This window comes from Mixophyes fleayi, chromosome 2 (genome assembly GCF_038048845.1).
Source record: "Mixophyes fleayi isolate aMixFle1 chromosome 2, aMixFle1.hap1, whole genome shotgun sequence".
Taxonomy (NCBI): Eukaryota; Metazoa; Chordata; class Amphibia; order Anura; family Limnodynastidae; genus Mixophyes; species Mixophyes fleayi.
The window spans coordinates 145,601,409-145,889,766 of NC_134403.1; the positions used below are offsets into that span (position 1 = coordinate 145,601,409).

A 288,358-nucleotide genomic window follows, 5' to 3' on the forward strand; every position below is an offset into this window, starting at 1 on the left:
ATTGTTCACTGTTGAAACCAGTACTGTATCCTAGCCAAACCCAGTCGTCAAGTGTGCTTAGGGGGGATTCAAGCAAACCACCAAGATATGTGGTTCAAAGGATCCTGGATTCTAAAAGAGTGCAAGGACAGGTGCACTTCCTGGTGCAGTGGAGGAACCGCGGGTTAGAAGAACGGTCTTGGGTTCCGCGGAGACAACTCCATGCCCCCAAACAGTTGAAAGAGTTTTTTAAGAGATTCCCAAGAAAACCTGGATGTCGGGGTCCCTCAACCCCTCCTCAAGGGGGGGTACTGTTACGAGCCGCAGCGGTGCCCAGCCGCCGTGACTCACTCACCTGCGTCCCGGCTGTCGCTATGACAACCGGGACCCGGGCGTTGCCAGGGCAACGGTCGGACGCCTTCTGTCTGGCACCGCTTCCCGGCTGTGAGGCTGTGTCGGGCGCGTGCGCACTACCAGCCTGTGGGCTAATTAATTCATTAAAGTGTTTATTCAAGGGGCTGTGTATTCTCAGAGCCAGGCTCTGATTGGCTGCTCACAGTATTTAAGGCCTGCTGCCTCATTGCCGGTTATAGCTTCTGTACTCCAGTCTGCTGACCTACTTGTTCCCGTTCCTGTCCTCTGAAACCGCTACTGATTTCCCATGTATGACCCTTGGCTTTGAATTGGACTTCGCTTGTGCATCCTATGACCCTGATCTCTGGCCTGTTTACTGTTTCTGCTATCCGCTTGTGACCCCTGACCTCAGCTTGTTTTCCGATACTGTTGTCTGCTGCCGGCCCTTGACCTCTGCGTGGACCTCACTCCACTTGCCTGGGTTCTCCCCAGCCGGTACACACTTCACGACCCTCTGTCAGTCTGCGGCCCAGTCTGTCCCCACCTGTTACGATTATGATGCCTTAGTCAGTATTAGCACAAGCTTACCTAGGGCGCGGAGTCTAACGGCCTTCCGGTCTTCACCAAGAACCACCGCAAGGTAGTGTGGACTTTGCTGCCGAAGAACCGCAGGTCGCGGCCCCCAGATTAGCCTACTGACGTAAGGGAGAAAGTTCTAAGTGATGGCAGGCAGACAAGAAAATAGACAATGCGGTGCAAGTACAGGCACTAACCGTTAATTCCAGGCGTGGTAGGTCTGGAACAGTAACCGGTAGATGCACGGAGCCAATGGGTGCGTGGCAGGATTTGGGTCCAGAGAGACGACCGGTTCAGTACACTGGTGATATCAGATATACGGTACCAGAGGGAAATCCAGAGAATAGTTGGTAACACAGCCGAGTCGGTACACAGAAGGTATTAGGTATACGGTGTCAGAGGGAGATCCAGAGAATAGTTGGTAACACGGCCGAGTTGGTACACAGAAGGTATCAGGTATACGGTGCCAGAGGGAGATCCAGAGAATAGTTGGTAACACAGCCGAGTCGGTACACAGAAGATCAGGTATACGGTGCCAGAGGGAGATCCAGAGAATAGTTGGTAACACAGCCGAGTCGGTACACAGGAGATAGTCCAGTTGCGTAGTGCCAGGGATAAGCCAAAGAATAGTCAGGTCACAGCCAGGTAGGTACACAGGAGTAGGAGGAATAGAGGGATACACAGGGAGCAGGTTCACAGGAGTCAGGACACAGGAACTGTAGCCAGGAACAGGAAACACATTGCTCTGACACAGGCAGCGTGTCAGAGCAGGGGAGATATAGGAGTTTGAATTCCCCGCCCAGGAGTCACATGATCGGCAGCAGGGAGAACCCGGAAGTGCGGCAGCGCTAACAGAAGAAGCGCTGAACAGATCGGACACCGCTGTCAGATCACGCTCACAGCGCAGCGGAACGGGAACAAGGTAAGTTCCTAACACCATCATCAGGGGCTCCAGTGAACACCTGATTGGCAGAGTAGATTCCGGGTTGTGTTGTGCCGGCTGGAGGGGTTCCTAACAATAAGTTACTCATCTCCCTCTGAAAAGTTACACACTTAATACAGAATGTCAGTTACATTTGCTATTTTATTTTTTTCTTGTATTGGTTTATACTTTACCTGTTTGCGCCCACTTCTCTTAGCTCTGCAACGCTACTTTCTGCTGCGCATGCGCAATCCTGCCACATGCTCCCTTACTGTTGCCACAGTTTCAGTCAGTTTAATTCTCAGTTTTCACAAACATTTTTTTTTATCTTTGACCGTACTCACTACCTCTTGATCAACATTACCAACCATGGGAAAGGGCTTCACACATTCATCCATCATCTTAGTCCACTGATCACAGTATGTCATTGCATACTTACCATTACTGTATGGCATTGCATACCTAACTTTACTGTATGCATACTTACCTTACAGTCTTACCTTACAGTCTCTACTCACAAACACAGACCCTATCAGGCCTTCTTTGCACATCAGCCATCTCACACATTTGTTTAGCACCCATGTGGAGACAGAATCCTCAATGTTTCGCAGTGCAAAACTCCTGTGAGAGATTTGTGGTGGTCGTGGACGAATTCTATAAGCTGCGTTCACACACTTCTTCTTCATTGTGTACCACTAAACAATACACGCGATTGTCAGCGTACCCAGTGAGGTCCCTACTGCAGGCACTTTCTACTGAACTGACGGAAATATCAACACTTCACAGCATAAAACAATATCCCGCCTATCCAGAGAGGTTACTGTTGAGTACTTTAGCATTGTTAGCACTAAATATTTACTAATACCAGCCTTTCCAGCGTATTTCCTCCGACAACTCCCAAGTCTCAATCACAGTTGCGTTTGCAACACCTGTGGTCCGATCGCAACGCGTACAGGTACTAGCTATCAATAAACTTTGCAATTACTATTGGGATTGCCAAGAAAAACCCTTGTTTTCATCACACTGTATACCACGTATACTTACCTTGGTTATTTTTATATCCTACTTCTTTGAACAGTAAGTGGAATTCCCTCAGGTTATCTTTATATCCTGGTTCGTAAAATCTTTATCTTCACAATCTATCACGCTTCGTTCCCACTTGCGGGCATCAGCACCATTACTCTTTTCTCATAAACATTAATGCCAGCATCAGTTGCTCGCCTGTATCGTGGACAGTTAGCTCTGCGCATATGCAGTACTGCACTTCACCCATTAGAGACTCCTCTCTTTCCTCATTTGCAGCAGGATCATGGCTCCCTATTTAAACCTCCCTGCCTATTGCCTGTTCTTCAGCTCACTTCCTGTGCTCTAGGATCTGGCTCCTGTTTTCATAGTGGTATCAGCCGCTCTACTCCAGCATTGAACCCGCTGTTCCAGTGACTCTACCATCACCTGAGTTACCTGTATCGTGTCAGCCTTGGTTCTCTCAGTCTGCTGCCTCTCTGAGCTACTGCTGTTCCTGTGACATCTCTGTAGCCATCCCAAGTTACTTAAGTGGTATCAGCTTGCTCTACTCCAGCATTTGAACCCGCTGTTCCGGTGAACTCCTCTACCATCATCTGAGTTACCTGTATCGTGTCAGCCTCGGTTCTTCCCACCTACTGCCTCTCTGAGCTACCGCTGTTACTGTGTCTACCACCTGCAACCACCTCCTGCTACCTATGCGGTACCAGTCGTTCTGTCCCAGCATTGAACCCGTTACCCAGTGACTGGTCTCTCTCTATGCTGCTCTCTGTATTGTGCCATCCTCAGCCTCTTGCCTCCGTGTGGCTCCTCCTCAACTCTCTGCCACATTCCCTTTCTCTCGGGACCGCGACCTGCGGGATAGGTGCCGCTAAGCCCATACTCCCTTGCGGGGGTCCCTGGTAAATACTACCTACTCATTAGACCCCGCAGCTGCAAGAGAGCTCAGTCATCCTGCAGAGTCCTGGGATCCATCGCTCTTTTAGGACAACGTGACACAATCACACAATTCACATACACCTTTGTTTTCTGTGCAAAAACATACTTTCCTGAATGGCGGTATTAACTTCTCAGAGAATTTATCAATTCATTTTACTATAAAATACAACAGGACTATCTATCAATACAACCGTTTAAACATGTGGCAACACAGGGACACATATATGTATGCTAAGCAAACAAACCACATTTAAATTGCAAAATTACATGAAAAAAAAACAATTTTCTTTCTTGTCCCTAAATCCTCACCAGCACCTCATATATTACACAAAGCAGATATTCGGTTTGGCGGCACTGGATGATATAAAGGCATAGAACTATTTGCGTTCTTACCTGTATATGACGCGTGTCCCACCCTTTGTTGGTAAACTGAAATCCGTAGGTTTCGTGAATCCATGGGCAATGTAGTGCCTTTTCGAGCCCCAAAATTGTTATGTTTGTCTTCTCGCTTACCAATAAACATTGTCCAATGTGATTATTGTGGTTCCAACTAGCGATCGCAGGAAGCGATCACTTCGCTGACAGTAGCGGATTCCTTGTGGTAATTTGTAGATCAAAATGACACTAAACATGATACATTTCCTATATCCTGAGCCTTAGATACCTTTAATATATTATCATTTATTTATAAATAACCTTTAATACATTTTATTAATAAATAAATGTGGATTGGAACCTTAATAAATGTGTACTATTTACAAGTATAAGTGTGAATGTAAATGTGTATGTTATTAATCCGTGCGATTGCATCATTACACGTGGCGTACTAATCGCAATCGCACGGTAAAACAATAATAATTAATGTAGATTACAGGACTCACAATCTAGAGTTGGACTGTGGTAGAGGCATTACATTGAGAAAAATACCAGGAAAAGGTGGGATATCCCTAACCGTGAGGGTTAAGACCTCTCTCTACTTGAGGTGCCTGATAGTTCAGGGGCTACACTTACATGACATTTTACATATGTTTTTGTCATGGAGGTTTTTTCCAGTGATTATTTATATAAATTGACCATTTTCATTTGACCATTTCAATTTTATTTGTTTATTATATTAAGTTTGATTATTTCGTGATACATGGGCTTTATAAGATTTTTTTTGAACTGATGATTATTTCATGAGTTTATTTTGCTAGATGAGGATAATTTAAGGGGATTCCTGCCTTTTTGATATTCAAGTTCCATTCCAGGGGCCTGATTCATTAAAGATCTTAACTGAAGAAACTTCTTATTTAAGTCTCCTGGACAAAACCATGTTACAATGCAATGGTTGAAAATTAGTATTCTGTTTTGCACATACGTTAAATACTGACTATTTTTTCATGTAGCACACAAATAAATTTCAGTGTACAAATAAGCTATCAAGTATTTGTGCCTATGCAAATAGCTCAGCCACTATATCTTCCAAATTTGACAGTGACAATTGATCAACAAGTAGTATATATATAATGCGAATATCTAATCAGCAAATCATGTGGCAGCACACAATGCATAAGAGCATGCAGAAACGATTGAGAGGTGCAGTTGTTTTTCGGACCAAACACCAGAATGGGGAAAGAAAGTGATCTATGTGATTTTGTTGGTGCCAGATGTGGTGCTTTGAGTATCTCAGAAACTGCTGATCCCCTGGGATTTTCATGCACAACAGTCTCCACAGACAATGGTGCACAAAACAAACAAAAAAACAACGGGCTATTGTTTAATGGGTGAAAGTGCCTTGCTAAGAGAGGTCAGGGGATAATGGCCAGACTGGTTCAAGCTGACAGGAAGGCAGCCTGACAGTAGCTTAAATAACTGTGCGTTACAAGTGAAGAGCATCTCTGAACTCACAGCACGTTGAACCTTGAAGTTAATAGGCTAAAGCAGCAGACAATGGCATTGATGACATGCATTGCTGCCAGCAAAGACGAGGAAACTGAGGTTACAGTGAGCGCAATCTCACTAATACTGGACGTTGAATATTGGAGAGTCTGATGAATCTCAATTTCTGCTGCGACATGCAGATGGTAGGGTTAGATTTCAGCGTAAACAATATGAATCCATGGATCCATCTGACCTTGTGTCAACGGTGCAGGCTGTTGGTGGTGGTGTCATTATGTGGGAAATGTTTCCTTGGCACACTTTAAGACACTTAATACCAATAGAGCATTGCTTAAATGCCACTTTTTACCTGAATATTGTTGCTGACCATGTGCATTCCTTTATGGCCACAGTCTACCCATCTTCTAATGGCTACTTCCCGCAGGAATGTCACAAAAAACACATCATCTCTCTTAAAAATAAAGCTGCCCAGCAATATTTTCTCCAAATGCATAAAATGTAAAAAATAAATTGCATTTGAACCTCTTGCAATGCAACATGGTTTGTCCATTTGCATACTTGAAGCATTCAGCTGGATTTGCTACGGTATATAAAACTACACAAAGACATTACACAGACATGAAGCAGCTAACCGATTTTTAGGCTTAGTGGCTCAAGTTAAAAAAAATTGATAAGTCTCTCAAGGTCTGCGTGCATTTACTAGTGAATGCCATTGGTGCAGCTATTTTCCTCTCTCTCCATCATACATATACTCCTATAGAATGACTGTGCATTGTAATAATAATATTTGACTGAAAAATGTTGTGAAGCAAGAATTGCTGCATCTGTATTTTAGGTCATTATATTTTGTGTTATGTTTTATACTTAATTTGATCACATTTACAATAGTTCTTTTAATCTATGATAATACTCTTTACTAGAGTGACTTCTAAGTATGTGACATAAACTGATGGGTTTATAACTGTTACAGATCCCGTGTTTATGCCTTAATTTCGTACGCTATCTTCGTATTCTATTCTGTTCTCGTTACATAACCACGCGCTTTTAAACTTTCCCCCTTATGACTCGTCTACTTCAGTTCATTAAAGCTAATTTACTGTATCTCACATAGTTCTATATATAATATCTCCTGTATCAAGACATTATAAATTCACAGCAAAGCAGATATATATTTATAAAATAGAATCTTTACTTGTACAATAATGTAAAAATATAATTTTAATAACATAAACTTACATGTGTGTGTATGTATCTCAGAATTCATTACCATTTCCATGTTGGCTGCATAATCTCCACTTTACATATAATGCAGCTATATCCATAAATCCTAATTACACACATCTCTGTTCCGATTCATACACTCTAGTACTCATACACGTACAGCTACTAACTTGATTACAAATCTCATCATTGAGTTCAATAGACTCTTCCCAGTAAAACATCGCTGCTTAATAAAACTTTAGCGTGCAAAGTCACTACTTAACAAAGCATGTTATGAGGTTGGCCATTTTGGGAGGACATGTTAACAAGGCACAGCTTTATAGATGTGCACTATTTCAGTGGCTCCCCCCAGAGCCCGGCGCCCTAGGCAGCTGCCTAATGCTGCCTAATGGTAGCGCCGGGCCTGAATGCAAACAGCCAAGAAGTCCAGCTCTCTGCACCTTTAAGTGCACCGCTGTATGAGTTTAAGAACTGCAGCTGGGAGGAGCAGCTGCCACCCAAAGGAGCTGAAGAAGCATGGAGCCAGATAGCAGGTTTAGAATTTTCTACAGTGCCGCTTTCATAGAATCCGGGAGAGAATACTATTGCTACACACTACACACATTGGGGTGGAGGAGTATTAACACTGCATTACACACTCCTATTGGGGGGAGTGCTGACACTACAGTACACACTGTTATTGCGATGGGGGATTACTAACACTACTTTACTCACTATTATTGGAGTGGGGGAGTACTAATACTACACTCTATTATTGAAGCAGGGGATTTACTAATACTACACACTATTATTGTGCTGTGGCGATGTACTGATAATACATACTATCATTGGGGTGGGACATGTACTAATACTACACACTATTATCGGTGCAGGGGGATGTAATAATACTACACACTATTGTTGGGGTGTAGGAATGTACTAATACTATACACTATTATTGATGGGAATGTACTGATACTACACACTATTATTGGGGAGATGTAGGGTCGGACTGACCCATCCAGTACCCTGTAATAGAGTATTGCTCTCTAACCTATTGGCAATCAGCTCATCAGTATATCTTTGGATGGTGGGAGAAAATTAGAGATGTTCACTGACCCCCGTGTTTTGGTTTTAGTTTTGGTTTTGGATCTGGATTAACTTTGTGTTTTGGTTTTGGCAAAACCGCCCTCACGTGTTTTGGTTCTGGATCTCTATTTTTCCCTAAAATCCCTATTTTTTTTGGGTAAAATCGCATAATTTGACTCTTTTTTGTTCCTACATTATTATTAACGTCAATAACATTAATTTCCAGTTAATTTTTGTCAAGTGACAAGAACACTGCTACCCCTCCTGTTTCTGTATGAGCAATGGCACTGGAGACTGGAGAGTGACAAGAACTCTGCTGTTTCTGGGGAGGGAAGTACTTATGGAATCCAAAGCCCGTGAGATCCGACAATGCAATGATGACGTTTTGCCTCGATTCAGATCCGAGGATGTGTGAAAGTGCCGAGCCGGCTCACGAGTTTACTCGGATCCCCTAAGTTCAGATGGATTCGTTTTTCAGAAAACCGAGCCGAGCATCTCTAGAGAAAATACAAACTCCACACAGATAAGGCTCTAGTTGGAATCTAACTCTATCCCCAGCACTGTGACACAACAATGCTAACCACTGTGCCACATGTCAGTGATAAATTTCTGGTGCAAGTTATCTTTATGATGAGAAGCATTGCCTCATTATTTATGAAAGTAGGCACTGTTGTCCTCACACTTCATTGCAGAGGAACCAGGGTGGGCCAGGGATAGTGTGAAAAACTGAAGATGATGCCCGCACCAGGGAAGCAATAAAACTTTTGTACAAGATCCTTTTAGTGTTCATGTTATAATAAGAATAGATTGGTTTAATCACGCGTTTGCATGCAGAAAACATATTCATGTATTAATTGCTAGCTTGCACCTCCTTGCTGCAGTGTCGGACACAGTAGGGCTTTTTATAAAATGTGTATACTAATTATATAATGTCTGGGCTATTTGGGTGGAGGGGTGATGGGGATTAGGTTTATTTATTAAATGTGAATACTATTAATTTATTGTCAGGGCATGTTGGGGAAAAAAAACTATTTATTAAAACTCAGTGCTAACATCTGATTTTGGGAGAGGGAGGCATAGAGGTATTACTCATTGATAGACTTTCCATATTTCATGTACCAATCCTTTATCCAAATAGGGCCCCAACATTCCAGGATCCAGACAAACAGCTTTTAAGTTTAGGACACAAGCAATAGCAGGGAGTAAAATAACACGTAAGAGAGGACAGGAAACTGGTTGAGGTGATTGGGGCAGTGATTCTTCTTTTCTTCCCCCCTTCTAGTGGCAGACAATACCTCTCTGGCATATTACCATGCAGCTCAGAGCACTACACTACTTTGTGGGCCGTTACAATTGCTTTCCCCTGGTGGGCCCTTCATACCCCAGTTTAACACTGAATCTATATATATATTACGCTTCTGGTGTGCATAAGACTCTGGGCCATTTATGTAGTTATTCTTTCTATGAAGTCAAGCTCTTTCTCTCTCTCTCTTTACTTCTGCTTTTCCTGCTGTATTTAAATTTCCCTGTAAACACTGACGTAACTGCAAGTAGTGGGGATTGGAAATTTATGGGCCTTGGATGGGCTAATAAGGGGTCCAGCATGTCATTGCTAAAGTGTTTTACCTATCAAACCAAGGAGGTATGCAAAAATTACTAATTACATGGGAAACCTGATGCATGGGCTTTACATTTATTACATACCTCCCAACATTTGGGTATCCAGGATCAGAACAGGGGGCATGGTTATGTCACAATAGGGGCGTGGTCACAAACCAGACGCGTGCCTAGCATTTTTGAAGTTCTAGTCTGCCCCGTACTCTCCTCCCCTCCAAACACTTCCATTACCATGAATGAGACTTTACAAATTTCACTCCTCTGGGACAAAGTTGTCCTAATCAGGATGGCAGGACAGAGCCCTCAAATCGGGACTGTTCTGCCTCAATCAGAAAGGGTTGGGAGGTATGCATGTATGGTCCATGGTCCCTCAAGGGAACTTCACACTACATTTGCAAAAGAACTATGTGCATTATGCAGAACATTAGAATACCAAAGCAAAATGTTTAAAGTCACACATTAATCCATAACTAATGATTACTCCTGCTAGTCATTAATTCATAAACAGTTTGCTGGACAGTCCCAATTTCTCACTGTAAAGAGAACATGAGTGGGGCCATACTGGCTACAAACATATGGAATATCGTTGATTAGGCCTGTGGGGTATACTATTTTTTATTTTGGTAAGAGGAATGCTAATGTGCACATATTGCTATCCAATCATGCAAAACTCTGCTACATAGGCTGCAAATATTAGCTTAGAAAAGCCACACGCATCTCATGAAGCCCACATGCATCTACCTGGCATGCTACATTCCAACACTGGTGAAAACATCTATGGTGACAATACTTAATATTCAATAGGTTGAAAACTTACAGTATTCAAAGTAGAGATGGGCGGGCTCAGTTCCGAACCCACCCGAACTTCAGCAATCCGAGTACCGAGCCGAATCGGATTCCAAATCGAGGCGAATGTCATGGTCGGATCTCGGGAGTTTTGTTCAAATAGGGAGATTGTCTTTTCAGGGATCTAAATACAAATGATGGATTATCACTACAGCAAACCAGTGAAAATAGTGCTGACAATAAGCGCCCGGTGTCTTCTACACAAAAGAAAGAACCGGGGTAAGATTATTATCTTATAAATAATGTATTTATATAAGCTTAGTGGTCGCTATAGTGAACACATCACAGTAATTGATGCCAATAATGTTTTCCATAAAGTATACATTTTATAAGAATCAATGGTGGAGTCTTTGTAAATGAGTAAAGGGCGGATATTACTTGAACTGTGCCTGTGTCTGATTATTTTCTTACAGACATAGCAGATATGCAGGTGCCAGGAAAACAATATCTCCTTTAATGCCTCATATTTTAGTTGTTAATTGTACGTTTAGGTATATATTTGGCTTTATGATGATTCATACATTAGTGTTGTTATGACATTGTGTATGGATTCCTAATATTTACTATGTGTTCAAAAACAAAACTGTTGTAATGCAGTGAATTTCATTCTTTATATAGTACTAAGGGGCATATTCAATTAGTTATGTTACTCGAAAAAGTAAGGCGGCGTTAAAAGTATTACCGGTATGCGAGCAGAAAGCCGGCGTTAAAGGTACCATAATAATTACGCGCACTATTACCATAATAACGGTAATAGTGTGCAAGCCGCGTTACTTTTGATAGTAACGTGGCCAATTGAATATGCCCCTAAAAGTCTATTGAGTCGCCTTACTATCATTTGTATACAAATGACTCTGACATTAATCAAGAAATGTCAGAATTAAGAAAAAGTGGCAGGGTTACACTTATCAGCAACCAGCATAAATCAAACACACACTCACTCTTTTTGAATGATAAATAGCCCAAGATATGAGATGCTTTGCATGCAATTAGCATGTTGAAATACAGGTTTCTATGATCTTTCTAGGAAAACTTGTATTTTTCTTGTACAATTCCACCATATGATGTAGGATTGGCAAACTTCAAAAATATTACTTTCTAAAAATGTTATTAAAAAAAAAGTGCGTTTTTACTGTCGCAGTATCATGCTATGATATCATGAGGATGTTGATGACAATGATGTTGTTTCTGTAAGTCCTGTACCGGTGAGTTTGTGACACTGGTGTGTTGGGCAGCACGGTGGCTTAGTGGTTAGCACTTCTGCCTTACAGCACTGGGGTCATGAGTTCAATTCCTGACTATGGCCTTATCTGTGAGGAGTTTGTATGTTCTCCCCGTGTCTGCGTGGGTTTCCTCCGGGTGCTCCGGTTTCCTCCCACACTCCAAAAAAAACATACTGGTAGGTTAATTGGCTGCTAAAAAATTGACCCTAGTCTCTCTGTCTGTGTGTGTGTATGTTATGGAATTTAGACTGTAAGCCACAATGGGGCAGGGACTGATGTGAGTGAGTTCTCTGTACAGCGCTGTGGAATCAGTGACGCTATATAAATAAATGGTGATGATGATGATGATGATGTGGCAATGTTTTCTAGATGTGATATAAACTGCTTGGTCTTTGTGTCGTTGCTCTGTCGCTTAACATCTAGACATCTCGCTGCAGTATTTGGCTTAAAGTATATTGTGACCTGTGAGGTGGTCAAAATTGAATGTAAATAACTGCAAATTAGTGTGTTAGTGAGGTTAATAATAATGTATGTACAAAATAATACCTAAATTATGTTATTTTAGCCAAAAGAAATGTCATTTTTTAACAAATTGCAAAACAAAACCAAACAAAACCAAAACCACAACACGAAGGTAATCCAGATCCAAAACCAAAACCAAAACCAAAAGACAGAGTCAGTGACCATCTCTAATTCAAAGTAATATTACAGGAAGCATTGAGTATTAAAATTGGACACTAGAGGGCTCCATACACTGCAAGTTACTTATCTGCTGATTCTCAAACTTTCCATGTGCAGTAAAGGGTGTCCTGCTTGCTGTTAAGTTGTATTGTATAGGCTGAGTTGTATAGGAAGCAATTATATCAGTGGTTAAATGTAGAAATGGGCAAATCAATTTAGACAGTTCTGAAATTCATTGAATTTCAGAGATTGGAGAAGTACATTAAATATTTAGGCAGCTGAGAGACTTTTATTTTTCTGTTAAACTGTCTGACAATATGAAAGCCATTTAAGAAGTTACAAAATGTGTTTTTTCCAGTGGGTGTTCTTTATTTGCACAAATTGTCAAATAAAAAACACCCACTGGAAAATCATGTAACCTCATCCCTGTTCACAAAGCAATATTATTAACTAGTGATATTATATATCGATGGCACATGAACATTCTATCATTGTTTCCTATGCTGGCAGTAGCTATAATGGAAGCAGCCCCTCCCATAAACCTCAGTGTGAGTAGTCGCTTCATAGGACCAGCACTAATGTACAGTGAATCAATAAATGATTAAAGACACGGTTCTCATGCATAGACAGCCCAGGTTGGTTTCCACTATTGTAAAGAACCCACAAGCATGAGGTTCCCCTCCTATAGTGAAATCCAGCCCCAGGCTTGTCAATGTGGGACTGGTGCCTCTATAAAGGGTTATAAAGCGTAGTAGAAATTAGGCCCCTCCCAGATCCCATCCCATGCTGGGGCTTTTACTAGAGATGCTCAGGCTCGGTTCCCCGAGAACAGAACACACCCGAACTTGGCATATCGCGCTTTTTCGGAATTGAAAACGAGGCAAAACATCATCATTATGTCGTCGGATCTCTTGAGTTTTTAAATTTATAAATACCGCCCTCCACAGCGATCTAGCGCCATTTGAAAGAGGGACACAGAAGGGGTAGCACAGTCTGTAGATCAGTTGGGCAGCAACATAAATAGAATTGAAAGAGGAGGAGGTAGCAGTGTTCAACAAACTCTACAATGACATTCAGGAGAGCTCCCTTGCTCCATTGCTAATTCTCATTGCTGAAAAATACAAATACTAGTGCTGGCAGGCTTGGTGTAATTCTGCAGTCACATTCTACAGTTGTCACACACCGCTCTCTGGGTATCTCCACTCGAGGATCGGCACACCTGCCCTCATCTTAATTCTCCCCATTGTGCATGCTGTCAGCAGCAGTCTGCACCTGTGCTATGCTTCACCTGTGTTACTTGGCCTATCTGGCTATTGATCAGTACTCCTTTATAAGGCTCCTCCCCTCTTCTTTCAGTGCTGGTTCTTCAAGTCTTCACCTGTGTTACTTGGCCTATCTGGCTATTGATCAGTACTCCTGTATAAGGCTCCTCCCCTCTTCTTTCAGTGCTGGTTCTTCAAGTCTTCACCTGTGTTACTTGGCCTATCTGGCTATGATCAGTACTCCTTTATAAGGCTCCTCCCCTCCTCTTTCAGTGCTGGTTCTTCAAGTCTTCACCTGGCCTGAAGAAGCTCCCTTCTCTCCGTTGTGATCTATCCCTGCTATTTACTCTGCATACACCGCTGACCTCTGCTGGTCCATTCCACTTTCAAGTGGTAATAGCTGTGGCTCACAGTCTGATGCATATCCTGTATACCGCTGATCGCTGCTCACCTGTTCCACTCATTAGTGGTAATCGCTGTGATAAAACGGCCGCTATCTACTCTGCATGCATCGCTGACCTCCGCTGATCTGTTCCACTTCCAAGTGGTAATAGCCGTGGTTCATTGTCTGCTGTATACCCTGTATACCGCTGATCTCTGCCTACCTGCTCCACTCGTTAGTGGTGATCGCTGTGATCAATATTGGCTACCTATTCTGCATGCACCGCTGACCTCCACTAATCCGTTCCACCTCCAAGTGGTAATAGCTGTGGTTCTCTGTCTGCTGCAAACCCGGTATACCGCTAATCTCTGCTTACCTGTTCCACTCGTTATTGGTAATCGCTGTGATCAACGCCCGCTACTTACTCTTCATGCACCACTGACCTCCGCTGGTCCCTTCCACTTTCAAGTGATAATAACTGAGGTTCATCGTCGGCTACATATCCTGATCTCCGCTGACCTCTGCATAGCTACCTCACCATTGATTGCCCTGTCCGGGGTCATCATCTCTTTTCTCCAGTATTCTATTAGAGACTTATGTATCTGCCCGTCATTGGGTTGTACTCCTCAGTGTCAAGTTGCCTCTCAAAGTCACCTCTCTGTTCTGTCTCACTGGGAACTTCCCTAGGGGGCCGCGGCCTGCATGTCGGAAGCCGCTAAGCCCAAATCTCTTTGTGTGGATCCCTGTGGAATACCTTCCGCTCTGTTAGACTCCGCTCCCCTGGGTGAGTCTAGCAAATAGAACTGAGACAGCACGATTTCACTCATCCTTCGTGTGCAAACCTGACAACTGTGTTATATAGGTAACACACAAAGAGGAGCGCGCCATTGCTCCATTGTTAATTGTCATTGCTGAAATACAAATACTAGGCCTGGCAGGCTTGGTGTAAATCTGCAGTCAAATTGTACGGTGTTATATAAGTTACACACAAAGAGAAGAGCTCCATTGCTAATTGTCATTGATGGATTATCACTACAGCAAACCAGTGAAAATAGTGCTGACAATAAGCGCCCGGTGTCTTCTACACAAAAGAAAGAACCGGGGTAAGATTATTATCTTATAAATAATGTATTTATATAAGCTTAGTGGTCGCTATAGTGAACACATCACAGTAATTGATGCCAATAATGTTTTCCATAAAGTATACATTTTATAAGAATCAATGGTGGAGTCTTTGTAAATGAGTAAAGGGCGGATATTACTTGAACTGTGCCTGTGTCTGATTATTTTCTTACAGACATAGCAGATATGCAGGTGCCAGGAAAACAATATCTCCTTTAATGCCTCATATTTTAGTTGTTAATTGTACGTTTAGGTATATATTTGGCTTTATGATGATTCATACATTAGTGTTGTTATGACATTGTGTATGGATTCCTAATATTTACTATGTGTTCAAAAACAAAACTGTTGTAATGCAGTGAATTTCATTCTTTATATAGTACTAAGGGGCATATTCAATTAGTTATGTTACTCGAAAAAGTAAGGCGGCGTTAAAAGTATTACCGGTATGCGAGCAGAAAGCCGGCGTTAAAGGTACCATAATAATTACGCGCACTATTACCATAATAACGGTAATAGTGTGCAAGCCGCGTTACTTTTGATAGTAACGTGGCCAATTGAATATGCCCCTAAAAGTCTATTGAGTCGCCTTACTATCATTTGTATACAAATGACTCTGACATTAATCAAGAAATGTCAGAATTAAGAAAAAGTGGCAGGGTTACACTTATCAGCAACCAGCATAAATCAAACACACACTCACTCTTTTTGAATGATAAATAGCCCAAGATATGAGATGCTTTGCATGCAATTAGCATGTTGAAATACAGGTTTCTATGATCTTTCTAGGAAAACTTGTATTTTTCTTGTACAATTCCACCATATGATGTAGGATTGGCAAACTTCAAAAATATTACTTTCTAAAAATGTTATTAAAAAAAAAGTGCGTTTTTACTGTCGCAGTATCATGCTATGATATCATGAGGATGTTGATGACAATGATGTTGTTTCTGTAAGTCCTGTACCGGTGAGTTTGTGACACTGGTGTGTTGGGCAGCACGGTGGCTTAGTGGTTAGCACTTCTGCCTTACAGCACTGGGGTCATGAGTTCAATTCCTGACTATGGCCTTATCTGTGAGGAGTTTGTATGTTCTCCCCGTGTCTGCGTGGGTTTCCTCCGGGTGCTCCGGTTTCCTCCCACACTCCAAAAAAAACATACTGGTAGGTTAATTGGCTGCTAAAAAATTGACCCTAGTCTCTCTGTCTGTGTGTGTGTATGTTATGGAATTTAGACTGTAAGCCACAATGGGGCAGGGACTGATGTGAGTGAGTTCTCTGTACAGCGCTGTGGAATCAGTGACGCTATATAAATAAATGGTGATGATGATGATGATGATGTGGCAATGTTTTCTAGATGTGATATAAACTGCTTGGTCTTTGTGTCGTTGCTCTGTCGCTTAACATCTAGACATCTCGCTGCAGTATTTGGCTTAAAGTATATTGTGACCTGTGAGGTGGTCAAAATTGAATGTAAATAACTGCAAATTAGTGTGTTAGTGAGGTTAATAATAATGTATGTACAAAATAATACCTAAATTATGTTATTTTAGCCAAAAGAAATGTCATTTTTTAACAAATTGCAAAACAAAACCAAACAAAACCAAAACCACAACACGAAGGTAATCCAGATCCAAAACCAAAACCAAAACCAAAAGACAGAGTCAGTGACCATCTCTAATTCAAAGTAATATTACAGGAAGCATTGAGTATTAAAATTGGACACTAGAGGGCTCCATACACTGCAAGTTACTTATCTGCTGATTCTCAAACTTTCCATGTGCAGTAAAGGGTGTCCTGCTTGCTGTTAAGTTGTATTGTATAGGCTGAGTTGTATAGGAAGCAATTATATCAGTGGTTAAATGTAGAAATGGGCAAATCAATTTAGACAGTTCTGAAATTCATTGAATTTCAGAGATTGGAGAAGTACATTAAATATTTAGGCAGCTGAGAGACTTTTATTTTTCTGTTAAACTGTCTGACAATATGAAAGCCATTTAAGAAGTTACAAAATGTGTTTTTTCCAGTGGGTGTTCTTTATTTGCACAAATTGTCAAATAAAAAACACCCACTGGAAAATCATGTAACCTCATCCCTGTTCACAAAGCAATATTATTAACTAGTGATATTATATATCGATGGCACATGAACATTCTATCATTGTTTCCTATGCTGGCAGTAGCTATAATGGAAGCAGCCCCTCCCATAAACCTCAGTGTGAGTAGTCGCTTCATAGGACCAGCACTAATGTACAGTGAATCAATAAATGATTAAAGACACGGTTCTCATGCATAGACAGCCCAGGTTGGTTTCCACTATTGTAAAGAACCCACAAGCATGAGGTTCCCCTCCTATAGTGAAATCCAGCCCCAGGCTTGTCAATGTGGGACTGGTGCCTCTATAAAGGGTTATAAAGCGTAGTAGAAATTAGGCCCCTCCCAGATCCCATCCCATGCTGGGGCTTTTACTAGAGATGCTCAGGCTCGGTTCCCCGAGAACAGAACACACCCGAACTTGGCATATCGCGCTTTTTCGGAATTGAAAACGAGGCAAAACATCATCATTATGTCGTCGGATCTCTTGAGTTTTTAAATTTATAAATACCGCCCTCCACAGCGATCTAGCGCCATTTGAAAGAGGGACACAGAAGGGGTAGCACAGTCTGTAGATCAGTTGGGCAGCAACATAAATAGAATTGAAAGAGGAGGAGGTAGCAGTGTTCAACAAACTCTACAATGACATTCAGGAGAGCTCCCTTGCTCCATTGCTAATTCTCATTGCTGAAAAATACAAATACTAGTGCTGGCAGGCTTGGTGTAATTCTGCAGTCACATTCTACAGTTGTCACACACCGCTCTCTGGGTATCTCCACTCGAGGATCGGCACACCTGCCCTCATCTTAATTCTCCCCATTGTGCATGCTGTCAGCAGCAGTCTGCACCTGTGCTATGCTTCACCTGTGTTACTTGGCCTATCTGGCTATTGATCAGTACTCCTTTATAAGGCTCCTCCCCTCTTCTTTCAGTGCTGGTTCTTCAAGTCTTCACCTGTGTTACTTGGCCTATCTGGCTATTGATCAGTACTCCTGTATAAGGCTCCTCCCCTCTTCTTTCAGTGCTGGTTCTTCAAGTCTTCACCTGTGTTACTTGGCCTATCTGGCTATGATCAGTACTCCTTTATAAGGCTCCTCCCCTCCTCTTTCAGTGCTGGTTCTTCAAGTCTTCACCTGGCCTGAAGAAGCTCCCTTCTCTCCGTTGTGATCTATCCCTGCTATTTACTCTGCATACACCGCTGACCTCTGCTGGTCCATTCCACTTTCAAGTGGTAATAGCTGTGGCTCACAGTCTGATGCATATCCTGTATACCGCTGATCGCTGCTCACCTGTTCCACTCATTAGTGGTAATCGCTGTGATAAAACGGCCGCTATCTACTCTGCATGCATCGCTGACCTCCGCTGATCTGTTCCACTTCCAAGTGGTAATAGCCGTGGTTCATTGTCTGCTGTATACCCTGTATACCGCTGATCTCTGCCTACCTGCTCCACTCGTTAGTGGTGATCGCTGTGATCAATATTGGCTACCTATTCTGCATGCACCGCTGACCTCCACTAATCCGTTCCACCTCCAAGTGGTAATAGCTGTGGTTCTCTGTCTGCTGCAAACCCGGTATACCGCTAATCTCTGCTTACCTGTTCCACTCGTTATTGGTAATCGCTGTGATCAACGCCCGCTACTTACTCTTCATGCACCACTGACCTCCGCTGGTCCCTTCCACTTTCAAGTGATAATAACTGAGGTTCATCGTCGGCTACATATCCTGATCTCCGCTGACCTCTGCATAGCTACCTCACCATTGATTGCCCTGTCCGGGGTCATCATCTCTTTTCTCCAGTATTCTATTAGAGACTTATGTATCTGCCCGTCATTGGGTTGTACTCCTCAGTGTCAAGTTGCCTCTCAAAGTCACCTCTCTGTTCTGTCTCACTGGGAACTTCCCTAGGGGGCCGCGGCCTGCATGTCGGAAGCCGCTAAGCCCAAATCTCTTTGTGTGGATCCCTGTGGAATACCTTCCGCTCTGTTAGACTCCGCTCCCCTGGGTGAGTCTAGCAAATAGAACTGAGACAGCACGATTTCACTCATCCTTCGTGTGCAAACCTGACAACTGTGTTATATAGGTAACACACAAAGAGGAGCGCGCCATTGCTCCATTGTTAATTGTCATTGCTGAAATACAAATACTAGGCCTGGCAGGCTTGGTGTAAATCTGCAGTCAAATTGTACGGTGTTATATAAGTTACACACAAAGAGAAGAGCTCCATTGCTAATTGTCATTGCTGAAATACAAATACTAGTGCTGACAGGCTTTTTTTCTGAATTTGCAGTCAAAGTGTACAGTGTTATCAAAATGTATTCACAGTAGTACACAGAAGAGCAGGAGCACCAGTCATGATGATAGTAATCCCTCTACGTCATCTGGTAAAGCCTAAAAGTGCATAGTATTTTTAAGTCAGGAAAACAAAAATGTAAAAAAACACCTTTTACCTTGGCAAAGAAAAAAAGAGCTGTAATCCAGGCAAAGTTATCTGCAGAAAAAAATTAAATTGCCAACATGCCATTCTACACACGCAGTGGCAAAGAAAGAATAAGGCCTTCACCTTTCTCTATGAGTGCGAGTTCTGCAAACATCTCTGAGGCATCTTCTTGTAAGGTCAGTCGTGACCAAGCAAGACCTTGTCATTCGGACTCCGAAAGTGGTGCTCAAATATTTTTATGTGTAAAAGCCGAGCTGGAAGAAAACAGTAAGGCATTAGAGAAAAATGTATGTTCCGATTCAGAAATGACACAAATCCCTGAGGAGAGTCCATCCACGAGTGCTATGTGTAATCGTGACCATTCTGATAGTGTACCCATAAAGAAGGTCCCTTTCAGCATTTCTGCAGATGTGTGCCTTAACAGCTCGAGTGTAGCTGGTGATACACCAATTGAGGATGTCACTTTGGAATTGCTACAGGATGAGGGGGATATTTGTGTAGACGACAATGGCGCTAATGAGGATGTTGATGAGGATGTTGTTGTTCGTGTAAGTCCTGCACCGGTGGAAGCAGTTCTGGCACGTGATAAGAAGAAGGCCATTGTCATGCCTGGACATAAGACCAGAAAATCCACTTCTTATGTGTGGAATTATTTTTACCCAAATACTGACAACAGTTGTCTAGCCATTTGTAGTGTATGTAAAGTCACAGTCAGTCGAGGTTGGGACCTTAACCATCTAGGAACCTCATCCATGTTACGCCATTTCACGCGAGTTCATGGCAAGGTGTTGGGAAAATCAGAAACTTATGGTAAAAAAATAACACCAAGCAGTCCATTATCAGCTAGGACCTTTCTCTCACCTACATCTGGACGACTGAAATCTACCCCCACAACACAGTCATCGTCAATATTCTCAGTAGCAATCGGAGTTAGTCCTGCATCATAGGCTAGATGACTCCTCCACTATCCTGAATTCCTCAGAAGAATTCTTGAGCGTTCATCCCACTGCTGCTGCTGGTGGTGAATCTTCATCCCAGAAGCAGACCAAGAAGAAGACTACTAGCAGTTTACAACAATTGACTGTTAAACAATCCTTTGCAAGAGGAAGCAAGTATGAAAGCTGTCACCCAGTCGCAAAGCGGATCACAGATGCCATGGCGACTATGCTAGTATTAGATCTGTGTCCAATATCCATTATTAATGCAGCTGGTTTTAGACAGTTACTTGAGGTGTTGTGTCCCCGTTACCAAATTCCATCACGATACCATTTCAGTATAAAAGCTATTCCTCACCTCTAACAGAAGGTTCGTAAAAATGTTATTATTGGGCTACAAAATGCCATTCTACCCAGTATATACTTAATCACAGATTTGTGGACAAGCGGAACTGGACAGAATAAAGATTATAGGACTGTGACAGCCCACTGGGTTGGTGATTCGCCTTCACCAGCAGGAACAGCAGCAGCATGTACCCAAGTACATCACATTTGTCAGAGGCAGGCTACCCTGTGTATCACCAGCTTCACTAAGAGGCATACAGCTGACAATCGGCTACAAAAACTAAGGGATGTCATTGCAACATGGCTTATCCCGCTTGGACTCTCCTCAGGATATGTCATTTCTGATAATGCCACCAATATTGTGAGAGCATTACAGCTGGGTGAGTTACATCACATTCCCTGTTTTGCTCACACAATAAACATGATGGTGCAGAGCTTTTAAAAAATGACAGGGACATGCAGGAGATGCTGTCTGTGGCCCGTAAAATATCTGGACGTTTCCGGCATTCGGCAACCGCGTGTAGAAGATTGCAGCAGCTGCAAGAGCAATTTAATTTGCCCTGCCACCAACTGAAGCATCAGATGGTGACAAGGTGGAATTCCACCCTGTATATGCTTCTGCGGGTGGAGGAACAGCGAAAAGCCATCCAAACTTACTCCACAAGCCATGACATTGGGAAAGGAGGGGGATGTATTTTAGCCAAGCGCAGTGGAGAATACTTAACATGTTGTGCAAGGTGCTGAAACAATTCGAAGTCACCTGTGAAGTGAGTTCAGACACTGCTAGCTTGAGTCAAGTGATTCCCTTAATTAGACTTTTGGAAAAGCAGCTTGAGAAACTGAAGGAGGAGATTAAACAAAGCAATTACGCTAAGTATGTTGGACTTGTAGATCAAGTACTTTATTTGCTTCGCCAGGATCCAAGAGTTATCAAAATCTTCAAATTAGATCACTACAATTTGGCGACTGTGCTTGATCCTCGGTTTAAGAGCTATGTCTTCTGTTTGTTTCCAACTGACCCAGATCTGAAGAGATGCAAGGAGCTCCTGGTGAGCAAGATGACAGTTTCTCACTCATCTGCTGCTAGGAAAAAACTTAGCTTTCCCAAGACACCCAGGGATGATGCAGATGACTCAGCACCAAATTTTGACATCTGGGGGTAAATGTATTAAGCACTGTTCGGCATCTTCAGCGCTTAAATTTAAAGCGGCGCTGCCTTGTAAAGGGAAACTTCCCCCTGGTCTGGTCTAAAAGAATTGACCAAAAAACGTAAAACCTCTGCAGTAACTCCACCTAATTCTACTATCAGCATCCAAAGGATGGTGGAGGATTATTTTCACAACAACATAGAAATAAACACATCAGACAGTCCCTTTACATACTGGGAGGAATAACAGGGAATTTGGAGACCCATGTACAAACTCGCTTTGCACTGCCTAAGCTGCCCACCCTCCAGTGTGTACTCGAGTTTTTAGCACAGCCAAGAACCTTGCCAGCGATCTGCATAGGAGGCTACTTCCTCAAAATGTGGAAAAGATGATGGTGATAAAAATGAACTTCAAGTTCCACGAAGAAGGCATTTCCCGCCAATTACATCAAAATACTGAGACTTCTGTAATGGTGGATTCCAGCGGTGATGAATTAATAATGTGTGAGGATGATGTACACTGATGAGAGTGAGGATGAGGCTGAGGATGATGACAACAACATCTTGTCACAGTAGAGTTAATTAACAGCACTGTTACCTTAGGTGGCTTAAGGCCATTGTTACCTTGTTTTGTGGGACCCAAACAAACCAAGCACTTCAGCCACAAGGAGTGGCACTTTTGTGACTGAAGTGCTTGGTTTGTTAAAGTGTGCATATCCTTTTTAAGATCCAGCATAAGGGTGGGTGGGAGAACCCAAGGACAAGTCCATCTTGCACCACTTTTCTTTTCTGCCACTGCTGTGTGCCATTGTGTCCTAGATGTGCTAGGAACTGCCGTGTGTTTAAGTCATTGCTCTGTCGCTTAGCATCCAGCCAGGTTGCTGCAGTATTTGTCCGAAAGTATATGAAAATAATATTGTGACCTGCAAATGACTTGCAAATAATGTTATTGAGGTTAATAATAATGTAAGATCTAAATAAGAGAAAATTGATGTGATTTTAGCATATTTTAGGAATTTTTCTAAAAAAATACAGATCCAAAACCAAAACCAAAACACACAAGGGCGGTTTTGCCAAAACCAAAACCAAAACATGAAGCTAATCCAGATCCAAAATCAAAACCACTTCCTGGGGGTCAGTGAGCATCTCTAGCTTTTACCAACCTGCCTGGGCTGTGGGAGCTTGGGTAAATAACAAGAATGGGACACTGAAGCCGCAACCAAGTAGTCCTAGAATAATGGACAGAGGTTCCTAAAAACAATGACAACACAGATTCCTAACAACTGCAGGGCCGTTACAGCCATATTATGGCATGTAACGATCACTAGTAAAACGAGTGGTTCAACCACTTAGACAATATTTAAACATTCACAATCAAGAGATAACAAAGGGATCAAACAGATTAAGAGTCAATCAGTGATCCCCAGGCCCTACCAGAGAGGGAAGGAGGGGGGGGGGGGGGCTAGGGGAGAAAATCCCCGGGCCTCCGACTGACAGGGGGCCTCAAAATTTTCTGACTTATTGTTTAAAAAATATATATATATATTAATCCATTTGCTAATTTGGCAATTTCCAAGTAATAAAAGTTAAAACCTAGCGGCCTCTGTGCATGATACACCTATTCACACAGACACATGAGAACATCACTTGTCCTTGAGATTTGCCAGAGTGACTGACTCACAAGGGAATAGTTTGTTTATAACTAGGAAATTAGACTGGAATGTTTGATGGTGAACGTTTACTTGAGAAATTGCATAATTTGCATCTTAGGTAAGTTAATTTAATAAATGTTTTATTATTATAATTCTCATGCCTGTATAGAGTCAACAGGTTTTGTATTTATTAATACATTTTAAAATATCACTTTTTTTTACATGAACAAAAACACATTTTTCTCAGTTTGCCATCTGTTGCTTCTGGTGAACGAACATTCAGTGTGCTGAAGAAAGTAAAAAACTATTATCACTCAACTATGGGGCAAGAGTGAATGGGCTGTATACAGAGCCGGATTTAGACCTCATAGGGCCCTAGGCAGGATACTGTTTTTGGGCCCCCTCCCTGAAACAATCCATAGCACTATATTTTTGCAGCCTACCATATACCCCTATAGTTACGTAGAAGTGAAAGCCGCGAGTCGGAGGAGGGCCGAAATTATTTTTTATTTTCTTAAAAAAAAATGCTCCTGTCCCCCCCAGCTGTGCCCCCCGAGAGCCGCAGGTGCCTAGGTTGCCTAGCGGTAAATCCGGCCCTGGCTGTGTATGCTCATTATTAACTGTGTTGTAGCATGAAAGTTGGATTTTTCCAAATTGATTGCTGTATTTGCAGAAAAAAAGGTAGAAAAGCACTTCTAATTTGAAATCTCCAATAATCCAGTACAACAGTATATGTATAAAGTATTTTATTTGTAAATTGTAATAAAGTTAAGCATTAAAATCAATTCAAAATACATTTTAAATGCATATTTAATGTTTATTTTATTTATTTTTTAAAAAGGGGATGGGGGGGCCTCTTAATTTGGATTTCCCCGGGCATCTATGATATTCTGAAAGGTCCTCGTGATCTCTAATTCCCCATCCCAAATCATGTTAATTTCATTCTGAATTATGCCAGTCTTGCTCACTTTACAAAAATTTACATGACATGAATGATTTTTTTAATTTTTTGAATCATTATCCAAATGGATAAGTAAGGTTAAGTACTTGAATACTGATAATCATAATGCATTTAATGTAGAGATCGGCAAATATTTTTAGATGTGAATGAGTCAAGGAAGGTTGATAAACCACTAATTTGTTTAAGAAGTGAATTACAGGAATAATTTTCTTTATTATAGAAGCTTCCAGTTAGGGGTTAAAGTGAAAGAAATGATGGTGCTGTTTTTGACAGGCTGGAAATTGCCTGTACTAGACTAGGTAGAAGTACCTACAGTGGCCATTTTAGTGTATTGTCTCACAGTATTAGAGAGTTCTAGCAAAAATAAAAGCATAAGAAAAAGTAGATTACTATATCTTTGTGTTTTAAAGCTGTAAAAATAAATGTATTTAGTAACTCGGGAGATGTATATTTTCAGTCAGGAGCATAGATAAAGGACACATATTATTGATTTAAAACTATTTCCAGTGGGAGTGTATTCAAGAATAATACTCAACATGGAGCCATATAATATAATTACAACCACAATAGCTTCCCAATTGAATTCAAGCAATTTTCAGTGTCAGCTATGGGCAACTGTCTGAAAACAACCTATTTGTCAAATGCAGGATGTGAAAGAGACTGACCTGCATGGTCTCCTTGAATAAAGATAAAGCAAGGGCATGTCAGGAGTTCAAATAAGCAACATTTTCAAAACTGTTCAGTGAAATATTCCCTGGCAGAATATGCAGAATTTGGCCTTAAATGTTCACCGTCCTCAGGGCCGCCGAAAGGGCCTACCTGGGCCTGCCAGGGGGGCCAGGTAATTAAAAAAAAAAAAAAAAAACGGCGACGGCGTCCCTCTTCCTTCCTCTCTGCTCAGTTCGCACTAAATGACGTCACACCCGACATTCAGTGAGGAGTGGCGCAGAGAGGACCCAGACAGAAGAGAAGAGATGAAATGAAAGAAGCCAATACAAAGGTACAGAGGAAAACAGAAAGGCACCAAGTGATGAAGAAGAAGGGGGGGGAGAGAAAGGCACTGAGTGATGAAGGAAAGGGGGGGGAGCAGCATGGCACTGAATGATGAAGGAGCGGAGGGGAGCAGCATGGCACAGTGATGAAGGAGAGGGGGGGAGCAGCATGGCACAGTGATTCCGGGGAGGGGGGGAGCAGCATTGCACAGTGATGAAGGAGCAGAGGGGAGCAGCATGGCACAGTGATGAAGGAGAGGGAGGGGAGTAGCATGGCACAGTGATGAAGGAGAGGGGGGAGCAGCATGGCACAGTGATGAAGGAGCGGAGGGGAGCAGCATGGCACAGTGATGAAGGAGAGGGGGGAGCAGCATGGCACAGTGATGAAGGAGCGGAGGGGAGCAGCATGGCACAGTGATGAAGGAGAGGGGGGAGCAGCATGGCACAGGGATGAAGAGGAGGGGGGGAGCAGCATGGCACTGAGTGATAAAGGAGAGGGGGGGAACAGCATGGCACAGTGATGAAGGAGCAGAGGGGAGCAGCATGGCACAGTGATGAAGGAGAGGGAGGGGAGTAGCATGGTACAGTGATGAAGGAGAGGGTGGAACAGCATGGCACAGTGATGAAGGAGGGGGGGCAGCATGGCACAGTGATGAAGGAGCAGAGGGGAGCAGCATGGCACAGTGATGTAGGAGAGGGGGGAGCAGCATGGCACAGTGATGAAGGAGAGGGGGGGAGCAGCATGGCACAGTGATGAAGGAGCGGAGGGGAGCAGCATGGCACAGTGATGAAGGAGAGGGGGGAGCAGCATGGCACAGGGATGAAGGGGAGGGGGGGGAGCAGCATGGCACTGAGTGATAAAGGAGAGGGGGGGAACAGCATGGCACAGTGATGAAGGAGCAGAGGGGAGCAGCATGGCACAGTGATGAAGGAGAGGGAGGGGAGTAGCATGGTACAGTGATGAAGGAGAGGGTGGAACAGCATGGCACAGTGATGAAGGAGGGGGGCAGCATGGCACAGTGATGAAGGAGCAGAAGGGAGCAGCATGGCACAGTGATAAAGGAGAGGGTTGGAGCAGCATGGCACAGTGATGAAGGAGAGGGAGGGGAGTAGCATGGTACAGTGATGAAGGAGAGGGAGGGGAGTAACATGGTACAGTAATGAAGGAGAGTGGGGAACAGCATGGCACAGTGATGAAGGAGAGGGTGGGAGCAGCATGGCACAGTGATGAAGGAGCAGAGGGGAGCATCATGGCACAGTGATGAAAGGGAGGGGGCGAGAGCAGCATGGCACTGAGTGATGAAGGAGAAGGGGGAGCAGCATGGCACAGTGATGAAGGAGCAGGGGGGAGCAGCATGGCATAGTGATGAAGGAGAGGGAGGGGAGCAGCATGGTACAGTGATGAAGGAGAAGAGGGGAGCAGCATGGCACAGTGATGAAGGAGAGGGGGGAACAGTATGGGACAGTGATGAAGGAGAGGGTGGGAGCAGCATGGCACAGTGATGAAGGAGAGGGGGGAGCAGCATGGCATAGTGAAGGAGAGGGTGGAAGCAGCATGGCACAGTGATGAAGGAGAGGGTTGGAGCAGCATGGCACAGTGATGGAGTGGAGGGGAGTAGCATGGTATAGTGATGTAGGAGAGGGGGGATCAGCATGGCACAGTGATGAAGGAGAGGGTTGGAGCAGCATGGCACAGTGATGGAGTGGAGGGGAGTAGTATGGCATAGTGATGTAGGAGAGGGGGGATCAGCATGGCACAGTGATGAAGGAGGTGGAGAGCAGCATCGCACAGTGATGAAGGAGAGGGGAGATTAGCATGGCACAGTGATGAAGGAGGGGGGGAGCAGGAAGGCATAGTGATGAAGGAGGGGGGGGCAGCATGGCACAGTGATTAAGGAGGGGGAGCAGCATGGCACAGTGATGAAGGAGGAGGGGAGCAGCATGGTACAGTGATGAATGAGAGGGGGAGCAGCATGGCACAGTGATGAAGGAGGAGGGGAGCAGCATGGCACAGTGTTGAAGGAGAGAGGGGGAAGCAGCATGATACAGTGTGATGGAGAGGAGGAGCAGCATGGCACAGTGATGGAGAGGGGGGAGCAGCATGGCACAGTGATGAAGGAGTTGGAGAGCAGCATCGCACAGTGATGAAGGAGGGGGTGCAGCATGGCACAGTAATGAAGGAGGGGGGAGCAGCATGGCACAGTGATGAGGAGAGGGGGGGGAAACAGCATGGTGCAGTGTGATGAAGGAGAAGCAGAGCAGCATGGCACAGTGATGAAAGAGAGGGGGAGAGCATGGCACAGTGATGAAGGTGAAGAGGGGGAGCATGGCACACAGTGATGAAGGGGTGGAAAAGCAGAATGCAGGGCACAGTGTGATCAAAAGGGAGCACAGCATGGTTGTGATGTAGGGGCACAGTGTGAAGTTGAAGGGGCACACTGTGATCATAAGCAGGCACAGCATGGTGATGATGAAAGGGCACAGCAATATGTTTGTGATGGCACAAGGGGCTTGTGGAAATGTAGTGTGTGTGAGGTAGGTGGTGTCTAATTAATGGGTGCTATTTTGTTTGTGGGGGATGGTGGGGCAATTTAATAGTGTGGACTATTAATTTAAGATGGGTGGTTTGGGGGCTATTGAATGTGGTGGTGAGTTTGGGGAGAATGAGGTCTCTTTATTAAATGTGACTATGAATTATTTAATGGCAGTGATGGTTGCGGGAAATAGGTATATTTAAAAAATGTAAATACTATTAATTTATTGTTGGGGCTGTTTGCAGGGAAGGAAATAGGTCTATTTATAAATTGGGAATACTATTATTTTAATGTTGGGGCTGGAGGAAGGCCTAATTTTTAATTGTGGGTGCTATTGATTTAATGCCGGGGCTGGCTGGAATTTTGTAAATGTACCCATGTTTTTTTCCAAATAGGGCCCCCAACATTCCAGGATCCAGGCAAGCCACAACTAAAGAAACCAGCAGCCACAGGAGGTGAAAGTAACAAGAACAGGTAGGAGAGAGCGTGACAGTCTGTGAAATGTTGTGATTCTAGTGGGACAATCACGATTTTTGGTGACTGTTCTGCCCAATGTAAAGGGCAGGTAAAGACTGTGAAGTCTTTATGTACACACTGCATTCTTTATACACTACACTATGGTGCTAGATGTTCAGAAAGTCAGGAGTGCTGGGAAATATGTCACGCTCCGTCGAGCAGGCAGGTTTTTTTCTGTAGGAGGATGGCCTAGCACTTTTCATCTGCTAGCCATGCTCCAATGATGCAAAGCCACGCCCCCAATCATATGACACTCCCACTTTTGCACCACCAGTATAACGGGGGTCCCATGAAGTTGTTGTAATGGGGCCCTGAATTCCTCTTGGCAGCCCTGACCGCCCTATCCCAGCCATAGTGCACACCAAAATACTTGGTTGTCATCATCTGTACAAAAAAACCTGTTCTGCTGCAAAATTTTAATTATGTGAAATTTTGTTCAACTCTGCTCAGGAGGCAGATAGTGGCTGACAAATGGGGTACTTGTCTATTCCTACAGTCTGAGTGAAGACTAACCACTTCTTATTACTTGGCTTTCTAAAAGTTTTTCAGAAATGTGTGTAGTCAATGTATAGTGTGAGTGTGAAAAACTTGAGTGCACACAGCCGTAGCAATAGCAAGCTCTACAGCCGTAGAAGCAAACTCCTTTTCCAGTCGTATCTCTTGCTCCAGCTATGGGGCTACTCTAACTTCAACTGACAGGGCAGGCAGCATTCCAGCCGCCCGATCCACCAGCTCTATAACTATTTCAAAATAGAAGAATTATATTTGTAGAAATGCGTGGGGTCTCCCCTCAAAACAATATCGACCCTAGTGCTGCCAGGCTAGTGTTAGTTTCTGCGAAATAGGGAGGGGGGGAGAGAGTGGGGTCCCCTGATTTCACAGATACCAGCGCTAGGCCAACCAGCCAGGATTGTCCACCTGCTACAATAACAAACCAACCCAAGGATGTTCAGCATGAGGCTGGATTCCCTAGGTAGGGAGGTCCGTAAACAAATGTGCTGGTCCCCACCCTTGGGAGACCTAGGCCTGTGCTGTAAGCACAAGGGCTCTTCCTACACCGGTGGGGTGGTGGGTGTAGGGTAATAAAGTGAGAAAAAGTAAAGAAAGAGTGTAAAATACCATTTTACTTTCTGGAACTACAAGTCCCAGCCAGCCTGTGCTGCTATTCATATTCTGGGCATGTTGGTGCTTATAGAACATCAAGCATCAGCATACCCATGGCAACCAGAGCAACCTGGAGAATCACTAGTGCTAACATGCCCTGACACCCAGGACTCGCAGAGCCGTGTAGTGCCACAAAGTAAAATTTAAATAAAACACACAACCCTCGTTAAAATTATTTTAATAAAAATAATAAAAAACCCTAAAATAAACCAGTCACCACTTTTTCAACTGCATATATTAATTAAAAAATAATAAAATATCATATACTTACCATTTGATGTCTTCATCTGTAAATGATTCAATCTTGTAAGCTTTTGCTCCAATAAGGCTTGAAACCTACTATAACTAAAACCATAATATTCCAAAGGTCCTGTTGTTGTTCAAAAAAAATAACATTCCAGGTATCGGAGTAGTCCAAAAAACAAAACAAAAATAAAATAAAATATATATTTCAAATGTGCTTGAAAAATATCTTTGTTTCTTCAGTCATAATGACCCCATAATATTCCACAGGATCTGGGATCACTTTATTGCCCTACACCCACCAGCCCAGGGGTGTAGGAAGAGCCCTGGCAGCACTAGGGTTAATACTGTTTATAGGGGTACTCTGCATATTTTTTTTAATATTTTTAAACAGTTATAAAGCCAGCCCGACCCACAGGCTACTACAGACGCTGACAGGTACATACGTACCTGCAGTGCCTGTGTAGTAGAGCAGCCCTGTGCCTGAATTCAACAGGCCATAGATCTTGAGATATGTGGTTTGAAGAATTTGGGTGCACACAAAGCCGAAATATGGGCATGAAATTCTCAGCGTGGTTTGCGTGCCCTAATGAATCAGGCACTATATATCCATAAAGCTACACAGATCTAACAACAGGACCGTGTCCAAAGGATGAAGATATCGTCTACATATTGGTACCATATGTGTTGTGTATGCTTTTTCATTAAAAATCAGATTATTTTCTAGTTTAGATATAAATATACTGCCAAAGGTTTGATCTACTGTTGACCTCTTTGACATTGCTCGTAAGTGTAAAAAATACTCCTTACAAAATACTGATCACTGTGGTTTTATCTAGGCATAGTCAAGGGGAAATCCACCGATAAGAGAATTATCTGAGATATTAAAGGAGTAGTCTTAGTCTCCTCAAATGATTAACCAAGATTTCTAATAAACCTGACTATGTGGAAAATACAAGATCTCAACTGATATTAGATACTTATATAGTGCATCTAGCAATTTCATAACACATTAATTGTTTATTCACTCGCATTTTTGTTTGTCATATTTTGCTGAACTTTGTTTTTTAATATCAAGTTAATAAAAGTTAGATTTTGTTACATTAAGGCATTCCACTATTATTTAATTGTTTGATGTATACCAAGCGAGTAAGCTGTGCATCAATTTGTCAAAACCTATGTTCTTTTCCATCACCAATATTGTCAATAGGTTGAATGATGCACCCCATAATTAATTTAGGAGATATATTACCTAGACTCAAATATAAAGGGTTTCTTGACTCCCCACAATTCTACTTCCTTTTCCCCCGTACTTCAAACAGTATAATAACAGTTCTGATATTAGACAGTACTACTCACAAATGAAATCTGGTAATGGAGGATATACAATATTCCTGTTACCTGAAGGCAGCAAAACACCAAGCACAACTGAGACAAGCCCCAGACCCCTTAGTGCAGTATCAGCAGGCACAGTGATGTAGAAATATTTATTTTCTAGCCAGCAGACTGTCATGTTTGTAGCACTGAAGTAGCCACTGACTGGTTTAGACACAACTAGACTGAGAGGGATCCCCACATGGAGGTATGGGCTTATCTGCGTGAGGTGCGCAGGTCGCTGTTCTCCCAACTAGTCACCAGTGCAATGGAGTGTACACAGGATGACAGGTATAGCAAGTGCAAGACAGCCGAAGAGAGGTACGAGGGGAAATTCCAGAAGAATGGTCAGAGAAAGCCGAGGTCAGGAACTGCTGGACAATAAGGTACCGAATTACAAAGCCAAGAGGTGGTAGGAAAACAAGCCAAAGGTCAGGAATGATAAGCAGTATACAGGAACAAGGACACTGGAATGCTGGAGACTGGAGAACCAAGACTCTGGCACAGAATGTCGTGACAAGGTGCTTTATATAGTTTAATGTAAGCCCTGATAGGTGAGTGTGCAACGTAGCCAGAAGTAAGAGAGGCTCAGTAAGAGAGACATGCGTCTCCAGCATATCGGGACAGTGAGGGGACGGTGCTTGACAGTACCCCACCCTCTCTCCAAATTGGAGGCCTTTTCTCTCAGAAACTGGGCCAGAAGACGAGGAGCATGCAGATGATTCTTGTTGACCCAGGATCTCTTCTTAGGACCGTAGCCCTTCCAATGGACCAGAAATTGTGATTTGCCACGGACAGTTCGCATCTTTAGAATGCGTTCAACTTCAAACTCTTCACCAGATGTGGTCTTTATGGGAGGAGGAGGTGATCTCTTGGAGAATTCATTAATAACAAGAGGTTTAAGAAGGGAGAAATTAAAAGAGTTATGCACTCGGAGGGAAGGGGGTAACTGGAGCTTGTATGTAACAGCATTCAACACCTAAACAATAGAATAAGGTCTGATGTAACAAGATTCAAATTTCATGGACGGCACTTTGAGTTTAAAATTTCGTGTAGAAAGCCATACCGTATCCCCAATGTGGGGTAAAGGGATGTTCTTCCGATGGGGATCTGTGAAGTGCTTATAACGATCCTTAATCTATTGTATCTTGGTTTGCACCTGGGACCAGATTAAGGAAAGTTGTGAACCAAATCTTGAGCTGCCAGTACCGTTGAGTCAGGTAGGTCCAAGAAGGTAGGTAAGATCGCGTGTCTCCTGAATAAAGTAAAAATGGGAGACGTGCACGTGGATTCACCTAAGGGATTATTGTGGGAGAATTCTGCCCAAGGAAGGACCTTACTCCAAATCCTAGTTGACCCACTCAGTTTGGCCATTCGTCTGGGTATGATATCTGGAGGAGAATTTTAAATCATTGCCCAGAAGTTTGCAGAAGGTCCTCCAAAAACTAGAAACAAACTGCACCCCACGGTCAGAGATGATCTCCCGAGGACAATCATGTAGTCGAAAGATGTGAAGAATGAATAAGGATGCCAATTCTGATGCAGAAGGTAGACCCTTCAGAGGGACGAAATGAGCGAATTTGGAGAATCAGTCAACAATTACCCATATGCAAGTGTGACCATGACTGCTAGGGAGGTCTGTAATAAAGTCCATACTCATGCTGGACCTGGGATGTACTGCAACAGGAAGCGGGAGCAGGAATCCAGCAGGGAATTGTCTAGGAGTTTTATGTCTGGCACATACTTCACAGGCCTGAAAAAACTTCCGTACATCAGGGGTCAAGTAGGGCCACCAGTACAAACGGGAGAGAAGTGCCACTGTTTTCTTAACACCAGCGTGTCCTGCGACTTTGGAACTATGTGCCCAATTTAACAATTTGCTGCGCAAATGGACTTCACAAAGGAACGTCTGATAGAAGGAATTTTAATGGAAGATTGTGTCAACGCCAAAATATTCACAGGATTCATGATGGGTTTGGCAGGAATCGGCCCTAAAATTCTTGGAACCCAGCTGAAAGGTCAGAATGAGCTGGAACCGACTGAAGAAAAGAGACCAACGAGCTTGCTGGGAATTAAGACTTTGAGCGGATTGTACATAAATAAGGTTTTTATGATCCGTGAATACAGTGGCTGGAAAGCGAGTACCCTCCAGTAAGTAGCGCCATTCTTCCAATGCGAGTTTAATAGCTAGGAGTTTCTTGTCTCTAATACCGTAATTAGATTCAGTGGAAGAAAATTTTTGGGAGAAAAAAACCACAGGGTCTGAGAGTACCGAAGGAATTCTTTTGGGAGAGGACAACCCCTACGCCTACAGAAGAGGCGTCAAACTCCAGATAGAAGGGTTAATGCAGATCTGGCTGGGTCAATATAGGAGCTGAGGAAAAAGATTCTTTGATAGCCTTAAATGTGAAGACTGCTTTATTAGACCACGACTTGACTTGGACTCCTTTACGAGTTAGCGAGGTAATAGGAGTGATAAGGGTAGAGAATCCCTAAATAAATTGCTGATAGTAATTTGTGAAGCCGATGAAGCGTTGTGTAGCTTTAAAGCCTACCGGCTGGGGCCACTCAAAGATGGCTTTCACTTTGTCCGGGTCCATTTGGAGGCCAGATCCGGACAATGTATCCCAGAAAGGGCACCTGGGATTAATCAGAGAGGCACTTTTCCATTTTACAATATAAGTGATTTATCCGTAGTCGAAGAAGCACTTCTTTGACAAGGGCATGGTGGGAAGGTAAGTCCTGGAAAAATATCAAAATATTATCTAGATAGACCACCACTGACTGATATAACAGATCTCGGAAGACCTCGTTGACAAATTCTTGGAATACAACTGGAGCATTACATAGCCCAAAGGGCATAACAAAGTAATCGTAATGACCGTCTCTGGTCTCTGGTACTGAATGCTGTCTTCCATTCGCCTCGTTTTCTTAATCCTGATTAGGTTATAGGAACCCCTGAGGTCCAATTTCATGAATATCTGAGCTCCACGGATCCGATGGCATTGAGCTTGCTATAGACGATGCACGGTTTGCACTGGCAGGAGAAGATGATTTGCGAATAAAATCTCATTTGAGATTTTCAGAAAGATATTCGGCCATAGTCTGGGTCTCCGGTCGAATAAAGGAAATACCCTACCCCGGGTTATGCTCTTGCCTGGCACCAGGTCAATGGGACAGTCCCAAGGACGATAAGGAGGAAGTGATTCTGCAGCCACTTTGCTAAAAACATCGAGGAAGTCAGAGTAGACCTTGGGGAGAAGATCACAGGAGGACGAAGCCCGACAAGAAATGACTGGATTACCGGGAATGATAGTTGTCAAACAACGTGACTTACAAGCAGAACCCCAGGAAGTAACCTGAGCATGATGCCAATCGAATTGAGCAGAATGTGTCCTTAGCCAGGGTAGACCCAAAATAATAGAATTAATAGATTTCGGGAGATTTAGAAACTTAATCCATTCTGAATGGAGAGCTCCTACCATCAGTCAAACAGGAATGGTGCTGCAGTTGATAGAGCCATTGGAGACTCGATTTCCATCTACTGCAGTAAGCGTCAGCGGCTGAGACAAAGGTGTAGTACTCAAACGGAGTAGAGAGACCAAACTGGAAGATATGAAGTTCCCCGTGGATCCTGAGTCCACGAAGGCAGATAGAGGTTGAGGACCATCAGAGGAAAAGAGAATGATTGGCATGAGAAATTTGAGTTCTTTCTGTGACCAGGGAGGAGAGGATTTGGATCCTAGGCTGACCTCCCTGCAATTGCTTAGAAGGTGGTGTTTCCCGGTCTCTTGGGGCATACGGAGAGAAGATGTCCAGATTCTCCACAGTAGAGACATAGCCGGTTCTTCAGGCGTCTATCCCTTTTTTCAGCGGATAGTCGCAAACGACCAATTTGCATGGGTTCTTCCATGAGGAGCGCAGGAGATTGGAATTGAGGTGCAAGATGTGGAAAGAATCGTCCGGAATTTTACCACATATTGTCCTGCAGTGAGAGTTCCTTGATGAAGGTTTAAGAGACCAGTGGATGCTGAGGACACGCGACCAGGCTCGTCAAACACCTTGTGGAAACTTTCAATAAAGGTCACTGAATTTTAAAGCAAAGGATCGTCGCGTTCCCATAACGAAGATGCCCAGGCCAGAGCTTGGCCTTATAGGAGAGAAATTATATAGGCCACCTTAATTCTGTCTGAGGAAAAGTTTTCGGGTGCGAGTTAAAATTGAATGGCAAACTGGTTAAGGAACCCACGGCACTTCTTTGGGTCACCATCATATTTCTCTGGAGGTGGTATATGTAACTCACAGGAGCTTGTGGAACTAGTGGAGTTGGTGGAAGCAGAGACGGCAGTGGAAGCCTCTATTCCAGAAAGAACCGTACAACGTACGGTAATGATCCTTGAATGGTGTCCAAACGGGAGACCACATCCTGTATGCACTGAAGAAGCTGGGCCTGATTGGCATCTTATTGGTCCACACGCTGTACAAACTGTAAAAGAAGGTCCTGGGCCGAAGGTTCATCCTGTGTACTCATGGCCAGAGTATACTGTAACGTTTGTAGCACTGAAGTAGCCACTGACTGGTATAGGCACCACTAGAGGCGCAGAGTCTAACGTACCCCCGGTATTCACCAGGGACCAGGGGGTATGGTCTTGGCTGCGTGAGGAGCGCATGTCGTGGTTCCCCCAACTAGTCACCAGTGCAAAGGAGTGTACACAGGATGACAGGATTAGCGAGAGCAAGACAGCCGAGGCGAGGTACAAGGGGAAATTCCAGGAGAATGGTCAAAGAAAGCAGCGGTCAGGAAATGCTGGACAATAAGGTACCGAACCACAAAGTCAAGGGGTGGTAGGAAAACAAGCCAAAGTTAAGGAATGATAAGCAGTAAACAGGAACAAGGACACTGGAATGCTGGAGACTCGAGAACAATGCCTTATATAGTTTAATGTGGGCCCTGATAGGTGAGTGTGATCTCGGCGGTCAGATGCATCCGACCACCAAATAACCGGCGAAAGAAGTAGGTTCACATCCTGTTGCCAGGCAATGTGACGCGAGACTACTGTGCATGCGTGCGCAGCATAGCTGGAAGTACGTCCCGTTGCTAGGCAACAGGACGCGGCTCAGTAAGAGACAGGCGTCCGTCCTCAGCACAACGGGACATTGCGGGGACGACGCCTGACACAGACAATTGTTTTATTTAAGCGGTTCTATGTTCAAGCTGCGGTAGTCACATAAGAATTTAAAGTAAGCTGGATGCTAAAAAAGCTGAGTTGCAGTAGTAATGCTGCTTGTCCAGGTACAGAGTGAGAGTTGAAGCACAACTGGTAACAGAAGAATCAACCTGAACCTTGAGGTACTATGTGACCCTGGTACTGCCTGAAAATGACACTGATCACCTTCATTTCTCTGATGACACCATTTCTCCTTTGCCTTGTGGGCAAAAATAATTTTTACAAACTAGGCCTTAAAGGTTGGGGTCTCATTGCATTTTTCTATTTATTGCACTAGGCACTTGCACTGTCATTTTTTTTGTCACATAATCTTTGTGTTTTTCACATTTCTTTGGAGTGGAAGGTAGAAACCTTATGAGCCACCATTCTTCCCATGCCTGTTGGAGGCTCTGTTTTTGGGGAGGGCTGAAGGCTCCAGTCTCTGAGGAAAGCCTCATTCTACCATGGGGAAAAGAGGCTCACCTAAGCCTTGTGGTAGAGGAGGGCCCTAAGGGGCCCTCTGGATCTGGGTGGTCGAGGATGGTAAGAGGACCCCCTAGCTTTGGTAAAAAGGGGTCTGAAGACAATTGTCCCCTAAGGGGGCTTTTGATGGGAGAATCGGTCCCCAAAGTACAGGCCTCCAGTGTATTGTATACTCACTTTGTCCCACACCTCTGGCTTCAATAAAATAATAATATAGTAGTGAAGGTTTGGCACCACCACCAAAAGGAATAGATTATAAAGAGTCTAAGGCAAACATCTCTTTAATAATGTTAGTCATATAACAAACAAAAAGTGCATTCCAACATGTGTGTCTGCTCTCTGCTGTCAGGAAACATCTCTGCACACTAGAAGTTCACCTCTGTTTGTGGGGAGAAGGAAAAATCTAAAAGGGTGCACTGTTCCAATGTGTAAATATCACATCAAAGTCCAGCCTCCTACCACTTTAAATCCTTCGCTTTCATTAAATAAAACTTTTCCATTTTTAACTCACATACTGTTTGATTTAGCCTTTTATCATTTAAATTAACCAGGAATGTGAAGAGATATCAAACTTGCCTTTCTTTTATATATGTCACTTACTGTGTTTGTGTTAGGAACCCCTCAAGCCGGCACAACACAACCCGGAGTCTACTCTGCCAATCAGGTGTTCACTGGAGCCCCTGATGGTGGGGACAGACTGGGCTGCAGACTGACAGAGGGTCGTGAAGTGTGTACCGGCTGGGGAGAACCCAGGCAAGCGGAGTGAGGTCCACGCAGAGGTCAAGGGCCGGCAGCAGGTTGCAAGTCCAGTTAACAAGCCGGGGTCAAGGATCACAGGCAAACAGGAGAAACGGTAAACAGGCCAAAGGTCAGGGTCACGGGATACACAAGCGAAGTCCAAATCCAAGCCAAGGGTCATACACGAGAGATCAGCAGAATTACGATACACAGGAACAGGAACAAGCAGGTCAGCAGACTGTGAGGCTTCTCACTGCCGGGACGCAGCGCTGAAGCGCCCATCCGTTGCCCCGGCAACGGCCGGGTCATGGGCGGAAGTGACGTCCCGGTCGCCATAGCGACGGCCGGGACGCAGGTAAGAGAGTCGCGGCGGCTGGGCACCGCTGCGGCTCGTAACAGTACCCCCCCCCTTGAGGAGGGGTCGAGGGACCCCGACATCCAGGTTTCCTTGGAAATTTTTTGAAGAATTCCTTCAACTGTTTAGGCGCATATAGTCGTCTTCGCGGGACCCAGGATCGCTCCTCTAGTCCACGATTTTTCCATTGTACTAGGAAGTGTACCTGCCCCTGCACTTTTTTAGAGTCAAGAATTTTCTGGACCACAAATTTTTGTGGTGTGTTCCTATTTCCCACAGAAAGCCCTGTAGGCTGGGATTGATTCGGGTATAATACTGGTTTAAGTAACGAACAATGAAACGTGTTCGGGATCTTTAGTAAGCCAGGAATCTTCAATCTAAAAGCTACCGGATTGATCTGTTTGGTAATCATGAACGGACTAATAAATTTAGGGCCCAGTTTTTTACAAGGCTGTCTGAGCCTAACATTTCGAGTTGACAGCCACACTTTCTGGCCCACTTTGAATGAGCAGGTGGTACGGTGGTGATCCGAAAAAATTTTGGCCGACACTGAGGACTTTTTCAAGGAGGATTGAACTTTCCTCCAAATCACTTTCAGATCAGCAGCTGTGGAACGAATCTCCGGGATACCAGTAGATTTGAGAGAATACAGAGAATTAGACCTGGGGTGGAAACCGAAGTTACAGTAGAACGGGGAAGTCTGAGTAGATGAGTGAGATGAGTTATTGTAGGCAAACTCTGCCCAGGGCAGCAAAGAGGACCAATTATCATGGAATTCTGAGGTATAACATCAGAGGAACTGTTCAAGTGACTGGTTAACCCTTTCAGTTTGCCCGTTAGACTGAGGGTGGTATGCAGATGATAGACTGATCCTGATTCCGAGAAGGTTGCAGAAGGATTTCCAGAATTGCGCTATGAATTGTGAACCACGATCAGAAACAATATCGGAAGGAAGTCCATGGAGCCGGAAAATATGTTGTATGAAGAGAATGGCCAGATCTCGACCTGTTGGAAGCCTGGTTAATGGAATGAAATGTGCCATTTTGCTGAAACGGTCTACCACAACCCAAATAGTATTGTGTCCTGCAGAAGGTGGCAAATCAACAATAAAGTCCATGGACAAATGTGTCCAAGGTTTTGCAGGAATGGTAAATGGAACCAATTGACCTACCGGGCGAGTCCTGGGGACTTTGTTTCTGGCACAAACCTCACATGAGAGGACATGACTCTTGACGTCAGCGGACAAGGATGGCCACCAGACCATACGGGAAAGGATCTCCAGCGTCTCGTGGATTCCAGGGTGTCCAGCAGACCTACTATTATGCACCTCTGCAACAACCGCCTTCCTTAGATGGACTGGAACAAAGAGACGTTGCTCCGTGCGATACTCAGATCCTGGGTTAACCCTGCATGGATTACGGAAGGAGGAATAATAGGCTCCCGGTTTGAAACTGGAACGTGGTGTGCCAAGAAACTTCTGGACAGAGCATCTGCCCGGACATTTTTGGAACCCGGTCGATAGGTGATCAGGAAATTAAACCGGGTAAAGAATAACGACCAACGGGCCTGTCTGGGATTTAGACGTTTGGCTGATTGAATATATTGCAAGTTCTTGTGGTCGGTAATGACAGAGATCTGATGTGGAGCACCCTCCAGCCAATGCCGCCACTCCTCAAAGGCCCATTTGATTGCCAATAGTTCTCTATTCCCGACATCATAATTGGCTTCTGCTGAGGAGAACTGACGGGAGAAATAGGCACATGGGTGTAGATGATTAGTATGAGGATCCTTCTGTGATAATATGGCTCCAGCACCGACGTCAGAGGCGTCGACCTCGAGAACAAATGTCTTAGCTGGATCAGGGTGTCTAAGGACCTGCACGGAGACAAAGGCTTTTTTCAGGCTTTCAAATGAGGCTACTGCTTGGGGCGACCAATTAGTTGGATCCATTCCTTTACGGGTTAGGGCGACAATGGGAGCCACGATGTCCGCAAAGCCATGAATGAATCTTCTATAATAATTGGAGAAGCCCAGATACCTCTGCACCGCCTTAAGGTTGTTTGGTTGCACCCAATCCAAAATAGCCTGAACCTTAGTTGGATCCATGGAGAATCCCTCAGAAGAGATTATGTAACCTAAAAAGGATACCTTCTGCACCTCGAACTCACACTTTTCCAGCTTGGCATAAAGGTGGTTCTCTCGATATCTTCGTAGAACTTGTTTGACGTGATTCCAATGTACGGACAAAGATCTGGAATAGATGAGGATATAATCTAAATAGACTACCACAAAACAACCGAGGAAGTCCCGAAGAACCTCATTGATCAAGTCCTGAAACACTGCAGGGGCATTGCTAAGACCAAACGGCATGACCAGATACTCGCAATGGCCAGAGTGCGTATTGAATGCCGTCTTCCACTTGTCTCCTTCCTTGATACGGATGAGGTTATACGCTCCACGAAGGTCGATTTTTGAGAAGACAGTAGCACCTCTCAACTGCTCAAATAATACTGAGATGAGCGGAAGGGTATAGGTGTTCTTGATTGTGATAAGATTCAATCCCCGGTAATCGATACAGGGTCTTAGTCCTCCGTCCTTTTTGGATACAAAGAAGCATCCTGCTCCTACGGGAGATTTAGATGGCCTAATGAAGCCTATCTCCAGGTTTTCTTCAATGTATTCCTGCATGGATTTGGTCTCTGGACCAGAGAGAGAGTATAGGCGCCCCTTAGGTAACTTGGAACCAGGAATAAGCTCGATGGCACAGTCGAAGTCACGATGTGGTGGTAAAGTGTCAGCAGCCTTCTTGGAGAACACATCCCAGAACTCGTGATACTGTGAGGGAAGCTGCTCCGGAATAGACTGAATCACCCGCAGTGGCAGTGACAAGCAGGACTGTGTACAATAAGAGCTCCACTGGACAATCTCTCCTTTTACCCAGTCCATTACAGGGTTATGACGGGAAAGCCATGGGTGGCCCAAAATCAAGGGAACCGACGAACAATCAATAAGGAAGAAGGTTATTGACTCTGAATGGAGAGCTCCGATATTCAACTGTAGTGGAGGGGTCTCCCAGGAAATCTTGCCACCAGGTAACGGACTTCCATCTAGGCCACAGACAGTAATAGCAGTGTCACGGGCACTAGGAGTCTTTGCCCAGGATATCACCAGATGATTTTCTTACCAGAGTAATATAGCTGGTACTATGGTCCTCTGGTAGCAGGGTGACAACGGAACAGGAGAATCAGCAGATGGTGAGAGAATGCTCAAGGAAAGTCTATGACTAGCAGCAACTGGTAATGACTTAGAGGTATGTACACGAGGAACCAGATGGACAAGGAAACGTGAGGAGAGTCAGTGGTCTGCGTACAGCAAGTTGTACCACTGCTATAGTGAGGAGGAATGTCCAGGAGTAGAGAGGAGGTAGTGAAAGTCAGTGGTCTGCATATAGCAAGTTGTACCACTGTCTATAGTGAAGGAATGGATTCCAGGTGCAAGTAGGTAACGGGGAAGTCAGTGGTCTGCGTACAGCAAGTTGTACCACTGCTTATGTGAGAAGATACTTGAAACTGGTGCCAATGGGAACAGGAGTCAGTGGTCTGCGTCAGCAAGTTGTACCACTGCTATATATATGTGAGGATCGGCACGAGGAGATGAATGTAATGCAGAGGATACACGGGGCACACGGAACTTGATCCCACGATGATATCCACTATACAATAATAACTGACAAGCGCTGCTTGAAGTATACAAAGTCACTATAGCGATCCAGGTAATAGGAAACAAAGTCAATAGTAACAATAGCTTCAGAAGATAGAAGACTCCGGAGATGAACACAACACAGTCCAGACGGATATGCAATACAATAGCAAAGTCAATGGAAAGTATGCATACCGCGGTTCAGGAGAGCAGGCTGTCAAGGAGACGTGCAGGGATACCTGAACGGCTGAACGCCGGCAGGAGGAGAGACCACTGGAGGATGGAAGCGGTAATCAGGTTGGTGCAGCGCACAGAAGGTAACCGGTAATCAACGGAACAATACTCAGGAAGCAGTAGTAAGTAAAACTGGCAACATGATGAACACGGGAGAGTTGAGGCTGTCTGGAATCCGGCAGAGTAGCGGAGGCAGCTGAGGGAAGGTACGCTGAACACAGGAGAGTAGAGGCGGTCTGGAATCCGGCAGTAGTCGTGAAGGCAGCGGAGGGGAGACACGCTGAACACAGGAGAATAGAGACGGTCTGGAATCCGGCAGCAGGAGCAGATAGGAATCAGTGGAGAGTTGACACGATGAACACAGGAGAGTAGAAGTGGTCTGGAAACCACAATCGTAGTAGACAGGAATCAGCTGGAGCTGAATACACGAGGAAACACAGGAACACCTTCAGAGGCTCATGGGGAATGAGACTCCAAGATCAGGCAACCAGGTAATGATCACAGGTGGTTTAAATAGGGAAGGTTGCCTGATCATCCAATCAATTAAAAGCAACAGGTACTGAAGGTTTCATAAGGGCTGCACATGCGCAGACCCTCAGGATGGCGGATGGCCACGGTTCCTGAACACAGGAGAAATGGCACTCACAGTCCGGTGAGTGACAGTACCCCCCCTTTTAAAGGTGGGCACAGAACACCTGGAACCGGGTTTGTCCGGAAACTTGGAATAAAACTTCTTAAGAAGAGCTAGAGCGTTGAGATCTTCTGCTTTAATCCATGAATGCTCTTCAGGACCAGAACCCTTCCAATGAACGAGGAAACGAAGAACTCCTCGTGAAATTTTTGCATCCAATATGTGAGTAATCTCAAAGTCCTCCTCTTGATGAACTTGAATTGGCCGAGGTGCTGAAGGAGGGACCGAGAAACGGTTGATGATAAGACACATGGAAGGCATTGGAAATACGAAGGTTCTTAGGTAGTAGAAGTTTGAAACAAACTGGATTTATCACTTGAATGATCCTATATGGACCAATAAAATGAGGAGCGAACTTCATAGATGGGACCTTCAAACGAATATTTTTGGTTGATAACCATACACGATCTCCGATTTTAAGTGGTGGAATAGCCCGTCTCTTTTTATCTGCAAAAGACTTATATCTGGCAGATGTCTTCTTTAAACAGGTTTTGACCTGAGACCAAATATTTTTGAAGGTCTGACAAACAGTCTCTACAGCAGGAACTTGGGTGGGAGGGAGGGCAGGAAATTCCGGAAAAGACGGATGGTGACCGTAAACCACAAAGAATGGAGTTTTAGAAGATGATTCATGATACATGTTGTTATGAGCGAATTCAGCCCATGGAAGCAAATCTACCCAGTTGTCTTGGTTGGCTGAAGAGAACATCCTTATAAAAGTCTCAAGATCTTGATTGACCCTTTCGGTTTGTCCGTTTGATTGAGGATGGTAGGAGGATGAGAGTGATAATCGGATACCCAAGGTCTTACAGAGGGCCCGCCAGAATCTGGAAACGAATTGCACTCCTCTATCTGAAACAATCTCGGAAGGACATCCATGAATACGGAAGATTTCTTTGATGAAATAATCAGCCAGAGTAGATGAAAAAGGTAAACCGGTCAAAGGAACTAAATGTGCCATCTTCGAAAATCTATCCATCACTACCCAAATAGTATTGCACTTTTTACTAGGAGGAAGATCAGTAACAAAGTCCATACTAATATGGGTCCACGGCTTGGAAGGAATGGGTAGTGGTTGAAGCAAACCCGCTGGAGTTCTGCGGGGAGTCTTGAACTGGGAACACAATTCAGAAGCAGCCACAAAATCTTTGACATCTCTCCTCATAGAAGGCCACCAGTAACTTCGAGAAAGAATTTCAAAAGTCTTGCGTTCACCAGAATGTCCAGAAAAGCGAGAAGAGTGAAACCACGAAAGGATTTTCTTCCTAAGAGCAGGAGGCACGAGGGTTCTCCCAAATGGTAGCACCTTAGGGGAAGAAGCAGCCAGAGAAACACATTTGGGGTCTAATATAGAGTGGTTAGGACCATCTTCAACGTCTGAGGACGTCACAAAGGCTCGAGATAGGGTGTCTGCTTTTTTATTTTTCACAGCTGGTTTGAAGGTTATGATTAGTTCAAAACGAGAAAAGAAAAGAGACCATCTTGCTTGATGAGGATTCAAACATTGAGCAGACTGTAAATATGACAAATTTTTATGATCAGTAAAAATTGTCACAGGATGACGAGCTCCCTCCAACAAATATCTCCATTGCTCTAATGCTACTTTTATAGCCAGCAACTCCTTGTCCCCGATGGTATAATTCTTCTCCGCAGGCAGAAGACCCCGAGAGTAAAAGGCACAAGGATGGAATTTTTGTTGCTCCGATCTTTGGGAGAGAATGGCTCCTAAGCCAACATTAGAGGCATCTACCTCTAGGAAGAAGGGAAGCGTCACATCAGGCTGTCGAAAAACAGGAGTGGAGGAGAAGGACTCTTTGAGAAACTGGAAGGCTTGAAGGGCCTCAGAGGACCATTGTTTAGTATTGGCCCCTTTACGAGTTAGGGCCACAATAGGAGATGCAATTGAGGAAAAATCTTTAATGAAGCCTTTATAGTAATTGGCAAAACCTAAAAAACGCTGAATTGCACAAAGAGTAGTTGGCTGAGGCAAATTTAATACAGCATTCACCTTTTTTGGATCCATCTGAAGACCAACTCCGGAGACAATATATCCCAGAAATGGAATCTGGGGTAACTCGAATGAACATTTTTCTAACTTGCAGAATAATGAATTTTTCCGGAGTCTGGAAAAGACCTCTGCCACATGTTGATGATGAGAAGGCAGGTCCTGAGAAAAGATTAATATGTCGTCCAGATAGACGACGACACAAACATATAACAAGTCCCGGAAGATTTCATTAATGAAACCCTGGAAAACAGCGGGGGCATTACATAACCAGAAGGGCATTACTAAATATTCATAATGCCCGTCTCTGGTGTTGAAAGCTGTCTTCCATTCGTCACCGGACCTGATTCGAATTAAATTATAGGCACCACGAAGATCCAACTTGGTAAAGATCCGGGCTCCCTTGATACGATCAAATAACTCAGTAATTAATGGGATGGGATACCGATTTTTGATAGTTATGGCGTTAAATCCACGGAAATCTATGCAAGGACGTAATGACCCATCCTTCTTTTTTACGAAGAAAAACCCTGCTCCAGCGGGAGAGGTAGAAGGTCAAATAAATCCTCGCTGGAGATTCTCTTTGATGTACTCAGATGTGGCTTGAGTTTCAGATAACAAAAGTGGATACACACGACCCCTGGGAGGAGTCTTGCCAGGTTGAAGATCAATCGGACAGTCCCACGAACGATGAGGAGGAAGACGTTCAGACTGAATTTTATCAAATACATTGGTAAAAGAAGCATACTGAGGAGGAAGTCCCGGTGACCAAGGTAAAATGGAGGATTGCTGTATCTTGGGAGGAACGACTTGAGAGAGGCAACGATGATGACATTCAGGCCCCCAAGACGTAACTTGAGGAGTGTGCCAGTCAATCTGGGGAGAATGACGTTGAAGCCATGGAAGGCCTAATACAATCGGACTACTAGTAACAGGAAGAATTAAAAATGAAATTTCTTCCTGGTGTAATACACCAATTTGAAGGCTTACTGGAGACGTACTCTGGGTGATGAGACCATTAATAATGCGTGATCCATCGATAGCAGTCACAGTAATAGGTATTTTCAAGGTAATCACTGGTAGGGACCATTGATTCACGAGGGATTTAGAAATAAAATTTCCTGCAGCTCCAGAGTCAATAAGTGCTTGGGACATGAAAGATTTGGTAGCAAAGGAAACCGTAACATCAAAAGCACAAACTTTTAATTTTGTAGAACATGGAGAGGACTCCAGGGACCCTAACTTCACCTCTCCAGAACTGGTTAGGGCCTGGCATTTACCGATTTTTTAGGGCATGAATTGAGCATATGAGTAGAATCAGCACAATAGATACAAAGTCTATTTTTTACTCTTCGGTCCCTCTCCTCTGAAGTTAATTTGGAGCGACCTGACTCCATAGGTATCACCGGAGATGAAACTTGGCGAACTTGAGGACTTGAGCGAAGAGGTGCTTTAAATGAAGTTGTTTTTTCAGACTCTCTTTCACGAAATCTCATGTCTACACGATGGCAAAGAGAAATCAAATCTTCTAGAGAAGTAGGTAATTCTTGATTAGTCAGTGCATCTTTAATTTTCTCAGAAAGCCCCTGCCAGAAGGCGGCAATTAAAGCTTCAGTGTTTCACTGAAGTTCAAAGGCTAATATCCGAAATTGAATGACGTACTGGGCTACAGTACGAGAACCCTGACGTAGACGGAGGATGCTGGATGCAGCGGAAATAACACGACCAGGTTCATTAAATACACTTCGAAACGTGGAAATAAATTTGGCACTATCTTGTAATAATGGATCATTTCTTTCCCACAGAGGGGAAGCCCATGCGAGAGCTTGTCCGGAGAACAAGGAAATGAGATAGGCCACTCTGGAACGATGAGTAGAGAAATTGTGAGGTTGAAGCTCAAAATGAACTGAGCATTGATTTAGAAAACCCCTGCATGTTTTGGGGTCTCCATCATATTTTGAAGGAGTAGGCAGGTGTAGCGTGGAAGCAGTAGACACCTGGGATGGCACTGGGGAAACAGAGGAAGGCACAGGAGCATCAACAGTAGCTGTGATATTTTGCGCAGACGTTCTTTGGGAGGCTAATGCCTGCAACATTGCAGCAATTGTTGTTGGCGAACATCCTGTTGTTCATTACGGGTAACCAGATACTGCAGCATCTCTTTAGCTATAGGTTCCGATCCTGGGTCTGTCATGGCCTGATCTTACTGTCACGGGCACTAGGAGTCTTTGCCCTGGATATCACCAGATGATGTTCTTACCAGAGTAATATAGCTGGTACTATGGTCCTCTGGTAGCAGGGTGACAATGGAACAGGAGAATCAGCAGATGGTGAGAGAATGCTCAAGGAAAGTCTATGACTAGCAGCAACTGGTAATGACTTAGAGGTATGTACACGAGGAACCAGATGGACAAGGAAACGTGAGGAGAGTCAGTGGTCTGCGTACAGCAAGTTGTACCACTGCTATAGTGAGGAGGAATGTCCAGGAGTAGAGAGGAGGTAGTGAAAGTCAGTGGTCTGCGTATAGCAAGTTGTACCACTGTCTATAGTGAAGGAATGGATTCCAGGTGCAAGTAGGTAACGGGGAAGTCAGTGGTCTACGTACAGCAAGTTGTACCACTGCTTATGTGAGAAGATACTTGAAACTGGTGCCAATGGGAACAGGAGTCAGTGGTCTGCGTCAGCAAGTTGTACCACTGCTATATATATGTGAGGATCGGCACGAGGAGATGAATGTAATGCAGAGGATACACTGGGCACACGGAACTTGATCCCACGATGATATCCACAATACAATAATAACTGACAAGCGCTGCTTGAAGTATACAAAGTCACTATAGCGATCCAGGTAATAGGAAACAAAGTCAATAGTAACAATAGCTTCAGAAGATAGACGACTCCGGAGATGAACACAACACAGTCCAGACGGATATGCAATACAATAGCAAAGTCAATGGAAAGTATGCATACCACGGTTCAGGAGAGCAGGCTGTCAAGGAGACGTGCAGGGATACCTGAACGGCTGAACACCGGCAGGAGGAGAGACCACTGAAGGATGGAAGCGGTAATCAGGTTGGTGCAGCGCACGGAAGGTAACCGGTAATCAACGGAGCAATACTCAGGAAGCAGTAGTAAGTAAAACTGGCAACATGATGAACACGGGAGAGTTGAGGCTGTCTGGAATCCGGCAGAGTAGCGGAGGCAGCGGAGGGAAGGTACGCTGAACACAGGAGAGTAGAGGCGGTCTGGAATCCGGCAGTAGTCGTGAAGGCAGCGGAGGGGAGACACGCTGAACACAGGAGAGTAGAGACGGTCTGGAATCCGGCAGCAGAAGCAGATAGGAATCAGTGGAGAGTTGACACGATGAACACAGGAGAGTAGAAGTGGTCTGGAAACCACAATCGTAGTAAACAGGAATCAGCTGGAGCTGAATACACGAGGAAACACAGGAACACCTTCAGAGGCTCATGGGGAATGAGACTCCAAGGTCAGGCAACCAGGTAATGATCACAGGTGGTTTATATAGGGAGGGTTGCCTGATCATCCAATCAATTAAAAGCAACAGGCACTGAAGGTTTCATAAGGGCTGCACATGCGCAGACCCTCAGGATGGCGGACGGCCACGGTTCCTGAACACAGGAGAAATGGCACTCACAGTCCGGTGAGTGACAAGCAGACTTGAGTTTTACCATCAGAATTTCAGAAGCGCAGGCGAACCCGATGTCAAGGTAGTTGCCTGCGGCTCCACTATCAATGAAAGCCGCCAGGTCCACAGACCGAGCACTGAACGTGAGCTGTGCAGGGATCTATTTCCAGAGAACCGATCCGGCAAATTCATCTTAGGTTCACAGGTGGAACTCGGAGTGGGTTGTGAAGTTTTTGCGGCTTCTTCTTGAACGGACAGACGCTCAGCCAACCCCTGGATCATTTGATACAAGAACTCAACATGGCCCGCTAGAGCTTGTGCCGAAGACGGTGTGGATCCGCTTGCATCCATACCAACCTCGTCTCCCTGTGTGGGCCGGTTATAATGTTAGGAACCCCTCAAGCCGGCACAACACAACCCGGAGTCTACTCTGCCAATCAGGTGTTCACTGGAGCCCCTGATGGTGGGGACAGACTGGGCTGCAGACTGACAGAGGGTCGTGAAGTGTTTACCGGCTGGGGAGAACCCAGGCAAGCGGAGTGAGGTCCACGCAGAGGTCAAGGGCCGGCAGCAGGTTGCAAGTCCAGTTAACAAGCCGGGGTCAAAGATCACAGGCAAACAGGAGAAACAGTAAACAGGCCAAAGGTCAGGGTCACGGGATACACAAGCGAAGTCCAAATCCAAGCCAAGGGTCATACACGAGAGATCAGCAGAATTACGATACACAGGAACAGGAACAAGCAGGTCAGCAGACTGTGAGACAGAAGCTATAACCGGCAATGAGGTAGCAGACCTCATTGCCTTAAATAGTGAGCACAGCCAATCAGAGCCTGGCTCTGATAGTTCCCAGCCCCCCTGCACCTAACTTCATTAGCCCGCAGGCTATTAACTTTACTGAGCGCATGCGCCCAGCTTCTCACTGCCGGAACGCAGTGCTGAAGCGTCCATCCGTTGCCCCGGCAACGGCCGGGTCATGGGCAGAAGTGACGTCCCAGTCACCATAGCGACGGCCGGGACGCAGGTAAGAGAGTCACGGCGGCTGGGCACCGCCGCGGCTCATAACAGTTTGAAGCTTGCTTTTTACATTAGGCAAAATGACCTGCTTCTCTGCTAAAGTGCAACAGGAAGGTACAAAATATATAGGATAATATTTGGTGGACCAGCTCTAAAATATCGTTGAATGGGTCAAAAATAAATGGAATCCTCAACACTATGATGGAAGTTTGGATCCCTAAAGATCTGTGGGTCTTTCTCCTTTCCTACCCACCCCCCTCCTTTCCCAATCCAGAACTGTAACTGTAACGATCTGCTTCCAGCTTGCTGCTTGTATTGGCAGCTCCTATCTCCTGGAGTTTTGGACTGTATTATTGTGTTTCATTTTATGTGTTAGCTGCAGTACCTCTGATAACCAGAGGTGCTGCAAATTGTGTCTGCTTCTTGTGTTTTAGGAGTTAACCTTTCTGTTCACTCATTATACCATGCACCTGGGTGTGTTCCATTTATACCTGTCTCTCCCAGCATTCAGGGCTGGTTATTGTTGTCCCATCCTGTTGTTCCTACCCTCTGCTGTGCTTGTGGTTTCATGCTGTCTGGATCTCTCCATATCACTGCTTACCTGCTATCTGGGAGCTTTCCATATTACCACTTTCCTACATCAGCCATCTACCCGGTATTAATTCCTGCATTTTCCTGTATATTCAGTATTAAACCATCAGATTGTTATTCCAGCAATAAATTTTATGTGTTTTCACCTCATTCCTGGCTCCTGAGCTGCACTTTGTATTTGAACCGTGACACTATCTAGACAATCATCAGAACTTGCTTCACATGTACTAACAGCTGCCAAATCACCTATCACGTCCCACTGGAAGTAAGCGTATACATCATTTTCCTCCAGTACTCAAAAGTGGAAAAGATCACTTACTATGTCCACAATAGACCAGACCTCTTTAATCAAGTTTGTTTTCCCTGGCGCTTTAGAAAAAGTTGGCAATTTCTTGATCATGCCAGAGGTTAGCCATCACACACTTAGGGGTTTGCCACCCATTTCTCCTCTGCCCTACCATACATAAATGTATTTAATGTCTATTCTATTCTATGATGCTCTCTTTCCCCTTTTCCAATTTTTCTTTCAGGCTGTACTTAGTAGTAAAGATATTATGTTCATTTTTATAGAAGAGCAATGCGTGTTTATGTTTATGTTCAGTGTAGGACTGGCCAGAAGAGGAAGACTTTGGTGTGAGTTGGTCAGCTTAACATATATTTGTGGAACTAATATATATACAATATATATATATACATGTGATCCAGGAGTGTTACATCCAACAGTAGTAGAGAGAAAGGGGCATAAAACTAGGCTTATGGAAACACTGCATGCTGCCCATAATTGGGCCTTTAGATTCAAGCCACTGATTTAGTCCAGATTCTACAATGTGACATTGAAGCTGCACATACCTGCTGCTGCTCAGCCATCCATACACATTGAGGAAAGATTACAGGAAACAAGTTCATGTGCAACGAGGAGAAAATCATTTGGAGGTAGAGGGATAATAGTGATATACTAAATTAATTTTATTTTAAAAGAAGTGGGAAAAGCTTTCTGCATTACTAGATTATATTGTAACAACCTGTATTGCAAATGTTATTATAAGCCTAGAAACAGAGAATAAAAGAAATTTTACAACCTTTGCATCTGAACACATTTTATATTTTGTATATATAAGGAAAAATAGATGATTAAATCCTATCTTACCCCGACACATAATGAGTATTTCTAGTCTAGATTGATATGACAGATACCAGTGATCCCTGTACTTTACTTGCATGCATGTATATGGACTTTATATATGGTGTTTTATATTTGATGTTAGGCAGTATGATTTTCTCAAGCTGACTGGAGACTAATTTGGTATTCAGTAGTGACTTGTGGCAAACAGGACAATGAGTATACCCTATTTACCATATAAACTGGGACAAATACAAATATATACTTCCTTCCTCACAGAATTATTAAATTAGAACAAAAGTCAAGTCACAACTATGGAAATGACGGGAAATAAGTTAATTTGTGTTTTTTGTGTAAAATTATCTATCATTAATAACATTGGCTAAGCAACAGAAAGCTAGACAAGGCAATAATATTCACCAGCTAGTATAGGTCCGCCATAACTTACAGATTCCTATCTTTAATTCAGTTTTACTTCTAATGAGCTGTACTTTGAAGACAAAAAAAAAAGAAAATGTAATAAATAAGACTGAAATGGGTCAAATGTGAAACAAATTGAATTGAATAAAATAGAGATGAAGCTGTTTGGGTGAGCAGGGATGTAATCTGAGAAGCAGGCATCAGGCTCAGCCACATATCACACCTGTCTCTCCAGCAGGTCACATTGAGATAGACACAGGCAGCAATAGTACTCGGTGGAAGGCAGTGTCTTTGCATTGTGCAGGACCGTTGAGTTGTAGTCTAGAAGGGATCGCCTGTATCACAGAGAAAGGGAAGTCTGCTGTTAATGTGATCAGTCTTCATCGCTTGCAGGATGCAGCCAGCCTCTGCTCCTACAGCTTCATGTGATGCCACAGGTAAGTTTTATCCATGCTGTCTTATCTATTGCTCTCTCATTGTGTTAAGTGATACTTCTGCTGCATTTTTACCTTTTCAGTGTCTGCTAAATATGTCTATTTCTTGCTCCCCTAATGTTTCACTTTAGTTTTTAGATCATTGCACATTATGTTCGAAGGTAACATACATTTTACTATAGAAATGTTAGATGATTATGCTCTGTAGGTCTATACTTATAGGGGTTTTACTCAGTCTTAACAAAGTAACTATTTTCTAGGAACTCTCCAGCCTTAACAAAAACAATCAGTGGCAACAGTTTAGTTCTTAATAGTGACTGAAACAGTATTTTCGGATGTGAGCTACAGTGCACATAGGTTAGGTAGGTCAAGATACTATGTTGATTTTTGTTCTATGTTCGCTTAAATTAGATCTTGAAAAGCTGAAGAAATCAATTTATTTTCCTGTGATAATAAAAAAACATTGCTGAAACATACTGTCATACCGTAGGTAACTAATGTTAATGTTTTAGCTAATTGTTTCTAAACAATTTTTGCATTTAAAACAATTTTGTGCAGCTGATATTTTTAAGAGGTTAAAGTGCAATTTGCTGTTGAAGTTACATCAAGGTAAAGGAAATTTTCATTCACTTTTTTTATTCTATTGATAAGAATGTGATTTGCAAGTATTTTTATTTCTGTTTCTGTTTCTTATGGTAGTAAAACAAGTTTTAAACTCAAATGTTTATTTTCTGCATAGTACTGTGATAACTATAAGGGTTGCAGCGATAGCAGCAGCTATGAGGCCTTGGACCTGAGCGCAATACTCAGGGCCCCTCGGCTACCAGACTCCTGTAACCCATGCTACTCTGAGCCTGTATCTCCGAACGTATCTGCTATAGGATTTTTTTTGTCCTGGGTGATTCTATGGGTAGAATGGATGAAAATATATAGGTTTTGATGATAACATGAGAGACTTATGACATGAAAATGATGATAGGGCAGTAAGCCTGATACAGATATCATATCAGGCTTACTTGTCTGTAGTTACCAGCCTCTTTTCTACTTTCATCATTGTGCAGAGACCATCCTAATGATAAATATACAATGAAGGCAACATACTAGTGGCCATTATACAAAAGGCAGTGCATCTTGATGACTACAAAAAACAGAGTAACATACACTATTGACCACTGTACAAACCACAGTAGACCCTATTGACCACTGTACAGTTTCAGACCTGTTCTGGAATCCAGCACCCCCAAAATCACCGGTGACCTTATAATCCAGACCCAAGTTCTCACTCAGATGGCTTTAAAACAGTTCCTCAAATCGCTATTGGTGACAATGCAGAACAACCCCAAACCTCTGGCATTGATACAATGTTGAAACCCCTCAAAACCTCTAGTAATGCAACACATAACACCCCTACCCAAATAAAATTGGTGGTAACTTGGTAGTGGTACATGCATGAATGCAATGCAACCAACCCCCCCCCCCCCCCCTCCTCAAAATATGCAGAGAGAGTTCGCCTGTACCGGAAAGCTGACATAGCCAGTACACAGCTTCAAGCACTCAGATTGGTGGATATGCAAGAATCAGCATGCATGGTCCTTCTAACACTATGATAGATAAACTATTCATCAGGGTGCTGGGTCCCCCATACCCGACAAGAAGAGACTGGCTTGGATGGAAAACACCTTCCAGATGCCAAAGGCCTCTGCTACTATCTTTTTAAACTGAACTAAATGTTTATATTTCTACTAGAATACAGTAGAAAAGTTAAAAACATTAAACATTTTGCAAGTAATCTTATGATCAAATGAGATATAAGCATTTTCCAAAAAAGTGTTGAATTCCCTTTCTACAACTATGAACAAATGTTATAAAAGTAATATTTATTTGAACAAAATGTAGTAAGACTTACAGTATCTCTCTACGTAAGTAAATAAATTAGAAATTTACAAATTTTATTTAGATTTTAAAACATTAAGGTCTGTGACTAACTGCTAGTTTTTCTAAAAGACCCAATAAAAGTATATTTATGATACAATACTTTTTATAAGCAGTCTATAACAGAGTAGGCAGATACTTTTATGTATGTAAATTATTATTTTTTTTTTCGTTAGTAGAAATTGCTAAATTAGAACAAAAGCCAAAACCAAACCTGCTGGCTCATGCTGGAAATACAGCCACCTAAAACCAGTGATCAGATAGGTTGTAAATTATTAAATCATCATACAATGCCAGCACTAACATGTCTAACTATAATGTTACTTCGTTGCATCATTTACTGCACGCCTTAAGTTAACTCAAGAAACTGCAAACACTAATCACACAAATTACAAATACTTTAATAATTGGGTTGCTTTACTTTATACAATGTCTTTGCTTATTATAACATTAAACCAAATATTACAAAGCATAGATTAGCCATCATTTGAAGCAACTAATTTGTCACTTAACATTTAATGTATTACATAAATTGAATCCTGCCAGTTAAATGCTACAGTTTTAATTTGCGTCCATATGTATTACTGCTATCAATTAGGTGTTTATTTAAGACCTTTTGTAATTGTAGCCTGTTAACCAACATCTCTTATCGCTACTAGTTGCCTCGATAAGAGATTAATTAATGGAGCTATTTATTAATTTACTCATGTAGGGATAGCCCCTCCGATAAGCAGCAGTAGCAGCGCGGACTGCCTAATTAATTATAGCTTTTGCCACAGATGCGCACAAAGCAGTTACTGCAGGGAGGGATCAGAAGATCCATCTCCAGCTGGGTTTTACTATAAGGAAGAGCTGCTAACGACCTTCTGAAGATCGGAGACAAGCTGCGAAAAGCTAGCTTTGCTTACAGTGAGATCAAATGACATATTCAAAAACCTTGTGTCACTCGGCGGTTCTGTGATAGTCAGGAGTTATGGTACTTATACTTGATCCCATCCCCTCCCACCTCCTCAGATCCTTCTCATCCACTGCCTGTTCCCACTTAGCCCACCTATTCAATTTATCTCTCTCATCTGGAATTTTCACCTCTTCCTTCAAGGACGCTAAAGTCTCCCCTTTTCTCAAAAAAGCGAATCTTCATCCCACCACCTTTTCCAATTACTGCCCTATCTCTCTCCTCCCCTTCGCCTCTAAACTATTTGAACGGCTAGTGTACAGCTGTCTCATTAACGAGCTCTCCGACAACTCCCTCCTCGATTCTCTCCAATCTGGATACCGGCCCCTCCACTCCACTCCACAGAAACTGCCCTAGTTAAAGTCACTAATGTCCTTTTACCTGCCAAATCTAAAGGCCACTACTCCCCTCTCATCCTCTTGGACATTTCTGCAGTCATCAGTACTGTCGATCACCCTCTCCTACTTGACACCCTTCATTCCTTTGGCCTTTCTAACACTGTCCTCTCCTGGTTCATATATCTCAAACTGCTCCTTCTCTATCTCTTCCTCTGGCTCCTCTTCCCATCTTCCCGTAGGAGTCCCTCAGGGCTTACTTCTTAGCCCTCTGCTCTTTTCTTTGTACACTTCTTCACTGGGTGATCTTATCAGCTCCTTTGGCCTCCAGTACCAAATCTACCTATCCTCTCCTGTCCTCTCCCCTTACGTCCTCAATAAAGTGTCCTGATGCCTCTCTGCCATTTCTTTCTGAATGTCCCAACATTTCTTTAAACTCAATATGTAACGAAATCTGAACTCATCATCTCCCCGCCCACTGGAGACTCCTCCCCTCCTTCCGTCTCCATCATCATTGGTTCTACCATCATCTCCTCTTCAGTCTCAAGTATGTTGCCTAGTGGTCACCCTTGACTCCTCCCTCTCCTTCAACCCTCACAAACAATCCCTTGCCCAATCCTGCCACTTTCATCTCTGCATTATAGCACGGATCAGACCCTTCTTCTCCACTGATGCCACCAAAACTCTCATCCACTCTCTCATTATCTCCAGCCTGGAATACTGCAACCTCCTCCTTACTGGATTCTCTTGCACCCGTCTCGCTCCTCTTCAATCTGTACTGAAAGTTGCAGCCCGACTTATCTTCCTCTCCCGTCGATCCTCATCTTCCTCCCCTCTCTGTCAAGCTCTTCACTGGCTCCCCCTCCACTTAAAAATCCTTTTTAAACTCCTCACACCTACAAAGCTCTCTCCAACTCCACTGCTCCCTATCTCTCCAACCTCATCTCCACTCATACTCCTTCCCCCCCTTTACGGTCTTCCAACGACCACCGCCACACCTCCCAACTGGTCACCACCTCTCACTCCCGCATTCAAGATATCTTCCTTGCTGCCCCCTTTCTCTGGAATGATCTCCCTCATTCCATTAGTCTTTCTCCAAGCATGCCTTACTTCAAACACTCCCTCAAAACCCATTTCTTTAGATTAGCCTATCCTTCCTCCATCTATACCTGCCCTCTTCTAACCCTCTTCACCATCCCTCTACACTCCCCTTACTCTACCTCCCTCTTCCTCTTCCTCCACTCCTTCTTTCTCTCGTTCTTCTCTTCCCTTACAGCCCTTGTTCCCTCACACTATCTTCCATCTTTGTGTCTCTTATCAATCTCCCCTTCTCCTTTAGATTGTAAGCTCTCTTGAGCAGAGTCCTCTATCCCTGTGTCCTCTTCCTCTTTTTTCTTTGCCCCCTGCCACCCCCCTTTTCTCCTTTTTGTCACTTTACTCCTGCCGCTGTCTCTCTTACTCTCCATTGCCTCTACATCCATTATTGCCCTGATTCTGTTAGTGGCGCCCACACTAGTGGGCACAGGTTCAGGCTCCTTTCTTCACTCCTCTCCTCCTTCCTCACCTATATGTGCACTGGTAGCCATTCTTGCTGTTAGGAACCCCTCCAGCCGGCACAACACAACCCGGAGTCTACTCTGCCAGTCAGGTGTTCACTGGAGCCCCTGATGGTGGGGACAGACTGGGCTGCAGACTGACAGAGGGTCGTGAAGTGTGTACCGGCTGGGGAGAACCCAGGCAAGAAGAGTCAGGTCTATGCAGAGGTCAAAGGTCGGCAGCAGGTAACAGTAACAATGAACAAGCTGAGGTCAGAGGTCACAGGCAAAGTAGCAGAACGGGTAAACGAGCCAAGTATCAGGGTCACAGGAAACACAAGCGAAGTCAAATACGAAGCCAAGGGTCATACACGGGAAATCAAAACGTAGATACAGGAAACAGAAACTGGAACAAGCAGGTCAGCAGACTGGAGCACAGAAGCTATAACCGGCAATGAGGCAGCAGACCTCATTGCCTTAAATACAACCCACAACCAATCAGAACCTGCCCCTAGACATGGCCACACTTGTAGGCTAATTGCCAGCACCTAGCAAGACCAATCAAGGCTTAGCCCTGAAATCCACACCTGCAGGCTAATGCCTGCTAATTCAGCCACAGGCTAAATCTGCCTGATTGTCCCTAGAGCGCATGCGCGTCTGGCTGCCAGGACACGGCGCTGAGGAAGCGTCCGACCGTTGCCTTGGCAATGGTCGGGAGTTGGAAGGAAATGACGTCCCGGTCGACATGGTGACGGCCAGGACGTTGGGACCGACAGGAAGCGAGCCGCGGCGGCTGTGAGTACCGCCGCGGCTCGTGACAGTACTCCCCCTTGAGGAGGGGCTAAGGAACCCCGACATCCCGGTTTCCTTGGAAATTTTCTGAAGAACTCCTTCAACTGTTTAGGAGCATCGAGTTGTCTCCGTGGAATCCAAGACCGTTCTTCTAACCCACGATTCCTCCACTGCACTAGGAAGTGCACCTGACCTTGCACTTTTTTGGAATCCAAGATCTTTTGAACAACGTATCTTGGTGATCTGTTTGATTTTCTCTCAGGCAAATTTGAAGACTGGATTTGAGTAGGATATAATACCGGCTTCAATAGAGAACATTGAAATGTGTTGGGAATTCTCAATGAGCCCGGAATTCTTAACCTAAATGCGACAGAATTCACCTGCTTGATGATAAGGAACGGGCCGATGAACTTGGGGCCCAACTTTTTGCAAGGCTGTCTGAGTTTAATGTTTTTTGTAGACAGCCACACTCTCTGGCCCACCTTGAAGGAGCAGATGGTACGGTGGCGATCCGATTTTTTTTTTGCGACAAATGAAGCTTGTTTCAGAGATGCCTGTACTTTCCTCCAGATAACTCTGAGATCTCTTGCAGTGGAACGGATCTCCTGGACACCAACTGGGTTAAGCGAATACAAGGAGTTAGATCTGGGGTGAAAACCATAATTGCAGAAAAACGGAGAAGTTTTAGTAGATGAATGACAGGAATTGTTACAGGCAAATTCCGCCCAGGGTAACAAGGAAGACCAATTATCATGGAACTCTGATGTGTAGCATTGTAAAAACTTTTCTAAGGACTGGTTAACTCTTTCGGTTTGCCCATTTGACTGAGGGTGATATGCGGATGATAAACTAACCTTGATTCCGAGAAGGGTACAGAAAGATCTCCAGAATTGCGCTATGAACTGAGAACCCCGATCGGAAACTATGTCAGTAGGGAGTCCATGGAGCCGGAAAATATGTTGAATGAATAAGATGGCCAAATCCCGAGCTGTAGGCAGTCTGGGTAAGGGAACGAAATGTGACATCTTGCTGAACCGGTCTACCACGACCCAAATGGTATTGTGTCCTGCAGAAGGTGGTAGATCCACTATAAAATCCATGGACAAGTGGGTCCATGGTTTTGCAGGTGGTGCCAAAGGAACTAACTGGCCTATTGGGCGGATCCTAGGAACTTTGTTTCTGGCACAAACCTCACATGAGAGGACATGACTCTTGACGTCAGCAGACATAGATGGCCACCAGACAGTACGGGAAAGGATTTCTAACGTCTTGAAAAGTCCAGGATGCCCCGCAACCCTACTGTTATGCGCCTCTGCAATAACCGCCTTCCTTAGATGGACTGGAACAAAGAGACGTCGCTCCGGAGTAGTATCAGGGGCTAATTTCTGGAATCTCTGAAGTGTGATACTCAGATCTTGGGTCAACCCGGCATGGATTACAGAAGGAGGAATAATCGGCTCTGGGATAGTGACTGGAATGTGGTGTGCCGAGAAACTTCTGGAAAGGGCATCTGCCCGGACATTTTTGGAGCCTGGTCGGTAGGTGATCAGGAAGTTAAACCGGGTAAAGAATAACGCCCACCGGGCCTGTCTGGGATTTAAACGTTTGGCTGACTGTATATATTGTAAATTCTTGTGATCGGTAATGACAGAGATCTGATGTGAAGCACCCTCCAACCAATGCCGCCACTCCTTGAAGGCCCATTTGATTGCCAATAGTTTTCTATTACCGACATCATAGTTGGCCTCCGCTGAAAAGAACTGACGGGAGAAATAAGCACATGGGTGCAGACGATTAGTATGAGGATCCTTCTGCGATAGGATGGCACCGGCACCGATGTCAGAGGCGTCGACCTCAAGAACAAATGTCCTAGCTGGATCCGGATGTCTAAGGACCTGAGCGGAGACAAAGGCCTTTTTCAGGCTTTCGAATGAGGCTACTGCTTGGGACGACAAATTAGTTGGATCCATTCATTTACGGGTCAGAGCGACAATGGGAGCCACAATGTCAGCAAAGTTGTGAATGAATCTCCTATAATAATTGGAGAAGCCCAGGCACCTCTGCACCACCTTAAGATTGTTGGGTTGCACCCAATCCAAAATAGCCTGGACCTTAGCTGGATCCATGGAGAATCCCTCAGAAGAGATTACATAGCCTAAAAAGGATACCCTCTGCACCTCGAACTCACACTTTTCCAGCTTAGCGTACAGGTGGTTCTCTCGTAATTTCTGTAGAACTTGTTTGACGTGAGTCTGATGGGCGGGCAAAGATCTGGAATAGATGAGGATATCATCTAAATAGACGACCACGAAATAACCAAGGAATTCCCGAAGAACTTCATTGATCAAGTCCTGGAACACTGCAGGTGCATTGCTAAGGCCAAACGGCATGACCAGATACTCGTAGTGGCCAGAGTGCGAATTGAATGCCATCTTCCACTCATCTCCTTCCTTGATACGGATGAGATTATACGCTCCACGAAGGTCGATTTTTGTGAAGACCGTAGCCCCTCTCAATTGATCAAAAAGTACGGAAATGAGCGGGAGAGGATAGGTGTTCTTAATTGTGATAAGATTCAATCCCCGGTAATCTATACAGGGTCTTAGCCCTCCATCCTTTTTGGATACAAAGAAGCATCCTGCTCCTAGAGGAGATTTAGATGGCCTGATAAAGCCTTTCTCCAGATTTTCATCGATGTATTCCTGCATGGATTTGGTCTCGGGAACAGAGAGAGAGTACAGGCGACCCTTAGGCAACTTGGAACCAGGAATAAGCTCGATGGCACAGTCGAAGTCACGGTGAGGTGGTAAGGTGTCAGCAGCTTTCTTGGAGAACACATCCCAGAACTCATGATATTGTGAGGGAAGCTGCTCCGGAATAGACTGAATCACCCGCAGGGGCAGTGACAAGCAGGACTGTGTACAGTAAGAGCTCCACTGGACAATTTCTCCTTTTACCCAGTCCATGACAGGGTTATGACGGGAAAGCCATGGGTGGCCCAAGATCAAGGGAACTGATGAACAATCGCCAAGGAGGAAGGTTATTGACTCTGAATGGAGAGCTCCGATTTTTAATTGTAGTGGCGAGGTCTCCCAGGAAATCTTGCCACCAGGCAACGGACCTCCATCTAAGCCACAGACAGTAATAGCGGACTTGAGTTCTTCCATCGGAATTTTAGCAGCGCGGGCGAACCCGATATCCAGGAAGTTGCCTGCAGCTCCACTATCAACGAAGGCGGACAGGTCCATTGAACGAGCACTAAACGTGAGTTGTGCAGGGATCAATAAGGCGTTTTTCGGGGAGACAATCTGTAGACCTAGGTGAACTTTCCCCTCGTTCCCTAGGCATGCTCTTTTCCCGGCTTATTCGGGCAGGAACGGGAGAAGTGGCCTTTTGTGCCGCAATAGAGACATAAGCCCTGTGATCTTCTCTTGTCTCTTTCCTCAGGGGAGAGACGATACGCTCCCAATTGCATGGGTTCCTCACCATCCGTGGGAACAGGAATGAAGCCGGATAGATGTGATGATGTCTCCTTTTCGGTTTTCCGCTCTTTAAATCTCCTGTTGATTTTAATGGAGAGGTGCATCAGATCCTCCAGAGAGGTAGGAGATGGGTACTGCACCAAAGAGTCTTTGACCTGTTCCGACAGGCCAAGACGGAACTGACTCCGCAAGGCAGGATCATTCCATCCACTATCAGGTGACCATCTACGGAATTCAGCGCAGTATTCCTCTGCCGAGCGCCGGCCTTGTTTCAAGGCCCGTAGATGAGCTTCAGCGGAGGCAATACGGTCCGGGTCGTCATATAATAGACCTAACGCCTCGAAGAAAGCGTCTACAGACTGCATGGCAGGACTGGTCTGCGGCAAGGAAAACGCCCAGGACTGGGGGTCACCCTGTAGAAGGGAAATGATAATCCCGACTCTTTGATGCTCTGACCCAGAGGAGTGGGGTCTCAATCAGAAATAGAGCTTGCAGCTATCCCTGAAATTCCGAAACAGGGACCTATTTCCAGAGAAGCGATCCGGCAAGTTCATCTTAGGTTCACAGACGGAACTTGGAGTGGGTTGTGACACTTTTGCGGCTTCTTCTTGAACAGACAGACGCTCAGCCAATCCCTGGATCATCTGATATAAGGACTCAACATGGGCTGCTAGGGCTTGTGCCGGAGACGGTGAGGATCCACTTGCATCCATTCCAACCTCGTCTCCATGAGTGGGCCGGTTATAATGTTAGGAACCCCTCCAGCCGGCACAACACAACCCGGAGTCTACTCTGCCAGTCAGGTGTTCACTGGAGCCCCTGATGGTGGGGACAGACTGGGCTGCAGACTGACAGAGGGTCGTGAAGTGTGTACCGGCTGGGGAGAACCCAGGCAAGAAGAGTCAGGTCTATGCAGAGGTCAAAGGTCGGCAGCAGGTAACAGTAACAATGAACAAGCTGAGGTCAGAGGTCACAGGCAAAGTAGCAGAACGGGTAAACGAGCCAAGTATCAGGGTCACAGGAAACACAAGCGAAGTCAAATACGAAGCCAAGGGTCATACACGGGAAATCAAAACGTAGATACAGGAAACAGGAACTGGAACAAGCAGGTCAGCAGACTGGAGCACAGAAGCTATAACCGGCAATGAGGCAGCAGACCTCATTGCCTTAAATACAACCCACAACCAATCAGAACCTGCCCCTAGACATGGCCACACTTGTAGGCTAATTGCCAGCACCTAGCAAGACCAATCAGGGCTTAGCCCTGAAATCCACACCTGCAGGCTAATGCCTGCTAATTAAGCCACAGGCTAAATCTGCCTGATTGTCCCTAGAGCGCATGCGCGCCTGGCTGCCAGGACACGGCGCTGAGGAAGCGTCCGACCGTTGCCTTGGCAACGGTCGGGAGTTGGAAGGAAATTATGTCCCGGTCGTCATGGTGACGGCCGGGTTGTTGGGACCGACAGGAAGCGAGCCGCGGCGGCTGTGAGTACCGCCTTGGCTCGTGACACTTGCCTCTTTACCTGTGCACTTGCTCTCAGCTTAGCCTATAATTTTTATACTTTTAAACCTTACTTGTACTTTTTGTACTTGGCACTTTGTCTAATAATAATAATAATAATAGTCATCGCTATTTTTACGTCGCTGTAAGGTGTGTCCGCATTGTGCCAGCCGAGTAAATGACTGCCACCAGTTTCAGAAGATGGAGAGATTGTTAAAAAAAAAGTATTATGAATTCAAAGTTATAGACATAAGAGGCCTGAGTCATTAAAGAGAGCAAAGCAAAAAAAAAAACATGTTATAATGCACGGGGTGCAAATTAGATTATTATTTTGCACACAAGGAAAATACTGGCTACTTTTTCATGTAGCACACAAATACTTGAAAGTTTTTTTCTACACTGAAATTTTAAGATGATCTAGGACATTGTGACAGGATGGATCTCCTATGCCACCCTGTCCATGTTGCTGGTGACTGGCTGGACTTGCCTTGCCACTGTCCCCTTTCTTTATCCCAAATTGTGCCTGTCTAAATGCAGTAGGAGGGGCCTGCTACCATCTCTAGGCTCCTTAGCCGACACCTAAAACAACTTCCTTATGGGTAACTCTCGATACTAGTGTACTCCCTTGCTGGGTACCTGGACTGGTACCATTGACCTCTTTCTTTAGATCAGGGTTGCTGTGGATGGTTCCCCCTGGCCTATCACACTGGCCAGAGCTGTGGGGTAGCGGGGAGAGCGTTGGTACTGGATGCTGGGTCCCGACCGCAGAACAGCTGAATAACAGGTTAGATTGGTCTAATCTGTAGGTCACAAGAATTAAAAGCCCCCAAATGAATTCTAAATTTAGGATCACAATGTGACTATTCAAGTCCATCATGATGAGAAATATTGGAACACTTTCACTTTGGATTGTAAAAGTTTAAAACAGGAAAGTAATCATTCTGTTGTCTAAGGGTTATTGGCAATAAATGATTTTTGATGATAATAAAGCTAGAGAACACCATCAACGATGTCTGACATTTTATACAGATTTTTTTCCCTTGGTTTTACAGTTTGACCACAGTAACGTTTGACCTTCTTCTCCTCAAAGTGGCAGGCCTCTAGCTTTGTAATAACCTGATAGAGACAATCATTTTCTGATTTCATTAAAAATATTTCTCAAGTCTTCTTAAAAATAAGTTTGGTTATGGACAGACTTTTCTTAAAAAGTGACAAAAAAAAACTTTATTGAAAAAGAGCCTTTACCAATATCTCCCCACTACCCCCCTCACATGCATTTCTTCCCCCCTCCGCAACTGACAGAAACTCAAAATAGTAGAACTGCAGAGATGGTAGAACAGCAGAGGTCCGCTGATTGTAACCCCGGGAGTTCACAAGATGCTTTCCTGACGGGTGCTGCAATTGACACCTACAGCCAGAGGAAGTTTAAAGTAAACAACTTTGAACAAGTTTTGATAACCTTCCACTCAACTACATTGACAGCATTTCAGTATCCCGAGTTTACTTCAAAACCTCCCAAGGCTTTGCCTCAGAGAGTGAAAGTTGCAGTATGGCAGGGTTGAGCTTCTATTACCCAATTTCAGGGGCCTCTACATTTCCTCTAGTTAGGAGAAGAGGGTCTGTTCGGAAAAATATTTTTCATGGTGCGCTCATTAAAATCATATTCTCAGTGTTTCCATAACAGTTCAGTACTGTACCATACAATGGACTAAATAAGTTGCCAGATTTTTATTTTATGAATCATTTCTTTGTTCACTATGCCAGTCTTGTACAATTTATGTAATGTGCACTCATTAAGTTGCTTTGAATTTAGTCATTACTAGAATTATGTTTTTGAAATAATTGAATATTGTTTCCATAATTGTATATTATTTTCCCTAGCTGAATATATTAACTTCCTATTGAATTCAACTTAGAGGGCCTACCAAAACACAGCATAGAGAGCCTGATTCATCAAGGCATGCATCATACGCAAAATCACTCTACGCATGCCCAGACCTGTCAGATATGGTCAGGAAATAGAGACATGCAAGCAAGCAATGTCCGTGCGAAAGCGAGCGTAAGGGGCACTTGCTACTGCATACGACTTTGGGGAGTGAACTAGGCAAGGAAGGGGCGTGTTGCCATATTCGCTGCAAAATAGGGACGTGCAAAACTCGAGTGCACGCAACCACGGCTCTATGACCATGAAAGTAACTAGTCTTTCTGCCGTATCTCTTACACCAGCTCTGGGGCTAGTCTAAGTCCTGATCAGTAATGATAACAGTCTTGTATACATGCTGTAAGATGAGTTTGCAATCACGAGCAACTGTAACATTTATTTTTATGTTGAGTAGACATTAGCAACATAATAATAAATGTATTTGATGGGGAGGAAAATGTTTTATACTTACTGCCTTTATTATTTTACCATGTGACATTAATTACATTTTGTGCGCTCTTTTTATAATTTTTAATCCACATGCTTCAGTACATTCTGTTGTTTATTTTTTGTGTATATTTATCCAAGGCTTGCAACATAGATATTTCTGTATTTTAAGGTATTTTTAAAAAGATTTTTTTTTCCTCAAACAGATCTAAAATGAGCCTGATAAAATGCTAAAATTATCCCATATTACTGTAATGAACTAAGTAATTGTTTCCTTTCCACACACATTATGAACATTTATGAACATTTCATTTTCTTAAATATTTGCACTGCCAAAATAGTTTTATAAATGGCTATCTAGATCTATATTGATATGTGTTTATAACTTGAGTGAGTTCATTTATTTTAACCATAGATTTATATTGTTTTTTTATATGCATTAATAAATAGATTATTTGATATAGTTTGATATAACTGGTGACCAAGAGTATGTAGTTTTTATATTGTGTATGATACTATAGATTTAGTATTAATTAGTTCTGCAGGAACTTGTTTTATTATTGTGTTCATTTAGGAGAGGAGGGTGACAACCTCCTTTTTTGCAGCAGCTTTATTAGACTTATCTTCTGATGTATATTGTTTACAGTACAGCATCTTTAATTGTTCTTGATTTTGCTCCTGATGATAGAAACAGTAAAAAACCCTGTACCAATAACTTGATGTCCCTATGTCTCCTTCACATGGCCATGATAAGCAATCTTCATGAGCCAATCTCTTCACATTTGGTTTTGTCCTAATTGTTATAGATATAGCCCCGTTGTTGAAGGTATATATATTTTTTATTTTTCCACAAACATTATGGGCTCAAAGCCATTATGCCATTATAATCATATGGGATCCAGTCACAATATATCATTAAATCATTATATTTTTACAAAGTAAAAAAATAAATGGTGCCCCCAGACCAGCAGTTAAAAGAACTGTAGTGCTGACAGCCTAAACAGGAGCTAGCAAAAAATAGTGGACCGAACAGCATGGATTGACCCTGATTTCACTATTACCAGCACTAGGCTTTGCCTCCAGGAGAATTGGGTCCCCCTGCCATAATCAGGGCCGGTGCTAGGGTCCTTGGTGCCCTAGGCGCACTGTCAAAATCGGCGCCTATCCCAACCCCCCCCTGCAGGTACACTTTAAAAATCGTCGCCCTCCTCCCTCCTCCCCACGTCTTTCCTTACCTTGCCTCAACACCACCGCCTCTCTGCTCCGTCTCCTCCCCTCCACTCACTGACACTGTCGCGCCGTGATGATGATGTCACACCCAACAGTCAGTGAGTGGTGGGGAGGAGACGGAGCAGAGAGGCGGCAGTGTTGATCAATAGCCCCTTCTCCCCTCCCCGTGAATTTATCTGAACGCTGTGCGGCGGCCGTGGAAGGTATGGTCAGCGGTCGCCGCACAGTTTTAAAGTCATTTTATTTCTAAGGCGCCCTCCAGAGCCCGGCGCCCTAGGCAAGTGCCTAACCTTGCCTAATGGGAGCGCCGGGCCTGGCCATAATGGAAACCAACCACAGAGTAGTCAGTACTGGGCTGCATTCCCTATGGAGATGTGGCCCTTAACCCCCCCCCCCCTCCCCCTTTGTAGGGGTACCCACCCCTGTGTGGGGTAATTATAATAATACATGAAAGCAATTTGTCCCTGGTGCACTACAGGTCCCAGGATGGCCAGGCTGCCATTAAGTAGCACTTGTACTACAAGCACAAGCATACTCCATGGCTGCAAAGCCATACTGGGACCTAAAGTGCCCCAAAGAGACATGTCAATACAACACAGACACAAGTGTAAATATCATTTTTAATGCCATAAATCACACACACATTATTGGTCACCTACATGAACGGTCTGTCATCTGTAATATATTGTGTGATTCAAATAAAAAACAAATCCCTGGTAGATTCTGCAAGATCAGCTCCCCTGCAAAAGTAAGCTCTTTGTAAGTATATTATTTATATTATTTAAAATTTATATTACTAATTATTATTATACATTGAAATAAATAAATAGTTTAAGGAGTTGAGGTGCGTTGCTTTGATTTTATTTTATAATAAGTAGCTTTGAGTTCACTTTGCAAGAAAGTTAATAGGTAAATATAACATTATTTACATTATTTAAGGATTTGATTGTACAGCACATATATAGAATGTTGTATTTACCTAAGAACTCTCTTGAATTGGCTCGCTTCTGAAATCGGACGCAATAGCGCGCAGCGTCATGTGATGTATGCGGGTTACGATCAAATTCATCTTGCTACATACATATCTTGAGTTCCGTTCCTTGATTAATTCAGAGGTGCGCAGATCATAAGTGCATACGTAGAATAAGTTGCGCTCAGAATGCGTGCCCTAATTAATCAGGCCCAGAAGCTACAGACATGATGACTTCTGCTGAGCAATCTTTTTCTCATGATTTTTTTTCTAGTTAAGACCTTTTTCTTGATTTTTGCTCCTGATGATAGAAACAGTAAAAAACCCTGTACCAATAACTGTTGATGTCCCTATGTCTCCTTCACATGGCCATGATAAGCAATCTTGTTGAGCCAATCTCTTCACATTTTGGTTTTGTCCTTAGTGCTATAGATACAGACCGTTCACAAGGAGCTTCTGCCTTACTGACATATGTGCGCTGACTGGTCATGTGGGTAATTTACCTACAGTACTCTAGATATGAATCATATCAAGTGTTCTACCCTACAGATGTTGGTCTGTGATAATGTGGTACCCATTCAATTTAATTTTAGACCACTTTGCTAAGAGGAAGAGGACTTCTCTGTGGATCACCATCTCTTTGCTTGTTGTGTCACTTTTTATACTGACCATTGGTCTGGCTGCAACCACAAGGACAGAAAACATAACAGTGGGAGGTTACTACCCAGGAATAATTGTAAGTACGCTGCTTTATAATTCCTGTGTCTTAAATACATTTTATTATTATGATCAATTTACATGCTCAATTTATTTTCACTACATATTCAATCCTTTATAGGCTTTTTTTATTTTACAGAAAATAATTAAATGAAGTATCTGAGTAGTTAGAATACATTGGACGTGTTCTGTCAAAAGAGTTCTGTCTCATGGATCTCATTCTCTTCTAAACTCATTCTTGTTACTTCATTGCCTTTATTTAAAAATATGCAGTGAGACTTTGGTATATAGGAGAAATATATTGGTGAAAGAGTTCTGGCTTATTTTGTAAATGGGATTTCTTAGTGAGGAAATAGCTGGAGTAAACATCATATATTATGATTATTTATTAAGAGATGAAAGCATCAATTCTCCTAACACCTGGATCTACTGGAACGAAGTACATTTCTATAGTTTAAAGCCTGATGTATAACAAAATGAAAAGAAATGTAATAATATATATAAAATGTTATGCAAATACATTAATTTAATAGCAAATAGTACATGCTCACTATCAGAAGCTAAGCAGTAGGGAGGCTACTTACCCTTAATATAACACAGTAGGCAAGGTCACAGGTCTTTTCCAACTACAGTGTATCACCAATGATCTTTACTATCACCCCTAATCTACCTCTAATCCACATCAAGCAGTAACTAAGGCTAGGTACACACTGGAGGTTTTTCAGCCAAATAGTGGGCCAATCACCTAATAAACAACCGCTCGGCCACATATCGTGTTAGTGTGTACACTTACACGATGAACGACAGTTGTTCTAAAGTGCAAATTGTCATTTCATTTGGTTGGTCGTACTGTTTAATAATCAATAATTTTCCAATCACCTTCCGATCATGCAGTGTGTATGCACTCATGATCACAATCTCCATACAGTTTACAGAATCATGGTCTTTTCAGCCGATGCCGGCAATGAACATGTCCCAGTGACTAAATGTAAAGAGTGCTGTAGATGGAATAATTTGATTCCTCGTTCTGAGACTGAATATTTTGTTTCAAAGTCACAGAAGCTAACGAAATTGGTTATGACATATGGATAGCTATAACAAGGTGGTTAATCAGTGTGACAGGAATGAATGAATGAATGAATTAATGCATATTTGTGCCGTCATTCTCTAAACCACTACAGGACCAGGTGAAGAGTACAGATCTGAAGGTAAATCGTGTGCAGTGTGTAGGCATTTATCGCCCAACCGGTCGAACCTTCAGTCGTAGGTACAATAGCTGTAGATAGCAGAAAATTCTCCAGTGTGTACCTAACCTTACTGTGTAAAGTTGTCACTGTAGATATAGGATTAAAACCAATTTGACTGGCTCTCGCTGAAGAGGCGGCATCTACCATAACGTGCGCTGGGCAGACCACCAGAATGAAATCAAGGTGTTTTGCATTGTGCATTGGCTGCACTTTATTTATGACCTCCACATTCTTCATTTGGTGCTGGAACCAAGTCCACCAACAGGAAATACACCTGTTTGGGACCCTGTCTGTCCTGGAAGTTCCCCTCTCTGTCTTGTTGTGATACTCTCTGCTCAAGTGCTTTCTGACTGGACTGGAAACAGATGAGAAAAAGAGAGAAAAATAAATTGATCCCTGTTATGCACACTGGCTTGTGTTAAAAGGCACCATTCACTACGTACACTGAATAATGGCATAAGACCATAAGAAAAGACTATACATAATAACAATAAATATCATTTAAAATTAATTCCCAGAGACACTTTGCTTATGGATAGGTGAATTTTAACACATCATCTGTGGCACCGTCAAGGTGACTTTCATGCCTTATAATTCTAGAATTTATAGGTTTACATATTTCAGTCACTGAGGGATTTTTTTGCATTACACATACACCTATTCCATAAATATAAAACTATAAAGCCCATAGGATAAGAATAGTTAATAATTGCATTTAGTATACAGAATAAGATGAATTGTACTGCATAGTTGTCCAAAAATAAATTAATAAAAGTAGGGCCATCTGGGGCCAGCCAACAGTGGGACAGTGGCTTTGAATGCGAGTAAATGTGCCCATCTGAGAACAGCATAACTCTGAGGAGGTTGGGGAATATATATACCACTTGTAATAGAGTTTATATGCATTTTTGTGGATATGCACGCTAATCTAATTTTTAAAGTGACCATTTCAATTGTTTTTATAGTTCTGTATTACAGAACCAGTGGAGCCCTGGGAAGAAAGCCCCCAGGTACCAGGTATCCGGCTAGGGGAATCACCAGATTAAAAAAATATGTCATAGTGCAGCTTTAAGCACTCAGTGGGGCCCATTCAGTTCATAGCGATGTGCGGCGGTCAGAGCCGGATTAACAATAGGGCTAAAGGGGCTACGGCCCAGGGGCCTCGGGCAGCTGGGGGGCCCGCCGGCATTTATCGGGTCAGGGGCTTCCCCACCCCCGGCTCCGACTGTTACCTGTTCAAGGAGAATGGCAGGCAGCTAACAGCAAATGTTATGCTGTTAGCTGCCTGCTGTCACTGTAGGACTTACGCAGCGTGCAGTAATTTCCTTTGGAGATCTCGTGAGAGTGAGACTATGAGTCATAGTCTCACTCTCACGAGATCTCCTCAGTAAGGAGATTACTGCACGCTGCGTAAGTGCTACAGGGAGTGGAACAACGGAAGGAGGTAAGCTCACAGGGGGGGGGGTTGATGGCTGGTGGGGGGCTCGTTGGGGGGGCCTCACAGTCCCCTTAGCCCGGGGGCCTGTCTTCCCTTAATGCGGCCCTGGCGGCGGTGCACGTTTCAGAGCTCTACTCCGACATTGCAGATTTTCCTGCGCATGGGGTGCGAAGAAAATCTTTGATGTTGATCCGCCGTGTAGTGCCTTCATGACCAGTCCGCAGGCAGTCAGTGGCACATTGCTAATAACCAAATCGGCACCAGTGTTTTGGCTTTTGAAGGGACTTTAGGTGGCAGTTTTTTATTTTACTGCCACAAGATAGAGGAGGGTATTGCTCTTTTTATGAATAGTTCTTGGACAATAGAGGCTGGGTACTGTTTTCCCTTGTTCTTGAAATATATTTGTTTAGGGGGATGGTTCCCTATTGAAAAGGACCTATTTGTGGCCTCTTGAATAAGTACACAATAGGTTGCAGTCACTTTCAAGTCAACCTATTAAAATATCAATATATATAATGATGGGAAAGTAAGAAATGTAACAGAATTTGAGATAATACAAAGGTACGCCATATTGGGCTGCTTGTGTTATATGGACAATAGGTACAGTGTGTGCCTAAGATCACTGATTCATCATTTGTTTTTCTTGTTTTATCCATCTTCTGGCATTAGCTCGGCTTTGGATCCTTCTTGGGCATAATTGGAATTCATCTGGTAGAGAACAGAAAACAAATGGTACGTAAAATATGTTTTCACTATTTACTTCCTGTAAAGCGTTAACAAGACCTGATAACTGAGAAGGCCTTGGCTCCTCCTTAATAACCTTTTTCGAGCTATGCAGAACACTAACCTGTTGAAATGAACCATTAACAGATTCATATTAATATTGCACATTTTCCAGAACATCTCGAAGTTGGAGTCACAAAATTGTATTTATGTGGACCACTTTTGTAACCAGCATTTTACACCTGAATGATCAATCCTGGGCCGGATTGAAACTAAAAAGCAGTTTTGGCATAACAAGCGCACCAGACTAAATTGATGTATGCCCGGTCAAGAAAGGTTTTCTCAGCCATGATGGCAAAAGGGTCTCCATCATCTCATTACTGGTGAAAAATTTAGCTAAAGTGCAGTCAACTAAGAATGACAGTGAGTGCACTTTACTAACGATTTACTCTGTATATGGTCCAGACAAAAAGGAATAAACCTTTGTATTCAATTCTCGGCGGAAACGCAGAAAATCCCGCTAATACGGCAATTTTCTCGCTGGATTTCAGCTCGCAGCTCCCTGAGCTGCGAGCTGAAATCCAGCCAACTATTACCGTATTAATGGTAATAGTTTTTCCATGGCGCAGAAAAACTACAATTAAATATGCCCCTAAAACTCACAAAGCCCTTATACTGGGGTATGCTGGCCTAAGAGATGAAAACAGAAGGTGTTGGGTTATACCATTTTCAGGTGCTTGGGCCATTTTTCCTGAGTGACAATTACTCATAATTTGTCGTCTATCTTTTCCTTTCTTTTATTTATATACTACATTAAAATTAATTTGCATTTTTTAGTAACTTACATTAACATTTTAATTTTAATGTAAATTGACCTTGTCATGTAATACTTCGTTTGTGTATAGCTCCCAATAACACTATAAATTCCCAATCTAATACCTAAAGTTACATTAAACTCCACTGTTAATTTAAAATATCCCAAATCATACAAAAAATTATAATGCACTATAACTTACTGTCTAATAATAAATATTTTCATGAAAATGCAAATACAATAGACAAATTTCCTAGGTATCTTCTTCTGATATATCCTAATTCAGAATCAAAAGATATATATAGAAAACAATCCTTCACTTCTGCCTTAATCTTTTGCAATATGAGGGATTAGTTTAGGTACGAATTGAGGCTCAGTAGGGAATGGGAGTTTATATCATTTAGTTTTCTGATACAGGTTCATAATCAGTCAGTCCACATAATGTTATCTCCATTTGAGTTCAATACTTACTGCAACACCTATTCTCTATAACAAACATATGTATATTGGAATATAGTTGGTGAGGGTGAGAAAGAAAATCTAGTCTTTTTCTCTGGGAAGCGGACACTGCCATACATCCTACAGATTCTCCCTCAGCAAGATTTTAGCAAGGTTTACATTATTATTATTTTTTTAAAGTGTTAGGGTATATTTACTAAACTGCGGATTTGAAAAAGTGGAGATGTTGCCTATAGCAACCAATCAGATTCTAGCTGTCATTTTGTAGAAGGCAACATCTCCACTTTTTCAAACCAGCAGTTTACTAAATATACCCCTTGGAGTTAAAGGCCCTATCAAAACCTTTATCATAGTCCCTGTCATGAGTATAGTCTAGTCAGGATGATTGTGGAAATAATATTTTAATGTTGTCAATATCTATTTATAAATGAATTCACATAGCTAAAACGGTTTCCAGCAAATCACCGTGTGTAGCAACCAAGGAGTTAATGTGGTTTGATGACGACAACCTGTATACTTCAGGGGCCAGCTTTTTGTCACTTACCCTGATTATTTACTCAGAGATGCCCTCTCATCACAGAAGAGCAATCACCCCTTTATTAGTGCCCAGATACTTTTTATATGATGCGTTTTCTGCCTCCATGTTGCACTTTGGCTGAGGAAAGCATTTGTAGGCGCACTCTGAGCAATATCATTTTTATTCATCCCACCCATAAAATTGCTATCTTTAATAAGGGCAGTCCAGATGCAGGGCCGTAAATAGGGCTGTGCGAAAGGGGCGACCGCCCAGGGTGCAACGCTGAAGAGGGGCGCAGTTTAGGAATATTTTAGGTTAACTTGGTTAAAATTGAGTGTTACGGACGGCATTTGTCTTTCTCGCCCCAGGCACTAGAATTATAAGTTACCAGATGTCCACTCACTCTCATGATTAATTAAAGACATAAGTGAGGCTAAACTGAACAGTATTTTATAAGACAAACAAGGAAATATGTTTCTTGTGTAAAGGTGTGGTGCTATAGTGAGAAGACATTGGACAGTTTATACTTTTGGACAGTGCTCCAAAGATTCTTCTGTACCGGTACTGTAGTTTGTGGAGACATTTCGACCAGAGTAGAGAGCAGGTGTGCACAATGAAGTCTTCTGAGCAGACCATCCGGGTAACCAAGGTGTTTTGCGGAGTGCACTTCAAGTGTGCATGTTAAGTGACCAAAGATGGCGTTGGCATCGCTGCAGGCATATATTGTCATCAGACACCTTCCCTGCATCGCACTATGAGAGCTACTAAAAGGAGGAGATAGACTCTCCTATGAGTGTATATTCTCTACTCAGAATATAAAGTGTAGATCAGACTGGCCTCCCTGAGATTCTCTATAAAGAACAACATCAAGTACTTTCTGATATCTTTCCAACAGGAGGTTACACAACTTGGAGAGAGAATTTATATTTTTGCCAAAACCTATAAAAAAATATGTCAATGCCAACAACAAACTGGAATTTAAAGTAACCAGATTATCATCAAAAGTGGCTGATTTGAAAAATCACTAAAGTAGAAACAATATAACATTTCAGGGAATTCCAGAAGAGAACTGGCAAACTATTTCCAAGAGTTATTCAAAGACTTGCTCCCAGAACTTTCTGAACTAGATAAACCATAGACACATGTCACTACATCCTGATGACAAGACTATTACCTTGTAGACCACTGAGAGATATTATCACAAGAAACAATTATTATTATGTGAAGGACCAACCAATGTCTGCATTGATGAGAAGTAATCAATGGCTGGATGAAAACAGATATGTATTATTGGCTTTTGATCTACCCACAGCTCATTATAAAAATAAAATGGCATGCTATGTAGATGGTGTGACACCGTGGATGGATCCCCCCTGGCCTATCACACTGAACAGGGCTGCATGGGTAGCAGGCAGAGCGGTGGTACTGGAAAAGCTTGGGTCCAAACCTCAGACAGCCAGAGAACGAAATAGATTTTAGGTCTAATCTGCAGGTCACAGGAATACAGCAATATTGAAGATGTTTTTAAGCAGGTCTTTGAAGCAAGATGTTTATGTGCTCTCACTGGTTAGATTTACCAGTGATCAGATCAGATGTTGAAATCAGAAGAACAAGTTTCCAATACAAGACAGTGCCTTTTATACTATTTAGACACAGGCTATTTGTAGCATCAGGATATAACCTGTTTACACAAACATGGATTTACATGCATTCCAAATCCACTAATATTTACACTTAGCTATGAAATTCAAATTCTTAAAAACCTTGCTGTGATATCCTGCGTCTCATTTCAGAGGCAGGATACATACTAGCAAGTCAAAAGGTCTGACATAAATACCTTCTTCAGACAGTCGCCGAAAATACACATTCCCACAGAACAACGAAAACCCACATCAGACATAATGCATTTCCTCTAGAGAGGCTAAACAGAAAAAAACACATTTTCTACCCTGGTCTCAGAAATAACGATTTCCTATCTCAAAATATACACAATATTAAAAGTAAGTGCATTGAAAATTTATATAAATAAGCGCCCCGTGCTTTTTTCTTTAAATAAATTCATACCATAAGTTATTTATATGTGATCCAGTCACAGATGGGGATTCCTAATCTCTTTGGTCATTTGTAAATATGGCAGCCAACATGCAGCTCAATCACCAGAATATGTAAAATGGCTAGGCCTCCCACCAAGGGAGGCCCAGTCAAGTTTACTTTGTGTACCTCCCTCTCTGTACCACTTGGTACTACTAACAAGTCAGAGCACCAACACAAGAGCTTTCTGCTGGGTGTTAATGAAAGACCCCACCAGCTCTTTCCACTAAAAATGAGCAAGTGGTTGAGGTGGTGTTCAGAATGGTGGTGACTAATGAGTACACCATGGTGGATTAGTGATTTGAACATTAGCCACCAGAATAGAGGTCTGCTTTATTCACTGGTATATAACTGGAGAACTTGTTTATTCACTTGTAATCTTATTGGAGCTCTGCTATACCATGGCACCAGGTTGGAGGTGTTTTATACATTGGCCACCAGGTTTGGTGTGTGTGTTTTTATATTAGCCACCATAATGTTCTCTGTGTTGTATTCACAGAAATCAGCGGATTCACATGTGGGTACCCTGTTTATCAGATTGAAAAGAGCCCCAAGATTTCAAAACATAACAAAATAATTATTTGTTTTGGAAAGAAAGATGCAGGGTACATTATAAACCAGTTTAAAGAAAATACAATATTTTAGTAATTTATTCTTCCAGGCATATTTTGTAATATCTTCTAAATTGATTTAACTTATTTTGTACAGTTAAAAAAATCCTTTCTCAATTATATACACAGCATCAAATTGAATACAAATAATCCAATAAAACAAAGAAAAAAACTAAAACAAACATTTATTTGCTGAAGTAATATAATAAGTGCTTGTAAATTGCTCCAGTAAATGGAAGCCATTACAGGTCACATGTCTCCAATACTGTAATTCTGGATGCAGTGTCTGCATTTTTAATGGATCTCTCTCTTGGTTTGAAATTGATATCCTGTGATGCACTCACCATAAGATAATAGCAGATTTTATATATTTAGCTTAAAAAAAAGTAAAAATAAACATTGGACAGAAAAAATCTACAAAGTCTTCTTAATCAGCTATGCTGGATGAATTCAAGGCTGCTATATACAGTATGCTGAACCTAAGAAATGTAATTCTTCTTTTCCCTAAATCCACAGGACCAATAATTTTATAATAAACTTATAATTATATTTTCAAGAAATGTAGCTTCATTTAAAATTTTTGTATTCTTAACATTCCAATTGCAACACTCATATATTATAAAACCGTTTCAGTAAACAGAGTATATTATGCAAACTCAACAAGTTTTGTTTAATCTTTTAACAAAGATGTTATAATATTGATGTTCATATAACACATTACATTCATTGCCTGTTTTACAAATATTTAAGTTAGTGTGTGTGTGTCAGTTATTTTACTAAGGGTGTGTGTACACCCTCAGGCTGTCCTCAATTTCAAGCATTCAACAAACAAACATTCTAACACTCTAAGGCTCAAATAACATTTATATCCCATACTACTCACATTCATTATACCATTTATTCTCATATTACTTAATTTCACTTATCTCAGTCAAAGTCGAAAATGTGTAGTGTAAACGTCATCATGCATTGCAGCAGCCATTACACACTGCCCCCATTCCACCTGTCTCACACGTTTACCATTACAACAAAGATATTGCGCATCTCACACAGGAGCCATATTCTCCAATCATGGTGATCATATTAACTTACAATGGCAGCCATATTCAAAGCATGGAGGGATTAAGACAACCTCTATTGTCTATATTGTCTACATAAACACAGTTACCACTAAACACATTGTATATCACATTGCCGCCATATTAACTATCATCCCATGAACTCAATTTCTCCAGCTCTAAACAGCATTACTTCAAAAGGTACACATTACAAACTACCCTCCATCACTGCACTCATTTCAATCCATTCAAAATATCATAGAAACTCCAGCATTTACAGTTTTGCATTCTAGCCATGGGAGGCGCTGATAGCAAGACAATGGGGTATATTTACTAAACCGCAAGTTAGAAAAAGGTGAAGATGTTGCCTATAGCAACCAATCAGATTCTAGCTGTAATTTATTTAGTAGATTCTACAAAATGATAGCTAGAATCTGATTGGTTGCTATAGGCAACATCTCCACTTTTTCAAACCCGCAGTTTAGTAAATATATCCCAGTGAGTTTTCCCTATATTGATGGGAGCCTTTCAGGTGCACTTAATATGGTAAAGTGCATTTATAAGAGCATTTCAAACAATGTAAAATAAATCTTTGAGGAGCAAAGTAGGGGACTCAGGAAGGTGACCTGGCATTGTAATGGGGCGGATAGTTGGCACCCCAAAAGGAAGTGTAAGGAAGGATTCTACAGGCCCACTGGTATGGTAGAGAGGTGAAGCTCCCCCCCAGTAGTGTTGGAATAAAACAAGGAACACAGGGATAAAACTGCATAAAGTCTTGGGTTTATTCTCTTCGCTTGTGGCATAAGGCATTACTAGTAAGTAATACCATGATACTATCAACATGCAATGTTATTCAACATGTTGCAAAATAAATACAATTTTAGCAATCTTGGTTCAAAAATATGCAAACATAAATCGACACAACACATAGGTCACTGAATAAATATATCCCACTTTAAATTTAGGCACTGTGCATCAGTGAAATTGATTTCACTAGATAGATACTTTAGGAGATAACCGGTTGCTACAAGTTAATTAGACCATTATACTAAATGCTGCGACAGCAGATAATATAGACCATTCAATCACAATACTTTTAGTGCAATTATACAGATCATACTTATAACACAAAAATCAGTAGCGATACGACAAGGAGAAATCTAGCTGGTTCAGCTTAGATGCTTTATAAGAAATGACTGTAGACTACGGTCACTTTACAATATACAAAACCCAAGGAGGTGAATTATAATTCACAGGTTTAAACAAAGTTTGAGCTGACACATTAAGCTTATTTACTTGTACAAAGTGAAATCAGCAATCAACTTGATGCATGCATGACTCCTGCGCACTGTAAACAACAGCAATTATGCACAATAAATGTAAAGTGTAAAGGACAGTGTCCTCTTAGAAATCCGTCTAATGGAATAAGCAGCTCTATCCCAACAACTGTAGGTTTAAATAATTCTCCAATCAGCAACCATTTTAAGCAGTTTCACAATAGAATCAACGTTTAGATGCAATATAGACAAACTCTTATGGTAAATGGTTGCCCTCTGTCTCCTAGTCAGATTGCAGATAAGTTTAAATGCAGCAGATTTGGCTGGAACAAACTCTTCCTTTAGACAGTGTTATAACAACTCTCAGTAGCAATATTACAGTCCTGGTCAGAGGTTTTAATAACAAAGTTTGATGTCTCACTTAAATAACTTGAACATAGCAAAGCAAAGGAAACTTATCTGTCTTCATAAGAGTCCTGCTGACATCTCATGGGCCACTGGCCCCAAGTTTGGTTTTTTGCTATACTGCAAAAGTGCTTCTTTCTGGGCTGGCTGCAAACATCCCTCAGGACAACAATTCAGTCATAGTATTCAGTGTCTCTTTGTGGGAAGATCCCACATTAGCTCAACCAGCAATCACAAACACCACTTCTCACACGAGCCAGTGCGTTTTTGCTCCTCCCTTTTTCTCCAAGAATCTCATGGAACTTCTAGTTCATTCATTGCAGTTTGCCCACTTCAAAATGGCAGACACAATTTGCATTTAACTTCCTAGAGGCACTCTGGGGAAATGTAGTTTTCTGAATGAGTGCATACAGTTATATACCTGTGATTTGCAGGGTATTACAGCATTGCTGGGCACCCATTACCTCTGGGCCCTATAGCGGCCTCACCCATAGCAGTGGTGGTAGTTCCATCAATACATAGAAGCCCCTGTGTATATATCCTTCACATGACCAGCTTATCTTCAGCAGTAAGATAACTATTTCTAAACACAATTTTATAGCATTTTGCTTACTACTGTGCTGTGGTCGTAAATGAGAATTTAATGTCATGAGGGAACAGTGAAGTAATATATTTGTTAAAACAGCTTTAGTATGTGATTTATTTCCAGAAGGCAGTGCTTGTCAAATAATTTCAGGGATCTCAAACAGTGCATGCTTTTCAGGTCTCCTAACAAACACAGAAGTCCACTATTACATGTGGATCTGAACAGGGCTGAGAAACACTAAAGTAAGGATTTAAAAAAAAAATAAAAAAAAATTGACTTTTTATGTACTGTGTTAGCATGTTACAGTGTTAGTGTTGCTTAATAATCTCTTTAACTGCAACTGTGACTTTATGTAAGAGCTGCCTTTGATCTAGAACATGTTTCTCTTCTCCTAGCTGGTAGCCTCTATCGTGTTTATCAGTTTTGGAGTAGTCGCAGCGTTCTGCTGTGCTATAATTGATGGGGTGTTTGCAGCTCGACACATTGTGAGTATTTGTACTTATCCCTATCCAATCTAATTGTTTATATAAAATGTTAATAACATTTGGCTATATTTAATGTTTGCTGACACAGAAACATATCAATGTGACCTATTTGACTAAATAGCACTATGTTCCTGGGAATATGAACCTATTCTGTGCAATAATTGTCCTTTGCAAGAATTATCTGCAGAAAATGGTCCTTTTCCAAGCACTACTTGACATATATATAATTTTCATTACTTCGCATAATCAGAAGAAAAAAATATGCCTGAAACAAAATTTCTTTAATAACAGTATTTCTTAAAGAAAGTATAGTAAATTCGTAAGTAGGATAAAAACCCTGCACTCATTGCAATAATTATCAGGTTTAAACAGGGTGCTCTGCAGTAGTGAAGGAGATGTCCCAGGATTGCATATGAACATCTTTTGATTGGCTCACAATCTACTCTGGAATGCCCTATTTGGCTAGTTACTCCCCACTTTTCCCAGCCTCCTGGCCAATCACAATAAATATTGTGATGTGGTTGGGATTTTCCTTGCCCTTTAAAGAGCACCTGCAGACAATGAAGGTAGTCATTATTCATGAGCAATGAACATTTATAACAGAGCAGTCTATCTATTCACTACTAAAAATCCATCATGAATCCATCATGAGTATTTGCTCATGAGGCACCTCAGTGATTAAACCGATTCCTAGTGAACCGATTGCATTTTGCACCATTGTGTCTAGATTTGCTTATTGGACAGGCCCCAAAGAGCAACACATTTGCCTGTTTGTCATGAACAGTTTTGCGTGACCATTGTTATATGTGGGAAGAGCTACAAAGGTGAAAATGGAAAGTACTTATGTGCAGTGTCACCAAAGTGAACTTTTACTGTTTCCCCAGAGCAATTCAGGTCTTAAATAACTCACAAAAGTACTGTGTATTTCAACTGTATATTTTTATGTTGCTGCAGCTTGTAATTGCAAATAAATTGGTATGTAACAAGCACCCTACTATGCACAAGGCACCCCTTGTATTTTGAAAATAGCTTATAGGGCTACCTCCAATATGGTGTTAAAGTGAAAGCCTTTTGTGCTGCATAAAAACTTTTCAACATCAGGAAAAAATCTGAATATCTTACACTTGACTCTATCTCAAATCTTTGAAACTCATTAAAATATGATGTGTGTGCTCCATAGAGACCCTCCGCTTTCCTCATTGAGAACAAGTGATCTTTACTTTGCAATACTCTAATGATAATTCTGGTTTCCTCATATCAGTACATGTTGTGAGGGAAATATTCTTATACCTGGTAAGGTGGTGAGATGGTAATTCATTAGATACTGTCAATGCAACCAATTTAGAGGGGATTCTATAATAGTGTAAATGTATTATTCATGTTTTTTTTTTTTAAATAAAAATAAATAAAAAAGGAATAGTTGACACATACCATAATAACATTTATCAGGATACAATACAAATTGCTCACACTGAAAAAATATTCTATTGAATTCATATTTTCCAGTGTCCACTAAAGATAATGGCAAAATTATACATAAGAACAAAACATAATACAAAGGCAAGGAAACAGAGGCGGCATAAATTAGTCACAAACATAGCTCATCTTTAAATAATCTGTGTTTACAGTGTACAGCGCTATGTGATAATCTATGATCAGGTTTGTACTGTAGCCTTCAATGGTTTAATATTTTCACAATGCCAACATTTTAATGTTTTCCAGGGATACTTTGCTGCTGAATCATACATGTGCATCATACACGAGGGAACATAGGGACAATTAGCAACTATTTATCTTGCAAAAGGTGTAGAGATGAGACAACTTTGTTCCATGGAATATCTGCTTTATTGTGCATTTGGGCACAGACATTTTCCATGTTTTTCCAACATAAGTTTGACTTAGGGGTTCCATGCAGAATCATTTTTGTTCCTCTGGGATTTTTCCTTATAATATTTTAGTCATAACACAGAGCAGAATGAATTGACACCGTCATCATCCAACCTCTTTTATAGGCTATACTTTCCACAATATGTGGGTGGAATTTACAAATAGAATGCAGAATGCCATTGTCTGGAGATTATAGAGATCAGGGTGCTGATAACTGTAACATTAGGGGAACCTAATGGGTGAAAACCCCTAAGGGTGTGCACCGGCCACTTTTGGTGTTTTGGGTTTTGGGTTCTGATTAGCTTGAGGTTTTGGGTTCTGATTTGTTTTGCCAAGACACCCCACGAAAGGTTTTGGTTCTGATTTCGGGTTCTGATTTTTTTTTAAAAAAAAGCATAAAAAGTGCTAAAATCCATTATTTTGGGTTTTTTTTCACTCCTACACTATTATTAACCTCAATAACATTCCTTTCCACTAATTTCCAGTCTATTCTGAACACCTCACAATATTGTTTTTAGTCCAAAAGGTTGTACCGAGGTAGCTGGATTACTTAGCTAAGCGACACAAGTTTAATGTAGTGAGCAAGAAAAATCATCCTGAATAACTGGAACCCTTGTTTGCTTTGTGTAGGAGGAAGAATATTCATAAACTATGCTCACACCGCACCTTTTTGACCCACAGGAAGTTATTTTCTTGTTTGTTACCTGGCTCTTTCTCCCCACCCCACAACGTGTCAAAAAGCTGAACCCCATATTTATTTAGTATTATTTAGTATTTATTTCCCATTTTTATATCTGAAACAATGATGTATAACAGTGCAGCCAAACGTCAGCATAACATCTCATACCACTATATACAGTCTGATGCCCAATAAAATAGCTGTGTGTCTACCCATGTCCTGTATAGCTGTAGCAAAATACGACCCCATGGTAACCATGTATAATCACATGCCCATCATATACAGCATAATAGCATCATATCCACAAACGTCCCAAGCAACCACATACCATATATCCCCATATCTAGCATATCCACCACAGTCCTGTCAACCACATACAGTTCTGTGCATCATGCCCAACGCAGTATAAGAGCATCATGCCCATCTCTGCACCCAGGATAAAAGCCTCATGCCAGCCACATGTGTGCTAGACACAACAGCCTTATTTCTACCACATATAACATCTTGTCCACCATATCTAACCCTATGCCTTATCACATTTAGTCCTATGCAAAATAAATTTTCCAGTGCATGGCAGCCTCATGCCCATCACAGCACTATCCACTATACACTGCCCAGTGCATCACCCATGTAAGTACTAAACCACACCTCCCATCTGTCTTCCTTGATCCTCCTCTCTTCGGGATCTCGCGAGATCCGACGGCGTGATGACGAGGTTTTGCCTCGTTCTGAGGTTCCTAGTCGGCGGGAACCCCCGAACAGTGCTCGGATCCGGGCTCAGATCGGCACTGTTCGGGGGGGTTCTGATTTAATAATTCCGAACCCGCTCATCTCTAATAACCCCCCCCCCCCCTCCTACTGTGATAGTAGATGCAAGGATCTCTCTTGGCAAGTGACATGATGTTTTTCAGGGACAACACAGGGTCCCACTTGGAGTCAGTAGGAAGTGGACTTTTCCTAAGCTTTTTGACGCTACCATTGCCAGATCAATCAGCGTGGGGGGAATAATGATATGGGTTAGGGAAAATTAATTTTATATAATACTTCTAGTTTAGACTCCAAAGTTTGAAAAAGTGTACTCTTAGTATTATTTTGAATTGCTGGTTTAAGAAAGAAAAAATGTCATAAAGCAAATGCCATTATCTGAATCTTCCTGACAGCAGCTTTTATATCAGTATCCTTACATTCTTTTTTTATTTATCTTGCTATCATTCTGCAATGGTCCACTGAAGTTATTGACATAAACCTATTAGCAGTGTTCGAAGTGGGAATTTATGTGGTGGGAAGAGCCCTAGTGCTATAAGCACAGGGCTGGTTAAACCTAGGGGGGTGGGTCCGCATTTTTCTTCCCGTGCTGACCAGACACACCACTCTGCAGGTTTACCTGCTATAGTGCCACCAGCCTGGGCTGGCAAAGCCTAGTGCTGGTAATAGTAAAAGTGGAGGGACCCCACACTTTTTGTTGCCTTCATTTTGCTAGTAGCAGCACTAGGTTGGGTTAAGCTGTTTGGGTCGGGGGGGGGGGGGGGGGTGGGGGTGTATCACAGCATTTTTTTTACATTAGTTTCCGTTTTCTTTTACATATATTGCAGTTTAAAATTTGTTTACATCTGTTTATTTATGTCAACATGTTGACTGTCAACTTTACAACCCTGTCGACATTTTAATTGTGTTGACATTATGAACATGTAGACATTATGACTAAGGAGCTGTGTCAACATTATGACGGACAACATTTTGGTGTCGACATTTTGATCACATCCCATTCACACAAGACTAAAAACAAGTTTTTGGTTGAGTTAAATAATTTAAGTAAAATATGAAAAATTGGTTACCTGGATATCAGCCTTCTTGAGGTACGGTGGGACAACTAATGTCTGTAAGAGCCCAGCATCTCTCTCCTCACTACTGTAGAAGTGGGCCTTTCTTCACACAGACAGAGTGGTGTCAATGCTTCTCCTCTGTCAACTTCCCATTCACTTGGAGGAGATGAATGTGAAGCTGGACTGCTACAGGCATCAGGGACCTGTTGGATTAGGAGCAACACCAGACCCCATATAAGTCACAATTCAGTACTATTGTTTAACTTAATGAATTACCCCCAAAAACTGCATTTTCAGTATGCGGTAGAATTATTCTTTGACTGTAATTTTATACATCGTAAATACCTTTCTGCAATAAATACCAAAATATAAAGATCCGAGGATATGAATAGATAGTGAGAATTGCATACAATATACATAATAAGAAAAATTCTACTGTAATTTGTCAAATTGAGCAATAGGGTCAACATATCTAGAGGTAAATGTTTAAATTTGGGGGATTATCTCTTGAAATTAGAGACATCATATTTTAACTCTGCCAACCACTCATTCTACAATTCTAATTTGCCACTGACCAGAATCCTGAACACATCAGGAGTCCCAGCACCAGGCTGGAGGTATTCCCTGAATTCCAGCCTGCCATTCATTCACATCTACCAGTTTTTTTAGTGTTGCTAGTCGGTCCAACTTACTAATACTGTATATCTCATGTATTACTAGGCAGAAGAATGTATTACATTACATGTGACTTCATGGCCTTCAACATTTAACACATTAGGGTGACATTCTATTTTACTCATTTCAGAAAGCCTAAATTGAGCTAAAACAAAATCATAAAGACTTACAAGTCAATATTATAACATAATTTGGGGAGAGTTCTGTAATCAAAACATGCTTTTTAATGCTCAATTTTAAAAGCATTTCAATTAAACCCATTTAAAGCTAGAACAGCTAAAAAGGCACTTAAACAAGTTCAATGAAACAATATAAGACAGATGAGCATTACCTAAATTATCTAAATGCATGTTATTTACAGCAACTACTTTTGCACATGTATTAAAAAGCACTTTCCACTGGTCTTAATAAAAATAAAAACGGACCAGAACCCATATATATTTTAGATAGTATCCCAAAACAATCAGCCTTTACAAATTGAATGTGTTTATTTATTTGCTTATTGCAGAAGCTACTACACTGTGTACCCTATTTATCAAAGGAGGCAATAAAAAATGTATTTTATTGATGCTTTTCACAGACATTAAAAAATAACTTATTCCCACAATTTATCAAGAAAATATCACCAGGGCAGCTCAGCAATACTCTTCTGACCAGGTGATACTGGGCCTGATTCATTAAGGAAAGGAAAGCAAAAATTGTGAGTAACTTTGAACCTTGGCAAAACCATGTTGTTTTAGAGGGGAGAGGTAAATTTAAAATGTGAAGACAGATTTAAAATTGGGGTAGAGTATATCGTATATCAGCTTTAAATTTCAGTGTACAAGTAAACTATCAAATATTTGTGTGTTACATGAAAAAACAGACATTATATACCTTGGTCCTGATTCATTAAGCAAAGTTAAGCACAAAATTGAGTAAGTTTTCTTCCTTACATGTTCTGGACAAAACCATGTTGCAATAAAGAAAATACTGTCTGTTTTTTCATGTAGCACACAAATACTTGATAGTTTATTCGTATACTGAAATTTAAAGTTGATATTTGTGTGCTACATGAAAAAACAGACAGTATTTAACTTGTGTGCAAAATAGAAAACTAATTTGCACCCTTTGCATTGCAACATAGTTTTGTCCAGGAGACTACTTACTCATTTTTTTATTTAACTGTCCTTAATGAATCAGCCCCAAAGTTACTGTTTAGCAAGGCCAGTCACTAGGAATATGTGCAAATTTGGGCTTTTTTTATTGACGTTATTAACAAAAAATTAATCAATAAATACATTGTAAAAATCAGATAACAAATATTAAAAAGGTATATAAAAACCATTGAAAGTTTAAAAAAACTGGTTTAAACAAAGACTAAAGTATATTTTCAACCAGTTTCAACTGCTATGGCCATACAGCAAAGTATTGAGATGGTGCATGCTCATGCAAATGCATGTGGAAACTATTGGCAGAGAAAGCTGTGCTGGAGATAGTTATGCTATCACTGATACTAACCCTTTGGTATATTGGGCAAAATGAAAAAAGCCCTATTGCTGGTGGAAACACATGTTTTTCGATGGTAATACAGCTTTTCACTCTTTGATAAGTATGCCCCTGTACATTGTAGTTTAATATAGCTACCTGTCAGTAGGTGGCTGTAACAGGATAGACCGCCTATGCCACCCTGTCTGTTGTTGCTGGGAACCGGCTGGGCTTACTTTGCCACCGTCCCCTTTCGTTATTCCGAATACGCCCCTCCTGCCGCAGTGGGAAGGACCTGCTGCCACCACTGAGCTCCTTCTATGGCACACAGAACCACGTTCCTTCTGAGTAACTGACGCTGCTAGCGTATGTCGTTACTGGTGTAGCTGAGCTGGTGCTCCTGACCTCTCACTATAGATCAGGGTTGCTGTGGATGAATCCCCCCCTGGCCTATCACACTAACCAGGGCTGCAGCGTAGCGGGCAGAGCGGTGGTACTGGAAAAGCTTGGGTCCAAACCTCAGAGACAGCCAGAGAACGAATTAGATTTAGGGTCTAATCTGCAGGTCACAGGATTACAGCAATATTGAAGATGTTTTCAAGCACGTCTTGAAGCAAGATGTTTATTTGCTCTCACACTGGTGGAAGGTACCAGTGTGATCAGGTCAGATGAAAATCCATTACAATACAATACAATACATTACATGCTCAAACAGCTCATCTTTTATACAGTTCAGACACAGGCTATTTTTAACATCAGGATTTTTACACAAACATGCATTTACATGCATTGGAAAGCTAGCCATATTTACACTTACATGTGAAATTCTAGAAATGCTGTGATGTCCTACTTTTCAGATGCAGAAGATATTAAAAATAAGTGCATTGGCAACTTATATAAATCAGCGACCTGCGCTATTTCCTTTAAATAAATTTATACCAAAAGTTATTTAATAGTGATCCAGTCACACCTGGCATTGCTAAGTTGTTAATAAAGTAGAAAGAAAGAAAGGAAACCAAAAACTGACAAATGACCAATATGTGAACTCCTGCAGGATAAGCAGGGCTTGGTCTCTCTTCCTCCACTGGAATATGGCTGCCCCACAATGTATATCACACAAGTTCCGCATAGGCAGAGACCAGCCCTGAGGATAAGAAGCAGCTTATAAGATTTGCTTCTCAATAAAAACATTTTTTTTTTTACTTCAAAGTGTCTGAACAGTCCTGAATTACACACTAATAACAAAATTCAATTTGGAAGTGATCTAAAAGTGTTTTTAGCTAAGCTATTGAGATTGATAAATGTAACAGCAATCAAAATATACTGCATAGTAGCTAATAATTTGCAGCTTTTGTCCAACAAGTTTCGCCCTTCCTCCACTATGAAATTTGCTCAGCTGTGTGGATTTGTACATTTTGGTGGGCGCAACATTGTTCAGCTGTTCAACAGAGGTTTAGGGGAATTCCAAGATTCATGTCCATTTGCTCACTGCCCCATCAATTGCTTCATCTGTTGATCTGTGGTTTTGCTTGTCCCCAATTTCTTCTTACAATCCGTCTCAAATATATCCTCACATTTTTGAAGCCGGTACCTATCACGTCCTACCAGCCTCTCCCACCACATTATACCAGGCTGTGTGCTTTTCCAGTCTATATCATTTTACACCAGCTTGTGACCATCACATTACACCGGTCTGTGCCAAATACATTTTAGCATCCTTTGCCAATCATTTTACCAGCATGTGCCCAGGCTTTAGATAAGGCTGTTAGACATTAAATAAGCCTGTTCTCTCAGAAATTAAAACAGCCTGTTCTCCCAGGCAGTATTTCTACCTGTTAGAAACCAAGATATACGCCTTTAAATTAATGAAATATGTGTACAAATGAATGAAATCATTTGAGAAAGTGCAGCCAGGACAGTTAAGACCACTATGTATGTGAAAACAAAAGATAGTATTTCTACTTGTGCCCACACAATATACAATCCTTTCTCCCCTTCTGTGCACTGTGATGTCAGTTCATCGAGGATATGAACTTCCCTATCTCTGCTACTGGCAGCACTTTTGCCGGTATAAAATGGACAAGTTGCAGTTCATACTAATTTTCCCTTTAATATTGCCACCTTCCTTGGTTTTCTGGACAGTGGAAATGCCATCTGTACAGATGTGGGGAATATCTTTATCATCTCTTCTACCGAGCAAGCCAACATCATTACCCTAACTCTGAAACTGGCTCCTATGGTTTTGGATGGCTGACTAGAATTTAGTCATGGGGGGAAGTTAGGAGGAAGAGACACAGGATGCTCAGCCGCAAAACAAAGTAAAAAAAATCAGTCAAAAATAGTGGCTACCCAATCTTTCCACCCCAATTCTGTTATCACCCTTGTGGAGCTCCAGGCCCACAAATCACCTGCCTACCACCAGAAACATGCCTGAGAGGACCTACAAAAAATAGTCAAAAGACTACTCAACACAATAGTTTCAATTAAAGGCAGTCAAATGTCTTTTCCTATATTTTGTATATTGAATTCTGTGTGATACTTTAGTTGTCTCCTGCACTTGTTACTATACTGGATAAGTTAGCTGTTCATAGCACTGCACTTATTAGACTGTCTTTTCCTAGAGCTGGACACAGATTAGACAACATATTCACCATTACACTCTAGTTTTCCCTCTGGCCCTCCCTGCTCCATGCACTTGTGCTGCCGTCTCCTGTGTAATGGCGGTGCCAAGGTAATTCTGCTCTGTGAACATATGCTATTTCTTTTTCATAATAAAACTTGGAAGAGTAGCCCATTGATCCCCCTGACAGTGTTCCCTGGATGACTGCCCAGTTTGTTCCTGTTATAATATGCCATTGCCTTCAGTTTGTTCCTGTTATAATATGCCATTGCCTTCAATAAATATTCTTCTGCCTTTAATAAAGATCATGAGAGATAATCAGGCAGACAAGGATGATTGACTCGTGCCGACTTGTGTTACCTATGTCTATGATGTCTACAATGTTTGTGCTTAGATACTTCATGATTTACACATCTGCCACATTTAATGTGCTTGTGCTGCAGATAGAGAGGGCTACTAGAAGCATTGATTATAGTCAGTTTATAATTAAACATCCCACCGAGCAACTATTCAGTAACATGAGAAAGAGCAAGAAAGTTCCATTTTGAACAAACTATGGAGGCTATTTTCCATCCCTTTTTTTTTTTCACGTATGCACCTTGATGGTCCATCTTGCAGATATTAAGGCCTCCACAAATGAACAGCTTTGATGTGCAGAGAATTCTACGTGCCTCAATAAGAACCCTCTACATCCCTTTATCTTATTACAATTATCTGGCTCGGCAAAATTAAATCTCCTTTCTCAAATGCTCTACAAAATGAGGCGCACTGCTGCACACTTATATTTAGCCAAGAATGTCTCCGCTCCACCCGACTCTTCATCTCTGCCATCTTGCTACGTAAACATTCGCACACCTGTGAAAATTGTGACGTACAACAGGTTCAAAGCTACGTTCGATCTGCAGAAATGCTGTCTTGCACTTCATCAATGTCCTCCCTTGTCTCTTTATTTTTAAAACATTGTTGAATAAAAGCATGGATGACTTTATCATTGCCACTTTGGATTAGTAATTGAATATGTTAAACTCTATGAAAAAAGTAAATAAAAGTTAATGATATTGTTGTGCTGGAACCATGTATGAATAGCTTCAGTATAATTACATTCTGGGCGATAATGACGTAACTTTTCCTAGTAAATAAAATGGGTGTTCTAAATGGTATTGTGCAGCTGAAATAGTAAGATTGCAATAAATTCATGTTCTATAATTGTCTTATGTAATGGATAATAAAGCAATACGAACTCAAAAGAGAAAGCAATTTTAATTACGTACATATCAATGAGCATAGAAAGGTCGCAGCACACTGAGATGCTGTGTGCTCTCTTATCTTGAAGCCAGGTGTTCTAGACAGAGACTGAAATGTCAACTCTGATTGCACTAAGACAGCATAGTACAGAGCTATAGAAAATACACTAAGTGGCCCTTCCCATTTATGTCACAAAACACTGTGGGCTCTAATTACTGCAGGGCAAAAATCTTTATACATCAAAGGGTCACCGCCCCTGCCAGCAGTAATGCTACTCTTCACAAGGGACAGGTGAGCGGTCTGTATACTGGGTAGGCTCTCCATTCATACGAATACACACAGGGGCGGTTTCAATAAACTGTGAGGTGCCGCAGTAGCCTCACTTAATGTGTCTTAGCGGGATATTTAGGGTAATAATCTTCACTCAATTTTGCTCTTAGTTACTAAAATGAGTAATCTACCTGCTTGACACATCCCTTATAAATTATAAATTATTTGGTGCAATCCCAAGAAGCTTTACTTCTTTATTTTTCGTTGTTTTAAGCTTGGTTGGAAGTACTTTCATCAATTAAAGTGTAGATGGAAATATCTAGCATATATCTCAGTATCAACAATAGTAAGAGGGGGCTTCGTTAGACTGTGAAATTATGGTATGACTTATATGAAATAATAAGCATGAATATTGCGGCGCACAAATAAATAAAAAAAAATTTTTTTAATATACACAATGTTTACATAAAAACAATTCAGAATAAATGATAAACAGCAATAACAATATGAATATTAAAAACCTACAGATGTTGAAAATATCAGCAAATAAATGCATATAATGATAGTCCAAATAGACATGGGTTGATCTATTAGGATTAGACTGATCTTGTATGTAATGATGTGAATTCTTCAGAAACGCAATCTTAGACAGGTGCACAGGACCAAGTCTTGTATAATGTGTAATCAAAAGTCATTAAAATAAGATCCTAAGGTAAATGACCAGTTCACGTACTGACAATAGTGAATGGTTTTTGCATGCTTCCTAATCATATCCAAACATTGTTCTTATAGGACTCTGTCAATAATATAGGGGCATATTCAATTAGGTCCGGTGATCGTGGCTGCGCGTGTAAAGTGACAATACGGTACCGCAACATCGCGGATTTCCCTTCGCAACCTATGGGATGCACACGGAAATGCGTCAAGGTTTCTGTAAAGTGTTGACAGTGTGAGCACATATCCACGATCTTTAGACCTAATTGAATATGTCCCATAGAGTTCAAAAAATCTGCTATTACGAGAGTGAATAAGCAACTCTTATTACTGACTGACACATTGTAACAGATCCACAGGTGGTACTAATTATTTCTATTGTCTCCTGGAAAACCTGCACTGTTAGTGGGCCATGAGGACTGGGTTTGGGAAACCCTAATCTAGGTTATCCACACACCAAAGCTTCAGTCAGTTCCAGTAACATGTAGATAGATTTATTTTGTCCTTCTACTAACTAGTAAACAAACATACACTATTTACTCATCCAAAAGCCACATAAGCAGTTTACTTAATCAAGGTATTTATAATATAAACATTTTCTAAGTATTGAATAGTACATGTTGCCAAAATCCATGCAAAGCAAAAACATGATTTGTAACCAAAATACAGTTTTTGTATATTTTTATGGAAGACATACAAGAAATTTATGTGTTTGCTATAGAGAAACAATATTTCTAAATGTAAAAGTATTTTAGTGTATTTTATGAACCCCCACGTGTGTCAATGCCGAGCTTTACACATGCAATAAATTATATGGTGAAGTACCTGCTGTCATCAAAAGGTGTTTTCTGAGTCACCTGTTTAGCCTATTGTTGCTTGATTAGACGGTTACTTCTAAATTACAACTGCATTGTTCTTATGTCACCTGTTTACTGCATTTGCTGTGTGGTGGCAATAGGTGTGCATGATGATATGCAAGATATGTGATGAGAGGAAATATTTTAATTATTGCACAGGTCTTCACAGAACTATCCTATCACCATTGGATTGTTCATACTGCAGAAGCTGTTGTAGCCCTATAGCTATTCTCAAATATCTGTCTACATCTGTAACTGGATAGTATAGTATTCTTAATCTGTTAAATGCCACATCACCTCCTTTTGGCTGCATAATAGTGAGTATCATCATTCCTGTGTAAAATAAAGTCTAAACAATGTTCTGTAAAAGGCTATTGTTAGCTGATGAAAAGAGGACATTTATGAAGTGCACTCAATGCACAGTTCAAAAGGCTTTGGCTTTACATCCATTTTCCTATATGGATGCTCAGTGCACATAAAAGCGAGCACCTACTCTCCAGGAGACGCATTTGAAAAATAGAAGAGCACTTAGTAGTGTAGAGTGGCAGAAAATTTTGAAATGGTGCAATTTACAAAAGTATATTAGTTTTGTTTAAGTGAAGTGTGCCTAAAAAGGCACTTCTCCGCCTAAGTGCAACTTGAATGTGCAAGATGCATTTCATTAGAAGTATAGACAATCTCAGCCAACTTAGGGCTGGTGCACATCCTTTTGTGGAAATGCTTACTTACATGCAAATGCTGAGTCAAATGCATCTTAAGCGTGCAGCTCCGAAATAGCATTTGCACCAGCGGATAAATGTATCAAGCTGTGATTTTTTTCAGTGATTTAAAATCACCACAATTTGCAAGAGATATCCGGCTATTTGAAGTTCAAAATCCCCGTATGTATTAACCAGCGATTTTGACTTTCCTAAATCCAATCTCTGGCGATTTGTGTAAATTTTAAAACATCTGTCTCTCCCATGTTATAGTCAAACTCGCTGGAGATTAAAAACAAACTCACAAACTTTTGTTGTAGAGGGGCAAAAATGACTATGAATTTTCTTACAGGGGACAATTTATTGTAAAAATAAATTAGTGGGCCAAATGTAATTATAAATTAAATGTAAATGGTTTTTTTTTTTCTTTGTTTTGTTTTTTATTACAGTGGCTTACTATTTCACCACCAGTGGGGTAATAGTTATATTTTTATGATAATGCAATTTCTAATGTGTTGCTATATATCCTAACTACAGTTGTTTATTCACCCTTTATGCATCTGATTTTTTTCACATGTATTTTATTGTCTTACAAGAATAAGTTGTCTTCCCTTAAAATTATGTAAAGATATCACCTAAGATATAAAAAAGGCACAGAACTAACATACAGTAGTAAAAAGTGTAGTGTAAACCATAAGAGAGAACAGAGTTACAGAGCTGTGGCTTTATAGCTAATGAGAGAGAGTTGGGGAAATAGTGGTTGGGTAGTCTAAGGGACATATTTATTATTGGTCAGTTTTTGTCCAGTTAAGTAACATTTTGGATTATGTAGGTTTGGACCGATTTACCATCCTAATCATGCCGGGACGGCGCCTCCAATAAGTGGCTGTCCTGGTGAAGGCTGCGCACTGAAGTGTCCGTTTTTTTCCACTTGCTGACTGTAGCGACAAAAGACTTACCTTTTGGGTAAGATATCTGCAATATCTCCTGAGTTAGACATTTCTTAAATTACTCAGATGCTTCTATTTGCCTTAAACAAGCAGAAACAGCCATTGATTTACAACTTAAACATAATTGATAAATAGGCCCCTAACTCTGATAAGCACAGACATATGTATCAGGCTTTTGCCTATGGTGTCTTATCCATGTAAGTAAGCATGCTATAGTGTTATATGACTCATTGTTGTTGATATGATCATTTAGGATATGGTGCCAGAAGCACAGCAGGTGCAAATATGTTCCCGGGTAGGTATGGTATTTTGGGAGTAGATCATATCGCTTTGGTTTGATATAGGGATGTGTACGGGCGACTTTTGAGGTCTCGTGTTTTGTGTTTTGGATCCGGATTTTCTCGATGTTTTGGGTTCGGGTTTGTTTCGCAAAACACCTGCCGAAAGGTTTTGGTTCGGATTTAAGGTTTTGGATTCGGATTTTTTTTGAAAAAAGCATAAAAAGTTAAAAAATCAAGTTTTTGGGCTTATTTTCACTCCTACGCTATTATTGACCTCAATAACATTCAATAACAAGCATTTCCACTAATTTACCGTGTATTCTGAACACCTCACAATATAGTTATTAGTCCAAAACGTTGCAACGAGCTATCTTTCTGGACTGCGTAGTGGAGTGGTCCCCACAATATAATAAGAAAACCATCAACTGGTCTTAATCGCACCAAAACATGTACCTGGACTGCGTAGAGTAGTGGGTCACCACAATATATATAATAAGAAAACCATCAACTGGTATGAATCTCACCGAATAATGTACCTGGACTGCGTAGAGGAGTGGGTCACCACAATATTATTAAAAAACCCTACACAGGTCTGAATTCCACCCAAAAAGTTTATGGACTACGTAGTGTAGTGTTCCCCACAATATTATTTAAAATTTTTGCAGCAACAGTCAACGTTGTTTAATATCTGATACACCTCTATCTGGACTGCATAGTGGAGTGGCCCCAGTACCCAATTTGGTACCGGGGCCACAATACCTCCTCCAAACATGGTACAGACCATTCGTCATTGAGATCCCATCAAGTATGTTAAAGACAGACAGGGTCGAAGTGTTATTGGTTGACTTTGTAAACCAAAAAACTGTCCCTGTTGCACATAGTCGTGCAATGAAGACTGACTTTTTCATTTAAAGGCACCATCTTTCAAGTGTAGTGTTTGTAACTCATATTATACTTTTGGTAAAATTGGTTTATTTTGTTCCTCTTTATGGTAACTACTAATAGAATTAAAGTATTAAATAGAAGCGGCAGTTCCTCTTTATGGGAATTAGTAATAGAATTAAAGTATTAAATAGAATTAAAGTATTAAATAGAGTGGTATAGAGTGGTAGTGTGGTATAGAGTGGTCCCCACAATATAATAATAAAACCCTCAACTGGTCTGAATTCCACCAAACAAGTATCTGGACTGCGTAGTGGGGTGGCCCCGGTACCCAATTTGATACCGGGGCCACAATAAAATAAATACACCCTCAACTGGTCTGAATTCCACCAAACAAGTATCTGGACTGCGTAGTGGGGTGGCCCCGGTACCCAATTTGATACCGGGGCCACAATAAAATAAATACACCCTCAACTGGTCTGAATTCCACCAAACAAGTATCTGGACTGCGTAGTGGGGTGGCCCCGGTACCCAATTTGATACCGGGGCCACAATAAAATAAATACACCCTCAACTGGTCTGAATTCCACCAAACAAGTATCTGGACTGCGTAGTGGGGTGGCCCCGGTACCCAATTTGATACCGGGGCCACAATAAAATAAATACACTCTCAACTGGTCTGAATTCCACCAAACAAGTATCTGGACTGCGTAGTGGGGTGGCCCCGGTACCCAATTTGATACCGGGGCCACAATAAAATAAATACACCCTCAACTGGTCTGAATTCCACCAAGCAAGAATATGGACTGCGTAGTGGGGTGGCCCCGGTACCCAATTTGATACCGGGGCCACAATAAAATAAATACACCCTCAACTGGTCTGAATTCCACCAAACAAGTATCTGGACTGCGTAGTGGGGTGGCCCCGGTACCCAATTTGATACCGGGGCCACAATACCTCCTCCAATTTCCAAGTGTAGTGTTTATAACATCTTAACACTACACTAATTCTAGCACGTCAAAACCTCTTGTTTTAAATAATGACAGGGCATTTAACTTTTGATTTAATTTATTGAATTTGTTGGCATTTTCTTTTACTTTTTGAACATGGCAAACGACTGTTGAATGGTCACATAATGCCCAAAAAAAAGTTGCAAGATGGAATTGTCCTTGGGCCCTCCCACCCACCCTTATGTTGTTGAAATAGGACATGCACACTTTAACAAACCAATCATTTCAGCGACAGGGCCTACCAAACAACTGTGGCTGAAATGATTGGTTTGTTTGGGCCCCCATACCAATAAAACAATTCATCTCTCCCTGTATAAACTAAACAGGCTCTACTGAGGAAAGATGTCGTCCTCATCCTCAACCTCTGATTCCTCTCCCCCTACAGTGTGTACTTCCTCCTCCTCACACATTATCAATTCGTCCCCGCTGGACTCCACAACCACAGTCCCTCTGTACTGTCTGGAGGGCAGTGCTGTACTTCATTGAGTAATTGATTATTCATTTTTATAAAAATCATTTTTTCAACGTTGTGAGGAAGCAACCTCCTTCGCCGCTCACTGACCAGGTTCCCCGCTGCACTAAAAACTCTTTCCGAGTACATACTGGAGGGGGGACAACTCAGTTAAAAAATAGAGCCAGTTTGTACAGGGGCTTCCAAACTGCCTTTTGGAGTTCTACCACGTCACTACCTCTAGTTAATTTAGATTGCAAGGCTTGTAAATATAAATACTTTGAAGATAAAAAAAGCAGGCTGCACAGACTGTGGAGCTAGAAAGTGAAATTAAATGGACCACGTTACTTTGGTGGCTATCTATGCCCCCCCCCCGCCCTACACTTGTAGTTGAATATAAATAAAGCAGCCTGCATAGACTGTAGAACTAGAAATTCAAATATACAAAGAAATGGACAAAGGCAGTTTGGTATCTGTCTGCATCAGATCCCCTCTCCACTAGGAGTAAAACAGAAAACTTTTCAGCCGTTATATAATCTAGAATATAAATAGAAATTGAGAAAGGCAATTTGGTATCTGTCTGCATCATAATCATCAACATCCTCCTCAGCGCCAGCTACATCAATATCCTCCTCCCAGTGTACAACATTCACACCTTCATTAGCCAAATCTGTAACTGGACTGTGGGGGATCCTTCCAGCATATGCAGAGGGCATGCTGCAAATGCTGGATGGAGTCACCTCTTCCCGTACAGTGATGGGAAGGTCAGGGTTCACAACCAACAACACCCTTTGACTCGCCTTGGAGATTTGTGATGTCATCTGGTTAGAAGGCAGAGTTCTTTGCTGTTTTGTTGTTGTTGCTGACAGCATAACGCTCTTAAATTTTTTGTAGGGGGGGGAGGAGGGCTTAGATCCTTGGGTGAAGCTGGACCACTAGTCATGAACACGGGCCAGGGCCTAAGCCGTTCCTTGCCACTACGTGTCGTAAATGGCATATTGCCAACTTTACGTTTCTCCTCAGATGATTTTAAGTTTCTCTTTTTGCTATTTTTTGAGAACTTGGGCTTTTTGGATTTTACATGCCCTGTACTAGGAGATTGGGCATCGGGCTTGCCAGACGACGTTGATGGCATTTCATCATCTATGTCATGACTAGTGGCAGCAGCTTCAGCATTAGGAGGAAGTGGGTCTTGATCTTTCCCTACTTTATCCTCCAAATTTTGGTTTTCCATTATATGTAGCACAAGAGAGCGTACCCCTAAGCCACACACACTCGGCAAAGCCTTTAAAAATTATATGCGGCACAGGAGAGTAGCACTGGACTTATACTGCTGAATCAGTGAACTTTGTAATAGCAGTACCACTGGACTTATACACTGCTGAATCAGGGAACTGTGTAATAGCAGTACCACTGGACTTATACACTGCTGAATCAGTGAACTTTGTAATAGCCGTACCACTGAACTTATACACTGCTGAATCAGTGAACTTTGTAATAGCAGTACCACTGGACTTATACACTGCTGAATCAGGGAACTGTGTAATAGCAGTACCACTGGACTTATACACTACTGAATCAGTGAACTTTGTAATAGCCGTACCACTGAACTTATACACTGCTGAATCAGTGAACTTTGTAATAGCAGTACCACTGGACTTTTACTGCTGAATGTGTGAACTTGGTAATATTGCAGTACCAATGGGCTTATATACTGCTGGATTGGCTGTGCAAATTTGGTTATAATTATTTTTATTTACTTATTTTTTTTTATTTATTTTTTATAACTTTTTTTTTTTTTAAAAAAAACTTGGGAATAATGGGGAAATAACTATGCCCTTAGAAGCACAGAGCACAGGACACAGCACCACTGGACTGAACAGGACACAGCGCAGGACCCAGCAGCACTACTGAACTCAGCAGGACAGAGCACAGGACACAGCACCACTGGACTGATACTGCAGAATGTGTGAACTTTGTAATATTGCAGAACCACTGGACTTTTACTGCTGAATGTGTGAACTTGGTAATATTGCAGTACCAATGGGCTTATATACTGCTGGATTGGCTGTGCAAATTTGGTTATAATTATTTTTATTTACTTATTTTTTTTTATTTTTTTTTTATAACTTTTTTTTTTTTTAAAAAAAAAACTTGGGAATAATGGGGAAATAACTATGCCCTTAGAAGCACAGAGCACAGGACACAGCACCACTGGACTGAACAGGACACAGCGCAGGACCCAGCAGCACTACTGAACTCAGCAGGACAGAGCACAGGACACAGCACCACTGGACTGATACTGCAGAATGTGTGAACTTTGTAATATTGCAGAACCACTGGACTTTTATTGCTGAATGTGTAAACTTGGTAATATTGCAGTACCAATGGGCTTATACTGCAGGATTGGTTGTGCAAATTTTGTTGTAATTAAAAAAAAATGTAATTAGTTTTTTATATTTTTTTTAAATAACTTTTTTTTTTTTTTTTGAAACACTTTGGAATATTGGGGAAATAACAATGCCCTTAGAAGCACAGAGCACAGGACACAGCACCACTGGATTGAACAGGACACAGCACAGGACCCAGCAGCACCACTGACCTCAGAAGGACAGAGCACAGGACACAGCACCACTGGACTGAGCACAGCACAGCACAGCACAGAACTTAACTGAACAGCACAGAATTTAACTGAACAGCACGAGATATAGCAGGACAGAGGACCACCTAACACACCCTGCCTCTACCCTGATCAATGCCCGAGTGAAGATGGCGGCGACTAGCGGGGAATTTATAGGATCCGAGTATCGCGAGATCCGACAACGGGATTATGAGTCAGAGCCTCAGTTTCAGATTTGAATTTGGCGCCAATACCCGGATCTGTCTCGGATCCGACTCGGATCGGCAACGTTCGGGTGGGCTCGGATTTCATAAATCCGAGTGCGCTCATCTCTAGTTTGATATGTCTAGAGGTTGAGTAGTATGTTCAGTGAATATAAAGTTATGCTAGGCATTGCCTAAAAAGTAGTAAAATCATCTTAATGATCAGGCCTCTGGGACAGGTTCTAAGTCAGGAACCTGATAGTGGAAAATCCACAAATTGGGAAGGGATGGTTTGACCATGGAACTGAGAATGTAATGCATGGTGAGATTGTAGGGAAAGTAGAGAGTAGGAATTCCTCTCGGAGTGAAAGGATTTGAAAACATTTTCCTCATATAATTGACATAGATAAAATGGCTAATTTAATTTTTATTAAATAACAGTTTCAAAAAATATAGTGTGGGAAATTTGATGGGGACTGATGAGAAATTAAAACTTTCCAAGTCTGAAGTACAGTATGGGTTCCTGGAAGAAGGGTGAGCTAGAAGGGTTTTAGTTGCCAATCATAGGGAGGTGAAATAGAAATCCCATGCTAGGTTTATCACATCCATGTAAGGAATTGTTTTTTAAATTATTCTTCATCTTTTGCTGCCCTCAAATCCTACTGACTGCAAAAGGTGCCTTTGTAGACCTACCTTATCAGGTTACAAGATATCGAAGATATTGTCACACAAGAGCAGGGTACACATACCATGGCTAATTATTACTATACAATGATCAGAGGTTAGAGAGCAATGAGATGAAATTTGAAAGGAAGTAGCTTAAATTCTTGGATTTTGGAGATACGTGATTGGACAGTGCAATATGTAAACCAATCGAGTGCCTCCAACACCTGGGACATCTTGCCTCCCCTTCATTCACAAGTATGTAGTTAGTATTTAAAAGTGTACAGCCTTTTAAAACTGAAGAGGATACCACAACATCTATAAGGTGGTTACCCTTAGTATGAACTTGTAACACAAACAAAATATAGAAACCTACAATCCTGTTGCACAAACTAAATCTAGAGGTTGGTTAGCCTTAGTACAAACCGGTCACACAAAATGTAGAAGTTGGTCACCCTTAGTACAAACCTGTTATACAAACAAAATCTCTAAGCTGGTCACCCATAGTACAAACCTGTTACACAAAGCTCTTTTTATGTGTTACACAATTCCAGCAGCATATCTGCCTCTTGGTTTCCTTGGCTGAGGAGAAGGTCACAGCAGGTTATGTGATAAATGGATGGCATTAATCTACCTGTCTGCGTTCTTGCCTAGCTGTGCATTTACTGTGATTGCTTTGTTGGATTATAAGAATTTATATAGTTCACTGTTCATTACAAAATAAGTACAGTATAAAGTTATAAGATCGGTGTTAAATTGTTCAACTTTACACAGTTATTACGTTTATTATCATTACTCTGCAGGTATTGTAACTTTTGTCAAATAAATTTTTAAAAAATCTCTTATTTTATGAGAAATGTAATGAAATAGAGGCTAAGGTGTTTTAAAAATTGTTTACTTTTTAATAATGAAATTTGATCAAAAGAACTCAGAGCTCGTTCACACAGATACACTGCGAAATTGGGTTAAACTGAATGAAAAAAGAGTGTATTCTTTAGATGCATTTTCCATGCACTTCCCATGCATTGCGCTTTAACTGATACAACTTATTGTACTAGTAGTGTGCGCTAATGTTTAGGAGATAGGACATGCTGCGTTGTAAACTTTTAAATGCTGGTTAAATTCTATAACACAATGGTGAGACCGGAAATACTGACTCTTATTTTACCTACTTTTAATGTGTGCTCCATGCATTTAGCAACATGTGAGAAGTGCAAAATAAACCAGGAAGTTAGATAGGCGTGAAACAGCTCAGAATGTTCTTTTTAGTTATGTGGTAATTAAACACTGAATTTCAAGGAAATTGCTTTAGTCTATTGTTGGCTTCTTCAACCTTTCCCTCCTGAACAATGATTGAGGCTATTGGATGTATCACTTTCTCCTAACTTTTATTTACTATTTACTCTTATTTACTTTTGTTGGTATTTCCCAGAATATGATTATTATTATCACTAAGGGGCATATTTAATAAAGCATGATAGTGCTTTTAACGGGTCATTAAGGTCCCACAGTGTCCTCCGCAAATTTATTAAGGGGGCATCGCAGCAGATATCATGGATATCTGCTGCTTTGCATTCCTCTTCGTTTTTGGGAGCAGTCACCATTCAACAGAATGGTGACTGCTCCTGGCCGCAATCTAACAAGTCCCGAAAAAACATTTTTCTCGGGAACTTGTCATTTTAATGTACGAAGCTGGCGTACATCATCCGAATTGAAGAAATCTAATGCTGTCAGCTCTGCTCCGGAGAGCAGAGCTGGACAGCGCATGTGTGGAGGGATCACATGATCCTTCCCTGTCACTCAGCGCTCTCTCTCTGCAACTATCGTTGCAGAGACAGAGAGGGGATCTGTGTGCGCATGTCCAGTTCTTGGAACTGGACATGCGCAATTGAAGAGTGAAGAGAAGACCCGAAGACAGCGCTTCCGAAGAGGGGGGTAAGTATGATTTTTTTTATCACTGAAACAGCAGTTTTTTGGAACTGCTGTTTCTGTGCAGGGTTGTACATAAATGTGAGAAGTAGTTCAATCCTTATCATTGCGATAAGGATTGAAAACTACTTTTCACTTTATGTGAATATTGATAAATGTGCCCCTAAGTTCCTTCTGCCAGTGGAGTACACATAATTTATTATGGTCCAAGCAGTCATAGTATAGCAAGGATTTACTTTTTTTTATAAGAATTTTTTAAATTATACTTTACTAAATTATTTAGGGTAAATAAGTAATGTTTACACAAATCCAGTAGTTTCTGGTGTCTTCACCCATGTCTGTTTCCTCCTTGTACTATATGTCATTAACATTGGGGATGGCTTCTAGTATGACATGATGGACACAAAAATTTGGACACCCCTTGTCAAATTGCAAGAAATTAACACTCTGCAGGGTACAAACTTAGAATAAAATATTTCTGCAGATTTTAATGCACAATTATTTTTTTATTATTGGATTGTTATCTTGCTGTAATATTCAACCTCTTTTTAACTTCAATGTATTCACTGACTCTGGGACATTAGCTTCTAGGATCTGTTGCTATTTAGTTGAATCCATTGTTCTTTCCACCCAGACAGTACCCCAAAACATTATAAATCTACAACCATACTTACTGGTTGTTTGCTTCAAATGCTGCACCTGTTTTTCTCCAAATGTATCTTTTGTGATTGGGACCAAAAAGTAATCATTATTTTTTTTGCATCAGTCCATATAAATTTTTGTGGCTAATCTACTACATTAATACTACAGGGTTTTCAGACGATTATTGTGCCAATCACATGATAAATGAGTGTTCGGCTTAATATTGCATTAGTGTGTACGCTGTAACGATGAACAGTTATCATTCCAAAGCACATCGTATCATTTGATTTTTAAACCAGACTAATAATCTCGTTTTTTGATGGAATGATGTCATTCCAATTCTGCAGTGTGTTTGCACCTATGACCGGCAGTGTCCATAGATCTCTATGGAGTATGCAGATTCACAATCTTTTCAGCTGATGGTTATGACAGAGGAACAGATCTGACGGTAAATCGTGTAAAACTTGTTTAGTGTGTACACATGAAACGGCACGCGGATCGGGCCTTTTTTTTTAATCGTTGTTAAAATCGCTAAGGATATCGCATCGGGGAAAAATTTCCGTAGTGTGTACCCAGCCTAAATCGTAGGTCTCCTTCCAGCTGTTGCTACTCTTTATATTTTTTTTTTAAGTTTAGCATCATTTTAAGAGGATTATTGTTTTACTTTTGACCAAATATTATTCATTCCTCTTATTTAGTAGAAGAAAATTAGTTAAAAAAACCCCCAAACAAGCTAGGATTTAACTTATGCTTCTGTAAGCCAAACCTAGGGCAGCGGAATTGCATACCTGGTAAGTATATATGCATCAATTATTTTAATTAATGGCAGAAAATATTATTTTTAACTGAGACGTGGTGGTGGCTGGGGCCATAGAATTTGACTGGGCCAATGGTGAAAGTAAGTAGCACAGAACAAGCAGTCTGGGGGTAATTAAGGATATTAAATCCAAACTTTTTTTGCAGCTGTGGAAGGAATCCAAACCTGCATTTAGTTTGTATATAGAATGATAGCTGGTATGCATTAGGTGCAGTGAGCTCATAACAGTCTGCGATGCTAAATTCATGAGAGGCTAAAACAAGAAGAAAGGATGTTAAAATCTGATAAAACACCTTTATTTTCTAATTGTTTCTCTTATCATTCTATAGGTAACATTTGATAAAACACATGTGTTTGATCTATATTTCCCACTAAATCTGATCTATAATGTTATATTTTTCAGGAACCAAGACCTTTGTATACTGGCAGATGTAAGTTTTACGCAAGTGGATCAGGGCTTGCTTATGACACACAACAGACAGAAGTAAGTTCATATACAACAAACAGTATTAGCAAGGTGTTGGAAACAGTCATTTACAGCCTTAGCATAGTAACATAGTTTAACTACATTAAGTGCAACACATTTGCATCAGCGTACAAGTGTTGTCTATTTGTGCAGCACACATCGTGCTAATTTGCGGTCCTTCAGAAGCGACCAAAAGGTATATATAGCAATTAGAACACTTTTTATCGAATTGCTGTATTACTTATGTACACCATCTTGTTGGGAAATTCAGCTTCTGTATGTATTTATGGCTGCAGTCAACACATAGGTTCAGATAAAGCACTGGAGTCAGTGAAGATTTAACCAGGCTTATCAGTATGGAGGAGATATGATTGTTTATTGAAATCTTCTAAAATTGTGTCAATCAAGGAACTGTTCAAGGTGTACATTGAACCAGAGCCAATAGAAATAGGTAGCAAACTATCTTTATCAAGCATACCTGCCAGGCACTACCATGGATAAACAGAGAAAAACTAAATCCACATGAAGAGTAAAAGAACAACAGAACTGATGAGAATTGATGTGGGCTCTGTAAACAGGAATCTTCCGGTTTTAAAGCCAAGGGCTTTTTCCCCCCATAATTTGAAGCACCATGCCCACAGTATACTAAATTAAATTTAACAGTGATTCTTGTCTTTCTACATGCTGTCCCTGGGGCTCCCCTCCTCATTAAATTGGTTAGCAGTGCTCCTCACAGTGTAGAAGGGAATCCTTGCTGACCATGTCAGTATGTATGTGTCACGAACACACTCCCAGCTGCGGTGACTTTGGGGTGTTTGTGGTATAAGGTCACACACGATTCCAGCCCACAGTCTCTCTCTACCTATCACATAGGTTATAGACCTACTGAACCGCCTCCAAACAGCGCTCACACCTCACACACTTCAGGTTTGCCACCACCTATTGAATACGGGCAATAGGACCCCAATATACCGTCCCATACTGGCACACAAGGCTTCTAGCTGCTCACAAATTAGCAAGACCCACACCAACGAACAAAGGGTTAATTCTTCACCCCTCCAGACTGTTACACAAATATAAATGCAAGCACACACTAAGCTTGTTAATCAAATGTATCAACAAATCACACACTGGCATTCAAAGGGTTAACTTGGTCGAGCTATATTCTTCTTAACTGGCTAATGGATTAGTTACGCAGCATATTAAATTATAGATTTAATATACAAAAGTACACGGCATTCAGATATAAAAAATTATTCATAAACAATTAATAAATTGAGATAACATACACAAGCAAAGCAGTTTAAAATAAAAGGGGTTACATTCAGAGTAGCACATACATGAATTTGCATTTTCTGGCCAAGGGAAATTGGCTTGGAAGATGAATAGCTTATCAATGTGACAAACCTTTTCCAAAGATTATAGCTGTTCCCGGATACTGCCAGTACCTGTCATTCACAACCCTGGTGTGATTTCTGTTCCTTGGTATGGAGTGGCGCCCAGATTTCCCAAAATATGAACTATGAAGACATTTTCCTTTCAAGCCCATATTTCTATGTACCTATATAAGCTTTCTAATGTGGCCTTTGTGTTCAATATTCCCACCTAGGCATATGGCTCTTTCATTTACATTTAGTGGCTCTTTGTGTTTACACTACCTATTGAAAGGAAGTCAATTATGAAGTGTAATACATGATCAAAAACAATGGATGTCTGTGATCTGCATATCTTAAGCAGGTCTCCTCACAAAGGGTTTGCTCAACCTAATTACCTCCTACTGGGCTAAATATTTCCTTTTTAAAAACATTTGGTCAAACATTTATCTGATCAGGTAAATCAGGTTCATTTATATATCAATGTAATGTTTTATTTGGGCCCTGACATTCAATATTATATTTCATTATATCAGATTTATGCTCTCATCCTGACAGTATGACAAATTAATAACTTTTTATTTTCTGATTTTCAGACTTTTTTGCACATGCTTCCAGATAAGATTTTTCGCATACCACCTCTGTGCACACAAATAGCACCAATAACATAGCTAGACATATATATATACATTCAGAACCACACAGACAAACATAGAATATATTCTGTTGGTGTTGCTGCCCCAATAAGCGCAAACAAGTGCTACCTGAAGAGACTTCTGCCAACTGTCATGATTTCAAAGACTGCATAATCAATAGGTGGATATACATTTGTGCATGCAATGAGCTCATGTATTTACATCATGTCCAGATTATATTCATGTAAATTATTGTAATAAATTGTTTTTGTTTTTCTGTACACTACAGGTAACATGCTCTACTGAAACCAGTCAATGTCAGCTGAGGGTTAAGACTCACACGTGTTACTGCTGTGACCTTTATGACTGTGAAAAGTATGAAATCCAAGATATTATTGGTCTCTATGTCTTAAAGTGCATTCACATGTCAAATTTTGTAACAAATGTAAACTGTATACTAAATTTGTTATTTTCTTGATTGTGCCCATCATAGGGTAATGCATATTTTTATACTTTTTCTGTGCACAAGATATGAGTGAGCTCAAAGGATTAGTATGCAATGCCTTACTGCTCACTGTTATATTTTTGGCACTTTCTGGGCAAAGATAAATTGATTAAGTAGAATAGAATGCAAACAATTGAACTGTACTAAATGACGCACTCTGCAAGCAAACTTGGTAGCACCATCATAGAAACTAGGTGATTACTTATAGCACAAATATTTATCATGTGAAAGAGGATGGAGCAGATGCGTCACATGCACAAGCTTCACTGAATGTGCCACAATGGCCACATGTGATTACGTAATCACCCCTGGCCAACATGTGTCCATGTGTGTGAAATTACTTCTCTATGCTCTTTTCCCTTCCCAGGTGGCACAAGTATAGTCTCTCGTCCCCAATGAAGGCTGTGGCTGGGCACATATATGTGGGGAGTGCATATGGATATATAGGAGTGTATGAAGTCTATGAGAAACATATAGAAACATATGGAGACAGTGTAACATATATGTATATAGGACAAAAACTGTTTTGGGAATCCGCGCTTCCCAAAACATCCCTATGTGGGATGTCAATAAGTGTCCTGCCAATCATCATCATCATTTATTTATATAGTGCCACTGATTCCTCAGCGCTGTACAGAGAACTCACTCACATCAGTCCCTGCTCCATTGGAGCTTACAGTCTAAATTCCCTAATATACACACACAGACAGAGAGAGAGACAGACTTAGGTCAATTGTTTTTTTTTTATAGCAGCCAATTAACCTCTTAGTATGTTTTTGGAGTGTGGGAGGAAACCGGACCACCTGGAGGAAACCCACGCAGACACAGGGAGAACATACAAACTCCACACAAATAAAGTCATGGATGGGAATTGAACTCATGACCCCAGCGCTGTGAGGCAGGAGTTCTAACCACTAAGCCACCGTGCTGCCCTAATGGGAATGCTGACAATGGGAATAAAATGGACGGGGAATGGTCCCAATCCCCAGTAATAGATACAATGTTTACACAAGTTCCCAGACGCAGTGGGGAAAGTATGTTAGATGTGTGGATATATGGACGTGTGATACCGTGGGAAACTGGATACCTTGATACCATCTATGCTACTATTTTATATTATGTTTAAAATTGTTATTGGAGATTCTTTTGTTAACAAGAGTATATAATATTGTAAATGAAGTTTTGCATCCACGTGCAATCTTTCTTGATATAAGTTTGATTGTCCCTCTGATGTGTTAATATTTGCATCTAATTATGAATAGTTATCTATTTACATTGTATAGCAGAAACTATGAATAAGTGGCTGAAAGACATTACATGGACTGTGTACATGATGGTGTGCATGTGTATAATATATGTATATATATATATATATATATATATATATATTATTAAAGTAATTTTATCGTTTTCAAATAAGCATTGCATAGGCGATTATGTTGTGTTTCCAACGCACAAAGTGATTCATTTTAGCAGACGTAAATAGTTAACAATTCAATACATTATTATATTAAGATACAGTACAGTACAGCCAATACCAAAAGATACATACATACCGCTGCGCTAACCACAGGCACCAGTGGACAGTAGTTCACCCTTGAATACTGTGATCAGAGTAGACTGAGGCTAGTGGCGGTGCAGCTATGATTATATATACAGTCAGTGTTACAGAGTGAACAATAGAGATGACGTGGCTTGCTTCTATAGATCCAGACATCAGATGGGTCCAGGGTAAACAGGTCATAGGCTGGTTCAATCTAAGGAATCCAAAGGTGGGGGTTATCTCTCCAGGGGATAAGCTCTGTTCTTCCCATCTGACTCTCCAGTTACAATTAGTCTATTAGCATTTTATGGTCAGTATCATATTAAAGGTTTATTCCCTAACATCAATAACTAGAGTATGCAATCTGTGATCTCTTCGCCGAATGCATCGGACAGCTGCTGGTGAAAAGGGGTTTAATATGATACCAGACATGACACCTTTCTTACAACCTGAACCTTAAATAACACTGAAGTGTACATATAATCATATTATATAAACTAATAATAAACTAAATACTATCTGCTCATAAATGACTGTGTAACGGAACCAACATGAATATGAATTACATAAATAACTAAATGTTGTAATGCGAGTGTGTGCGTGCGTATTGTACCGCCCGATCGCAATATGCCACGTGTAGCGTGGCATACTGAGTGCAATCGACCAATAAAACAATATCAACCAATATACTTTCATCCAATTATATGACTTTGACTATATATATATATATATACACACACACATATAACCATATATATTATATGTATATATATATATATATACATATATATATATATATATATATATATATATATATATAAAATAGTGAGAAAGACAACGGCGCTCAGTGTAGATTAAAACAACACGTGCACAAACGTGCTCATAAGCATATAAAAACACATACAGTAGGCTGCTTCACTTTTGTACATCAAATTGCAGATGTAAACCTATAGAAAAAAGTAGAAAAAAGAGAAGCGCCAAACATAGTGTATTGTCACCAATTAAATAGTGTAGAAATAATTATTCCAGATTGGCCCCGTACCAGATTGCAGATGATAAATTGCACATCTATATGGTATTCCACTTGAATTCAGAACTGGCCTCCAATTGGATTTCACACTAGGGCTCAAAGGGAAATAGCAACACAATAGTGTAGTACATTCATGACAAGTGCGTTATTTCATAAAAAATAATACAATTTAATAGACATGGCACAGTCCAAAATGACAAATAAAATGCCCGTACATTGAATAAAATATAAGCAGGCTTATCTGTGACAGAAAGTTCCAAATTATTCCAAGCATGAACCGGAAACTCCTTCCCTGCTGCTGGCTGGAACACATAGAAAAGAATACTGCCTCCTTGACGCGTTTCGTCCACAATAGACTTTATCAAAAGGGTGAATATTATTTGGGACATGGTTCCCCGTTTTTTATAGTCCCCACTGCCAATCAATAATATCCGGAGTGTTCATTTCCCCCACGAAGCTCGACGGATCTCCTTGACCTCCGTTAGCATCCGATATACACATCACTTCCGCCCATTTGCGACATGTCACTTCCGGTTTTGCATCATTTCCGGAATACGGAGTAATACTATATACAACGCTATGTAAGTCATGAATATGCCAAAAATAATTTTATATGACATAGGGGACATATCAATATAGTCCCCATTAGAAGAGTAATAAAATATTACAAATAAAATATGTTAGCTAGACTGGTATACAAAAATATAAAATAAAAACAGTCCAAACTATACATCAATTTGTCTGACTTAACCGATATAATAGGTGGTTCATAATATCAATTACTTAATACTAGACATAGTATACTAACCTAACTACTCAGAGTAAACAAGATGACTCTATATATCAAATAACTGACTGAACAGAGTATAGGACTAGAATTCTCCAGGATAGTAATTTCCTGTTTGAAACACAAGAATGAGCAAGAGCTAGAAAAAAATGGAGCAGAGAAAAACCAAATTAGTATAGCAAATATTAAGGACAAGGTCTTACATCAAATGAATGGAGCTATTTCAAAGGCTTCATTTAGGCCTAGAGGAACAAGGGTACTTAATTGAAAAATCCAATACATTTCCCTACAAGACAGTCTGTTGGCAAGATCTCCCCCCCTTGGACTGAACGTGACATGTTCTATAGCTTTAAATCTTAATAAGCTGGAGTCTCCATCATGAAAAAATTTAAAATGTCTGGAAACTGCATGTGTGTCTAGTTTGTTTTTTATTGCCTGCACATGTTCCTGTATACGTATCTTAAGCATTCTTTTAGTTTTCCCCACATACTTGAGATGACACAGACATTCTAAGATATAGATGACTGAAGAAGTTTGACAGGTAATAGCTCCTTTAATTTTATACTCCTTGGTACCAGTTGAATCAAAGACAGATCTTCCATGGGTATCAGCTAGTTTGCAAATATTACATTTTGAACATTTTACAAAGCCACAGTTAGAGCCCAAATTAGAAAGAAAAGTTTCCCCACTTTTGTCCACTAGATTGTTCAAGAGGCTAGGTGCTAGTAGAGTTTTTAGATTCTTAGTTTTTCTAAACACTATATCGGGCTTATCCCCCAATACAGGACCCAAGATAGGATCCATTTTGATGATATTCCAGTGTTTGTTTAGAGAGTGTCTGATTCTTTTTTCATCAGCACTATATTCTGTTATAAAAGGAACTGAAATCTTCCTGCTGTTATCTTTTGTTCTATAACTCAAAAGTTCTTCTCTTTTTCTTTCCCTAGTCCTGCTAAGTGCATTATCTAGCAGGCTTTCAGGGTATCCTTGTTCTTTGAATCTCTCAAAGTAGATCTTAGATTGACTTGCACAGATGACTTCGTCAGAACAGTTCCTCTTTACCCTATTAAATTGAGAGAAAGGTATGTTTTCCTTCCACTTTTGCAGATGGCAGCTCTCAAAGTGTACATAACTGTTACTATCTACCTCTTTGATAAATGTACTTGTTTCAATTCGGCCATTTTTGGCTTCCAATTTTAAATCCAAGAAATCAATATAGTTGGCATCGGTCTTATAGGTAAAGTTTAAATTGAGGTTGTTGTCCCCAATATACTTAAAAAAGGCATCAAGGGTATCATCAGAACCCTCCCAAATTATGATGATATCGTCGATATAGCGTCTATAAAACATTATGTTAGACTTGAATGGATTATTGGAGTATATGTATTCTGATTCCCATTTGCCCATAAATAAATTGGCAAAACTGGGCGCAAATATTGTGCCCATAGCTGTACCGCACAATTGGATATAGAATAGATCTATGAATTTAAAATAATTGTGTGTAAGGATAAACTTTATAAGAACACATATAAATTCTATATGGGAACTATCCAAATTGCTATCTAACTCCAAAAAATGTATAATGGCCTCAACCCCCTGGTCATGACCAATGCAGGTATATAGTGCCTGTACATCTATGGTTGCCCATCAGTAACCATCTTTCCATTCAAATAATCGTAACAACTGTAATAGAGAGGTAGTATCTTTAAGATATGCTGGTAGTGTAACTACAAATTCTTTTAAAAATATTTCCACATATTGAGATGCTGCCGCTGTCAAAGAGTCAATCCCAGAGATTATAGGTATCCCTGGAGGGTTTTTTAGGGACTTATGTATTTTTGGGAGAAAATAAAAAATGGGGATAACAGGATTTTCCTGAAGCAGAAATAAGAATTCATCTCTATTAATAACATTTTTACTAAGGGCTTTGTTTAGTTTATTACGTAACTCATCCACAAACATCTCCGTGGGATCTTTAGGTAGAGTTTGATAGGAATTAGAATCCCCCAATATTCTATTGGCCTCCATAATATAATCTGTTCTATTGAAGATGACAATACCCCCCCCTTTGTCAGCTTCTTTAATTACAATTTCATTATTTTCCATCAGACTCTTAAGTGCTTTTCTTTCTGGAATAGAAAGTTTTCGTCTAAATTTAGTAGATCTATCAATGTTGATAAGGTCCTTTTTAATCAATTTATAAAAAATCTCAATATTCTCTCCTTTAGACTCGAGAGGATTAAATTTAGATGGTTTTTTTAAACCAGATTTAGAATCTAAAACTACTGGATTAATCTGCGATTTCTGATTATCAGATTCTTTCTTTTCAAAATGACGCTTGAGTGTAAGTTTTCTTACATACTTATTGAGATCTACAAACAGTTGAAATTCATTTACTTGATTAGTGGGGGCAAAAGAAAAACCTTTTCTCAGAAGTTGAATTTCATTAGAGGACTGTTGATAGTTAGAAAGAATAAAGACACCCTGTGTTACACTTTGTGTAGTAGCATTCAAACATTCCTTCTTTTTCTTTCCCTGTACTCCGGCTCGTTTCCCTCTCCTTCTGCATACCTTCTTTTGAGGGGGGAGGCTGTTCTTATATTTTCCCTTATTCCAAATCTTTTGAATATTGTATCCTCTTTGGGGGTGGGGGTTGGGGATAAAAAAAATCCTCATCTGCACTCCAGAATTTATCTCTTTGGAGAGGAGTATATCTATTAGAGAGTTTTAAATGGGGTGGTCTATATGGACGAAAATTTCTAGACCTACCATCTCTTTTGTTATAATTAGCTACAGTCCATTCCTCATTAGAGGACTTGTGATTTCTAAAGTTCCTCTTATCATTATCCCAGAAATTCCTTTGATTTTTTCTAGTATGTTTGCTCCAATCATAAATCATATCCAGATCATGGGATAATGATAACAGGAACTTTATGATGGAGACTCCAGCTTATTAAGATTTAAAGCTATAGAACATGTCACGTTCAGTCCAAGGGGGGGAGATCTTGCCAACAGACTGTCTTGTAGGGAAATGTATTGGATTTTTCAATTAAGTACCCTTGTTCCTCTAGGCCTAAATGAAGCCTTTGAAATAGCTCCATTCATTTGATGTAAGACCTTGTCCTTAATATTTGCTATACTAATTTGGTTTTTCTCTGCTCCATTTGTCATGAATGTACTACACTATTGTGTTGCTATTTCCCTTTGAGCCCTAGTGTGAAATCCAATTGGAGGCCAGTTCTGAATTCAAGTGGAATACCATAAAGATGTGCAATTTAACATCTGCAATCTGGTACGTGGCCAATCTGGAATAATTATTTCTACACTATTTAATTGGTGATAATACACTATATATATATATATATATATATATATATATATATATATATATATATATGTCCAATGCAAACAGTTAATTCAGTGTAGAACAACCTGTCGTTGTGATTAATTAATGAGAGTTGTTGTTAAATGGCTTTACCATATTTGCCTTATTAGTAGCCCCTGTGTTACTTTACTTTAGACCAATACATAGATTTTAAAAAATGGATTATGGTCCCTTACAGGCCCATGGAACACACTGTCCAGCTAACTGTTATTTCATGATGTGGAAGGAAACGTTCAGTGATGAATCTGTGTGTGTTGATAAGCTTTGTCTATATAAATGCAAACCAATGATTATAAATGCAATGTATACAGATGTCCTTAAACCTGTGTTAAATGTTTCTAATTTTATATATATATATATATATATATATATATATACACACACATACATATAAATACACACACACGCACATTTATACATACATACACACACTTTTAAAGTATTTCTTGGAAATGCAAGTTATGTTTTGGGGTGTCAGGATTATATGAATTTCTTAGACTATATTGTGCCTCCTTACTTTTTCTGCTCTATTGGTTATATATTAGAGAGGTAGGTAACAACACTTTTTGGATGTTGTATACTCAGTTTTTCCCCTTGTTTAGTAGTTTGCAATTTTATAAATATTTTTTTAATATTTGAGCACCTGTGGTTAATTCCATTGTTGTCAAAAATAATCATGTGTTGTAAGGAACAGGGGAAGTAGCAATTGTCAGTCTGCAGCAGGGCAATTATGTTAAAAAATATAATTTATTCCCATGACTGAGCACAAGCAAAGACTATAAAACAGTATCTCTTCTCCAGTCATGATAGTGCGGACAGAGAGCAAAATGTGAATCGACAATTGAAGGGAAAAACAGAGGATTATGTACCCGATAATCAGATTTTCTTGACTCCTCCATGGCTGCACACATTAATGCCTCCTCCTCCAGAGACAGGACAGGAAAACAAGAGAGCTCTGGAAAGTATATCAAGATGGTCTGCCCCACTTCCTGTGTCTTTTCCCAAAGCTGTAGGATATCTCAATATAACATATTAGTATAACAACTTAGGGATGGGCAGTGTGTTGCCATGTTGGAGTCAAGGAAACCTGATTATCCGCACGTAATCCTCAATTTCATCTTCCTCCACCATGGGAACATACATTAATGGGTGATTCCCAAGCAGTTACTTTACTCATGGTGGGTAACCTTCAACAGTCTATATTTATTATCAAAAACTGGATTTATTTGTAAAGACTTTTTTATATGATTGTATTAAGGACTATCCGGCCAAACTTTGCGCTGTAGAAGCCTGTATGATGATACGAAAGTGTTTTGAAAATGTATGTGCTGATGACAATCCAACTGCAAAGTTCCTCAATTGATGCAGATTCTTTCTGCCCAGGTTATGGCCATGGCTGATGTACTTTAATGCTTTCTGGTACCAAATACCCTTTAATCTATAAGGCCTTTTGTATATAAAACCTTCTTCATCTTGCTTAAGGAAGGCTTTGTGGCTGGTTGTCATTTCTCTTTCCCATTAATAACAAACAACTGTTTTGTTTATTTATATGTATAGCTCTGACTTGGTCAAGATTGTGGAATGTTTGCTATTTTTCCCCATTTGGGTGGGGGCACAAAGAAGCTAGTACTATTTCTTGATTTACGTGAAAATGCAAGACTATTTTAGGTAGTAATGCCGGATTAGAGTATTATTTTGTCCTCGTATTTGTGGGAACTCTTCCATGGCCAGGATGGGAGGATGTCCATCACATTGTCTTTTCTTATCTTCCTTAGCACTTTGTTTTCAAAAGACACGCAGGCCTACCCAACTGCCTTCATTTATCTTATGTTTGATGTTTGTGTGGCCATTTGTATGTCATCTGCCTTGTACTGTATGATGTCTCCATACTGCACCCCATCTGTACTGGCTGGCTTCTGTTGTGATAACTACTTACGTGTCTACTGTAAAAAAGAATCTTCCTTTAAGGTTTTCTTGTGGCTCACCAATGTAAATCCTGTCAGACTTCCTTTGTTAGTCTTATTACTTGATTTTGATCTATTCAATTTAATTTAATAAAAAAAAACATTCCTGTAGGTACCACATGTGGAATCTGGCCCATAGTACATCTTCTATTGCTACCCACAGTCTTTTTTTTAATTGCAGATTTTTTTTCAATATGGTTTTCTGTCTGATATTAGAAAAGCCTTTCCATAGTTGAATCTAGATATATGCCTAAAAAAATATATATTTTGTGTTGGGAGTAATTGACTCTTTTGTACATTTATTTACCATCCAGGCAGGTTTAAGACTTGTAACACTCATTCTGTGACTTTAGAAGTTTCTTCTCTTGACCTTGCAGATGTGAGTATATCATCTAAGTAAGGCCATAGTCGTATTTCTTCCTCTCTCAATTTCACCATGACCACTACTAATACTTTTGTAAATTATCCTTGGGGATTTTGATAGTCCAATGAGTAAGCATATGCACTGAAAGTGCCTGTTTCAAATTTTAGATAATTTTTAATGTGCCTTGTTAATAGGCACATGTAGGTAAGCATCTCGCAGATCTACTGAGATAAGGTAGTAACCTAATTCCATGGCTTTTACGATTGTTTGCAGTAATATCATCTTGAATTTCTTTTTACATATGTGTTGGTTGGGTAGTCCCAAATCTAGGTTGCCTTGAGAAAGCTCAACAGAGTGAAACACTCGTCGGCGTCACTCGTGCTGTTTTCTCCTCTGCTTTATACACTAATATTAATCCTTTTATTCTGGGCTGCTGGGGGGTTTTGTAGGGTTAGGAGTCTGTTGATTCTGATACCTCAGGGGGACCATTAGAATTAGACATTTCTACGATATACTAGGCAGACGCAAACAGCTGTCTATTCATTTAACATTACGTGGTCTCTATGAATGATCAGTAGGTCTGTTCTTGTACACCCTATATATGGAACATCTGAACATGCTATTCTTACTCCAGATATCAGTCTGGTTTTAAGAAATTAAGCAACCCTTTACAATTAGCTGGGTTACTATAAATTACGTGTTCCGTGTACAACACTTTATAATGATAGCAATAAAGACTGAGTAGCTTTCTATACATCTAGCTCATTTTGCTTCCTACTCCATGATTAGCAGCTACTAGTGGTGAATACTTCGATAATGTCAGACTCACCTCACATGTGATTCTATACCTAAGATATACAGAGATTCACCTAGTAGTAGGAGCTCAGAAGCCATCAGGACATATATTACCATTATTATTAGTCTTGGTAGTACTGTTCCTCTTAGGACTCGAATCACTAATTATACGCTAGTGGATACCTTCCTAGATATGGCTATTTATTAACAGACTTTCATTATAACAGTTATATTTGGATTGAGATCCCATTATAAACCCCCTATTTCAATTATCAGTTAATAAATGCAGTAATTTTGGAGACACAGCACGGTTCGATAGTTGTTCTATCAATCTTAACAGTTTTATAATATTTTTTTCGGTCAATCATATCACACACTTGTTTTTAATATTTCACTCTTCCTTGATATTTACAAATATTCATTATTTTAAGACATACTAATAAAATTTCAGTAAGTTTTATATTAATTTACTCTATTGTCCTCAAAGTGCCCTAAAGACACATTAGGTGTTTTCTAGTGCTTCTTTCCAAATCTAGGATTATCAGAAATACTTCACTGTTCTGTTCTGTTCTACTATAAAGATTTGTGAATAATATCCTTTCTTTTTTGTACTTTCAGTACCTTGCATATGACTTTCTGTTCTAGAAGGGTATTTAGTATTTCTTTCAAAGCCAACATTTCTATCCATGTCCTTAGTCAAAGAGATTTGAGAAAATAATCCTTGGGTGGTTACTTCATGAACTACAGCTTGCATCCACGTCTGATATTCTCTAATACACATTTGTCCATAGTGGTATTTTCTCAGGTTCTGATATATTTTGTTAGTCTGCCTCCTAAAATGATGTCTCCTTAGTGTCAGACGTATTTGTCATTATTTTGGAAAAAATTCTAAAAGACCCTCAAAAGTGTTTATTCCTTTGCTGTCAAAAATTCTGTCTAGCGTTGCCAAACTGATCTCTTTCCATTATTCTTTCCCGGTCTGTAGAGTCTAGCCTGATTTCTTGTGAATTTCCTCTAGCGCGGCGGTTCCCAAACTGTGCGCTGCGGCTCCCTGGGGTGCCGCGGCGCTGTCACAGGGGTGCCACGATCGCCTAGAAAAAAAAAAGAAAATAGAAAAAACAAACAAAAAAAAACAACATCCAGCGCCGGATCCTCCTGACTGCCGGGAGCGTGACCTCATTATGTCCGGCAGTCTCAGTGAGCAGCAGCAGAGAAGACGTCAGGGAAGAAGGTAAGTGAAGGGTGGGACTGAGAGACACGCTGAAGGGGACAGAGAGAGGCTGAAGGGGACAGAGAGAGGCTGAAGGGGACAGAGAGACGCTGAAGGGGGACACAGAAGGGCTGAAGGGGACAGAGAGACGCTGAAGGGGACAGAGAGACGCTGAAGGGGACAGAGAGAGGCTGAAGGGGACAGAGAGAGGCTGAAGGGGACAGAGAGAGGCTGAAGGGAGACACAGGCTGAAGGGGACAGAGAGACACTGAAGGGGGACAGAGAGAGACACTGAAGGGGGACACAGAGGCTGAAGGGAGCACTGAGCGACAGGCTGAAAGAGGGGGACAGAGACGCTGAAGGAGGGGGACAGAGAGACACTGAAGGAGGGGGACAGAGAAACACTGAAGGAAGAGGGCAGAGAGAGACACTGAAGGAGGAGGGCAGAGAGACGCTGAAGGAGGGGGATAGAGAGACACTAAAGGAGGGGGACAGAGAGAGACACTGAAGGAGGGGGACAGAGAGACGCTGAAGGAGGAGGGCAGAGAGAGACGCTGAAGGAAGAGGGCAGAGAGAGACGCTGAAGGAGGAGGGCAGAGAGAGACGCTGAAGGAGGAGGGCAGAGAGAGACGCTGAAGGAGGGGGACAGAGACGCTGAAGGAGGAGGGCAGAGAGACACTAAAGGAGGGGGACAGAGAGAGACGCTGAAGGAGGGGGACCGAGAGAGACACTGAAGGGGGGTCAGAGTGAGATGGCGAAGAGGGGGACACAGGGTGTGAGATGGCGAAGAGGGGGACACAGAGTGATATGATAAAGGGGCACAATGTGATGGTGAAGGGGTCTAAATACATCTTACGTCATTTTGACCCAACTACTTAAAAAAGGGGACTACCCGGTAATTAATTTTGCTTAGGGGTGCCTTGGAAAAATTATGGTGACCCTAAGGGTGCCTCGAGCTGAGAAAGTTTGGGAACCACTGCTCTAGCGGATTGTGCACTATACTGCCTTCCGACAAGCCCAATCTTGGGGTAGCCAAGTTCATTTTCCTCCAGACATTTTATGTATTTGAACATCCAATTTTTGCCAAAATAAATACTCTCCATCAAAGGGGAGTAATACTAACTGTTTCTTGGACAGTGTGTCTGCCATCCATGGATGTAGCCATAACGCTCTCCTCACTGCTACAGATGAGGCCATCTAATGTGCAGAAAATCAAATTACATCAGTATGTGCCTCACATATAAACTCAGTAGATATAAGTATATCCTGTACTATTTTAAGTACTTCTCTTGATCCCATCTTGAATGAATTTTTTTTAATTTATTGCCCCAAACTCTTAAACCTCTTGATGTCAAAGCTGTGGCAAATGCTGGTCTTAATGATGCAACTGCCACTTTATTTGCTCCCAGTTCTATTTGTCTATCTATACAATCCTTGAATGTATTTGCATCTTCTATAGGTATGGTTGTCTTTTTTGTAAAATCTATTTCAAAAGGGGTACATGCTGCTCAATTTTGGATTACTGAACATGCTTTTGTCAGGGTGTTTCCATTCCCCCATAATTACTCCCTTTACTATTTTATTTAGCGGGAAACCTCTGGCTTTTGTTGTCAACTCCTGAAGGGTGTTTCCTATCCCATATGTCCTCACTATCAATCACCAGTGCAGAGCTTGCTCAGGAATGGCAACAGGCAGGTGTGAGTGCATCTGAACAGTGAAGCGAAGACTTTTGGAGGATGACCTGGTGTCAAGAAGGCCAGCAAAGAAGCCACTTCTCTCCAGGGAAAACATCAGGGACAGACTGATATTCTGCAAAAGGTACAGGAATTGGACTTCTGAGGACTGGGGTAAAGTCATTTTCTCTGATGACTCCCCTTTCAGATTGTTTGGGGCATCTGGAAAAACACTTGTCCGGAGAAGGAAAGGTGAGCGCTACTATCAGTCCTGTGTCGTGCCAACAGCAAAGCATCCTGAGACCATTCATGTGTGGGTTTGCTTCTCAGCCTAGGGCAGTGTTGGCTAACCTGTGACACTCCAGGTGTTGTGAAACTACAAGCCCCAGCATGCATTGCCAATATATAGCAGCTTATTGCTGGAAGAGTATGCTGGGACTTGTAGTTTCACAACACCTGGAGTGTCACAGGTTAGCCAACACTGGCCTAGGGCGTGGCCTCACTCACAATTTTGACTAATAACACAGCCATGAATAAAGAATGGTACAAAACATCCTCCAAGAGCAACTTCTCCCAACCATCCAAGAGTTTGGTGACGAACAATGCCTTTTCCAGCATGATGGAGCACCTTGCCATAAGGCAAAAGTGATAACTAAGTGGCTCGGGGTTCAAAACATCGAAATTTTGGGTCCATGGCCAGGAAACTCCCCAGACCTTAATCCCATTGAGAACTTGTGGTCAATCCTCAAGGGGTTGGTGGACAAACAAAAATCCACGAATTCTGACTAACTCCAAGCATTGATTAGGCAAGAATGGGCCGCCATCAGTCAGTATGTGGCCCAGAAGTTAATTGACAGCATGCCAGGGTGAATTGCAGAGGTCTTTTAAAAGAAGAGTCAAGACTGCAAATATTGACTCTTTGCATAAACTCAATCTAATTGTCAATAAAAGCCTTGGACACTTATGAAACGCTTGACATTTTACTTCAGTACACAATAGCAACATCTGACAAAAAGGTCTAAAAACAATGAAGCAGCAAATTTTGTGAAAACCAATATTTGTGTCAGTCTCAAACTTTTGGCCATGACTGTACATGTTCTTTTCTAATAGAGAACCAGAATCCTCACTAAATATTGATCATGTTCAATTTGGTATAATTTTTTTAAAATATTCTTTTTTGACCAATGCATATGCTAGAGCTATTTTCATCCATTTTAATAGTTCTGCCATGTAAGCAGAAAGCTGTTGCTGCTCACGCTCCGTACAATTCGAGCATAATTTGGCAGTGTATCCCTCAGGCATTGCTTTATCACATTTAGGGCGGTTTTGATTCTGTGGAAGATTTCTGTTTGCTGTCTATAGATCAAAGAGAGTATATGTATAAATCTTATACATACTTTAAGGAAGCTAACCTGACTTAAACTATTAAAATATAGTTTACCCCAAGGCTTCTCTGCTTTTCTTGTCTGAGACCGCTTATCCTACATTTCTTGTGGCTGTGCACGTTATTCAATTACAAGAGGCTCTGTAATGGCAACCTGTTCACTGTTTCTTCACCTCAGCTGGGTTTTCCTGGGCCATCAAGAGCTTGTTACTATGCACGCTTGCTGAATAATAAATACATTGTAACATTGTAATGGCCTCTGGAGCATGCAATACCCATCAGTGCTGATTCTGTAATGAGGCCGTTCCCTTCACCTCTCCCTGATTCACACTCCCTAAGGTACAGACACCAGGGACTTCAGGAGAGTGAGTCATTCCACGGAGTCCTACTGGCACATAAAAATCGTGGGCAGGAGACTAAAAACTCTAAATCTAGCCTAAAAGGACAGGAACAGAGAACACAGGAAGTGGGGCAGACCATTCTCATATTCCTTCCGGGGGTGTCTTCTTTTCCTGTTCTTACTGTGAATGAGGGATTAACCCATTAATGTGTGCTGCCATGCAGAAATAGAAGGAAATATAATTTTAATGATAATCATGGTTATTGTCTTCTTCTCACAGTTGTAAATTTAAGTCAGCACGTTGTCAGAGTAGTTAGCTTTGCTGCCTTAGACAATTTTGATCAGGGCACCACTGTGTAGTTTCCTCCCCCAATACAGAAACAGACTATAAAAATTAGAGGATTTCAAGAATATCTAGAAATTTGGAGTAAGGAAGACTTAATGATAACATAGGGAAACTTTTTTTTCTTTTACAGAAATTGTGATAAAACCATGGAAAACTTTGCAGTTTGTTACCATGGAACACTTCATGGAGTATCCAGATGTCCTGGATATGGCTACCTGAAGTGGTGTCTCACAGTAATATAGCCCTACAGCAGCTCACAGCCACCACAAACACACATTCTCCTGGGGTTTCAATAGCAGTAGGTTAGGAACCTGGGTGAAATATAACTGCCTTCACATACTGTACCAATGACATTCTCACACTATTCATTCTATTTCCTTTTTCCCATCTACTTAATTCATTGCACATAAATATACCTTTAACAGTCCCCAATACTGACCCTCTCTCCACGCATCTCCCATCATCCACACTTAAACATTACAACTAATTATTCACTAAACTTAATTAGTTGTAATATTTAAGGCACAAGAGGGATACTAAGAGATGATGGTGGATACTTTAGTGACTAAAGTATCCACCATTATCTCTTAGTATACCTCTTGTTTCAGTTTCATTCCCCCTTCACATATACCCAATACCCGGCATCTCACCCTGCATCCATCATATCCCACAAATCTCCATTTCCTTTCTAGCACCCCTATTCATAAATATACATATTACTTTCCCACTTTTTGCTCAGTGGACCAGTTCCCTATCCATTTTACTCTCCCACCCTTGTTACTCTCTCTCCATTTCTATTTTGCTGCTCTATTCCATATCTCTCTTTTTCCATCCTGTTTCCTTTCCTTATTCTTCCAACTTTACTTACCCTCTTTATATCATTTACTTAGGATACACATACAATTCTTTTTTCAGACCTCTCATCATATGTTTTATGCACATACTAGCTACGAACACCATCCATCTACACAATTCCACTCACTCTTCCTACTCACAAACTCCCATATTCCTTTATTCCTGTGCCACACCATTCCAGCTACGCCCTTGTGATAAATGGCTCTTTTTTTTCCTAGCTTTGCCAGGTGGAAAATAACATGTCTGTAGAACATACACATACCAATGCCCTGTTATGTGCGTATTGTCGCTAACCAATAACAATTGTCGAACCTCGATTTGTGTTTCCAAATCACAAAGATTTATTCGCCATAAGTAGAATATGCTCAAGCGAAGTAATAGTAAATACAGCCGTTACTTATTGCAGGCGCTCTGGATCCAGTGCAGTCATTCAATCCTGAAGTCTGGGGACAAGATGTCTGCATACTGGATCACAAGCTGCTGCTTATATACACAATCAAATGCAAGCTATACCATCTTCATTGTATTACTGTATCTATTGGTCCAGGTCTCAGGAATGTCCAAGGGGTTGTCAATCATTGGCTGGTTCATCCTAAGGAACCCAAAGGAGGGGGTCATCTCTGCAGGGGGTATGCTCTGCTCTTCCCGCCAAGATTCCTTAGTCTTAAGTAGTTCATAATTCCCTATCATTCATAACTTGTGTATGCACTCTGCGATTCCCTCGCAGAGTGAACCAAACAGTAGGATATGTAACAAGGTTCATTATGATACCACTCATGATGTTACTCCTTCCACCCGTTCCATGTATTTCACTAATATGCATGTAACTCTGATATAACATATAAATACTACTATATTTCGACATAACTGACTATGTGTTGCAACTACCATTAAGGTGTACTATTTTATAAGTATGCGTGTTTGTGCGAATGTATGGTAAAAGACCAATTACTGTTGCGGCCACGTGTAGTGGATGCGTACGCCCTTTCACGCCGCAGCGTGCCCTGGTACGTCATAGCGTACCGTACGCATCTATTCAGACAAAGACAACCAAGTTTGCTAGACTTTAATTGAAATGACTTTATCCAATTTGCTGACTTCGACAGCTCCACCATTTGATAGTGTAACAAACTATCACCCAATCACCGTTTCAAGTTCAGGATTATACAATACTTCTTCACAGACCATGATCTCGGTATCTGGTACCACCCTTTCAGTATCTTTCTGAGTGTTACTCCTATGAGACCATTTTCCACACTTCAACACAGTAGGAACACATTTGACAACTAAACCAATTGCTAAGATGACATCCAGTATAAGGAGAAGGAGCTTACCTACAGTAGCAACCATGTTTCTGTACCCACTCCCCCAGACCGGAGAACCATTTCACAGGGTTCAATCACGAGAACCAACCCGCCACCTTTTCCCCGACCTCATATAACGAAGAATTATGGCTCTTTCGGAATTCCCACTTCAGCTGCAAAATTTCATCCATCTTCCGGTCTATAACCTCTTTAGGGTCATCCGTATTATTAGTAATGTACGTGCAACATTTGACACCGAACTGGGTGGCCAGTGTCACACAGTACCCACCAGTAATAGAGGTGAGATAATTTAGTACCAGTCTATGTTGCACCAACTCCTTCTTGTACACTTGTAGCTCCCTTCCAGTATACCTGAAAGTGTCATCATACATCTCGGTGATATTATCTATTAATTTAGCTAGGTCTTGGATATATTTAAAGTTTAATGTTCCCCGAGCGGTCCTGGTGAGATCTAGAGCAACCATAACTTGGAAACCAGCAGTTTCACTAATCAATTTTGTAGCTATGGGTTCCTCACCAGGAATCATATTTCTCTTGCCACGGTGTTCATAATGTGTGTGTATGTATGGTGGTGATGTAGTTTTGTGAATACCAACCATTTCTTCATGAGTAATAGTCATGATTTCAGGAACCAGTTTAGCTAAGAAACACAAGCCCTTGGAACTCGGAGTCACCCAGGAATAAGCTTTCCTCCCACAAACAAAATACACATCATCAGGGAGAACATAAGGAGCAGTATGCCAATGAATTATATCACACAGAGTTTTGATAAAACTACCCATGCCCAGTGTCTCCATTTGTTCTAGACACGTGTCGGCATTAATGACATTTTTACATTTATCTGTAGAGACTTTTCCAATGGATACCTTCTTATGTTTGGTTATACGCCCTAATCTGTGACTTTCATCAACATTCTTGCCTAGTAGTGACCTTGTGAGTCTCCCTCTAAAATGAGTGTGGCGAGCCATTGTCTGATCTGATAGGTCAGCCTCCCAATTCTCCAGGCGCTTTGCATGAGATATGTTTAGGCACAGCAAAGATCTGCCTATGGCGTATTCAGACTAGGGGACCTAGTGTTTTTGTACCTCCCGTCTATGGGCCTCCCACCCCTCAATTCGAGTACTTCAGATATGTTTAGAGGGAATGGCACTAGTCCTATATTATGCTGCCCTTGAGGCACGTGAGAGCACACCCAACACTCGGTTTGGTTTAGCACCTTACCCACCAGGGAGTGATAATCCTCCAAAGGATGCCCGCCTATATTCAGAGTACCGGGGGACTGGCATCGTTGGATGCATCTCTCTTCAACTAGGGAGTCGCAGAACTTGCAGATACAATACTCATCAGACAATAGCCCCTCACACTGCCTCCGAGTTCCTGAGCAAGCAGACCTTTTCATAACCCCTGGACCAAGTTTGATAATGGGCTGCTCTGAGTATCCTATTAACTTTTTTCCGGCCTCCATTTCATCCGTATCACTCCCAGAACTCTCCTCCGTCCTCCATCCTCCTTCACAAAAATAGAATGTCCTAGAAAGAGTAAAAACAAGAAAAATCCTGAAACAAAAGAAAAACAAAAACCGCCACTCCATCGCTGGAAAGATAGTTCTGAGGCAACGTCTCTGGTTCAGGTGTCTCGACTGCAGGCTTTAGGTCTCCCGGAACAGGCTCACAAGTGACAGCTCTGTGTCGTCGTTCTTAGTTTTATCTTGCACTTTCTCCGGACTATGGACTCTCCTGCAGTGGGTGGAATGCACCCAAGTGTCTCTCTCTACAACCTTCAGTGATGTAGTACTGGTCAGCAGCACTTGGTACGGGCCTTCCCAACGGTCTGTTAAACAACCTGAACGTAAGAAATTGCGGATCATAACATAGTCTCCAGGTTCAACATCATGACAGTTCGTTTCTGGCATACCAGATGACAGCATTTTTAGTTTGTGTTGTTGTTTTCGCTGTCTGCTCATTCTTATAAGATATTGTACAGTCACTTCATTATTACACTTCAAGTCGTCTTGTGGACTCACGATCAAATGAGGCTTTCGTCCGAACAGTATCTCAAAGGGGGACAGATTAAGAGGAGGTCTAGGAGTGGTTCGAATGCTATGGACCACCAACGGCAAAGCCTCAGGCCATGCCAACCCAGTTTCAGCCATTATCTTACTAAGCTTGTTCTTTATAGTACCGTTTACTCTCTCTACCTTACCACTGGCTTGTGGCCGGTAAGGGGTGTGAAGTCTGCTACTGATTCCCATGAGTTTACACATATTTTGGAAGATATCACCAGTAAAATGGGTACCCCTATCACTTTCAATGATTCTAGGGATACCGAACCTACACACAAAGTCTTGTACAATTTTCTTTGCAGTGAACACAGTAGTATTAGTGGCTTCCGGATATGCCTCTACCCAACCGGAAAACACATCAATACACACTAACACATACTTTAAATTCCTGCACGGTGGTAATTGGATATAGTCAATTTGTATTACCTGAAAAGGTCCGTCTGTAGGAGGGATGTGGGATGGCTCAGTTTGAATAGTTTTCCCAACATTTTTCCTCAAACAAGTAAGACATGACATTGCTTTCTTACCAGCCTGAGAGGAAAATCCGGGAGCACACCAGTATGCTCTCACCAGTTTGCACATACCTTCTTTACCCAGGTGAGTCAGACCGTGTGCTGCTTCCGCCAGGCTTGGATAGTATGTTCGGGGAGCTACAGGCTTACCTTGTCCATCCCTCCAGAGTCCTGAGCACTCTTGACCACATCCCTTCGCCTTCCAGACCGCCTTTTCCTGCAGGGAACACAAATCTTGCATTTCAATTAATTTCTGCATGTCTAATGTCTGAAAAACCATCATAGTCTCAGTCGATACAGTCATAGGTTGCCCTGCTGCCCATTTAGCAGCTTCGTCCGCCCCGTTGTTGCCCAATGACACTGGGTCTTCTTCAAAGGTATGGGCTTTGCACTTTATGACGGCTACTGTTCTGGGTAACTGTATCGCTGTCAGAAGTCCTTTTATGTGTTGTGAGTGTGCCACTGGTGTACCTGCTGCTGTCGTAAAGTTTCTAAGACGCCAAAGGGCCCCAAAATCGTGCACTACCCCGAAGGCGTACCTAGAGTCAGTATATATATTGGCTGATTTACCCTCTGCCAATTCACACGCTCTCCTTAGTGCTACTAGTTCCGCTACCTGGGCTGAGTGAGGTGGACCAAGGGGTTCAGCTTCTACCACATCCTGATCGTCTACAACAGCGTAACCAGTACATAGCTTTCCTGTCTCTGTCTGTCTATGGCAACTTCCGTCTGTATAAAACGTAAAATCTACATTTTCTAAAGGGGTGTCACGTATGTCGGGCCTTGCAGTAAAGGTCTGAATCAGGTGTTCCATACAATCATGCGTGTCAGTATTCTTGCCTAACTCATCAACCAGGGTCTCCTCACCTCCCACCCTTTGTGTCTCTAGAGACACATACGGAAGGTATGTAGCTGGATTTAAGATGCTACATCGTTTGATGGTGATGTTTGAGGGTGCCATCAGGGCTAGTTCCCACTTTGTGAATCTAGCTGAAGAAACATGTCTGGTTTGGGCTGAATTTAACAGAGCTGATACAGCATGGGGTGTATAGATAGTTGAATTATGTCCTAATACTACGTCCTCGCTCTTACTCACCAGAAGAGCAGTTGCTGCTACACTTCTGAGACATGTTGGGAGTGATCTTGCCACATTGTCTAATTGTGCACTGTAGTATGCTACCGGTCTGCTAGCGTCACCATGTTTCTGTGCGAGGACGCCTGCTGCACAACCATCAGCTTCTGTACAAAATAGCTCAAAAGGCTTTTCATAATCAGGTATTCCCAATACAGGTGCTCTAGTCAGACTATCTTTAAGATTAAAGAACACTTGCTCTGACTCTTCTGTGTGTACAACACGTTCTGGTTTTGAGGAAGAGACTAGCTTCTGCAATGGTAATGCCAGAATAGAAAAACCTGGGATCCAGGATCTACAGTATCCACACATCCCCAAGAAAGTACGAATCTGCTTCTGGCTCTGCGGCAGAGTCATGTGGGTTATATGCTGGTGGTCGTGTATGCATTTCCCCTAATGCCTGTATACTTACCGTCATCAACTTGTCACTCTTTTCTTCCCTTTTCCTAAAGATATTTTTGTCATGTTCCACAGCAACTTCTCTAAGAGAATCTACCGTGCTGCCTCTCCAACCAGGGGTTGAGGTTTGTACTCTAGTTTTTAGATTTTCCTTTAAACCATCCATCAGTACTGTTACCGCTACTTCCCTATGATGTGGGTTCTCCCTTATATCTGATACCCCCGTAAACTGTGTCATTGATGCAAGAGCTCTACCAAAATAATCCGCTGCAGTTTCACTGTCTTTTTGTTTTATGGTTAAAATCCAATTTACCACTACTGGAAAATATATGGCTAAGTGTTTGACAATTCTTTCTATATTCTTTTGGTAAATCTCATCAGTCAAGGTGTCATCTTCCTCCAACAAACAATCTTCAATAAATTTTTGTATGTTAGTATAGGGAGGAAGACACGCCCTCAACACTACACGCCAATCCTTATTGGTTGGTTCGTGGGCATTTCCTAAGTCTTTAACAAATTTCTGACATTTAGCTAACTCCTTTCTAGGATCTGGGAATTCAGTCATAATGGAACGTAATTCTGATCTAGTCCAGGGACAATGCATTGTAACATTTCTTAAAGGAACTACACCATCCTTATCCGGTTTCCCATTGGGAACTGATATTGTGCGGACTGGGAACGCACCCTCTGGTACACTGACTTCAAGGGACACTACAGGATTTGCTTGTTCTAGATTTAGAACGCTTACACTCCTAGTGATCACGCTACTCTCACCTATCTCAGCCATTTTCTCATACTTGCGCTGAGCCTCTAGTACACTAACGGCATGGGCAATGGCTGAAATCACAGTGGGTTCATCTTCATTTTCAGATACACTTGATTTAAACTGGCTTAAAACAGGATACAACTTAGCAATTTTTCTATTTTCAGTTTTAACAACGGTTGTATTTACCCCTCCCGCCACATAAGGTGGCGGGGGCACGCTTGCGCTGAGTTCACCACGCTTCCCCAACGGCTACTTCCGTTGTGTGTGCGCTTTTAGCCACGCCTACTTCCGCTTTGCATTCGCTGCTCTGCCACGTGTTACCTTCCATTTGCCACAATTTTAAACAATCATTATGTTTATTCCTCACCTTCGTTGAGGTAATCAACCATACTTTATCTTTTACAGTATTTAGTACCTCTGCATTAAAACTCCCTATTGTTGGGAAAGGCCTATCACAACCTTTGGTCATCTTGACCCACGTGTCGCAATACGCAGTTGCGTATGCACCATATTTCTTACACATGAGAAATCTCGCTGAACCAATAGGACCTTCCTTAGGCAGTACCTTGGCCTTCTCTAGCGTTTGCTTAGCACCCATATTGAACAATAGGGTCCCAGAAATATCACAATATCCTGCCACAAAATAGGCTTCCAGAAATAACACAATATTCAGCCACTAATTTTCAACACTACCGCTAGAGATATTTTACCGGCCTGTGGACGTATTTGCTACAGGCCGCGTCCACTCGCTTCCTCTTGTATTAAACAAGGACCCCTAATACAGAAATATCAATGCGGACTAAAGGGTTATCAGCTTCCTGATCACCCCTGACTCTCCAACAAAAATCTGTTGAGTTTATTACAACTGGTAGCATCCGGTAAAGTCAATTACCAGCCTTACCAACGTAATTCCTCCCCGTTACTCCCAAGTCACAATCACGGCTTTCCTTGTGTGCGGTGCAATCGCAACGCTTAAAGCTAATCCGTAAGCGATGCGATTACCCTTGGGTGCACGTCGCAAAAACGTATTCAGTTTCCGCCCCCTGGTATACTTGCCTTGTATACCGTACACCAGTTGGGCACCTGCCTCGTCAAACAGCAACTGACACTCTATTTTGCAATAGATATAACCTTAGTGTATTTAAAGTCAACAAATCCCACGACATACACCTTTTCTGCGCAGAAAAGAAAAGAATTCCCAACAATAGTAATAATGTCCCAGAGGTTTTCACAAGTAATTATATTATGCACATATAATAACTATCAAGACAATTGTTTAACCACGTGGCAAATTTACCGGAAGTTCGCGTACGCACAGCAGGAAATACACATACGCTAAGCAATGCAATACGGTTAAAATGCACGACAGTAAAAATAAACAGTTTTCTCTTTTGTCCCTAGGTTCTAGTTAGCGTGCCCTAGATAATGCAAAACGGACATTCGGTTTCGCAACACAGAGTAAAATTCAGGTGTTAAACACAATGTGTTCTTACCCGTTTATGACGCGTCTCCACCCTTTGTTGAGGAACCGAAATCCGTTGGTCTTGCGTATCATCGGCAACGAAACCTCCAAAGCTCACGAGCCCCCAAATTGTTATGTGCGTATTGTCGCTAACCAATAACGATTGTCGAACCTCGATTTGTGTTTCCAAAGCACAAAGATTTATTCGCAATAAGTAGAATATGCTCAAGCGAAGTAATAGTAAATACAGCCGTTACTTATCGCAGGCGCTCTGGATCCAGTGCAGTCATTCAATCCTGAAGTCTGGGGACAAGATGTCTGCATACTGGATCACAAGCTGCTGCTTATATACACAATCAAATACAGTAATACAATGAAGATGGTATAGCTTGCATCTATTGGTCCAGGTCTCAGGAATGTCCAAGGGGTTGTCAATCATTGGCTGGTTCATCCTAAGGAATCCAAAGGAGGGGGTCATCTCTGCAGGGGGTATGCTCTGCTCTTCCCGCCAAGATTCCTTAGTCTTAAGTAGTTCATAATTCCCTATCATTCATAACTTGTGTATGCACTTTGCGATTCCCTCGCAGAGTGAACCAAACAGTAGGATATGTAACAAGGTTCATTATGATACCACTCATGATGTGACTTCGACAGCCCACATAAGCTAAACGCATGCTATAGTCTCCCCGCAGTTGTGGTAAGGTTTCAAACAGTGCCTAAGTGGTTAGCACTTCTGCCTTAGAGCACTAGGGTCACGAGTTCGATTCCCGACTATGGCCTTATCTGTGAGGAGTTTGTATGTTCTACCCGTGTTTGCGTGGGTTTCCTCCGGGTGCTCCGGTTTCCTCCCACACTCCAAAAACATACTGGTAGGTTAATTGGCTGCTAACAAAATTGACCCTAGTCTGTGTGTCTGTCTGTGTGTGCTAGGGAATTTAGACTGTAAGCTCCTATGGGGCAAGGACTGATGTGAGTGAGTTCTCTGTACAGTGCTGTGGAATTAGTGGCGCTATATAAATAAATAAATGATGATGATGATGATGAAACAGTGAAATACTTAAAAAATGTATGGGAGAAACATATTGCCATCAAGACTTAGATTGAATTGTTAAAAGGAAAAAAACCCAAAAACATACCCAAACAACAACTAAATAAAATCCAACTCCCACCCCAAAAAGTACATGCAAAAGGGTAGCTGGAAGGTTATTTTCTAACATGAAATTATAGGTTTCTATTCTTTACTGCCAGGTTAACTTGCCACATATCAAACTGTTCTTATTGTGTGGATGTGGCAGGGAAATTAGGTTGTAAGTTCTCCTGGGGGCAGAGACAGATGTGAATGAATACAATTCTCTGTACAATACTGCATACTATGTTGGTGCTAAGTAAATGATCATGTCCAACCTGCTCTGAAGCACATTTCCTCATGGGGCAAATGTAACCTGATACATCTCTCCTCTCTCCTTTATGTTCACAGTTCAGATTACGCTACCAGTTATTATGAGTTTGCAGGTGTAGATAGCTGCCAGGACGTGGTTCACCTATATCGGCTGTTGTGGACATGTACCGTCCTTAATATCATGGGTTTGTTCCTTGGTATTGTCACTGCTGCTGTTCTTGGAGCTTTCAAGGATATAGTAAGTATTTCCTTTTAGATTTCTTTAGGTCACATAACTCCTTATAATATATAGTAAGCAGACTATTTTCCAGAAGATTTTAAAGTAAGGGGTTAAATCTCTAATAAGGTTATAAAAAAACTCCCAAAAATAGAAACAACAGTATAGAATTTTGTTGGGATAAACAGAGGTCTGTCCTTAATGGTCAAATATTCTGCTTCTAAATATATGGAGAAAACTGTCCCTAAAAATGTCCCAATATTGTCCAAGTGTATAGATAAATTCCTAATCTGTATATAGGATGTAGGTCAAACTATATTCATAGTTTCCACACATTATTAGTTAATATTAATAAGTGACTGGTATGGATTCCCAGTGTGAAAATCACCGAGAGTAATTGTAATTTTTTTTTAATAGATATTTTATTAAATTTTTCAGATAAGCAGAATATAGGAAAGGGGCAAAACAAGTGAAACAGAACATAGCGTACTTTCCAAGAAACATAATCATCATATTATCAGTATGAAAAAAATATTGGTGGAGAATTGAGAAAAGAGAGGGGAGAAAGGAAAGAATAGAAATAGGAGGGAAAGGTGAGTCACTAGCGAGAGAGGTGAGAAGAAAAGAGTAGAGAAGATGAGGATCAGAGACAATACTTTAAGCCCTAACTACCAATTTAAAACCTTAAAAAACTAGAGGGGGAGAAGCTCTGTGATATTCAGTCCAGGGACTCTCCAGACCTTATTAAATTGGATGGGGGTATGGCAAAGAATACTAGTAATATATTCTATATGATAGACTTGCTAAATGCGGTTAATAACGGAAGGTAGCGGGGGTGGACTCAGATTTTTCTAAAAAAAAGGGCAATTTGGCATCTAACGGCACTAAGAATATGAGTAATGAGTTTCTGAGTTTGTTTTGATATCTTAGGAATTGAGCGAGGGAGCAATAAATAAGAGAGAGATGGAGGGAGAGAAATCTGAGTGATGTTGAAAATTAACCAGTGGATCGATTCCCAGAAGGGAAGTAGTTTAGGACAGTGCCACCATATATGAGACAGGGTACCCTCGTGACCACATTGACGCCAGCACAACAGGGATGAGCCCAGATATATCATATGAAGGTGGTGTGGGACCAAGTGCCAGCGGTAAAAAAATCTTACCACAATTTTCACCTATTTTAACACATATAGAGGTCTTAGAGAGGTTCGGGCGAATCTTATCCCACTCCTCAGGGGTAAGCGACTCCCCCATGTCCTCCTAACATTTGAGATTGTGGGGATCCTTAGGGGGGCATTTGTGTTTTACAATAAGGCGATAGAATGTGGAGATAAGGCCCCTGGAAGAGGAGCGAAGTCCTAGGCTTCCTACAGACCAAACAAATTTGGTAGCCATTTTTTGAAGGAGTATGAGGGAATTGGCGGGGACTTTAAGGGGTAAAGCTTGAAACAGATAGAAAAGTGGAGGGAGGACATTCATTTTGAGACAGTTTATCCTACCCGTCCAGGAGATTATCATTTTGTCCCATTTTAAAAGATCGGCTTTGATGGCTGAAAATAAAGGGGGAAAATTTGCAGTGTACAGTTGATCATAGGAATGAGTTAGGTAAATCCCAGATATTTTAGTTTGTGAGACTGCCATCTAAAATCAAAGCTAGTTTTGAGGGATGACAGAAGGGCAGGAGGGACATTAAGGTCAAGAATTTCTTATTTAGAAGCATTGATCTTGTAATTGAAAAGAGTGCCAAAGAGAGTGATGTCCTTGAGTAAATTTGGGAGTGATATGAGGGGGTTTGTGACTGACAGAAGAATATCATACGTGTATAGGAATAATTTACGTTCGAGTAGTTGTAATTTAAAGACGTAAACAAGGATCACACAGGTATAACTAGGTGCAGTCAATGGTTAATCAACTATCATACGTCCATAGAAACAGCAGGTAGCAAATGCAAAGTTCAGTGGGATAATTAACACAAACAACAGGGAATCAGGATATCAGGCTTAGCATTGAAGCTGAAGGTGCTGGATACCAGGATACAATGGGTGAAGTGCAGGCACAGGACAGCAGTATTACCAGGTTTAGCTGGGAAGCTGGAGATGATGGATATCAGATATGACAAGTTAACTGCAGGCACAGGTTGGACAGGATAAGCAGGTTTGCTGGGAAGGTGGAGCAGGAGAGACAGGTGTCCAGAAATAACAGATGAAGAGCTGGAACAAAAGAACTGGATTACTAGGTTAGCCAGGGGGCACGAGGCACTGGATGATCCATGGGAGAATTAGGTAAAAGGAGGTTCAGGCAAGCCAGGGGTCATTAAGCTGCGAGATCCACAATATATCAGGGAGTAAGCAGGAGCAAGGTCAAATGAAACCAGGTTCTGGGTCACAGGAGGAGGTAGATCACATAGGAACAAAGCAAGAGTCAAATGCCAAGGACAATGTCAGGATCCAAACAGGAGTGTCACAGAAACCAGCAGCAGAGACAAACGAACTGGCACCAGTCTGTAGAAAAAGGCAGTCTTAAAAAGGCCAGAAGTAGGTGATCACAATCCAAATCAGGTGATGAGAAGTTAACCCCTTGCATGCAAGAAGAAACTGTCCAGGAATAACAGCAGCACCTTTGGTAACACAGTGGTACTGCATGCCAAATTGAGAATAAGGACAGAGTCCTAACAATGACCATTTAGACACAAAAAAATGGCATCATAAATAAGTTCTATTAATACATCATAATGGAGATTGTAGTTTACAGAGTTCTGTCGACACTACTCCATGAGTGATGCTCAGGAGCAAAGTACCTACCTACATACAATGACAATATACACTTATAAAGACATACAAAACTTACCTTCAATCAGGTAGGATCTCCTTTCTAGGCACCTAGGTATAGTTATTAGTAATAGAAAGGAACACTTTAATTTATTTTTTATTAATCGGTTTGCAGCTGCAGTGAGGCTGAATGGCTTACACCAGTGGATCCCAGAATTTCTCGGTTTGAGGAACCCTTAGTGTCTCCATAAGTTTATCAAGGCACCCCTAAGCCAAAATAATTATCAAGTAGTCCCCTGCCTGGTTTACCACTGGCATACACTATTCATGCATTATTGGGAATAGCATGTATTATATATAGGTATTCTGTGCTCTCTTATGTCAAAGCAAACTGAATAGAACACTATTTTTCAACAAAAGGATGACATTTGGGTTAATATTAGTTTACTATGAGAGTGTATATATGTATGAAGTTGACAGGGTATAGTAATAGCAATACAATATTACATTAAGTAGACATATTTGGGTCATCATTTCCAATATAATAAACACCAATTGCTGTTATCAATATAATTTCCCCCCTGCCAGATGTTCACCTGGCACATGTTTATGAATTTGTTATTGGTTATGGATTCACAGAAACACAGAGTGCGTCATACAAGCCTAAATTATAAAGTACACTATATGGACAAAAGTATTCAGACACTTGATCATTAGACCTACAGGGACTGTAATGACATTGTATTCAAATACATATACTTTAATATGGAGTTGGTGCCCCTTTTGCAGTGATAACAGCTTCCACTCTTCTTGGAAGGATTTCCACAAGATGTTGGGAGTGTTTCTGTGGTTATTTGTGCCTATTCATTCTGTAGAGCATTTATGAGGTCAGGAACTGATGTTGGACGAGAAGGCCTGGCTCACAATCTCTGTTCCAGTTTATCTCAAAGGTGTTTGATGGGATTGAGGTCAGGGGCTCTGTGTGCGCCAGTCAAGTTCTTCCACACCAAATTCATCAAACCATATCTTTGTAGTCCTTGCTTTGTGCACTGCGAAACAGTCATAATAGAATAGAAAAGGGCCTTCCCCAAACTGTTGCACACAAAGTTGGAAGCATATAATTTCCCAAAATAACTTGGTATGCTAAAACACCAAGATTCCCCCTTCACTGGAGATAAGGGGCCTAGCCCAAACCTGAAAATTAGCCTCATACCATTATTACTCCTCCACCTAATGTCACAGTTGGCATAATGCAGTCAGGCAGGTAACGTTCTCCCGGCATCTGCCAAACCCAGACCTGTCCATCTGATTGTCAAACAGAGAAGCGCGATTCATCACTCCACAGAACACATTTCCACTTCTCCACAGTCCAGTCTCTGTGTGCTTTACACCACTCCATCTGATGCTTGGCATTGGTCTTGGTGATGTGAGGCTTGCAGGCAGCTGCTCGACCATGGAAACCCCTAGCATTAAGCTCCCAACCCACAGTTTTTGTGCTTACATTAATGCCAGTGTAAGTTCGGAACTCTTCAATGTTGCGGTACCGGGACCCATGCGGGCGCGCGTAATCGCGCCTGTGAATCCTGATTGATACAAAATGGGTCATTCTGAAGAACTCAATGGGACATATTGACAAATGTTTGCAAATAGGGACTCCATGGCTAGGTGCTTGATTTTATACACCTCTGGCAACGGGTCTGATTGGAACACCTCAATTCAATAATTAACAGGTGTGGCCAAATACTTTTGTCCATATAGTGTGGATCCCAACTCAAATGCTGGCCTCTGCTTCAATATATAGTTCCTGAAAAATGCCTTAAATAACTAAATATGCCCAGAATATTTAGTTATTGCCTATTCCCCAAAGCTGTCTACATATTAGTTATATTATGATTTTGCTAAATTTAGCCATTAAATTTTAAGTAGAATAGCTTCAAGCCCTCCAATGCTAATCTAGGCTTTTACATAGCCTCTGCCCCCTTTCAATTCCATGAAATACAATTAACTTAAAATATATTTTGTTTTTCAGGCACCGAATTCCCAACTCAACTTTAACTTGCCTCCCCCGCAGATCTTGTACAACCCAGCACAGCAGATCCTAACCTACACTGGGTTCTGCTCCCCAACATCTTCTCTCCCTTCCTATGCATCATACCCTCTACCTCTGCAGGTAATCCCATTACAATACCTTCATGCATTGCACTTTCTTTGTCGAGCATCAGAGTATTTATAGTATAAGATCTTCATATTACATTTCGCCCTGGGGTTCACAAATTAAACAAATGTATTATGTTAACCCACCAGCAGTCTATATCTTGCATATACCTACAGGGTCGGACTGGCCCGCCGGGGAGCCAGGCTATTCCCCGGTAGGCCCCCACCCTAATCACTCCCCTCTTCATTGGTGAGGGGGAAGCTGACACTTTAAAATAAAAAAAAAACGTGATCGCGGCACCGGCGCCCCTACTCTCTGCTCCGTCCGCACTGAATGTCGGGCGTGACGTCATCGCACCCGACATTCAGTGAAGAACGGCGCAGAGAGGAGGCGCAAGAAGAAAGAAGACAGAAGAAGACAAGAAAAGAGAAGAAAGAAGCCGATAAAAAAGGTAAGTGAAGGAACAGAAGCAAGGGGGGAGCATGGCGCAGAGTGAAGGGGGAGCATGGCGCAGAGTGAAGGTGGAACAAAGGCAGCATAGCAGAGTGTGAAGGGGGAGCAAAGGCAGCATGGCAGAGAGTGAAGGGGGAGCAAAGGCAGCATGGCACAGTGTGAAGGGGGAGCAAAGGCAGCATGGCACAGTGTGAAGGGGGAGCAAAGGCAGCATGGCAGAGTGTGAAGGGGGGCCAAAGCAGCATGGAGGGCGCAGTGTGATCATAAGGAGGCACAGTATGGTGATGAAGGATCACAGTAATGTATGTGTGATGGCACAGCGGGTTTGTGGCAATGTAATGTGTGTGTGTGGTAGGTGGTGGCTAACTAATGGGTGCTATTTTGTTTGTGGGGTGAAGGTGGGGCAATTTAATTTTATAGAGGGGACTATTAATTTAAGATGGGGTGGTTTGGGGGCTATTAATTGAATATGGGGCTGAGTTTGAGGAGCATGAGGTCTATTTAGTAAATGTAAATATGAATTATTTAAATGGCAGTGACGGTTGCGGGAAATAGGTATATTTATTATACATAAATGCTATTAATCTATTGCTGGGGCTGTTTGGAGGGAGGGAAATAGGTTTATTTATTAAATGGGAATACTATTACTTTAATGTTGGGGCTAGAGGAAGGCCTAAGTATTAATTGTGGGTCCTATTGATTTAACGCCAGGGCTGGTTGGAATTTTGTAAATGTACCCATTTTTTTTTTCCAAACAGGACCCCCAACATTCCAGGATCCAGACAAGATGCAACTAAAGAAACCAGCAGCCACAGGTGGTGAAAATGACAAGAACAGGTAGGGCAGTCTGTCAGATGTTCTGATTCTAGTGGGACAATTCCGATTTTTGGTGACTGTTCTGCCCAATCTAAGGGGCAAGTCAAGACTGTGTACTCTTTATATACACACTGCATTCTTTATATACTACACTATGGTGCTCGCTGTCCTTTGTGGGCTGACCACTCCCCCTCTAGTGTCTGGTCTTGCGTCTATGATGGCTGGCCACAACCCCTCTGGTGGGCCCCTAGCACTGCAGTCCCCCGGTGGGCCCTTCATGCCCCAGTCCGACACTGTATACCTACAATGGAACATGGGCGAATAAATAAAAACAATTACATTTAGTTAACGCAACAGTGCCTACACTATAGTGACACACAGGTATTTTGTTTAAAATAAGACCATCTTCTTTTGGTATATTGCATTATACGCAAGGAGCACACCATGTCAAAATGTCCGGGTTCGTGTTTACTGGGCTGTTCATCCTTTTTATATAACATACTGCATGCTTATTTCATTTGTGTTTGATTTGAACTTACTAGGTTATTACACTTTTTTGCACAGTAACCTGTGCACCAGTTTTCATAAGTCCACTAATATGTGAGATTGGAAAAGTAGGATAAAAACATGTTGAAGACAAAAAGCCTCCAATAAAACATAGTAATCTTAATAACGCTAAAGCAAAGCAGTAAAGTGTTTGTCCATTACATACCTTATTATGGACAGATGGTCATTGTAGACATACAGCTCAACACAAACACCTATAAAATACACACACAGATTAAACAAAAGCTCCATACTCCATGGCTTCCTTAAGCCCAATAATCTTTGCTTTCCAGACAAACCTAGTCAGCCCTCATCCTTCTGACTACCTTCTGCTGTGTCGTCACACAGACTTCTCCCACTCCACTTACAATGCCTCCTTCTTCAGGATCTTCCCTCCAACACTTGAGCAGCAACTTGTTCCCCTATGCCTCACTGCCAATGCCTGTCCAATCATCTTTAATTATGTTGCCCAAGCCCTTCTCACCATCTCTGGCTAAATCCAGGAGTATGCTAAAGTCGTGGACAACCTCTTTATGACTGATGCACAAAAATTGTATTCAATACTTATCATGGGTTCCAAATTATACTTCCTTACATGCTCTTTTAGTAAAATATAATTAATAATATCTCTCATGATGCTACAATTTTGTATTGGTATATTCAATCAACAGTGTCCCATTTAGGGTTTCAGCTGCCTGCACATTTGTAGGATCCAAATGTATGGCTTCCCTTTTATCCACATTAAATAATGTTTGTCATTTTGCTGACCAACCCCCAAATTGTGCCTGGTAAGGATGACAAATTATGGACGGTCTGTACATACATTTTGCATCATCGACGACGGATGGCCTATTGTTTATATGCAGTTTTTTTCACAACATCAGACACTTCTTATGAAAGGCGACACCAGTTACTTAACACTACGCAGTGTACATATACTTATGTTTCTACTATAATCTAATTCTTGTTTTATAGCCATCAGCTTCCTATCCAGCTACTTCTTCTGCAGATATTTCCTTATCAGATGACAACCAAAATCCATCCCACTCCAACTCAATGAATGGACTCGCTTCAAATCCACATTCACAGTATCCATCCACCATCCTCCTAACAGGGGAAAAACCACCTCCATATGCTCCTTGATGCAAGGACCATGAGCACATACACTTGCAGGAAAACAAGAAATAAAAAGGGCTTCCTGGAGAACTAGTGAAAACACTTTCTTCCAAAATAGATTTTCCTTTTTCACTTGAAAAATGTTCACACCAATTGTGAGGTTAGTGACTGAATAGTCTAGTAGATAGATGAACCAGAGCTTTGCATCAGTACTGTTTTACTATCTGTTATTTGCAGGAGTGCATTTTTTATTCCCCCTTTAATGTCCTTGATTAACTGTTCTTCTTAAGAGCAGATACTGCTCTTTATTAAAAACACAATGGGGGTACTTATGAAAGTGGAATAAGATAAGCTGGAGTGCAAAATATCTGAGAATTTCATAGTCCTAAACTATGGAATTCTTAAATGCCGCAGTTTCCCCCTATACTTTTGTGTAGTTTTTCTTTACATGACTCAAATATTACTAAAGTAGTGATGAAGTGAGTGCTGCATTTAGAATCCGTCCAACGTGCAGTGATTATAGATAAAGGGGCTGATGCAGAGTTGGCCATAGAATGGGAGTAAATTTCACTTAAAAAATTAGTGCATTTCTTCCCACATGCAAAGCCGTACACATCTTAGTATGCGTCCATCCCTGCATAAGCAGCATATGCACCTGGTTTACGATAAGTCATTATCATCAGTGTGCTTCTGCACCTGCTCCTAACAGGCGTATATGCGTTTTTGTGCAGGTCCGAGTTTGGGTAAACACGCCTTTACTGTATTTGGCCAACATTGAATTGTCCGTTCCTAACCCTGTCCTGCCTCTCCAGACGCACCCAGGCGCAAGTGCCAGATAGGCGCAAGTCTACATAGATGCATATGAATGCGCAGACTTTCTCGCCATGCTCAGATTGATCTCACAGAAGATATACTATGCAAACTGACGTATAGCCCACTCTGCATCAGTCCCAAAGCATTCCTCATAGATCACTATTTTTATGTCCACTAAACTGTGTTCACTTTCCAGTAAACCCAGAGGAAGGCAATGCACCACATACATATGTATAACCCCTCAGAAGTACCTCATACCTCAACTCTGTTGTTTGACTCACATTGTTTTGATAGAAGAGGTTTTATGGTGATATAAAAGAAAATATGAACATATTGCTAGGATTTCCCATAAATCTGAAGCATATGATCACAAGAAGGTGACTGTAATGAAACACACCACAGGCAGATGTATAGTGGCAGCAGCTCAGCACCATGGAATACAGCTTTTAAATGATTGTATAATAAACAAATATATCTGTGTGTTCCTTATGCATGTTTCATTATTCAAGTAAATTTCATACAAAAGTCTGCAAGGCTAATTGTGTTCTTACATTTTTCTTGTCCTTCAAAGTCTGCACTTGTGTGTTGCTTTGTGGTAAACGTAGTTTGAGATGACCAATACGGCAACAATACATTTTCCCAGTGGCTAAAGCACTTTGCACTTTTTTAGCCCATCAAGATTACCCAGTTGCAGTTTTTCATAGTCTATTGATAACCATTGTGAGGCCTTCTGTAGCTTTGTTTCCAATCTGATAAACATACTGCAACACATGTTAATACTATAATTAACATGCTCACACCTGTGTAATGCTACAGCTTCAGGCATTTAGCAAAGACATAGATAATGGTTTCAACTCAGATGGCAGCAGGAAAGGATTTACAGCATGTCCATGTGCTGCCGCAGATGTCACTTTCAGTAAATTATACAGGATAGGATTCCAACTCCAAATGCACGTACCAGATCATTAGAAAAATAGAGAAAAAAATATTACACTAAACTGAAAAACTATAGCAACTATTTTTCCATGGAATTTATCCATGTACAGTAATGAGATGAGCCCATTTCAACGTTGGTAATACATAGGACTGGCAATAGATTTCAGCCTGGGCTTGCAGCCCTGGCCTTGTTGCGGCATTAGGGACCCGTTACATCAGCTTCATATGTTAAAGACACTAAATATAACACATTATTTTCAGCTACACTGCTTGGTGTATTTAAGGAATATTCATTTTCAACACACAGGTTCTCTGTGCCAATTAAATGTCATCATCCTTTTTCCAGCAGCATTGATAGTGTGTATAGCAGATACAAATATTATAATATATATATATATATATATATATATATATATAATTGTAACTTTCTTTTTTGGAAATCATTTTATTTCAATTGTTAATTAAAAAGCAGTGTTTGCCATTAAAAATAAAGCACATTTCCAGTTTTGCATATATTTGCTACAACATCAATAATACCACAGTTCTCCGTTGTACTTTGAATACAATCATCTGTAAGGAACTTGCTGCACATGTTTTTTTGTAATTAACATTAATTTTTCTTTAAAATATTTACAATATATTACAATCCTTAACCAATAAGGCAGGGGGTACTATTGTCATAAACGGTTTGACACAATGTAAAAATCAGTAGGTCTTACATAAGTTCAGTGTTTTACGAAACTATACACACACAATACTGCAATAGTCAGAATAATTTATACATATATAAAAAATATGATACTTGGGTTTAAAAAAAAAAAAAAAATGGTGTGAGCAACCTATTTGCCTGACCTAACAGGAGGACACGAGTGGGAAGTGATGTCATTGTGCTTGTACACAGCCTCATCCAAGTCCAGGGTCTTTTGCTGAACCTTTATGGTCATGCAGCCATGATAAAATGCAGTCACCGTGGTGCGAGTAACATCCACATCTGTACAGTGCAGAAGAAAATGTCATCAACGCAACAACAAAGGAAAATGTTACCATGTAGCTGAATATTGATGCTGGATTGCATTATCATGTTGAAAATCTTTTGCATGGCATCCTGAGATCTAACTACTGATTTGTAATTGGGCAGAAATATTTCCAAAGCTGGATATAACTTATAATACCATCCAGTGGTCAGTAGTAAGGAAGACTTGTTTTCAGATTTTTTCCCCCTACATTCACATGACCAAGTAAAAGGATGTGGTTTCTGTTTAGAGGATTCAGTCATTAAACCCAAACTATGATCATTACATTATATAACCAGATAGTAAAGTCTTCTAGGCTGGGACCAATTTTCTGTTGTATTACATGGAGTTTCTCTTACTCCCATGTATATTGAAATGTGGCCACACATGGTATGATCCTGCCGGGACCCTGACAGGATCGGAGTCCAATTTGGTCAAACATGTAGGTGGCAAATTATATGAGATCTGGTCATTTGGCGTTCAGGCTGAGCAACCAGATCACTTCTGTTGTCATTGAGAGGCCATCTGCGGTCATCTTAAGGCCGCATTTGCCACCATATCCAATCCATTGTTTGGGGAATTCAGTAACCTTTTAAATAATATTTTGCTGTATTTCAAAACAAATCTAAAGCCTAATTTGGACAGTAAAATTAAGCTGGAGGGGCCTAAATAATGAAAGCTTGATTGTAAATTTAACCCCTTGAAGCAATAACTCAGCCATCTACAAACTTAAACAGCAAGGAAATTAAGATTCAATCGGCTGAGCAAGTAAGGTTTCAGCTCCATCCAACCAAATCTTGAAGGCTGATTCCTACTGGTTAATACCCCAGAAAAGAGTAGGTTTAAAAAAAAAAAAGTATAAAAGATATTTAAAACAAAAAACAAAACATATTTACCTGGCAATCCTCCTACATAGGTATTTACTCCACGCTGCAAATTATAATTTAAGGTAGAGAGAATGATCTGTAATTCTGAATCTTGCAATTCCATTTGTCCAAGTGTCCCATCAAAAGAAAGGAGTATTTGGTCTTTGCTTGCAGAGATCTCCACAACATGTTCTTTATCACAGACATTTACTTCTAACTGACAAACTACAGTGTTTTCTACAGACAGGACGATGAACTGCAGAGGAGAATTAAAGTGACAAATCAGTCATCACTAGTAAGAAGGAGCGAATCCTCAGCTAACCTGCTTTATAAAAATCAACAGAAAGAACTGAACAGGGCCATCTTAAAAACATTATGGGCCCCCGGGCAAAGCAGTGCACCGGGGCCCCTAGATATAGATATATAGATGTATACAGATATAGATATAGATATATAGAGATAGAGATAGATAGATGTACTTGCTCAGTGACCCTTGAAGGTTTTTTTTGCAGGTTTTTTTCTTTTGCAGGATTATTTATACTCATTAAGAGCCGTGACAATGGGGCCCCCTTGCCCGTGGGGCCCCCGGGCAGCTGCCTATCGTGCCCAATGGAAAAGATGGCCCTGGAACTGAATAGTCGCCACCCGGCTGGATTTATATATTGGTGTTTTGGTAGCTAAGGCAAAGATGCCAAACAGCAGGACTGCTTTTATACAGTATAATGTATCTGTAGTTGGTCAGTAATATTGCGCGACAACTATGTCAGATTTTTGGCCTGATTCATTAAGGAGCGTAACTGGCGTATCGCAAAAAGGACCGTTACTACAGCCTATGATTTCAGAGGTGGAACAGGGAGGGGAATGGGCGTATGCAAGTAGTCATTGTACAGTAAGGGCATGCCAAGCTAGAGCACAAGCAGCAGTGTCAGATTCAAGCCTTGGGCACCTCAAAAGGTACGTGATCTTCTGTCGTATCACTTGCACCAGCTACAGGTCAGGTGTTAAGTGGCGATTACTAGTGATGATGGCTATGTTTACATGCTAGAACATGTGTTTGCAATCAGGAGCAAATGTAAAAATTATTTTATGTACAGCAGACATAAATTACACCCCAATAAATGTATTTCACAGATCCCCCCCACAAAAAAACTCAACTTATTTTGTAATGTTTTGTTGTTAAATTACTATATTAACAGGCGACATTAATTTTTTTTTACTTTTTTTCTGTGTTCTTTTGTGACTTGATATTGCACATATGTATCGAATGTATCCTGCAGTGTCCTTTCTATTAGAGCAGAGTGTATCTAGGCTCGTATTCACCACCAGACATTTCTTCACATCCGCTCCTTGTTGAATACGGATGTGAGTATACTTGATGCACATGCGTTTTTAAAAAGATGCACATTACGTTTGTTTTCCCGTTTGGTAATGAATCAGGCCCTCTGTGTTCTGAATCTGAAAAGGCATTGGGAAAGTAGTGAGTTATGCTGCTTCAATACAATCTGTGCCAAGCCCTATTGCAATGGCACCTGGCAGTCAAAGCGGCTGCCTATCTTCCCTTCCCTTAATTCCAGCCTTAGGTTTACTAATTAGCAAATTATATCTAATTCACATATTACCTTGGCTACTAGGGGAATACATGACTGTAATGAACTATATTTGTGAAGGTAATACCATCATTAGCTTTATGTTGTTGCAGCTTCACATGAATGACATATGTCCCCCGTCCCCCCCCACTCCCTCAAATAAAGGTATGGAATAGTTTTGACATCTTTGCCAGCGAGCAAGAGAGACAAAGTTTGTAAAGGATAGAACAATTTGGGAAATGACACCATCTTAAAGAAGTTATCCTACCAAGAGAAGAGAAATTAAGGCACTCCCAACATGTCAAATCCTTTTGTAAATTACGTATAACTTTGGCTATGCTGAGTTTGTAGAGTGTGGCTATATTCTTGGGCTGACCTTACTCTTAAGGAAGCAGACGGACAGAGAGCAGACATCAGTCATCAGCAACAGAACTTCATCTCACTCCTAGACCAACTCAGTCCAAGCCTAGGCATCCAGATGTGAGCCCCTCCTCACTTACATATCACTGGTTTTATTCTGTTTTTGTAGATAAATAATTTACTATTTTCGTAATAACAATTACAATAGGCTGAATTAGTTCTAAACTTACTTAATTTAGGAAGATGGAGTACTGCGAGGGATTGGACCATGAAGAATTACAATGTTCAAGGGGTGAGGGTATAAGGCGGTACAGTCACCTTGAGTGAAAAACTGTAGATCTAGGCCTATCTATACAGATACATCATCTATTAATAGATTATGTCAATCAGCATTCAGAGTAAACAAAGGATGTTAAGATAATGTGACATTTATTAACTATATTAGCCATCTAACACCACATTCATTGTATTAGACTGCTAGTGTACTGGAAAATTAGAGTGCAATTCATTGCAATAAGATATATTGACATCTGGTCATAGATTTGCAAGTGACAACAGAAGTGAAAGGGAATTTGCACCTGTGGTACTTGCCAGAAGGGCTGATGTACTTTAGACTACAAAGTGAGCTGGTCTGGGATCTCAGATCACTTTATAAATAATTTGCTCAATCAGTGCAGTTCTGATGTTGATAAAACAGTCATGGGCTGCAGCTATTACAATGCTTTTTTTAAAATAAATGAATAAATAAATAATAAATGTGGTCTTTTATTTGCAATAAAAATTCAGGGCCCGATTCATCAATTCACGCATACTGAGCGCAATGTGCGTTTATTTTAAACACTCACGAAAATCGGGCACACGCATGCCTGAATCCAACAAGGAGTGGATCTGAAGATATGTGTGCTGATGAATTCAGGCGTAGGTTGGCTCAGATCTACTACATAGGACATTGCAGGATATGTCCAATACCTATGTGGATTATAAATTTGCAAAAAAATGCATGGAAAAAAATATTCAGTTAATGTCACCTGTTAATATAGGCATTAATGATAAAACATTTAAACATGTTTTTTTTATTTAGTTTTTATTCCAACAAAACAAATTTATTAAGATGTTTTTAATGTCTACTGAACATAAAATACATTCTTACAGTTGCTCCTGATTGCAAACACACGTTATAGCATCCACCATAGACTGTCATCACTAGTAATCAGTACTTAGACCAGTCTGGACATTTGAGATGCCCACAGCTTGAATCAGACGAGGCTGCGTGCACTCATGTTTGCCATGCCTTTACTGTACATTAACTATGGGTGAATGCTCCTTCCCCGCCCCGTTCCCTCCCAGAATTTGTAAGCTGTAGTAAGTGTCCTTTGCGTATGAAGATTAATTGAATGAATGAATGTTGCTGCGTTTAGTTGTATATGGTCATGTTCTGGGCATGGGCAGATCAAATTTATGGATTATACTCCCAAAGATCAGCATTTACATTTCTTGATTAATCAGGCCCTCAGTGTGGTGGTTATGTGGCCTCCAGAACATAACAAACATGGTTTTAAATCTCATTTTATAACATTATAACTCTGTACACAGTCGTAAAGCGCTACGAAGTACAAACACAGTAATAAACCAAGACTGGGTATTAACGGAGACAAACATTCAGTAATTGCTGACGCTTGTGTCCATTTGTGTCTTGGGAAGTCATCAAATATCTCAGACTACTGTAAAGCTTTTATCCACTTTGCAAACACACGGGCGATTTATAGGTCCTAAAGGTCAAAGACATCATTTTACAAACTATATTCCTGACAAGTTGAGCTGTTGTGCTGGATGCTGATGCAGGTATAAGCATCACTGATTATTGCAAAGATAAAAACTGTGCATATTTAAAATTCGTGAAGCAGACAAAGGTCAGAGGCACAAACAAAAATTGGAGCTGTCCAAAGTGGCATGTAAATTGTGCTGGGGAAATTTAGCAGGTGTTCTTATGCAAATTAAGAAGTGGAGCTTTATTGAAGCTATTTTCATATGTTATTATAAATATGTCAATTTAAAAAACATGGCATACTGTGGTAAAAGCATGGAGGACAGTACAGTAAATAATACTTAGCATGTGTTACAGCAAAGGAGAATATAATTAGGATGCTTAACAATTTATTACTATTTACATAGCACCTACAAATCAAACAGTGTGTAGACAATATTTAATCACAACACACCAATCCACATCAGCACCTGTCCTAGTGTAGACTTAGGATATATATATATATATATATATATATATATATATATATATATATATATATATATATATATATATATATATATATATATATATATATATAAAAATAATCACATGAATGTATACTAGGGCTAATTTTGTCAGATGAAAATTAACCTACTAGTATATTTTAAAGATAGGACCTTGGTCAGAACTGAACTCATGGCCCCAGTGCAGGCAGTAATACTAACCACTTTTTATGACAAGATGCCCAGAAATGTAAAGAGCAGAAGGGCCAGTGGTTGCTTACCATCCACAGTCATCTTCTCTTATATATCTTATAAGTCCTGCTTACAGATTGAAGCATTGCCAATGTCGCAAATGATGTGAGCACACCGTCTACTGGTCACTAGTGGTGACTTATTTGAAACCCCCACAAAGGTGGGAACAAATAAAAACAAAAATTTATAAAGAATCATGAAAAATGTACTATATTCTCACAGATGTAAGTTGTGGGGGTAGGTTCACAGCACCTTACAGTGGACCCTTATAGCATTTTGTGTAGGAAGACCAAATACCACCAAATTATCTATTAACGTTTATTCTGCAGTTCAGCTCACCTTTCTTGATATAAAATAATTGTTGATATACACTACAAAATATTATATGACTGTCTCCAATGGTTAAATAAAAGGATAGAATGGTCCACCATCACTCACTGAGTGCCAGATCATCCATTGTTGTTCATCACAGAAACCCAGGAACGATATCTGTCAGAACCCTACTAGAAAAGTGTGTTCTGCTTTACCAATACAGATAAAAAAAAAAAAAAAAAACACAGCACACCATTTAGTTCTATATGGAATAACATTTGCAGTATAAACCCATTTATTGTAAAACTCCTAAGTGTGAAAGTGCAGTTAACAGACTTTGACAGTCTGACATTCGACTTTTAACAGTCAAATTTTAAATAAAGTGCCCTTGTTTGTTTATTCACCTCTGAACTATGAATGTATTACTTTCTGTATAACTCACATAAACAAAAAAGAAAACAGTGTAATGAATGAGAACCACAGGGTGCATGACATCTAGGTGAAGGATTACCTGCTGTTTCACTTTTGTGGTAGAATGATAATCAACAAGTGCTAGTGACAGGATGACTTCTTTATCTTCCGATACAAGAGCAAAGAGCACTCCAGTATCTGTTGCTGGATTTATCTCTGCACTGACATCTACTATCCAGTTTGGCTCATAGTCGTCCTTATTAGATAAATTCACTACAAGAAATCAGAAAAATGTCACATGAGTATGTATTCCGAATGGTGTTTAGAATTCAATTCTGATTTCTGGTTGCCGTATTTCTCATGCTTCTGCTACTAAGTTTGTTTCTGATAACATAAGGTCAGATGATGCTTTTATAGCATTCCATGTGCCTTAATTAGCTACACAAGTAGAACTGTTATTGATGATACATTACAATAAAACATTCTGAACACCAATTATCCAGCTAAAGCAGTGCCTATTGTAATACAACAGAGATTTTATCAAAACAGTAGAGAAAATATGCACTTTGAACATTGGTAGGAGGGTTACATAGATGGTATAAGAGAAATTAACAGCATTTGAATGCTTTTTTTTTTACAGAAAGTTCAGTAAGGAAATATAGGCAGTAAGGTCAAAACAAATTTACTGTAATCAATGAGGAAGAGTGCAAATCCTCTTCCTGGATAATAAGATCCTCTTCCTGCAATCAGGAAACACTGCATCTTTTCAGTCATCCGCACAGCCTCTTGTATAGAGGAGTCATCTCCGTTCAGCCAATTCCAGCCCCGCATACAGCCATCCAGACGTGGGTTGATCTGAGAGCAGACACGGGTTAGCACATCAGAACAGCATCAGTCTTTATATAGTTATTGTCTTTATGGTGGCACTTACTGGCTGAATGAGCTCACTGCTTTTAAAGGGAATTCCTCCAACTGTCAAATTAAGTTGGTGTAATCCTTTGTCAAGTGTAAACAGATCTCCAGACACCGCTATTTTCATGACTGCATCTTTGTTGACTTTAATTACTATATTACGGTGCAATTCCTCAACAGAAATCTGCAGAGGAAAAAAGAAAAATACTATTTAATAATCGGAGGGAAGACCAAACATATTGAACAGCATGCTCCACGCCAACATTCAATCCTGACATGATACAATCAAGTCTATGATGTCCAAAAACAGTGACAGACACATCCAACAGGTTAAACGTTTATTCCTGCCTTATTACATACATCGTCATATCTTAATGACATCACACAATCTGAAAGCAAGATTATGCCAGCAAGAATGGTCTAGCACATGGTGCAAAGATCTGTGTTGTGCTATATCCTCACTGTATGGCGCTGCGGGTTTTGTGGCTCATTATAAACAACAATAAATAAACAATAATAATCCCATACTAACCAAACAGGTATAAGCAATTAGCAATATTGATTTACCAAAGGGTTAAGACTGCACCAAGCTCTCCATTCATCTTCCTCTAATTATAATGTCACTTTCTGCTTGAAAGTATATAGTATCTAGCGAGGAAGGGTGCACCCGATCATTTAACAAATACTAATCAAATAACAAACAGAGAAAAGAGAATGATCATCTGAGTTCGTGAGTTCGGCTTGCCTCGTTAAAGCTTATAGCGAAACGCGCGTAAAGGCGGACGCCGCGATCGCTGCTCAGCTTTCCCCTAAGTAAACTGGATTAGTCCATAATTGCAAAGCACTGATGGTAGCTGTATAATCCTCAGTTCAGCGTTTATTTGCCTTGTCAATTGTGGAGGCATAATAGTGCAGCGATAGAGTAGAGGCTAGTGGGATCAGTTAGAATACAATGTAACAAACCCCAGCCTCACTGAAAGGATTAACCCTAGAAGGTTTTGCAGGCAGTTATATAGAGTGATAACAAGAAACAATACTGCTTCTATCTATATCCTAATTCTCAAACATCAGATATTTTATGATATGTTATTAGGAGTACCTAAAAAGGGAATTATTCTATCATGAGTAATAGGACTGGTATATATTTATACAATTTATATTAAGAAATAATTTAGAGGGGTTATCATAAAACCTACCAGCCCTATTAAACATTATTAATAATGATTAATTATATGCAAGATGTGACTAATTAATCCATCAGTTTCAACATATTGAGCATAAATTAAGTAATATCAACCATGTATTATTGATGTGAAGTATTAGAACAGAGGACTATCAGTATCCACCAATAGGGGAATTATTTAAGAACAGAATAATTTTGATATACACCAAAATAAAAAGACCATTTGTTCTGAGCAGGATAGCGGTTAGACAAGGAACTATTGTCTATTTTATCAGTATTCTGTTAATTTCAGTGTGTCAATTCATTACATCTTTTATATTTTGCTACTAGACCAATTTTAATCCATTTAATTAATAAAGAATAATTTTAATGATTACAGTACACAGCAACATTAGATATACGTTTATGCTGTTTTCATTCTGAGTGCCCCAGATGATCATTCTCTTTTCTCTGTTTGTTATTTGATAAGCAATTAGCAATCTACTACAGTCAGGTTAATGAGATCTGTGCCAGTGTTTCATTGGTTATTGTAGCACATCATTGCTCAATGCAATATACATTGCTATTTGCAGCCTTGATAGTTAGTGGAGGGATATTGGTATTTTTTCTTCTCTCACCACAGGATACAATTACTAGAAGGCTGCCCAAAACAAATGAGACTCTGTACTTGTTTGCTGTGGTTTCTGGATCTCATGATTCTACTTCCACCGCTAGCAGCTCTATAAGGTTGTCAAAATAATTCAGACACTGGATTATCACGCAGAGTTTAGGCAAATATGAATTGAAAAATACTGTAATGTAAAATATATGATAGTACAAATTTAGAAAAACAAGAAGGATTGTCTAATTATCTTCATTCTTATTGTCACAGAAAATCAAGTAGACACTTTGCATTTCCCCTTAACACCAGGAACACTGGTGACTCCATGGTGGTCTGGAAACATCCATTAAAACACAATTTAATTCAGCCTGGCATTAAAGGTTAAAATAGTGGCTGAAAATGTACAACTCAGACTATATGTATGCAGTGTGGTAGGAGTAGACTAGACATGACTCCATGCCCTGGAAACATTAGCAGAATCTTCCTAAGTTTATGTTAATATAGAAATGTATTTCATCCTTTTCCTGCTCTCAATATTTGTACTGAAACTACATGGGCAAAATATATGACCTGTAACCTAAAATGTATATATAAATTACTATTATTAAAATGCACAAATGTCATAACTGAAGATAGATAAATTGGAGAATAAATATTTTTCTATTCATATGGGACTTGTTGTGATTAAGCCTATTGAAATAGCTGATACACACACACACACACACACACACACACTTGTACTGTAACTTTAGTCATTTCTTGGAGACGTTACACAATTAGATTAAAAAAAAATGTCCTGGAGATTTATTTTCAACATACCAAACACTGCAAAGTTGGTGCTCTCAAACATTTTGTTATTCTATACATGTTGCTACCCATGTAATGAAAATGTGTGGGAAATACTTACTGTCTGCCAAATACCATGGTTTAGGACTGGTCCAGTGCTCGTCACTCGTCCTATTCCATTATACTTCAGCTGTAGCTCAAGCTTTCCATTTCGTAGACCTAGGACTATCCATGAGCTGTCTTGATGGCCTCCAGCAAAGAATATGACACCTTCATGATCAAAAGTTCGAAAGTCGAATTCTGCCACAAGTCTAGCAACATGCCAAGAAATAATCCAATAGGGTTTATAAGAGCACGAGATATTCAAAATGCAAAAGCAATATATTACACAAAAACACAAGTTCTAAACTTTAAACCTACCAACAATATCAAGAATCGAGAGAGAGAAAACTAATTTGTCGAATTAATTTGAGTGCATGTATGGGCATCTCATCTCCATGCAATTAGATGGAAAAATACATCTCACCTTTTCTTGATTTTGTATACCCCGAAATACATCAGATACAAATAACAGATGTATATATAAATAAATGAAACAAGAGAATTTAAACAGATTATTGAAGAGATGTGACATTTTTGATTCTCCATTATGCAAAGCACTGGGTTGTGGATTATAACAGACTGTGATCTGAAGATTTAACTGCAAATTAAACTACTTAAAATAAATGGTCAGTGTTTGTTTACATAGAGAGTAATGACAGATTTTTTTTTATTGATGTCCAAACTTTGCCAGAAAAATTTGGGACCAAATCAGTGACATCTGGAAATTGGCCGCGGATGCCGAAGGGCTGACTCCTAGGCAACACTTATTGCACTTTGTCAGATTACATTCATTATTTACGAATGACATCTATGCAATTCTGGGACCTGTGGCCTTTTTTGGCCCATACATGCAGCTATTTGCTGCAAGTTAGGTCAAGTCCAGCATTCCATTACTAGGAATAATCACTTTATTTGAACTGCTGCAAATGTCAGTGAAAATATAGGCAGAAGTCATTCTGTTCAGAAAGTATTATCATCTGCATTTTTATATTTATTAACATGAGTACCATGTTGCTTTATGGCTCCACAATACAATTACAGTATATTCATATAGTGCATTAAAGAACTCTTATAATGGTCACATTTTAATGGCCATTTTTCTGGTTTAGCAAAGCGATAAAGTTTCAATACCTGTCTGGAAGATGTTTTTTAAATGGGAATCCAGTTTGAACAACCCTCCACTTTCCCATTTGCCCTCAGGGTAACAAACAGGGAGATGGCCTCTCCCATCCATATAGTAAATAAGGGAGTCCCATCCTCATGACTGCAAGAGCCACTGAGCATAGTATAACGCTCCAGTAGCAGTACAGAGGACTCTACAGTAGTCAATCCAGTCTTCTCCCACATAGGTTAATAGAAGCCCTCTAGTCAGATATATGAGAAAGTACTGGATATACTTCCTCCACATGTGCTGCAAGTTCCCAGTAAGACTGGCTCCAGGTAATTGGGTTCTGTACCCTTCTGCAATGGAGGGGGGGAAGAAAGGTCCTATCAGCAACAAAGAGAAGCTGTTTTATCTCAACACATGGCAAGTGTCTCCAAGCTGAGCTCTTAGATTTGACAATTTCCCTCCCCAGGAAACAGTTATAGTTTTTTTTTTTTAACAGGGTGACCTTCAAAGCTACAATTTATTGTGCTGAGCACTTCAGAAGGAAATTGAACTGCTACTCTAAGAGTGATGTATCTAGGATACTCATGCAATAAAACTTAAAAATGTATCTCCCTTGAAATAATTATGTGCTACAGGGATATTCCTGCTGATTAGGGGGGTAATTTAGGGTCAGGTGCAGCGTTCCCTCTAAGCTGAGCAATCTGGAAGGAAAGAGTTAAAAGGTCACTCTAATAGATAGAGGGAAGGAGATTCTAAGATCCCCCTTATAATCTGGGGTGCTGGTCGGTGGCCTGCTGTCACAAGGACCTAAGTACATCATGACAGGTAGAATATGAATGAAAAGCAAAAGTTTTGAGGGAGAAATTACCTCAGAATGTGGCTCTATAACTGGAGGGGGGGTGCTCAGTCAGGGAGAGTATACCACATTACCTCAGAATATATTGGTTTGACTAAGAGACACCACATCTGAGTTATGTTACCCCAGAGACACCCTGCTGGGAGCAGAAAGGCAGTGTGTATATTGAGGGGGCTGAGAGAACAATAGCAAGGACGGTGCCAGAGCTGAGTGAGTGATGTCACCTGCACAGAGAAGGAGTGAGTGAAATGCTGCTGAGAGAGAATGGATATACACTGAGGCACCACTTTAAATGTGACGTTCCTACTAGCCCCTGCAGAGGAGGGGAGGGGTGAGAGATTATACCCCCTGCAGAGGAGGGGTGAGAGATTATAGCCCCTGCAGAGGAGGGGGTGAGAGATTATAGCCCCTGCAGAGGAGGGGTGAGAGATTATAGCCCCTGCAGAGGAGGGGTGAGAGATTATAGCCCCTGCAGAGGAGGGGTGAGAGATTATAGCCCCTGCAGAGGAGGGGTGAGAGATTATAGCCCCTGCAGAGGAGGGGTGAGAGATTATAGCCCCTGCAGAGGAGGGGTGAGAGATTATAGCCCCTGCAGAGGAGGGGTGAGAGATTATAGCCCCTGCAGAGGAAGGGTGAGAGATTATACCCCCTGCAGAGGAGGGGTGAGAGATTATACCCCCTGCAGAGGAGGGGTGAGAGATTATACCCCCTGCAGAGGAGGGGTGAGAGATTATACCCCCTGCAGAGGAGGGGTGAGAGATTATACCCCCTGCAGAGGAGGGGTGAAAAAACACTGTGAGAGATGAATGTGAGCTAAAAAGTCACCAAACTGTGCAGGAGGAGACAGGAGATATGAACTGTACATATTTACTTTATTGCTGTAACTGTTTAAGAATGTGCTGGAGTGAAGGAGTGTAAATAAAGAGCTTGTTTTACAATATAAGATAGTCTGGCAACCAAATGATTGAGACCTCTGTTTCCACTGCACCTAAAGTTACATCACCTGTGTCCCAAGAGAAAGCTGAAAAACCTGCATGTGCAGAGACCCTCTAGTCATCTTATGCCCACACCCAAGAGCTAGCCAGGGCAGATAAACAAGCCAGATGAGGAGGTGCATTACCCACCTATGCACCTCAGGACCGCACACACAGTGACAGGGCATTACATGCAATATAGAGATGGTATGGCGCCCAATTTACTGTGAAATCTATTGCACTGCACCACCCTGCAACATCTGGGTTCACACTTAACAGACAGTGCTGTAACACCTGCATGTACGTGGACACTCTGGTCACTTATGCCCACATCCAAGAGCTAGACAGGGCAGAGTAGAGTGCAAGCAAGAAGGTGTATTACCTGTCCCTGCACCCCAGGACCACGTACAGTGACAGGGGGCTATAGTTTGATTATACTTTCATTTTCAAAAAGACTTTGGTATTCAGTCAGCACAATGAAATGACAGAACTAACAGGATTCTACATTTTTATGCAGCAATTTTCACACACAACTATTATCTGGTGGATTTAGTAAACAAAATGATATTAGCTACTTCTTATACAACCGGGTCCATCGATGTTGTAAAGAGGTCAAGTTAAGAATTCAAGAGAGGCCCATGTGCAATGTCAGTACAAGCTATGTGCCAATGAGGAGTGAGAAATCATAAAAACCCACTAAAGTCATTATACTCGGTGTTAGGAAATTCTTTAGAGAAAGACATCAGGTTTGTTTCCAGGACCTGGGCCAAAAAAATAGAAATTCTAATGCCAAATTTAAAGCCAGTTTTAAGTCAGGAAAAATTTTGTGCCAAAATTTCCCCTCACCCTAATGGAGAAAGCTGAAAATGTCAAGCAATGTTTTCAGAAAGAAAATCCAGACAAGGCTAGGGGCCAGGTGTGCTGAAGCCAAAGGGACGGAAAGATGTATTAACCATGATGTAGTATTAGACAAAATAAATACTTCACAATTTGTATAAAACAAATGGAACACCAAAAGATCACGGAGAATAACTGCAGTCTACAATATTCTATGTACATTAGCTAACTGAAATCCAATGTATACTACATTGTAAATCTGTTAACCACATATAAAATGAGAGAACTTGCAACTGTAAAGATATAACATGTCTTCACTGTTATTTCTACTTGTTCCTGTTTGCAAACTGTATGTTAGCACCTTGTCTAATTTCAATAAAGTAATAGCGTTTCAAAGACTAAGGTATGCTTTCCAGGAAAACTGTATAGTATGTACGCAAATGTTCTACTATGCTATCTGTAATATTTTCAAAATACCATATCCCATATAATGACATCACTTTTAGTGGCTAACAAGACTAACATAGTTGCCTACTCCGGGAGACTCACGATTTTTGGGAATTTATCCCGGCTCTCCGGGAGAGCAGGGCAACCTCCTAGTCCCTGTCCACTTCAATAATTAAGTGACAGGGCTTATGACGCGATTGTATGTATGGCCCAAATATATGTGACTCTACCGGTTTAGAGTTAGGACCACCCTATTAGCAAAAGCGCCGTGGAGTGGCAGGTGGCTTAAACATACATTTGCAAATTTATTCAACTGAGACTTTTGCATTTTCATGTGCAAGTAGAAATGGCAGTTCTTTTGCTGGCTATAGCAGTGTGCTGGGGGATTTTTCTCTGTGTTTGTTCCTTTTAGGATAACCCCACCCTTTCAAGCACCTACTATGAGCCTATAAATTCATTGAGCAACTTCCACTTCTGTATAGGACTTACATAGTTGCCTACTCTCCCGAAATGCCTGTGTGACTCCCTAATTTCTGGGATATCTCCCAGACCTCCGGGAGAGCAGGACAACCTCCTAGTTCCTGTCCACTTAATTAGTTAAGCAACAAGGCTTAGGACGTGATTCACGTGTCATCGTGGCCCCGCCTCCTGCTCTAATAGGCTAAAAATTGTGATGGTAGTTTAGGAGGCAGGGCCAAAAGACGCGATTCAGCGAGCCCCACCGCCACACCACCCCGGGTCTCCCAGAGACTAACTTGCCAAAGTTGGCATGGATGGACTAAATGATCTCTCATCTGTTCTATATCGTTGAGGTATGACATCTAAATAGCATTACTTATTGTCTGTGCTATAACAAGTCATAGGCCATTTTGAACACTAATAAGTCTAACCTGTTTGTTATAAGAAAGTTAGCAGCATAATGTTTCAAGCATGAAAGTGAATTCCCAACCGCTTTCTCTCAATTCGATCAAAGACCATTTGTAGAAAATGTATAGACTTTATATAGGTCATGTCTAAAACCATTATACATATATCATTGAAAGAAAGTGAAATTTGATGGTAGTATCACTGAGATATTCAGCTCTCATTCAAAGTAAAAATGGTTTAACCTCCTCACCTGCTGGGCTGCTTCCTCTTAAAACGTAGTTTGATCACAGGTGCACCACTGAACATCCTGCCAAGGTATAAAGACTTTATGCTTTTCTCTGTTGCGAAAGGAACACATGGCATTATATCCTACAGAAAAAAGAAAAAAAAAAGACAGAAAAAAGTATATATATAGATCTTACAAATGTACGAATAGTACATAGTGTACAGTAATGTAGAATTTCAGTAACCAGACAATTTATTGTACTTCGAGCATAGTCTATACCTCACAGGTGTTCATATCATTGGATAATTTTACCCCTCCTCGTCCATCACAGTGGCATGAATAGCTTCCATATGAATTGACACAGGTCTGTTCACAGCGTTTCTCTTCACATTCATCAATATCTGTATTGGAGAATAGGAGGCGTTAAACCAAATATATTTTGATTGTTAAATACCAAGACCAATTCATTGGACAACAAAAATAAAATAAATATACTAATATATCATATTCAAGGTTTGTAAAGTTAAAGCAAAAAATTATCACAAAATAATAGTAATAATCTATTGTCATGTGGTTAATAATAGGATTGCGCAAGTTTGTAGTATTTATTTTCTCTTTTCACACTTTCCCCACCAGTTTGGGCTTCTAGTATAATTTTGGTTTGCAGGACACAGCCAGGGAGACATTGATAAGAAAGATTCTGCACAAACTGAAATCTGAATCTACAGCAACTCTCTAAATTTGGACGATATGGTTTAATGCAGATTTGCATCTTTGAGAAATGTTAGCAATCAGACATTTGCATTCTTTGGGGCATATTCAATTGGCTTCCAGGATCACGGCAATTATGGTACCACCACGTCGCAGATTTCCCTTTGCTGCCCTATGGGGTGCGAAGGGAAATCGGCAATGTGGTGGTATCGGGAAGGAAACAGCCGTTCGTAGCCGCGATCCCAGAAGCTAACTGAATATGCCCCTTTTCTAACTTGCACTCGACACATGAAAGCCAGTTACTTCTAGTATGCTGCAGGCTACTGTATATTTTAACTTTTGAGCAACACGAGTAGATAACTCTCAATCATGACTGTGCAAAAGTGCAGTCCCATAATTTTTTGTGACAAAATGAGTAATTATGCACAAAGTTTTTCAGATAAGCATAGGGAATTATGGCTAACTTTGGCATTGTCTGCTAGAAAGCAAATGTTTTCATTGTCCAATGGGAGAAACTTGGCAGATCAAGGGTGTACCTGTGGGGTGGGTGCACCAATTTGCCTAGATTTCCAGAGAAAACACAAAAATAAACATAATTTTAAAAACTCCACTCAAAAACTTATCATGCGATTCCCATCATGGTTCCGAGTTTACTTGTCTGGAACTGATTGAGTAATTTTATTTCTTGATCAGCAGCTTTGATACAGGTTTTTTTTTTTTGCATTTCCTCCACTCCTAGCTTGAGTTGTTGTACTCTTCAACTCATGTAGGACAGACGTCTGAAATGCTCCATCTTGTGGATCTTCTAATTGAAGGTAGGTGTGTCACTACTCTCTTCTCTTGTGACAGCTGGATTGCCAAACTCTATTTCATTGTTAACTTTAAGTTTTTGCTCAGACTGTGGAATTGGAATTTGAACAAGACACAATCTCCAAAAATCACCATGCTTCTTATTACCTTACATGTGTATTGGTTTAGAATTATGTAACTATTTTGCCTCACATTGTACCAGAATTACTTGCTTTTATGAGCTTCCCAAATATGCTTCCAAATATTTTAACGTGCTGCAGTTCAGAATTCTTTCTGTACCACTCATCATACAGTATTAGAGCTAAAAGGTTGTCATGATTGCTTCAACCCAATATGTTGTTGGCATACCTTCATCAGAGAGCATACATCTGCTTTCGCAGAGAGTATATTTCTCTCTCACTGCTAGATCAGTCTGCTTGGTGTTGTTTGATAATATTGTCTGGAATACAGTTTTCTTCTTTCAAAATACTTTGTGTCTTCTACTAGCATCCGATTGGGTGACTCTGGATATTGGGGTATCAAATGAAGTCAGGAACAAGGGCACTAAATCTATTGCATTTAAAACATAGTTCCTCACCTTCCCCCTCCATACTTCGTGCCTGCCAGAGCTGCTATCAGTCGGGGCAAAGAAGAGTTGCTCTAGCAGCTTTTTTCTTTTTTTTTGTCTTAGTTTTGTTTTCTTATTATAATTTCAGTTTCACCAGCATCGTGTGAATCCACTGCAGCAGTATTTGAGAGACATGCATCGCACAGCATGGACGGCTATGCAATTCTAGAGTTGTGCCTTTGATGCCGCCTCCCCGTTCCCAACAATTGGATGATGTGACTGGATCATTAGAAATAACTTATTGTATAAATGTATTTTAATTAGTGGTGCAGTGTGCCAATGTCCATCATTGCAAATGTACTGATTTTGTATTAGAAATGTATTGGTTTTTGGAGGAAATTAGTTTTTTTGCCCCGTTCTAATTAGGCCTTATTATTTGTGAGAGACAAACACATCTTTTTTAGCCAGAATACACAGCAGGGGGTCATTACCTTGTTATCCGGTCTTGTTAAAAAAGATAGATGAACTACATGAATAATGCAACCAGCAAGAAATTTAGGAAATCACAGATTGATGGGAATTTTGTTAAGTTTAAATTAAGTTAAAATCAAATTTAGAGAACATATTACATCCTGATGCTAAATATGTGAGGTAATATCTCAAACTTTGCAGTGCCGGATAGGTTTAGAGGGCTGGATTACCTCCTGTCAATGTGTGTCAGAAACAGTATATAAAACTGTTTTTCCTATTTTAACAGTAGTTTACCATCTGAACTTCTGGGTGATCACTAGTACCTTTAACTAGTGTGAAAATGTTCTTGTAAGGACCCTTGAGCAATAAAACATTACTGCTCGAAGATTCTGACACCTATTGCCTGCTACATTGTGTGACCAACAGATAAGAGCTTACACTCTAATCTATTCCCCAGCTGCTCTGCCTATTAGCAAGCAATCCTGACACATAGTAAGTGGTCAGGAGGTACCCACAGCAAAGAGACACTGCAACAGCTATACCAGCTACCCAGAATTAAGTGGTTTTATTTGCCCTGAAGGAGCCTAGTGGTGGCAGTGAGATTCTCCTACAACTATTGCGCAGGTGGCATACACAGACGGCAAGTGTCTGATGGCAAGGCGACACCAGTAGGAGTGGTCAGTAATGGTCAGTTACTGATGGCGAGAAAGAACCCCCCGAGAAACCGTGTAGAGAGACTTAATTAAAAGCCGCAGTGAGGCTCCACGGCTAGGAAGAACTTTTCTTTTATTTTGCAATTTATTCCATTATTAATATTATTTGAATGCCAGTTCATTAGTTAGCCTGGGGCCAGTCCAAGTAAGGGCTACGACAGTAAGCCCGTGCTAGGCACTGATTTGGTTTGAAGGGGGCATCCTTCAGGGTGGCAAACGTCTTGGTGCTGGGCCTGGGGGGGGGGGGGTTACTTTCATAAAAGGCAGATCCTTAGGCCCTCCTCAATGGCATTGCCAGAAGTTTATGAGTGAAATATAACTCTGTTTATCAGACTTGGGTCTGTTAGCAGGTTGACTTTATTCTGTCTGATTGTGTTGTGTTATTGCATTCTGTATTCTCTCTCTTTCTGCTATGTCTGACAAGGAGCGTTCTTCCAGAGCAAAGGCTGTGAAGATTTTTACATGTTGTAAGTGTCATGTTAACTTACCTCTGCGACACCCAGTCACAGATGCCTTATGTGCAGACTGCCAGCAAAAGATCATGTGCCGGGTACACCAGATTTCTCTGTTACAGCTATGGCAGAACCAGACGGGGCTAAGTCCTTAGCCAGTATGATTGCGGAGATTGCTCATTTGAACCCTTCAGGTTCTAGAAGAGATTCTTGTGGACATGTGTACCATTTAGTCATGCCTAGCCAGGGGCCTGAGGTCCCTTGAAGGCATCCCAGGAGGAGCCGTTATGGGCAAGAAGTCTTGTAACTTCTATGCAGGGATTACTCGAGATTTCTTCCTCTTGAGAAAATATGCTGGATTCTGCAACTCCTCCTGCCTCTTGCAAACGTAGAAACATAATTACCCATAGTGAAATTGAGTCAGATTCTGTCAGGGACGAACAAAAGGAGGTAGTTGGCGATTCGGATCTAGAGGATACTTCATACTTTGAAGATGATCCCTATATCTGACAAGGGTGGATGATCTGATACATGCTGTGCACCTGATATTGGTCATTGGACACAGAGGTTCCAAATGTTTCTGAAACTTCGCTATTTCTCTCCCCAGCTATATGATTTGCTGGGTGAGGCATAGACCACACCAGACCGTAAGTTTCACATGTCCCATAAGCTGCAAAATTGTTATCCACTTCCTGTGTAGGATACAGTTAAGTGGGCAGTATCTCCTAAAGTGGATGCTTCTGTAGCAAGGTTGTCTAAGACAACCCCAATTTCCATTCCCAATGCGGTAAACATTGAGACTGGTGATGACCATAATTTTCACAGCATTCTTAAATCCATTTTTCTGACTGCAGGGGCCTATTTGCGGTGAAGGAGAGGTGGTTTTTCTTCCTGTTAATGCTCCAAGAACAAGAGCATCCAGGTTTCATTACCATTGTTTTTCAGGGGAGTTTCCTGCAAGGAAATCTAGGAGTCAATACTCCAGAGGGCAAGCTTTTGCCCTTAGGGCAAGCTTGCAGTGGGGGCAGGGGCGGATCTAGATAATACTTCTACCCGGGGCGATTTAGGGGGGGCGATTAAGGTCCCGCCCCCTTTTTTTACATCTGAGGCTGCCGGCGGCTGCCCACTATGTGCAGGTCCGTTCGGCAGTGACAGGCAGGAACAGTGTGCCGCCCGGATGCTCTGATTGTGTTTAAAACACAATCAGAGCGGCCGGGCAGCACACTGTCCCTGCCGAACGGACCTGCACATAGTGGGCAGCCGCCGGCAGCAAGCCCCTGCTAGGGGGGGCGATCGCCCCCCCCCCCTGGATCCGCCACTGAGTAGGGGAGACAGTTGCCAGGTCCTATGACAAGCCTTCCGCAAAATAGGCATTCTACCCACACTGCTCATCTATGGTGGGAGCCCATTTATTCCTCTTCTGGGACCAGTGATTAAAGTCTGCCACAGATGGGTGAGAGGGATTGTGAACCAAGGATACATTATAGACCTCCTCAGATCCCCAAGCAGAAGATTCTTCACCAGGGGGCATCCCGCAGACAAGACAAAATGTCTTGCTGTGTGAGAGCTCCGATATCTTCATGAGTGGCTGTTCCGGTACGAGATCTCCAAAACAGTTTGGGATTCTATGCAAACCTATTTCTGGTTCAAAAACCAGACTGTTCATTTACACCCATCTTGAATCTGAAAACCATAAACACCCAGCTCCGGATGGACAGATTCAAGATGGGAGTCCCTAACAGTTGTAATGAACAGCATGAAAAAGGATAAGTATATGGTATCCTCAGATATAAATGACGCTACATCTACATGTTCCTATCTGGGAAGAACATCATTGTCTTCTTATGTTTGCTGTTTAGTCCTATCACTCACTACCAGTTTTGGGCTCATCCCTTTGGTCTGGCCACGGCACCAAGAGTTTTCACCAAGATCATGGGGGTCATGGCGTCTCTGCTGCGCTCTAGAGGAATAAAGATTATCCCCTATTTGAATGATCTGTTGAAAAAAGCAGAATGGACCGCTGTACTTTAGGCTCACGTGCAGGAGACTGCTCAGACATTAGTATCCCACGTGTGTATTCGCAATCTCAGAAAGTCCATCGCAGGAAGATCTTTTTGAATCTTTACTTTGACACCCAGAAACAGAGGGTGTTTTTATCATACAGAGTATAGCAAAGTCTCTGTTGGTTCACAGACAAACATGTATGCATTTCCGCATAAGAGCACTGGGCAAGATGGTTTTGACTTTTAAAGTGATCCCGTTTGCCCAGTTTCAAGTGAGAGCTCCAATTAGAACTCATCTCAAAGTGGAACAAATCCCACCTTTGTCTATCCAGCCAGGTGATATGCCTTTCCCAGAGTGTGCTTCACTCACTCCTTTCATGGCTGAGGAGGGAAAACCTCAGCAAAGGTCACATGTTTTCCATTTGAAAGCGGACACTGGTAACTATGGACGCCAGGCTTCGGGGTTGGAGGCTGTTCCCTTTTAGGGTCTTTGGACTCTAGAGGAGACAAAGCTCCCAACGTATTGGAATTGCAAGCCATGTTTTGTGCTCTAGTCAGTGCATTTTCTGCGGGGGGCACCTGTAAAGATAGTCGGACAATACCACGGCTGTGACATTCCTCAACCACCAAGGAGGGACAAGAAGTAATCCTGCCATATAAGAGATCAGCAAATTTTTTTGTTGTGCGGAACAAAATGTTTAGGCCATCATGGCAGTCTATATCCCAAAAGTAGGCAGCTGGAAGTCAGATTTTCTGAGCAGGCAGACTGTTCACTGTTCGTGGGAATGGGTGAACAGAGCTCCTTCAACAGATTGTGAACAGGTGGGGTCAGCTGGACATCAATATGATGGCGTCACTGTTCAACTGCAAAATGAACCTACTTTGTTCAAGGGCAGGAGACACAAGGGCAGTCATGGTAAACACCATATCATTCCATTGGCAGTTCTCCCTAATTTACGTATTTCCCCTGGTGGCAATACGTTGGAGGATCCTGAAGAGGGTGAAGAGAGAAGGGGTTTTGGTGATTCTGGTGGATCCAGATTGGCCGCAAAGATCCTGGTACTCAGACGTCCTCAACGGGTCACTCACAGATTCTGCCTCTCGGACCAGACTTGTTAAGTCAAGGGCCGTTTCTGCACCATGGTTTACAGCTTCTAGCTTTAAGAGCGCGGCTTATTCTGAGAGCAAAGAGTTTGTCCGACAGTGTGATTCAAACCATGCTGAAGGCGAGGCAAGCATTTTCGGCAAAAAAATTACCACTGAGTAGAGATTTTATACTGCCTGGTGAGAGAGGAAGGGGTTCCCCACCTTTTATTTTTAAGTGCCCAAGATTTTATGTTCTTACAAGATGTGCTGGCTGCCGGATTGACCTTAGCTTCCTGCAGGTTCAGGTGTCTTTTTTTTTTCAAAAAAGATTAGCTTTATTGCCAGATGTGAAGACATTTGTCGAAGTTAGCAAATTGGATAAAGTCATTTCAATTAATATCGAGCAAACTTGATTGTCTTTGTCTGAAATAATGCGTAGAGCACGCTACGGCGTGGAAGGGCGTATCCAGCCGCAACACGTGGCAATAACAGCTTTTACACTTTTGTATACATTTGTAAATAGTACACATTAATCGTAGTTGCAACACAGTTATTTATGTCGAAATATAGTAGTGTTTATGTGTAATATTATAAGTTATATGCATATTAGTGATACATATGGTTCAGGTTAAGGGGGAATGTGTCATATCTGATATCATATTAATCCCCTTTACATCAGCAGCTGTCTGGTGCATTCAGCGAAGAGATCGCACATTGCATACTCTAGTTATTGATGTTAGGGAATAAACCTTTAATATGATGCCGACTATAAAATGCTAATAGACTAGTTGTAATTGGAGTCTGGGCGGGAAAAAAGGAGCACATCCCCTGGAGAGATGACCCCCACCTTTGGATTCTTTAGTTTGAACTAGCCTATGATCTGCAACTCCCTGGACCTTCCTGAAGCCTGGACCAATAGAAGCAAGCCATACCATCTGCATTGTTTCACTGTATTTCTGTTTGCATATAAGCAGTAGCTCTCATCTAGTGTTCAGTCACATTTACCACAGACTTCAGACCTGAATGACTGTTCACTGGATCCAGAGCGCCTGCGATAAGTAACAGCTGTACTTATTATTATTTCGCTTGAATTATTCTGCTACTTTTTGAGAATAAATATTTGTGCGTTGGAAACACAAATCGAGATTCGTCAATCGTTATTGGATAGCGACAAAACGTGCATAACACATTGTTACTGGGTATACTGCATATATATCTTACATTTTTTCTGTGGCCCTATGGGATCTAATTTTGGTGTTGGACGCTTTGCAGTTTTTACAACTTGAACCTTTGGATGAAGTAGTATTAAAATTCCTAACCTTCAAGACTGTTTTCCTTTTAGCCATTTCAATTGCGAGAAGAGTTTCAGAGCTGACTGCTGTCTCTTATTATTTCCCATGAGGATAGGGCTGTAATTCAGGCCAGGCCTTCCTTTCAGTCTAAAGAGGTTTCTAGATTTCACCATAACCAAGATATAGCGATTCCCACCTTGGTCCACAGAAGGCTCTCTTAAATGGATGTGGTCCACCTGGTCTAATCTTGATGTGGTCAGGGTTTTGAGGAACTGTGTTCAAAGTACTTGCGATATTCACAAAATAGAAAGTTTGGTCCTTTATGAGGCCCATAAGAAGGACTGGCTAGCGTCCAAAATATCTATTGCAAGATGGTCCAGGGGAGCAGGGCAAACTGTTCCAGAAAATATCAGGGCTTACTCCACCAGGTCAGTGGGGGCTCTTGGACGGCATGTCATGGGGCTTTGGCTGAGCATCTGTGTCGGGCTACCGCCTGGTCCTCAGTTCATACATTTACCAATTTTTTTAGCTTTAATGTGTTTGCATCTAAGGATGCCAGTTTCCAGAGGAAGGTGCTCCATACTACCTCTACTGAATGTAAAACCCACCTGTATTGGTAGCTTGTGGATATAACCTAAGTCCGGGGTCACCCAATCCTTTTCTTTTAGTCCACTAGGGGACACCGGAGGCCTACCCTTTTACACTTTATTTCTCCTATCCTTGTTTTTGTGTTTCTCCTGCTCTGTCTTGTGGGCCTTAGTTAAAAAATAATTGATGGCTGCTACGCCAGACACATTGCATGGAATGGGAAGAGGAGGAGTTATTATTATTATTATTAATTTTTATTTATAAGGCGCCACTAGGTATCCGTAGCGCCGTACCGGGACAGACAGAAATACGGTACAAGGTGAGACAGCACAGTACAGTTAACAAGAAGCACAGTAACTCAGAAGCTCAAGGTACAGCTAGATGAAAGGTGAGGGCCCCCATCGGGTAGCGAGAGGGGAGGAGGGGCAGAAGGACCTCACAGAAGAGACAAGGAGCTGGAGAGCAGAGTTAAGGTGGTGGAGAACAGGAGGAGAGGAGGCTCTGCTCGAAGGAGCGTACAATCTAAGGGGAGGGTGGGATGGACAGAGACGCAAGGGAGGGAAGAGGAAAGGGGGAGAGTGGAGGCAGGGACGGAGGGGGGGGGAGAGAAAATGATGAGGAGGGAGGTAGGAGGGGGACAGAAGGGAGGCATGAGAGGGGGGGGTGGGTGGGAGACAGGAAGGAGGGCAGTTAAGTAGGGGACTGGAAGGCTTTAAGGGAGAGGTGGGTTTTTAAGGCCCGTTTGAAGCTGGGCAAGTTGGGGGAGGTTCTGATGGAGCGGGGGAGCTAGTTCCACTGGAGGGGGGCAGCGCGGGAGAAGTCTTAGAGGCGAGCGTGGGTGGAGGTAACCAGGGGGGAAGAGAGGCGATGGTCATTGGCCGAACACAGGGGGGGGGGGTGGAGCGTGAATGGCGATGAGTTTGGAGATGTAGGGAGCAGTGGAGTTGGAGAGGGCCTTGAAAATAAGTGTAAGGAGCTTGAACACGATTTTGTAGGGGATGGGGAGCCAGTGAAGGGATTGGTAAAGGGGGGAGACAGAAGAGGAGAGGCGAGAAAGGAAAATGGGCAGAGCGGCTGCATTGAGTACGGAGCGAAGGGGAGCAAGATGAGAGCGGGGAAGGCCAGTAAGGAGGAGGTTGCAGTAGTCCAAGCAGGTGATAATAAGAGAGTGGACAAGAGCTTTAGTGGCATCTTGGGAAAGGAAGGGCCGAATGCGTGCGATGTTGCGCAGCTGGAAGCGGCAGGAGTTATGTTTTAAATGCAAAAGCTTTAAAGTGCCCTTGTCCCTGGCTGAACTTAATACCCTGATGGCCGGTGTCTCACAATGGACTGAGAGAAAAGGATTTCATGCAACTATAAAATCTTGTTATCTGCATATAAAATTTTCAGCATTTTGCCAAACCTGTTGCTTACTTGAGCAGGATTTTCTTCGAGTTTCCCTGGTACTTCATCCTTGCTGTGAAGCAAGATGTAACTTGACTGAATGCTGATGACTGCGAGAAAGCAAAGGTCTTCCTTCCTGGAGTCTCAAAGCTTGATGGTCCACACAAATCAATGTCAAGTCCAGAGGCTGTTCAGCTATGCTACTGTTTGTTTTCGGAAAACATTTCACTGTAATTGTTCTTATCAAGCAGCTAATTAATTTCATCATCTGGCAGCTCTGATCAATTTTTGATACCACTAAAGACACCATATTGATTTGGCCTAGATATTTGTGTCATATGCCAATCCTACTTGATGGTGTTGACCACTTGTTTGCACTTTGGATAGTATAGTTTAACAGTGATTTTCCCTTCTGCAATACTTTATGAGACTTTTGTGATGAAGCAGGAGTGATCACTGATTGTCATATAATTGCCTTGACTTTCTTCATTGACAACATGTTGCTTTCAAAATGTGTTTTTTATGTTTATTATTTTGCTTCATTTTAGATTTCCAATCTCTCTAGTTGACCTTTAGATGATCAGATTTCTTGCAAAACATCCATGGTGCTGGCTATATTTCCTACCTAAACCTTATGTCCTTAAAGCATATTGTCATTGATTGGACTGCTTTCCGCTTGTATTCATCCATAAGCTTGTTTCTGACACATAAACATAAAATAATTACTTAGTTGAGCATTAATTGCAGTCACAAGAATTCTTGGGGACCACCAAGTAGCAAAGCCGCTACATAGATCTTCTATTTCTTCTCAAATACCGTAGATCAGCATTTTGAAGGTAATCCTTATGTAGTTATAATGGATTTATATTGGATATGGTTTTCTGATGGAATACATATTGCTGAGATTTGATCTGTCATGCACGTGTTATAGCTTCTTCCACATTTGTTTAGCAATTTCACATTTGCATATGTGCCGATCATCATGTGTACGAAGGGAGATGGTACTTTGGGATTTTTGATCTTTCTCGATCCAGTCATCTTGGAGTGGAATAGGCCTTGCCTCTAGTGTACATTTCCACATACTTTTCCCTTATTAGCAGCATCTTAACTTCAAACTTTCCTGACCATTAAATGTGGTTTGTCAGATTTTTTTATGACTTTTACTGATATTCTGGGCCCATAATCTATTAGCAGCAGATAATTCAGGACATTGACCAGGCATGCTGAAGTTAAAAGGCAATTTATTTCTATATAAATATTTAGAGCAAATCTTTCTCCTTACATTGTAGCAGCAGAGAAATCGCCAACTGTCATTATCCAGGAATTGTCACAATAATATTAATGAACATAATTGTAACACTTATGGGGGAATTAAATTAGTCGCAGTGTATCACCAAACATTGCAGCTGCACACATTTCCAGATACTATGGTACCCTAATATCACAGATTTTTCAGTGTTACATCGCCACGGAGTACCTCCGTGAACCTTCCGGAGTACGTGGCTCCATGGACAACTGAATTACTTTCTTAGCGGGTCACTTTTGCGTCTTCCAATTGCACGTTTGCAGAAAAGTGCATTTCTAGCCACAGTTTGACAAACGTAAAAGAGCACAAATGAAAAACATTCAAATAGATTAAATTGCCACATAAATAAATACAGCCACAGGGTCCATTTGTCAATTTAAACCATAAATGAAGCTAAACAAAACAGTACTTTAGGAGAAAGAGAAAAATATTAACTTAATGAAAGGCATGGTCCTGACTTTTTACCTTTTCCAGCATGGACATTTTCAGGTTTAGCCAGAAAAACTGCAAACAGCTCTGTTTTATAGTAAGTTCTAAAATATAATGGTATGAAGTGTCAGTCAAAAAAGGGAAGCAGAAATATTCCATTCCCTCTCAAGCCTGCGATATTAGCATTCTCAAAAAGACTAAGGGCTAGATTTACTAAACTGCGGGTTTGGAAAAGTGGAGATGTTGCCTATAGCAACCAATCAGATCTTAGCTTTCATTTATTTAGTGCATTCTACAAAATGACAGCTAGAATCTGATTGGTTGCTATAGACAACATCTCCACTTTTTCAAACCCACAGTTTAGTAAATCTAGCCCTAACTGTCCAAAGTATGATTTATAGTATATAGGCAAATGTCACATTTAAATTAAACAACTAATTTTGCTTTGTATTTGGAGATGCTGCTCCTTTAGCATACCTGAAAAGGAACATCTTAACATAATTAAAACTGCTTAAAACTAATTAAAATTAATTAAAACCGCTCTTTTAAAGAGCAAGTAAAGTCACTTGGAAGTTAATATAATAAGGCTCTGTGTTCTTGAACTGAATAAAATACATGAACAACTGCTCTGGATTCTTGCTTTGCAGAAATGAACTGTGTGGTACGGTTGATTCATATACAGGGGCAGGGCCAGTGATGTCACAGTAACTCAAATAACTGCAGTCTCAGACTTTTAATCTGCATCAGCCACTGTCCTACAATGTGGTGGAAGCTTTAGCTGCAACACAGTGAGGAGTTAGTACTTTACTTTTTAGTAGAGCGGATGTGGCATGTCAAGATTACACTGAACCAAGTAGCTTACCGTTGGGAAAAAAATAAAAATCAATTTGGGGGTTTAGTGACTATTTAAATAGTCTAAAATCAAAATCTATTTTGCTCATTGAAGCTGGTTCAACATAAAAATGTTCAGCAACCTCCTGGGGTTCCTTCTTCCACTAGTGAAACAGACCTTGCATAGGGTCCTAGTCCAAGCAGGAAAACAATCCTGAGCTTGCTTTACATAAACCGCATTTAAAAGCATGTAGAAAGTCAAATCAGTAAACATGTTAAATCATCACAATGTGAGACGTTTCAAAATTATTTTCCTGGGAAGTAGCAATAGCCTTGCCGGTTCAAAAAGGTTAAAAACACACTAATAAATCTAAAAAGAGAAACATGTCAAAATGAGCATCCAGCCCACATTTTAGACTTTTGGTTAATTTATGCTGTGGGAACAATGTGGAGAGACAGTGCTTTATTTAATGAGAAATTGCGATTTGTCTGCCGGGGGAAGATTGGGTACATTTTCCCGAATTACAAACCCCCGACAACCAGGATCCCTACACATAGATAAATGTCAATTTAAAGTGCCAATGTCGGGACCCCACAGGATAAGCATTTAATGAAACACTTAGCCTTACTAATACAGTTAGCCCTTAGAACAGCGACGCTTTAAATTGACATTTATCTATGTCACTCTGTTAAGTTACATCAAAGTCAAGTGCTGCACAGCTGTGTACTCGGAATTAGTTCCTGTCAGCATGCCACTCTCATCGGAAATGTGCAGCTTCGGTCTTTAGGCAAGTCTGTATTATATTCCAGTCGCTTTTGTACCAATCCCTTTTTGTTGTAGGGGTCTTGGTTGTCGGGGATTTGTAATTTGAGAAAAGAATTACCACCGGCCATGGGCACAAACAGCTAAGTATGCAACATTTTGCAGGTTTGCATACGCGATAGATACAAGTGTATTGCCAAAAGTAAAGACATATTAAAAGTACTGCTGATCAGGCCTTTTGGACCGCACTCTAAAAGGACACCTCCAACTAAAACTAAAGATGTTGTTTTGGATGGAATTAAATGAGGAAAAATTTTCTGGATCTGCTGGGGTCCCGATGGGACCCATAGATCCCCGATTTGAAACAAACTAAGGAAAGTTTTCATGGTGGGGTGCATGAACACCCACTCAGCTTATTTTAAACATATACTATACAAGTTACTAATCAGAAATGAAAATGATGCAATAAGAAAAAATATGGATACAATGTTGAAGCACATCAATATAGTAGGAATAAGAAATTAGGAAAGTGGGTTAACAACACTAACACAATAGTTGTATAACAATTACGAATTGGAAGAGTGAAAGAAGGCACCTATTAGAGATTATCCTTTCCAGAGTGTCTGAAGCGTCAAAATACAACCATAATCCTCCCTACAAATCAGTCCAATTTATGTGAATTTATAGTTTCCTGTAAAAATCTTAAGTAATGCTATCCATTACATAGGACTGCAGGTCATATACTGTTTACTGTTCTTAGCCGATATATAACCGGGCATTAGAAAACTTCCTGGCAAACAATGAACTAGTCTTATTAGACAATGAAGAAGACAAGACCCAACACAGGGGACGTCTCAGTTTGAGAAGTCAACAATAGTAATCAAGGCAAGTCTCCTCTGCTTTATAAAAGAAACATGGCAACACGAAGGGACAAGATTATTTCCTAACCTTGCCTGGCTTGAAGAATTTGGTCTGGTTACAATGTCACGATTTTCACTTTAACACCTATTATCTTATCTAAAGTTCTTACTGACTTTAAAAAATATAAATCATGTATCCATGTTTCTGAATATAGTCACACCCATTCACCTGTTCTATACATACCTTGGCAACTTTTAGTTAATTCATCATATCTGAAACCCTCTTCACAAAAACAAGTATAACTACTTGGTATGTTTTTGCATTTTGCTGTTCCACATATGTCCGGTGATCCCGCACATTCATCAATATCTGCAAAACAAATAAAGAACTTATTTTAGTTACTTAAAAAACAAAAACATATGGCTTGCCAAGTTAACAAAAAGTCTGCAGCAAAATTTATGAAAATGTTCTTGTTACCTGCTTACAATGTACATACCTCCCCAACTATCCTGATTTAGGCAGGACGGTTCCGATCTGAGAGCTCAGTACCGCCACCGTGCCCAGGAATAGCTTCTGCCCAATAGTGGAAAAGTTGGGAGGTTTATCCTGTTATCTATTTCTCTGCATAGTAGAACAGTGGTGAACATGTGATACACTCCCGTCACAGGTGCACAAGACATTAATGGGGTGTTTTGAAGGGGGCAGGGGGCAGACCAGCACTTGGAAGGGATGTTTGGTGACATGCATCCCTGCTCGTGTACGTAACAGTCATGAATGGATGCTCACACATTGTCACGATTCCCATTCAAAAGCTATGAGGTATGCAACATTTTGCAGGCTTGTGTACGAAGCATTTTGTGCATGCATAGAGCATATGTCACAAAACTGCTGCCTCCACTGTGTGAAGGCAACAGGTACACTTAACATCGAGAACTTCCAAAAAAAGGAAGATACCAGTGCTAGTGGGGAATAAAAATAGATGCCAAATACAGGTCACAAACAGCTGGGGTGAGAAATATTCTGAAAAGGGGGAAATCAAATCATTAACGCAAACAGAGAGAAGCATAGTAAGTGTAGTGAAAAGGAAAAATGTGTGTGCAAAATTATATTCTGAATAAATGGAGCTTCTTTGATATCCAAAGAAATGTGGTCTAACCTCTACAACAAAATATCAGAAACTATATTTAAAGTTTAATTCTCCTAAAGGCCAACAGCAGCAAATACTGAACATCCACATTATACTTTTCAAATACATCTCAGCGATATGACTTTAATCTGATGGGTAAGGATTCCAGAACAAATGTGTGGATTGCTGACATTACTTCGGTAAACCGCTAAAACAAAATGCAATTTATTTTCTTGTTAGGCAGCTGGTACGTTTTAAAATGAAGGACTAATTCCTGGGAATCATGCCGGGGCTGTGAATGCAGGAGAATCTGAACAGATACATGTCCAGTCTTGTTTTTCTTTGCAGCACAGCGCAGGAATGCTGTGTGCCGAAATCACAAAGCTGCTGGCTGACAACATCCCCATAGTCATGTATACCCCTGCAGACTAAAATCCTCTCTCCAGTGCACAACTGAAAAATATTACTTTGCTGGCCAAAGCAACTAGAATATTTTAAAGAAGCAAGTCTGGTTTTTTTGGATACATAGGCATATAAAAGAAAAAGCAGTGTTGGCAGAAGAAAAAAAAATAGCATTCACTTTTTTTATACCATTCTTTGGAATCGTATGATATGCATGAATGACTAGGTAATAAAAAATTATATTTTGTATGCAGGAAATGATGTTATAGTTTTTTTCAACAATCCACAGATTTGGCTTATTTTCTTGCACATAAAAAAAAATAGCTTAATATAACGAGAAAGCATCTTATAATTTTAATATTTTTTGTATGTAACAAAACCAAAGGTTTACTGTGAAATATGATCACTGTATAATTCCTGCCATTAATTATTTTGGTAAATGTGTAATTTTGGCAAACATAAAATTTTGTAACATATACAACATTATTGGATGAGTTAGATGTATGAACGTCATTTCCAACAGCTACACACTTGTTCCACGGTGTCTAGGAAGAGAAATTAGCATTTGAAGGATTCCATTCATTTTGATCAATGGAGTTCTACACATATTACATGCACTATTACTATACATGTCTATGGTCTACCTTTGTCAGCTTTGTGAAAAACACCAAGTAAACTATAGGTTGGACCTTGGGGCTACTGTTTGGACACAACATTTTTTTTTGTCTTCTCAGCTATATCCTGTTTAAAGAGTACCGTCTAACTTAATTTATTGATCTAGGTACAATTCAAAGAAAATAAGCATTCTATATTGAATATAACCAGTGGTGAACAATGGGATGCACCAGAAGCCCTGGAAAACCAAGCCTTATGAAAGTCCTAAACATGTTCTACTGAGCACATTTGATGAGGACTGAAAATAGTGCAAATCTTCAACTGAATCTTGGTAGTGTGGCATTAATGGTGTGACAATGTCAGTTTTTGCTTACGTGCAGCAATAATGTTAGGAGGTATGTAGTAATACTACAGTATTATTTTTGTATTGTACTTTTGCCAAGTTGTTAATAAAGTTTGGCTCCGACAAACCAGAACTTCCAGTCAAGGTTTTCAATAGAAAGTGCTGCTCATGTAGAAAATGTACCTAAGAGGCCTATTACACTACCTGATGACTGGATCGAGAAAGCTCAAAAAGCCAAAGTACTATTAGCATAATACTTAAATTGTGCTTTAGATGATTCAATTGTTCATATATACAAATGTGAAGCTGCAAAAGATAAGTGGGAAGAGAGCTAGAAAATGTGCATGAGAGAGAAAAACTCAGCAATAATAATTTGTATTTAAGTAGAAAACAAAGACGATTAAGGGCCAACATATGTAGGACTATATAAGGAGTACCTTAGAAATGGTAGAGGAGCAACACAGTATTTGAGAAAATAATCTTCCATGTAGCAGCATTGCTACTGAGTGGTCTCCCAGACATCTATAAATGGTGTCTGCACTTGATGCTCAACAAAACAATGAGCTCATGTTAGAATGTCAATGGTAAGCTTATGGATACACAGTAGCAGAAAACAGAGCACAACAAATTACCATTAATAATAAGCATTAACGACACAAGACTGAGTTAAGAACTATAGTCGGCCGCATGAGACACATGAAGATTTTGTATACAAGAAATATTTTCAACTAAAAGGTTGATTAGAGTGTTAGGAAACCTGGAATGACTCAGCTAAATAAGCAGAATAACATAAAACTCTAAAAGTGATGTAAAAGAGGAGAACAGTTCAGGTATTAAGGCTGCATTTAATACCAATGTGGCTGCATCAACAAAGCATGCATGGTGTATTAATTCCAGCCAAGTGTCATATAGCTAACACTAAAAGCTTCTTCTCTTACAAAACGAAGACTGATCATTTTCATCATAGCTAATGGGCAGTAATGAACAAAGAAAAAACTAGGGAAAGAATTCCAGCACTGCCCAGTCTCCCCTACAATCACCAGAAAGACACCAGTAAAATATTTATACTGTATATACCTAATCTTGAAAGTCCGCTGTTGACAAAGAAATGCACAAATATTATCACACACATACTTTTGCAGATGAAAAAAAAAATCAATGTTGAATTTTACCAGCTGAAGTTCAAATGTGATGAAAACTGCCAACCAGGATGCCAACCGCATCCGTATGGAGCACAGACATCTCAGATACAGGAACCCCAAAGCAATATGAAATCTAGCTAAAGAGCAACTTGATGATGGTATCAAAATTGATCAGTGCAGTTGGATGATGAAATGCACAAGCTACTCAAAAAGGTAAAATGACAAGGAAATCATTTTTACAAAAAAAGCAGTAACAATGAACCACCTCTGGAGTTAATACACATGAATGTGTGTGGAACAATGAGCATTGAGACCCAAGGAAGAAAGAAGTATTTTCTCACATTCATCAATGAGCAGTCAAAAACACCATAGTCTAGCTACTTCATAGCAAGGATGACGTACCGAAGAAACTCAAAAGGATAGGATGCTGAAGATACTATGTGCCGATAATGGGCCAAATACATAGTACAAATGGTAAGACACAAGCGTCTTGAAAAAGTTTGGAATTGGGTTCTAGACCACAGTACTATACAGCTCCAAACATGATGGCAGAGAGAAAGAACTATTGCTCTCTGTGAAAGCAGGTGAAATATGCGTTTTGACGCAGATATGCAATGACATATTTAGCTGAAGTAGTAATGACAAAAAACATTTACTCAGTAAGACTACAGAAGAAACTCCAAACAAACAGTTGGGAGTGTCACCTGCAACATATTAGAATATTTGGAAACAAGGCCTGTGTAGGTGATCCAAAGGAAAAAAGTACTAAATGGAAAGTTCATATAAAGCAAGGCATTCTGGTAAGCTACAGCAAGTAGTTGCACTTCTACCTTCAATTAGAAGATCCACAAAATGGCACAAGAAGATTCCAGTCAAACACCTCTAAATGACCCAAAGCGTGGTCGTGGAAGCAGGTGTGGTTTAAAGCTACTGATGAAACAATGAAATCTCTCAACCATCTATAGATTTGGGAACTCAAAAAAAAGATGGTACCCTCATGATAAATAGTTGAAAAGTGGAAGTGTTAGAAGAATATAAGTTGCTAATAAAAAACTGACAGAGAGCTGTGTGTTGCTGCAATGTAAGAAGCAGTTAATACGATTTGTTCAATAATAAAAACATCTTCTTTAACAATGTCCAGAATTATCTGCTGCTACCCAGTATATTGTTAATCCTTACCGCCACATGTTCTATTGTTTGCAAGAAGATGATAGCCACTCTGGCACATACAGTGGTATGTTCCAGGTTTGTTGACACACTTGTAGGAACAGCCTCCATTCAGGACAGCACATTCATTAACGTCTGCAGAAATGACAAGAAGTATGAGCTCACTGCACTGGGTGTTTCATGCATACAACTAGAGAAAATTACAGTTTATATATTTCTTAACTACGATATCTTCAGACATTTTCAAAAATAACAATTGTGTAAATAATGGAGTCAAAGTGCAAGTTTTAATTTAAACTTTCCATAAGATTATCAACTATACTTTTATTAAATTACTAACAGAAATCAGCTACCTGTTAAACTGGGTACACACTACAGGTCAAATTATTGCACCAATCACACGATAAACAACTGTTTGTTCAAATATCACATTAGAGTGTCCACTATCTTGCTGTATTGTACCAAAGTCCATTGTATCATTTGATCTCGTGTTATAAACTGGACGATTGTCTGGCAAGTATGGAACTGTGTATGCGCTCACGACCAGCACTGTAGGCAGATCTTCATACTGTGCGCAGAGTCACAATCTTTTCTGCAAATAGTTTTGAGAGATGAAGAGCTCAGATCTGAAGGCAATTTATGTAAGTGCGTACGCATTAATTGGCATGCTCATCGGAGCTTTCAGTCATTGGTAAAAATCGCTAAAATTACTGCAGAAATCGTATCTGCAGTAATTTTCTGTAGCGTGTACCCAGCTTTTATAGCTACACACAATTCATAGTTATTCACTCATTCTTACATTCAGTCACATAGCGGCACACTCAATCATTATGTCTATTTAATAATGTAGTAGTTCTGTAAAAATATGGGCATTTATATTGCCATGCAGGTGGTACCAGATCTAAATATGGGATATACTGAGTGCAGGCTTATTTTTTCTCTGGCTTTGTCTCAAAATATTGCCTTATGATGTCTTCGCAGCTGTCCATCAAGCCTATTTAAGGCTCATTTGGGTGTGGCTCACAAGCCAGCCCTCGCTAGATGTAAGGTTAAGTACACACTGGAGCCTTTTCGTCCAATAACATACGACCGGTCAGAAGTTGGGTTAGTGTGTATAGTGACACGATGGTCGAAAGTCATTCCAAAGTGTCGATTGTCACCTCATTTGGTTGGTCGTACGGTTTAATATTTTCCGACCAATCACCGAACGATCATGTAGTGCGTATAAGTTTCTGATCGATCAACGAGCTGTGACTCCTTTGGGGGCGTGTGTATGTTAATTTCTGATGACTGTACCTGTCCCACATGGTGCAGTGTCCGCACGTCACTCATTTGGTAATTAAGTGCTTCTAGCGGTATAGCAATAGCAGTTATCTATTGCATTTATGCGTGCAGCTTATGTCTGTCAGTTTAATTATAATACTTTGTCAGTGTAGTGTTATAAAAAAACATTTTATTTACATGTGAATTGCTTATGTTTGCCTCTATAATTATAACCCTTTGTCCCCTTTATTGTACACTCAATACAAATTCATAAAAATGCAAAATATGTGTATTGCATTTGTCTGTCTACATAATAATATAACTTTCTCTCCTCTTGAACCACTCTTTGGTACAACAAGATCTATTCTTTCTCCTCTTTCCCTTCAGATCTGTACTTGCAGTCTTCTTTCCACAGCGAGCAGAAAAAGAGCAGTTGCTTGTTGTTCTTCAACAGTATCCATATTAGTAAAAAAAATTGTTGATGTGCAGTTGTGAGCGAACGTACACTGTACATGTGCTAACGAGTGGATGAAGAAAACAAAACGTGTTACCTTCGCTTTTTTTTATGAGGCTTGTGGTGGGTACTATTGAACATGCTCTGCCCTTTATTTAAATTTCTTGGGGATATCGTTACATGGACCTCATAAGTCTTTTCAGTGTGTACAAAATTCAAATCTTTGCCAACAACAATATGGCTGTGAAAAGTCGCTGCTCGGACGGTCGGTCTTTCATTAATCGTCTAAAATGTGACTAGTGTGTAAGCATTAATCATCCGAGCGATCGGGCTTTCGGTCTAAGATAAAGTCGTTGTAGATTATACGCCGGTCGGAAAATTATCCAGTGTGTACCTAGCATTAAACCCTGTACCTGGGAGGCGAGTGCATCTGATTTTAACTGCATTTTATTGGTGTTTAAATGATATAGGTCAGTGTAGGACCTGCACACAATGAGGTGCCCTTGACACTGGGATGCAGGCTTCTGACCAAAATATGAACTAATACCTCATGTTTTCATTTTGCTAGACACACACAGATATGCAGAGTTAAGGATAAGCACTGACAATAACTGTCTTTGTTCTGTAAAACTATGGGGTTATTTTGTTGCTTTTATTTAAAAAAAATATATATAAAAGGGTAAAATGATATTCCCAGAGAGGTGCTGGGTATAGTATCTCTTTAAAGGTAGGAGATTGTTCTAATAGTTGGAGAGAGGAGGGCTTTCCTAATAAATGAAGTGCAAGGGTGGACATCTTGCTTAAATAAAAAGTAATCACCATTAGTGCTCGACTATAAAGGCTTATTTATCAGATAAATATGAGCTTACTAATACAAACCAAAAGACATGTTGAACTGATTTAGAATAAATCAATAGGCATCTAAAGTACAGTAAGCTTAAGTGTTTTCAAATGTCACCATCTTTACTCACATGCACTACCCCACATTCATTTCATGATACGCACTTTTCAAGAAACACTTAAAAGTAAAAAAAAGGCTATGAAGGAAAATAAAATCCATGTTTAAAGATTGGTTTGCATCATGTTGACCTGCATTTCAGTTGCACAATTTTGTCCTAGGTGCAGAAGGAGAATAATATGGAGAATAATAAAAGCTTACATACCAGTGCTACATGTTTTTCCTGTCCATCCTTTCTTGCAGCTACAGAAGAAGTCTCCCCTCAGGTCTATGCAAAGATCTGAACCCGCTCTGTAACAGGGTTTTGAAGAACACTGATCACGTAGATCTGTACAGAAGAAAAAAAAAATGTTTCCTCTTTAGCAAATGGTAAACAGCTACTTTTCATATCCCAAAAACAAACGCGTTGCAACCTATTAATTAACCAAAATAGATCAATTTTACAAAATATTAACAAGCTGTTCAAACATATGTTTCACTAGTGGTTTTTTTTACATAGACTTTACCACAATTATTAGTTACTTGCCTGAAATGTACACACAGGCAAATGTAAGTATACAAGGCTTTCAATGAGTACATCATTTTATCATACTCCCTGACTCTTCTCAATCAGTGATAGAATATTTAATTCTAGACATAGGATATGGAACCACATCTTAGCATTCATATTACTGCAATGTACGATCTAAAGTAGATGTTTAATGTTGTGATCCACTGAAATTCAACTCCAAAACAAACAAACAAAAAAACATATTAAAATAAATAATTAAAATATATTTAAAATATAGACCTATTTGTCTATATTTTAAATTGTGGTATGTAAACATGCAAGGAAAGTATAAAAAATAAAGAAGATAGTTATAATAATAATAATAATTATATTTGGATGTGGGACAGGCTTCCTCAGAAATGTGGCAGGGTGCGAAAAGAAATTATTTCCTGAGTAAACAGATTCATTATGACATTAAAGGGAAAAAAATAAAAAAAACAATAACAGCATAAAATACGAACACACACTCATGTACAACATGTCAAAATATTTGTGTCGTTTCCACTCTTTGAAATCAAACATGACGTAACCTTATCTCCCTATGCACACCCCCAAGGATGTGTCTGTAAAAATTACTGTGAACACGCTGGTACTGGACATATTTAGAAAGTCCTTGAAAAAGTTGCATTTCAGAAAACATCCTGTACCTCCTCAAACAAGAGATTTGATTACATTGTTTTATCTTTGCAGCTATACATTTCATATGATGACTTATCACTGTTGAAAGGACTAGAATTTCAAGTTTTGCTGCAATGAAATGTTAAACAGAAGAAAACAATTGGAATTTATTTTATTTTATTTTATAAAGGAGGTAAATCTGGGCATGTGAAGACTAGTCCAAAGATGCAGGAAGATAGATGTATAGAGACAAAGCATGCAATCATAAACATGTTTTAATGACAGTGAAAAATAAGGGTGTTCATGTAAGTGATTGTCCTTGAGAAATCTAATAACATTTAAGTGAAAAAAAAAAAAGTTTAAAAGCATCCTTGTGACATTTAATTTTCTCTGTGTATAAAGTCCTTGGGTTTTTTTTTGGACAACACAACTAATATTCTTTTGACCGTTAATAAATGCAAAAGTCGCATTTTCAATATAAAATTATGGGAATCTTTTATCCTGTAGTAACCCAAATGGAAATATTATGCAATACAAACACACATCCACAACTTGATATAACATAGCCACCCACAATAATAATGATTTCATTTAATGATTTAATGGGCAGCACGGTGGCTTAGTGGTTAGCACTTCTGCTTCACAGCGCTGGGGTCATGAGTTCAATTCCCAACCATGGCCTTATCTGTGTGGAGTTTGTATGTTCTCCCCATGTTTGCGTGGGTTTCCTCTGGGTACTCCGGTTTCCTCCCACACTCCAAAAACATACTAGTAGGTTAATTGGCTAATATCAAAATTGACCCCATTCTCTCTATCTATGTCTGTGTGTGTATGTTAGGGAATTTACACTGTAAACTCCAATGGGGCAGGGACTGATGTGAATGAGTTCTCTGTACAGCGCTGCGGAATCAGTGGCGCTATATAAATAAATGGTGATGATGATGATGATGATTTAATCAACTGGAGAGGGTCAACAGGCAGCCAATTAGAGGCGGCTAGATAGTGCTGCTAATAGTCATCGTCATTAGTGCATATCACTGCACCAGACCTTCAGTACCCGCAAAGTCTTATCTGGGGATATGTAAACATTTAATTATGTTGCAAATGTCGCCCCCACTCCGGTTTTCCAGGCATAAGAGGATCAAGTCAACTATGCGCAAACTAGATATAAGCGTATGAGCATGCATTTTTGATGCTCATGCACACTATGGAAATGTGTTTTATGGGGAAAAAGGGACATCCATCCAAAGCATTCCAAACTAGAATTTGATTCATAAATTTTGCAGCCTCATCCTAATTCTCCCTTCTCCTTAGTTTTACCTGGGCCAGCACAGCAGGGAACACATGTGCTCCTGAACAATAAATTGCAAGCAATTGTATTCATTTGGTAACTAATTTTTTGTTAATGTCAGCCTCATGCACTGATATTCAGATTAGAAAAATAATCATATAAATGGTTTGACAATATGCAAATCTGCCAGAAAAACACACATGGATTGAATAAGATGCCTCTAAAATGCAACAGTTAATGATTAAGCTGCACATGACAGGCTCTGATTTAGAGGTGCATGTAAAAATGCCTACGAGCAGAGATGCATCTGCACACTTGCATTTTCACATCTGTGTTTTGAGTTGAATGCATCTCAAGATATACGTAACCTTAAATCCATCATAAAAATGTGTTTGGAGCAAATATGCAGCAATCATCCTTAAATCCAAAATGTGCATCCAGTTTATGTAGGTGCAAACTCATGTCTAGTAGCCAACATACTTCAAGATCAGAGTAACTCAAGCAATCCCCTTTGAGCTGTCATATTTTAACTTGCCCGTGCACACTTGTACTGAACAGCATTTGCACATTAAGACTCCTGATCCACCTCTGCAAACACTATGGGATGCAAATGCAAGATATGTGCCACTCTAAATACTGATGCAAGTTGCGTCAAGACACGTTTATGGTTGGAAATGCACTCATGTGCAACTCTAACTCAAAGAACATAAAAAAAGGCTAAGGTCGACCTTATCGCCATAGCCAATGGTACACGCCAGGGGTGCCCTTTGTCGCCTCTAATCTTTGCCCTTGTTATAGAGCCTCTTGCGGCCTCTATCCGGGCCTGCCCGAACATACTGGGTGTGCGGACGGGGAATCTGGAGAGTAAGCTCTCTATCTTTGCAGACGATGTCGTTCTGACTCTCCTGCAGCCTGAGAAGTCTCTCCCTGGACTCTTTAGCATATTACACCATTATGGCCTCCTCTCAGGGTACAAGATCAATATTACGAAATCGGAAGCTGTCCTGCTTAATATTCCCTCCCCAGAAGGACTGGTACTCACCTCCCGCTTTAACTTCCTGTGGCAGAGAAAGAAAATTAAATACTTAGGCATCTTCATTACCGACTCCTATGACTCCCTCTACCGGGAGAACTACCCGGCCCTCTTTGCTAAGATTAAGTCTGAATTGCTCTCCTGGCGCTCACTGATCATTTCGTGGTTGGGCAGGATCATCTCTGTCAAGATGAATCTCCTTCCTAAGCTCCTCTATTATTTCCAGACCCTTCCTATCCGAGTCCCCCTTTCGGATCTGTCATCTATCCAAAAATGTCTCTCTAAGTTTATCTGGAACGGCCGGTCTCCCAGGATTAAGCTGGCTCTCTTAAAGAGACCCACCAGAGGTGGTGGTAGGGGTTTCCCGAATTTGAAAATTTACTATTGGGCAGCTCATCTGAGCCAGGTCGTAGCCTCCTTTGCCCCCCCCCCCCCGCGGCACTATCGTGGGTTGACATTGAATCCGCCTATCTCAATTTTCCAGTTTTGTCCTGTATATGGGGTCTCTCAAAACAAACTAGATCTCCTCTCACCTCCCAATGCCCTACCCTACTATTTTCAGCTGCAATATGGGAGACTTGCCAACCCCACATCAAGATTCCGGTGTCCTCCCTTACTGTTCTACCTCTTTGGGGTAACCCTGCCTTTTCTCCTGGGCTCTCCGCTGCCTTCTATAGCCCCTGGCTCACTGCGGGAGTTCGATTTGTCGGAGACCTGTTATTTCAGGGGGCCTTCATCTCCTGGGATAGCCTACGCTCTAAATAGCCAAGTCTCCATCCTAAATTTTACGAGTACTTCCAATCACGACACTTTGTGGGCTTTCTCCTCGGGGGGGCTCCTCTCCCTCCTCCTAGGTCTCCCTTTGAATCTCTATGTCTCTCCTCACCCTTGAGTAGGGGCATGATCTCCTCTATCTATAGCTTAATTCTTAATGTACTTTTACCTCCGAGCGGTAGGCATGAGAGGGAGTGGGAGAGGGATCTGGGCCCCCCCCCCAGAGGAGGATTATTGGGAAATCATAAGAGACCAAGTTGCCACCAGCTCTATTTCCACTTCGGTGAAGGAGAACGCATATAAAGTATACTATAGGTGGTACTACACACCCGACAAACTCACCAAAATGTTCCCCTCTAGTTCTCCATTATGTTGGCGGGGTTGTGGCCAGATGGGCTTCTTTTTGCATATTTGGTGGTCCTGCCCTAAAATATCCTCCTTTTGGGATCGAGTTAGGGCCCTCCTCGCCTCCCTCCTTCCATGCCCTGTCCGGAAAGATCCATGGTCCTTTCTTCTCTGTTACCCTTTGATGGATGATAATAGACAGTCTGCAAAATTGGCCTCCCATGTCCTGGCTGCTGCGCGATGCCTAGTAGCTAAGTCTTGGAAACAAGCTGAACCCCCCACTCTGGCGGCCCTGAGAACCTATATCTGGTTTATTGCCCGGATGGAGCAGATTACATACCATCTGCATGATAAGCATGATAAATTTCACCAGATTTGGGCCCCTTGGCTTTACTTATAACCACATACCTCTTGTTCCAACTCCTTCCTCCTAAACAGACTCCCTAGGTTCATAAGCAGCCTGACTCTGAACTTTTGATGCTGTTTTTCTTCCCAGAGAATCTAAGTAGTAATCCCCCTCTGAAACTTTTATTGCCCCTCTTCTATTTATTTGTTTCTCCTCTTAAAAAGGAAAGATAGGGATAGGGAACTGTGGGGATAATTGGGAAGTGTGTTCTCTTTTTCTTTCAATCTCGGTGGCGACCAGTGCCCCCTCCCCCCATTATATTGTTATAAAATGTTATAGTTTCTTGAGTATTCTAGATGACAATTGTATACTTACCTGTTGGTTTATTGTCAACCTCTGCCTACTTTATATATTTGCTATTCAAATATTTTTAGCTTCATTGACACATACTCATGACATGTACTGTTCTCTGTTTTTGTCTCTCGCCCCTCAAATGTACTAATTGTTGACTCTTATCTGTACATGATTGCTATTTTTTCAAAATAAATAGTTAAAAATAAAAGGCTAAGGTCTTAGGCAACACTGTATGGAAGCAGTATGAAAACTTTAGTTTCTTAACTTTTTTTAATCTATTCAAAAGAGGAAGGGTGCTGGGCAATGCAACATAATGACACTTACTAATTTAGGGCATATTGGCCTAGCAGAGCACAAAATGTAACTAAAGCGTTGTGAGCAGCTCTCCCACAGCAGTGCTTATTTTGTCGTGGGAAACTTGTAAATCAACCTTTTTGTGTGAACATCTACTTTTTTATCATCTGGACCTCAGACCAGACAAAAAATAGCTTGCCACTGAGCCATGAACAAAGCAAGAATGCTGCAAATGCCAGCCAGTTACAAAGCAGATAAAAAAAATATCTCAGAAATGGTTCAGTTTCCCAATTATATACCAAAGGACAAGATTTATCCATCATTAAAATCTAAACTTTTCTTAACGCTAGATCAAAGGTGTTTCCTATAAGGGAAGTATAAAAAAAAACCTCCAGCGACAACATGTTCACTATTAGTGCCAAAGCTAGAGAGGTCTGGATGTCTGGAGTTTTAGTGAACATCACTGATCACGTTTTGTAAACTAAAAAGATTTAGCTACAAAATAATTGTTTAAATCAAGGCACTCTCTACTTTACCAATTCCTGTAAACTCTGGAGTATAACAAGCTGTGAAATGAAGTGAAAAAATGTGTGTAAAAACAAAATAAACTGATCACCTTTGTATTTTTATTGTACTCCATGAACAATTGCCTGGGCACAGGTCCAGAAATGTTTTCAGTGCTGGGAAACAATTAACTGTTTGCACTGCAGCCAAGAATGAGTGTGGTCATATCAAAGAGTGTTTTGCAGAATCATTTATAAGTAAAATATTATTCAACTGTAATACACAAAACATAGTGTCATTGATATGTTATTTATATCTTGCATTCTATCAACTATCAGAATCTTTATATGGCACAAGAGTTTGAAAATGATACAGTTGCAAATGTAGTGCTTTTTGCACAGTAAAATAAATGTGCTAGCTTTGTTTAAAAATAACATTCAAAATCTTTTTTTGAGAATACAAATCTTATGCACTTATTAGTTCTAAGAGACTGTGGTCTGTTGGTCAGATATACAGGAATTGTACGTAGCAGAAACTACAGAAATAACAAATGCACTTTTCTTGTTGAAACCTATAAATTATTCCATAGCAATGTCATGTGTGAAAGCAAAAATACAGAAGCACAAGTAGTGGTTTTCCACCTCTGCATTGTGAAGACCGCATAGACAAGTAATAGCCAATAACATAATATTCTACTGCACATTATACAGAGATCCGGGATATGGTCAGGAGTCGGACAAACAAATAGGAGGAGAGAGAAGTAAAAAAGAAATGCACCATATCTTAGGTAAATATTTGCCACCCAAAGAGGAAGGGAATAATAAAAGCTTCTAAATCTAACCTAAGTTTTATACTCTCTTTGTGCTTGTAATATTGTAGCATTTTGTAGCATTGATGTATTTATACAACAGGATGTCTATTTTGTTGGGGCTGCTGTACAGATTAGGAAAAACAAAATCTGATGTTCAGACAGATACCTCTATGTACATACTTTCCATTAAAGATTAAGCACCTCTACGGAAGAGCAGAAATAAACAAGCATACAAACAGTCTACTTTTTGCCTAACACTAGGGTTGATCAAACAAGTTAAACACTTATTCGCACTGGTCTGGTTCGATGGCCACAGATTGTTCGCAGGTCACTTATGATTTTTCATTGGTTCCCTATGGCAGACAGGAGCCGAAAACGCTAGACGTAAGATGTGCTATTGTGTAGGTCATATGTGATCATAACGAACATCTATCAAAAGTATGAGAATTTCATGCAATTTTCCAAACTTTGGCAAACTAGAGAACCATCTCTACCTTAGACCTCAAACACACAAATATTTTGTAGACACACTTTGTGCTGTTTATTTATAAAAGGATGCATGTAGAGGTATTGCATGAAAATAAATGAGGCAAGTGCAATTTTATGTTTTGTCTTTAGCATGTGTGTTTTTCTGTCATTGTATTTTTTCCTCCATTATTGTTCATGGATGGACAAATATGTAGTAATGCTGGTCCCTTAACCACCCTCTACATAAGTAGCAGTTTCTGTTTGTTCACCTGAACTAAAACACTCTGGGGTCTATCTATGCAGCAAGCATATTTGACACTTAAAAGATGCGTAAACAGCTGTTTCTGCATCTTTTAAGTATAGCTGCCATACATCAACTGTCTAACGGAGGAGAATTCACAGAAATCTCCTCCGTTTAAGCCAGTGTTTCTCAAACCCGTCCTCAAGTACCCCTAACAGTGCATGTTTTACATATGTCTCTGCTATAGTCATTACTGACTGACACATTTTGAAAGATCCACAGGTGGTATAATTATTTCATTTGTGACCTGGAAAACCTGCACTGATAGGGGTACTTGAGGACTGGGTTTAGGAAACACTGGTTTAGGCAAATACCGCACAGTATCGCAGTCCCTATAGATTAATATGGGGACTGCGATGTCCAGCAAAGCATGAAGCTTTGATAAGCTTTGCATTGCGCAGACAGGTAATGCCATCTCTCAGGATGACGTTACCTGTCTTTTCCTATGGGATTCTTCTGAAGCCTCTCTGGCTTCGCAGAATCCAATACAGTAGAAGTGCATAGCACTTCTTCCTTTCCCCAGCAGTGCCAAGCTGCCAGTAAGCAGGAAAAAGTAATCACATAACAGGGATTACTTCGCCGGGGCTCCTAGAGTAGACCCAACATGATGCATTTCAGCGGTACATAAATATGTATCACTGTGATTTGCAGTGATGCATATTTGCTGGTACCACATCTTACTGATGCATAAACCCCTCTTACTTAATCACAGGGCATAACACTATTGTATCCTTCCCTCACATGGGCTAGAAGAAGCCCTCAGACCCATTTAAACAATGTTACATTCACTTTTCAGGCATATTTATATACTAGAAACCATTTCTAGAATTTGTATAGGTGTCATGGAGCCATGGATTCTTCTGGCCAGGGCACCATCTTTGTGGAGTTGGTATGTTCCTACAGTATTTGGACAGTTTACCTACGATTTCTTCCCACACTTCAAAACATACTGGTAGGTTAATGTTACTGGCTGTGTGTGGTAGAGAATTTAGACTGTAGACTTCACTGAGACAAGGACTGATGTGAATGTTTAAACATGTAAAGCCCTGCATAATATGTTTGTGCTATTTAAATACAGGATAATAATAATAATAATAATAATACAAAGTTTGTTTTTTTGTTTACATTTTTGCTGAAACACGCTAGTAAAAAGCTGGCCTCTTGTCACATGCAGTCATCTACAAATCAACAAGTGCTGATGGGAAGGCCTTATCATGCAGCTGTGCAACGAGTTTCGGGGAAAGGAGGAAGGAACTGGTGGCCCGTATGGAATGTGAGATATTTGCTGAATTCAATTATACAACTGCATTATTGAACAGATTCCAGTATAAACATAACACTATTTATTAAAACACTTTACTTATTCAGTCACTTTCCGTTTCACATTAACTAAGTTCATCATTGTTATATGGATATTAAATACAAGAAATCAGCAGAGTTAAACAAAAAAAGGATTTGCATAACAGTTAACATGTTAGTATTGCAACAATATGTAATATGGTATCCAAAATAAAGAAATGGATATCTACGGCCTCATTCATTAAGGAACATAACTGTCGTTTTGTTGCGTATATGCGCACAATTACTCAGGACATGCCCCAAACCGGACCATACGCCACAGGAAAGTTCAATTCATCTTCAAGCGCAAAGGACACTTACTACATCCTACGATTCCAGAGGCACAACGGGGAGGGGAATGGGCGGATGCATGTAGTCAATGTACAGTAAGGGTGCTCCAAGGTGGAGTGCATGTGACAGCGTCCGGTTCAAGATTGGGCATCGCAAACATACGTGATTTTCTATCGTATCATTCACACCAGCTACAGGTGTCGATCACTAGTGATGACGGCCACGTATGCATGCTAGATATTTTATGTAGAATAGACATTAATTACATCCTAATAAATGTATTTCATGGACCCCCATCCCCCATACTATTTTTTAACGTTTTGACATTAATTACTATATTTTTTAATAGGTGTCATTAACTGAATAGTGTTTATATTTTCCGTATGTTCTTTTGTGACTTAATATTGCACATATGTATTTGACGAATCCTGCAGTGTCCTGTTTATTAGGGAAAATGGACCTAGACCCGTATTCATCCCCAGACATATCTTCACATCCTCCCTTGTTAAATTCAGATGTGTATATACCCAATTTACGTGCGTTTTGGTTTTTTTTTAAAAAAAAAGACATTACTTTGCTTTTTGTTCCTTAATGAATCAGGCCCTTAAATGTTTGCTGACAAGAATAAACCATCTGAAGCAGTACTTACTGTGTACACATGTAGGGAAACCGGGGTCTTTCTTTTCTGGAAACTGGTACTTCCGAATGCACTCTGAAGAAGAGAGGGGTTACATTATGCCTTCAATTCTATGTGGTCATTTCAAGATCTAAAATACAATGCATGTATCTTCTCAGTATGCTCCAGAAGTATCCAACAGGTCTTAACTACTAAAATGAAAATATATACTTAAATACAGGGAAGAACTTGAGCCCAGCAATCCGTCTACTAACACAGATGCCCAGACCACTCAAGTCATAATAATGCTACTTTATTCACACTGCCTACACAATTAAAATACAATGTGCAGACCTACAAATGCTCAATGACCACAACTCACCGTACACATAAATACATCTCTTCCATCATATATTTGCAAATCCCCAGTTGACCTCAACTGCTAACCAGTAGATGTGGAGGAATCTCAAGAAACAAAACAAAAAATACAAAAACGCTGGAATGCCAATGGTTGCTGCATCCAAAGAATTTCTCAATTTAGTCTCCTCTTCTCAATAGTCACTTCATTGCTGCCGTTCAACTGCTTGCTAATAATTTGAGAACAATGAAATTAGTAAAGACTAGAGAGAATGTTAAGGCTTCTTTCCAAGTGCAATATCCCCTTAGGCCCACACTACAAGCAGAGTTTATTTTGTGGTTTATTTGTCTTAATAAACTTTTATTTTGACATTAATATATCTCAAAAACTTGTGTATTAGCAAGCTGAATAATATAGATGAAATAACTGGAGTGCTTAGACATAACTATGCATGTCCACCATGCACACTCTCCCATCTGCAGCAGGCTGCCGTGTTAGGAGGAAGAGCTAAAGTCTGCATATGCGCAATGGATTTGACCCGGCAGGAGATCAAAGGAAAAGGCAGGCTAACGCTTCTTGATAAATCCCTAGCATCGCTGTCCGCATTCAGTTTGTGCAGGAGAAATTTCGATTTCTCCTGTGTTAACCCTTTCATAAATTGAGTAAAGAACAGCAACAGACACAATCTCTGGAGAAAACAGCTGTTTTTTTCTGGATTTTTGGGCTTTGCTAAATAGATACCATAATGAGGCACCATATTCTGGGGGGACAGACAAATGGAGAGAATATTTATATAAAAAAAAATTTCCTTGATGCGAACATTTATGTTAGTGTAATTTACCTATCTTGTAGAGATAACAATGCTTACAATGTTTTTCTTTTAAAGCCCGCACAACTCACATAAAAATGTTTATATAAGTGATGGCACCCCAGGCTGCAGAACTGCTGGGCACAAGCATGACAATGTATTGTACCTTCATAATTGATACCTAAAAATGATGTATTATAAAGAATATTGGACCCCATACTGTAAAATAAAAAGGATATCAACAGTCACCTTCTGTGACCAGTATAAAAGCCTGGGGCCTTGTATTTTTATATGGTCATGGAACATATGTTCTACCCCACTCAGGACTAGTGACTCCCTCTACAAATGGACTAATATATATATATATATATATATATATATATATATATATATATATATATATATATATATACACATACCTGGAATGGGGATATCACTTAAGATGAGGACCCTATAATTGAGAGTACATGGACAACTGTGTTTGTGGGATGTAACCATGTGACCAGCTGAGAGTGGAGGAGAGTTCTATGAGAGCCACCATGAGTAAGAATACAGCTGACTGCCAGAAAGAGAGGACATGGAAGCTGGCTATTGGAGCCTGTATGCTGAGGAGAAACCCAAGAAGCGATATAGCTATTCTACAGGACTGGGTGTACAGCCTGTAGCAGTCAGGCAGGACTGAATATTCCCTGTAACCAGGAGTCATAAGGATACAGTAAAAGAAGACAACTTTTACACAGTTAAAGTTTGGCAGAGTTAAAATGATACATACTTGCCAACTCTCCCGAAATGTCCGGGAGACTCCCGAAAACCGGGTCGGTCTCCCTGACTCCCGGGAGAACAGGCAAGTGTCCCGGATCCCGCAATTCCCTGGCCAAAATAACGCAATTCGCGGTGAATCACGTTATTTTGGCCATGCCCCGCGACAAAACTCATTCTCTTTGCAGGGGTGGGCCCAAAATGACACAATTGATCGTGCCCCGCCCCTTCCCGCCCTCTAGTCACGCCCCCTGATTGAGATCTCCCGGACCTCACTGCCTGAAAGTAGGCAAGTATGAAGTTATATAGACTTAATTATCCTACCCAGAGAGGAGGTTGTCAGAGAACAGTTACAGAAACTGCAGAATATTGATATTAGAATAAGAACTGTAAGGCAGAGGAGTTAAGAGACAGTCCAGCTTTAATGACCTACAGAGTTAGCCATTTTGTTCTATTATTCAGCGAAATACTTTAAGATAATACATCTTCAAAAGAGTCAGTCAGTTGTTTACCTCAAGTCCAGCTAAAAATCAGCAGCTACGGCTAATAGGAATGCCTGCTCTGGCTGCCCCGGCAGTGCATCTGTAAAACTGTGTCTAATCATATCTAACAGTGTATTAATGGTGTCGAGCGGAAACAGTGCTCAGGACTGGCAGGTTATACAGTGTTTCCAGTTCAGGATTTAAAAAGCTTGCAAACAGTTTTAATTTACATTTATGTGCCTGGCCAGGGAAGAAACAACTATAACACGTATGTTTGTGAAGTAATAGTTTGGATTGCCTTGTAAAGTTGCAGTTACCTCCAGTAGACGCTAACTTTTAAATTGGGAACTAAATATTGCTTGTTGCATTTTGCTGCTTAATGTGATACTGTGTTTCCCACAATTATCTTGCTAGCTGTACGAGGTGACATTAACCTTTCACTTGAAGGGAGTTAGACTGCATGAACGGGTTCCTGTAAAATAAATATACGGTTATTTTATTTGTGTAATTGTGAATGGGGGTTTGGGGTCACCTGTCTCTCTGCTGTGGTGTGGGAAAGAAGTTGTTGCTGGAAACATCTATCAAGGTGAACAAAACCCATGGAAGCTAAATTTGCACAAACATACAAAGAGTTACATACCCCTTAAGAGGTGTTACACATACACACACTGATTATATGGCGAGAGACACAGGCAGAGCACCTATAAAGTGTAGTAATGTTGGGTTCTCTCAGATGCAAGTACAATGCATTACAGGAACTGGGCTTATCCTGGTGGAGTCTGGTAATGGAGACGCTGTAAGGATTGTATGTATGTATGTATGTATGTATGTATGTATGTATGTATGTATGTATGTCAGGGGCGGATCTAGAAAACTGTTGTAGGGAGAGTGTGCTTCCCGGCCAGCCGGGCAGCACACTCTCCCTGCCTGTCACTACCGAACGGATCTGCTCATAGTGTGCAAGCCCTGCTAGGGGGGGCAATCGCCCCCCCCCACCCCCGGATCCGCCACTGATGTATGTATGTATGCATGTATGTATGTATGTATGTATGTATGTATGTATGTATGTATGTATGTATGTATGTATGTGTTAGAACAAACCTCTTTCATGTACGCTTTATCAGAGACAGAGATCAGCCCTAATTTGTAAATTTGCCCTATAATCTCTGTCAGACAATACCTTCACTATCGATTAGAATATACCTGTACATGCAGTATACATAAAGTCAGTGTGCTTTGCACAGTGAAAAAAAACCTTGATGTAATTTGTCAACCTGATGTGCCATTGAAAAAATAAAATACTTTTCATCAGATATTGATGATGAGGGTTATTAGTATTATACCGGTGAACTTTACTTTATGACACCTTAAGAGATCAGTGTGCTATATTTAAAGAATATTAATATGAGGTTAATGTATTTAAGTTTTTTTCACTAAGAGACGGTCTTCCAGCCAATTAGGTATGCTCTTAGAAAATAAAAATACAATTTAGTCGACGAGCACAGGCAGCCAGTGAGATTCTCCATCTCTCATATCAGTGGATCCTTTATTCTACAATCATCTCTAATGTCTCCTAACCACTAGAGCAGGCCTAGATAACCTGTGGCTCTCCAGGGGTATATTTACTAAACTGTGGGTTTGAAAATATGGAGATGTTGCCTATAGCAACCGATCAGATTCTAGCTGTCATTTTGTAGAATGTACTACATAAATGATAACTAGAATCTGATCGGTTGCTATAGGCAACATCTCCACTTTTTCAAACACCCAGTTTAGTAAATATACCCCCAAGTGTTGTCAAACTGCAAGCCTCAGTATGTTTTGCCAGATGATAGCTGGCTGACTTGTAGTTTCACAACACCTGGAGAGCCACAGGTTGGCCAAGATCCCACAAGGTTAAATAATGTACAGTGCCTAAAAAGCCCACAGTATTTTGACTGGTTTTACTTACAAAGAAACACCAGAGACTAACCATTATGGTTGTAAACATCTCTCCACCCTTTCATCCACTGGCTCCGTAACCCTCTTCCTTTTAGGTGGAAACAGCACATCACTGACCTCCTTCTGGCAAGCTCTCCTATTCCTCTTCCATTCCTAACATCAAACTCTTGTCCTATTGACACTGCCCTGTAGCCAATACCACTCCAGGAATCTGTTAACCCTCTTGCTCAGAAATACTGCTATGCTATCTGAGCAGATGTAATTTAGGTAAAGTCAGTCTTAGGAATGCTGAAGTATAGATAAACCCCTCACTCCCCTCGGATCCATCCCAGACATGCTCCTATTTTTTATGCATCCATATTCCTTTGTGTATTATGGAGGAAGACCTGTGCATATTGCTGTCCGTTTTTTCCATAGGGACCATTTTTTACATATACAATGTAGGTGGAATAGTATCTTCCTGAGTCTACAGACATCTTCCATATCCATTCTGTCTAGTGAAACACAAATGGAACACACACCGGGTAGAATAAACCTCACCCCCACCCCCGTATTCACATATTCTTCTGTAGAATAAACAGAAGGCTGTGAAGTTTCAAAGGGCAAAGCAATTTCCCTTCCCTCCATAACAATGTTCATAACAATGAATTACAATACATTTTCCTTAGGTTTCACTTTCCGATACTGGAATTCTCAGTTAAATATGGAGCATTTTATTGGAAACACACAACCAACATAGAAGACACTTACCTAAATATCTGGGGTAAAAATAGTCCTATAAAAAAGAAATAAAACAATTGTTTTAGGTGTTTGTACCATATTAAAGTAAGTATTTTAACATGTACATGTATGAGATCTGTTATCTCTAATAGTTGTACTTAGGATTCCCCAGTAATCTGGAGCGGCCATGCCCAAAATATACTAAAATTACATTTCAATATACCCCCTGGCTTTCCATACACTGTCCCTAAATTGTTTAGCAGGGCTCCCCACAATGACTTTAGGTGGAACAGCTTGTTGGTCATGTCTGTGTATATGACATTTATTACCTACCAGCAGCAATTATATATTGTTTCCACTTTCAGGTTGTCGAATAATACATCTCATACACACAAATAGTAACAAGCGTATGGCTCTCTAAAATGTTGCCTTTATGATGATGTTCCTAAAAGTAGGTGGCTTAGTGGTTAGCACTTCTGCCTCACAGCATTGTGGTCATGAGTTCAATTCTCGACCATGGCCTTATCTGTGTGTAGTTTGTATGTTCTCCCCGTGTTTGTGTGGGTTTCCTCCTGGTGCTCCGGTTTCCCGACCCTTGCATTCATAAGTTTGCCTATGCAAAGTATAATCATCACTATATAGCAGAAAAAAAAAAAAAGAACAATCTGGTGTTTTCTTGCACATTTCACTAATGGCGCCATTCATGAAATGTAGGCAGCAAAAATTTTGGCTGAACAGTTGCACAACAGGAAATCCCTGTGACACATCCTGAGGAGTTGAACAGTATTTGTGTGACATATTTATCTGTAAAAATACTTTCATTGAGATAAATATTCGAAATATAAGCTGGCATGACACAAATTGCTGTGGTTCTCCAAAGTCTGTGAAACTACAAGTCCCAGCATGCTATGCCTGCCAATAGCGGTATAGTGCTATAGTGGATAAAAGACACTTTGGTAAATGGGTTTTTCAAAATAGACAAAATGTTCAATGGTTGAAATTGTCTTGTCTGTATTCAGTGTCACCTAAACATCATTCAAGCCTATAATGAAAAGCATTCAGTAAATGTATCTACAGGTCACAAGGTTTTTTATTATCGTACACTTCACACACAATCAGTAACTTGGTGCCTATTTGCCATGCAGCTGTATAGTGCAGTGGTTTACATTTGTATTAATGTGCATCAGTCCATGTCTTACTGGAGCTTACAATCTAACTTATATATCACAGGAACACAAATACGGACACAAAACTAAGGCCAATTTAGCCAAAATCCAATTAATCTACCAGTAAGTCTTTGGCTATAAAATAAAGTTAGAGCGCCCATCATATACGCATGTGAAGACAGATAGAACATAGACATAGCAGCCTGGGTCGGAATAGAATCTAGGGCACATTGTATTTCTACTAATCCTGCATCAAATCAGCATAACAGTATACATGACTTAAGCTGGGTACACACTACAGAAATTTCGACCAACTTTTTATGCCGAGCGATTTTACATGCGATCCATGTTCCGATCGCTCGGTCCATGGACTGCATACACACTAGCCTTGTTTAGGACGATAAAGGGAAGAGCAGATGTGTCCCTTTAGCGCTTTTTACAGCCATGTTGTCGTGAGCAATGACTGTAATTTCGTACTCACTGTTGTGGATCGGTCGGAAGTTTATACACACTACACAGCGGAAACGAGATTGGAACGAAAATATTAAACGGTACGACCAACCAAATGAGGCGACAATCGTCCATTTGGGCAGACTTTCGACCATCGTGTCACTGCACACACTGACCCGACTTTTGAACGAGCGGTCGTATGTCGGTTGTTTGAGCCGATTATTGGACGAAAACAGAGTAGTGTGTACCCAGCTTTACATTTGTCAGTAGAGAATAAGATCAACACTGTGTAAAAGAAACAATGGCCTCATTTGCTCTCTGATAAAAGCTGTAGCTATGCACATACATTGTTCTTTCCAAGTTAATTATTACTACCGATAATCGTTTATTAAAAAGAAAAATCATGAAAATAAATGTAGTCAGGTTACGTGTTTACATATTCTACACAGTCAGTGCAACTCAGTTAAAGGTAATCTTATCTTAGATTTCATGTATAAACAAAGTACAAAGAACTTGTGTACAGCAACAATGGCTAAACAATGGCTGTGAATAAAGTCAGCATTGTAATGGCCTTCTGTTCCTCCAGCACTTGCATAAGCCGCCCTTTGTCAGATTTCTCTTACAAAGGATGCAAATGAATTAGAAGAAGTGGTAGCAGGGGCTTGCACAGCGGCTATCCCGACTGACAGCACAGATCTTTTCTCGCCTTCTATTTAATTTGCAGTCTTAGGTCAACTCTGAGGAATATAATTGAAAGCTGCTGAGCAGCAGAGAAAACATCTGCGGGACGTAAACTGAGTGGTTAGTATCTATATCTCAAAGGTCCAATTAGTGCCCTGAGCATGTAACAGCCAATAACGGAACTGTCCAAAACCAATATGTGAATGGCAGGCCCTGTATACCAGCCATGACTGATACATTGTTTGTGGACAGAAATGAGTAGTGTGCAAGGGAGCAGCTTAGAAGTAGAGAAAAACTACATTTTGTGCAGTGGTTAATAAACAAGAAATAAAGTCAGTGGATTAAAAGATAAGTTCTGGTAGTCTAAATAAGTAGATAACTGTTCTCAGTTTCATAAAGTGGTCCAACATATGGTTATACTGGAATTCCTAGAGCTAAATCGTTTAATATTATCCAGTGTAATGCACAAGCGTTTGCCAATGCTGCTACTGCAGCCCTGTGCATTACATTCTATAAAGTTATGCTTTAGACCTTGTCAACAGAAGCAGTATTGACTAGTACTTCCTATGCAGAAAATACTAATTATCCTAGGCACAACATTAATTACCCAGTATGGATAAATCAATAGATGCTCAAAGCACTGAGCAGAAAACTGCTCTGCAAGTATAGAAGATGAATGCTGCTTTTGTCTCTAGGTCTGCCACAGGTTGAGAAAGAATATACATATACAATTGCGTCTCTGGATACTTAAACATGTAGAAGCAAGGAGAACACACAAACTAGACGTACACAGAGGTGTCTGAATTGAATACTGACCGCTATACAAACTGCTCATAATACTTTACATTTCTACTAAACCTACACCTTATCACCCAAATCAGCATAATATACATACATTTGACAGTATATTATAAGATTAACATTGTATACAAAGAACATAGTTTGGGATCCACTGGTTTAGACTCTCAGTTCAAGGCACCCTTACTGTCTCCATAATTTTTGGAAGGCAACCCTAAACCAAAATAATAACCAAGCAGTCCCCCGTCTTGCTTACTACCGCCCCTGGCACCATTGTGAGATCATCGCGGCACCCCAGGGAGCCGTGGCACACAGTTTAAATACTCTGATAAAAGCTACAGGCTATACACTTACACGATTGTGCTCTCCAAGTTACTGATTGCTACAGATAATCTTTTAGCAAAAAGAATATTGAAAAAATAAATGTCACATATTTTAAAATTATAGACAAACTTATCATAGGGCAATTCAATAATGTAATGGTATCTTAAAATTCCCTACACTGAACCTAGCAATCCCCCTTCTCATACAATTGTCTACCAATGTTACTCACAGTGACTAGCCATCCAGTTAAGTGAAAAAGCAAAATGCAAGATAAAATAGTACACGAAAACAGGATCACAAAATACACAACATTGCTAGAACAGTAATTAAACAAAAAATAGACTGGATTAGAAATATTGTCTTATGGAGAACCCACAAGGGAAGATATATGTGGTCCCTACTCACATTACACCTAATCATGCACAAAGATAGGTCTTCAGGAATAACAGCCTTGCTCTAAGGCATCATCTTTTGTAAACCTATATACATTGAGATCTAAACACATAATTCACTCACCCAGTAGGTCATTTTATCTATTTTAATGTTGTGTTGTTGCTTTTTTTAAAAAAAAAAAAAAACATCATAGACAATTTGTTACTTATCTAGTAGGCAAACAACTAGATGCATGGTGTACATAGTGCACTTGACACTTGAGGTTCACGCGTGTATTTATATTTTTATTTTACAGTTTCATATTTCTATACATTATCTTTTGTGAGCTTGGAGCTCTAGTGATTTTTTGTTTTTGGCGTTTGCACAGTGCTCTGAATGACATGGACAGTCCCATCAAATTTAAATGGGTAGCTGACCCATAAACAGATGGTCCCCAGATGGTCTCAATTGCCTTTTCCAGTTACTCACTGACAGAAATGTTTTACTCTATGCCACCCAAAGGCAACTCTTCAGAATATCCTCAAATTCGAATTACATGTATTATTTTTTACTTTTGGACAATGTGTGAAACATGACCCTATACTCAATAATTGTGTCTGAAAAGATAAGGCTGCATGCAATAAAAAGTCTACTGTATTTATTATGGGAGTGGGGTTGTTCTGGAGGCACCCCGGCTGTTCCCCTGCAAACCGGGACGTCACTTCCGGCCAATGTGTCCCAGCCATTGCCTTAGCGACCAGGACGCTCCTGTCAGTTTGGGGCGTCCCTGCATTAAGATTGTACTGCTGGGGCCGGTGTACAGTGCATAATTAATTATCTGCCACCTGTGGCAATTGTTGGGCCCATTGTCATTGGCTATCAGTACTATTTAAGGCAGGGAGAGCCTAGCCACCCTGATGGTTATAGCTTCTGTGCATCATTTATGACCACCTCCAGGTTTCCCTATGAACACTCTGCCCAACATCTTTGTTGTGACCCTTCCCTAGCTTTTGGACTCTGCATGTTTGCCAATTGCCCTGACCTCTGCCTGTGTACTGGACTCCCCTTGCTTATAAGCTACCCTGAACTTCGGCCTGCCTCAGACTATTCTGTTTGTATCAGACCCACGACCCACTGGACTGTTCTTGGATTGCCTCCTGTTTCCTCCTACCCCATGTGCTACGGTCTCTGAACAAAAGCTCCTACAACCTAAAAGTTAAGACCTGGGGGCATCCAAGCGACTGTGAGCATAACAAGCGCTTTGGGAAAGGCGGCTGCTATAGGAAAAGACCTCTACTGCCTGTTCTATGATTTCATGTTAGAGCCCTCAGCAGTAACATAGGTCAGAGCGAACACCAAGAAATCTCTCAATAGAAGTAGAACCAGCACTAAAGTCTGTACTTACATAAAGGGTAATGAATGACCACTATAAGAAACGTATAAAAACTGGCAAGTAAAAGGTAGCACCATTTTTGGACTAATTCCAATAGTGGGCATATAATTTCTGCCACTGATCTTGATGATTTTTCCAGGCTTTGTACCCTTTATTGAATAAAGCCAGCTCTGATGTTACTGTTCTTTCAACATAAAAGATTACTGTATGTTTCAGTTATTACCAAGATTTCAACTGCCAGTCAATGTTACTCTGATCTGCTCAGAACAGGAAATGAGCACTCATAAAACAGCAAAGTGCCTTATATGAGTGGGTTATAGCCGACATGGCTAAATAATATATGTGCATATGCAATTTTAATTACCATCACAATGACTTGCAAGAGTTCCGGAAACTATAACAAATGCATTATCTTTGACAACGATTTTTTGGACAGTGTCCTAATTCATTTCTTATGTTTCATGCCCATATGTTTTACCTAAACGATACACTATAAAGAAAAATAACAGCACTAATTAGAAGCATCTACTCACCGCTTTAAAAATAATAAATGGAGAAAAAAAAGCACTTATACCGCTTTCATACTGCCGCCCAGGCAATATCCCAGGTATATGAACCCAGGATATTTCCAGGGGACAGAGGAGGGCAGAGGCTCCCCCGGAGTTAATTTCCCAGGTAGACCGCGTTCATACTGAACACAGGTATATATATATATATATATATATATGTTGACCTTATCCCTCTTTCTTCAATCTTGCTTACACAGATACAATGGAGGTGACTGATTTAAAATACTCTGCATCATAGGAGCCAGTTCTGTGGGTGCTTTGTGATTGAGAAACCACAGTATTAGTGTTAACACTGGCACAAACAATGCCTATGCATTGCATTTTTTCAGTCATATTGGAGGAGGTAGGGGTAATGCGAGTAGTCCCAATCATTTTAAAAAAATGGCTCCTATGCTCTGCACATTATCCAAATAGGACAATGGCATGAGTCAAATGTACAGAACTACAACTGTTTGTGAAATGCTGGCTTCCTGTGTTTTATTATTCTATATGTGAGTATTCTTATATTTTGGGTTTTTTTTTCTGAATCCCAGCATAAAAAAAATAACTAAATAAATAACAACAAATGTCCATTTTAATTATTATCAGACTACATGTATTTCTTTTATACACAAAGTGTGTATAGTAGAGCAGTCCATTTGACCACCTTTGATCACAGGGAGAAACCTAGCCCCAGGCCATTTCCAGCAGACACCCCTACTGTGCTGATAGCCCTCCGTGGTTTCAACATTGAAATCACTATTGTTGCTGCTAGAGTGTTATAAGAAGACTGGAAGAGCAACCAATCTGACGTCTCCATAAAAAAAAAAAAAAATCACAGCCGCCAGCAGTTTCGTAGATTAAAACCACAGTTGTTGTTTGGCCAATCAGGATGCTAAACGCATTCAGTGACAAACCACACACTGCTGAAAATCACAAATGGTTCCATTCGTTGTTATTTTCCCAAGGAAATCCCAGTGCTTCCTTTTTCTTAGCTCTTCAAACTCACAGAGCCATATAACTACCCTGCAGTAAGATAGTGTGGAGGAACCAGTTACCACCAATGAGGGAGCTACACAATATATGCAAGAGGAGAAATTAATGTTATAAAGGAGAGCAAGCGGTGATGGAATGTGTTTGGAGGTGGTACATATATTGGGGAGTCCCAAGGACCACTAATGATAGAAGGATTATAAAAACTAGTGCAAGAGGGGATTGTATAGTTCATCCGGAAAGTATTCACAGCACTTCACTTTTTCCACATTTTGCTATGTTCCCTCCTTATTCCAAAATGGAATAAATTCCTTTTTTTCCCCTCAAAATTCTACACACAATACCCCAAAATGACAATGTGAAAAAGTTTTTTGAGATTTTTGCAAATTTATTAAAAATAAAAAAAAATAAGAAATCACATACATAAGTATTCACAGCCTTTGCTATGAAGCTCAAAATTGAGCTCAGGTGCATCCTGTTTCCACTGATCATCCTTGAGATGTTCCCACAGCTTAATTGGAGTCCACCTGTGGTAAATTCAGTTGATTGGACATGATTTGCAAAAGCACACATCTGTCTATATAAGGTCCCACATTTGACAGTGCATGTCAGAGCAAAAACCAAGCAAGAAGTCAAAGGAATTGTCTGTAGACCTCCGAGACAGGATTGTCTCGAGGCACGAATCTGGGGAAGGGTACAGAAAAATATCTGCTTCTTTGAAGGTCCCAATGAGCACAGTGGCCTCCATCATCTGTAAATAGAAGAAGTTCGGAACCACCAGGACTCTTCCTAAAGCTGGCTGTCTAAACTGATCGATTGGGGGTAGAAGGGCCCTAGTCAGGAAGGTGACCAAGAACCCGATGGTCATTCTGTCAGAGCTACATCATTCCTCTGTGGAGAGAGGAGAATCTTCCAGAAGGACAACCATATTTGCAGCAATCCACCAATCAGGCCTGTTATAGTAGAGTGGCCAGACGGAAACAACTCCTTAGTAAAAAGCACATGGCAGGCCGCCTGAAGTGTGCCAAAATGCACCTGAAGGACTCTCAAGACCATGAGAAACAAAATTCTCTGGTCTGATAAGCAAAGATTTAACTCTTTGGCGTAAATGCCAGGCGTCATGTTTGGAGGAAACCAGGCACCGCTCATCACCAGGTCAATACCATCCCTACAGTGAAGCATGGAGGTGGCAGCACCATGCTGTGGGGATGTTTTTCAGCGGCAGAAACTGGGAGAGGGAAAGATGAATGCAGCAATGTACAGAGACAACCTGGATGAAAACCTGCTCCAGAGCGCTCTTGACCTCAAACTGGGGACAGTAGGACAACAACCCTATCTGATTGAACATCTCTGGAGAGATCTGAAAAAGGCTGTGCACCGACGCTTCCGATCCAACCTAATGGAACTTGAGAGGTGCTGGCGAAACTGCCGAAAGATAGGTGTGCCAAGCTTGTGTCATCTTATTCAAAAAGACTTGAGGCAGTAATTACTGCCAATGGTGCATCAACAAATTATTGAGCAAAGGCTGGGAATACTTATATACATGTGATGTCTTACTTTTTTATTTTTACTAAATTTGTAAAAATCGCAAAAAAAACTTTTTCACCTTGTCATTATGGGGTATTGTGTGTAGAATTTTGAGGGGAAAAAGGAATTATTTCCATTTTGGAAAAAGGTTGTAACATAACAAAATGTGGAAAAAGTGAAGCGCTGTGAATACTTTTTGGATGCACTGTATATGGGGATGTCCACTGAACATCAATTATTCAGGTTACAAGAATTGTATATAAATGTGGCAAATTAATTGGCAGTGTACGTATAGGGGGTATTAACAGACAACTACTGAATATACGGGGACAAATTAATTGAATTGAATTAAGGAGAAACTGAATATACTAGAGTATATTTATTGTGGTAACTACAACTGAATGAAACAGAGATTAATAACGATCATGGGATTCTTAAGGTAGGGGTGAGAGTTTGTATCTATAGACGTTTGCTAAGTACTATGTGTTATACTGTCACCTGGCTTCATTTCGTTATCTTTATCTAGTATGTGTTTATGGCTATTTTCCCAGCACCATATTCACTTCAATTCCTGTATAAACCTCCTTATCTGGCCTTATCTTGTATGATCAACCGTGTTGCACCTTTTCTGTTATTCAGTATATGCTTATTGTTATTCTATGTATCTGGTATTATTGTGTAAAGCTATACAGTATAATTTATGTTTCTTTGTATGCTTGAGGTAGTTTTCCGTATCTTCATTAAAATTTAAAACAATATAAAAGAAAAAATGTCTAAAGGAGAAATCAGGGTAAATATACTTGATTACCCAGAATCCATCTCTCCAAGTTGAAAGATTTGGGGTGGAAAAATTCCTTTGTCCAGAGTTCCCTCAAGTTTACCATGACAAAATCAGCAAATGTTGTTGCAAAGCTATTTCTGCATTTTACTTTTTCATTTGCCATTATCAATGATCTTCTTTAAAGTGCAACTATACATGATTAATTTTTGATTTTCATCTTTCAACAAAATCTATTGGCATTATATGGGGGAGGGGGGCGTGCCATGTGGTTTAGGATGTGTAAATTAAGGTGTGTGACATACGAAACCCAACAACAACAACAACATTGCGCATGTAAATAGAAACTTAGAGTGGGGTGTGTGACTTCAAGCTACAAAGCTGTGATCAACCAGATATCTGAGAAATGAAACCTTGTAGGATAAAGCAAGGTCATGAAGTCAGTATGTGAAGGGTTTGTCTCTAATGAGCGCTCAAGAGAAGGGAGAGGTTTACTACAAAATTACTGAATGTATCACTTCAAAAATATGTTTTATTTACTACTACAAAATTATTACTGTATGTGCTGCATTGGGTTCAACACAAGTACACTTCATAGGACGGGAATCTAATTAACACCGGGACAAGTTATCAGCAGAAAATGCAAACGCATTAACCGTAATGATAATAAAAAAGCCATTTCCTTTGCCTGCTCCTTACAGGCAAATTATATTTATTGGTTTGTTTAGGTTCACCTGATTTGTTTTGATTTTTTTTTTTTTACTAAAAGCATTACTTACAGTAGAGATGCTCAGACATTGGGTACCAGTTGGAAATACACTTGAATTCAACTGGTTTGATAGCCAATATTTTTAATTAAGATAAAGGTATATTAATACTTTTTGAAAACACTACTACGGTGTTCGAATTTTGCAATTAAAAAATACCAAAGTGTGTCAATTTTAGCTCTAACATGATTAAACCAGCTCAAACCTGTTCAACTTTCCTGAACTTGGCTCACATTTTGTTCTTCTAATCGATAAAAAAATACTGTGTTTTTTCAGTCTTAGAATTTTTCAACCAGGCACAAAGATGCAATCTAAACAGGGCAAGCGTCAGCTAATAAAGTTAAATTTGTATGTAGGAAAAAATTGAAAGCTCTTTGGCCAAAATCATCAAAATGTTGCAATACAAAATAGAAAAACAAAAACAAGTTCAAAAAACTTTTCTTTATTGATCTGTCCGTGATGAGTGCCAAGAGCGATCACTATTACTACATATATCATATTTTAGTTTTGCTGTATTATACTGCTAATTTCTCTTGTGTTAGAATATATCAGCCTAATTGCCTTATGCAGGATATGAAAAGGAAACACAATGGCAGAAATCAAGGAATAAAGCTAATGGAGATGACCCCATTCTCCACCTCTACCCTGGGAAAAGGCCACATGTGTGTCTTTAATTCATAAGGTCAGATGAAACAGACAGCCTCTGGCAATGTGCTCTGGTGGTACCATTTTTTTTTTTTTTGCACACTACAAAAAAATAGGGGAACAAAAAGCAATTGTTTGAGGACATGCAGCCCATCAGTAAATTAAATAACAGTGAGTGGCAAGCACAGGTCATAACAGTGACTGAACAATAACAGAAATAAATAAAATGAAATGAGTCATGAGCATGGCAGCTTATTTACTTATCCTTCAATGCTAATAGAAGCGAGTTAGACTAGAGTTCATGTATTCACAACACAAAGTACTTCCAATTTATTATGATTATTTTGAATCCTCCAACATCTGCTTATGGTCTTAACAGTCACTGCAGCCACATGTGTTTTCACTGCTACAACTGAATGTGATGGTCAACAGACTACAATGCTTATTGCAGTGCCCTGGTCTCTTCTTTTGTTTACAATAAAACAAATTAATTTTTCTACAATGAATTTGGCAATAGAAAGTTTTAGAACATATGTTTTGGTTTAAAGGGCAAATTCTATTTTGAATGAAAGGTTCGGAAACATTATGACATAACATAAAAACAGTTTCATTCTATATATATGTAAAGCGCTACGGAATTTGCTGGCGCTATATAAATAAATGTTGATTATGAATTATCAATAAAATGTACCCTCCATCATTTTAATGCTAGAGTAGAATCCTATTTAATGTGGAAAAAATATCCCACTACAGGACTGAAAATTTGTTGTAACAATGTAGCTAAAGTACGTTTTTTCTTGCACTTAAACTCTATTATAATTTAGATTCATGACCTCATATTGAAAGTAAACTGAGTGCAATACATAGTTGCTTATTATACAAAAGTAACAAATATACTTTCAAACATACTCCAGATGCCCAACACCTTAATCATAATGGAACCATACTTACAGTTTCTGGATTATTCTCAAAGACTTCCCTAGCCTCCTCATTACTGCACTTTTCTTCCACACACTCCCGCTCCAAGTGTCCCTGCTTCGCCTCTTCAAAAATAGAATTTTCCCTCTTCTGTCTGTGGCGCAGAAACTGTGCAGCTTCCTTAGATGACAATAGGACTTCTGCAGCCAATGAATAAAAAAACAAAAAATAAGACACAAGCAGAGCATCTATTAAATCAATTAACACATTGAATTACATTATAAAAGGAACAGACAATGTGCAGTCAGTCATCTGTAAACATGGTTTGTGTCAACGAAATAGGGAAAGTATCCCTTATTGCATTAGTGTAAATAAATGATGATGTAGCAGTCAGAGGCAGTCTGTGAATATCACACCTGTAGGTAAAGCTCTCTTGAATTCTGCATTACACAATTTACAAAACAGATTACTGACAGATATTAATTAGCATATTTAGTGGGAACGCTAGGTTGCTATAGTTGTTTACTATACCTGACACCATATGGAAATAACAATTGATTGTGTTTTTTAATAAAAAATCATTTGTAGGTGCCTCACCAATGAAGTAAAAAAAAAAATAAGCTGCTTCTTTACAATCTCTACTTATTCAATGCACTCAAAAACAATTATTTTAAAATCAGATGCATCATCTTTTATACTCCACTTGTTTTACAATTCACAAGTTTGTTGACATCCTTTGGTGACAACCTGTGAAAGAACTTTACTGGGATCAAGTCAATGACATCTAAAGAAAAACAACTTATACCGTTGCAACATTGCTTAAAACGAAATAAACAGATACTTGCTAGCTGTCTTCCCTTGTTTCCCAAGTGTATGGGGAGGCAAGCTGGGTGAAGCAATCATGGAGACTGCTGACAATGCAGCTTTTTCACCTTCCCAAACATTTACATGACAACGCACATGCTTAGGATGCCTTCTGCTGCCAATATTAACCCTGTGGCGATAATCAAAGGTGATGATTATAATAGCACATCCACGGAGGGGGCAGTACAAAACTGTGCAAGCCTGGTTAGTTTCTCTTGCATGTACTATGGGATTCTTGCAACCTCCAAACATTCAATACATGGAGTGTGACCCCTGCACTACTCCGGTTAGCAGGCAGCCCACACAGTGAAGGGTACTCTGATACTCACTGCCATGCGAGGGCTCTGCAGTCATCAGGATGAGAACCAGCGCGGCTGTCAGGGTGGAAGTACACAGCATGTTGGATGCAGGAACCCGGCTAGATAGGTCTGTATTTCCTCCTCCTCTTCAGATTGAGATCCGAAACAAGGATCGCCTTCAGCAGCTCCTGTGATAGAACAACATTTACAGCCAACAGCACTCACAGTGGGGGAGTCATCGGTTCATTCCCTCCCAATCATTTGATAAAAGTTTGCATACACATCCAGACACACCTATATGTGCTTGACTTGTTCCCCAGCAGCTTCACACATTTCCCAGGCGTGCTGTGAACAGTCTGGCATCTGACTGCGATGAGGAGACAACTAAAAATACCACACACTTAATTTTAGATGGTATCTGTGTATAAATTCGATCTTCACACATGTGCTTGCACCCTTAATAGATCTGATTGTGAGAGCAAATATTACTTTTAAATCGCAGTGAATATGTATTATACTTGATATGTAAAAAACATATCTCCCACCCCCATATATTTTTACTTCCTAAAAAGACCCCGTTTGTATGGTATTTACATTAGCCTGGAGGCTGCAGGTAACCTTTTGGAGACTTGAAGACAAAGAGCAATAATGACTTTCAGATACAGGCAAAGTGAAGGGAATGGAAATGAAGAATTGTGCAGGGACTCCTCCCCAGCGTGTGTCTGTTTGTTTACAACACAAGAAAGAAACCATAAAATGCTTTATAATATGGCACCGCCTGCTGACAATCTCCACACAACACTGACCTGATTTCACAGTTACTGAGCCAGACAGCTGTGCTGGCAGCCAATAAAACAGCATGCCACAATGCACAATTAATTGTCATTTCATTAACCTATCAGAGTGTGAGTGGAAACCCGGAATCGCCGGAACACCGGAATGATTTGGCTCCCTGCAGCGCCCTCTTCTGCTTGCTGTCTTAAGTGCAGCTTGTTGTATTTCCTCTCCCTATATAGTGCATTCTATTTCACTACCCAGATATGTTCTTTGTAATATGTGGAACAACTATTCCACATATTATATTGCATTGTGTGTATATATACATATATATATATATATAGAAGATATACAGCAATAAACAATTGGCGCAAATAACAGTATTGTATATGTATGGTATTTCAAAAGAGTCCACAAAAACACCTCTTCCATGTATGGAGGCAGCCTTCCTTAGAATGGGTGGTAAGTCCAGAATAAATATATAGGTATAGTGCAGGAATCGGCGCTCAAGGTGTGACAGTATTGGATAATAAGCCAAAATTCAGTGGAAAATACAAGTCATAAATAGATATATCTTTCAAGATTCTGGATAGTCCTCTTGGACCAAGGTTATAAGTCCAGTCTTGTATATATGTAAAAAGACAGAAAAACAGGACTTGGGCATAAAGGGCCCACCAGAGGGGGTGTGGTCAGTCATCATAGAGGTGGGACCTGACACTAGAGGGGGAGTGGTCAGTCCACGAAGGACAGCTAGCACCTTAGTGTAGTATATAAAGTATACAGAGTGTGTATAAAGAATACACAGTCTTGACCTGCCCCTTAGATTGGGCAGAAAAGTCACCAAAAATCAGGATTGTCCCACTAGACCAGGCTTGGCTAACCTGTGGTACTCCAGGTGTTGTGAAACTACAAGCCCCAGCATGCTTTGCCAATATATAGCAGCTTATTGCTGTAAGGGTATGCTGGGACTTGTAGTTTCACAACACCTGGAGTACCACAGGTTAGCCAAGCCTGCACTAGACTCAGAACATTTGACAGACTGTCCTACCTGTTCTTGTCACTTTTACCACCTGTGGCTGCTGGTTTCTTTAGTTGCAGCTTATCTGGATCCTGGAATGTTGAGGGCCCTATTTGGAAAAAATAATGGGTACATTTAAAACGCCAACCAACCCTGCCATTAAATTAACAGCACCCACATTTAATAATTAGGCCTCTCTCCAGCTTCAACATTAAAGTAATAGTGCTCACATTTGATAAATAGATCTATTTCCCTCCAACCAACCACAACATTAAATTAATAGTATTCCCATTTAATAAATAAACCTATGACTCTCCCTCCAAACAGCCCCAGCAATAAATTAATAGCATTTACGTTTAATACATCAATTTGCCATGACCATTCCTAGCATTAAATAATTAATATTCACATTTAATAGATAGCCCTCCTCCCCACACTCAGCCCCACATTCAATTATAGACCCAAACCACCTCAGCATTAAAGGTCCCATCACCCCCTCCCTATAGTGTTCTCTGTGCAGCCCCCTCTCACTATAGTTTAGCATAGGCAGCCCCCCTCACTATAGTTTAGTATAGTCAGCCCCCCTATAGTTTAGTATAGATAGGCAGCCCCCCTATACCACATAGTAGTGCCCCCAAAACAATGTTATGCCACACAGTAGTGCCCCCAAAACAATGTTATGCAACACAGTAGTGCCCCCAATGTTATGCCACACAGTAGTGCCTCAATGTTATGCCACACAGTAGTGCCCCCAATGTTATGCCATACAGCAGTGCCCCCAATGTTATGCCACACAATAGTGCTCCAAATGTTATGCCATGCAAGTGTTCCCAATTCACACACACACTATATATATATCTATCTATATCTATATATATCTATATATATCTATCTATATCTATCTATATCTATATCTATATCTATATATCTATATATATATATCTATATATATATATATATATATATATATATATAAATATATTATAAACAAATGGTTAAAGAGTATACTTACCGATATGTTGATAGCTGCAGGCTCTCTGCTCCTTCTCCCTTCTTCAGCGGCGGCGGGAACATCAGCTGACAGGGGGAGGGGGCGGGTCACATGATCGCAGCTGCGATCGCAATTGAGCAGCGGGGACGCCGGAGAGGACCCTCGTGAGGACAACGGGCCTCCAGGTAAGCTCCACCCAGGGGTAAAAGGGGGTGTGGCCGTAAGATAGCCGGGCGCCCGCTGAGCCAGTCCGACGCTGGCTGAGTGCATTAACCATCCGGAATGGGGTTCTGAACACTTTAGCCATCCATTATGTCTGCCGGAATGGAGCTCCGAGGACCTTAACCAAACATTCCGGCTACCGGAATGGGGCTCTGAACACCTTATCCATCCATTTCTGCTGCCAGAATTGGGCTCCATCTTAGACAATTATTCCAAATGCTGGAATGGGACTTTGAGTACATTATTCATCGATTCTGGCAGTCAGAATGCAACTCAGAGTACCCTAACCATCTATTCCAGCTGCCAGAATGGGGTTTAAAGTACCTTAGCCATCCATTCCGGCTGCCGGAATGAATGTATGAGTACCTTAGCCATCCATTCCCGCTACTGGAATTGATGTCTCAATATCTAAGTCATTCATTCCGGGTTCCGGAATGGATGTCTGAATACCTAACCATTCATTCCAGGTGCCGGAATGGATGCCTGAGCACCTTAGTCATCCATTCCAGCTATCAGAATTGGGATCTAAGTATCTTAGAAAACTACTCCAAGTGCCGGAATGGGGCTCTGACTACCTTAGCCATGCATTCAGGGTGCCGGAATGGATGATTAATGTACTCCGAGTCCCATTCCGGCAGCCGGAATGGATAGATACTGTACTGACAGACCCATTCCAGCACCTGGAATGGATGGTTAAGGTCCTCAGAGCTCCATTCCGGCAGACGGAATGGATGGCTAAGGTACTGGCAGACCCATAATTGCACCTGGAATGGATGGGTAAGATGCTCGGAGAACCATTCCGGCAGCTGGAATGGTTGGCTAAGGTACTGGCAGACCCAATCTGGCACCCGAAATGGATGATTAATGTACTCAGACCTCCATTCCGGCACCCGATATGGATGGCTAGGGTACTGGCAGACCCATTCTGGCAGCCGGAATGGATGGCCAAGGTGCTCAGAATCCCATTCTGGCAGCCATAATGGATGGTTAATGCACTCAGCGCTCCATTCCGACATACATATAGGCAGGTAAAATGGATAAGTAGAATATATAGCTATGATAAACAGCTATTATATAGATATATATAGATAGAGATATATATATATATATATATATATATATATATATATATATATATATATAAAAGGGGTGTGCACCGGCCACTTTTGGTGTTTTGGGTTCTGATTAGCTTGAGGTTTTGGGTTCTGATTTGTTTTGCCAAAACACCCCACGAAAGGTTTTGGCTCTGATTTTGAGTTTTGATTTTTTTTAAAAAAAAAGCATAGAAAGTGCTAAAATCTATATTTTGGTTTTTTTTTCACTCCTACACTATTATTAACCTCAATAACATTCATTTCCACTAATTTCCAGTCTATTCTGAATACCTCACAATATTGTTTTTAGTCCAAAAGGTTGCACCGAGGTAGCTGGATGTCTAAGCTAAGCGACACAAGTGGGCGGCACAAACACGTGGCCCATCTTAGGTGGCTGTGTAGGCTTGAATGGCCTTTTGCTGCTCCTCCATCCTCTGTAGCATATAGAGGGTGGAGTTCAAGCGCGTCACTACCTCTTGTTTTAGTTGATGGCAGGGCAGGTTCATGCTTTTTTGATGTAGCAGGAACAGTGAATGTAGTTTAATATCTGATACTAATATTTCTGCACTGCAGGAACAGTGAACATACTTTAATATCTGATACTAATATTTCTGCACTGCAGGAACAGTGAACGTAGTTTAATATCTGATACTAATATTTCTGGACTGCCTATTGAAGTGGAATCTCGACGGGATTTGGTACCGGGGACACAATACCTCCATCAACCGTCTAAATTCCACTGCACAGATGGCGGACACCGGACGCACGTCTAACACCAACATAGCTGTTACGGCCGCAGTTATCCGCTTTGCAATAGGGTGACTACTGTCGTACTTTTTGCTCATGGCAAACGACTGTTGGACGGTCAACTGTTTGGTGAAAGACGTAGCGTTCTTACGACTTCCCCTCTGGGAAGATGACCGACTACCAGCAGCAGCAGCGGCAGTAGTAGGCGTACCGCTGCAGGATTCCTCGGATGAATCCCGGATTGAAGAGGACTCAGTCATGCCGGTGACATGGCCTGCAGGACTATATCTGATGGAGATCGTGGAGGAAGTTGACGAGGAGGGTGTTGGTGGTGTGTATACAACAGGACCAAGGGATTTAGGTGTCCCTGGACTGCTGACGGTCCTAGCCACAGGTGCTGAACTAAACACCGAATTATGAAGGTTCTTCAGGTGACGTATAAGGGAGGATGTCCCTAGGTGGCCAAGATCCTTACCCCTGCTTATTTGAGCTTTACATAAGGTACATATGGCCATACATTTGTTGTCCGGATTGGAATAAAAATAACTTCAGACCGAAGAGGTGGATTTTTTGGTCTTCTGACCAGGCATGACGATGGGCTTTTTCATCCCATGGACAACAACTGTTTCCCCCCCTGGTGCCTCATTTATGATAACCACATCAGCATCCTCCTCGTCAAGTTCCTCCTCAGCGCCAGCTACATCAATATCCTCCTCCCGATGTACAACATTGACACCTTCATTAGCCAAATCTGTAACTGGACTGTGGGTGATCCTTCCAGCATATGCAGAGGGCGTGCTGCAAATGGTGGAAGGAGCCACCTCTTCCCGTACAGTGATGGGAAGGTCAGGCTTCGCAACCAAAAAACACCCTTGGACTCGCCTTTGGGATTTGTGATGCCATCTCTTTAGAAGGCAGAGTTGTTTGCTGTGTTGTTGATGACAGCTTAAGTCTCTTAAATTTTTTAGAGTGGGGGAGAAGGAGGGCTTAGATCCTTGGGTGAAGCTGAACCACTAGTCATGAACACGGGCCAGGGCCTAAGCCGTTCCTTGCCACTCCGTGTCGTAAATGGCATATTGGCAAGTTTACGTTTCTCCTTAGATGATTTCAATTTTCTTTTTTTGCTAATTTTAGTGAACTTTGGCTTTATGGATTTTACATGCCCTCTACTAGGAGATTGAGCATCGCCCTTGGCAAACAACGTTGATTGCATTTCATCGTCTATGTCATGCATAGTGGCAGCAGCTTCAGCATTAGGAGGAAGTGGGTCTTGATCTTTCCCTACTTTATCCTCCAAATTTTTGTACTCCATTATAGTTAAATCTCTGGTACTAATATTTCTGGACTGCAAGAACCGTGAACGTATTTTAATTTAGCAGTACTAATATTTCTGGACTGCAAGAACAGTGAACGTATTTTAATTTAGCAGTACTAATATTTCTGGACTGCAAGAACAGTGAACGTATTTTAATTTTGCAGTACTAATATTTCTGGACTGCAAGAACAGTGAACGTAGGTAAATATAGCAGTACTAATATTTCTGGACTGCAAGAACAGTGAACGTAGGTAAATATAGCAGTACTAATATTTCTGGACTGCAAGAACAGTGAACGTAGGTAAATATAGCAGTACTAATATTTCTGGACTGCAAGAACAGTGAACGTAGGTAAATATTGCAGTACTAATATTTCTGGACTGCAAGAACAGTGAACGTAGGTAAATATTGCAGTACTAATATTTCTGGACTGCAAGAACAGTGAACGTATTTTAATTTTGCAGTACTAATATTTCTGGACTGCAAGAACTGTGAACGTATTTTAATTTAGCAGTACTAATATTTCTGGACTGCAAGAACAGTGAACGTAGGTAAATATAGCAGTACTAATATTTCTGGACTGCAAGAACAGTGAACGTAGGTAAATATTGCAGTACTAATATTTCTGGACTGCAAGAACAGTGAATGTAGGTAAATATTGCAGTACTAATATTTCTGGACTGCAAGAACAGTGAACGTATTTTAATTTAGCAGTACTAATATTTCTGGACTGCAAGAACAGTGAACGTATTTTAATTTAGCAGTACTAATATTTCTGGACTGCAAGAACAGTGAACGTATTTTAATTTAGCAGTACTAATATTTCTGGACTGCAAGAACAGTGAACGTATTTTAATTTAGCAGTACTAATATTTCTGGACTGCAAGAACAGTGAACGTATTTTAATTTTGCAGTACTAATATTTCTGGACTGCAAGAACAGTGAATGCAGGTAAATATTGCAGTACTAATATTTCTGGACTGCAAGAACCGTGAACGTATTTTAATTTAGCAGTACTAATATTTCTGGACTGCAAGAACAGTGAACGTATTTTAATTTAGCAGTACTAATATTTCTGGACTGCAAGAACAGTGAACGTATTTTAATTTTGCAGTACTAATATTTCTGGACTGCAAGAACAGTGAATGCAGGTAAATATTGCAGTACTAATATTTCTGGACTGCAAGAACCGTGAACGTATTTTAATTTAGCAGTACTAATATTTCTGGACTGCAAGAACAGTGAACGTAGGTAAATATTGCAGTACTAATATTTCTGGACTGCAAGAACAGTGAACGTAGGTAAATATTGCAGTACTAATATTTCTGGACTGCAAGAACAGTGAACGTATTTTAATTTTGCAGTACTAATATTTCTGGACTGCAAGAACTGTGAACGTATTTTAATTTAGCAGTACTAATATTTCTGGACTGCAAGAACAGTGAACGTAGGTAAATATAGCAGTACTAATATTTCTGGACTGCAAGAACAGTGAACGTAGGTAAATATTGCAGTACTAATATTTCTGGACTGCAAGAACAGTGAATGTAGGTAAATATTGCAGTACTAATATTTCTGGACTGCAAGAACAGTGAACGTATTTTAATTTAGCAGTACTAATATTTCTGGACTGCAAGAACAGTGAACGTATTTTAATTTAGCAGTACTAATATTTCTGGACTGCAAGAACAGTGAACGTATTTTAATTTAGCAGTACTAATATTTCTGGACTGCAAGAACAGTGAACGTATTTTAATTTAGCAGTACTAATATTTCTGGACTGCAAGAACAGTGAACGTATTTTAATTTTGCAGTACTAATATTTCTGGACTGCAAGAACAGTGAATGCAGGTAAATATTGCAGTACTAATATTTCTGGACTGCAAGAACCGTGAACGTATTTTAATTTAGCAGTACTAATATTTCTGGACTGCAAGAACAGTGAACGTATTTTAATTTAGCAGTACTAATATTTCAGGACTGCAAGAACAGTGAACGTATTTTAATTTTGCAGTACTAATATTTCAGGACTGCAAGAACAGTGAACGTAGGTAAATATTGCAGTACTAATATTTCTGGACTGCAAGAACAGTGAACGTATTTTAATTTTGCAGTACTAATATTTCTGGACTGCAAGAACTGTGAACGTATTTTAATTTAGCAGTACTAATATTTCTGGACTGCAAGAACAGTGAACGTAGGTAAATATAGCAGTACTAATATTTCTGGACTGCAAGAACAGTGAACGTAGGTAAATATTGCAGTACTAATATTTCTGGACTGCAAGAACAGTGAATGTAGGTAAATATTGCAGTACTAATATTTCTGGACTGCAAGAACAGTGAACGTATTTTAATTTAGCAGTACTAATATTTCTGGACTGCAAGAACAGTGAACGTATTTTAATTTAGCAGTACTAATATTTCTGGACTGCAAGAACAGTGAACGTATTTTAATTTAGCAGTACTAATATTTCTGGACTGCAAGAACAGTGAACGTATTTTAATTTAGCAGTACTAATATTTCTGGACTGCAAGAACAGTGAACGTATTTTAATTTTGCAGTACTAATATTTCTGGACTGCAAGAACAGTGAATGCAGGTAAATATTGCAGTACTAATATTTCTGGACTGCAAGAACCGTGAACGTATTTTAATTTAGCAGTACTAATATTTCTGGACTGCAAGAACAGTGAACGTATTTTAATTTAGCAGTACTAATATTTCTGGACTGCAAGAACAGTGAACGTATTTTAATTTTGCAGTACTAATATTTCTGGACTGCAAGAACAGTGAATGCAGGTAAATATTGCAGTACTAATATTTCTGGACTGCAAGAACCGTGAACGTATTTTAATTTAGCAGTACTAATATTTCTGGACTGCAAGAACAGTGAACGTAGGTAAATATTGCAGTACTAATATTTCTGGACTGCAAGAACAGTGAACGTAGGTAAATATTGCAGTACTAATATTTCTGGACTGCAAGAACAGTGAACGTATTTTAATTTTGCAGTACTAATATTTCTGGACTGCAAGAACTGTGAACGTATTTTAATTTAGCAGTACTAATATTTCTGGACTGCAAGAACAGTGAACGTAGGTAAATATAGCAGTACTAATATTTCTGGACTGCAAGAACAGTGAACGTAGGTAAATATTGCAGTACTAATATTTCTGGACTGCAAGAACAGTGAATGTAGGTAAATATTGCAGTACTAATATTTCTGGACTGCAAGAACAGTGAACGTATTTTAATTTAGCAGTACTAATATTTCTGGACTGCAAGAACAGTGAACGTATTTTAATTTAGCAGTACTAATATTTCTGGACTGCAAGAACAGTGAACGTATTTTAATTTAGCAGTACTAATATTTCTGGACTGCAAGAACAGTGAACGTATTTTAATTTAGCAGTACTAATATTTCTGGACTGCAAGAACAGTGAACGTATTTTAATTTTGCAGTACTAATATTTCTGGACTGCAAGAACAGTGAATGCAGGTAAATATTGCAGTACTAATATTTCTGGACTGCAAGAACCGTGAACGTATTTTAATTTAGCAGTACTAATATTTCTGGACTGCAAGAACAGTGAACGTATTTTAATTTAGCAGTACTAATATTTCAGGACTGCAAGAACAGTGAACGTATTTTAATTTTGCAGTACTAATATTTCAGGACTGCAAGAACAGTGAACGTAGGTAAATATTGCAGTACTAATATTTCTGGACTGCAAGAACAGTGAACGTATTTTAATTTTGCAGTACTAATATTTCTGGACTGCAAGAACTGTGAACGTATTTTAATTTAGCAGTACTAATATTTCTGGACTGCAAGAACAGTGAACGTAGGTAAATATAGCAGTACTAATATTTCTGGACTGCAAGAACAGTGAACGTAGGTAAATATTGCAGTACTAATATTTCTGGACTGCAAGAACAGTGAATGTAGGTAAATATTGCAGTACTAATATTTCTGGACTGCAAGAACAGTGAACGTATTTTAATTTAGCAGTACTAATATTTCTGGACTGCAAGAACAGTGAACGTATTTTAATTTAGCAGTACTAATATTTCTGGACTGCAAGAACAGTGAACGTATTTTAATTTAGCAGTACTAATATTTCTGGACTGCAAGAACAGTGAACGTATTTTAATTTAGCAGTACTAATATTTCTGGACTGCAAGAACAGTGAACGTATTTTAATTTTGCAGTACTAATATTTCTGGACTGCAAGAACAGTGAATGCAGGTAAATATTGCAGTACTAATATTTCTGGACTGCAAGAACCGTGAACGTATTTTAATTTAGCAGTACTAATATTTCTGGACTGCAAGAACAGTGAACGTATTTTAATTTAGCAGTACTAATATTTCTGGACTGCAAGAACAGTGAACGTATTTTAATTTTGCAGTACTAATATTTCTGGACTGCAAGAACAGTGAACGTATTTTAATTTAGCAGTACTAATATTTCTGGACTGCAAGAACAGTGAACGTAGGTAAATATAGCAGTACTAATATTTCTGGACTGCAAGAACAGTGAACGTAGGTAAATATAGCAGTACTAATATTTCTGGACTGCAAGAACAGTGAACGTAGGTAAATATTGCAGTACTAATATTTCTGGACTGCAAGAACAGTGAACGTAGGTAAATATTGCAGTACTAATATTTCTGGACTGCAAGAACAGTGAACGTATTTTAATTTTGCAGTACTAATATTTCTGGACTGCAAGAACTGTGAACGTATTTTAATTTAGCAGTACTAATATTTCTGGACTGCAAGAACAGTGAACGTAGGTAAATATAGCAGTACTAATATTTCTGGACTGCAAGAACAGTGAACGTAGGTAAATATTGCAGTACTAATATTTCTGGACTGCAAGAACAGTGAATGTAGGTAAATATTGCAGTACTAATATTTCTGGACTGCAAGAACAGTGAACGTATTTTAATTTAGCAGTACTAATATTTCTGGACTGCAAGAACAGTGAACGTATTTTAATTTAGCAGTACTAATATTTCTGGACTGCAAGAACAGTGAATGTAGGTAAATATTGCAGTACTAATATTTCTGGACTGCAAGAACAGTGAATGCAGGTAAATATTGCAGTACTAATATTTCTGGACTGCAAGAACAGTGAACGTATTTTAATTTAGCAGTACTAATATTTCTGGACTGCAAGAACAGTGAACGTAGGTATTGCAGTACTAATATTTCTGGACTGCAAGAATATATTGCACTAGAATTTTTTTGGGACTTTTTTTAAAATTATTTTTGTATCTTTTTTTTTATTTTTTTAAAAAATGTTTATGATGTTTTAATAATTATAAAATTACTATGGACTTAGCAGAACAAAGCACAGGACAGAAGCACCACTGGACTCAGCAGGACAGAGCACAGGACAAAAGCACCACTGGACTCAGCAGGACAGAGCACTGGCCAAAGCACCACTGGACTCAGCAGCATAAAGCACCACTGGATTGATCACAGGAGCACAGAACAACCCTCTTCCCTGATCTCAGCCCAAATGAAGATGGCGGCCGCAAGCGGGGAATTTATGACATCCGAGTCTCGCGAGATCCGACGCGAGACTTGGATGTCATAGCCTCGTTTTGGTGTCATTTAGCCGCCGGAAATAACCGAACAGTGCTCGGATCCCGTCGGATCCGCACTGTTCGGGTGGGCTCGGATTAGCGAAATCCGAGCTCGCTCATCACTAATATATATATATATCCTAAAATGTCAAACAGATGGGGGCGCTTTCATAGTGCATTAACCTGATAAAAAGATTTATTAAAAGCAGAATGTACACGTACCAGAAGTAAAAATTAGTCAAGCATTGAACTGACAATCAGATGGCTCCTAATCAACAAAACTCCTCATTTTCAGTCAAAGATTTTGTTTTACTATCAATTCTAAAATTGTGAAAATTACAGAAATGATGATAAAATTAATTAATAGATTGTATCTTACCCCAACTAGACTTCATAAAATGTGGCCTTCCCAGTCGAAACTTTGCTGGCGGCAATGCAATATACCGGGAGATTTGATGCATATATTCTGGAATTGTCCCCATATACAGTCGTTCTGGGTACAAATCTTCCAGCTAGCCAATAAGGTTACTAGACAAAATCTCTCTCCTACCCCGGAGGTTGCGTTGCTGCAGCATTACCCCCCTCAGTTTCCATCACATGCTAAATATGTCTTTAGTCATATTCTGATTTCCACAAGAGCCTCCTTAGCTCAAGGTTGGAAGTCACCACAGATACCCTTGATATCGAAAGTAGTGGCCAAGGTGCAATTCAGCTTTGAAATGGAGACAGAGGGGATGCCCTACTCCACTGCCACCTCGTCCCCGATAATGAAGTGGTTCAGCTGGCATGTGTATGTTACGGACGGAGAGGGAGCGCGTCCAGACCGAATAGACTCTGATTTACTACCTGCATCTCCTACACTTAGCGAAGTTCCCCAATGTCCCTATTAGTAGTTCCATGGTGACTATTCGACCAGTGTAACTTTCACGAATTGGAAGGGATCCTATTAGGTTCCCTCCCTCATGTGTTCAATATGGTTTAACAGCAGAATTGTTTAATGTGTTCCCCCCACTATGTACCCCGTCAACACTTCCCCTTTTAATTTTGTGTCCTTTCCTTACCTCCCATCCCTTTTCTTCTTTCTGTACCCCATAATTTTTGAAAAATTAATAATAAAAATACTATTGAAGTTAAAAAAAAAAAAAAAAAGTGAAAATTGTGTACAAAAATGCAATAATGTCTTTTTTTTTTTTTAGCACTTTCAGTCTCCCATAATTTCTCCATATTTTATATTAACTTGATGTGCACAAGACCCGCATGTTGTATATACACTAGACAAGTAGACTCATATATGCATGATGCACAAACATGAGTCTTCTCAGTGATTCGTCAAAGACCCCCTGCACGTACAAAGCTCTTGTGATAAAATACGAGTCCCCATGAGGTGCAATCACAACAGTTTGATAGCAGGAACTGTTCTTATCTTTTAAAAAGTTAACAGATTGAAGTACTGTAAATAGCGCTACAGCACAAATCTTGGTCATGCAAAGTTTGCCAATTATATATTTCTATACGATTTAATTGTGGCCATTGATGTTGGTGAAACTAAGGACCTGAGGTGTATCAGCTTGCTCATCAATAAGTGACTTTTTTTGAATACTCTACTATTATAATGGATAATGATTGCACTGGCTATAACACTAAACTCCAAATGCTTATCTTGATGCAGTCAAAAGAGTATCAAATTTATTAGTTTCTTTCAAACCAGACTTTAAAATTTCACCTGTCCCCAGCAAGCTCCAGTGAGTTTTCTTCAGATAGCTCTGCATGTCTGTCTTTCACTTCAATCCTTTTTCTTTTTTAACTGTACCAACCAGTGATTACTAGAGATGTACACTAACCACCGTGTTTTGGTTTTGGTTCTGGATTAACTTCGTGTTTTGGTTTCGGGTTTGGATCCCGATTGTTTTCTAAAATCCCTATTTTTTTGCTGAAATCACATCATTTGGCTATTTTTTATTGCTACATTATTATTAACCTCAATAACATTAATGGCCAATCATTTCCAGTCAATTTTTGTCAAGTGACAAGAACACTGCTCCCCCTCCCCTGTTTCTGTATGAGCAATGACACTGAGCAATGTCACTGGAGACTGGAGAGTGACAAGAACACTGCTGCCCCTGTTTCTGTGTGTGCAATGGCGCTGGATCTGCTGGGGAGGGAGGTACTTATGGATTCCAAAACCTGCGAGATCTGACAACGCAACAATGACGTTTTGCCTCGATTCAGATCCGAGTACGCACAAAACTAACGAGGCGGCTCGCGAGCCTACTCGGGTCCCCTAAGTTCAGGTGGGCTCGGTTTTCAGAAAACCGAGCCTGAGCATCTCTGGTGATTACTATTTTATGCTTGTTTTCTTAAATGATAACTTGTCGGAGAGCGCAATTGTGCTTTAATTGCATTGTGTCCTTTATGCAAATACAATAATGTAACAACCAAATGTGTACAAGCTGAACATTAGTAACAGCAAACGTTATATTCTGTTCAAAAACAGTGTTCCTTTTTATCAAAGGCATTGTTAAGAAGATTATTTTACATTTCTATCAGCCATCGTCATGAGCAAAAGAATAGTAGTAATTTGGGATACATTTTAGTGATCCGTTGTAAGACATCATGGTAGAGTACAGTGTTTTGAGCTTTCATAACCTTAAACGTTATATTCCAATAATAAATATGTGATGTTAAAACTAAAGCTGTGAATGGTAATCTATGATGAACTCTAATGTGTGTTTCATTAAAATGTATCCAAACCTATTTCTGTTCTAAAGATTTTTATTACTTTGATTGACATTTAGGACAAACATTCTTCCCCTATGTTTTGGTTGCCATTCTCTCAATGCATTCTAAGTGATACCAGTATTGGCATTTTTCTTCACACAATATCATGTGTGACTTCTCTGGATGTTTGCATTCTTCTCTTACAAATCAAGTAAACCATGTTGATTTGTAATATTCCGAATCTGCTGATGAGAGAAAGGCTAATGTACTTGTTTATCCCTTGGTGGACTGTTTAAATAAACACAGTTCATAACACTATCTCTTTTCGAGCATGGATTCTGTCTTCTTGGTCTATTTTTCGGAAATATGGCATTTGCATAGACTCTAGATGCATTTACCAATTCAGAGGATATCCACATCCGTACGCATGTCATGTCATTTGGAAAGAGTACAACTGATCCACTGCATAATACATGTGCATAGAGTCAGACATGAACACCACAGTTCTAAGAGTCTTCTTGTGATGTAATGTCAAGTGGTACATGAACAGTCCATTCTGATCAGTCAATTTTCTTTATGTAGCTTTTCATGTAATAATTTACAAATTGTTGAATGTGGACAACAAACGGAGTCGAAAAACCATGATTTGAATCCAGGTACAAAATAATCATCCATTTCATGAATACTATAAGTACTCAGTAGTTTCCATGTACATTTGTAGGAAATAACCAGGGGTAAATGTATTAACCTCCGATTTCTTCAAGTTACCTGAAATCGGCGGCTTTGCAGGTAAAATTTAAAATGACGCTGGCTTGTAAAGGCAAGATTGCCTTTAAAAGCCATTGCCGCTTTAAATTTCCACTGCAAAGTCACCGATTTCTGGCGACTTGAAGAAATCGGAGGTTCATACATTTACCCCCAGATGTCTTTTTCATATGTTTTTATCCCAGAAATTGAACACATCAGTTGTCCCTCCACTAATATCAAGGGACTTCATAAACTGGGAGGTAAAGACACAGAACATCACATCACTCTCTCTCAGATTTTCCACTGTTGTTCTGGTAAATAAAAATCCATCAATAATGGCATCAGTTAGCCATTCTCTGGCAAAAAGACTTTATATCAAAAAGGTTAATGACAACATTTTGTATTTTAATAGCCCTTATTTCTGGATAGGTTTTTAAATTATCCCATGGAGCTGGCTATTCCTTCCTATGTTTAGGAGTGGTTGTTATCAATGACTCATCAAAAAGGAGTTCATCTCTTTCCTTGCTGATGTCTTCAATGATGTTGCTAGGTTCTAGAACACTTTTGGTAACTGATGTTTTGTCACTTGTGAGATCACTCATCTCCAATGAGTCTGGTGCAGCAAGAGTTTGAAGCTTTATATTCTGGCATGGGTTTTTTTTGCGTACAGATTTAAGCTTGTGAGATCCAAATGTCATTGTCTTAGGTGTTAATGCCTTTCTAATTGACATTCTTGCTGCTACAATGTGGTAGCAAGTACGTGAACTGTTACAAGAACATTTCTCATTTGGAAAAAGAGAAACAACATAATCTTTATCTTTTAAACCTTTTACAATAGCTTTAGCCGACTGAGGTTGAAGAAATACCCGGTTTTGTTTCACTGTCATTTCTGCCAGTCCTTCCATTGTTATGGGCTTGTAATGATATTTTTTTTCTAGTTTCGTTTGTTTCCACATTTTGTGCTGTAGAAATGGGATTATTTCATCTGGAGGTATGTAGTCAGTGGGGAAGCAGACATCTGAACTGTCAAGTTCCATGTTGCCATGTTCTTCTTTTAAATGATAATTCCCTGTGCAACAGTGTCCTCTCAAGACTTCCTTTAGATAAAAAGTGTGTAAAAAATAAAATGCAAGGACCATATGTTCAAGGTTTACCCATACTTGCCAACTCTCCCGGAATGTCCGGGAGACTCCCGAAATTCAGGTTGGTCTCACAGACTCCTGGGAGAGCTGGCAAGTCTCCCGCATCCCGCAATTGTGTGGCTAAAATGCCGTGATTCGCGGTGAATCGCATCATTTTGGTCCCACCCCCGCGACAAAACGGCATATTTGTCGCGGGGGGCAAAATGAAGTGTTTGGCCACGCCCCCTGCCTCCTCCCGCTCTCTAGACACGCCCCTCTCCTGGATACAACTTGCCAAAAATAGGCAAGTATGGGTTTACCTCTTTATATTGTGTGAACTGTTTTAAAACTGCATTCATTGCTCTCTGACACATTAATTGTTACTCCACTGCCAGTTTTAAAAATTCCGAAACCTGTTAAGATCCATCTGCCACATTTGTTAATTATGTCACTTTTCAGCTTTGACTCAAAATATTGGAGGAATGGCATACTCCATTTTTGTTTGCAAGAGTCTAAACTGTCTTGAAATTCCTGCTCAGAATTACAGTCTAGAAGACAAAGGATATGGTTTCCATGCACACTCCTGTCAGCTTGAGATCCTCCATGATTAGTTACCCAGATTTCCACATCTTTCAATAAATGATTCCAACATAGGACATGATTTATTTGTGGAACCACATTGTTGATGGCCTTCACTATAGCAAATTCTCTAACAATAACAACAATAACAACCTTTGGATTGTTTAAGGTTGGAATAATTTCTTTACTTCATGGTAAAGAAAAAAGTCTCATGTACCTTTAGATTTTTCTGGTCATGAATCATTGCAGCAAGTGGTATGCAGGGCTCCTCATCAAAGAATATACATCGGAAAATTATAGGTGACACATAAAGGTCTCCTAACTGAAAAGTTGTATCGTAAGAAAGCAATGTATATGAGGACATATCACAAACTTCGTGAAACATGTTTACAACTTCTGGTAATGATAAAATTACAACAAACTCTGGAACAAAAGAATAGTTTCTAACGAACTCTTCAATGGCAAAGTGCAGCTCATAGACACTGTATAGATCATCATGGCAAATTTTTCCTTGTTTTCTTTCATATTTGAGTTTGTTTGAAATTTGCTCAGTATTTTTAAGCAATTGCACCTTCATGTGTAAATTAGTCGATTGTATTTCAACAGTAGCATTTCTATATATTTCTCCTTTCGATATGAGTAGAAATGTTTTCCATTAGAGGAGGCAGTGTCCTAATATGGCTTCGCTCTAGGTATCTTCTCATGTTCCCATGTGCTTCTTCCTTCTCAATGTTGTAATCTTCTCCTAAGTAATGAACAACAACCATTTTGATGAAATGAAAACTTTCGAAGTAGAGAATTGGATGCGAGAACGGAAGAACCAGAGGAGACAAATGGTTCCGGAAAAATGGGATGGGTCCCGAATACAATGAAGAAAGGAGAATGACCTGTAGACTCGTAGACATGAAATTATTCTTCAATAAGGACCGACCAGGAGGAGAAGTACAGGTTTTAGTTCTGGTAAGAGCAACAATGCAGGAGGGATCAATAATGGATTGAAGTTCCAACGGTGTCAAACGGTCGGAATCATCAAAGGAATGTGATAGTGCATCCGTACAGCTGTTCTTTGCTCCGGGTCAGAAAGTAAGGCCCAGATTAAAATGTGCAAAAAAGGATGCCCATCGAGCTTATCGAGGGTTGAGACAGCGGGCCTCCCGGATGAATATAAGGTTTCTATGGTCTGTGAAACCGTGACTGGATGGAGGGCCCCTTCCAATAAATGCCGCTATTATTCGAGTGCGAATTTGACCGCCAGAAGCTCTTTGTCTCCGATCCTGTAGTTATTTTTCCAAGGAAGAAATCGTCTAGAACAGAATTCACAAGGAGTGTGAATGCCAGCAGTTGATTTTTGGAAGAGGACAGCCCCAATACCGATACATGAGGCGTCTACTTCAACAAATAGGGCCACTCCTGGTCAGGTTGTACAAGAACAGGAGCAGAGGAGAACGCCTTCTTAACACAAGTACAGCTGATATGGTCTCCGGGGACCACATCTTAGGATTAGCAAACTTTTTTGTTAAAGCTGTGATGGGAGCGATGATTGTAGAAAAGTTCTGGATAAATTGTCGGTAATAATTAGGAAACCCGACAAATCTTTGAATCGCCTTAAGGCCCTGAGGCTAATCCAGAATAGCATAGACTTTGGCAGGATCCATCTGTAAACCTTTGTCAGAAACAATATACCCAAGGATGGGAGCTTGACACACCTCAAACATGCATTTCTCTAATTTACAATAAAGATGATGCTTGCGTAGTCTGGATAAGACCTCCTTAACATGAGTATGATGGGAAGAGAGGTCTCTGGAAAACACTAGGATATCATGCAGCTAAACCACTACAGAGGTGTACAATAAGTCTTGAAAGATCTCGTTTATGAAGGATTGGAAGACCACGGGGGCATTGCTGAGACCAAAAGGCATCACAAGATATTCTAAATGCCCATCTCTAGTGTTGAAAGCCGTCTTCCATTAATCACCTAGCTTTATGCGAATCAAATTATAGGCACCATGAAGATCCAGTTTTGTAAAGATTTGGGATCCGCTGATTCTATCAAACAAGTCGTAAATAAGAGGCAAAGGATAACGGTTTTTAACTGTAATATGATTGAGTGAGCGATAATCACAGCTAGGTCGCAAGGAACCGTCCTTTTTTCTTGACAAAGAAGAATCCTGCTCCGGCCGGGGTAGGAAGATTTTCTGATGAATCCACGTAACAAGTTGTCAGCAATATACTGGGACATAGCTTGAGTCTCAGGCCAAGAATAAGGATAAACTGTACACAGGGAGAATCTAATAGAATAGTCAGGCAGCTGGGTCAGTAATGATATGCACAATGCGAATCCAAGGAGATTAGTCAGGCAAGCCGGGTCAGTAGGAACACAGAGGAGCGGAGAATAGTCAGGAGCCAAGCCGGAACACACACAGAGAACGCTGGAGCTGGGAAGACCTAATACTCTGGCACCAGCATGGTGCCAGAGTCTGCCCTAAACACTTCCGGGAACCAATGAAATGCCGGCGGCATGGTCATCTGCCACCGCGGGCGATCTGAGTAGCATCCCGTTGCCTAGCAACACAATAGTGGTCCTGCCGTGGCATGCATGAAAGAGGGTCCACCAGAGAGGAGGTAGGGGCTGTGCGCTGTACCAATAGGTTGCATGGCCACTACAAGGAAAGGAGACTAAAAAAGCACTAAGTGTGATTGATGACATTGGCAATGCAGCGCATCCGGCAGCCTTGCTATTCTCCATGCTGGCTCCGATGGTTCAGGTAGGAAAGACGAAAAAACCTCACTGCCGCAGAGTAAAAAAAAAAAAAGATGAAACTAAAAAAAATAAAGACACACACATCAGACAGCCTCATTAGAGCACTGGCCTACCAGGAAAATTCCCGTAATGCCTATGGCCAGTAATCCGCTTTTGCAAGCAGGTAATGAGTGTGGATGAGAGGCAGAAATCTTAGGCAGAGCTGTGGGTAGGCGGACTGGTGGTGATGTCACCCAATGGTTCACAAATCCTGGAATGCTGCATCATCACTCTGCCCCCACAAGTGGCTATATGTATAACTGCCCTGAGCAGATGTTTCAGTTCCCCGGCAAAGGTGAAAGAAGGACTGAGGTTGAGAAAAATGCAAAATAGTCCCGGTGAGGAAAAGATATGTTATGAAGGAGGAGCACTGTGGAGGAGAAAGTCTGCAAGTCTGGAACACGGCTGGACCTGGTAAGTGGTCCGTCTCTGTCTGTCCTGCCAAGCTCGCAGGACTTATCCGGCAGTCCCAACCTCCAGTAGGGATAGCATCAGCCCTCAGGCCTTATCCAGCAACTCCAGGTCTCAGCAACGATCGGCTGCGTAAGCTCCAGGTCCTGGATCTCAGTCATAGGCCAGCCAGCCCCAGGCACCACCAGTCCCAGGCCTGGCCAGCTCCAGGCAGTAACAGCATTGGACCCTGCTTTCCGCCTCGGCCCCAGCCAGGCACTAGGCTGCATCACCCCCCTGGCCTAACCTTCCATAGTAGACCTCAGCAGACCCCTTGTCTCTTAGTCCCACGCACAGCCCCAGACAGTCAGAGGCCTCAGCAGCCCTCAGGCCCAACCACATGAGTTTAAGATGAAACCTAGGCAGTGAACTTGAGGTGTAGGTTTTATTTTCATATTGTCCACATATATACATATTTTAGGTAGGCAATTTTTGTTGACTGGTAGGAATAATATTAACTCATTTTTTGAATGATTGAGTTTGAGGTGGCTAAAGGACATCCAAGATGGAATGGCAGAGAGACATTACATAAAGCAGATAAACATAGATGGTGAGAGAAACTGATATAATAGATATATCAGCCTCATAGACATGATACTGAAATCCAAAGGAAGCTTATTATTTTTCTAAGAAATGTGGTATAGATAAAGATTAGCAGCGAGCCTAGCACCAAGCTTTGTGGCACTCTAATTGATAGAGGAACTGAATAGGAGGTAGAATAAGAAAAATGAACACTGATTCATTAAGGCACGCAAAACAAATGTATTGTGTGTGTTTTTAAAATGCACGCAAGTCGGGCATATGCACATGTGTATTCAACTAGAAGCGGATCTGAAGAAACGTCTTTTGTTGAATACGGGTGTGGGTACACTCTGAATATAGGCACTTGCTGCACTGAGACAGAAACAACACATTGCAGGATACGAACAATACCTATGTTCAATAAAAAATCCCAGCAGAACACACAGAAACAAAAGTATTATATAATCTGTAAATAATATAGAACCTGATTCATTAGCGGTCTTATCTTCTGCGGAAGTTGCAATGTGTATTTTAAGAAAAAACGGAGAGATAAGTAAGGAGCGATTTAACAACGGACGGAAGATAAGAGACACACCGATCTTAAGTCATTTACGCAACAGAAAATAGGTTGCAACATGGAGATCCGCACAAGGACAGATCTTAAGCAGTCAGCTCATCTTAAATTAGGATCCGCTTCTTACTTAATGATAAGACGGTGTTACGTAACAGCAAATGTGGGAGGTGCAAAGGGTTTGTTTACAAATTTAAAAACACAATTGGAGTGTATTGTGCAGAACTGTTATTACCTAATTATTTGTTTTAACACTTATACCGCTTTCATACTGCCGCCCCGGCAATATCCCGGGTTTTTCAAGCCGGGTTTTTGCCGGGGCTCGGAGCGTCCCAGCTCAGAAACACCATTCATACTGCACCTCGGACCCGGGAATTTCTCGGGTTGACCCCATTCATACTGCACAAGTCTGTGCCCTGGCAATTTGTGGGAGTCATCATCAGAGCAGTTTTCATTGGCTGAAAAATGGTGATACACAATATAATAATACAATAATACAATAATGAATAAAGGATACCTCCAATTGGAGGGCTTTCTGAAAGGCATAAAGAGACTGGGAAACATATATTTAAGGGAAGGTTGTAGAAGCTTTTAAAGCTAGGCATTGCATATTTCAATGATTACCCCAAAAGACTAGACTTCTAGATGGAAAATTAATGGCCTCTTTTTGGCAAGCATAAAATGAATGAGAAATGCCTAATTCCAAATCCTCCAGAGACAGGCAGACAGCCAATCAGCTTGTTTTCTGTGCAACCCGGGTTGAAAAACCCGGGTTGCACCATTCATAGTGCAGACAACCCGGGTCCGACCCGGGAATTACCCCTCGATAAATCCCGGGTTGAAGACCCAGGATTTTTGACTTGTACCATTCATACTGCACCAAGACCCGGGTCGTTTGAGCTTGCCCCGGCAAAAACCCGAGATTTTGGTGCAGTATGAATGGGGTATTACATGCTTAAATAACCTCAGACAAATTACTTTGAAGTGTTAATGACCTAAATGAACACACTTTCTTATTTACCTACATGATAGATCATGTAATGTGTTTGATTTGAACTGAGAATGTAGATGCAAATGCATCTCATAATAATTTTTTTTTTAAATCCAGTATTTTTATTGAAATTTTTTAAGATATAAACATACTAAACAACAAAAAGAAAAGAAAAACAATCGCATACATATCGGAATTAAATGACGGAATTTACAAGATTACGATAAAGCATAATAATAAATGTGCTATATTCATTCAGGATCATACATCGTAAATGCTTATACATAAGTATGTTACACATGCAGGGTTTATTACATGGACTCAGATACTTATTATAAGAACTGCGGTAGCCATAGCATCTCATAATAATTAGCATAAATAAACATGCACATTAAAACAAACATTAGTGTTTTATAAAAATATATAGCGTTAACGTTACAAAATGCGTGCATCGATTATGCTTCCATAATCAATACATAGGAGAGTACATACAACCTCCACACAGATAAAGGGTGTGAGTCAGGAATTGAACTCATGACTCCACTGTTGGAAGGTGGATTGGCTAACCACTACTAAGGCTATGTTCAGTTGAAAAATAAATACATTCTATAGACTAGAACGAGAAGCACAACAATACAACATGCGTGCAACAGATGTAAGAGCTAGATAATAGTGCTTCAAACAAAAAAACAACACAACACAGACACTCTTCCTTATTACGAAAAAATATATGCCAGTTAAGATCTGCACGGTTACCTTGGTGGTTTGTACTTCTGTCTCACAGCCTTGGCGCCATGAGGTTCAATACCAAACATGGCCTTAGCATCTGTGTGCAGTTTGTGATCCTAATTAATTAAGGAAAGGACCAAAAGATGAACTTGGTCCAAACCAGATTGTTAAAACTAGCAAGTATAGTATTTAGCACATAAGGTAAATATTGGTTATTTTTTCATATAACACAAACACTTGATAGCTTAATTTTTACTCAGACATCAAGGTGGATCTACGACATGCTCTACCCCAAATATAAATCTGTTTTCATATTTTAAGTTTACCTTCCCCCTCAAATGCAACTTGGTTAAGCCAAGGTGCATTTCTTATTAATTACAATGTTTTTATTTCCAAAATGAATCTGTCCCACAGGACACATTCCTTCACATTATGTGCATGCTGTCATCTGTTACTATGCTCTGATTTTGCAAATCGCCTATATTCTGCGACTTTGACAGCAAAATTTAAAACAGCAATATTTTTAAAGGCAATTTTTGCCTTTCAAGACATTTCTGTTTTAAATTTGCCCTGCATTGTTGCCGAATATCGTCGATTTTCAAAAAGCGCTGCTTCATACATTTAGCCCTGGCTCCCAGCTTCTCTCATCTCCTTTCAGCTGTCTATCTTCTCCTCTTCCTGTAGTTGTGCTGTTTGCACTCAGATGGCTTGGAAACTTAAAGTAGTCTTGTAAAAAAAATGTGACCTCATGTATTGTAGATGGGACCCAATCAACTGTAGGTGAGGTGAACACAAAGGTAGATGGTGGTAGCACTCCAATATTCATAGCCACATCACTGGTAAGGAAGGCCAACACAACATGCAATGGTAGCCGTTGTCACAGCAATGCATGGCGGAGCCTGTCACAGAAGGCAGACCAGTGGGTGAAGAATATGCATTGGTTATGTAAGAGGTGCAACTTTAATCAGCAGCAGGAAGTTACCAGGAGTAGCACTGAAGTGATCGTAGTTGAGTCTGGAAAGTCCTTGCTCTTGAATGAAGCCTGGTCACTATAAAATAGACAATTCTTACTGGGGTCTCATCCACTGTCTCATCCACTGTCCGACTGGTTTTAAATTTTCCAAAGCAGTATAAAAGAAAAAGAAAAGTCACATTATCCAAAGACCAAACAAAATTAGGGGGTCCCAGCCATACTAGCAGGAATGCCCATGCCCTCAAGATGAGGATTCACCCTCAAAATGCCCACTGTACTTCTTCTTGGGGGTAGGGGAGGCTTTCATATATACCAAACCTTACTATCAAATATAATTGTGATTATCTGTAAACACTAGCATTTAAAATTCAACACATCGCAATAAGATATAACATTTTAAAGTAAAACATAGCAGGAATGATTCATTATGTAAGATAGATGTTAATATGTGCCGTATTTCACGTAAAAATGCTCTGCGCATGCATGAAACCAGACCATATGCCAGTGAACCCAATTAATCTTTGAGTGATAAAGGCCCCTTACTACAGCCTACAATTTCATGGGCGTAATGGCGAAGTCAATGGGCGTATGCATGTAGTCAATGTTCATTAAGGGGGTTTCAAGCTCGAACGCACACGGCAGTGTCCGATTCAAGCTTTGGTATTTTCTGTGGTATCATTTGCACCAGCTACAGGTCTGGTGTAAGTGCTGATTACTATTGAAGACGGCCACGTATACATGCTAGAACATGTGTTTGCAATCAGGAGCAATTGTAAAAATGCATTACATGTACAGTAGTAGACATTAAAAACATCCTAATAAGTGTATTTAATGGGGGGGAAAAATAAAAAAAAATATTTTTTTTATTGTTTTGTCATTAATTACTATATAATTAACAGGTAACATTAATAGTTTTCTTTCTTCTGTGCGTCCTTTTGGAACTCTCTATTCCACATATGTCTTGGACGTATCCTGCAGTGTATTGTCTGTTAGAGCTGAGCACAACTAGACCAGGGGCGGACTGGCCCGCCGGGGGACCGGGCTATCTCCTGGTAGACCCCTACCCTGTTGGTGGGGGGAGTGGGAAACTTACAAAAAAAAAACCCCTAACGTGACCGCTTCGCTCCCTGACTCCTCTCTGCTCCGTTCGCAGTGAATGTCAGTGTGACGTCATCACGCCCGACGTTAAGTGAGGAGCGCCACAGAGAGGAGTCGGGAAGAGGAGAAGAAAGAAGAGAAGAAAGAAGCGGATAGAAAAGGTAAGTGAAGCAAGGGGTGGAGCAGAGTGAAGGGGGAGCACAGCAGAGAGTGAAGGGGGAGCACAGACAGCATGGCAGAGAGTGAAGGGAGAGGACAAACAGCATGGCAGAAAGTGAAAAGGGGCAAAGACAGCATGGCAGAGTGTGAAGGGGGAATACAGACAGCATGGCAAAGTGTGAACAGGGGCCAAAGCAGCATGGTAGAGTGTGAAGGGAAGCCAAAGCAGCATGGCACAGGGTGATGGGGAGCCAAAGCAACATGGCACAGGATGATGAAGGGGGTGCCAGTAGAAGGGGGGGGGGCAAAAGCAACATGGAGGGCTCAGTGTGATCATAAAGAGGCCAAGCATGGTGATGAAGGGGCACAGCGGGCTTGTAGCAATAAACTGTGTGTGTGGTAGGTGGTGGCTAAATAATGGGTGCTATTTTGTTTGTAGGGTGAAGGTGGGGCAATTTAATTTTATAGTGGGGACAATTATTTTAAGATGGGGTGGTTTGGGTGCTATTAACTGAATGTGGGGCTGAGTTTGAGGAGCATGAGGTCTATTTATTAAATGTGAATATGAATTATTTAATGGCAGTGACGGTTGATGGAAATAGGTATATTTATTATACGTAAATGCGATTAATTTATTGCAGGGGCTGTCTGGAGGGAGGGAAATAGGTTTATTAAATGGGAATACTATTACTTTAATGTTGGGACTGGAGGAAGGCCTAAGTATTAATTGTGGGTCCTATTGATTTAACGCCGGGGCTGGTTGAAATTTTCTAAATGTACCCCTAATTTCTTCCAAATAGGGCCCCCAACATTCCAGGATCTAGACCAGCCTTACTAAAGAAACCAGCAGCCACTAAAGAAACTAGCAGCCACAGGTGGTAAAGTCTGGTAAAGGTGGTAACAGTCTGTCAAATGTTCTGAGTCTAGTGCAGGCTTGGCTAACCTGTGGCACTCCAGGTGTTGTGAAACTACAAGTCCCAGCATACCCTTCCAGCAATTAGCTGCTATATATTGGCAAAGCATGCTGGGCTTGTAGTTTCACAACACCTGGAGTGCCACATGTTAACCAAGCCTGGTCTAGTGGGACAATCCCAATTTTTGGTGACTGTTCTGCCCAATCTAAGGGGCAGGTCAAGACTGTGCACTCTTTATATACACACTGCATTCTTTATATACTACACTATGGTGCTAGCTGTCCTTCGTGGGCTGACCACTCCCCCTCTAGTGTCAGATCTCGCCTCTATGGTGGCTGGCCACACCCCCTCTGGTGGGCCCCTAGCGTTGCAGTCCCCCAGTGGGTCCTTCATGCCCCAGTCTGACACTGAACTAGACCCATATTCAACAACAGATGTATCTATACATATGGTCCTTGTTGAATACAGACGAGCAAATGCCAGATTTATGTGCATTTTTACAGAAAACACACGTTCTCTTTGCGTGCCTTAATGAATCATACCCAGCATGTAAACCTTAGAGGACAATAACTACACTAAACTACTTCAATTCCTGCTTCCAGGCCAATTAGTGTGGATGGCCTTGTACCTTTTTAACAGACTGAAACAAGTTATCTTGCAGTATTTTACAGCATCAGTTCTTTTTATTTTAGCAAGCATCTTCACATAATGCTACCAACATCATACACCACAAGAGGTATATGTCCTGATTCATTAAGGAAAGTAAAGCAAATAAAAAGACAAACTTTGCACCTTGGCAAAACCATATTGCAATGAGGGGGAGTTAAATTTAAAAAATGGGGACAGATTTATAGTTGGGGAAGGGCATGGCCTAGATCAGGGGTGTCCAACCTTTTAGCTTCCCTGGGCCACATTGGAAGACGACGAGTTGGTTTGGGCCGCACATAAGATACACTAACAATAACGATAGCTGATCATCCAAAAAACCATAGAAAACATAGTTAACATATATATCACTTTTTTTTCAAATCCCCCTATATTTACCTTTCAATCGCCCTGTTCAAAAAATCCTCTCTAGTTATTATACTATAATCACTTTTTGTATTGTTTCAATGCAATATCAATAAAGTGCATTTAAGCCAGGCATTGTATATCAGGGTGCCCTGACCAAGCCTGCGGTACCTGACATATACACCACTGTGACCCCAAATTGTCACCTGTTTTGATAATTATACCACTATGTTAGTTAAGGGATAACAACTTATAATGGGCCAAAGAGAATAATATATAATGCCCCATTAGTAATACAAGTAGAAGTATGTAGCAGGGAGATAAGGTCCATGATGCTCCAGGACCAGGTGACTTTTATTCACTTGTCAGCATCCCATGAAATAAAAAAAAAATCCCCCTTAACTTACCTTTTAATCGGCTTGTTCTCCTGTCCTCTTCTCTTCTTTTCTCCAATTCTGTGCTGCTGATTGTTCTTCCCGTGCGGGTGTCTCCTCTGTGCTGCGCTCCGCAATGGCTGTTGGGCGTGATGACATCACGCCCGACATTCACTGCGAGCACCGCACGGAGGAGGAGACAAGGGAGGGAGCCGGAGTACCAGCTGACGTGACCGCAAGGTAAGTATTTTCTTTTTTTTTTGCAGGATTTTTTTTTTCCATTAACAGCGCTGCCCCCTTGCCACAACCAAAACTCCTTCTGGGCCACATTTACAGGCGTGCTGGGCCGCGGGTTGGACAACCCTGGCCTAGACCAACTTTAAATTTCAGTGTAAAAATAAAGCTATCAAGTATTTGTGTGCTACATGAAAAACATGCAAAATAATTAACTTATTTGCACACCATGTGTTGTGACGCAATTGCACGATAAATAGTGCACACATACACTTACACTTGTATATAGTTCATTTTTATAATAGTTCCAACCAACAGTCGTTTATGAACAGATGTTATTGAGTTTATAATTAAATATTATAATGTTATATGCACTTTAGTGAGATCTAAGGTTCAGGTTACATGAAACATATCATGTTTGGTGTCATTCTAATCCCCTATTTGTCCTTAGTGATCCGGTTCCATCAGCTATAAGATCGCACTTTATGTACGCTAGTTATGGAATATAGGGAATTAATGATCAGCATGGTATTGTGTGTATAATGTAAATAGACCAGTTTGAACTAGCTTTCAGTAGGAACATTACTATACATCTGATCGGAGAGCTGACCCCCACCCTTGGAGGGTGTTGTTTGAACTGACCTATGAACTACACTATACTGGACTGTCCTGGAGCCTGAACCTATGGAAACATGCCAAGTCATCTGTATTGTATTTACTGTAACACCAAATGTATATATATTGCTCTCTGGAACCAGCATACAGTCTCTTTGACCACAGACCTCAGGATTGAATAACTGTAAGCTGGATTCAGCAGCGCAACGTATGTATCGGCTGTACTTATTTATTTAATAATTATTCTTTTGCTTTTGCTAATAAATCGCTTTGTGAGTTTGAACCACACAAATCGAAGTGGACCATGATTATTGGTAAATGATAAAAATAACTTTAATACCTTGTCCTGCTTGTCATGCATGCGTATTAGTTTATCTCTAACTTCTTTGCCATACTCTACAGTATTAACCATTGTCCTTTAAATTCACACATTGATAATGATCATTTACCTGTCAGGTTTTATCCAGAAATGTAACAGATATTTTAATGATTCGCTGTTGCATCCGGGTAATCTTAGAGCTTCCACAATACAGGGTTTAAATAATTCTGCAAGTAGTCTTCTCAACATGCATGAATGAGAAACATTTAGGGGTCTATTTATCAATGGGAGAAAAGTCCTTTCCCATCCAAAAACCTCCCTATTTAACAAAGCTCCCAGGCCAGTGAATACTATCGCTAGGTATTGCTGATGATAGACCTAGTCGGGGACTTGTTGAGAAACTGCGCCGTGCATTTTCTATTTCACAAAAGTGGATCTGGGATACCTGAAAAAGTCTGTCCTTCTCTTACAGTCTTCCTTTTCTCTAACAGTGTAACTTAATGGGATTGACTATTCCCAATGTTTACAAAATGTGCTGTGAAAACAGCCGAAACTGTAGAATCCTTTTATATTTCTATATTACTATATTACTATTGTAATATAAAGATATAAATTTCATGTGTTAATTAAATTTTGTTCAACTTGTTGTGAAGTTTTATCAGTTTATGAAATGTTTTAATCCACTTAGGTAATAAGTGATTAAATACATGTAACCACATCCCTTCCATGAAAAGTGCCTGGTACCGGGTGGTTGCACATACCTTCACAAGCAGCAAGTGGAGGAATGTTGGAGTATGAGGATTTTTTTCCCAGGAGGAACATCTAGAGACTTCAATAAAGACTACTTTACTTCATTCAGTAAACAGCTGTTCTGGATAGGAGAAATGCTATACCGAATGAAGGTAATATTATGTGTGTGCTTTTTATTTGATTATAAATGTGAGTGCTGTTCATTCGTACTAACATTTTTTAATAGGGTAATGCAGCAGCATCTCATTTCTTTGTTTTTCCTTTGTTTGGAAAAATGTAAATAGGAGGAGGACAATAAAGTTGAACTCAAAGAATTCTCTGTCTCTAAAGTGGCCGTTTATGATCATCTATAATTAAGGATTTATGGGCAATATTATCATATATCCAAATGAGTGCATTCACATAAGGGGCACTCTTGGAGTGAAATATCACTTTTGGTGTGGAAAAATGATATCAATATGGAACAGAATTTATGTTTTTCACGAATTATATTGAATCACATATAATAATATACATATTATAGATTAAACAGATTATATGCATTATAAGATTTTAAATACTGGTTACTTTTAGTACAGGCTTACTACCGCTAATTACAAGCGGTTTGCTAGTTTGAGTGGTCTACCTTCTCATCATTGGCTACTTACACCTGTCCCTGACCACCCACAAATAAAAAGACTTGTTCAGTCATATGTACAACTATATCCTAGTCTGAATCAGTAGGCAATTGCTTGAACATGCCCTTACTGTACATTGCGCACATGCTACCCCTTTCCTCTGATCATGTTGTAAGTGCCAAAAAGTTGCATGTTTGAATAGCTGTAGTTGCGTATGTTCACTTTCTGAGCCTGTGCAGTGCAAAAAATTCAAAGATACACTACACACATGGAAATATATCTCACTCTGAATTAGGCCCAGTATAACTACACAAAGGGGAAACTAGGATAATTGGTCCAATTAGCGTAATTACTTGGTATACAGTTTTGGAACGCATATTAAAAGCTATTCTAGTAACTGGCCATGGCCAATCACTGATCCAGTACTATAAAGACCTGCCCTGGTAGTGCTGTATTACACGTCACCAATGTGAGGTGTAATACCAGGGGTCACATGGAAACTGGCTGCATACTTACCCTTGGCGTATATGGGTATTTTCCTGAACACAACTCTGGGCATTTACATGGCACACTATTGGACATATAACTCCGCATCTTACATCATGATAGGTATAATACTCTGTGTTTTTTACATTTTGTTTAGCACATTGCATAATTTATGCCTTAGGGATTGTCCTATAATTGTATTGTGTTTCAAAGAATAAACTATATTAATGGTAAAGATCGTTATATTGTGAGAAGATTATCACATACTTGCCTATTTTGGAGTTCACCCATCCGGGAGGTGAGATCTCCATGCTGAGTCCTGGGGACGTGGCCACACAAATCATATTTAGGCCTCGCCCCTCTGCCACTTCATACCAATTTCATCCCATTACAGCAGAGGTCGGGGCCAGGATGATGTACATTAGCCCTGCCCTCAACCACTTCACCATCGAAGAGGGCAGATTGCAAGTGATTGCCCTTCTCTCTAGGGAGTCCAGGAGAACTCCCAAAAATTTGTGAGTCTCCTGAACTTTCCTGGACAGTAGGCAACTATGAATTATCATAAGTAAATAAGATCAATGTAGCAAGTAAGTTGGTGGGAGGGAGTAAGAACTAAGTAGTTTTCAGCATAAGGACAAAATAATAGCTCTGTAGGCAAGCAGATTTACATAAAATGCGATGAAAATTCCTGCAAAAATATAATTATACACTCATCGCCTAATGTTTATATCAGACAAATACAAAGGGAAATAAAGGTTAGTTTGCCTTTAACAGAAAAGGTAAATAATACATTTTATATATATATATATATATATATATATATATATATATATATATATGTATAAAAACATTCACACTTATTTAAATGATTGACATCTTTAAATTAATCAACACCATGCTTTGTGAAAAACAAAGAAACAGTGCATGTAACGTATCTGGAATTCATTTTGCCAAATTCCACATTTTGTGCTGAATAGTGGAAACGTGAAAAACACAACTGGCAGTTACAGGAATGATTTGTTTTTACAGAAAAGAAGCAGTTTCTAGGAGGAATTCGGATGATTTTTCTTTTTTTCTTTGGATTTCTGAGAAATAAAATTAAGCTTTAAAATCTATTGGGAATTGAGGTCAAATGGAAAAAAGTGAAATATTTTGGCTGACTTGTTTTTCCTGGTGCCAGACTTATGAGTTGCTAATCAAGGGCATTGTTGATATATCTAACAAATGTATTATTTTTACACTTACACATTATTGACTTATTTTTTTGACGGGATATTTTTATTCATATAAATGAAAGTGGATTGTGGAAAAAATGCGTTACAAGAGCCTGACAATCTCTTTGAAACAGAAGTAAGCAAATTATGGCTCAACAGGGAGTTTAGAACTACAAGTCCTAGCATGCCCTGTCAGTCTTTTGCATGCTGAATCCATAACAGCTGAAGAGCCATAAGTTGTCAAAACCTAATGTAAGAGAATGCTAAAAGTGCACCAGTCAGCTGCATGGATAGCAAATAACTGTAGGTAGCACAATATGGGAGGGCAGTAACTCAATCACTATGAATGTAGATGATTATATTTTAGTGGATTACCTGTGAAAAATTTTGAAGAGCTCCGTCATGCCTGCACCAGCTCGGCTCCATCACAGAAGTGATAAACTCTCCAGTGAAACCAGTTTAAATCTCAGGACTATAAGTAGACAATATTTACATCCTTAATAATCTCAATTTCCTGTGGCTAAAGAGGGTGTGGCTTACTTGATTGTAAACTGAGGCAGTGTTGTCAAATTATGGGCGTACCCAATTTTGATACTATGGGCCTGATTCATTAAGGAGCATAACTTGCTATTTGTTACATATAATGCGCACAATTACTTTGCGCAGAACCGGTATATACGCTACAGAACACATCAGTGTCCGATTCACCTTCAAGCTCAAAGGACACTTACTACAGCTTGCGAATTCAGGGAGGAAACAGTGGGAGGGGGCGGATGCATATTGGCAATGTACAGTGTCGTGAATATAGAGAACTTACAGTTATTTATATAGGTTAACCCATCACATAATTGTGGGGAATAAGGTATAAATCATAACCGCAGTGTAAATATGTTATATCAAATGAATCCATTGATAAGTTCAGCTACTAAAGTGTAAAATGTGAAGATAAAAAGGCTGTTGTATGTGTATTTGCACATTCCAGTGTGAGAAGATAGGTGTGTCACCTATGGCAGCTTCAAAGAACTCTTGCTGTGAGATGTTTCCTGACACAAGTTAGTTTTTGGACAACTGAATAGACTTTGTGGGGCCGGTCACAGCTGGACATCCTTGCAGCCCAAGGCAGCATTTTGAAGGCCTATACAGGTATATGTAAATCTGAGCTTCAAAGGAAAATTTCTTCATAGTTCATATTTTGGGAAATCTGGGTGGCACTCCATACAGAGGAGCAGAAATCACACCAGGGTTGTGAATGACAGGTACGGGTGGTATCCGGAAACAGCTAAAATCACATATCTTTGGAAAAGCTATGTCACATTGTCAAAATTTCATGTTTGGTATCAAAAGATGGACAAAGTCATAAAGGATTTATTAATAATAAAATTGGGTCTGTGTGACGCTCCACAGAAAAGTTAGGTCACATAATAGAATTGAGTAGTAAATCAGACAACATGCAAATGGTGATTGAAAAAGTGTCACAGGCCACAATCCCCTGGTGGTAGGAAGAGTTGTGGAAGTGTCTTTAAAAAGCTGAAACCAGTTACAGCAAATTAATAGACTTTTTGGGAAATCAATTCTCATTGATAAGCTGTCCATCTTACAAGCCAATTTCCCTTGGCCAGAAAAGGCAATTCACGTATGTGTTACTCTGAATGTAACCCCTTTTATTTTAAACTGTTTTGCTTGTGTATGTCAATCTATTAATCGTGTAATAATTATTTTTTACATCTGAATGCCCTGTACTTTTGTATATTAAATCTATAATTTAATATGTTGTATCCTTGATACTCTAACAAATTCATTAGACTGTTAAGAAGAATATAGCTCAGTCAAGTTAACCCTTTGAATGCCAGGTGTTGATACATTTGATTAACAAGCTGTGTGTGCTTGCATTTACATTTGTGTAACAGTATGGAGGTGTAAATAGTTAATCCTTTGCTTGCTGGTGTGGGCCTTGCTAGTCTGTGGATAGCTAGAAGCCTTGCGTGCCAGTGTGGGACAGTATATTGGGGTCCTATTGCCCGTATTCAATAGGTGGTGGCAAACTTGAAGTGTGTGGGGGTGTGAGCGTTGTTTGGGGGCGATTCATTAGGTCTATACCCTGTGTGATAGGTAAAGAGAGACCCCCAAAGTCATGGCAGCTGGGAGCATGTTCGTGACATACAGTAACAGCGTTTTTCTGCAGATACGGTTGATTTAAACTTTCGCGCACGCAGAAGTACGCTATTTTTTATACATAAGTTTTACACCTGCTCTGGGTCATGTTTAACTCACGGATCATAGTGACGACCAAACACAGCAGTCACAACCTCATTAACTAATGGGAGAATGGACTATTTACCTGCACACATACACACACTCATCTCATTATACAACAAGAGTGCCAGAGGTAGATGACTATGGTGCCATTTCATTAAAAGGATTGTTTTAATGTTTGCTGAGGATTAGGCGAGCTCAGGGAGGACAGAAACCTCCCGTGGAGCAGAAGGGTTGTCATATAAGAAAGAGACATAGCTTGTTGCAGAGTGCCAGCTGTATGTACAGGGGCAAATGCAAGATTTGTAGAGGGGGGTTTCCACACCATGCTGCCAGTGGGCGTGACCAGCATGCATGGGGGCGTGGCTATAATTTTAGACAGTGCTTGGCTGCTCTCCAACTCTTCCTATCCCTATAATATACATGGGCAATGCTGCGTGCACTACTGTTAGGTGCACGCAGTTCTCCCTTTTCAAGCAGAGCCACGTGAAGCGGGGGCAGGGTCCAGCCACCTCAATTCTATAGTGCCCCAGGCTTGGAGGGGTGTTTCCAGGGACTAGGAAACCCCCTCTCGGTTTGCCTATGATGTAGGAGGGGGGACAGCCTCTGCCTCACAAGTCAGAGTCAAATTTGCACCTTCCAATACAGATGGCGATGGCTGAACTATAATATTGGATATTTTGGGCTCAAACTGCACAGACACTGTTACTGTCTTTAAAATCTTATCAAAATTTTCAGCTGCACATTTGTAGTTTCCAGTCATTTTTTGATGTGAATTTCTGCGATGTGTTATACGCAGTGTCATCATTACTGCGGGTCACTGTTGGTGGTGGTTATCAGGAAAGCAACCATCAAACAAAACAGACCCATAGCTTCAGACAGGGCAAATCCCAAGATGGCATATGAGAACAGCTGCTGTTTCAATGAAGGGTTTCTGGCATAACCAATGATGAGGCTGCCGAAAATTGTTCCGATACCAGCACCAGAGCCAGCCACATCAACTGTGGCAGCACCGGCACCAATGAATTTAGCAGCAGTGTCAATGTCCCTGCAACAGCACTTGTCTGGAATCCCCTCAGTACCAACTGGGTGCATGACTTTTGTGTCCCACTGAGGACACCAAAGAGGTAGGTGCATTAATTTACATTTTACAAGCACTGCATACTTGCGTGCATGTTGAAATTGTCTCTGCTTTTCATTTTTTTTACAAACATTTTTAACACGACTCTGGACATTATCAATAGTTGTCTGTTCCTACTTGCATGCATAAATGTGTATTGTGGTTGTGTGCTTTAAAAGCTTTCAGATAAAAAAAATGTGTCTATTTTGTATGCCTATGTATTTCATTTGTTTTGTAAAAATAACTTTATAAACTTGTCCCTTATTCCTGGGAGAAACGAGGCACAATTTGTCTGGGTGATGATAATTTCCTATCCTTGCGCAGTATATGGCAGCACATCCATTATAATCACACAATATATACGGCAGTATAGCCATTTTCCCACTATCATCATATATGCTTTTTACATATCATGCAATATCATGCAAACAGCATACATACAGTATCATAGAAAGGGTTAATGAGCATGGTTAGTATGAAATTCTGATAATAACTATGATAAATAAAACCTGAGTGTAAGGATTAATTATTTATTTCTAATTTGATATAATTGCACGCCTGTGTATTCCACTGACAATCGGCAATACAAATGCGTGCATATACCTGATTTACGTGCATTTTTTAAAAAAACGCACATTATATTTGCTTTGCATTCATTAATGAATCAGACCCTATGTTGCTGGAATATTAAGAGGCATTTTGTAGTACTTGTTCTTGTATTTTTATTTGTAAACTATTTATTAGAAAAAGGCAATTATACATTACAATTACACACATGCTTATACTATGAAATGACATATTTTTAAAAGAGTTTTAAAATATCTTAGGCTAAGGCAGATTTAACAGACTCTGATCAATTGAGCCAGACTTGTGTAGGCAAATGTACAATAACTGGATTATTTATTGAATTTAGGAAGTATTATCAGTCATCTGGAAGTAGATCCAAGCTGATAAGTGCAGTATGTTCAGTTGATTTATTAATAAATATTCTACCAGGTTGGACACTTCAAGACTGTTGTTTTCCTCTGGGTTGTAACTCCCCATGGTGCTGGGCCCCATGTTAATAATTACACCTTTAGGAGATGCAAAAGACAAGGGGAGGAAGTTGACAACAAATGAGGTGTACAGGAAAGGAAGGGAGAGTAAAGCAAAAAAGGACGAGAGACAGGATTCAAATAACATAAAAGTTGGGTAGACATGAGATAAAGTGCTAGGGGTAGCTCAGATTTCATACAAATATTGCACCACTATTGCTCAGCCTACCTCTCTTACTAGGCGGACTTTGGCTTTTATTCTGTCTTTCCATTATTACTCATCTCCAATTTTCACACTCTTAGCTCTGAATGCTCAATAATCATTTTCATTTATATACACTATTTAGTGATACTCAAGAAATATGTCCCTCTATAAGATAATCGAATAATGGTAATCATATGGTAAATTTTTATAATTGTGGCCTCTTGGTTTTCTTTCCACACATTTTCAATGGTCCTACCATGGTTAAAGCTAACAGTAGACACAGTAGACACAGTGGGCCCGTGCCTGTGGTGGCAGAGGTTGAGCGGTGGCTTTTTCAAACAGGTTTTTTTTTATCAGCAAAAGAAAAGCAGAGAGAATGACAAAAATCAACTCAGGCAAGGTTAAATGAGATAAAGGGAATTATCTATGGAGTGGCACTATAATATGCTTTGCAACGCAACTTGCAAAGCTACAGAATGTTCAGTGTAAAAGGTGCAGCTTGTGGATACAATCAAGCACATAACTGTTGTGGGTGCAGTGCCAGGATGCACCCACTTGTGAGGCACCACTTCCTCTTGACACCGCGATCCCTGTTTATGTTCCCGCTCTACTCTCATAAGGGCAGAGAGGAGGCCTCTTATCATAATGTGCCAGTCTGGAGTATAATTCAGTCATGCTCAGAAGAGGCCGCTGCTATGCTCTATTGAGAGCAGAGAGGGGTCGCTGGGAGGCAAAAACAGCATTGGTGGACTCCTACCCAAATTTTGCTACTTGGCCAACTGAGCCAAAGTTTGTGTGCCTCCAGGATCTAATCTAATCTACAAAAAAAGTCGTCCTGAGATTTACAGTTAAATAAAGAAAATTGTATTGATCCAATACTGAGCAATAGGAGATGATTTGACATTTTGAAATTAAGGGGAAAACATTTCTCAAGCTGCAGGTTTGAAAAAGTGGAGATGTTGCCTATAGCAACCAATGAGATTCTAGCTATCATTTATTTAGTACATTCTACAAAATGACAGGTAGAATCTGATGGGTTGCTATAGGCAACATCTCCACTTTTTCAAATCCTACAGCTTGATACATTTACCCCTAAGAGTCCACACATGATAAGGTAAATGATGTTCAAAAGGAAGCAGTGTGTGTGGATAGGAGCACTCCTTGTTTTGTAGGTTGGTCTGTGAAATATCCAAAGCTGGTCCATTTCTACTCAGGTGATGCTAAGGACTTTCTTTGTGTTTTAATCTCCCTAGGTTACCCTATTACCACCCACTACACAGCTAACACAAGACAACAACCCTCTGACCAACATTGCTGTGTGACTGATCATACACTGAGCCCACTGACTACTATTTACCTGTGCATTCTAACTTGACCAATGTGCAATATGATGTAGCACGTGCTTCAAACTCCCATTGTCCCATAGATTGTAAGCTTGCGAGCAGGGCCATCTTACCTCTCTATCTGTATGTATTGCCCAGTATTGTTTTATTAATGTTTGTTTCCAATTTGCTGGCGTTAGATAAATAAATGTTGATGATGGTGATTGTTTTGGTTAGAAATACAGAGACAGAGTCTAGAAGAGGTGTGGGTGATAGGGGGCCCACCAGCAAATTTTTCATTGGAACCCATCAAATTAGAGCTATGCCAATATATCACTTCTGGATATGTAAACACTATATGTGTAGGCATACTTCATAAGTAGGATAAAATATGATGCAATTAATATTAACGTGCAATTAATATGGATTATTTGTAATTTTCAGAAGTGACAACAGTAATTAGCAAGAAGCTTAATAATAGAGAATGAAATGAACTATAGTATTTTCAATCTTCATTGCTCAGTTGTTGTGTTTCCATGAGAGTTTTGAGTTCACAATTACACACCCCTTGTTCAACTACTGTGCTATACTATTTTTTATCACTATTACTGTTCTTATCTTTGTAAAAGCTAACCTTAAATGACCTATTGTTGTACACAGTTTCATTTCCTATATTAAATATTTACTTTATATATCTGTTTCTACTGTAATCACGCTTTAGGTTACATCCACATCAACTTTTTTCTTCCTGTTTGTGTTTTTTTGAAAAGGACCTGAACAATGCTTTTTCATATACTTTTTTTTTTCTCTTTGCTTTAGGAAAATACTGTAATAAATAAAACAAAAAACAGTATATATGTATATGTGTTCTTCTGCGGTTTTTAGATCTATATGTGTATGTAGGAACTCAGTAAAAGGGAAAAGGATATAGATGTCAATTCCATGTCAAATGGGTACCCACATGTGAACTGGGACTTGAGGCAATTGACCGGTTCCCACCCCCTATCCCCTCACCCACGTGCCAGCCCTGCAGATCAGCAATAGCCAACAATGTTTTGATTTTCATTTTGCTGTCATCCCTTACCTGAAAATGAGCATAATTTCACTAAACTGACACTAATGGCTTCAAGGGTCATTAAGAGCACAGATCATTTGATATATATATTATATTTGCTCATCAATTATTTAAGAAAAAGAGTCTCTTTGTTTTTGTGGTATACACTAAGTGCCCACTTTATAATGTACACCTGAACCTCTGCTTGTTAATACAAGTATCTAATCAGCCAATCATGCTGCAATAACTCAATGCATAAAAGCATGCAGACAAGAAGTTCAGTTGTTTGTTCAGACCAGAATGGGGAAGAAATTTTTATCTAAGTGGCTAAGACTGTGGAATGATTATTGGTGCCAGGCAGGGTGGTTTGAGTATCTGAGAAACAGCTGAACTCCTGGGATTTTCACACACAACAGTCTCTAGAGTTTACAAAGAATGGTGTGTAAAACAAAAAACATCCAGTGAGTGGCAGTTCTGTGGGTGAAAATGCCTTGTTAATGACAGGTCAGAATAGAATTAACAGACTGGTTTAAGCTGACATAAAGGTGTCAGTAACTAGCCATGTGGTATATAGAAGAGCATCTCGGACCACACAGCACATAGAAGCTTGAAGTTAATGGGCTGTCAGCTAAGAACAGGAAACTGAGGCTACAGTGGGCACAGGCTCACGAAACCTGAGAGATGAAGACTGTAAATATGTTGCCTGCTCTGATGAACCTCGATATATGCTGCAAAATGCAGATGGTAGATTCAGAATTTGGCGTAAACAACAGGATTCCATGGATCTATCCTGCCAACGGTGCAGGTTGTTGTAATGGTGTGGGAAATGTTTATTTGACACACATTAGCCTCTTAATACCAATTGAGCATTGTTTAAATATCACAGCCTATCTGAGTATTGTTGTTAACCATGTGCATCCCTTATGGCCACAGTCTATCCATCTTGTAATGGCTACTTCAGGTAGGATAACTCACTATGTCACAAAACAAACATCATTTCAAGCTGGTTCCACAAATGTGACAATGAGTTCAGTGTACTCTAATGGCATCAACAGTCACTAGATCTCAATCCAATACAGCACCTTTGGGATGTGGTGGAATAGGAGATTTGCAGCATGAATGTGCAGTGGACAAATCTGCAGAAACTGTGTGATGTTATCGTGTCAACATGGACTAGAATCTCTGATTCCAGCACCTTTTTGAAACCATGCCACAAAGTGTTCAGGCTGTTTCGGGGGCAAACGGGGGTCCTACCCAGTACTAGAAAGGAGAGTACGTCATCTTCTAGCTTGACTATCGTATATATATTTACTAATATTTAAGTGTTAAGGATTTAATTAGGTGCTGCAAAAGTTAGACTCTAAAAATTCAGCACCTTGATGTTCTCATATGTAAAAAGTGTTCTAAAAATGTACTTTCTCAGCCACGTTGTCAAGTTCTTGGATGTTGCCTATATACAAGTTGTTACAGATATAAAGAAAAAGAAAAAGCTTTTTTAACGAATTTATGCGATACTTACAGATTTTTGGCTTCTGAACATGAAAATGATTCCCGATTTTGCATATCACATCACGTTTTTCTACAAAATATGTATTTATGAATAAGTCATTTTTTTCATATTCTTTAAAATAATAAATGTATTCTGCCTACATTTATTATAAAACATTGTCTTAAATGAATTCAGTCGGTAGTATAGAACGTAGCAATTCAGTTCTCATCATAAAACTTCCCCCCGCCCAGTGCCAGTTTAAGGCCCACATGGGCCTGGAGCTGAAATTTACAAAAGACCTAACCCCCATACCGTCTAAAGGAACATTGCACACACACAACAACTATAACTACAAGGTGAGCTGGCGAAGGTGGAACCAAATACAACAGATGCAACATGTAATTTTGTAACATGTAATTTTTTTTATATAATATTTCTTGATGTACACAGGAGTATAATTAAGAATATAAGAGTATTATTAAAAAAGCTTTCAATACCTTAAATTTCGCAGACCTGTGTAATTTGTTTTAGACTAATCTTTTCCTTTACTATTGATGTAACTAAAGCCCTGCATGTAATCACGTCTTGTTTGGAGCTGTACGCTATCTGTAATTCATAAATATATCTACCATAGCTACTAATAGACCTGTTCATGGCAAATCCAGGTTATTTGTCATATTACAGGGCAAGAATTCCACATGCAGACCACCAATGGCAGGCAAGGCTGTCCTCCAGGTAGACATGCAGTTGATGTTTTTAGTTAGAATGTCTCCAGAGCTGTAAAAAGTCAGGGCTTTGGATTCATTGGAAGCTCTAAATTAGTAAGATGAGTTTTAAAGGACTGTTGGCTAGTCTTGTGGTAAGAATAAGTAGTGGGCTTGTCTTTAGGTAAATTGATTGGATGCTCTGGAGAGTTCTTGGAGTCAGACTTGAACAGTGAATAGCCCAGTCTTGTGAGAAGGGGCAGGGAGATAAGTGCTGATTTCATCATTATTATCATCACCATCATCATTTATTTATATAGCGCCAGAAAATTCCGTAGCGCTGATTTTTTTATTCTCTCAAAAGCAAAGTCTGCTCTGTTGATAGAATTGGTCTGAAGACTGGTAGTCTAGACTCCTTGCCTGGATACCACAGTTTACCTTAATTCTAAGAGCAGCAAACAGGTAATAATAGAATAACTACCCTAACAAGTTAAAAGCACTGTTAAAATGCTCAAAAGTATCTATTGCTTCACACTACACAAACATGTTGGGAGCTTGTTATAGCTATCCATCCTGAGATGTGAACTGCTGCTGCCCTGTTACAAGATGCTGGTAAGGTGCCTGCAATATGTGAAGTTACATTACTACCTAACCCAGGTCCATGTGTCCTTGATATATTGTTTATAGTTTTTTGTTTTTTTTGCATTAATTTAAAGTACTGTGTGTTTTGGAGGGTCCTAATCGATTCTTTTCATCAAGTAATTTTCTGATTTTCTTTTCATGAAAGCTTTCTGGTTACATTCAGCAAGTTGCTTAAACTGTACTGCTGAAGTAGGTAAAAATAGCCAATAGTTTTTACATTTTGAATTAGACGTTGTTATGGCAACAGTCCAAAAATTTTGCATTAGAAAACAGTGGTTAGGAGATGGTAAAATTAGATTTTTCTGTTTTCAGAAGGTTAGCTGGATACAAAGTTAGACTATCATGTATTGTATAATATTTGTAGTATGTAATATTCATATTTTTCTATCACTTGCTTGTTCATTTTAAAGAAGCTGCATACATCACATAATCACATTTTTTTTTATCACTTATAAATGTACAGTCAAGTCCATAAATATTGGGACACCGACACAATTCTCATATTTTGGACTCTATACACCACCACAATCGATTTGAAATGAAACGAACAAGATGTGCTTTAACTGCAGACTTTCAGCTTTAATTTGAGGGTATTTACATCGAAATCAGGCGAACGGTGTAGGAATTAGAACGGTTTCTATATGTGCCTCCCAATTTTTAAGGGACCAAAAGTAATGGGACAATCGACTCAAAAGCTATTTCATGGACATGTGTGGGCTATTCCCTCGTTATTTCATCATCAATTAAGCAGGTAAAAGGTCTGGAGTTGATTCTAGGTGTGACATTTGCATTTGGAATCTGTTGCTGTCGACTCAATATGAGATCCAAAGAGCTGTCACTATCAGTGAAGCAAGCCATCATTAGGCTGAAAAATCAAAACAAACCCATCAGAGAGATAGCAAAAACATTAGGTGTGGCCAAATCAACTGTTTGAAACATTCTTAAAAAGAAAGCACACCAGAGAGCTCAGCAACACAAAAAGACCTGGAAGACCACGGAAAAAAACTGTGGTGGATGACAGAAGAATTTTTTGCCTGTTGAAGAAAAACCCCTTCACAAGAGTTGGCCAAATCAAGAACACTCTCCAGAAGGTAGGTGTATATGTGTCAAAGTCAACAATCAAGAGAAGACTTCACAAGAGTGAATATAGAGGGTTCCCCACAAGATGTAAACCATTTGTGAGCCACAAAAACAGGAAGAGCAGATTAGAGTTTGGCAAACAACATCTAAAAAAAGCCATTACAGTTCTGGAACAACATCCTATGGACAGATGAGACAAAGATCAACTTGTACCAGAGTGAATGGAAGAGAAGAGTATGGAGAAGGAAACTAACTGCTCATGATCCAAAACATACCACCTCATCAGTGAAGCATGGTGGTGGTAGTGTCATGGCCTGGGCATGTATGGCTGCCAATGGAATTGGTTCCCTTGTATTTATTGATGATGTGACTGCTGACAAAAGCAGCAGGATGAATTCTGAAGTGTTTCAGGCAATATTATCTGCTCATATTCAGTCAAATGCTTCAGAACTCATTGGACGGCACTTCACAATGCAGATGGACAATGACCCGAAGCATACTGCAAAAGCAACCAAAGAGTTTTTTAAGGAGAACAAGTGGAATGTTATGCAATGGCCAAGTCAATCACCTGACCTGAATCTGATTGAGCTGCATTTCACTTGATGAAGACAAAACTAAAGGGAAAATGCCCCAAGAACAAGCAGGAACTGAAGACATTTGCAGTAGAGGCCTGGCAGAGCATCACCAGGGATGAAACTCAGCGTCTGGTGATGTCTATGCGTTCCAGACTTCAGGCTGTTAATGACTGCAAAGGATTTGCAACAAAGTATTAAAAAGTGAAAGTTTGATGTAGGATTGTTTAGTTTGTCCCATTACTTTTGGTACCTTAAAAAGTGGGAGGCACATATAGAAACCGTTGTAATTTCTACACCGTTCACCTGATTTGGATGTAAATTCCCTCAAATTAAAGCTGAAAGTCTGCAGTTAAAGCACATCTTATTAGTTTAATTTGAAATCCATTGTGGTGGTGTATAGAGCCCAAAATATGAGAATTGTGTCGATGTCACAATATTTATGGGCCTGACTGTATATACATTAACCAGCAGAGCAGCCAATGTAGCCGTTATGAGGTACAGAGGTGAGGGGACCCAGAGATGCTGGTCCATCTAATCCAGAGACCTCTGCTGTGTTTTTACTGTTAACATGTGTTATCAAAATTGCACCAACTGGCATCTATTTCATGCTTTGTACTAGTATTTTTAATGTTAATACAATGCACACAAATGGACTTGAAAATGGGAACCATTGTTGCCAATGACTCCATATCCACTTGTAATGATACGTTTGGGGGCATTGAGGCAACATTCCAGTTTTCTGAACACTGTCTGCTCCATTCAGTGCATTTAACGAATGATCTCCCAAATGAAGGTCAAATAAATGCATGTGTCAGGGTTCCCAAGGTAAGACCACGGAGAGAAAGTAGGTGAACGAAGTGGTTTTATTAGAGACACAGGTAATACAGGTTCAGGATGCAATAACTGGTAATGTAGTAATATAACCACAGATCTTAACAGTGAAATAGGCAATACTGTAAAGCAATGGTGAGAAGCAGTAGCCTGCAGGTTGCAGGGTTGGATACCTCTGGAAAGGTGGCGAGACGACTAGCCATTTATAATAAATAATAATAATAATAATAATAATAATAATAATAATAGCCTACAGGTTTGAATACCTCTGGAAAGGTGGTGAGACGAGTAGTCTGCGGGTTTCAGGGTTGGATATCTCTGGAGAGGTGGTGAGACAAGTAGCTTGTGGGTTGCAGGGTTGGATACCTTTGGAAAGGTGGAGAGATGAGTAGCCTGCAGGTTTGGATACCTTTGGAAAGGTGAGATGAGTAGTCTGGTAATGCTGAAATACTTGGGAGCAGACAGCAGGTAAAGGTGAAGTAAGCTGCTTTTGCTCTCTGCAATGAGCTGCAGAGAGCAAAAGAACCGAGATCCAGATAGGTGTATAACTCAGGAACAGGCAGGGTAGATGAAGCGGTGTCTGCGGCACTGGAATAAACAGCAAAAACACCAAAAAGACAGGTACACAGGAAAGCATAACCAGGAACAGGCATCTAAGGAGAATGCTTCCTATCAGGGTTGAGTGACCTAATGATCTGGCACAGACTGCTGGGTGAGGCTGTCTTTTAAGGAGTAGCGGCAGGTGTAAGTCATGCTGAGAAAACTAGCTTAGTTCAGCAGAAAGGGAAACAGTTCAAGCGCCACAGTGGCCACTTTGCTGGCTTGGTTGTACTGTAAGCTCCAGAAAGTTCAACATAGCTCCTGGCAAACAGGAGCTGCAGGAGGCAGATCGTGACAGCATGTCAAACACACAGACACCAGTATTTAAATCTGCATTTTTAAACTTAATCAAACCCCAGTGAAAATCCAGCCTTTATGATGCAGTGAACCTGCTATATTAGTCAATAATAAATCAAGAGTAAATGGATTACAATTTTGCAAATTATATAATGAATTGGGGAATATGAATTGAAAAAAAGCAACCCAATTTTTGACTGGACATTCGTGCAATTCATGTTCATATAAGCAAAAGAATTAAGACTATTTAAAAAAAACATTTGCTAAACTGTGGGTTTGAAAAAGTAGAGATGTTGCCTACCCTACCCTACTATGTACTAAATAAATGATAATTAGAATCTGATTGGTTTCTATAGGCAACATCTCCACTTTTTCAAACCCTCAGTTTAGTAAATATAATCCTTAGACTACACTGCAGATATCTGTACACAAAGCATTGTGTTCATATTATTACTACCCTTAATTTAAAAGGCACCACAAAGGGTTGACAGTGCGTAAAAAGTGCACACAGTATACAGTAAAAGGCAATACAGGACAGAGCAAAGAAAGGCAAATAACAGTACACTACAATATAGCCAAACCAGTATAATACACAGCAAATGATTAGCTAGAGCAGCAGTAGAGCCGTGATTAGCAGGGAATATCCTCTTCTGAAGACATGAAGATAATCAGCACAAACTGAACCTGTACCCAGGAGTATGGGTGCAACAAATAGGATCAGGGCCAAAGACTGAGTAGTTGAGGTAAGGCATGGGATGCTTTCCGTTTGCCGAATTGCTTTAAAGATTTTGGGGCACACTATGAGCCAGAGGCTTCAGCATCAGGCAATCATCCTTCCTCTCCCAATAGAGGCTAGTATGTAATCACCAATAAAGGTACGCAAAAGGCCCATGTAGAATCAAGGGGATACATTTATAAAGCAGCAGGCATATAGCAACCAATCAGATTCTAGCTATTTATTTAGTACATTCTATTATATGACAGCTAGAATCTGATTGGTTGCTATCGGCAACATCTCCACTTTTTCAAACCCCAGGAAGGGGTTGGAGGTACATACCTTTCTCAAAGTGTGGGGCAACAGGAGTCTCAAACACTTGCAGGTAAGTACTATTCCTCAACTGGTGTAGTGAATTAGGGTGAAATAGCCCCTTAAACAACAGTCACTACTAAGTGTATAGTAGGGTTAGGTAATTCAAAGTAGTCAGAGGCCAGTAAGGCAATGTAAGGCAGTATCTCTGTCTCAAACAGACTGTGCACAGGCAAACAGCTCTGAGTGTGGTACAGTGTTAGGCAGGGACACTCACATGTGGTGTAAAGTAAACTGTTCAATGTTAACCTTATGTACCTTGATATAAACAGTTCAGTGTTGGTGAACAGTTGGAAGACTGACCCCTTTATTGTTCTAACTCTGGTCATACAAGGCTGCCCTCTTTTTTCTCTTCTTTTTGTTCGTTATATACAAGTCTTAGCGATGTGCATCAGACAGAATCCACAGATGAGAGATCACGACACCAGGACCCCACCGACGAAATGCCAAGTACCTGCTCTACATAGATGACGTCACTGTCTTCTACGCAGATCAGAGCTTGGTGACAGCAATCAAGTCAGACTTCATCACGATTCTGGAAGTCTGGTTTGGTAGAGAGGACTTGGCCCTGAAGTTTTGGGAGAAAAGACTTCCGACTGTTGGACAGAAAATTGGACTGTGGAGTATCAGAGACCTTACTATTGAAGGGAAAGCCCTAGTCCTGCTAAATCCTTCCCTTTCTGCAGTACACGGCCCAGGCATGGCCACCCTATACTGCGCTCTGCAAGACCATCAGAAAAACAGCTTTATTCTTTATCTGGGGGTCCAAAATGGACCGAGTAAAGCAGGTGGTTATGTACAAGGTGCCCCTCAAAGGTGGGAAATGAATACTCCATATCCCCACCATGCTGTAAGCCTTCTCCACTTGTTACTGTATCCCTAGGACCCTTTGTGAAAATGGGAGTCATTTAGAGTGGGGCTTTTTTGCACTGCGCATACAAAAAATTGTGTATCCCTGCGTCCTTATTCATCTACGTGCATATCCCTGTTTTGTGCCTTCTTACATGAGAAGAGGCAGAATGGGGGAGGCTTTTTAACATATGGCAAGTACAAGGCATTCTGAGTGATTGATTTTGATGGCAAAAAGCAGGACTTTTTTTGACACAGTGCCAGCATACTCCGACCCATTTTACAATTGGTAACAATACAGTAATACAACAAGATTGGTTATTAACAAGCAGACAAAAAGGTAAGATGGCCCTGCTCGCAATCTTACATTCTAAAGGTAATTGGATAGATTCGGCCTTGTGCAATTTGAGATAGGACGCCAAGTCACATAAACGGTTGATAATGCAGCCAGTAGATGACCATATATAGTGCCTGATGTGCCAAAATTAGTGCATAAGAGGTTAGCATTTGATTATTTTTATAGTAGAATGCTGTGTTCATTTAAAGGATCTATAATTAACTTTCTGCACACTCGAAAAATACTAATACTAAATTTTTTTTTGCATTCCTAGACTCTTTTCTTGCAGATCCATAGATTGTTATCAGGATACATGCACGAATATATTTCGGAATTCACATGACGTTCTATTTAGGAACTTGATGTGCCACTACAGGAAGAAAACATTAACAGTGTATTGTGAATACTTTCCTGCAATTCAGTTCTACTTCTCAGAGGTTCCAAAGAAAACTCTATCAGATGGAGACATCAACAAGACACTTCCTAACAATTACAATAGTGCAAATATTTTCAAGCAGCATTGCTATTATACAACATAACCATAATCAACAAACAATTTTAATATGGTGCATAAAATTACATAATTCAACTATGAAACATTAACTAGGGCAAAATACTTTTGATTATTTTATTATTCTTCTCTCACTCTCCTAATGTAACGTAAAGGTTAGATATTCCAAAATAAAGAGAAACTCACTTGTTAAATAAAGTTATTTCATTTTAGGCAACATATTAAATAATTGTTCCTACTATGAATGTACATTTACAAAACACATTCAGTCCCACTTTATTACAAAGGTCTCTTCAGATTATGTTGAGCTTTTTTTTTTTATATAATGGCAGTTTATTCAGCAGTACCGCTATAAACATTCTTAGATAGTGAGTGCTGGCACAGCATTAGGCTACATTGCTCTCCATTGAAACAATTGCTTCCTATTCATGGCTATAAATTGTATCAGATCAGTACAGAAAGGCATAGGATATCACATAGAAGACTTTATTTAGGTAGTTTCCCTGTATGAAGACTACACTATCAGTTCTTCCCAACTGGAGAGCCAGAATGAGAATGTTAATGACGGGTAAGTGTAGGCCGAGGACAATAATGGTGTGATCACATCAATGTGACTGGTGCTGGAGGACTGGTGCAATGATGACGACGAGCAGCAGCATTATCATCATCATCATCATCATTTATTTATATAGCGCCACTGATTCCGCAGCGCTGTACAGAGAACTCATTCACATCTGTCCCTGCCCCATTGGAGCTTACAGTCTAAATTCCCTAATATAGACACACACTCACACAGACAGACAGACAGGTAGAGACTAGGGTCAATTTTTGATAGCAGACAATTAACCTACTAGTATGTTTTTGGAGTGTGGGAGGAAACCGGAGCACCCGGAGGAAACCCACGCAAACACAGGGAGAACATACAAACTCCACACAGATAAGGCCATGGTCGGGAATTGAACTCATGACCCCAGTGCTGTGAGGCAGAAGTGCTACCACTTCGCCACCGTGCTGCATTATCTGTTTCTAATTGAATGTTCACTATTCTCTTTTGGGCATACCCTTCATTATATTATATTGTGTACAAATAGGGTAAAGCGACTTCCGCATTTACTACAAACACTGTCAAGCCGCATCTATATGCTGCCTCTGCGCTACACTTGTTGCTGCCGATGTAAACCTGGCACACAAACTCGTGTTGTAGAGCTGGATGTATCGTGAAAAATGTGATTTTAATGTATGTGACTTTTCCTGCTAAAGTGTGAATGCATCCATCTCAACATTTCTAAATATTTCAAAAGAATTAGAATATTCAGTAACTTCCTCAATACAAATTCCCGAGTTTCTCCAGCAACTCAAGTATTTGGGTAAGGGCTTCTCTTAACCACAATCCAAGCTACTGTGATCACAATTTGTAGAGGTACTTAAGCAGCCATCATTCCAATTGTACGCATGTGCCCAACAGCCTTGTCTGTTCTGCTTGTGTTCTTCCTTTTCAGCAATTTCTGGGATCCATACCATAAAATAATGTGGTGTTTACCTGACAATTTCCTGGAATGGCAACATCAGTTAAAAAGGCTAATACACTCTTCCTTGCTGTTGCTAAACATTGTTGGCAGGTTTGTTGAAAAAAGGAGATCTTCATTGCAGAAGAATACATCAGATAACACACATACAGCATTAAAAACACCTTCTCTTTTCAAACCCATAAACGATAGCTGTCTAAAGGAGCATTAAGAGAGGGTATACAATCCCTGTAAAGCAGCTTAAGAAGCCACCTTGAAAGGAGTCTGAAATAAGATGGACCACTATGATAACTGGATAGGCCAAACACATAGGAGTCACTTTACTAAGCTGCAATGAACCAAAAATATAAAGAAAACAGCTGTGGCCATCGCAGCTGTTCTTTTAATTTGCAAGGGGTTAAAGTAGGGGAAATCAAAGATTTCTCCTGCCTTAACCTAACTAACGCTGGTCACTGTAGTCCCCATAGACTTCTAAGGGGACTGCGATGTGACCCAATTTAACAAGCAGTGAAAAGCTTTGCTTTGCATACCAGCCTTAAAAAACTAACACCATCTTGAGATGGCATTAGCTTACTTTTTTTTTATATAAAGTAATTATTTTATTGAGGTGGAAAATGCAATACAATGTAACAAATACATTGAAGGTCATACAAACATATGTTACACAAGGAAAGTTGTCCAATCATACATAGCTAGCTTAACTTTGTAATGGAGTCCTATGGACCACCAGAGAAGTGCATGAACGACCAAGCTTAAAACCATAATTTTCTATAAGTTTTTCTGGCATGCAGATATTAGAGGCTTAAAGAAATGCATGTTTAAGAGCTATAGACACTGGGCCTGATTCAGAGTGAGACATACTCACTTTTGTGAAGCGTATTTGTCAAGAATGTTGCAGGAAAGATAAAAAAATATATATTTTTTGCATGAATGTTGGAAAGTTTCTGCTGTATGATCTAGGTTATTCAAGTTTCAATGATGCGTCATAGAAATTACGTTTGTAATATAAAAAAAATTAAAGATTTTTGTTCGTTAGTAAGTTAGACATAAGTGTCTGTTGTCATGCAGACGCATCTGCTATTCAGTTAGACCTGGACATATCTTCAATTCTGAATATGGCTTACATACACATTCACTTAGGTGCAACTTAAGTTACGCATTCCACACTGAATCATCATCATCACCATTTATTTATATAGCGCCACTAATTCCGCAACGCTGTACAGAGAACTCACTCACATCAGTCCCTGCCCCATTGGAGCTTACAGTCTAAATTCCCTAACATACACACTCAGACAGACAGAGAGACTAGGGTCAATTTGATAGCAGCCAATTAACCTATTAGTATGTTTTTGGAGTGTGGGAGGAAAGCGGAGCACCCGGAGGAAACCCACGCAAACACAGGGAGAACATACAAACTCCACACAGATAAGGCCATGGTTGGGAATTGAACTCATGACCCCAGTGCTGTGAGGCAGAAGTGCTAACCACTTAGCCAACCGTGCTGCCTGAATCACTCTAAATGTTTGGCGTTTCTGACCTAAAGCAAGCTCAATCAATATGTTAGCACAAGGCAAAAATAAAGTCTACATTTTACAAATACAGCTCAATATAGCAGTTAATCTGCAAATAATGTACTAGAAAGAAACAGTTCTCAATCTTAATATATTAGTGAGCAATGCCACACAAAGTTATCAGACTACAGGATGGCTGTATCTCTCGAGCCATAAATTTATTTCCCAGAAATCATTTCTGTTTGCTTTTTCTACTTAAATCCTGCAGTCTATGTAAACATCTGTAACTGGAGCTAAGAGGAAAGGAGCACAAATGGTGTCAGCTACAAACTCACAAGCCAAACATTTCAGAAGCATCAAGTATTGGTAGCTGCAATTCTTCAACCTTCAAGATTTATATTTTATTGCAATGCATGCGATTATGTGTGCATTGGCTTATACTCACATGTCATCAGAGCAAATAAAATGCTGCAATCACTGCCAGAATATTTAAAATGCATATTGTAGATTGTCACCATGATTCCCAGTGCTCCCTCTAACACCTTACTTAATTGAAGGTAATGGACAAAACAGATTTTGTTCTTTGCATACTGATTTGAGCTCATGGTCACAATAGCCTGCCAGCACTGCTGGGCACAGATACTCTGTTAAAGACACAGCAGGTGCCCAACAGTTCTGGCTTAGAATATATTGTGGATGGGAGAATTGGAAAGGGTAATATAATAACACTACCTTTTGTTCTATTAAATAAACATGGTACATGGCTGTCAAATATGGGAGTTTTTAATGCAGATGACTAGATACATTTCTAAAAAATTATAATCATGGGTTTTAATTAGAGATGTTCACTGACCACCATGTTCTGGTTTGGATCTGGATTAACTTCGTGTTTTGGTTTTGGCAAAACCACCCTTGTGTGTTTTGGTTTTGGATCTGTATTTTTTAGAAAAATAGCTTCCAAATCACATAACTTTGCTCGTTTTTTTATTCCTACATTATTATTAACCTCACTAACACTAATTTCAAGTCATTTGCAGTCAATTTTGACCACCTCACAGGTCACAATATTATTTTCATACACTTTCAAACAAAGACTGCAGCCGTTCTTGCCAGTGATAAGAAGGCCATTGTCATGCCTGGGCATAAGACCAAAAAATCCACCCCATATGTGTGGAATTATTTTTACCCAAATTCTGACAACAGTTGTCTAGTCATTTGTAGCATTGTAAAGCCACAGTCAGTAGAGGTAGGGACCTTAACCTTCAAGGATCCTCATCCCTGTTACGCCATTTGAAAGAAGTTCATGGAAAGCTGTTGGGAAAATCAGAAACTTATGATAAGAAAATAACAAGTAGTCCAGCATCAGCTACCTCCCTTCACTCATCTAGATCCCAGCACCTGCAATCTACAACCCCAACACCTACATCATCAATATCCTCACAAGTGATCGGAGTTAGTCCTGCATCCAAGTTGCTAATGCGAGATGACTCCTTCCCTATCCAGGACTCCTCAGAAGAATCCTTGAGTGTTAGGCCCACTGCTGCTGCTGCTGGGGGTGGATCTTCATCCCAGAAGCAGACCAAGAAGACGACTACTAGCAGTTTACAACAATTGACTGTTAAACAATCCTTAGCAAGTATGAAAGCTGTCACCCAGTCGCAAAGCGGATCATAGACGCCATGGCGACTATGCTAGTATTAGATCTGCGTCCAATATCCACTATTAATGAAGCTGGTTTTAGACAATTACTTGAGGTTGTGTCCCCCTGTTACCAAATTCCATCACAACACCATTTTACTAGAAAAGCTATTCCTCACCTCTACCAGAAGGTTCATAAAAATTTAATTATTGGGCTACAAAATGCCATTCTACCCACTGTACACATAACCACAGATATGTGGACAAGTGGAATTGGGCAAACTAAAGATTATATGACTGACAGGCTACTTTGTTGTTGATTCGCCTTCACCAGCAGGAACAGCAGCAGCATGTACACAAGTACGTCTCATTTATCAGAGGCAGGCTACTCTGTGTATCATCTGCCAATTAGCAATGGAGCCATCCCCTTTGTATGTTACCTATATAACACAGTAAAATGTGACTGCAGAATTACACCAAGCCTGCCAGCCCCAGTATTTGTATTTCAGCAATGACAATTAGCAATGGAGCGCTCCTCTTTGTGTATTACCTATATACCCCTGTACATTATGGGACTGCAGATTTAGAAGCAATGGAGCTCACCGGAATGTCACTGTAGACTTTGAAGAACACGGCTACCCCCTCCTCTTTCTATTCTACCTATGTTGCTAACCAACTGCTCTACAGACTGTGCTACCCCTTCTTTGTCCCTCTGTGAAATGGCGCTAGATTGCCATGGAGGGCTATACTTATAGATTCCAAAGCTCACAAGATCAGAGATCAGACGACGTAACGATGATGTTTTGCCTCATTTTCAATTCCAAAAAAACGCGAAAGTACCGAGCCAGCTCGGCTCAGTACTCAGATCTGCTAAGTTCAGTTATCAGGGAACCGAGCCTGAGCATCTCTATTTTAATGAATACATCCCACCAGCCTGCATTACAGAAATTTACAGACAGTAGGTGAAAACTGTTACACCTTGAAATATTAGGCCCAGCAAATACTAAGGTAAGGATTTAGGAAACATGTATTCTATCAGTTTCCTATGGCTTTTGGTGCACTGTCAGGAAGGAACCCCCTGGCAGCTCTGCAAGCAGCAATTATTTAGTTAAAGGCAACTTCGAGGCAATTACGGGGTACATTCATGACGAGCTCCAGTGACAGAGAGAGCAAAAATTTGCATGAAAATTTCATTAAACACACAATGCTAAACATCAATAATGTTCACCATGAAAGGATTGACATTGCCCAGAATCACGATGTCTATGTTTTAATTTAAATCTATAAAAAATAGTGAACATTTTTTAGTAATAAATATCTATGTTAAAACATTTAGGGGGTCATGTAGAGTTTTCCATATGTTTGTATGCAGATTTTGATGTATTTACCACTTCCGATTACTTACACTTGGGGAGGTGGAACAGGGAAGGGAAGGGGCAGGCAAGCAAAGCCAGAGTACAGTAAGTGCACTCACACATAATAACTCAGTAGTCCTGGATGCAGATACACCAGTCAGGAGGTGTATCTCACCACTATCTAGCTAATTCTGATTGCCTATTCACCCCTCCAGCTGATCGCACTTAAATGATTAGCGGCTATATTTGAGAACAGTAGGAACGAAGATTCCCGTTGGATTTTAAGGGAAAAAACAGATATTTTTAATTTGATTTGTATTTATATGCGATTACATTTTATGTGGAACGTGTAACTTTTGCATTTTGCGTTTATTAATAACACTGTAAAAATACTATTCTCAGTTATAATGTATGTTTATAACTGCAAAAGAGCTGTAACCACTTTGGGTAAAGAGTGATATCGCAGGGTTGGCTATAAGGAGACTGGTTTCGTACTGCAACTGTGTACCCTTGTGTGTTATGTTAAAGTGTGATTATTTAACCCTTTCATAAAAGTGCTATAAGCTCTTTTGGATGTAAAAATATGTTCCCACATCCACAGTGCTAGAGGAGAGTGATAGGCTGGAGGTGGCTCGGTAAGTGCTGGCTTGGCATGGGAGTCATTGACTATGAACCCTAGGTACTTTCTACTGGTACAGGGAAATTGCATGTGGCTGTCCTGGTGTTATGACAGAACTTTATTTTGCATGCATATCATCATCACAATTTATATAGCGCCACTAATTCCATAGCGCTGTACAGAGAACTCACTCACATCAGTCCCTGCCCCATTGGGGCTTACAGTCTAAATTCCCTAACACACACACAGACAGACAGACTAGGGTCAATTTGTTAGCAGCCAATTAACCTACCAGTATGTTTTTGGTGTGTGGGAAGAAACCGGAGCACCGGGAGGAAACCCATGCAAACACGGGGAGAACATACAAACTCCTCACAGATAAGGCCATGGTCGGAAATTGAACTCATGACCCCAGTGCTGTGAGGCAGAAGTGCTAAACACTACGCCACCGTAGTTATTTTCCTCCAAACATATTAGGTGTGCCGAGTCCAATTTGAGCCATTTACCATTTTAATTTCTATATGTCAAGGTAGTTGATCATATTGATTCGAGTAAAAATTTTAAGGCTCTACATAAAAAGAGAATAAATCCCATTTTTCTCACATTAATAGAATAAGCGCAAGTAGATGAGTGGCTAACTCCTTGGGCTTACCCTTGATTTTGTTCTTTGCACACACAAATTACTTACATGGTGCACTTGTCTTGGAGTTGGACTGGTGTATGTAGGGATAGTCAGTAAATTAAGATCAAAGGTCCACTATAAAGCTGAAAAAAAGGTTTATGTAGCACCAATATTACACATTACACAATAATTGAATATGTAAATGATTGGTTAATAGTTTTCATACATCAGAGGAAAATTAAGTTACAGTTGTCATGTATTCTACCAATCATGATTTTCAGTCCACACGCCCTCCAGACAGTGGATGCCATAGTCCTGGATCAGTTTGTCAATGGACTTCTGCCACACTTGGCTAGATGGGTTTCACATCAGTTTGCCTCTGTTATCCACTGTGCAGCAAACGAAGAACACCATAGCTGCGGATGAGGTCCAGCACTGGTCAACAGCAGTTTCCCCAGGTACTGGTTCAGATGATAAGGTTGTCAGAAGGGTAGTAGACTCTGAAGCTGAGAACACCCTTGTATCGGGGAGACTGCTACATGCCAAGGAGGTCTCACCAGAAAAGCCTTATTTGCAGTTTGTGCATACATGGGAATGACAGGTACTTCACACTGCACAGATTCCTATCACTATAGGATGGAATACTAACACTTTGAAGGTAGCCATATGCATATATTCACCAGGTCATGCATTTCTACATAGAGACCGTCTAGATCTTTCTGCCCCCTGTGTTACGGTCCCAGATGTTTTGCAAAACCTAAACATGGGAAAACTCCTAAAACTGGAAACAGTAGAGAGTGCATGGGCTGGATCTCACATAAAGTTCTAATGGTGGAGCATTGTGAAATACAACCTGTTAATAAGAATGTTGGATTCTCTGAAATGAATGGAGATGTTTTAACCCTTCTCCGTGCGCCTGTCCCAGATCTCCGGGTGGCAGAAGAGGAAAATCTGGCTATATGCAAAAGTTTTGAAAATGTTGAATTGATAAATGGTATATCAATAGCCAATGTGGAACAGAACAGGGCGCCTTGGTTTGTTTTGCATAATGATATATTGTACTGAAGGGAGAGACACAAACAAATGAGGGAGGTTTTAATATAGCTGGTGATCCCCGTCTCCTTAAAAGAACAATTCTAAACCCTAGGTCCTTGGCCCTAGGACACACCACAGGCTGATGTGGTCACTTTGTGAGAGATAAAACCCTGAATGAGATAACACTGCTCCAGTGTATGCTGAAGTAACTACATTTTGTATATCCTGTCCTGCTTATCAAGTTACAGTCCCATTTATTCCCCTCCAGACAGTCATGATTCCATTTGCAAATATAGATGTAGATGTGGTGGGTACAGTAGAACCCTATTCCAAGTAGCATAAATCCATATTCGTGGTGATAAACTATGCTACAATATATCCTGAAGACATTCCACTCTGTACTGACATGGCCAGACAAGTAAATAAAATGTTTTTAGAACATTTTTCCCCAAGTTGGTGGAGTTATCATGGACCATGGCATGTTTTCCATATCTCCTTGTTGGAGAACAGGTGTATTCATTACTGACTGACACACTGTAAAAGATCCACAGGTGGTACTAATTATTACACTTGTCATTTGGATAATATGGACTGTTAAGGCTCCCTGAAGACTGGATTTGGGAAACACTGGACTAAGGAATGAATTTCATGCAAGGTCTTGAAGTAGGTTTGGTTAGGACATTAGTCTACCATCCACGGACTGGTGGTCTAATCAAGTGCTTTAATCATACATTAAAAGCTATTGTAACACTTGTGTAACGTGCAGGGAAATAGGCAATAAATATGGAGTACTTGCCTTACTCTAGATCAGCGCTGGCCTGCCGGTGGTGCGGAGTCTAACGAACCCCCTGGTGTTTGCCAAGAACCGCCGCAAGGCGGGATGGGCTTTGCTGCGGAGGAACGCAGGTCGCGGTCCACTGGTCTGCCTCTAGAGGTAAGGATGCAGGAGGTAGTTTGCGGACTCGCTGGAACTGGAAGGTAAAATAGGAAGCACTCCGTGGTCAGGATATCCGAGGTCTCGTACACTGGATATAGAGATATGTGTGGTACAACAAGCCTGGGTCTGGAACACAGGAGCGGAGATATAGACGTTGTCAGCAAGCCTTGGTCTGGTACACTGGAGCAGAATCTGGAAGATCAGCAAGGTACACTGGAGATCACTGGAATCGCTAGTCAGGAACAGGAAGAAGTTGCTCTGACGCTGCCCAGGCGTCAGAGCAAGTTTTTTATAGAGCAGTTTTGAATTCCCCACGTGCAGGGTCATGTCACAGCACTGCCAAGACCCAGAAGTAGCGGAGATCACGGCGCTGGAACGGGGACAGGTAAGTGTGTAACAGCTATATTGAGAACATTTTGTGCAAACTGAGAAAATGTGAGATGATGGCTCCCGTTTCTTCTCATTTTGATCCTGGAAGTCCAATAGGTTTTTAAGCTAGTCTTTTAAACTCTTGTATAGTAGAAAACCTCACATATTCTTAACCTTTTAAGTGAATTGTGGGAGGAAAAAGGGCAGTTGTATAGTTGTAATGCTCACTCTTGTGTCTTTTCTCCCATAAATAAGGTTCTGTTGTTACCCTAACAAGAACGCAAACCGTCAGCTAAAGGGCAGGGACATGTAAGGTGCTGCGGAGAGTTGGGGAGGTAAACAACAAAATTTCAGAGCCTGATAACCAAGAGGGAAAACAAATTTATCATCTGAACATATTAAAGCAGAAAGATTTGTTGGTAGGGGACAATACATGTGTCTCTCAGGCTGAAATAGACCCAGTGTTAGAACTACAGGCCACTTACAAGCCATCCCTAAACTCGGATTAGAAAGTCTCTGCACACTTTAGCTGATGAGTTTTGAGATGTGTTTCCTGATACTCCAGGAAGAATCAACCTAGTATGGCATGATATTATTAGGCCACCAGGGGGCATGATTCACCAAAGACAGTGATGACAACCCGACATACTTCAACCTCTAAAAGGGCTGTGCATTATCTTTAATTTAAAAACCACTTCAAAACCCCTCAATTCCACCACATGCCATGATACCCCCACTTATCACAAAACACCTACACATGTATTTTGAAACCCTCCCACATGCCACTCAGACCTCCCTACAGGCCCCCTGACACCTCCACCCACTTACCTGAACAGCTGAACCTAGCATAGAAAAAAAGGGAAAAGATAGAGTCCAGAATGCATTGCACTATCTCCTCCCCCTCCTCTGGCTGTGCTGTGTTACCATCCTGCAGTGTGCAGAGGTGGTCACTTGACAGAGAAGCCAGCTGGCCCCCTTTCACTCTTATTTTCTGCTTGCAGAATAAACGATATTGGGAGCAGCAGGTGAAGACATGGCTAATGGGCTGCCTGTTGCCCACCACTACCCTATAGTGTCCCAGAGGGGGAGAGAGAAAAAAGTAGTATGAACAATGCGGAAGTTGGGAGTCATTGAGGAGTTTACAAAATTGTGCTGCAGTGTATCTGTATGACATAATAGTGTACAGTGTAAATTTGTTCACCTAAATAGGTGATCAAAAATTGGATTTTGCCATCTTAAGCTTTAAATAAAGTTCAGGTGCTTGACAGTGCCTTCATATTTATAAAAACAATAAAAAAATATGGTACACAGCAAAATGTTTGATAGCAAATTAACATTTTAACACACACTTTAAGTACACATTAATAGAAATATTAATGAAAATATGCGCTAGGAAAGAAAAATATAAAAACAAAAATGTACTTACCGGTAAATGTCTTTCTCTGATTCCATAGGGGACACTGGAAGTCTTCACAATGAGGTATAGAGTGGGTGTTCGCATGGAGCTGGCACAATAAAGTTTTGTTTGAAGTGCTGACTATATCCTCTCTATGCCCCTCCTACAAGCCAGTTTAGTACTGTGCCTGAGGAGAGACCCTTAACCGATCTTCAGGAACTATTAATAAACCTAATCCCAGATACGGTAACTGAAAGATATAGCAGAATTAGTCACACAAGTGAAACATGGCAGCAAAGGGGCCCAGCGCAGTTAGAGCGCCCAGTGTCCCCTATGGACTCAGAGAGAGACATTTACCGGTAAGTAAATTTTGTTTTCTCTTTCATTCATAGGGGACACTGGAAGTGTTGACAATGGGGACGTCCAAAAGCTACCCTATCGGGAGGGAGAGCCCTGAGACCCCTGTAATACTGAGCGGCCTAATTGACATTCAGAGGCCGATATAGTATCAAATTTGTAAAAATGCAGGAAGGTATGTTGACCTGACCAAGTAGCTGCTTTACATAATTTCTCAATAGAAACCCCTCTAGCAGCTGCCCAAGAAGGGCCCATAGATCTAGTGGAATGAGCAGCAATAGATGGCAGAGGAGTTCTAGATGAAGCCACATAAGCCTGATGGATAGTAAGACGTGCTAAGGACTGCTTAGAAGCAGGCCACTCTGGCCGTGCTGTGTCATAATACAAACAGCGCATCTGTCTTGGGAATTGTTGCCGTTCTTTTCACATATATACCCTAACCACATCCAGAGAACGGACTGATGGAAAATATCCTCCAGAATGGGAACCACTATCTGCTGGTTAATGTGGAAGGCTGATACAACTTTTGGAAGGAATCCCAGCTTTGTTCTTAATTCCGCTCTGTTATTAAAAAAAACACTAGATACGGAGATTTACATGACAGGGCAGTGAGATCTGATACACGCCTAGCCGAAGCCAAGGCCAATAATTGACCACCTTCCATGAAAGAGATTTAATTTCCGTTAATTCCAAAGGCTCAAACAGGGAGGACTGAAGAAAAGATAACACCAACTCCAAAACCCATGGCATAGTTGGTGCAACAAACAGAGGTTGCAATCTCAAGACCCACTGTAAAAGGTTTGTACCTCCGGGAGAAAAGCCAGTTTTCGTTGAAAAAAGTATAGATAAGGCTGATACCTGCACCTTCAAGGATCCTAATCTTAAACCTGCCTCAAAACCTGCCTGTAAAAACAAGAGAAATCTGGATGTTTTGAAGGCTGAGGTATATACCTTACGACCCTCGCACCATTTGATATATGATTTCCAGATCCTGTGGTAATGCTTCAATGTCACCTCTTTTCTTGTAGCAATCACAGTTGTAATGACTGTAGAAGGAAAACCTCTGCGCCTTAGGACTGCCCTTTCAGTAGCCATGCCGTCAAACACAAGCGCTGTAAATCTGGATGAACTAGTGGTCCCTGCAGAAGATGATCTCTTCTTAGGAACAGGGGCCAAGGGTCGTCCAGAAGAAGGTACTGAATGACAGAATACCACGCTCTGCGGGCCCAATCCACTGCTATCAGGAGAATCTTTACCATTAACCTCCTGATTCTCTTGAGAAATCGGAAGCATGGAGAAGGGAGGGAACACATACCCGTATTGAAAGTTCCATGGGGCTGTCAACGCGTCTACTGCCACTTCCCCTGGATCCCTTGTCCGAGCGCAATACAGTGGAAGTTTGGAATTGTGTCTTGACGCCATTAGGTCTATCTGTGGCAGACCCCATCTGCTTACTAGAGACTGAAACACTTCTGGGTTCAATTCCCATTCCCCTTGCAGAATGTCCTGGCGACTTAAAAAGTCTGCCTCCCAGTTCTCTATCCCTAGTATAAACACGGCCGATATCACCTGGGCATGATTCTCTGCCAGCGCAGAATGTGACTTACTTCGTTCATTGCACTTCTGCTGCGGGTTCCCCCCTGGCAATTTATATATGCGACTGCAGTCGCATTGTCTGACTGCACTTGAATAGCCCTTCCCTGAAGGGACTGTGCTCTTTGAAGAGCATAAAATATTGCTCTGAGTTCCAGAGAATTTATTGGTAGAATTTTTTCCTGCCACGACCAGCGACCCTGGAAGGTGTGACCTAGAGTCACTGCTCCCCAACCTCTTTGGCTCGCATCTGTGGTCAAGAGGGTCCAGTTTGATACACCAAAAATACTGCCACTCAGAAGATGGCTTGACTTTAGCCACCATGTTAGGAACAACCTTGTCTTTGGGACCAAGGTTACGAACTGCTGTAGAAACAGATGAGATCCTGTCCACTGACTTAATACGTCCAGCTGCAGGGTCTGGAAGTGGAACCTTCCATAAGGTGTTGTCACCATCCTCCCTAACAGGCGTGTACATGCATGGACCGATACCCTTGGGTGTTTTAGTATTTCCCCCATCATGCTTTGGATGGCCACTGCCTTCTCCGGGGGGAGGAAATTCTTCTTCTGGACAGTGTTCAATCTTGATTTTTCAAAATTGACCACCCATCTGTGTTTTAGTAACAGCTGATGAGTTAGGGAAATATTTCTGAGCAAAATCTCCCAACTGGGAGCTTTTATAAGGAGATTGTCCAGGTATGGGGTGATCATAACCCCTTGAATATGAAGCAATGCCATCATTTCTGCCATTATTTTGGTAAAAACTATTGGAGCAGAGGACAGGCCAAAGGGAAGGGCCTGGAACTGATAATGCCTGTCCTGTATCGCAAACCTGAGGTAACTTTGGTGAGGCGGCCAAATAGGGACATGTAGATATGCATCTTTTATATCTAGAGATACTATAAACACCCCCCTCCTCCAGGCTTACAATTACAGACTGACTGGACTCCATTCTGAATCAGATTATTTTTAGAAGAGCATTCAAATTCTTTAGCTTGAGGATTGGCCTGACCGACCCATTTGGTTTGGGTACCAGGAAGAGGCTGGAATTATATCCCGTTCATTGAAAGGCATGGGGCAAGAAAAGGTTGTGCCATGCAAACTAAATCTGAACAGAACTTTCGGTTCACTTATTCTGTCAGGATGTGAGCCTATTCTCCTCACATACCTGTGTAAAGACCACAGAATTGATGAAGACCAGCTAAAACAGAATCTACATTGTAGCAGAAGGACTGCCCTCCTTTAGTCAGACTTCAGAGGATCCATTAAAGAGGACAGTGGTGGGCATACAGGACACCCAACCTGGTGGTCCAGTGATCCTTACTACTCTGATTTCATTATTATAGCTCTATTTTTGGATGTCAAACACTATGGCCCAGACTGGTACATTGCTTCATATTGCCACACAACTCAACTGTTCTCTTCTAAAGCATAGACTACATTCCACTCAAAATTCTACAATTTATTTTACCATGCTGGTCAGAAACAAGAGTGAAAACTTTTACGGCAACACCAAATTGATTTCTAACCAAGAGGATGGGTAGGGGACAGACGAATAGGAGCTAGCCCTGAAATAACCTATGCACTATATATTATATTATTTGCTATACGCAGTACTATACATTATATATATATATATATATATATATATATATATATATATATATATATATATATATATATATATATATATATATATATATATATATATAATGAACCATAGGCAGATAGCTGAATATTAGGGTGGCATAGTTGCGAGCATTGCTGGTCACAATATCTTCCACAGTCCAAAGGTGCATACTGGCAAGTTAATTGGTTTGTGATTTAATTGACCCTAGTGTAGGTCTGTCCACTCAGGCAGGAACAGGTGCAAGTTATTGGACATCTGCTTCTTAATAAGGTGGTTCTACATTAAAGCAGAAAAACAAACAAAAAAAACAAAACTTAATATACAGCACAAAACTATCAAAATTCTTTAGACCTCATAGCCGTTTACACTAACCCCATCTAAATAGAATGAGATCTTTTTTTTCTGCTGAATTTGTTAGTATATCATCAATATTTTGTAATATGTAGGTGTTATATAAATAACTAATATAAAAAACTAAATCTCCATAAAATGATATTAAAACTACATCATTATTTCAGATCTAATGTTTTTTTTCTAAGGTCTGGGTATTCTCTTTGGACATGTCATTCTGTATTGTGTAGTTCTGGGAGAGTAATAACTATTAAGTACTACTAGGATGCATTTGTCCTTCTTAGAATGCATAAACCTTTTTTTATATTCCCTAATTCACTTTTGCTCCTAGAGTGTGGATTCTCTGCAATCCAGCATACACATTCCCATACATTTGCTCATCAGCTTATATTTAGAGGAAGTTAATTCCATTTCTGAACATGGATGCTTTAGAGAATGTATGTTGATGTTTTGATACATGAACTAGGAATTGATTCAACTTTAACATATACAATCATTTTTGCAACATTGACTAGTTTGACCTTCCTGGGGCACTGACATTATTGACAATTGTTACTTCTGTTAGTTACATATTCACTAGTGTAGATTTGAGTTGATATTTCAGAAAGTAATCCTTATAAAAAAAAACAGTTACCCTAAATATTTCAAAAGGTGGCACTTTTGCCTTATAATAATGAATATGTATACTTAAATATAACATTTATATTTTCACAAAGTAATTCGTTAAATGATACAGGAAAATCTGATGCACACAAATACATTACAAACTATCCCATCATTTTTAATATAAGCTGTATCATTTGGGGAACTATATGACAATACAGACATCTTAAACGGTTGCTAGAGCCCAAAACACTGCTGGTAAAAATGAAAGGTGAATGGAACATGTCTCTCAGTCACCAACATTCAAACTGTGCATTAAAGTGATGTTACTACTAAATGCAGGTACAGAATGAAAGAATGGGCTAAATGCATATCTGAATATCTGGTGTCCATGAATGTCAATCATGTGACAGCAACTCAAGGCATAAGAGCATTTAGACATGGTAAAGAGGTTCAGTAGTTGTTCAGACCAAACACCTTTATGGGGAAGAAATGTGATTGAAGTGACCGTGGAAGGATTATTGGTGCCATATGGGATGGTTTGAGTATCTCAAGCGATTAATCTCCTGGGATGTGCACGCACAACAGTTTTTAGATTAACAGAGAATTTTGCGCAAAACAAAAACCGTCCAGGTAGCAGCAGTTCTGTGGGCAAAAATTTCTTGTTAAAGAGTTCAGGAGAGTTACAACCATGTTATGCATAAAAGCATTCCTGAACGCCCAGCACATCAAACCTTGAAGTGGATGGACTAAAGCAACAGAAGACCACATGAGCTTCCACTCCCATCAGCTAAGAACAGGTAACGGAGGCTACAATGGGCAAAAGCTCCTCAAAACTGGACATTTGAAAAACTGAAAAATGCTGCCTTTGTCCGATGAATCTCTATTTTGTATGTGTCATACAGATGGTAGGATCCAAATCTGGAGTAAACATGATTTCATGGAGCCATCCTACCTTGCTGGTGGTGTGGGGATTGTTTTCCTGGCACACATTAGCCTCTTAATACCAATTGAGCCTACCTGCGGCTTCCCTTTATGGCCATAGACTAACCATCTTCTAGTGGCTACTTCCAGTAGGATGATGCGCCATGCTACAAAGCACGTCATCTCAAGCTAGGTCCATGAACATGACAAAATGTTCAGTGTACGACAAATGGCCAGTTACTTGATCTCAATCCCATAGAGCACCTTTGGGATATGTTGGAACAGAGATGTGCAGCATGAGCGTGCAGCTGACAAAGCGGTGTGATATCATCATGACAACACCAGAATCTGCAAGGAATGTTTTCAGCTCCTTGCTGAATATTTTCCACAAATAATTCATTCTGTTCAGGGAGCAAAGGGGGGTCCTTACCTAGTACTAGAAAGGTGTACCTAATAATGTGGCCACTGAGTGGATATCATTATGGGGGGGGGGGGGGGAATTCAATTCTCCCCGAATTTCTGCGGCGTTAAAACTTTTACCGTTATTACGTAGTTATTAGGTAGTTTTAACCTGGCTTGCGAGCAAAAAGCCGACGTTGAAACTACCGTAATAATGGTAATAAAGCGCATTACCGTAATAACGGTAATAATGCGCAGGCCGCGTTACTTTTACCTGTAACGCTGCCAATTGAATTACCCACTATGGGGCATATTCAATTGTTCCCGTTTTCCGCGGCGTAAAAAGTATTACCGTTATTACGGTAATACTAAGCCGGATTTCAGCTCGCAGCTCCCTGAGCCGCAAGCTGAAATCCAGCTTGAAAGATACCGTAATAACGGTATTTACGCGCACTATTACCCTAATGACGGTAATAGTGCGCACGCCGCGTAAATTTGGCCAGTAACGCCAACAATTGAATATGCCCCTATGTGTTGATTTGTAGTAGTAAAGCAACCAAAATGTAATTTGTTTACATGATCAGGAGAAAGTATTTTGAAATGTTGGGAGATATGTTCCAAAATATACATTTTTAAATTTTAGTTCAACTTTGCAATATTCATGTCAATACAATACATGTATTACCAATAGCCACACAAAAAAACAAAACAAGCAATAAATTCTTTATAATTAATAAAACATTTGTTTTAATAAAGAAGTAAAAACACAATGCAGTATCTACATCAAACGTGATATATTACATATACATATTTTAGGTTTCTTTTCTCAAGGCAGTAAAGACAGACATTTTCATAAAGATTTCTATCTATTCTCCAAGTCATTACGTGTGGCAGAGACCATTGTATACAACACATTATTATCTACATGTCACTTTATTAAACATAGTTTCTAAAATACCTTCGGTCTTAAATCTCCTTGACAAACAGGGGCTAATTTTAACAATAGGGCATTGACTGCTAAATCTACATGTATAATCAAAAATTGGGCTTGCAGCAAGTGTGTGACAGTGTATGGAGACTTCTAAAGGTATAAAATATGTATATTTTGATTCTCCACCACGAGGAGTGCTTATAGTACCAAACAATGTATAATAATTAAATACTAAACAATGTACAGGTTGTATGTCACGTTACTGGACTTGGACATGTGCTGGTATGGGTTACTATCCAGCTGTTAGACAGCTAAAAGACTAGCACTTCCAATTGATAAGTCTGATCTACATGAAAGAGCAAAGTGTTATCATGACTGTGCCATCTCATGAAACGAGAGGCAAAAAGGAGTTAAAATATAAAATACTATGTTTTAAAACATAAAGGAAAAAACGGTATGCACAGTAACGAATATAATGGCTGAGCACAGCACAAAAAAAAGGCTTGTGCGTTAGTTGGTTTCTTGCTAGGGCTTTTCTAGTGCAGAAACTTCTAGGAAAAAACAACTTACGGGTGCTACTGAGTACAAGGTACTATAGTAAGATCTGTGCAAGGAAAGGTCACAGGGTCCATCGACTGACGTACATTTATAAAAACATGTTGCAGAAAATGGACCCATATCGGTTACGGACTGCTGCTGCACGAGTAGTCCCAATTCTGCTCAAAACCATATTAATGAGTTGTGATAAACATTTTGTCACTTAAAAAAGGCAAAATAAGTCTTAAAACAATAAGTTTCACAGAAGATTCCATACAGAAAATAACACAAGTCAGGAACCTCTATCAGCACTTGTTGGTGAAACGCAAGTAGCATCTAATCTGGTACAATGTGGAACAAAAATTATTCATGTATTGAAGAGTTTGTACACGTAAGTGTCATCAAATGCCATCAGCAAGATTTGATAGCTCCGGCCGGCAGTGCTTTGAAGAGGGGGAGGGCAGTGTTCAGTGCTGTACAAGAGGCATCAAATTAGCTGCGAGCAGTTCACATCTTGCAGACGGTGTTAAACAACGCTTAGGTGTACAATTCTATTAGGGATTTTGAAAAGAATGAGAGAAAATCGATAAACTGAAGTCCATAAATGTGGCAAATCTTAGGAGCATATTTAGCAAAGAGCAACAAAGACTTGTCATTCTTTGCCAGATAAAACTGATACAACATTCTACAGTCCTGTAATAAGAGAGATGACAAAGTAATTTTAGTGATAAGAGCTGTGTAATAACTTTACCATTTATAAATTAGTATTTTTTACATCAGTGTCGATGTAACTTTATATTGCTTTCTATTTTCACTTTCATATTTAGTTTCAGTGTTGCACCGCTTGATAAATTGTACTTAAATTCAAGGCAGTAAAAGATCTATTAATGTAACTGCAGATGGATCAACAACAAGAATTGATCAATGGGTGACTTACACTAAAAATAAGGTCCTTTTGAAGCATGTCCAAGTTCAGCATTCTGTGTGGATAGAAGGCGACTTTCTTTAGCCTCTATATATGAAGGATTCACTACCAAGACAGCATTAGGTAAGAGACAGCTCAGATCAAAAAGTTTTGATGAGAATCCTAGTTTGCACCAATTGACACATAATACTGATAATATTAAACATGGAAACAGAATGTCTGGTGGGACAATGGCACAAGATACAGTTATAATATTCTTTACTGGCGTTTTAGGGATTAAATAATGCAACTTTTATTACATTTATAAAGATATTATCAACAGCTGCGCTAGTTACGTGGCTAAAATATCTCACCAAAGCTCCTAAATTTAAACACAACATAATGTACACAGATTTTCTATACTCTTTACGGTCGTACTCCGTTAGTACATATAATACGCTGGATAATCCTTCACAACCACAGATATATTGATGGAAATATCTCTTAAGACAGAGACAAAAAGTCATATTAACAATGAAAAACACTATAGAATAAAACATTTTATAACACTTCCATGGATGAAGACTGAAATGGATAATACATACTGCACTGCATGATCCACTTGGGCAAACATTCGGTGGATCTCTAGGATGAGTTTTGGAGCATTGATGAACTTCAGAGCTCATAAAATAATTGATCGGTCTATTTTGAATATGATTTTAATGGTAGTGGATTTAGAAAATGGCAAATATAGTTCTAGAACAGCCTTCAGTATGCCATTATTACTCCAGTTCTGAAAAAAGGCTGTAATTTTGCTGAGACTCTATTCCCTGTGCATATAAATGGCAGGCTGTGGGCCAACACAGAACTATATTACTGTGTTGAATAACTGGGAATATGTGTAGATACATATATTATATTTCATGTAATAGTATATACTCCACCTATAACCTGTCCTTTTCCTGACTAAGAAAGGACAACACAAGAGTGTAGTGGGCCAATCCTTTATTTAAAGGTGATGTATTGCCCAGTGGGGTAACTACCATTGGTGCAGTGAACTTGGGTCCATGGAGATAAAGCGGCCCGCTGCACAGCAGATGCAGAGGGTCGGAACTAGCGAGATGCGGGCCCCTGGTTCCTCCTCTCAGCTTCCCTGCACCGGGGCCCACCGCTCGCTAGTTCCGCCCCTGGTATTGCCATATGTAAAGACATGCTATGTGCGCAACGCAACATGGACAATGCAAGTACCTACAATGCACACTAGGATTTACAATGCTGTAATGTTATGTGCATAGAGAATTTACTTTCTGGGGAAGTGTGTAAATTGCAGTCACTTGGGTATACAAGCAGCAAACATGTAACCTCATTTACCTACCAAAGTAACAGGACCAGCAAACAGAGCAGAAGCCGAGAAGCTCTTTGGCACAGAGGGTGGTACTAAAAGTGCTAGAGTATCAGTTATGCTCTTATTTCTTCAATTTGTGTACAGGTACAGTGGTTATAAATGTCTCTCTGGGCAAGAATATGGCTAGGCCTGAACGGCCAATATAATACAGCAAGCGTCCTTCACTCAAACACCAGTGGCTTATTTACTGTGGAAAATGTAGAAACGAATAAGTGTATAGTTGTCTGTGTACACGTGCTACTGGCTTCCTATCTTTATGGTGAAATAGGAGGCATGACATCACTGACCGATAAAGCCATCAGCACACAGACGTGGTCCAGTGCTTATGAGGTACTTCAGTTTTACAATGGTTTTGACAGAGAGAGTTAAGAACAATGTTTTGTTTTTTACTGCAGAATGAACTTGATGAATGTAACGTGTACCACATCATATCATCATGAGATGGTGCTGAGGACCCATAGGATACTGAAGCATAGCCGTGCCATACTGAATTATGTCAGATGTACACAATGACCTCTGAATAGTCATCAACATAAAAGGTATTTCTATGAAATAACATTGACTTGAATTAATCTCCCTGGATTTATTGGCCAAGTTGATTCATCTCCACATTCCAAAACGTCAACTGTTTCCAGTATTTACAAAGCAGTCTTGAGTAAGAACCAGGCAGAAAGAGCTGTAGTTTAGCACCCTCTTGTGACGGAGAAATAGAGTAAAAAAAAAAAAAAGCTGCAATGTTTACTGAACTGTCCAAGGAATGCATGTGGCATCAGAGAGGGAAGGCGAAGGACTCATTTGTGGAGTGGTTCATTGAACCAATCAGGAGTTACGATAGAGGAAAATGCTATAAAAAGAAGAGAAAAATAAAAAGTTCTGTCATCTGCTGTCAGATGAATAAAGTGCATTGCAACTTGTGTAACAGTCCTCAAAACACCCACGAAAACTCAGCACATCTTGGTTTGCGAGTTCAACGTACTGTGTTACAACGCTGAATCTCAGGAGGACTTCACTCTCCTATTTACATCTGGAGTCAAAAGAGCCATTTCCTTTTTTTAATCCTTGAAGTGCATCCTATGGCAAGTCACATGGAATGTGTGGACACCTCAGACTGCTGCCTGATGTAGGTCTGGAAACTCTTGTCTCCTATTGGATGTTCTCTTCAAAAATGAGGAAAAAAAAAAAAAAGTCATTTATTTCATATAACTTGAATTGCTCCACAACACAATGTCAATGTGTAAAGGTAACACCAATTTTAAAACAAACATTCATCTTATTTTAATAATAGCCTTTTGTTTTGAGAAGGTGTACGAGTACCTATAGTGTATGGGGCTGACAACTCTAATGATCCACCTGCTCATTGTGTGGTCCTTAAATGACCTCCAATGAGGATAATTGAATTGGCATATGTATGGTTTCATCAGCAGACCAGAGTGCCTAGGGGCACCGGCTGAGGTAAATTCCAATTGGCTTTAAATCAGATGCTGCAAAAAGCGTTTTGCAAGAAAATCTAACAATACAATGATTTCAATAATCTATTATATACCGTTTCAATAAATGTCATTGCAGCTACTAATATCAACAAAAATTGGTGTACTAAGTGTTTATACCGTAGTGTTCTCCCCAGAAAATTTTGCCAGCTGGGCGACATTAAAAAGCAGCCAGGTGGAGGCAGTTGTAATACTTTGCAATAATATTAAAAAATGTTGGAGGTTATTGCCCACACCTACCAGGACTGGTCAGACTGCTGTCTGTAGTGCTCACATAGTGCCTATTATAATAGAATAAAGCATTGTTTCTCCTATTAGAATTCTGTTGCGCTCCAAGAGCTGAATAGCAAGTAAAAACAGCCGAGTGTAGCACCCGGGAAATAGGTGCTGGGGAGAACACTGTACCTAGTTTTACATAGAGGGCTTGATTCCTTTTCAGATGCAAGTCCATTTGCATGCAGCATATAGTGTGAAATAGCTCTGCACATGAACCTTACGCCAATGAACACAACTCCATGCAAATGACACTTTCGACTGCCTACGACTTGAAGGGCAGAACGGGGGCGGAAAGGGGAGTATGAACGTAGGCAATGTACAGTAATGGTGTACACAGAGCCTGCCAACGCAGATGCGGCCAATTCAAGTCCTGGATTTCTCAAGTGTATGTGCTAACTATATAACTGACACGACAGTCTTTGTATTAAAAACTACACGTATGCATGCAACTAGCTAGCACTGATAAACTGTATGCCGTTAAGATAGACTAATAAAACACCTTATATGTAGAGTATGCATTAACAATGATTTATGTATTTATTGTTAGAAAACTTTTTTCATAAATATTTTTATTAATGATTTTAGTATTAAGAGTTTATCATTTGTTTTCTGATAGGACCTTTCTATTACACATATGCAATTAAATATCCTGCACTATGCTCTCTATCTATACACAGCAAGTAACATTTAGCCAGTGCGTACTTGTACCCAGATTCAAATGAAAATGTATATTAATATCTGGTTGTACTTGAAAAATGTATATTGATATTTGGTTGTATTGCTTTGTATTTGCGTGCAGATTGCAACCTAAGACGAATCAGGCCCCGGGAGATTAACTGGCGATATGCGCAGTTTCCATTTATATATAGCTTGAGATATGCCAATTTTATTCTAAGCATAAAGTAACAAGTTTACAAGATAAATATGCGTGTTACATTCTTTCACATGGGCTTTGTATTTGTTAGAACATACATGGTTTGCATTGCTTTCTGAGGTTTTGAAGGAAGCAATTTCTAAAGAATGCCCACTAGTATGCCATGTTTATGACCTTTCTACATGTTGCGCTGCATACACTAAACGTACAAAGAAGGTACGTGGTGGCGCATATCACAGGAAAAGGATTGTACTTACTGGCTTCCATACTTCGTCTTCTTGAATTTATCTCTCTTGTACTGGGCATGCTCCTCTTCTAACATCTTGACAGCTTCAATGATGCTACATAGTGTTTTGTAGGTTTCGCGAGGGTCGTCAATAATGAAGCTGCTGTACTCCTCCTGTTCCGGGCCGTCATACACAGATCTGCTACCACAAGCCTCTAGCAAGACAGCAGAAAACAAAGTTCACAAGACTTTCAATTTCCCAGCAAAATCCCCTACAGACATGCGTTTTACAATAGAAATATCAGACAAAGCTTGAGTAAGGAGGTGAGCCCAAAACATTGCCATCACTATCCATGTTCTTTACTATTACCATGAGCTAATCACACAATATATAGTTGTATTGTTGCTGGTTTCCTAGGCACCATAACTACTGAAAATAACAAAGAAGCTAACGCAAGAAAAAAATAAAACATTTAATACAAAACAATGCAAAATGTAAAACCAATATAGCTATACAGTTATATAAGCAATGACCTTATGGAAAATTATATTATAGGACCTGGGTAGAATAAAGGATTCCAGCAACAATATTCGTGAAAAGCTCACAAAAATAAGAGATCTATAGGAGCTAAACACACCATGTGGAGGGGTTGCACAAAAAGTCCTCATCCCCTTTCACTGTATATGCAGAACGTAGCGACAGACTCCCCTTTAGCTACCTGGTTGCAGGTCTGAATGTTTCCCCTTCCTCACGGGTTCTTTAAGAAATCCCTTGGGAGAATGGTGTAGCAGATTCCTGTTTCTGAGAGCAGGACCTATCTTACACACCTGCGCAGTGACGGTACATTAGACATCGCTGGTTTGTGTTTGGTTTTCTTATGAAACATTTAGAGATCTCAAATGTAGTGCACCCTGCCATGGGGACAGAGTGCCACTTGATCCAAATGATTAAGAACTGGAGTAGCAAAGGGAAGTCTACTGTTGCTCTTTGTGTCTACAGGAAAAGGGAAGAAGGAGCCTTTCCCAATCCCTCTGCATGCCACATTTGGCTCCTGTACAGCCCTTGTGTGCTTGTAAGTGCAATTTTCCACCAAAACTTTAATTTTATATTTTTAACCTTATTATTCTATGTGCCTATCTTCCACAGCTGCCCTGAATCTATGTACGTATGTTTATTTAAAATGTTACTGTTATTACAGGTCATAGAATTTAGAAGTGGAACATATTTCTACAAAGCGCACGGACAATATATGTTTGCCCTTTCTAACCAAAGGCTACACTCTAGCGGTTATTAAATTTATATGGTGTCCACTGTACAAATTAATGCTTACCTTGCATTTTATCCAGCTTGGGCATATAGGTGTTAAAAAGAAAATAAATACGTTCGGTTTCCCTATCCCCATCAATGACTAGTTGGATATTTGCTGGCAGACCCCTGAAGTAAGACAAACGAAACCATGAAAGTATGTTTGCACAAATTCTAGACATAAGGTACTTAGTACTCTTATCAGTAGAGACTAAGCGGAGAAGACAGCATTTACTATAATCAATGATATAATTATGTTATACCTTAAACATAGCACAACTTTTACATACAACACAGTCCTCCTTCCATTACTAGTTATTAAACAATACTATTTACATTGCTGTACAATTTGGCAGAATAGCTTAATAAATAATAACAAGGGAAGAGAGGTATTTTTAATAAAAATGATTTTTAGATAAAGGGTAAGGAATACAATGAGAAAGCTTTAGTTTACTGACTGATCAGTAGATAAGCACTTGGAATAACCACATAACCTACTGGTCTTGACTGGCCATATCAAGGGAGGCAGACTGGACCTTACAGGGACTTTTCCCCGGTAACCTCATGAGGCCACCTGATGTGTTTTATAAAAAAAAAAAATTTCCAATTAGTTTTTTCTTTCATCGGCCGGAATAAGGGACAGCAGACAGCCCACACTCATTGGGGCTGATCACACGTGCACCTGGACATGGAGTAGTGCCAGGCACTTGTATAAGCCGCGTATGAGGCTTCTTGAGTCAGCAATCAGGTAGTTCAGGAGGTTGTCGCTAGCTGACTAACATAGGCAGGGTTTCGGGAGAGGAAGAACCAAACCTGAGACCACAACTACGGGGACCCGGCTAAACACCGATAGCGAGAAACTAGTTTCCGGTGGTAAAAAAAAGGCCTAATTGTTTTATTTCTACATGGTCACTTAAGAATTGATCATTTCTATCAGTGCTGTCCAAGTTGTTCATGATGACAAATGTTTAGCTGTTACAGAACCGACCAGTTATGAGTAGTACTGTACTTGCCATAAATGCATAATTGTATGGTATGGGGACGGTGTCACAACTCCAAAACTATGTATGCTACACAACCAGCAATATGGCCATTGCTTTGCACAGAGAAAGGATTTATGATCTGTTATGGTAGTTTTTACACATCTGATGTTTTGGTCAAGAAATATGAGCATTATGCTCATATTTGTATGCGTGAAATTCAATGAACAGTAACTGTCACTCTACCCATCAGTCAGAATTAGAATGTCAGCCACAAATGTGTTCCTCTTATACCCTATGCATACTGGATGATTCTTACTTCCCTCTGAGAAGCTTAATACACCAGGGGCGAACAAAATTATGTTGAAGTTGGGGACTAATTAGATGAATGAAGAAACAGCCTGAAGACAAAATTAATACATATTGTTTCAAACCTCTGTTGACTTTGACCCCTCTCCCTAGCTATGCTCAATCTCTCACCTTCCTCAATGTCCTGTCCACCCTCCTGCTGTGTTTCTACTTGCCCTCTTACTCACCTCCTACCCGCCACTTTCACTCCTCCTCAGCCTCCCCAATGTTACCCTCTCTCCACAGCGGTGAACATGAGAATGATCTCTCCTCTCTGTTCACTTCTTCCAGCTCGATCCATGGAGGAGAGAAGATATGGGATTACCTGTATCTGTCCTTTCATTTCCTGGGGTGAAGTGCTGCATTTTTTGCAGCTGTTGGTCCTGTATCCTCCGTCAATGGGGGAGAATGTGACCACAAATCGGCGTTCCAGAAGGTTATATTTCTGGTGAGCAGAGCAATGAATAATCTGCCTCGCACCATATGGGTCACATGTTTACATGTCTGTGCTAGGTTGTATTATTGTCTGGCAATAATTAAATGTTGTGCTTGAACTAAAGTGCCTTCTCATTCAGGGCTTGTTAATAATTTGTATTACAATACAATTTTGGCAGATTTTCAAAACAAGACTCCATCTGACAGGAGCCAGACAAGCAGCAACAAAGCTTAAGAACAGCTGGTGGTCAAAGCTGCAAGAACAGGTAAGAGAACAGCACAGTCTGTCTATGTTGTTACTGTTATTTATTGATGATTTTGAAGTTGTACTGTGCTCATACTGTCTACTTGTGCTTGCTCCACCTACCAGTGCAATGCTCCACCTACTCGTTTTACATTAGCCTCACCTACCAACAATGTGGCTAGGGATGACCGTATACAAACCCCACCTACTTGTGCTGACGCTGCCTAAAGTTGATTTCCCTCTGCCCACTAAATTTTTATCCCATGGTCACTTTAAGTTGCCGAGCCACCCCTGACAATCAGAAAAGACACTTCTGAATTGATCACGTAGACAAGTTCATATTACGGTATATTATTTTTGCCACATGAAAACTCTTACCCAGTGCAGGGAGTGCAGCCAGGGGCGTTCTCTGAGGTAGCCTTGCAGCATAGCCAGTGGCCGTTCAGGTAGGCCGAGGGATGGTAAACGGAGAGGCGCTTCTTGTTACATTGGCTAACTTTGGTGAGTATATCTATCCACTCCTTAGCTTCCACGCAGTTATTTGCTTGAATGTACAAAGTACGTATTGGCTGAATGACTTGAAACATCTTAAAATACAGAATGAGAAAAAAATATAGTTAATTATGAGCAGGGGTGTTCTGCACACTATTACCACACACACATCCTCCCATCTGTTACCTAACCCCTGCACCCCACAACAATGGTTGCGTTTCTCATACATTACCTATAGGGGGAACTGCACAGTGACGTAGATTACCTTCATAATGTAGTCAGCATGTCTGAGAAGCATGGTGAGCGACAGCTGCAGTACAAGAGATAAGAAGGAGGCCTCCTCTATGTCTTTGGCTGACACCGTCCGTTACCGCACTCCTCAAACACCAACTACATGGTGAAGTGCCCAGTAAGATTTATCGCCGTGTGCCTTCTTATATTGTCAGTGCATGAAGAAAATGGTCATTGCTATGAAAATACAGGGGAGGGAGAAGCAGTATGCAGGTGCCGGGAGGTCAGATGACAGCCCCATTTCTGACATCTCTATTGGTGATCTCACCTCATGGTAGCAAAAATCATGGATTAAAGGCAAACTCCAGAGTGGAAATAATTTCCACTAGAAACCCAAGACCTTTGTAAATGATTTCCTGAAAATCTAATCTGCACCATATAAATTCATAGCCCCATCCCAAATTAACAAAAAAGTTACAGTTCTGTCAACTTACATTCTTCATTTTGAAGGACTCCTCTTCTACTTTCTCTACAGCTAAAATGTTTTCAATTGGAATACTGCATAGCGGGTGATCACCTGCTAGAAATACAGCCAACAAAAACAGGGTCTTAAACATGTAAACGTACAAAACATGAATAATAAGAGGCTCTACATGGTTCTATATGGTTCTACAGTTAATTCAGAATTCCAGTACAACATAGAGGATATCCAAATAAAGGTCCAATTTTCTTCAGTATTGACCTACAGATTTCTATATATCATAGTCCATCACTTAGTATACACAAATACCACATATAGCAAAGAAAAAAAACCAAAAAAACAGTAAGGCTGGCAGCGCTACAATTTCATTTCCTTACTTAAAAGGTTCTTATTTCAACAAATGAACCTATGCTTCACTTACCTTTGCTTTTATGGTATGTAAACTCATGGTTAGTAAGCCGAAACCATCTCTTCTTAAAATTTTTCATACCGAATCGCTTCCGCCCTTGAGCTCTTTTGATCATAAACCTGGTTGAAGATTAAGCACATACAACAGTCAATCATCAAGTGTTTTGGGTGACAAGTATAACAAACATCAAAACCTAGTGAATTTGGATGATCGGAAGCCTAATAAATTAATTCAGGAAGTTGTTCATTAACACACAATTTAAATAAAAATTTGAGCAGAGAAATCCTCTCTCAAATCAACTGACAGAAAAGATACATTGCAGAGCGCTCTAGTGGGGAGATTCAATACGGCGTGAGGTGTCTCTGAAACGTCCGCGGTGACACATCGCGGATGTTATAGCAGAATTCTCCAATTTTTTTCTCACACCCCGTAGAGGTGCGCAGAAAAAGGAGCATAGATTCCTACCATAATGGCGGTCAATGTGCGCAACGGACATGGAGGGGATATCTGCGTGCCACATAGCCAGCAACTGCATCTTCCCTAAATGCGAAAATGCTTTTTTTTTGTAGTCACCTAGATCATGACACTTCTTTGAGTAGTATATAGGCAGATAGTACCTGCCTATATACACAAGGCACAGTACTAATTTTATAAATATGTAGATGTGTGGACACCTGATTTCCTCTGCGAATAATTAAGTAGAATGATATTTGTGATGCAGCAGTTTAGAGCAACTTCCTTGAATTAAAATGCTAGATCATGGATTAAATTTACTAAACTGCGGGTTTGAAAAAGTGGACATTCTAGCTGAACCAATGTGCAATATGATGTAGCACGTGCCCTTGTGTTTCTAACTCCCATTGTCCCATAGATTGTAAGCTTGCGAGCAGGGCCCTCTTACCTCTCTGTCTGTCTGTATTACTCAGTATTGTTTTATTCATGTTTGTTCCCAATTGTAAAGCGCTACGAAATTTGCTGGCGCTATATAAATAAGTGTTAATAATGATGATGATGTTGCCTATAGCAACCAATCAGATTCTAGCTGTCATTTTGCAGAATGTACTAAAGAAATGATAACTAGATTCTAAACGGTTGCTATAGGGAACATCTCTAGTTTTTCAAACCCGCAGCTAAGTAAGTATAGCCTCTGGTTTCCTATTATGTACAGGTCTAGTAATATTGTGTTTTTTTTTATTGTTACATTACCTATGTGTAAGTCAAGTTTGGGCAGACACGCACGGTACCATGGGACCACATGCCTCAGTTTCCCTCTAGTATGTTTGACACACGAAATACATGGGGAAGGAAATTGCATTTTCTCCTAAGGTATAACATAATGTGCACATCATGTATTGTATAGATTACATATAATATTACTTTAAACAGCTGTGTGTGGTACATGCCCTGGTATGTCTTAAATTCTGCAGACAAAACACTGTGTATAGTGCAAGAAAGCTCACCCTTCTTTGAGCAGTATTGGTTGCTCTATACGTTTGTGATCTTTTCTTCCAGAGGATGAAATCAGGTCCAAGAACTGAACAATGAAGAGTAAATATAAGTTAGAAATGGTTGTGTGCTATGAATGAACAGAAGCCAATAAGTGGAAAAGAACACAGTGTGTGTATTTCATGAATGTATTCTGAGCATGTCTCTTCACCATGTGCATTTCATCTGTCAATTAAGACACATGGAGATATTAACTTCAATATACTGTGCTGGTAGCAAAGCTTGGAAACAAAGAGCTTACCGGGTGCACAATAACATCATGTAATGTTAATGTTATTAGCATGTTCATTTCCAACAAGAACAGAAATCCATTGGATACAAATATATAAAAGTAGGTCATCAATGCTACCAGCTGCTCATGGCAAATAGATTAAAATGGAAAGATTATCTGTAATTGGAAATACAAACTGTGATCGTTATTTTAACATATTCCTAAGTTAAATAACCCAAATGTATTCTTCAGTTATTATATTCCATGTTTTCGTTTGATATTAATAGATGGCAATGAAAAGTAATCTTGAAAGTAATTAAGAAAGCAGCTAAAAGCTTTAACTCACTACTTCAATCATAATTTCATCAGTCAATTTAGAAATCAAACAAAACAGCGATACAAATGCTTAATATGTTTGTAAAAAATACATTTTAATATAACACCAGCATTCTTAAAAATATATCTTGTTTGAGATACTTACATTTTTTACAGCATCTGCATACTTCTGTTCATTAAAGTAGTCATAAAAAGCAGCCATGTAGGTCTCTTTGAAGCTAGCCTGCAAGAAGAAATGGGAGTTACCATGTCTGACATTGTAACCTTGTTCTCTATTTCACTGCCAGCAATGGTCATTTTAAGCAGCATATATCAATAAGGTTACTGATTGCAGTGAGGAGCGAGGGATAGCGCAGAGAAAGCAAGAGAGCAGAGAAAGCAAGAGAGCAGAGAGAGCAAAGAGAGCAGAGAGAGCAAAGAGAGCAGAGAGAGCAAAGAGAGCAGAGAGAGCAAAGAGAGCAAGAGAGCAAGAGAGAGCAGAGAGAGCAGAGAGAGCAGAGAGAGCAGAGAGAGCAGAGAGAGCAGAGAGAGCAGAGAGAGCAGAGAGAGCAGAGAGAGCAGAGAGAGCAGAGAGAGCAGAGAGAGCAGAGAGAGCAGAGAGAGCAGAGAGCGAGAGAGCGAGAGAGCGAGAGAGAGAGAGAGCGAGAGAGCAAGAGAGAGCAAGAGAGAGCAAGAGAGAGCAAGAGAGAGCAAGAGAGAGCAAGAGAGAGCAAGAGAGAGCAAGAGAGAGCAAGAGAGAGCAAGAGAGAGCAAGAGAGAGCAAGAGAGCAGAGAGAAGCGCAAAAGTTGCATACATGAAAAGACACAATACACAGTGGGGGTCGCAATGAGGGATCCTTCACCTGAATGCTATATCGTGGGAACAACAGAAAACATAGGTATAGAGCAGAGTAAAGTGTAGAGTATCCAGCACAGATTAGTCAACTTCTTTTGGGATGCCATTTGGACAACCCGCCACTTGGGTCAGACAGGCTAGATTAGTTCCAGCATCACTGGGGCTTGTTAATTTGGTTGGAAGATGATGATAAGCACTTACACTACAAGATACCAATTGAGCAAAAGAAGGCACTCGAGTCCACTAGGATAATATATATAGACCGATGATGATCCAAACCTTATGACTGCATTATAAACATACCCAGTAATAATAATAAGATCAATTTCAAGTGGGTTATTATTGGTGTTTGTAGTACTTCACAGCACAATAAAAGGCCAGCTCCCCGGTACCATCTGCTAGGTCATGAATGGCCTGCACAAAAACGGTAGAGTACTAATGACACATTCAGATTTCACAATATTGAAAAAGAAAACATGTATTCACCCATAGCTATTATCCTAACATATTTACAGGTCAAACGGATGGAGAGAATCTAAAATAGCAGTTATGAGGCGTCCTCATGCTCACATTGCAAACAAGTATCAGCCTTATATGCTTCGTTATTAATCCAGATTTACTGATAGAAAATTATTAAAATCTTAAATAAAATAGAGTTTAAAATAACAGATTAAAATTAAATGACTGGGGTGAAATAACAGGTGCATTATGCTCAGTCTTCCCTGGTTCACCCCACTGTTCACTGACTCAAAGGCAAATCACAATCCAGCTGATAAATGGATCTTTTCAGTGACTCATTCTCATACCCGGATATAAAGCAAGAGGACAGAACACCATCCGTTACACAACATCCAGAACAAAATCCTCGGATAACCTATGTACTCCTCTGAGGACAAACAGATGCTCAAGCCCTCCGTAAAAGAAACATAAATAATGGATCTGCAGGGAGAGAAGAGCTAAATAAACAAGAAGCTGAAATGCTCAACTAAATGCTAGAAAGCTTAGCAGCAATGTGGAATTAATAATGTTACTGAGAAGTGCATCATGGTCAGCAAGTGATGAACAACCTGATTACAGAGAAATTAAACACTGCATACACAAATCAAACATTCGAAACATCAAATAGCTAGAATTAAAGTCAACGCAACTTTTGGGACCCTGGTGGAACCTTTAGCTACTACTGAACTGATTTTTCAATCTCAAATGCTGCCACTGGTGCTATGCCCTCTTTGGAGGACATAAGACTTTCCCTTCAGGCTGTGATTGGGAAACATTCAATTCCAAATACAATACTTACAGATTTAGATTTGGATAAGCTGCCCAAAGTCTGTATAGTCTTGGAGATGAGTGTCAAGGTTCTGGATGTCTGTGGATCCTGTGCAAGATAAAATCCAATCATCAAGACTATTTTGGAAACGCCCATAACAGAAATCCACTGATAAAAGCAAACATGTACAGCAGAGGCAGAGAGAATGTGGCTGTTGTGGAACTACAAGTACAATCATGGCATGCAAGAACAGCCATGGGTTGCCCGCCTCTGCTGTTCGGTGTAGTAGTGTATAGTTTGAGCAGTGAGTCCAATGTAGAACATGCTATTGTTATATAAACATATAACATCAGTTTTATTTTGTTATAGTTCTGTAATAACCCAGTCTCATCTTGATGGTGACCACCGCACAATACGCTACTGCAGCGGATTCCCAATCTTTCTACTGTTGTGACCTTCCATCTCATGATACATCAAAGGTTAAATATTGTAATAAACATAGCCACAATCACTAACAAATATAGGAACAATAAAAAAAGACCTTGAGATAAGTTTTAGAAGATCCTTTCAATTTCCATCGAAAATATAGTTAATAAATTTCGTTATTGCACAATTATTATTATTATTATTTTTTTAGGATATTTATCCAACATCGACATTCTTGTGAAAACTCCACACTGTTATGGTGGCAGAAAAATGTGCTCCAATCCAATCAGCTTTTCTGATTGGAGAATCCTGGTCTCCTCCTAATACCACAAATTAGGGGAGCAGAGTCTGCAATTCTGGAATGCAGAGTGTTATTGATGGACAACACATTGCCAGGCTGTTGGCTGGAGCCAAAACAGACCCACAACGTCTGCTTTAGTCTCCTCCTTTCTGCCAACCCAGAATAGAAGATATTTTATAAAATATCATCTTATATTTAAAGTCATTTCTGAAAATGTACTTTAGTTCATACTTGCCAACTCTCCCGGGACTCCCGGGAGAGTGTGGCAATCTCCCGCATCTGCCCACTTCCTAGTGAAGTGGGCAGAATTAGGCCCAAAACGCCGCGATTCACTGGGAATCGCGGCGTTTGGCCCCATCCAAAATGACGCAAATTTTTGGCGTCCCGCCCCCATCACGCCCCCCTCCCCCGGCAGGCTCCCGGAAGCCAACGTTAGAAAGTTGGCAAGTATGCTTTAGTGCAATCTATTAAAGCCTATAATGTAACACGAGAAAATAGGGAAATAAACTGTTTTAAATAACCTTCAGCAAGAGTACTACTAATAAATGGAAAAAATATATGCACATCAAAATATGTTCCCAAAGCCTGTCACTTGTAATGCATTCCCCCACATTAAACATGAAGTCTGGCACAGCATGTGCTATCTGCACCATAGGAGTTTCATTCAATCAGTTCTGACACATTGCTGAAACTAAACAAGGATCTTTCAAGGCACTTACTGGGTGGTGAGGACTGAGCTGGAAAAGGTTAGGAGACAGGATGGCAGGTGCAAAGAACCGCAGGAAAATGAAGCTGCTCACAGCGGTATATCTTACATCAGAGTCACCTAGGACAGAGAGAACACACAAACTTAATGTATTTAATGCAAAGTGAGAAGCAATCAATTAAATGCGAGAGCAACTGAACAACTGCAGCTATGAACATGCTTCAGATGAAAGCGGGGGCCAGAAGTGACATGCATGCTGCTACCTTCTGCTGGAGACTCTTTGATATTCAAAGCACGCACCATGAAAGTCCTACAGTCAGACTTTAGAGAAATGAATGACAGGGGATTCAATATAGCTACTTATTTATCTAGTACACTAGACAATTTGGCTGCTCTTTGTATGCATTGTAAAGCATGGCATAGGAAACAGAGGCATCTGGGTAAAAAGCAGATTTGTTTAATTCTAGCATGTATTTCAAGAAATGACTGCTCTGACATTGTTTGTAATAGGAGTCCCACGTATAAAGAATCCCCATTTGGTACACCGAACTGTGCAATATGAATAAAAAAAACCAACTATTTTATAAAAGATACACATTGAAAAGGTAATCTTGGTCCTATAACTGCACTTCATTTAGAATGTTGTATACTACAACACTCCAGAATAATTTTACAAAAAAAGAACATCATAATACAAATAAATACAAATCATTAACTTGTGGTGTTTCATTACAGTTAAACATCAAAGTAAAAGGTATTTCTATAGACTGAAAACCATAAGATGCGACCTGACTATTTTACAAAATGATGGACCAGCATGGTTTATGAGAGC

General features: G+C 40.5%; 3 protein-coding genes across 5 annotated transcripts in view; 1 reads left to right on the forward strand and 2 right to left on the reverse strand.

The window, feature by feature from the left end:
• Positions 1-52,018: 52,018 nt before the first annotated feature.
• Positions 52,019-140,161, forward strand: TMEM255B (transmembrane protein 255B). The gene is made up of 9 exons (XM_075198054.1): positions 52,019-52,128; positions 67,819-67,961; positions 71,297-71,359; positions 79,564-79,653; positions 103,440-103,520; positions 105,800-105,885; positions 130,827-130,986; positions 135,762-135,902; positions 138,678-140,161. The coding sequence occupies exons 1-9, from the start codon at positions 52,086-52,088 to the stop codon at positions 138,843-138,845; spliced, it is 975 nt and encodes a 324-aa protein (XP_075054155.1). The 5' UTR covers positions 52,019-52,085; the 3' UTR covers positions 138,846-140,161.
• An 831-nt stretch (positions 140,162-140,992) lies between these two features.
• Positions 140,993-206,502, reverse strand: GAS6 (growth arrest specific 6). Of its 2 annotated transcripts, XM_075200167.1 has the most exons (17): positions 206,355-206,502; positions 206,055-206,144; positions 205,791-205,948; positions 204,631-204,797; positions 193,268-193,292; positions 188,203-188,265; positions 178,441-178,563; positions 175,573-175,695; positions 171,009-171,134; positions 156,799-156,920; positions 156,544-156,662; positions 151,221-151,410; positions 148,549-148,713; positions 148,304-148,472; positions 147,718-147,890; positions 142,477-142,702; positions 140,993-141,558 (listed from the first exon to the last, which is right to left on the reverse strand). In XM_075200167.1, exons 3-17 carry the CDS (start codon positions 205,858-205,860, stop codon positions 141,407-141,409), a joined length of 2,013 nt encoding a protein of 670 aa, XP_075056268.1. In that variant the 5' UTR covers positions 205,861-205,948; positions 206,055-206,144; positions 206,355-206,502; the 3' UTR covers positions 140,993-141,406. The 2 variants fall into 2 exon arrangements, with proteins under 2 accessions (XP_075056268.1, XP_075056266.1); XM_075200165.1 differs by lacking the exon at positions 206,055-206,144 and having other exon boundaries at positions 206,355-206,501.
• A 64,590-nt stretch (positions 206,503-271,092) lies between these two features.
• Positions 271,093-288,358, reverse strand: part of RASA3 (RAS p21 protein activator 3) — a 153,098-nt gene continuing 135,832 nt past the window's right edge. The window contains exons 15-24 of one of the 2 annotated variants that reach the window (XM_075200169.1): positions 287,540-287,646; positions 286,124-286,201; positions 284,137-284,214; positions 283,399-283,472; positions 281,951-282,057; positions 281,543-281,625; positions 280,704-280,912; positions 278,344-278,447; positions 277,044-277,227; positions 271,093-275,306 (exon numbers count right to left, since the gene is read on the reverse strand). In XM_075200169.1, the coding sequence (XP_075056270.1) occupies positions 275,231-275,306; positions 277,044-277,227; positions 278,344-278,447; positions 280,704-280,912; positions 281,543-281,625; positions 281,951-282,057; positions 283,399-283,472; positions 284,137-284,214; positions 286,124-286,201; positions 287,540-287,646 (1,100 nt within the window). In that variant the 3' untranslated portion in view covers positions 271,093-275,230. Of the gene's footprint in view, positions 275,307-277,043; positions 277,228-278,343; positions 278,448-280,703; positions 280,913-281,542; positions 281,629-281,950; positions 282,058-283,398; positions 283,473-284,136; positions 284,215-286,123; positions 286,202-287,539; positions 287,647-288,358 lie in introns of both variants that reach the window. The other variant, XM_075200168.1, reaches the window with a different exon arrangement.

Coding starts and splice junctions, on each gene's coding strand:
- TMEM255B (XM_075198054.1), top strand. CDS start 52,086: ATGCAGCCAGCCTCTGCTCCTACAGCTTCATGTGATGCCACAG. Junction 67,962..71,296: donor GTTACTACCCAGGAATAATT/GTAAGTACGCTG, acceptor TTCTGGCATTAG/CTCGGCTTTGGATCCTTCTT. Junction 79,654..103,439: donor TGTTTGCAGCTCGACACATT/GTGAGTATTTGT, acceptor TATATTTTTCAG/GAACCAAGACCTTTGTATAC.
- GAS6 (XM_075200167.1), bottom strand. CDS start 205,860: ATGCTGTGTACTTCCACCCTGACAGCCGCGCTGGTTCTCATCCTGATG. Junction 151,411..156,543: donor AAGAGGAAGCAGCCCAGCAG/GTGAGGAGGTTA, acceptor GCATGTTGCTAG/ACTTGTGGCAGAATTCGACT. Junction 147,891..148,303: donor ACTCTTCCTCATTGATTACA/GTAAATTTGTTT, acceptor GATTTCTTGTAG/TGAATTTATCTAATAAGGAC.